At 40.4% G+C, this 221993-nt stretch overlaps 2 protein-coding genes across 4 annotated transcripts; one reads left to right on the forward strand and one right to left on the reverse strand.

Annotated features, from left to right (window-relative positions):
* Window positions 1-89916: 89916 nt before the first annotated feature.
* On the forward strand, window positions 89917-214618 carry nav2 (neuron navigator 2). Of its 3 annotated transcripts, XM_023952282.1 has the most exons (40): window positions 89917-90742; window positions 117127-117244; window positions 119617-119669; window positions 137073-137145; window positions 137706-137937; window positions 138118-138174; window positions 140263-140396; window positions 150786-151992; window positions 153363-153472; window positions 153553-153661; window positions 155279-155692; window positions 160152-160274; window positions 177485-177614; window positions 181619-181928; window positions 183282-183987; window positions 185235-185454; window positions 187235-187512; window positions 189932-189997; window positions 191378-191422; window positions 191877-192037; window positions 192483-192665; window positions 195874-195926; window positions 197068-197091; window positions 197438-197512; window positions 199663-199746; window positions 199834-199957; window positions 201613-201776; window positions 205028-205200; window positions 205276-205429; window positions 206427-206613; window positions 206698-206798; window positions 206883-206978; window positions 207820-207994; window positions 208170-208405; window positions 208628-208779; window positions 208906-208977; window positions 209223-209419; window positions 209704-209822; window positions 211541-211741; window positions 211824-214618. In XM_023952282.1, the coding sequence occupies exons 1-40, from the start codon at window positions 90524-90526 to the stop codon at window positions 211947-211949; spliced, it is 7461 nt and encodes a 2486-aa protein (XP_023808050.1). In that variant the 5' UTR covers window positions 89917-90523; the 3' UTR covers window positions 211950-214618. The 3 variants fall into 3 exon arrangements, with proteins under 3 accessions (XP_023808050.1, XP_023808058.1, XP_023808053.1); XM_023952290.1 differs by lacking the exon at window positions 189932-189997; XM_023952285.1 differs by lacking the exon at window positions 138118-138174 and having other exon boundaries at window positions 89918-90742.
* dbx1 (developing brain homeobox 1) lies at window positions 214108-217727 on the reverse strand. Its single transcript, XM_004066821.4, has 4 exons — window positions 217135-217727; window positions 216960-217061; window positions 215400-215602; window positions 214108-215312 (listed from the first exon to the last, which is right to left on the reverse strand). Exons 1-4 carry the CDS (start codon window positions 217499-217501, stop codon window positions 215031-215033), a joined length of 954 nt encoding a protein of 317 aa, XP_004066869.1. The 5' UTR covers window positions 217502-217727; the 3' UTR covers window positions 214108-215030.
* Window positions 217728-221993: the final 4266 nt, after the last annotated feature.

Here is a 221993-nt window from a genome sequence, read left to right on the forward strand (position 1 = left end):
CTTGAGCTGGAGGCCATCCTGGTTCTGCATTGTCTCCCCCCTCACCATATTGTGCAAGTTTTCCCAGGTTTTAAGAACTTAATGCTTTTGAGATGCATGAGTGCTTCAGGTGGTATTTATTTGTACTGAGGACAAATCATTGGTAAGAGGAGTTGAACTGATTTAGAAGTTAATTTTGCTTTTAAACATGCATTTGTCTGGATTCCATCAGAGATTTTTATTTGTTTCAGACACTGTTTTATTCCTGCAGGCCTGCAATAATGAAGTGTGAAGCTTTAAACTGAAAACTGAAAATATTCAGAAAGATTCTGCAGATTTCTTCTGAAAGTACAACCAAAAAAAGAAAAAAAACCCCAAAAAACCAACAACATACCGGTAGCTGTTATACAAAGATTCCTTCCCTTTTAGTACATAAACCTTTCATAACTTACTTGAGAAAATCTGTTCTCGTTGTAACCATTGATTGCATATGAGAACTGACCCCCCCCAGCATTCCAAACAGGAAGTACCTGCTGGCTTCAAGAAGTCAGAATTCCATAGACTTCTTTAGAAAACTAAACAGCTATTATTCAGTCATTCCATTGGTCAGAATAACTATTATTTGATCTGATACCTTTTTCACAAGTTCTTGATCATTGTAATTCTTTTTGTCATTTTTCTGCAATATGTACTCTTCCATTTGGAGCCAGTCAACACTGATTGGTTCGCGTAGGTCTGCGTCATGTTTCTAGGGCAACTACTGTCACCAATCATGAGTAGGTTTGTTGGAAGTCTACATCCCTCTCACTGAAAGCGGCTCGGGAGAATCTGTCAATCACACGTTTGAGGTGGGGGCCACATGCTTTTACTTAGAGAATGTGATTAGTAAATTTACTACAGAAATTACAGAAAAAATATAATGAAAAAAAATTAGGATTATCAAGAGCATGTTAATAAAAGGTATTAGATCAAGAATGGTAATTCTGACCAATAGAATGACTGAGTAACAACTGTTTACCTCTCCACAGAAGTCTATGGGCTTTTGGTTTCTTGGAACTAACAGGTACTTCCTGTTTGGAAAAACAGGGGGGGAGGTTAGTATGTCCAGTTTGTATTACTGTCAATGGTTGGCCCTCACGTAAGCCGTTTTCTATGACGTCAGACTCGCTCCGTCCAGTTCTCATTTACAGTCAACTATTTTTACAGTGACTGTAAAATTGATCAATGCCAAACTCTGCAGCTGCCACCACTCTGAATATCGACTGACTGTAGGGAGATAGAAGATGAGACTGATAAATTATTAATACCTGGAGCCTAGAGTTCGTGTTGGGCTCTATAATGTGGTGACATGAGGTATTGACCCTGGGCTTTTACCACCGCATCATTGATTGGAGATCCTTACTAGGGTCTAATTTTATGGTGGACACCGTTGAGCATTTATGGCTGAGGTCTTTTCAAGTCCAGTTCTTATTTACCTATGGAGCAGTTGTTGCCCCCACACCCCCTGACATATGCCACATTGGGGGTTGTCTGTGAGTTTGCAGGAGAGTCAATGAATGGAGGAGCTTTAGGACTCCAGCCAACAATGAGCTCCACATCCTGGAAATGTCAACCTCTTATGAATAATAAAACAAGCATTGTAAAAAAACATCAGCCCCTCAGCCAGTCCTCCTGGACGTCCACACAGAGTGCCACTGTGTTATTTGATCTTTGTATGTGTGCCTGTTGTTAGACAGAGTGGCTGCTGGTGTAGTGCTGGCCAGTATGCTGGAAATGAAATGCTGAGGCTTGAGCTTGCTGACTTTTTTTTCTCTTTTTTGTTAATGATTCTATAATGCTGATAACTGCAGGTGCATGAGGGGAAAAGTCTGCTCTCCAACCTGATGTTAGTGTTAGACATTTTTTTCTCTACAAAAAAACCCAACCAATAAATTAAACATTGACTTTCTGTGGTTGACCTGACCTTTTAGAGCAAAAATTAAGCAGGGCAGAAGAATAATGGTGGGAGCATACAAAGGAGGAGAGGTCCCCCTCTTTGTCCTCATTTTGCTTTCTTTAGAGCTTTGATTTAATCTGGGGCTAAAGTGTCAGAGCCTGAATGTCAGGGTACCTGGGAGAGTGCCAACTGCACTGAATTTAACATAAATCGAGAAAATAGAAAGAAAGTATTGAATGCAGTAGTTGCACTTCTCTTGCGTAATACACAATACACAGCTCCATCACAAGCTCTTGCTGTGAATTTAGTCTACTTTTAGATGTTGATAGAGAGAATACCTTTAATATCATAAAACATCACAAATGCTAAGGCTTTATTTATCTTTAAAATGAATGTGAATTTGCTAATAACTTCCAATTCAATGAAAAAACGCTTGAATACCTTCTATCAAGTTGCTGGTGTAAATCAGTTGTGGGCAGCTTAGGAGAATTTTCAGGTCAAAGCTAAAGTTGGAACATTGCAACAGCAACTAAAGATCACTAACGTGTTTTTCCAAGGTCTTTGTATGTGCATCAAACTGTTTACTGAGCTTTTTCAGTATGTCAGTTGGGGCAGATTAAATCCTTAGTCACAACTGTGTTTGGGGGTGGATACGGGATACAATATAAAAAAAATAGCAAACCTGTGTGGGAGAAGCATGTGGCTCGCATCAAATATCAAGCTTGTAGACCACTTGTTGAGCCTGTAGAGCAAAAATGTTCATGCACATTTTTGCTACGGGCATGCTGTAAATGACAGGTTGCAGCTAACGCTTATACAACACGTATGTGTCGAATGTTCTTAGAGGCGGCTGTGTCTTGCAGTTCCCTCAAGGCTTGAAATGGTGAATCCTTATTTTGACCCCCCCCCCCCCCCCCCCCCCCAAGGAGCCCGTTAGGCACTTGTTACGTGATAGGTGCACGCTCCATGCATGCAGCCTGAATGATAGATTTTAGTAAATAAGACAGTCAGAGCTTAGTTTGTAGGATCGTCCTATACGGGCACTTACGTGCATGCAGCCCTAAAGCATGATCAGTGTGGAGTCAGTACTCGCACCTACAACCTACTCGCGCCTAACAACTAAAGTGTGACCTAAGGGAACAGTACGACAGAATTACCTGTACATCACAAGTATTTTTAATTTCCATTAGCCGTACAAATACACTTACCACACACACAACAATGGTACATTCCATTTTGATGATGTCCTTTAAGGTGGTGGTATGAGCCTTAAGGGAACTGCAAGACACACCTGTGCTCACCTTAAGATGCAGCCCCTCCTCTCTGCAAACCTCCCCTACCTGGAAAACCCAAAATTGCTGGGGTGCATCTGACAAAAGCTTAATTTTAAGTTTTGAATGTGTTGCAGGTGAACTGAAATGATTCACAAAAAATCAAAAAGTCAATCATAAAACAGAATTAAGCTGAAAGTCGTTCCTGTGTTTCCTGAATAGGAGCAGCCAATGACGTCATTAAGATGAAGTTAGTTAAAGTCCCATTATCTGTCACACACCTAGGTGTGTGAAAGTTGTTCTCCGCATTGGACCCATCCCCTGTGGGAGCGGTGACCTACAGACACAGACACTCGGGAAGCATTTGGTGGTTCGTAGCGTTGTTCATTGATGATGGTCAGCAACTCATTATTTGACCAAGAAGTGACCACCCTCATTGGTGTTTTCTGATTGAAAAAAGAAATGTTTACTAGGATTTCTTGAAGTTATATTTAAAATACACATTTTCTGGGTCTGCAAGTGGAGCCATCCTTTTCTATGTCTTCTACACCTGCTTAGTCCTGTGTGGGTTGGTGGAGCCTATACCTGAGGTACTCAGGGGCAAAGGCAGGTTACTCCCTGGACTGTTCAGGTAATTTAGAGTCACCAATCAACCTATGAAAGGTGTTTTTGGGCTGTGCGAGTAAGCCGTAGTGCTCAGAGAAAACCCACACATGCATGGGGAGAACATGCAAACTCCAAAAAAGGGAGGCAGCTGGGATTTGCGGCCTTGCTCTGACGCAAGTGCACTAACCAACACATCAGCCTAGGGACATAATCCGGTCCCGATTGGTCAGGAATTTAAATGAAAGTTCAGTTCAGACTATGAAAGGTCCTAACAGTGTAGGGAATTATGCTAAATACTCCTGAGCCTGCTTGTTAATACCGTGAATACAGTGGTATCTGACATAACAAACACAGGTTATTCGGGCAGCATGTTTGATATGTAAAAAAAATGTCCTAAAAATATTACAGCAAAAAAACAAAGAAAAAAAAACAAATCAAGGGAATTAAGAAAAATAGAAAGAGCAGTTAAAGAGGGAAAACACAGTAAAACAATCACCAAATAAAAAGGGGACTTACATTCTTTGTCTTTTTAGCTAACAGCTTGGTACTTTTCTGTCACCAACAAAAGAGCGGGAGTGTGTGGTCTTGTTTGGCGCATACTTTTAGCGCAACTCTCCGTTGTTGTGGCTGTAGTTCCTTTAGCTCCAGTGACGTTTTTACTGTTGCTAACAAGTTGAGGCTGTTCTGTATTGTGTGCCTGAGGAAAAACAAACCTGTCTAGCTTTGCAAATGCAGAGTGCTGTCTGTTTGTTTGTTGCTGCATAAAACAAACAGACAGCCTAACCAAGAGTCGTGTCAGACCAGCGGTGATAGGTAGCAGTCTTCATCTGAGCAATACGAGACACAAACGGCTGGTTTTGGAGCCTTTTTTATTTACTAAATTTTCCATTTTTTTGCACACTCTTACAGTTTGTGTGATGAATTTAAAGAACATAGCCACTGCTGGTGCCTGAAGGAGTACCTATTAATGGAAGAATGTTTTGTTAGGAAGCATCAGTTACATTTTTGTCAAATCAAAAATAGAACTACTTCAGATGCAGCATGTAGCAACACTTATAAACCATATCCTGCACAAAGATGCTAAAAATAAGTGGTCAAGTGAACAACCATAAAAGCATCAGATGCAAACGTCTCTGCATCTCTAAAACTAAACCTCGTTGTTTTTCACACAAAATCTCTACGGCAGGATAAATTTGTGCACAAAGGGACGTGTCTTTTTCCGCTGAGCATAGTTTATGAATGAGAAAACCCAGAACTTGGAGCTAAATAACGAGAATATTTGATAAACTACAGGTTTTCTTGCAGAAGAAAAAAACTGATAAATGGATCAGTTGCATCTGCTCGTTACAGAAAAACGATATAGGAAAAAAGAAAAAACAAGCGGATACGGAGAGTTATATTTATCCTCTCACATGTGTTTCACATATGTTTGGCCATTTTTAGTGATACAGCCAGCAGCCTTTCTGTACAGCTTGAAGATGAAGATTTTAAGCTCAGCTTCACTTCACGTTTTTGCCTTAAATGTGTCTTTAGCCGTCCTGTGACGGCCCTGGCAGGTTAATTGCTGCTGCTCCTCTCTAACGCATGTCATCCGCAGCCGAGCTTTTTGCAATAAAGATCCGTGTCCAGTCTTTTGTTGTTCTCCTCCTCTGCTCTCCACAACTAACTGCATTTCTTGTTTTTTTACTTTGTACCCTTGAGCTAACTGGGGTTTTGTGCACAAGCTAAGTGGGTGACTGCATCTAGAAGGTCTCGAAGCAGGTGGTACACCCTACAGGTATGGAGCTGCGGGTTTTCAGTAATTTGGAAGGCAGATTCGATTTGCACACATCATGTGTGCATCATTATTTCTGCATTTGGCCTGGTAGGTGCTGCAGGTGACACACACAGACACACAGCATTTGTGACCTTACTGCCCCTGTTGAAGAAAATTAAAGCTAGTTTATTAAACTTGCATGGGTTTTTGCCATCCCAGAATTCCTTCAGATGCAGGGGGAATATTTTCTTTTACTCGGCTAATGAGCACTGCTGGGCTGAGAGGCTGCCGGGTTAGGGGTAGATCCTCCTTATCAAAAACACTACATTCTCAGTGTGATGTTTAAGCTTTTGTCTCATTGAGATTTGACAGTTCAGATCTTTGCTTTGCCTCAGCAGATGCAAGCATGTGTCTCTTCCTGAGCGTTGGCGACAAGTCAAAAGCAATGTGGAGGCTCACACACCAAACCATGGCTGACAAGTGACATTGAGAGGACATTTGTTGTTTCATGCACAGGTAGTCTTTATTTCAAACCTTTGTTTTACATTTGGGTTTAGAATTACCTTTAGGATAAGGGACGAAGAAATGCCTTAGGTCAGTGAGAAACACACCAAGTGTGTACACTGGACTGCAACATATGTATAGGAATTTAAAGAATGCGTCTCATGTAGTTCATAAATTCTTACATTTAAAACGGTAAACATTTTAAATGCGTAAATACGTAAAAGGGCTCCGTTCTCCATGTATTCTTTCACTATCAAGGCGTGCTTGAGATTGGTCACGACTCCCTCCAGTTGGATGAAGTTTGGGTGTGAGAACTGGCCCATGATGCTGGCCTCGCTCAGGAAGTAATGCCTCTGCTTCTCAGAGTCTCCTGGCTTCAGGGTCTTGATGGCGACTGTCACTTCCCCTCTGCCCTGTGTCATCACCACCCGAGACACTTCCCCAAACTCTCCCACGCCGATAACTTTTTGCTTGGCGATGGCATTTGGGTCGATCTCTGTAACAAACTTGTGTCCGGGATAGGCTCCAGCAGCCCCGTGACCCCGACAGGGACAAAACAGGTTTATAAGATGAATAAATGAAAAAACTAACAAAAAAAACCGAATAAAACGATAAACTGCCCATTTGGTGCTTGTTTGCCTAAAAAAGATAAAAAATAGCTTTAAAATCAACATTGCTCTTTCTAAGTGGAATCTATTTAAATCTTGTTTTATACTCAAATTTTATTCTAATTTGATCTGATCTGATCTGAAGTACATGTACAGCGGTCCTTCGTTATTTTGAGAATTCTTTTGGGTGTCATTTCACCTGCTTTTTTATTAATTTACTTGACAGCGCACTGTACTGCATCCTGATTGGCTGTTGTCAATCATTCTTCTCCATCCAGTACAGAGAACATTTACAAAAACCCATAGGTGCACAATTCTTCTTTCTTAAGCAGATTCTTGTTTTCATTCTATAAAACTGGATATATCTTTCTATGAAGGTTCAAACTTTGAGAGTTTAAACGAGAGAGAAAAGTGTGAAAATGTTCATGTCTGTCTGACATAAATAGGTAACGTGTGTAATGACTGGTTCCAGCCTTAAAACATCTATGAGTCTACTTCTTGGAAGTCTTTACACTTTGCAGCCTCAAACCCCCTTTCCAAGGAAGGACCCCCTCATTACCAGTGACAGGTGAGCTTCTTCCAAAGAGATCATACAAGCCGCGCTAGAGGCTGAGATGATGTGCGACGGAACATGGAAAGCATCTGCTCTGTTTCTTCCTGTATTGTGGGGTTTACGTTCTAAATAACCTGGGATAGACAAAATCTGCAAAGTACTCAGATTTAATACAGATGTTTTAAGGCTGTAAAACCCCTCACTACACACTTTATCCACTTTATTCAGTCAGACATAAACATTTTCACGTTTCTCTCTTCTTTAAACTCTCAGAGTTCAAACCTTTTTAGAAAAATGAATCCAGTATCAAAGAATGCAAACAACGTTCTTTTTGCAATCAAAGATTTATGCAAATGTGACAGCTGGACGGATTCTGTGAAGGTCAAACAGCACAGAGGAGATTGATTGACAAGGTTTACAGCCAATCAGATCACAGAACAAAGAAAAAAAATGATGCAAAATTGACTGACAACAATCTGCAAAACAGTGAGAAAACAAGCGAGGGAAATACTGTAAATGAGAACTGGATCAAGTGAGTGTGACCTCATCCATAGAAAATGACAATAGAAGTCTGTGGGATTTTGGCTTCTTGGAGCCAGCAGGTAATTCCTGTGTGGAACTTGAGGGAGGGGTCACTCAGCCCAATTCTCATATACAGTCAATGGTTGTGGCTCCCTTGTGTTTAACCTCTAAGGTTACATGTGCTGGAGTTTAAGATTGCTGTTATCCATGTTTCTGTTTGCATTCACCAACAGCTGCACTTGCAGTGAATCACATGCTTGTGACCTGAATGTGCCTGCGTTTCTGGTTCTGAAGAAGCATTATTTTATAGAAACACAGATTTAAGTTGTTAATAAAGGTCGCTGTAGATAAATAAAATATTTATGTAACTGTCTATGTGTGGTGGTACAGGGGAAGGGGGTCATCTAATGAAACATGTGAAACATGTTTATGATGCAGAACACATTAGTTTTTTCCTCCCACACATAAGTAGAGCATTAGTTACCAGGGGAAACCCTGAAAGCAGCACATGCTGTTTAATTCTGAGTGGGATCAGATCACAGCTTCGGCACCAACATCTGTGTGCAAACTGAACCTGGCCTGCAGCTCTGCAAATTCTCTCAGGTGTTCGGAGATCAGAAGCTCTTCTGCTGACAGAAGGAGAGTTGAGGAGGAAGCAGGGATGGAAGTGACGAAGCCCGCCAGACTGACTTTAGCTTGCTGTTAACATGTGCTTCACAGTGGTGAATGCACTTAAGGATCCATTGTAATCTGTAGCTACATGTTTGCTTGCACGCTCTCTGTGTTCACACATCATTTTTAACTCTGATGGGTCTAAACATTGAATTCCATCATTTGTTTACCATTGAGGTTTATTTGTAAAGCAAGGCACAGACTCTCCATTTTACTCCACAGTCCCAGCTGTGTGTGTATTTTCAATAAACACCAACTCATGCCTGTGAACTTAAATCATATCTATTTCATCTTATTTCTTGAAACTTGAAGTGCAGACAAAGATGGCAGATAGATTAAGGAATAAGTAAACTGGTTTCCTCCCACCGTCATTGATTGTGAAACACAGCAGGATGCTGATTGTCTGAACTTCATCACATGACTGATTTTCTAAAGGCCTGATGGGATCCACTTGCTCGTGACTTTAAAAGTAAGGTCATTAAGAAGGTAATTAATGTGATTCATTCTAAAGTCATTGTATTTCAATTAGAGCACAGTTCTCTGTAAATTCACACATTATGCATGTTCAAGTTATTAGTTTGTATGATTTTTTGATGGATAATTCTTTTTAGGGAACACTTTCAGTTTAGAATTTTCATATGTAAGAAGATTATTTAAATAATTTTCTTTATAAATTTAAAATGGTTAAATGGTTCTCTCACCTTGTCTATGAAGACTCTCATTCATCCAGGTTGATTCATCATAGTAGTAGGTTTAGTCATTAAAGTTAGAAGACATTTCACCTTTTATCTTTGTCAATTCATTGACAAAGCCTTTTGGATAGGAGCTGAAACGTCTTCTAACTTTAATAACCAAGTCCAGATGACAGCCCCTAAACCTACTACTATGATTCTCTCACCTTGTTTTTTCTCATGGCTGATTTAGTACATTTTGTTGCTTCTTTTGGAATTGGTTTATTTCAGGTTTTCAAAACAATGAATTCAACTAAAGAAGACAAATAGAATTATTATAGATTAAAAAAACACAGAAAACGCTCCTCTCACCCTTCCGCGGGTGGTTTCTCACCCAAGTTCGGGTCCATATATGTATATATATATGTGTATAGACTGATAACGTCCAGTTATCAGATACCCTGCAGGAATAATAAGATGGCCAAAGGAGGAGATACAGACCACAGATGTTAAGACACGAAAGCTCCATACCGTACATGGAGGGTTCCATCCCCAATCCAGTACCCTGAAACTTTATGGAGGACTAGTGAGCGTAGAAGCCACTATCCAGGATGGAACATCCAAGATCCACGAATACATCAAGCTCAAGGCCCCAAATGACAGTAATGATTTGTTGCTCTAAAAGGAGTCGGAGGAAGTGAATTTATAGTCTGCCCCTATTTTTCTTCTTAGCTTTTATTCTGAAGTAATAAATATGATTGTTTCTTCTTAGTTATGGATGTTGATTTAAATCTCATTTACAAACATTTATACATTTACATCTGACAAATAACCTAACAAAGAAAAAAAGTCATTTCATAAAAAATCCATACTTTACCTGAAGTACGTACGTGAAATTCCAGTTTTAACCATAAATTATTTACTTTCACAACTTATGAATAAAATTTTTTTTCCCTATTCAATTAGCGTTATTAATAACCACATGGATCTTTACTCTATAAATGATTAATGAATGTTAACGTAGACAGGTATGGTAGTGTTTGTTTGGTTTTTCCATTTTGATTTTAAATGCAAACGTTGGCTGTGAGCCTCTGTATCAGCACATCTGCTTCCTCTTAGTGCATCTCTGCATTTTGGTCTTTGCGTGACAACTCCAAAAAGCAGTCTAGATTAAGTTTAATGGCTGGAGGGGGCCTGAAAACGGTCTCTGAGGGCACTCAGATCCACCAGGACACTTCCACGTGTCCCCCAGATGCTTGGAGCTCCCCTGGACGATTCAGTGGAATTTGAGAAAGGTTCTTTTTTTCTATACCCATAGAGGAAAACTACAAAGGCTTTTTTTTCTGCTGCTGGCACAGCTGCATATCAGCCACAGACTCTGCAAGTCTGGAGAGACTCTTTACAGCCAGCACACCTCTGCAGGCCTCACTAGCTCAACACTCCCTCACTGGTTTTAAACCTGTCATTACCACCTTGCTGCTATTCAGCTCCTCCAGTTATATGTGATGCATGTTGTTCCTATAGAAAAATCTGAATGAATAAATGTGTAAATTGTCTGGGTGCATGCGTTGAGCATTTGCAGTTGCAATTCATTTATGCAATAAAATGTCAAATCAACACGGATTATGACTTCATGCTTTCACTTGTGTCTGTTAAACCCAAAGGTCCTTTTTTAAATTAATGTAAACCCTATTTATTTTTTTGTTTGTGTATTTTACTGTAGATGTTTCCCTGGATCATCAGCTACATGAAGACTGCCAGAAAAACTGACCGTTGATTGTTTTGTCTAAACTCGCTAAATAATTAAAATAAGAAACAACTAATTTTAGTGTAGTGATTCTTACAAGAATCCATGAAAAAATGGAAAGGTTTTAAGAAAAAAACGTGTTTTTATGCAAATGTGTTGAAAAAATAGTGACATCAAAAGTGTGTACAGTTTTCGTATGTCATAATCTGTTCATGTTAACATAGGTGTTGGCAGTATTTTAGACGTTTGACATTTTTGCATTTTTGGTCACACATTGTTATATGCACTTTCTCAGTTTAGTAATTGGAAAGTGTGCCCTATTTTTGCGTGTACATATTTTAAAACACTGAATAAAATTATAGCCTCCAAGCTGCACTTGTAGCACTTTGTCTCTTAAAGACCCGCTCCAATGAAAATGGCGTTTCTTTAACATGTTCTTGTGACATTTTTCCAAAGATGGAGGGCATTTATGAAGAAAATTAGGCTTAATGCTGTATTTCTGTGTATTTCTTTAAACAAATTGTTGTGAATCAGGAGTAAAAGAAAAAAATGCAGTTTCAAAAAAGATTGTAGCGTATTTGCTATATAGAAAATACGCTGGGCGGGCCACAGGCTGCCTGTGTAGGTACCAAAACTATTCGGCCTACAATAACCGTTTGGGGTCATTTCGACTGAGGATAACGTCACACTACGGTAGCCCCACTTGGACAAACTACGTAGCGTGATCTGCTCGGTCTCTACATATTTTCATTTCACTTTTACTTTTGGTAACCCAAAGTTTTTTACCTCATAAGTTGTGTCTGACATTATTCTTTGTGATGTTTATGGAAAGATTTTGCCACAACCCACTTTGTAAAAAGATCTGTGGCTGTTAGAATGAACCGGCTGCCCTCACAAGCGAACCGTGTCTCTGATCAGAGCAGCTGGACTCTCGTAGCTTCGTGTTCGCAGGTAGGAAGGGTGCTTTGTTATAGTGTGTGGTCCGGAGAAGTATTCGGACCGCAGTCTGTACGGCTACTCTGCGTGAGCGAGCTGCCAGACTCAGAAACCACAAGTAACACTTTTTCAATAGTTCAAAAGATGATCAGAGTAGTACTTAAATGTTAGACACACATTCATTTGAATGCTTTTTGTGTCTGCAGGGTCCAGTTTTTTTTCCTTTTTTTTTAGCTGTACTTCATCACAATCAGACCCCTTGTTTAAATGAATGTGATTTTATACCACTGGGTCTTCTTCACAGCAAGTAGCGATTAAGCTCAGCTTCTACAGTTTATGGCAGATGTATAAGAGAGGAGGTAGGGAGTGGAAATGTCTTGCAAAAAATGTCTACTAACTTTTTCTCCTTTTAGGCCTTCAGAGGAGCACTGGGTTTTGAGGTATTCATTTATTGCAGCTTAATAATATCAGCTGCGCTAAACTGCAACACTCAAAATGCTCCAAAAATGTACAGCTTTTGCAAAGGGAAAATTATCAAAAAACACTTCTCAAAAATAGGGTAAGTGAATAGTGAACAGTTTCTTAACTTGGAGTCTCTGAAACTGTATCCATTTTCTTTTAGAACTGATCTCTTCATTGACTTGTAAAATATCTTCATATTTTAGTCTGCTGTCAGGGGGTTGATGGCTCAGTGTCAAATCCAGGGCTGGCCAACCCTGGTTCTCAAGAGCCGCCATCATGCCTGTTTTCCAGCTCTCCCTGCCCAGCATGCTGCTGATTAGCTGACTCAAGTGGTTCCCCATCTTGACTGACTGACTGCACCTGATCCTGGTAGAGCTGGAACACAGGCAGGGTGGCGGCGTAGTGATATAGCCAGCGCAGTGATATAGAACATTTAAGCTATGTGACCGGAATTTATTTTTAAGGTGTACATTATCACTGTGGATTATCACTTTTTAATCGACTTTGTATCACTTACCATGACATTTAGTGTTTACAGTGTTCCCTTGCTAAATTCCAGTTCATCTTTGGTGGTCTTGCTGTTTTAGGATTTTTTTCAGTGCATTCTAAAAATAACCCACGATAGGCGATTTAAATTCAATGGTACAGATGGGATCTGAGGTCCTGTGGCGCAATTTCGGCGCCAGGCACAGCATGTCGATACTGCAGCAGCGAGAGTTCAGATATCTAAACATTGGCGAGATTGCCGCGTCGCATCAACCAATCAGGGACTGAGCATTGGGCACATGACGCGTTCAGTGACTCGATCAGCAGGGGGAGTATAAAGTGGATCAATCCAAGCGTTTTGATCCATTTACTTAACCTACCAGGGCCATGGGGTTGGTGGAACCCGTCCCAGTTTGTAATGGAATAAATGCAAAAAGTTAGGCAATTCTGAGGCTTCTCGTGAAAAACACTTTACATATGAGGTTTTTTTTAATACAAACCGCTATTTTCTGCAAAGTTTTGGTAAAATTAAGGCCCGCTAAAAATCCTTTGAGTCCAAAGTTGAGTGGAAAGAGACTATTCTTTCCTGGGAGGCAAATTGAAAGAATCGTCTCCCGAGAAAGATTGGAAGCGCCCATCACTAGTCTACAGATGTTCCAAGGCCTCACTACACACTTTAGATGCTTTTCTCAGACAGACAGGAACATTTTCCCACTCTTCTTTCTTGCTTAAAATCTCGAACTTAAAATTTTCATATGAAAATGAGTCAAATTTTACAAAGATCTAAGATTTCGATTTGGAGAGCTGCATGTATCTGAATACTAGATACAGCATGAAGGAAATTGATTGACAAAGTCTCCAGCCAATCAGCATAGTGAGGTTGTTACAGGCTCTGCGGCAATTACCATGACAACACGTCAACACCAAATACCAAATAGTCTGCCTCTTGTGAAAATAACAAGATTAAAGTACTCTCACTGTTCCAAAAGCCTTAAACCGCCAAACTTTGAAATCTCAATGGCCTCATTAATATTTGATTTTTTTTGATTACTTCTGAATTGTAGGTGCTGGTAGTTCTGTGATATGGTTTGCTGTTAGGGTTATTCCACCGGATTCTATTTTATTTATGGATCTCTTTCTCCTTGGTTTTTAATCCTCTTTTTGTAAATTAAGTCTTCTAAAAATCTTCACACTTGTGAGTTTTTTTTACTTTTTAAACATTTATTTTAATATCAATCAATATGGGAAAACACAGAAAAACGGCGTTTCCAGCTCTCTGACCTCTTTTAAATCAAAGATGGTGATTGCAACACTAAAATCCAAGGGAAAAGGCTTAGAATTTTCCGGGGGACATTCCAACTGACCCACAGACTGGTACCAGTCTGCGGCCTGGGGGTTGGGGACCACTGCTTTCTATACATTACATATGCAAAAAGACTTGAAAGGTATACAAGCCATTACATTTTCTATACAATTTACATTACTACCATGCAATGTCATGAAATGAGTTGTTGTGACTGCAAGAGTCATTGATAATCAGTGATGCATTGCAGTGTTAGCTGCGTTGAATTTTTTTTTTTTTTTTTTTTTTTTACCATTCCTTCATGATTTGTTTGTTGGAAACACCTGAACATTAGACAATTTCACCTATTAATCAAGTATACGGTGAGTTATTCATTGCAACATTGCAGCTGTATTCACACAGGCATACTGCATATGTGACCATTAAGCACATAAAAACAATCAGACACTACCAGACATTTTGGTGCAGCTGAGCCCAACAGCTGGTGTCTGTAATCCTGGGGGGTGTTGGAGTGGTATGCCTGTTAGGACTGCTGGCAGACTTGCTGGTAAACGATGGCACCGCAGCCACGGTGTAAATTACGAGACTGGTATTGGTGTCAGACAAACATTGGATTAGTGCTGTAATCTCACCCTCTTTGGCACAAAGCAGAAACTGGGATAAGGGACTCCCCTCAGCCTGTTCCCACACACCTGCTGGGATCAGCAGAAAAAAAGGCTTCCTTCAGACTTCTGGCCTGTCTTCCCAAAATGAGGCTGGTAATTAAGTGCACGACCACTAATGAATGTCAGTCATAGTCCCCTTGGGCACCAGGAGGTGGGCGATGAGTATTCAGTGTTGCATGATTTCTTCATGCATGTGAGATGGCAGCTTTGCCATTCATCCAGCCATTGAGATAAGAAGGTGTGAACTTTGTCATGTTTTTTTTGTGACTTTGCTGATCTGGTTTGAAACAGTTAAACAAGTCTTGTTTTTATTTCCACACAGAGACCACATTACGTGTACATCGGGTCATGCTTTATTAAATACTATTTTACCAAAGATGATATCTTTGAAAGGTTCCATTTTCCATGTTGGACCCTGGATAAGAGAGTGTTGAGGGGAAAACTATTGCTCTAAAGGAGGTGCACAACTAATTGAAAATGTGGTGATTGTTGCTCTTTTCTGTTGATCAGGGTGACATACTAGACAAATCGTGCATTTTTTGGTGCACCAAATTTGCAATCAATGTATCTTAGGATCCCCACTTTCAGAAAAGCATGTTTGTCATTTTAAAATATGGCAACCACACATTTTTACAAATATATTACATTTTATTTACCCCACTCCAACAACATGGACTGTTATTGCACAAAAGGCAGTCTTTAAACCTGATTGCTACCTGCAGAATACTATTATATATATTTTAAAATCTTGGATTTTCTCGTGGCAATTGTGCTTTTTTTTAAAACAAGTGGACATTTATGCCAAATGTGGTGCTTGTACCACAAAATACAAAATTATTTCAGTAAATCCATAGATTGATATTAAAATAAAAATCAAGACAAATCACATTGTCTGATTTTATAAAGAATTTATGGTGTAAATAAGTATTTGGTCACCTACAAACAAGCAAGATTTCTGGCTCTCACAAACCTGTAACTTCTTCTGTAAGAGGATCCTCTGTTCTTCAATCGTTACCTTATAATGGCACTTGTTTGAACTGGTTATCTATATTAAAGACACTTGTCCAATGCCTCAAACAGTCACACTCCAAACTCCACTATGGCCAAGACCAAAGAGCTGTCTAAGGACACCAGGAACAAAATTGTTGTCCTACACCAGGCTGGGAAGACTGGATCTGCTATAGGTAAGCAGTGAAGAAATACACTGTGGAAGCAATTATTAGGAAATGGAAGACACACAAGACCACTGATGATCTCCCTCTGGGGCTTCCTGCAAGATCCCACTCCGTGGGGTCAAAATGATTGCAAAAACGGTGAGCCAGTAAATGTGCAGACACGTATAAAGTTTGCTAGAGAGCATTTAGATGGTCCAGAAGAGGATTGGGAAAATGCCCCTACGATCAGATGAAACCAAAATAAAACTTTTTGGTAACAACTCTACTTGTCGTGTTTGGAGGAGAAAGAATGCTGACTTTCATCCAAAGAACACTATATTTACTGTAAAGCATGGGGGTGGAAATGTAATGCTTTGGGGCTGTTTTCTTTTTAGCAAAGGGACCATGATGACTGATCCGTGTAAAGAAAAGAATGAATGGAGCCGTGTATCGTCAGATTTTGAGTGAAAACCTCCTTCCATCAGCAAGGGCATTGAAGATTAAACATGGCTGGGTCTTTCAGCATGAAAACTATCCCAAACACACTCACCAGGTAATAGACTGGCTTCATAAGAAGCATTTCAAGGTCCTGGAGTGGTCTAGCCTGCCTCCAGATCTTAACCCATATAAAATCTTTGGAGGGAAGTCTGTGTTGCCCAGCGACAGCCCCAAAACATCACTGCTCTAGAGGAGATCTCCATGGAGGAATGGGCCAAAATAGCAGCAACAGTTTGTGAAAACCTAATGAAGACTTACAGAAAACCTCTGACCGGTGTCATTGCCAATTAAGGGTATATAACAAAGTATTGATTTGAACTTTTGTTATTGACCAAATACTTATTTTCCACCATAATTTACAAAACCATTTTTTTAAAAATCAGACAATGTAGAATGGTGTAAAACCCCGGCTAGTAGTTTGGTTTGATAATCGTTCACTTTGTATAAATTATACAGATTGATTTGGTTTTTGATATAACCTATAAATACTGTTATCACAATATTTCTTCTAAAAGCACTTTTTTTTGCTGAGCCAGTTGTTTTCTATATCAGTGGCCAAAATACCAAACCTCTTATCTGATAAAATCCTTTTTTCCAGGAAATAAGAAAAATGTTTGAAATATTCCAGTCAGTGCTTATAGGGGGATCTGGTCTTGTGACCTTTATGTCGCAAAAAAGGGCAGGATTTACTTGAAGATTCACTGAAAATGTGGAGGTATACTAGTTCCCACTATTTAATGTAAGAACTCAAAATCTAAAAGTTTTCAGAGAAGAGGTTTTGTGTTTCTGCCATTGATATGGGCCTCTGACCACTGAGCTGAATTTAAATATTTGACCTAGAAATTTTGAAGCCAGGGATATTAGGAGATTAAATGTTTTTTTTTTTTACGTTTCCCTGTGGGAAATTGTAGATGTTCTGTTTCGCTCCATACAAATCTACCAGTTTATATTTGCAGTTGTGGTGAAGTGCTGGTTGGAGGATGAGTGATGTTCCAGTAGCTGGGGGGCTGTTGTGCTCTCCAGGGATCTGACTTGGCAGATGTGGGTGTTTGCTCTTTTTAGCAGCCAGAGTTGTGACAGAGACATTTGGCAGGTTGTGGTGATGGGTTCAACTTCCTCATGGTAATTTGGCCATTAGTGGCTAGAGATTGATATATTTGTTGACACTTGTGATTAGCAGCTCACTGCAATAGTTATAGTCTGGTGAAAAGTGAATCCACAGAGAGACTGAGCTTTTGGCCTAACACACTCAATGACTGTCAGTGTAGAGAGTGAATGGAGACCTGAACATTTATGTCAGTCTGAAGAAGTTAAACATCCTCAGCATTACATCTGCTGTATTTTACCTTTCATGATTTAAAACCAGTTTTTTTTCTGTGTTTTGGGGATTTTTTTAATGGACACTCTTTCAGTCAAGACATTTATGTTCTACAATACTTTAATAAAAAAAAAACCATACAAAATATCTAAAATTGGTTGGGTAAAAACAAAGAATTCATTTAGATGACTCCTCCTCTTTTGGTGCTGGAACTCCTCTAAACTGCTGAGCTTGATCAACCATCTGTCTAATAAGATTAAATTTGCATAAAAATTAGGCCTGCACAATAAATCGCAAATTTGTCGTTATTGCGATATCAGGCTGTGCAAGACGCATATTGCAAAAGTCAAGGAAAATTGCAATAAATGATAATTTGCTAAAACAATCTTATGGCAGCTTGAAGTATTTAACGATTCAAATAAATTCCTGCAATGCATTTGACCAATTGGATGGACCCCTTTAATTTAATTATACATTCTGTATAGGTATTTTAGCTGCTGTTAATATACTCAATTGTCCATCGGATCTTTGTCTCATACTCTGGTCTCTAACATGTTCACAGACTGAAAGCAGCACGGCCAATGTGCAAAAATCCATCTTAATTTCATGTTCTTAATCTCTGTTCTTCTCTGTTTGGTTTAGCTTTCACATGTTTTTCACAATTGGAGTAGAATTGTGGGTCCTCTGTAGCTTCTATTCCACACTTGTTGAGTTAGGCCGGTTTTTAATTAAACCATCTCTTTTTCAAATGCCTATTCACAATGATTTGAATAAAGAAATACTCAGAAATGCAATATTTAGGCTTAATTTTCTTATATATATCCTCAATTGTGAGAAAAATGCCACAAGAACAAGTTCAAGAGCTTTTACCTTGCTTTTCTTAAGCCTTTGTAATAAACAACATCCATGTATATGATAATATATTACCTTTGGCACACAAAAGAACGCATTTTTAATAAAATATTAGTTATTTAGTAAGTTATTTGATAAGCTATTTTCTAACTCATATGTAAGACGACGCGATCTCTGAGGCTCCGCCTTTGGGTCCTTGTGGGTGCTGCCCATTTCATGACGTCATCCTAGAGACGATCACTGCTAGCTCCACGGAGAAAGCGGGTGTGTGTGTTAGTCGGGTGCTGGCAGTGCAGACTCTTCCTGTAAGGTCGGTTCTTCACTTGTCAGCTCGTGAGAAACCGCTCGTTTTCGTGGGTTGGGAGAGGCTGGTGCTCAGAGAGAAGTTTTTTAGAGGAATACTCAGAAATGTGGGAATGGATTAAGATATCACTTTAGGGGTGGTTATAGCAAGGATTGAACTTTATAATACACCTAAAAGCACAAAAAATAGATTTTGATTGGTGTAGGTCTTTTAAAAACACCAAAAACAGGACTTTTATCATAGTGGGTCTTTAAGTCTTGGTTAGGTTTGTAAACTGGGGATGAAGCAGTGTGGAACATTGATAGAAGATAGACCAACCCTGTGGTCATTTGTTGGTTTTATAGTTTTAACTCAGGTCAAATGCACAGCTGCATGGACAGCAAAACAGATGGGGTTTTATACAAGACTTTACATTGGGCAATGGCAAAATCTGACCAGTTTCCAGTGATCCCAATCCCCTTCTAAAGGATGAATAACAGAGATATGTAGTGAAACTTTGAATTTTGGGCCCCTGAGACTAATTTGCTGCAACTGCAGAACTGTTCCTGTCTTTTCAGACAGCCAAGTCTCTTCCAGAGTTGGACTTTTGTGATAATTCACCTGAAAGACCTCAGTCTCCAAGGAAAGGAGATTGTTCCCCCCTTGATGTGGAAGCACCACATCATGAGGACTGGGCTGCTTTTTGTGACGGTGGTTAATAGGGAGGCAGAGGCTCTGCAGAGAAGAGACAGCTGGAGGCTGAAGACACGATGGAAAGGCATCTACCAATTAAACCAGCCCAAACTGAGATGCAGAGCATGGGAAGAGTTGGCAGTGGACAGGACGATGAATATCCCAGTGGTATTGCTTCATAACACTAGAGGAGATAAATGGAAAATAATTCTCTGAAAACTGAATTAATCGGAAAAAGCTTTTGCTTAAGTGATGCACACTTCATTCACTTTAGAAGTGTTGGGACCATCCCCCTTTTCTCCAGGTTTCTATATTTAAAACACACAATGAACAGAAACATTTTAAGAGATTTGCAAATAACTACAAAACAATAATAAACCAAATACATTTTTTATTGTTTTCTTCTCTTTTTTGCAGGGACAGATTGGAAATAAAGTGACTTAATTAGAAGAAAAACTTATGATGATACAATGACAGGTCTAAGGGCGCTGGGTTATAAGGCGCACAGTCAGTGACTGGTCTATTGTTGACCCTATTTTTCATATATAAAGCAGACTGTACTATAAATTGCATTAAGCGAGAAGAGTCTGAGATAAGTCCATCAGTCAGACTTTATCTACTGTGTTCACAGTAACTCTAGATCTTGTTTGTAACACGCTAAACGTTAGCCACATTAGCAGGTTAGCATATTAACAACACCTGTCAATCCCAACTTTGTTTGCAACTTGTGAAAACAGACTGACATTGTGACAGGGCGCTGTGTACTTTTGAAAATTGCTTCAAAATCAGTAAACACAACCAGAATTAATCCATATGTCTGGATTATACGGCATCCTGGCATTTCCTTGGTTGGAAAAAAAGACAGAAGAATGCACCTTTTAATGCAGAAAATGTGTTTATTATTGTTTTCATTTATTAGTAAAGTAACCTTTGTCAGACTTTGTATGTATGAAAGCAACAAACTGTTGTCCTAGAAAATAGTCTGAAAATGATTCCTACAACATTTGTTTGGTTTTGCTATTCATGCTGGTTCCTCAAGGTTTTAGCAAAGTTGCCATGTCAGCACTTAAGCAAAACTAATCACAACTTAATCCTGTGATGCCAAATCCCAAAGCAATAAAACAAACAAAAAGAAGTTTCTGAAGAGCTACATGTTGTTTTGTTTGGTTCAAATTGTTCCTTAGATTATCCTTCTGTTGCTAAATGTCTTTGTCTTCTGGTGTTTCAGCACAGGAAGTCCTTTCGAGCTGTCAACCGCTGCTCTAGGTGCCAGAGACGGTTACCGTGGTAACATGCACATGACAGATGTTATTCATTTGGTTTTTTGTGCTGCTAAGCAGAGAGAAGGTGCAGAGGACACAGAACATCATTGAGAACCAACCCAGTAAGTGAATTTGAGTAAGATTACACTGAGGGAGATTACTTCTTTTATGGAGGGGCTAAACTGAGGGAATTGACGTCTGTGCAGCAGGAACGACCACACTGCGACGCGATCTGCAGGCCAGCACTTAGACACCGTGTGATAGTTGTCGCCAATTTGTGGAGCTGTAACAACTGCTTCCAGGAGATTTATGTGTCCAAGGTCATTTTACTGTTAATACTGAGGCCGATGGGATACAACAATCCTGCTGCTCTCAAGCTGGACTCCTCTATGAATTCATGAATTACAGTGCTGGACATGGCAACTGCTGCATCTCAAGATGACTGTACATCCAGTGATAGGCAGACATTGTTTTATTGCTATCCGTCATTTTCAGAATCTGCTGAATTCCTTTCGAGGTCACTGGAGCCTGTCCCACCTACTGTTAGCTGAACAGGTTGGCAGTTTGTTACAGAGCCACACACTCGTTCGTATTCACACTTAGGGGCAATTTAGAATCTTCAATTAACTTATGAGCGTGCTGTTGGACTGTCGGATTAAACAGGAGGGCCCGGAGAAAACCCAGGTATGCAAAATCCACACAGTCGGGATATGAACCAGGGCCTTCTCACCGTCAGGCGAGAGCGCTAACCACTAATCACCAAGTCACTGTGTCACAGGTGTTGTATTGTGTAATAGAATACATGCTATTTTTTGGGATGTTATTTGCAAAAGAGGATTTTATTTTTTCAAGATTTGAAACTATTTCCTTTTTTAAAGCCTTTTTATTATCACTCTCATGGCCCTCATTCTCCTGTTCTTTACCATAGTTTTCTGAGAGACTCACTTCCACCTTTTTCAATGTTTCTTGCATGCACACAATCTAAAACCTTCATTCTGACCCACCAAAGTCTTGCTGCGGCTTGGATGATGAGGTTTGGAGACCGTCGCCGTGCCTGATAGTCATCTCAAGTCACGTTTATTTAGTCGGGGATTCTGGAAGAATGAAGCCGATGATGAAATGGGGAGTCCTTCTTCCTTTCCTCTTTCACCACTGTGCCTCGGCTGCATCTGTACCTATTATTCCCACTCATTCCTGTTAATGTGCCATATATTTATTACCAGTAATCTACTGACAGATACAAATGTTTAGCCTGAGCTGCAATTGGGTAAATTTGTATGTTATCACCTTCGCGTCACCTCACATGAATTCAATTAAGCATCAATGATGTCTTCAGTGAGTTCATTGGTCCCAACCTTATTAATGGTTTATTGCAGCACAAGCTCTCAATGAAAAAGAACTGCTATTAAGCTGTAGAGACCTATTTGGTATGCAAGTGAGGTGATGAGGTGCTTATGCATTTGTGTGTGTGTAAGAAAGCGGGAAATGAAAGAACCAGAAGAGTGCAGAATCCTCTGAGAGCCACAACCCCTATATTACCAAGCATCAATATTAAACATTACCAAACAAGTCTTTAATTATATGTTGCATATTGCACTTTGGATTAGCTGCTAGTCTTTTGCATGCATACAAGATTGCTCAGCTAGTTGCCTAAATTAATTGCCTTCAAGTGCCACACCCTGTTAAAGCTGCCAGAGAGATTGTTTGGTCCCTTCATAGTGGGATAACCAAGATTTTCTTTACTAGTTATAAACAGATTCTGGGATTCGCCAGCCTTTCTAACTATCGTTATCTGTTCTGGTGTCCAAATCCTTCTGTTATAGACTCTTATTTGTCCTTATAACTGTATTGCAGAATCTGTTTTTTTATGTGTCTTAATGGGAAAATGTCCTTCAAGTCAGTAAATTCATCCATCTATCTATTTTCTGTATTTTTGCGGTTAAAATAAGGCAGAAAATAATTACTTGCAAAATGCATTTATTGGTTTTACACAACAATAAAAAAAATTGACCTATGTAGATGATCTGCTTAATAAAATAAGAAAACCTATTAACTGCCAGGAACCAAAAACTTTGAATAGTTAACACTGGCCTGAAAAAAACAACATTTAACTTGCACATTTTTGTTGTTGTTCCGCTTGTAATAATTCCCAATTGTTACAATCGGATGATGCCATTTTAAGTTGGTTAACAGATTAGATGCGTTACCTGTGGCATACGCGATCTTTATGTAATAATGTCAACACACAGCATTCGACTTATCAAAATTGTTCCCACACAGGAGAGCATAAGGAGATGGGGGGTGTCCTCATCTCTGGCCTCACGTTTGCATTAGCCATTTGTTGACATGCTTACCGTCCGTCACCTAATAGCGTCTCGGAGGAAACTCACAGCCAACATTACTTCCACCTCGGTGCAAAGTTAACACTGTGGCGACCTGGGGGTTAGCCCCGCCTATAGCCACTAAGACTCATGGGAAGTGTGAAATCTTGTATGTTGAATCCTTCACCATCACTGAGAGAGCTAAGACGAGAAGTGAGGTTCATGTTGTTACGCTGTTCATGTGTGTTCATAATAAATGGGTTTTAATGCCGGAAAGTGTGTAGTATGGTCAAGGACAGCCAACGCAGCTAGTTCATTAGCAGCTCGGCTCTCGTTTCCCTGTTACAAGTAACAAAGCAGTTGGGTCGTTACAATGCATATGCGGGGAAAAAAAGAATAAACATACCGAAACGATACAGAAGTGAACCGCACCAAAACTGCCGTACTAAAACGGTTCGGTTCAACTACGTGTATCGTTACACCCCTACTATTTGGTTACCAAGAAATAAGGGGATAAACGCAAAAAAGAGCTAAAGGAAAGTTTTATATTTTTTCTTTTGTATGGTATTGTTTGAGGTGTTAAAACACTCATTCAGTCAGTTAGAAAAATGAGATTAAAACATGGCTGGATCTTCCAGCATCACAGTGATCCCAAACATACCATTTGTGCTATGAAGGAGTTGCTACGTAAAAAGGATTTCAAGGTTCTGGAGTGGACCAGCCAGTCTCTAAACCTCAGTTCAACCAAGAATCTATGTTCAGAGTTAAAAGTCCTTGTTTCCCAACATCAGCTTCAAAACATCCCAGCTCTTGAGAAGATCTGCAAGGAAGAATGGACCAAAGTAGCAGCTACAGTTCAAGTCTGCTGAAGACTCACAGGAAACGTTTGACATCTGTCATTGACAACCAGAATTACATTACAAAGTATTCAGATAAGGTTTTATTGACCAAATACTTATTTTTTGCACCATTATACAAGTAAATTCTTCAAAAAATTTACAGGGTGATTTCCTGGATTATTTTATTAAAATGTGTCTCTCATAGTTGAAGTGAGGCACATTACAGACCAAACTCCGATTTTTATGAGGAAGAACTCAGTGATTAATAAATACATTTTCTCTACTTCAAGTGTTATTTTTGGAAAAGTATTGGATCTCAATTTTACTTAAGGTGTAGGAAATTACACATTGTGGAGCAGTTTATATTCCCTCTTTGCTTTTCTACCACTCACTTTTGGTGTTTATAGCTTCACGTCATCCATCATTCACCCTGAGAGAGTGTGCTTGTTAATATTCAACCTGTTTTTGTGATGATTGATGTGTTAACAGGAAGCAGAGGCGAGAAATCTGATCAGGTCCAAGTTCACCTGAGTGTCTGCTGACACTTGGCTGTCTGCGTTTCAAATCCAAACAGCAAGAACTTAAAGAACATTTTCCGTCCTCCAGCGCTTTAGGTTCTCTCCCACTACAACAGACAGAAGCATAGGTAAGCATTTTCTTGCGTTTGTGTATAAATCTCTTCTGGTGTTGTCTCTTCACCTGGAGTTGTGAACTCTCAGCTGCACTACAGGAGTTCGAAGAGGTTTATTTCCCTCTAAAGGAGCTTCTTTTTCCCGCGTCTAGGGTCTTGATAAGATTCCAAGTTAAAAAGAGAGCTAATTTTGGGTAATACTGTCTTTGTTTTGCTGCAGTTTAAACGGTGTAGGACTGACATGGTGATTCACTGGACGAAGCCCACAGCTTTAAAATTAAATATAAGTTCCATTTGTACTTTTATATGTTTAGGAAACAGAAGAAAAAGTGTTGAACAGACTTTGACTCCTTCATGCATTGGTTTCAGTTCAAACCTCATGGAAACACAAAGTGAAAGCTTTCGGCTCTGCTCCTCACTGCTGTCTGGACGGCACGTAGGCATTTGGAAAAAACAAATAATGGATTGGAAGAAAACCCCAATGAAGAAGGGGGAATGTGTGAAATACTAAAGCGATATAGACTGAATAAATACATAATTAAGAAAAGGGTGAGAGGAAAGCGTGGTAGAGTGAATCCTTGATCTCCCCACCTCACTGCCTTTGAATGTGACGTTCTCTGTGATGTTGCGTCTGGCAGGGTTTGCAGCTCAGAGCTGTTTTATTTATATCTTGGTAAATTTTAAGTGCTTTTAAAAGCAGAAGTGAAATAACAAACTTGGTTTCTACAACATTTTTTGTTTGGATACTGATGACAAACTGGTTCACTGACAAACAGGAAGGATTTTTGAGTGTTTGACATCTTTTTTCTTTTGATGCTTTCGTTGCTGCACATGACTGAAGAGGTACCCGAAAAATAAGAAAAGAACAGTAATCACTTAGAAAATCACTACAAGGTATTGATATGATCTGTCCATGTAGAAAGTCAGCTTAACTTAACAAGAAATCTTACAATATTAAAATCTAGAAACAAGCACACAAGCATTCAAAAAGGGAAAAACAAGCTAAAAAACTCCTAGATAGAAATATTTTAAATTGAGTGTTATACATCCCAATGAGCATTCTTTTGCCAGTTCTAGGCAAATGGATTGTATTTTTTGAGTTTTATGTACCTAATTGTAATTTATTTTGATTACAGTGACAAAAAACTAAATGACTCATTTTAAAACTAAATGTGAGCCAAATGAGAATATGAACGTAGTTCTAGTTGGCCCATCTTAATAAAGCCTCAAAAATATAAAACTAGCACTTATTCATGGAACATAAATCAAAATTTCTGGTACAGAAATATTGACAATTAACATTCTTAAACCAAAAAGTTTGGAGCAAATGAATTTTGACTAATTTTGATAATAATTTCATGTTGAAATAATAAAATGTCAATTCTAGCTCTAAATGAGATGAAAGAAAATGTGTATCGTGTTGATTTTGTGAAAAGCTTGGAAAGGTGTACAAAGATAAGCTAAAACTGAAAGAAATCTTGAATGTCTAAAAACAATAAATATTTGCAAGTATCAAAGAGTTTTCAGTGCAGACAAAGCTGAATGAACTCCAGTTTTATTAGTTACACATGTCTAAAAGGGTTTGGATAACTCTGGAGTGTCCCACACCCTGATATCCAGTCACGCACATACTGAAGGGCCTCAATTTCTCTTTTACACAGGCTGGCAAAAGTGTGAACATGTAGTTGGTTTCCCCTGTTGGCTTGAATCAGCAGGGCTGCTGCATATGACCCTCTTCAAATGCTATAAGGACTTTTCTGGGGAGTTATCTCCCATCAGTTTGAGCTTTGCTGGAAGTGCGGCCGACTGTGTGAACTTGAACGTAAATCAGAGGCCTCTCCTCCGTCCCAGGCTCCACGTTCTGCTTGTGTGGCTTGTACCCCCGGCAGTGATCATAAAAAGATTCAGCACGCCTGGAAACTTCAAAGGTAGGTAGTGTGACGCGTGTCTGTGGGGTGAGGCAGGGCAGTGGGGGGAGCTGCTAAAGTGAAAGCGGGATTCACACAGAAACCTCATGAGACTTGAAGACTACAAATGGGCTCAGGCAGTCACATTCATTCTGTCTCTCTGCCTTTTGTCTTCAGAAAGCCTTGGTTGCCCTTTTTCATTATCTTTGCCGTGCCCTCAAAGTCATATTTGATCTTTTCAGTCAAGAGAACAACTTTCTTATTTTGCCCTGTTTCCATTTCCGATTTACCCTCTGTGCCAAACTCTCTTGACATTCATCCCTCCGCATGCTTCTCAAGTTCTGGTTTGGACGAAGATTTTTCCTGGACTGTTCATGAAACAATGGATACCATGTACTTCTCTATGCTCTCTCTTTTGTGGCTGCAAATGTCACTGCTGACTGGTGTTTCGATGCAGACAGCAGAGAACGGCGGTGCTCATGTGGAACAGCCTCAGGGAAACCAAGAGGAAACTGATTTCCCTTCCTGAAATGAGCAGCCCTGACTCTGCTGCTCCCACCATCGGCCCATCATCCGTCATCTCTGCTTTCATCTTTCCTTCCCCCCTGCATGTCTTTGGTGCTAAAACTCTTTTGCTCTTTGACTGGAGTATGGCGAACACTTTGGTTTATGCCCCTCGTCTTCATCTGGAAATAAGTCAATCCTCTTTTCTGCTCCTCTTATGTTTCTAAATGAAAAGTCCTGGTAAAGTTAAAAAGGTGTTTGATCTGTATTTTTAAATGAATAGTTGTTCCTAAAACTACCACAATGTTTGCTGGGAAAACAGATGTTCACAGTTTTCCTTAAACATTCTTGAAGAAAAATGATTTTGATTTAGGCAAAACTAAGAGGAATATCTCCAATTTCCCACCACTGCTGGACCGTTTTAAGTTGCAACAGCAGACAAAAATGTTTGTGCCATCCCCATTCCAAAATGTAAGCGTTGGGTAAGGGCTTTGATCCTTACAATAAGGAGATTTTCTTTTAAAATGTCTAACACTGAAACATCTGATTCCGAATGGCAAAATTGTAAAAAACAAAAACAAAACTCAATTGGCCAAAATTTGACTAATACAAAATTTCTACTGATCTTGTTTTTCTTGCAACATAAATGAAACAAATTCTCCCAAAACAAGTTATTTTCTTCATTTAGGTTTAGTTTTTAGAGTGGTAGAGCTGCATGTGGTGTCTTGAAGAAAAACAGCAGTTTTAAAGAGAAATGGGCCTGCTTTATGCCTTACTCACATCTGGCCTCACAGGTGGATCTGGGCTGTCTGCAGACGAAGAATGGGTAAACCTGTACAGAGCACGCAGGTGGCCTGCATGAAATTTAAGTGTGTTCTCCTTACATGCACCCTGACTGTTTGAAATGAGGTAATTGGACAATCAGAGTGCACCCAAGGGAGCGTCCTGTGGGCACTTACGTATCATCTGCACAACCCGTGGGCATAGCATTTGTTCATGGTCAGTAAAGATCCAGTACTCTGGGACGTCTGCATAGCTCAGTGGTGTTGGACTATCACTGTTTGCCCCCCATGTTTTGTGCTAGTGCCTATCTGGGTCTCCCTGTACCTTGAAAGTGCAGGGTTGCGTCAGGAAGGGCGTCCAGTGTAAAAACTCTGCCAAACCACCTGTGGGAATCAGTGAAAGCTGATTTCCTGTGGCAACCCCTACAAAGATATTCTGAAAGGTGAACAGTAAAGAGCCAGTACTTACACCTTACCAACCAACTTTATTTATAGAGCACTTCAATTGTCTGTTCAGTCCCAAAGTCCAGTACAGTTATCTAAACAGAAAGACAATAGGATATAAATGCACTACACAAAATATATTAAGACGTACATAGAAAAGTTCATAACCTTGTTACACGACATTACACAATCAATAGAATAGAATCATTGACAAAGCAGAGGAATAAATCAAGAAAAACTGTGTGTTAAAATCCAAGTTAAAAAAGTGGGGTTTTAAAAAAGACTTTAAAATAGGTAGTGAGGATCACTCTAACATGAAGTGGAAGATCATTCTACAGTTTTAAGGCTGCTGCAGAAAAAGTGTAGTCCCCTTTAAACTTGCACTTTGTTTTGGTGCTTTTAGACGCAGCGGATCGGCTGATCTGAGAAAAAGGTAACGAGGCTGCATCACCTCAGAGAGGTAGACAGGTATCAAGCCATGTAAAGATTTAAAAACCAATAAAAGAATCTTAAAATGGATTCTAAAAAGAACGAGCAGCCATTGTAGTGTAACTAAAATAGGGAAAATATGATCGTATTTCTATAGTGTGGCGTAGTTCGACAGCACTACAACAGTACATTAAGAAGTAGTTTGACTTACACAATGCTAGCAAATACTGCACAATACACCTACCACACGCACCACACTGGCACTTTCCATTTACATGACATCCCTTGAGGAAGCTGAATGAGAATCATTCATTAGTGTCCCAAAGGTAAAGAATAATCATATACATGGATGAAGTTTAGTCTGAAAGGCTTAGAATAGCATGATATACATAGGTCCTTTAAGGTCTGTAAATGGCGTATACTTGAATAGCGCTTTTCTATCTTCTTCGAAGGCTCAAAGCGCTTTACAGTCACAAACCCATTCACACACACATTTATACACTGGTGGCGGCTCCCCTGCTGAACACCTTCTACCAGAGGCAAGGTGGGGTTCAGTGTATTGCCCAAAAACACTTCGGCTTGTGGCAGTAATTGAACTTGCATTCTTACAATCAGGGGCCGCTGCACCACGGCCGCCCTAATAACTTAAACCAATAATTTGAACCAAAACAACCCTCTGCACTGTGAGACTTCACTTTTTTGTTCTAACATTTCTTGGAAAAGTCTAATTGGACACTCTCTGTCATGACCAATAGGAGCCATCAAATGGTTTGGTTTTTGATGCCATGTTCAGGTTTTTTCTATCTGTTCAGTTTTATAGTTTTAGCGCAGGGGTCGGGAACCTTTTTGGCCAAGAGAGCCATAAACGCCACATATTTTGAAATGTAATTTCGAAAGAGCCATACAATAATGTAGCGTCCCTTTCCCACACTGAGGCACGGAGACTTAACCTCTTTTAAGGTTCTTTATTCGGGTTACTGCAGACCGCAACAAACGCCGAACAATTAATTCAGCAACTCCTGAATCTCTCTCGCCGAGACGAGAGCGCTTCTCCCAACTTTATATTCACCTGCTCCCGCTGCAGCCCTCCCCTTTCCCTTATTCGGCCCATAGCTGAACCCCATTGGTCCAAACTACCTAACAACAGGCTGAGCGACAGAACTGAGGGCCAATCAGATCTCTGCTTGACGCGTTCCATGAACTCCAGAACTTTTAACGCGGCCCAACAGCCATCCAACTCAGTCCGCGACAATATGTTTAAAACTAAAATACAAGTGAATGTGTGCATTTGATGTAATTTCAACATTTTTAAAGTACAATAAGTCTGTGGATTCTTTTTAATAACATTGTTATTCTGTTGCTAATAAATGATGAGTATTTCTCGTGGTAGTTTTGCTGATGGTCTAGTCTGGTTTACTTGGTGAGTTTCTGCTTCATGCAGGCGTTGAGACTTTAAACGTGATCGTAGGTCTGAATGTTCTGTAGATGTGACAAAGACTGATCACATGCGGACCTGGAGCCAAACACACACTCACACGCTGCAGTGAGTGACGGGAAGCGGGTTTTACGTTTTTACAATCCCTGCGCGATTCACCTGCTGCCTGTCCCCACAACACCTCAGCCCCACCCTCTGCTTTCTCCCTCACACATCCCGTCCCCGCATCTGCGCGCTCTTTCTCAGAGACGGGAGCGCGCCGTTTTAGGCACGGCAATTCACAGGTTTCCGGGTGGTACAAACTCTGTGAATTAATAGACAATTTTAAACGTATACTATTGCTGGCGCAGATTTCTCTCTCTAAGCACTGCTACTACTGCGCGCCTCTGCCATCGCATCGCGCACGAGAAGGACTGGTCTAATGAAGAAAAAAAAATTGAATTAAAGATTTGTCTGCGAGCCACATGTGACCATCAAAAGAGCCATATATGGCTCGCGAGCCATAGGTTCCCGACCCCTGTTTTAGCGACTTCAGGGCTCAAAGCTGCTCTCTGAATTTGATTAAATTAAATGATGTTCATTAAAGCTGTTTTGCAGGTAAGCAGTTGGCTTTTAATGGGAACATTGGGAGGATTAGGTCTTAACTCTCTCAGTGAGACTGTCTTGGTAGCTCTTGGTAGGAACCCAATGGGGCTCGATCTCAACTATTTCAATGTCAGCTCTCGTAAGGAAGTTTTTTTGAGCTGATGGTTGTAGTTGAATTTTAGCCTGATTACAATCAGGAAACTAGGAGTAGCAGGTCAGGAAGAGTTTGTCTCTGCTCTCTGTGCTGTGGCAGAACGATGACGCCGGGTGTCTTTGCTCAAGGGGTGCAGAGAGAATGTTGCTGCCAGGGAGGCTTTTTAATAAATCCTCAATATGTCCAGAGTGCCCTGTCTCTATGGAAACTGAGGCTCACATTGTGCATTTGTGTGTGTGTTTGGTGAAACTGTGCTTTGTCTTATGTGTTCTTTGTTCAAAGGGTTGAGGCAGGGATTTGGTTTGCAGAGACTTGAAGAAACCCTCTGTTTCACTTCTTTCATCTACATCACACCAAATATTTGTCATCACATATCTGCTGAATTTGCTCTTCAAAATATAAATGAACTCTGAGGCTGTTATTTCTGGAGGATCTGCAGTGATGCTTGAATGTTGGTGGACATGAATTTCACCTTTTTTAATTGGAGAAACAACAAGGATAATTGTCTCTTCCACAGACGCTCCACAGAATATTTTTCATCACTACATTTCAATTTAGTTAATTTTCCCATCTCAGAAATTGCTTTTTTTTGCAGCAAAATTTACATCATGTTTGTCTTGTTTGTAACAGATGATTCATTCAACCACATTGTATCTAAGGTCAAAAATCAAGGACTAAATAAGGATTTTTGTTTATAGTATGAAATGTTGCATTGATTTTCAGCACTCACTGGTATATATATATATTTGCAATTTGGAAGAAAAGAAAATATAAAACAAAATGTATTTGTGTTTTAAATTAAACTTAAAATGTATGTTAAAACCACTGACTGTAAATGAGAACTGGACTGAGTGAGGGACGTCCCCCTTATGGCTCCAACCCAATGAAGTCAATTCAGTTGCTGTTTTTTTTTGTGATACAGACGCTGCCATGTTGGAGCCAGATAATTAACCAGATCAGTAAGCAGTGATTGGTCCGAGTCAGAGTTGATGTTTCTATGGCAACAACTCTTGCCAATCAGGAGTGAACTTGAAAACAATCTCCACTAAACCTATCAATTAAACATTGGACGTGGGGACCAGCAGGCATCACATTGAGGCTTCTGATTGGTTCATTTTTAACTTGAAAATATTTCAATTAAGAAACAATTATAATGGAAAAAAAACTAAGCAATACCATGTTTTAAATAAAGGGTATCAAATAATGTTTTTTCTGACCAATAGAATGACTGAGTAACAGCTGTTTACACAGCGAACTCAGTCCAGTTCTCATGTATAGTTGATGATAAAATTGTAATTTTAAAGTTATTGTTTAACAAGTCTATGGGATTTCTAATGGGAGTTCTCTAAAAGGTGGCATTTATGGTTTAAACTCTGCTTGTCAAATCTTTTTCAGTGTAATGCCTAAACTCTGAGGTTGAATTATCTGTTACAAACATCCGTAGTTTGTTTTTGCACAGGCAGTGTCAGTGTTGCCGGTCACCACAGCAGGCTGTAGAGTCACAGTGGAAAGGCCTCCCTTTGCGGCGCAGCGGGGCGGCTCACTGGCACACTGCGCTCTGGTTCAAAGGAGCTGCAAGAGTTGATAGAAGCTAATTTGTTTCAACAAAGGAGAACCTGCTGTTAAGTTTAAAATAATTATGATTCACTCCAAGGAGAAGAGCAGGTGCAAAATATATGTTAACTGCAAAAATGCACACACCTATTTGCACATATTTGTGGACATGTAGACTCTCAAAGGAATAATAAAGTTTTATTGCATTCCAGAAACGCTGCAGACTGTGAACTAAACTGTTACATTAATCATTTTATTACATTTAGACCCAGACTGGGATTTGTTTAATGACTTCCGACAAAAAGAGCCATTTCAAGAGCAGGAGACACAGAGGAAGCATCTGTACAGGAGTTAGCCTTCAGTTTCTTGCACTATGAAGCATCAGTTATGAATGCAACAACATCTCAGCTTATTGTTCCAAACTCAGATCCTGTTAAGCTTTAACACAAAGCCAGTTATCACTGTTTGTAACTCAAAAGAGCAATATAAAAAAAAATAGGTTAACACCTATTTAACACCCTACAAATGAGGCTGCATGAAGGTGGTTAAAAAAATTACATCAACGATTGCTTCGGAAGGGATTCTGTGTTTGACTTAAGACACTGCAGAGGTGGAGTAATTCATTAAAGATGGAACTGCCAAAGCTACAGGAGTGGTAAAGAATAACTGAATAAATTAACACATTTGCCTCAGTGTAGTTTCTGCTGTCATTGACAGTCTGATCTTCTCTTTCCTTGATGCTATTTTTATCAAGTTCTTGTTTTTTTCTTTCTCTTTACTAAACAGCATATTGAAAGAATCCCTTTCATCCCTAAAGTTTTTTTTGTGTGTATTTTAGGTGTTGTAGATTTTTGCACACCTAGGTAGGCAGTTGATTTCGATAGATTCAGATCTTGAATTTGTAAAAATGTAAATATCATGGGTTCCTATTATTTTACCTAAAGCAGTTTCTAAATGTAATTCGAAAACAGATATATAAACTCCACTGGTGCAAATTCTTATTCATGTTAAAGTAGAGAACAATTGATTATATAGTTTTATGTTTAGTACCGGTAATCATTTTGAATTTTTGATAGTGATGTCGTTCTATTGGTTGAGATATTTGAACTTATTTGACTTCAAAAGATTCTATAATTTTAAAATTAGAATTTAATAAATAAGTGAAAGCTAAAAATAAGAAAATAATACTTGATACTTCTGTATCAAAGCCTGGCTGCAATGGGCCTCTCCTTTGATGATGTGATGTGAAGCCGTGGACCATGACCATGACATGGTATGAAGCATCGCATGTCACGCAAAGATCACTGACGCCTGTAAACAAGAATTTGTGTCCCACCAGTGGGAAGCGAAGAAAGTCTGAAGGTGACTGGCAGGCAGGAGGCTTCAGACTGACGGCCTGTCAGACAAGGATGAGGGAATTCAGTGCAAATGTTTCTGATTTACCGCGTTTAGTTACAGGATTGATGCTTTGTTGTGTGTTTGGGTTCCAATGGCTCCATTTGTATGATGGTTCTGTGCTGTACAGGAACACAAAGGCAGCAGCAGGGGTCTGCTTAAGGAGTGTGTGGCTTTTGTGGAAGTGATAGAGTTTATTCAAAGGAGGACACTGTGCAGGGCTAAGGGAGATGGCGGCTGAGCTCTCTGCTGCATGTGTGTGAAGATAAATGGTAAAACAAGGAGGAAAGAGAATCATTAGTAAGTGAAGATCTTGCAGTGCAGAAGCCAGTGGCTCCGCCCAAGGTGACTCCTCTCTAGCCTGCCTGTCAAGAGCCAGATTGTTTATAGCTCCTTCGGGAAAAGTGTTGGGAGTGTGAGGATGGATGCCTCAGCGGCGCATTGGCGCTGTCTCCAGAGCTGGAGCACATGTCTTAGTGTAATCACCGCTCTATGAGGCTGTAAGTGCTGTCATCACTGTGGCCCTGCTCCATAAAAGCCTCCATCTGTACCACTGACTGTATGGGAACTGGACTGAGTGACCCCTCCCACTTCTAATTCTAAACAGGGAGTCCCTGCTGGTTACAATAAGCCAAATTCCCATAACTTCTATAGAGAAATAAACAGCTGTTACTTAGTCATTCTATTGGTCAGAATAACCATTCTAGATCTGATACCTTTTCAAACATTCAATTTACGTTGAATGTTTGAAACATTTGTTTTTCACAGATTCTCCCAAACCCTTTACCAACTGTGGGGGGTGGCCTTCCAACGAGCCGACCCTGGATTGTCATAGAAACTGTAACTCACACTGATTCAGACTAGTCACTGCTTACTGATGAGGTTTCCCTCCAGATTGAATTGACCTCATTTCATTGGAGCTGGACGTAAACCATTTTGTCATTTTCTATGACTGATGTGGAACTCACTCAGTCCAGTCCTCATTTGCATGATTGTTCACACATATGATCTAAACAGAGGTTGCAGCTTGGACCTCTGCTCATTCACCAGCAATTTTCTTTCACTCTTTCCCCACTTAAAACGTGTCAGCTTTCTACCCCCACCTTTAAATCACATGTTGTGTGTTTTTCATGTATGGCAGTCTAGTTCAAAGGCTCATTTCTTTGCTCCATGTAGCGTAAAAAACTTAGACATGACAAAAACCCAAAGTGGTGACAAAGCAGATGACCTGACGAGGATGTACTAGAAACCAGACACTTAAAGATTCTATACTATACTTTTCTTAAGCCTTTCAGAGTAAACTATATCCATATATATGATAATAAATTACCTTTGGCACAATAAACAATATTTTTTTTATGAATTATGAATTATTTTCACAATTCACTAGGAAGCTCATTAGGAAGCTTCCTGGAAGGGGCTGTTCTCACGCCAGCTCGTGAGAACCCGCTTGTTTTCGTGGGTTGGGAGGGGCTGGTGGTCAGAGCACTGGTTTTTAGAGGAATACTCAGAAATGCATGAACGGATGAAAATACCACTTTGGGGTTGTTTTCTGTAAGGAATGAACATTATAATACATCTAAAAGCTCAAAAACTTGATTTTGCATGCTATGGAACAGGGGTGAGCAATGTTTCTGACATGAAGTGCCGATTCAAAATGTTCTCCTTAACAACCGTGCCATGACCAATTATAATTTGAACTGTAATACAAAGAAATATAAAAACATTTCAAATATATCTGAAACTGTATTTAATTCACAAAACAGCGGTCAAATAGCTTTTTTAAACAAAGTTAAAAAAAAAGCGCTTTAATATTATTACACAAGGAAAATAGGCCAAAGTTGAAATAATATTGCAACTCTGTTTGTTTGAAACCAAAAGTACTGCATTTGTGGTATTTTATACCAACAGCAATAGGATTCGATACGTCAAAACAAAATACCATCAACTTTTTTGTTTTTTGTGATTTCTCCGATCCATAAAAACAGACATTTCAAAGCTGATAATGGAGATCAGTTTCCAACAGGATGTGTTTGGAAAACATCAGATAATGGAAAATGGAGCATTGTGTGACCTACAGCTGTTAATGCTCATCATTTAAGGCTCCATCATGAGAGGTATACAAACAACAGTTTTCTAGTTTCATGATTTGGGGTTTAAACAAGTTGAGTTTGATAGAGTATAGGTGGAGAACTTCCTGACCTTTTGTTTGCTTTTGCACTGAATGTGAACTCTTCCCAGTGTTCTTGGGAAAAGCTTGGAGAAATCAGAGGGAAGGTCGTATTAAATCCCCTGTCCGAGTTCATTCACTCTGATTTCTGAGCAGCACGTCTCCTTTAGTAAGCGTTTTTATCTGTGACTTAGAGCAACGCCAGCCAACGGGCGTGACTCGAATGCCCCCCTTCTGATCAGTCCCGCGCCTCTGCTTATTCATTCATTCATGCGTTTCTCACCTCTTGCCCCCGTCAGGTTTTTAGCGACTTGAAATGATTCTATGACACATCAGTGCTGATGTTAGAGACGTACTTGTGAAGACATCTTCCATCATCGCCGTCAGGGCAGAATAGCTTTAACCGCCTCTGAACACTTTGGTTAGCCTGCCATCACATCAGTCGTTTACATTAATCCAGGAATGACGCCGACCCCCCCATTAGGAGCATTTTCTTTCAAAATCTAACAAGAATTTTAAAAAAAAGTTTTATCTTTGACATTTTTTGAGTAAAAAGGACATAACAAGAGTTATGACACATAATTCTGATAACCTTCGGGATAAGTTCTTAGAACTTATATAGGTTAACCTTTTTTACATTATTTTCACCATGTCTGTGCCTTGTTTGTGGATTTGTAAAATTTTATTTTGTCTTTACATGTTTAATCTTTTGTTATAAAACACAAAAACACTTTGATCTCAATTTTTGTTATTAAAAAATAATCAAACGTACCTGTCGGAATTCAACTTTTCGGACAGTTTCAGGTTCATAATGGAATTATTCTGTAATATAATCCAAAATATAGCTGTAAAAAAAAGAAGTTGAAGTTGGTAAGATGGATGTCGAGCTCTGAGACAAATTTAAAGACAAATATTAGTGCAGACTGTAAAGTAAAAACGGCTAAAGAGGGCCCCAGACTACTAAGGGTTAAGTGCAGATGTCCTGAAGGTGAATGCACATTTAAACCCCTGTACAAATCGACTGGATCTTTTATAATATGCAAATACATACATTGAATACCTATAGGGTACGTTTGCTGTCTTGATGCGGTGGAATCCTGCGGCTGTTGTCCTTGCTGACACGCCGGTGAGTTGTTTGAAGTGATTGGTCCAGGCCCAGAGGGACAGTCCTGCTCCGAATGTCACTCTGATATGAGTGTTACTGCAGGTCTCGGGCTGGCCGCAGTGCACATGATGACAGAACGACTCCAATGCAGATAGAATGGATGGCAAGGCCCTAAAGAGCAACGACAGCAGTGAGTAAAAAGGCACAGGAGCGACAAACAGGAGAGTGAACATTGAAAAGTTTTTAGTTGAACTTCGCTCAAAAAAATAAAAAAAATGGCAAAAACATGTACGCCAACTCCTGGATCTGGTTCACTATTGGTTACACCAGAAAGATATGAAATACGTCGTGTGATAAGAATTTGATTTAAAAGTCCATTTCACAAAATCCTTTGGAAAAAAAAACCCCAGATGTGTTTTGAGTTCAAATGAAAAGTTCAACAGAGAGTGGATGTTTGGGAGGAAGCGATATGAAGGAGATCAGAAAAATATTGAGGGGAGAGGTCGTGAACGGCAAACCAGTACAGAAATACAGAAAGATGTCAAATGAAATTCTGGAATCAACAGAAAAAAACGGTGACATTTTTTTTTAAGAATGGGGTATGGGGTTGTGAAGGTATGGTGGTCCTGAAGTGCAGACCCCACCAACAAATCACATTTTAAAGATCACAACGACAATTAAAATAGCAATACAAATATGACAGAAACCATTCTAGAAAACAAAACACAATTTCAGACACCAAAACGTAAATAAAAAACAAAAATAAAGAAAACTTTTTGGAAAACAAAAGTAATTTACTGAAAACTAAATAAAATGTGAAAAAATGAAACAAGAAAACTGAAAAGACAGATACTATCAGACATCCCTGATGGATGGTGACATGAGTCCATCATTTCAACCGAAGGTAGTTTGGCCTGTAGTGATACTGTAGCTGTTCATCCAATCAGTGATGTCCTCTGGTATCTACTAATTCCATTGAATTTCGTTTTTCTAACATGTCATTTTGTTTCCTGGAAATTACTTTTGTTTTCCAAAATGTTATTTTTAATTTTTGTTTTTCACGTTTTGGTCTCTGGATCTGTGTTAGGTTTTCTCAATTGTAACACTGGTTTTTTAATTGTCATTTTGGTCTTTAACATGTTTTTGTGTCGAGGGCCAATGCATTACCAAGAAGGAGAAGTTTTGGTAAAGATGAAGGAAGCAGAGTTCTGAAGAATCTGGAGTTTATGTATGCATTTGTTAAAAACCAAAAGGAATGGAAGTAAAGAGAAGGATTGAGGCAAAATGGGGTGTGATAGAGGGGCAAAGGTACTGATATGACATAAATAGAAATATGCTAGAACCATTTCACTTCTTACTCAATGGATTGTTGATGTGAATCCAAGTATGGCAGTAAACCAAACCAGAAGCCAAATAATGCTCAACTCTACATATTTACTCAGCAGGTTCAAAGGTGAAATTATTGCTAGATGTTTTTTTTTTTCCATAAAACCCTGTAATGCACAAATTTTAAATCTGAGTCTAGTTGTAAATCTGAATTTACTTTTGAAAGATTCACATCCCTTTACCATATGGACTAATGACACAAGAATATGGCTATAAATGACTATATGCAGTATACCGTTTTTTGGCCTTTATTTATTAATTACATTTATTATTTATTTTCCGAAAAACTCCACAGAAAGAGTCACTCTGATGAAAAAATAGTTTCAGGTGTTTTTAACATGTTCTTGGAGCATTTTTCTCATGATGAAGAAAATTTATAAAGAAAATTTAGCATACAATTGCAATTTCAAGTATTTCTTTATTCAAATCACTGTGAATAAGGAGCAAATGCCAAAATGCAGTTGGAAGAAGAGCTTATTTCTGTCAGAAAGTATGTTGTGGGGCCACAAGCTGCCTGCTGCAAGCTTTCACCAATGCGGAGGTGAAGGGGGTTACTCTCCACCAATGGTCCCACGCACGACTCAGAAGCGAATTTCTATTGAATACTGCCGCTCTGCAGAAACTGTTTTGTAGAAAACAACTATGTTTATGGATTTTGGCTAAAAAAGAGATAATCCTAATTGCAGACCACTGGGAACACTTTGAAAATAGATTAAAAGAGGATCAAAGTGGGTCTTTAAGCTTTATTTTTGTCTAAAAAAATACAGCATTTCACAATAAAAGTAGCAATATTCTATAATCAAGTTAGGGTTAGGTGACATGAGTGCAGTTTACAATAATGTCTGCCAGGTGTTGGTTTGCAGATTATTCAGCCACAAAGGAGATGAATTAGAGATTACTTTCACATATATTTGGCCAGCCAGTTAGCCTTCTCTTGCTGACACGGATGATGGATGGTGATGATGATGGCGAGGTAGACGTAGGTGTTGATAGATGGTTGATGATGAGTGTGGTAATGATAGTTGGGATGCATTTCCTTCTTGTGGGAAACACAATAGAATGGTGCTGAGAGCCCAAACAGCCTCCCAGCTCCCATAGATCATTTCTCTCATTTGGCTCCTTGCTGCCTCTACAGGTGAACCAACCAACTGCCACGATGACCTTCTCTGTCCTCATTGTGTCCACATTATTACACATACATAGGCCCACACATGCATATTTGAATAGTAAACTAGGCCATGGGATCTCAGAGGTTTTGGCCTTGAAGTTTGCTTTCATGAGTTTTTGTTCGGTGTCTTTACCCCGCCTCGCTGCTACTGTCCATCATCTGCCCCAGCTGGGTCATTCATCTGGGGGCGTCGCCATTTATTTGCTGCTCTTGTTGTTACACCAGCAAATAGGCCACAGAATCAATTGGGCATTAAAAGCTGCTTGTTGTCAGTAGGCCAGCACGGAGGAGGACCAGGAGTCAGAGAGGCACTAAAAGCAGGAGGAATAAAATCTTATCTGGACGATTTGTCAGACAGTTCAGGATTAATAGCGATGAATCCAAATGGCTCTCTCCGTTCAGAGGATCATTGATAAAAAGTGGGCAAACAAAATCAATATGAGAGGCCAAAGAGGTGATGGCAGTTTGGTTCTGAAAAAGAATGTTTTCTTTCTTTCTTTCTTTTTCTTTTTTCCTCTTCAAAGCTGTTTTGTCCCTTTCGGTTCACGGAGCCCCGGAGCCTATCCTGGCCACTCGTGGACAAAAGCGGGAGACATCCCGGACAGGTTGCCAGTCTGTCGCAACCATGCCTGGTCGGGGCGAAGCCAGAGGAAACTCTGGTGGAGGCCCGCAGTGGTCCTGACGTGCAAATCAGTCGTATGACCTGGGTATAGGGGCGAAAGACTAATTGAACCATCTAAAAGCTGGTTCCCTCTGAAGTCTCCCTCAGGATAGCTGGCGCTCGAAGTCTGGCAGTTTTATCTGGTAAAGCGAATGATTAGAGGCCTTGGGGCCGAAACGATCTCAACCTATTCTCAAAGTTATGAGAATGGGTTGCACGGTGCGCACAGAAGCCTGGGGCGCGAACCTGGGTGGAGCTGCCGCAGGGGCAGATCTTGGTGGAAGTAGCAAATATTCAAACGAGAACTTTGAAGGCCGGGGGGGGGGGGGGGGGGGGGGGGGGGTTTCCATGGGAAGAGCAGTTGAACATGGGAATTTCGGGTTTAGGATGGAAAAATGCTCCCAGGAAACTCTTCAGTTACAGAAACAGGGAGTCAGCTGCATTGTTAGGATGAGGAGAAACAGAAAGAGAGGTTTTGAAGAATAGGTAAAACAAACGTGGAGGGGGGGGTTAGGGTTTATTTTGAGTGTAACCTCAGGTGCTGTGACTGCAGCTGTGGGGAGATCAAAACCCCTCATCGGCTCAGACAGTCATGCAGGTGTTGCCGTGTGGTTCCACGTATCCCTTAATCCAGTGTTTTTCAACCAGTGTGCCGCGGCACACTAGTGTGCCGTGGGAGATGGTCAAGTGTGCCGTGGGAAATTGCCCTCATTAACTGATCTAAAAACATTTCCCATCTCCAGGATTTCAGTTCTTTGTTTATCCCAACAGGCCCTGATAAAACACTAAGAAATTGGGAATATGAAAGATCATAAAATACTTTTTTCTTTGTGTTTATTTGATTCTATTCAATACATTTTGATAAGGATGACGATACCGCGATTTAGCCGCAGCTTTAGCTGTTAGGAAATGTTCCGCCCCTTTAACTGTCTCCACCAATCATTCTTGGGATCTTAATCACATGTCATCAGTCTGACCAATCAGAAGTGGTTAAAGTCTTCACTTCCTTGTTCTGAATTCTGCTGAAAATTCGCTCAGTTCTAACAAAAATACCAGTTAAAGCTCGTCTTTAGCGGTGTAGCTTTCCACAGAATCCGGTGTCGGACCGTGGAACAAGTGAACAAAACAATGAAGCTCAGAGACGCTAGTCTGTCTGCGTTCGGCGGATTATTGAACTACATCTCCCATGATGCATTTGGTTATTAAAGTGACAGTGTGAGCGTCTGGGTGCACGACTATCTCCTCTTAACGTCGTGAAACCACAACGACCACAAATCAAACGGTTTTTAAATCTTTTAACTTAACTTTTATTACATCTTTAAAAAAACAGCTGCAGCTTCCAGCTTTTTCTGCCACAGTTATCACAAAAATGCATGTGAGATCATGAAGGGACTGTGGACCAATCCAGACCGAGTTTCTCCTTTTTTTTTTTTTTTTTTGAATGCCGGTGTGCCGTGTACGGAGCCCGTGTCCTGACATTAAGATATAAAAATATATCTTGTTCCCACAGATTAATATCTTGTTCCCACAGGTTATTATGTCGTTCGCACGAAATACTATTCCGTTCCCACAAGATACTATTCCGTTCCCACAAGATACTATTGCGTTCCCTCAAAATACTATTCCGTTCCCTCGAAATGATTAACTCGTGCGAACGCAATAATTATGTCGTTCGAACGCAATAATTAATCCGTTCGAACGCAATAATTATTGGCGTCATAAGTCATACACACGGATATGCTCTCTGTACGCCGGCAAAAGCCGCTTTCAGCGGTAACTTCCGTGTCGCTGTGACCCATATTCGTTCAAAAAAGGAACATGAAAAACAAAAATGATCACTTTATTACCGTCTCAATGAATATAAGAAAAATATCAAAAGATTTATGATAACTAGGCTGCTTTGTCATACGATAGCTCCTGCTAGGCTACTACTAGCTCCGCCGCAGAGCTCTCTGATCATGTATGCCGGCATTTGGGCAACTGGCTGGTCTGTTGTCAGACAGCTGATATTGTAGTTTTGTAGTTTAGGGTCGAATAGGAATAATAATATTCAGGACTTGTCTTTTATTAACTTTAGCAGTCAGTATCTTTACATTCGAAGGCTATTAGGCTACATGCTAACTGACTAGCCGATCATTTCCTGTTATTAATTTACGTCATAGATTTACAGCAGATACCTTCACATTTCTGTCTGTGTGTGTCTCATTACAATGCATTGAAGACAATGAGGATGTTTAGAGAACAGATTTATTTATTTTAAAAAGCACAGAAGCATCCATCGTATTCACGTTCACATCATCTGGTACGCCCTCAGTCATCTTGCTGCAAAAGCCGCTTCCTGCCGCTACTTCCGTGTCTCTGTGAGCATTCAATAGGGGTAAAAATAAAAGCAAGAATGGTCGATCTGTTATTTTTCTCGATGAAAATCTGAAAAATATATTAAGCTGGATGCTTCGCCTAAAGCACTTACCTTTAGCTTGTAGCATAACAACAATAGCAGTACGTCCCGTTTCCCAGCGTGCTTTGCTGCCAATCACTGGCCAATCACTGTGTCCCTGTGACCAAGGTCTAACAACAAGACCAATGATTGGCCAGTGATTGCCGGCATACATGATCAGAGAGCTCTGCAGCGGAGCTAGTAGTAGCCTAGCAGGAGCTATCGTATGACAAAGCAGCCTAGTTATCATAAATCTTTTGATATTTTTCTTATATTCATTGAGACAGTAATAAAGAGATCATTTTTGTTTTTCATGTTCCTTTTTTGAACGAATATGGGTCACAGAGACACGGAAGTTACCGCTGAAAGCGGCTTTTGCCGGCGTACAGAGAGCATATCCGCGTGAATGACTTATGACGTGAATAATTATTGCGTTCGAACGGATTAATTATTGCGTTCGAACGACATAATTATTGCGTTCGCACGAGTTAATCATTTCGAGGGAACGGAATAGTATTTTGAGGGAACGCAATAGTATCTTGTGGGAACGGACTAGTATCTTGTGGGAACGGAATAGTATTTCGTGCGAACGACATAATAACCTGTGGGAACAAGATATATTTTTATATCTTAATGTCAGGACACGGGCTCCGTAGCCGCGGGATTTTTGTCGAGGTTGAAGTGTGCCGTGGCTCACAAAAGGTTGAAAAACACTGCCTTAATCCTCCACTTGGTTCTTTTGTTGTGTTCTCCTTTTCGTATTAGCCCGATGTTTTATTTATGACAGACTCGTTCAGCAGAGAAACTGAAAGGAGCAAAGAGGGGGATGAGAGGAGAGAGAATGCAAATAAATTAAAGTGATTATAAAAGAGTGACGGTAGGAAACCCGAGATAGGACAGGAAGATGTATCTCATGATATTAAAGTAATAACTGTAGCGGTAAACACTGCTGGCTGAGGGATGTCATGTGTTCTAAACGGCACATTTCGATGCTTTTTAGTTTCGCCAGTATTTCTGAACTTTACCATCATGATGTTTTTCTATCTATGAGCCTCTGCTCACAGCATGTGTGCTCTTGCGCGCTGTTCAGAGAGAAGGCTAAAGCATCAGACTCCCGCTCTGTGTTTCCCCCAGTGGACATGGTAAATGACACAATTAGATTATTTATGAGTGAGAATACTCATAGGGGGCCGTGGATTCCATGTATTTATGCACCATTACTTAAGGAGCTGTCATGACTGCGGCAGATTTGTGAGCATTTTACTGCCGGCAGACTCTGAGCAGGAGGAGAGGCAGAGCTCAGCTTCTGGCGCTCAGAGCCACGCCTCCTTTGACAGTAGAACAGCGCGAAAACACAGGACCTTTCTAATCTGAGTTCATTCACCATCAGTCAATGCTTCCACACAAAAACAAACAGTGTTTCAATCCAACTGATTTGGTTTTTGTTTCAGTGCCTGAAATGCAAACGTGAGTGTGATGGCTGTTGTAGGTGGCAGCCAGGTGGCTGCCCCAGCTGTGTGTTCACCCCTGGTATGGAGCTGTCCCTGAGCATTCTGGGACAGCAGACACATGGAGTGGGAAGGAGGTGTTTATTAGGAGCATGTCAGCAGCACAAGCCCACAGATTCCCATTAGCTGTTCAGGTGCTTTACTGGGGGCATTGTACTGACACCAAAGAAAGGGGGAGGAAGATCAACCTCAGCGAGGTACATAGCAGAACTCAAAGCCACCGGAAAGACCTGGATTTTGAAGGCTTCTATGTCATGGAAGAGAAACTGCTGCCTATTTAACAAATCATGTCATTAGCCAATGAGGCGTCTCATCGTTACGCAGTCTTGAAATGAGAGGAACACAACCAGGAGTTGACAGTGGTGTGTTAGTCTTAGACAAAGAAGTTACAGCACTACCAATTAGTTTGAAGTTTTAAAACGGCTTGTTAGCAGCTTTCGGACGTTTTTTGCTTTATTAAGCCTTATTCACAACTGCCCTTACGGGTGAATAAGGGCTGTGTGCAAGTGAAAAATGGGCAAAAATGTAATAAAATATCAACGTCATGGACTACTCAATGAGCCTGTAGAGCAAAATGGGCATGCTGCGAACAACAGGTTGTAGTGAACAGTAAGTGAGGGAGAAGTAGGTCAGACGCAAGAACATCGTACAGACTTCTCATTTTTTCAACTTCCCAAAGCCTTCACACTGCGCCAGTGCTGTTCAAGAATGTAATGTGTTTGGACATCCCACGGGCGTCCTACAGGCACCTTTGGTTACATTACTTACTATTACACCTTACTAATAAATAAATTGTGGCATGAACGTACAACAGCATCACCCATACATCATAGGCGTATGTAACTTCTCTTTGCCCTACGAATACTTCTGCCACACTCACCACAAACACGAAAATCATATGCTCCATTTTTATGATGTCCCTTAAGAGGCTCAAGGGAACTACTAGTTATGCTTGAACTCCTCTCTACAACCCTCCATGGGCCAAGACCACCCAAAAACCTGCAGCACCCATATGGGTGCGTGTGACTACGGCTAAAGCCTTTTACATTGTTGTAGACCACATTCCTTTATGACCTTTTCTTTGAGCAGACTGAGGTAGGTAGGTTGCTGAAATTGGGTCAGAAACACCTTTGTTATTGTTTTACTGCTGTTGTGGTCGTGTTGCATGGCCTCATTTTAGCCGAGCTTTGTGTTGTTCAACTGATGGCCTCACATTTCAACAATGATACCAGGGAGAGCAGCAGAGTTCGTAGTCAAGTCAGTGACTGAGATATCCAGATGAGCACACCCTTCTCCTCCACACTTGACAGCTGATGTGATGTGATTTTATGCTTTGTTCAATGAAATCACCTAAACATGTTCACAAATACTTATCTGTCCACCTTTCAAGAAATGTTTGTTAATCTTAAGTGTACGGTAGTTGTAGGATGTCCCTTGAGCAAAGGGGGCTTTGCCTGACACATGAACTTTTCTTTTAGCTTCTTGGTGCAGCTAGATTTCTGGATGAATGTGGCCGGATAGCTCAGATAGTTTAGTGCAGGACTGGCACATGGAAAACCAGAGTTTGATTCCCAGGGGGGCGCGATGAGCTTCTAGTGTGGGTCCTTGGCCCCAAGTCTGAGTCTGCCATGTGCTGGTCACCGGCCCGGATAGAATACAGAGTTGGTTTCCGGAAGAGCATTCGGCATACAAATCTCTACCAGAACAGGCCGTTCCGGCCTCTGTAGTATTATGCCAAAAGGTGAACGAGAAGATTTCGGAATGAACTCTACCAATTCATACATAAAAAATGTATCAGTTTTGTTAACTTCACAGCGATAGTGCTGGGCGATATGAAAAAAAAATGTATATGACAATATAAATTCTTTCATATCACCATTATGATATAGATTACGCTATACCACAATAAAGTATCTTTTCAGTTATTCTCTGAAAAATATTTGAAAACATTTTCATTGCTTACTTTTCTATATTTTTTAAGTGATTAGTTACAAATGAGAAAAAATACATTTTAGTGCAGCAAAATCAATAAAATGAGAACAGATGTGGCTGATGTGGAGGCGTCTTCTTGCATAGTTTGCATATTGCTGTCTTCTGCTCTGCCTCGGACAAACTCCCTCTTTTGCTAAGTGTCTTTTTTCTTGAGCTGCCTGCGTTGGTGTATCTGTCTGTTTTAACTCCTGAGCTTGTCCGTCGCTCTGCACTCATGCGCTATGTAACATATTCACAGAACTTAAAGCAGCTTTACGTCGCAAAACCACAAGATGGAGTTTCTTTGCTGAAAATCGTGTTTATTTTAACTTATAGAAATTTGGAGTATCCATACTGACAAGCAAACACTTATGTAAGTGTATTTGGCTATTTAATAAAAAATGCCTGTAATAATTGATAGAATTAGGTTAGAAATGATAGAAGAGAAGTGACACAATAGAGACTTTTCCATCGCCCACATGACAAATATATCATCACATCACCCAGAACTACACAGCGGTAAAAATAAATCATGTAATTTTCTTTTAATATAACTTTTTTAAATTCAACAACTTCACCAGCTGTACCCAGGAAGTTGAAATGAAATAAATATTTTAACCATAGTATGAATTTTGTGTCTGGAAACAAAAAGTTCTGATATGCAGTTTTGACACGCGTTTGAATCTCTTTAAGACATTTGCTGAACTCAGGTTCCATATTTCAGTTAACCAAATATGAAGCAGGTCAAAGTATTCATGCACCACCTAAAACATATAGTGAAGCTGTGAGAGTGAGATGAGAAATGGGAATAGTTTTTAGAAATACACATTTTAAAAGTTGGGATAAACTGAATGAGAAGATTTGAGTCTCCCTGTGGAACCTCATTAGACAAAACTAAACCAAGTGTGAGAACCGAGATGAGAACAGAACACAGGAATATGAAATCGTTCAGCTTATTCTCCAGATTTGCCTAAACGTATCTTGCCTGGTTCGTATCAGCGACAACACCAGCAGTGTTTGTGCTCAGTTTTTCCTGTTTTCAGAGGCACTGGGCAGCTGGTTGTAGTTTATTACCTCGAAACACCTTTTTTCAGATGTAAAACATCAGCAGTCCGTTAACCTGGCAGAGAGCAGGCGGGTTAAAGGTCATCCCTCCACATCTAAAGAGGTTGCACCTGCACACGGCAACATTCATGTGTGATAGATGTTGTTTTTGAATGATTGTTTTTGTATAGGAATGAATAATTAACATCAGAATGTCATGTCTGGTAATTATCCTGGAGCTGAATGATACTAACTAATTATGGATGCATAATAGATGTTCCATTCAGTCAGTTAGCATATTAATCAACCTGACTAGGGCCATATTGAATAAAAGGGTAGACAAGATGAGGCTAACACATAGTCTGATTAATATGCACAAACAACACATCTTTCAGGAGCGCTGCTGGGCTGCTGCATGTTTCTGCTGCTTGTTTCTGCTCAGACAACATCAGTGTGAAACGAGGGTTTTTGCAGACTTTAGCTGTTTTCTTCTGTTCTGATATGAGTTTATGTTTTTAGAGGCCCTGTAGAAACTGTGAGTTTCTGTACTTTCGACTGAATGTTATCTCTGTATGGGAATATTTTGTTATTAAGTTTTTTAAACTAGCATTGATGGGTTTGATACAGATGTGTTAACAGTAACTACCGGTAATAGTTTCAGCTTTTCATTGTTAATCTTAAAGTCCCACCCTGATCTTCTTCTGATCTATTTTCAAAGTGTTCCCAGCGGTCTTGTAATTGATATTATTTTGTTTTAATCAGAATGGGTTTTTTCTAAGACATAGTTTCTGCAGAGCGGCAGGAGTTCATCAGAAATTCACCTCTGAGTTGTGGGCAGGACCGTTTACACGTCGCGACCGCACCCCACCTTCCCATCAGCCATTATTGTGAGCCATCTCCTGTTAGCTTACGGCCCCTTGCACCCCCAATCCAACATTATTGGTGCAACAATAATGGTGAGCAATAATGGACCTTTCAAGCCGTACAGTTTGGTCCAGATTCCAGATCAGACGAGAAAGACCAAGACGTTAGTGGGTCTAGTCGTCTACAAGCGGAGGCATCAGAATGGGAGTTTGTGGTCCGCCTAGCAGACAGCTCAGCACAACAACTGATGTAATGTGGACCCCTGACATCTTTCAAAAGTCATATATGTACATAAATGTGACCAAACAGTCTTTAACCTGTTAACAGCGAAGATGTCGCCGCCGACACCTAGATTCTTTCCTGTAACTTTTTAACCGTTCAGCGTAAATCAGGTGATTCTGTTGCTTTTCCGTAACAGAATCAGGTGATTTACGTTGACTGCTTAGGTACTTCACTAAAAAGTGTTGCATATCAGTACGCTTTTTTACACTCTACGCTGTAAACACTGAAGCTAAAGCTCCGGCGTTTAAGGGTTAAGTGACGTGTTCAGTGTGATGCTTCACATCAAAAGTTTAAAACGTTACAACGGCTTCCTTCTGGTTCCAATGACATGAAATCAATTTAAATGTCAACATGTTGGAGCCAGACGTCGTCAAAGTTGGTCTGAATTCTTGTTTCTATGGCAACCACTCTCGCCAATCAGCAGTGAGCTTGTTGGAAGGCCACACCCCTACCACTTGAAAATGGAATCTGTCTTTGAACGTTTCAGTTGAGAGCACCTACTGTTATTGAGGCATCTGATTGGTCAGTTTATAGCTTGAATTACATGCAATACAAATAAATATTATGGAAAAAAAGAGGAAGATCTAGAACAAGGTTAAAACAAGTATCAGATCAAGAATGGTTATTGTGACCAAAAGAATAACTGAGTAATAACTGTTTATTTCTCTATAGAAGTCTGTGGGATTTGTGCTCCTTGGAACCAGCGGGTACTTCCTGTTTGGAATGCAGGGGGAGGAGTCACTCAGTCCACTTAATGTTACAGATAATGAGTGAAAATGTGAAAGTTTTGTGGGACAGTTGTGACTTTAAGGAGCCATTTAAAAAAACAAAAAAACAAAGATGCATACAGACTGACTTGGAGCTCCCAGAAACCCCCTCCAGAAACCCCCTCTGCCCCCCTTCCCGCTCCTCGTCTTGTCCGGCTGTCTTTCTCATCCAGGCATACTGACACTGAAACATCACCGGCACTATTTAATTGGTTCTGTCCTGCAGAGTAAAACTGTCTGCGAGCGCTGACACGGGGGGCAGTGGGGGCGGCAGTGGGCCGGTGTGAGTGTGTTTGTGTGGGAGAATGAGGTAATGGGCTGCTTGAACAGCCCACCAATGGAAACCCTTTTCATTTGTTGTATTTCCCACAGACCTCCTAATGGATCCAGCTACTTTGTCTTCTTTTTTGTGGAGAGGCCTCCCTCTTTGCTCCTTCTGTTCAGAAAAGGACTCCTCGCACAGTAATGGAGACCCTGTGTGTGCGTTTGTGTATGTCTCACTAAATCTTGAGTGCCCTCTCCTCTTCCTGTGTGCACTTGTCTCTGGATTGGGTGTGGGTTCAGAGACCCACCTCCCCACTTTCTACATTATTCATCCTGTTTTTGCTACAAATGTGTGAGATCCTGCTGCAGTGCAGACAGCCGACGTCTTATTTAACATCAACATCAGAATTCATGATCCAGATTTTTAAGACCTGGTTTCTCTCAGATGAATTTATTTCTTGTCAGAATTTAAACAGTTTATGATTTGCTAAGTTTTTTCCCATAACATTGAGTCTGTTTGGTTCCCTCGTGTGGTGGATCCTGTAATGTCAGAAAAAGTGAGACATTTGGAAGTCTCACAAAAAATGAACAAAACCCTCTAGGAAATATTTTAACTGGACTTTGATGGTATTTTTTTTAGTATTGGTAAAATGCCAGGCTGGTGCCTTAAAGAGGCAAGGCAAAGTCATTTCACAATACTTTAGATAAAACATTAAAATAAACAGTAAAAAATATTTAGAAAGAAAGTCCCATTTTCTGTCACACACCTAAGTGGGCGAAATTTGCTGAAATTGTTGTTGTTTAAGGAGTGATCTTTACAATGTAAATGTAAAGAAAGTAAAAAACGAACCAAAAGCAGCTGAGAACAGGTGGGTCTTTACTCTGACTTTCACTGTTTCAGCTGATCTAAGGCTTTCTGGAAGTCTGTTCCAGATCTGTGGAGCATAGAAGCTGAATGCAGCTTCTCCGTGTCTGGTTTGGATCCTACGAACTGACAGAAGACCGGATCCGAATGACCGGAGAGGTCTGACCTGTTCATACTGGGTCAGGAGATCAGTCATGTATTTTGGTGCCAAACCCTTTAAAGCTTTATAATCCAGCAACAGACCTTTAAAGTCTATCCTCTGGCAGACAGGCAGCCAGTGTGAAGACCTCAAACTGGACTCATGTGGTCTACTTTTTGGTGGGCAGAGTTCTGAATAAGCTGCAGTTTTCTGACAGTTTTTTTGGCCGTAAAAACACAGTTAGAGTAGTCAAGTTGACTAAAGATAAGTGCAGGCCCTGCTTAGACATCAGATGTTTAATCCTTGAAACATTTTTAATATTTGGATTTTGTGGCCTTAATGTGTTTATTAAATTTGTGTCCATCACAGATTTCTGGTCTGAAAAGTGGAAGGAAAAAGGAAAAATCAGTCAAAGATCAGAAACACTTTTCCAGTGATTGCCTTTTGCCTTCATACAGCTACATACTTCAGTTCTTGATTGCAAGATTAGTTTACAGAATCATTATTTTGTGAGACTATGATCCTCCACAAAAACCTGCTTCTTGACACACCTCAGCAGCAAACATCTTTAGACTTCTTTCTTTTTCTTTTTGGGCATTTTTATACATAAAAATGTCAACAGAAATATTATCATCTACATTTTTCTAGTTTAATTAGTGTTCCATTTATTGTTGACACAGTTTCTTCTCACTCAAAAGTACATACATTTATTTTCAAAATGTGAAAATAAAAACGTAAGCAATGTTTACAAAGTAGGAACAGATATGGATCCTTTAAGGAATTTCTAAAGACTTTTGTCATAAATCACGGAAGCCGGTTTGTTTGCTCTGACAGAATCTGTTTTGCTGTGAAGTGCTAGAGCGACGGCGCTGTTTCTGCTGTCAGATCCCTTCAGAGCTGTGAGCTGTGGCACGTTTTTTGTCTCAGATGAGTCTGACTCAGCGCCACTTCATCCTTTTTGTCTGCAGAAACAATGCATGTGAAACAGCAGGCTGCAGCGTGTCTCCACGCAGCGCTACATCCCATTAAAAGAGCTGCTCACGGTTGAATGGGATACAGCGTCTTCTGTGTACGGGGGTTCATAACCGCTGATCATATTTAATGTCTTCATTAAGAAGAGATTTATGCAGATGAGGGTAATCCACCTCCTCTCCCCCAGAGGCAGTTTTTCATGTTGTGCAGAGGGATTTTAGGGCGTTTCCCAGTTTATAAAAAAACAATCACATTGCTCAGTTACAGAGGATGTGCAGAGTGCTTAACGGAATGAATGAGGCCCCCTGGGTGAAAGCTGCTGGAGTGTGATGAGATGTTACATGGATTCACTTTTCCAATGTGTCTCTCAGATACGTCTAAGTTTCATACATTTGGCTGACGCTGCTTTGTCGTAGTTACAAAACATTTTGATTTGGATAGATGCATATATAAAGAAAGTACCTGCATGCGTCACATCTCAACTTTTTTTTCGGAAACATCGATGGCCTACGTGCTGAAGGTGCATCTTTATATTTGTATTTGACATTAAAAGTCATAACCAGTTTTCAACCACTGTGCGCTCATTTTTGAATTTGTGTTTTCAAACTGCAATAAAAATTGATACTGCTTCAGGGACTGAGAAAAGAAATGGAAGGGTTGTTGTTTTATTTGTATTTATTTATTTATTTTCATCATGTCCTGCCTAGAATTCTGTAAAAAGTGATCAATCTTTTGTCATGTTCCTGGGGCGGTTTGTGCGGTTGCCCTGAAGAGCGAATCACTCAACACCAGAACCACCAGAACAAATCAGAAAAACTAAAAATGAAGCATTACATTTTAAAAACCAAACTGACCAAACAAGATTCCAGAAAACAAAACCGTAGTTCCAAAAAAGTAAAATAAAATTTCCAAAAGAATTAAATAAAACAACCAGAAAAGATTGAGCAATACCGTTTGTTCACCTTTTCAACTGGAAGTTTTTTGGCAAGGAGATATCTTCCAGCAGACAATATTTCTGGAAGCTTCTGGCCACGCCCACTGCAAGGGTTCAATGATTTCTCTTTACTACAGTTCAGGCCACAAATCCATCTTAAATACTCAAACATCATCATCCAATCAGTCATGTTCCATAATACCTACCTTTTCCAAGTCCTTTTTTTGTTTGATTATTTTAGCAATTGGATTTCTGGAAAATTACTTGTGTCATGCTTTTACGTTTTGGTTTCTGGCATTTACTTTTGATTTTATTTTGTTTTTTTCTGTATGTGTGTTTTGTTTGGTTTTCTATTTTAATGCTTGTCTCAATAAGACACATCTGAAAACATTGAGTTTTTGGGAGAAAACAATCAGTATATAGTTATAAAGAAGTAATGAACAATGCAGCAGTTTCTTCAATCGTCCACTAGATGTCGCTGCTTTCTTCCCCCTGCACTCTAGATTGGAACTGAACGGAGCTCACCTTGACTTGTTTTGGGGCCTTTTTTTAACTGTTTCTTTAAAAATTCAAAGCACAGAAAGCTCATTTTATCAACAGAAGTGTAGTTTGTAAAGAAGTTGTGAATATTTTCCTGCTGATTTTACATCTGTCCAAGTCCTTCACTCTCAAATGATGAAAGTTCCTGAAAATCTACTGAGTTTATTTATCATTTGTTAGAACTTCAGAGAATTTAGCATGATTAGCATTTAATGACATACAGGAAGCTGACTGCATCGCAGTGTTTCATCAATGCATGTGTTCAGTGTGCGGCATTAAGAGTAACTCATTACAAAAGTAATGTATGACAGTGACATCCAGTACTCCTTATTGCTTTAATGCAGTCATAGCTAATACTGATGATTTCTTTCCTAATATGTTCAGTAACTCATATTACAACACGCTAATAGAGTTTGAAGTATAAAGTCTGTGAGGGTCTTGATAAAGAATGTTTTTGACGGTCCCTTTTTTCATTTTTTTCTGCTCGTGGTCAGTCACCTCAAGCATTCTTAAATCCATCCATCCATCTTCAGAAACTGCTGTTGCCCTTTCAGGGTCATGGGAGCTGACCCAGCTACTATTGGGTGAAAGCCATGTTCACCGTGAACGGGTGGCCTGTCTGTTGTAGAGCCACACAACCACACATGCACACCTAGAGACAATTTAGAGACACCAATTAACCTAGGAAGCATGTTTTTGGACTGTGAGAGGAAGCTGGAGTCCCCGGAGAAAACCCACGCATGCACCGGGAGAGCAACTCCACACAGAAAGGTTCCTGCTGGGATTCAAACCAGGACCTGCCTTCTAAAACAATTTTGACTTTAATTACTGGGACAAAATGTTGAGCCAATAATGTCTCACAGTTTTGAAGTCACTTACTCAAAACATTGGATTTTTTGTGTCAGTTTGTGTGGTTAGCCCCTTTTGCCCCACAGCAAGAAGGCCCCCGGTTCAAGTCCCGGCTGGGGGCCTGTAACAGAACATCAGTGTCAATGGGGGGACCTTTCAGTGTGGAGTTTGCATGTTCTCCCTGTGCATGCGTAGGTTTCCTCTGGGGACTCCGGCTTCCTCCCTCCTTCCAAAAATATGCTTTTAACATAGGTGAATCGGTTACTCTAAATTGCCCCGAGGTGTGAATGTGAGTGTGAATGGGTGTGTGATTGTGGCCCTGCGACAGACTGGCGACCTGTCCAGGGTGTACAGGGTGTACCTGCCTTTGCCTATGAGTGGCCAGGATAGGCTCCGGCAGCCCTGTGACCCCGAAAGGAACAAAATGAGTTTAGAAGATGAACGAATGTCAGTTTGTAGCTTAGATCAACTTTAGTTCATCTCAGTGTGAAATAAAACCGTCCATTTGTGCTGAGAAACCAAAAGACACAGAGTGATGGAGAACCAGCTAACTTCGAAGTGGCTCACCGGCATGTTTCTCCGTGATCAGCCCTGAGTCCTGCACACCAAGAGCTCAGGCGTAGCAGTGCAGACCAGCAAACATTTAGGAGAGTGCTATCTGTTTCGTTTAAACACAATGACAAAAGACTTGTGTTAAACCACAAACCCTAGCTTGTACTTATTGGTCTTATCCACAGTTGAAGCTCAGCCACCGCCTCACAATTTTTTAAGAGTTAACACAAAAATAGAAACAGCTTTAGACATTCTATTCTTATAATATTTGGTAAAAGTTGTATTTATGAAAAAAGACTAGTGCAGGTGTGTGTGTGTGTGTGGGTGGGTGTGTGTTTGTGAGGCGACAGCCTGTGTCCTTTGTCACATACTGTACAGATGTGCAGTGTGGGATGGAAGCGCTGCACCCTTTAATAACCCTGCCTTTTATCTCAGTGTAGGACGGCTCTAATTTAGTTGTGTTGGAACCGGCGTTTGGCGCTCGGAGAGCTGCTGCGGCTCACGCATGGCGTCCGCCATCACAAGGTGACGACCTTACACGACATCAGCTTCAGTCCAACGGCATTCCCTACTGTCCTCTGGTCTCCGCGTGGTTTTGTTTTTTACATGGCCCGGGTTTCTTCTCTTGCAAACTCTACTGCAGAATTGCCTTTAATTTTGTCATCGCTGAGTCAGCTTTTAGAACCTTGCCATCCTCCTTTTGACGGTTTCGCATGAAAGGGACAAAGCGGGTTAAGACAATGGATGGATGGATTTTGGCATGTCAAATCTTTTGCCTACTAACCCTCCTGTACGGGTGCTGTGGGGCGTCTGGGCCTGTAGATGGTCATAGTCAGGAGCGGCGGCATTTTTAAACCCTTGTGCTATCTTGTGGGGTCAAAATAACCCCACCCTTATGTGGCAACACGAGCGGTTAGGCACACCAAACAAAACTGAGGACTCAACCAGGTGGAGACGTGGTTCTGGCTTAAAAAATAGTTTTAATATAAATAATTAAAACAGAGTAAAACAAATAACATTAAGGGCCTCAAGCCCACCTGTTGATAGCACGGGTACACCACCAACACTGGAACAGAACAAACAATACCCCGTAACATGCAGGGGTATAGGTGCAAACAAGCAAAACACAGCAAACCAGTGAAGTCCCAGAGGTTGTGTACCCAAGTCCTTTTGTTACAGGTGGTCAGGAAGCGGCAGTTGTACACACACGTCACTACCGGCCTCCAACTCCCAGGAGCCCCTGCATAGTCACGTGGTTGGCCGTAGACGAAGTGGGAGGGGGGAGCGGGGGGGGGGCACGTAGAGAACACCTACGAACACTTCCACAAAAAGGACCAAAACTCTGTACAGCAGCAGCGGGTTCCACCAAACACCCAGTCAGTGGGGGAGATCACAAGGAACTGGAGCGATGCGCTCTGTTCCCATTTCGCCTCCACCCCAGTCACACGCCCACCGGCTGTATGACCTGGAGTGGTGACATCCACAGCACTGCACTTCCAGGTGCACTTCCAGGTGCAGGAACCCAGGGAGGCAGTATCAGGCAGGAATGAGCAGAAGCCGGCTCAGTCCCGCTATATAGGTGGCCTGGTGCTAATTAGCAGCACCAGGACTAGAGTGCCTACACCTGGGAGCCCAATTAACTCATCCTGCTACAGTTACATTGACGTGTTATCCATATCAGGACAAAGGTGGATAAAGGTGAAAAGAATTTCATGTAATTCATGGACACCAGTGAAGATCACAATTCATTGAAGAAAAAGGTTCAGAGCACTGTCTTGTGGGGTCTAGATGACCCAACTCCCAACGTTAAGGTGCCTTGGACAGCACAAGGGTTGCAGGGATTGCCGGTGTGTCTTGCAGTTCTCTTGGGGCTCGGATGGCCACCTCTGTGAGGACTCTGTGCTTTAGTTTGGATTGTCAGCTTGGTCATGTGTTGAGTTGTTCCCCTGTCAGTCTCTCCTGGTTCATGTTGATCATCCACAGCTGTCTTGATTTCTTCAGGCTGCTGTCATTGTCAGCTCATCTGTCCTGCTTTGCCATGTTTTTGTTGCTCCCATGGTTTTGGCTCATTTATTATGTTTTCATTTTTGTCCTCATGCCCGGTCTCCTACATATTGGGCCCTACACCTCCAGCTCCTGACAACCTTAAATGACGTCATGAAAATGGAATGTACCCTGCTTTTGGAATGAAGCGGTTTTACACTACATACAGTAAAATCACATTCACGTTCTGCGTTCACCTTTATTTACCAATTCAGGACTTCAATTTTTTTTGTTTTTGTCCAGCCAGTGTTTACTGTAAACTAACCATAGTTAAAAACGACCAGTTTTAGCTTTTTGGTGGTATATTTCTTTATTAGTTTCTATGTTATGTATTTAAATGAACATTTAACTTGGCACTAGTGGCAGATAGGTGTCATTTTATAATTTAAAGAGCTTGTTTAAAAACACCTGTTTTGGCTCCTTTGCCTTATAGTAATAAACTTAGCAGCTCTAGCTGTTTGAGCTTTTTAGGCTCCCTTTCTTAGCCTTTATACTTTCTAACTTCCTCTTTCAAACCTTCACACTTACATTTTCAATAGAAATGCAAGTTTTTCATAGCATTTGTTTATTTGATTGCTTTTATTGGCAGATGTGTTGAGACCAGAACAACCAAATCACTGAGTTTCAGAGCTGCTTGTGGGTCTGCAGCCAAAGAAAACTCATCAACCAAACTCACTCGGACCTTTTTGTTTGACTTTTTTTCTTCTTCGGGTGCTTGATGCATTGTTCCCCTCATCTTCTTGACTTTAGACATGACACTTGATGTCCTTTTGTTATGGCTGCCCTTCCTCCTCTGCGTCTCCAAGCCTTGATGTTTTATTACCCACAAGTCTATTTTTACAGTTTGTTATCCGTGAGTGAAACTTTCCTGGCAGGAGCTGCTGACTGGTGCCAGTGAGAGAAAGAAGGTCCGTTCCAGGCCTCAGCAGAAGAAATGACTCACTTCCTCTCTATGACCTGTCGTGACCCACTCACACTAACACCCTTCTGAACTCTAAGCATCTCTAAAACTGGTATGGGGGATTCATTAGATCAAAAAGATTTTATTTTCCATGCATTTTAAATTGCAGAGATGGTTCATCCTTTCATCCAAATGCTGTTTGAAAGGCCGCTGCTTGTTCTTTTCTTACAGGGAATATTGTTAGCTTAAAAAACTGTGCAATAATCCCATCTTCACCTGTGTGTTGGAGAATCGAGGGTGGGCTTACATTGTTAAAACCTTTGTTTAGATGTTAATTTTTTTTGCACTACATTCAAAACAAGTGTGATTTTAAAAGAATTCTCTGATATATGTAACTTAAGTGCAGGACGTTTAGTGATGTTCAGTGACGGATGTGGGGAAATTTTACCAAACATTGTTTTCATATATATACTTTTGTAAATTGATGCAACATTCATAACACTGAAGCTTATTTTTTATCAACTGTTGTTCTTAAATCTATAGTATTATCAATATTTTACTGTCATGAATATGCCAGACAGCTACAGCCGTTAGAGGGGCACACCCCATGTTTTCCTAAACTCTGCCTCTTCCAGCACTGCCTGCAAACAGCCTCAAATCTTCTCTTTGGCACTCGGAGCTCAGAGTTTAAGTGATGCTTAAATCACACCGCAGGACCTCAGGTCGCGTCTGACCATTGACTTAACATTGAAACTTGATGCCACTGACACATGCAGTGTGAACAGGCAGCCAGAGAGCATGCAGCATAAAAAAAAGAATCAGCTCCGGTCATTTCAGAGTCGCCTCTTTCGACTCCCTACCAGGCCATGAATCTTAGAATCCCTGATTTTGAGCATCACTACTTTTGAAGCTGTCCTCTCCTCCTCTACTTTATCTTCTTCTTTTAGAGGTTTTGGAAGTATTTTCTTAAAAAAACTCTTGTTTGAACGTTTCAAACGTCCATTTAGTGGTCTGCAACTTATTTGTTGTGTTGAAAAATCATATTTTGAAAACTAAATTTGTTAGAAAAACTGGATTAAGAGAAAGAGTCACACTGAAAGCTGACCTTTTTCTGTACTTTCTGGTTGTTATCAGTAAAGTCGAAAATGAGTTTAAAGCCATAGTTGAGCTTCTTTTTTGTATTATCTTCGTGTTGCCCTCAGTGGCTCACTGGACTCTTTCCCTCCAGTTGTCAAAGCAGTCCACACGTGAGAAAATGTGAAGCTCTGAACAACTTGCTGCTGCCACGCACGCTGAGTGCTTAATGAGCAGAAACCGCTCCTCCTGCTATTTTTTCCCTGCTTTTCAGCCTATTTCATGGATATACTGCAAAGTGAGGTGGGATGTTGCCACGGAAACAGCAGACAAAGACCATGACTAGGAACACAAGCACAAGGCTTTCTTTAGGTAGCAGCGTGCGTGTATGTTTACATGATCAATCTGGAGGCTTGTATGACAGGAGTTCATGTCCTTTGTCCTTTTTTTAATCACAGAAAAACCCTATTTACTGCTTTATGTTTGCATATTTTAATTTAATATATTTAAATATTTTCTGCACATAGAAGTAAAGTTAATGTTTTGATTTTGATTTTTTTTTTTTTGAAATTATTTATTTTAAATTAAACAGAATAATGCACAAAACAATTCAATTAGCATTCATACATTCATTCAAAGACGTATCAAACTTAGGATAATTAGATATTAAATCAAAGATTACTTGAAAGGGAGTGGAAGGAAGCCAATTTATATAATCCCACCCCTGTCCTACAGTACCCATTTTTTTTACATGTATAATCAATGTATAATGTTATATCAGCTCTGTACGTGTTTTCCATTCAATAGTTACCAACTACACTGCAAACCTGCTTGTATTGATTGAAATAACTGATTGAGTACATGTATTTCTGCCTCTGTGCATGTTAACTCTGAACCACAGCATTGTGGAACAGAGTGCAGGCTAACTGGTAAGTCTGCCGCTGTGCAGCGTCGACTTAGGGCTCCTCTTACAACAGTAATGAGACGATCGTGATGTGCGCATGCTGACGTTTGTGCATAAAGACACCCTGCAGTCGTGCCTGCTGGTGATGGACTCCAAAGACCCATTTCAAGAGTATACATGTAGCCTTTTGTGGGAAATTGCCCGTTTGCCTCCCATCTGACTGTTTGGTTCAGAGAGCAAAAAAAAACACAAACATGTAAGCATGTGGGATTTTTATAAAAACATTTGGTTATTCTGGTGTTTTTAACATGTGGCAAAGTTAAAATGAATATAACCCTTTAACATCAACAATGTCACTAAATAACATGCTCTTTGACATCCCGTAAGTCTTCGATTGTTTAGATGATCAATATTCTTTTCATATCAGCTTTCCACTGAAATGCTGCATGACGTACAGTGTTGCACAACGGCCAATTTTCTCTGCGACAGAGTCAGGTAATTTGTGATGATTGCGTAGGCACTTAACTGCTGCACAGTGTTGCATATCAGCCCATAGCTGCTTTTCTCTGCTTCAGAATTCGCTGGAATTACGTTAATTGCGTAAACGGTTACAGTACTGAAAGTAATGTCAATGCTGGAACTAAAGCTCTGGTAATAAAGGGTTAAAAGGCCAAACGAAGAAGCTGATTTGTTTAAGCGGTTTGGGTTTGTAAAAAGAGCTACAGAAAAATAAATGAACCCAGTTGCTGTGAGTAACATCCACACATCGATGGCGCCTCATCGTAGCATCTTATGTCACTGCTGCATCACACGGCTGGAATGGTGTTTTGTCTTTTTTAAATGACGACTCTGTCTTTGTTGGAGCGGCAGAATGGATTTGAAAGCATGGAGCGGCTTTCTGAGGCACACAGCTGTCCATCAGTTTTTTTCTTTTTTACTTTTTTAACTGTAGGCATGTTCTGTACTTCAGAGGATATTTAAGATGGTCTGTGGAATAAAATATTGCAGACCCTCATGCAGCATTGACTGCATCTGGAGTATATAAAGAGGAACTTGGGAATTGATCACAAATATATAGTGTGGAATATTTCCTCTGGAACGCTTAAAAAAAAACCTGAACCTAAAGCCTTGGCCACATGCACCCATATCAGTGCTGTAGGTTTTTGGGTTGTCTGGGCCCATGGCATAGTGCGTTACTGATGGTAGCCTTTGTTACTTTGGTCCCAGCTCTCTGCAGGTCATTCACTAGGTGCCCCGTGTGGTTCTGGGATTTTGCTCACGGTTCTTGTGATCATTTTGACACCACGGGTGAGATCTTGTAGGGAGCCCCAGAAGGAGGAAGATTATCAGTGGTATTGTATGGAGGTCAGAGGATCATCTTACAAAAGAAGTTACAGGTCTGTGAGAGCCAGAAATCTTGCTTGTTTACAGGAGAGCAAACACTTATTTTCCACCATAATTTTCAAATATATTCTTTAAAAATCAGACGATGTGATTTTCTTGCATTTTTTTAATCATTTTGTCTGTAATAGTTGCTCTAATAGATTTACCTATGATGAAAATTACAGGCTTCTCTCGTCTTTATAAGTGGGAGAACTTGCACATTGGTGGCTGACGAAAACCTTTTTTGCCCCACTGTATTTATATACATACAGTATATAAATATACATAAGGGAACTGATTTAAGAAAGAACTCTTGAAATGGTTTTAAAAAATCAATATGCATGGTCGTACCACAGATGTGGGAATCAATAGTTTGGTTCGGTAGTTCAAAGTACAGTGCATGCTTTCTGCAAGCACAGAGATTAAAGCCTGGTATGGGGTCTTTAGGGAGCCCAGTGTGAGCTGTGAGGTTCCGGTTATGGCAGGTCCTCCACAGCTTACAATGTCAGAAATTTCTATTTCAGCTTTGTAATTTTTACCTTTACTTTGAGGCTAAAATAGTAAATTAACTTCCTGCTTTTCTTTCTTTTTTTCTGCATTAATATCTTGACTTCACCTGTGTCACTGGCTCATGGTGTTAAATGCATTTTAACCAAAAAACAATTTGAAAGACACGACAGGTTTGAGTGGTCTGGTGAGCTATTCAAGATGCATCACTATGCATCAAAACGGGGCTGTGAGGAGGTGGAGATGTGGAGACTGAGAGTATTTTCAAAATAAAATCTATACAGGCGAATACCTTGTCAGCTTCTGTGAATAATCTTTAGAAATCAACCACACGATTCCACAAATTACAAACAATTTTCTTGAAAGGGGTTTCTTAAAAGCATTTCGCACACAAAAAACAACGTTTCTCAATTTAAACACTACAACTGTTTGCAAAGTAGGAAGGATCTCAAATCTTGTTTGAGACTTTGAATACATTTTTATTCATGATCTAATTCTGATGGAAGTTTTATTTTGGAAAACTACTGGATTTATGCACCACATCCAACTCATTCTGGACACATGTCAAGTCACTCGGTCACGAGTCAAAAATACATCCACTACTTTCCTAAAGTGAGTGAGTTAACAAAAAACAAACAAAACTTTCTTACTGCAGAAAAGAATCAGTGAGGAAACAAAAATGGAGCCTTTGACTTAAAAATAAAAGAAATCTACATTTAAACAGACAATAACCAGAAGTCTTTACTCCAAATATGGCTTTATGGACAGTTGTTCCCACAGACCATAAAAATGATGCAGAATATTCAGCAACCAGCTGTTCAATGTTACGAGGATGCTACTCATAAAGTTACTCTGAAATTATGGATTCATGTTTATTATTGTATTTAGAAAATACCAGTTTTAGTGACGTTTTATTTAATTTATCTGTCACACCTTATATATATGTTTTACAGAGGATGAAGATAAACGTTAGCCTCAAAAGTGAGAAGAAACTGGAAGCCCAAAAAAGAAAACTTGTATGTCCACTTTGGTCCGTGACAATATTGCCTGACATTAAACCGCTCTGTGACCCGAAAAAGGACCACTGTTTTAGAGAACGGGGGAGAACATCTGAATATTTTGTTTTATTCACGATGACTGATCAAAACACTGGAATGACCACACAGACTTTTCTGAACTTTATTGCAGTCATGGGACTGAACAGTGCCAGTGCTTCATTCGTCCTCTTTAGAAGTTGCTATGGCTTTATTTGTCCACCAGATGTCACCATCATTGAAGTTTTGAAGCTTCGAATCTTTTTTGACACAATAGTTTAGAAAGCCTTAATGGTTCGTGAGGCTTCACTCGCCCATCACTAGTGAAAAGTCATCATAATTAGTGAGGGCTTTCATCACTAATAATGACACTAATTATAGTAATTATTATTCAAGTTTAATTCCACTGATTCTGCAATTCACAGTTTGCTCATACTCATTGTGTTTCTATACAATAAAGATGCTCACAGATTAAAAGCCTCTGTAAATTTTGTGGCTGCCACAAGTCCAATTGTATGTATTTTCTGTGAAGATTGTGGTGTTTACATCCCAGTGTGTAAATATGGTTGAATAGGGTTCAGATTTTATCTAGCTTTAATCACCTTTTTTTTAGTATACACATCTTTGTTGTAGTTGTGTTTAGAACTGCAGCAGGCATGAATATGAACGTCTTTGGTAGATAAAACAGATCTTTAGGACTTATGTTGGGCAGCCATGATGTAAACCATAATTTCGATCCCTTTGTGAACAACAGCACTTGAAGTCATGTAAAAATGCATTTTATTGCTACGGTCACATGTGCCAACATTCCTCTGCGCTGCGACTTGAATGCAAGTTTTTCAGCAGATTTGTAATCAGGAGGCAGCAGTCACATTTTTACACCCTGCCCGCTGGCCAGCGAGGTTTTAAGAAACAGTTCAATGTTACAGTAAAAGAGGGATTTTTTTCCCTAGAACCTGACACTGTTCAGTGGCTGCCCAGGCACATTTCGAGGTTGCATGGTGGCAGTCCAGTGACAGGCAGAATGGCCAGCTCTTCATATACCCCAGTGCCGGTGGCACTTGGTATGGACGGCTGCCATCTGGAGACATTTACACATCGTCCAAACATGCTGCCGGCCGGATTCTGCCGATGCCACCCCATCGCGCGGGGGCAGTATTTGTGATCGTAGCATTATGAACTCTGCTTTACAGTTTACAAGCATGTCTTTGTAATAAGGGTGGCAGTGGCTCAGGTGGTTGGTGGTACAATCCCCTCTCCCTGCAGTCAAGCGTCGTTGTGTCCTTGGGCAAAACACTTCACCCTCCTTGCCTTCAGTGTGGCTCCACTGGTGTGTGACTGTGGATGAATGTCCGGGTGATGGTCGGAGGGGCTGTGAACTGGCAGCCATGCCTCTGTCAGTCTGCCCCAGGGCAGCTGTGGTACGTCAGTAGTTAACATCACCAAGTATGAATGTATGAGGAATGAATGAATAATGGACACATTGTAAGCACTTTGAGTGTCTGGAAAAGCGCTGATAAAACCTATCCATTATTATCATTATTAATTGCTGTTAGTCAAAATCTTCAGGACATGAATTAAATTAAAGCCGAATCTTATTCAAAAAGCTCTTGTGGTTTAAATGAAATAGCATGTTCCTTCTGAACCGGTGACAGACAAAAAAACGGCAGAGTGAAGAAGATGCTGAGTAGATACATCCACACATTTCTAGAATTCTGGTTTCTATTTGTAAGGTAAGAAAAAAAAAGCTTTCCCATTTGCTTTTTACAGATAAAAAAGATAAAATGGAAAAGGACAAACAAACCCCTGTAAAATAATAAAACAGGAAAATGACCCCAAACAGTTTATGGTCTATTTTGTTTGTTTGTCCCCTCCATACAAATGTGAGGATCCTTGATTTAAAATCTCTTAACTCATGGTAACGGTTTCTGCTGATCTGTCTTGGAAACGTGATTCCCAGAAAGAGGGAGGGGCACCGACTGCAAAGAAGTGCTTAACAGGAAGCAGATCTTCCAGTGTTTCTTCTATACTGCAGCGCTCATCAAAAGTTCTGCCTCACTGCAGCAAGTCACATTAACACATTCAACTTTCAGTGTGATCTGAATGCAGAAGACCAGGTCCTGTGTGATCAGAGCTGCAGTCTCAGGGCTCATTAACAGCTAACAGATATGAAAAGCAGGCGTTAAGAAGGCATAAAGCCAACTAAAGCTGAGCTTAGAATCAAACCTTTATATAAAAAAAAGCACAAGAAGTGGTTTATATAATCGTAAATTAAATACAAATAACCAAAGGTGTGTTTGCATATAGTCAAACAGGTTGTTTTTTTGTATCTTTGTTTGTCCAGAATCAAAAAACTTATCACATATCACAGCTATGAACCATTTTGCTCTTTTTGTCTTTAAATCTTTATTTATAAAAAGCTGATAACAATGCTCAATAAATCAGGTATCAGAGCGACATTTCTCCCAGAAAACGCAGACATTTAACCTAACATCAAAGTGAGAAAACAGATGTTCTCAGGTACTCATGGGAGCAGCTGAATGAGAGCCATTAATGTGTTTGGAACATCGACTGGTTCTGAGAACTGGACCCAGTGAGCATGCTGTCACCCATAAAAAATGGTTTACTTCTGACTCCAACGACAGGAAGTCAATCACTTCATTTGCCGTGTTTTTTGCTATTTGAACGTCGCCATATTGGCGTTGGAACCACAAATCGTCAGTAAGCATTGATTGGTCTTGATCGTCTTATTCATCGTTTTTATGGCAACCACTGTCACCAATCAGGAGTGAGCTTGTTCTAAGTTCACACCTCTGCCATTTTGAGCAGGCCATACAAAATCTGTCAGTCAGTCAGATGTTTTATGCTTTTTGATGTAAATAACCTGAACTACAGAAAAAATATCATGGAAAAACAAGAAGATGTTTGAAAAAAAAGGTATGAGACCAAGAATGGGAATTCTGACCAATAGAACGACTGAGTAACAGCTTTTTATTTATCTATAGATGTCTATGGGATTTTGGCTTCTTGGAACCAGCGTGTACTTCCTGGCTGGAACGCCCAGGGGTCATGAATTCTTCAGGCTGTGCTCAAAATGTGCATATTTAAAGGAGAGTCTCAGTGAGAGTATGGAGACAGTTTGGACTGATTCTCTCCTAGTTTGGAGAGAATCTGGAGATTTAGTTGATTTTTTTTTTTCTTAAATAAAACTGTGACTGTGTCCCTTAAACGATCACTGGCCTGAACTCAATATTATGAAAGCAGGATCATAGTCCAAACCTCAACCCCCCTCACATGAGGATGAGTGCTCAAACTTGGTGCAAAGTCGGTACCGGGGCTGAATAAGAACAAAGATTGTGGTGCTTTGTTTCATACACGTCAATCACTTGTTTTCTATTCAGTTTTGCCTCACATTTCTAGCCAATCATTTGACCTTTCCAGCAATTGTGGGCGGGCTCATATTAGGGCGTGAGGGTGCATAGAACTTGTTTTTTTTATTGTTTTTTATGTATTTATTTTTGAAACACCTGTTCAACCCCTTAGAGACCAGAACATCAATCATTAATATTCATCTGTATCACACTTGGTGACAAAAAAATAAATGCTTTGTACACAAAGAAAAATATTATGAAACAAGCAAATTAGTTTATAGATAGGGTCACCTCCCCCAGACTGACACACAACCCCCCACCTTTAAAGTACCAGTTCAGCACCAGCACCCATAAAGTCTAAATCCATCCTTGATCCCACTTCACTGTGAACTATCATTTTTGTGATTTCTTAATTTTCCTTCGAGGTTGAAAAACAAAGACTTTTTCTTTTATTTATTTATTTGTATCAATAAGCACACCCACACACTGAAACTACACAGCAACACACATGTTTTGTAATCTTCTTTATTTTTCTGACATATTTATTCATAGACTGAATGACCTCCCAGAGCAAATGATGATTCATGAAGCATTGCACTGCAGTGAACCAAATGAATGAAAGGCTTCAATGCTTCATGAAGCTTCATCTGTCCATCACTACAACTTGGATGAAAGGCTTTAATGCTTCACGAAGCTTCATCTACCCAGAACACAGAGTGGGCCTGAACACATAGTACTACAAAGACAGCACGCACAAACACACACGAGCAACACTATTCTGCTCAACAAAGTTTACATATCAAGTGACAAAGAGAGGTAGGCTGGACTGGAGACAGGTTGCAGAATAGCTCCCTTCTCGAGGTCTGGAAGTCCAGACTGTGCTTTTAAAGGCTGCTTCCATCAGCCCTGGTCCAATGGTAGCCACACCACCAATTTTCAGCACCACACCTAAATATGATCAGAGACAGACAGACAAATAAATATCCACATAAACCACAGAGGTCCCACTCTGATACAGAAATAAAGTGCACAAAATACGGAGACCCAGAATAAAAAGAAAAAACAAAACTACATATGGCCACAACCATGACAGAGAATATGTTAATATGGGACATTGAACCCAGCAGGGTTGACTCAAATGTGTCATTAATTTTTTGAAAGCACAAAGACTGGAGTCCAAACAACGTGTTTTCTTTAATAAGTCAGAACAGGAGATTAATTAATGTACAATTGCAGTAGTCCACTGCCAGGCGGTGGAGGCCGCTGCTGTGCCAAAGGTTGTCATGGGGAATCAAACACTGTCAAAACTGAACTGGGTCACATGATGCTGGGAGCAAGACAGCAATGCTGGACATTAGTGGGGTCGAGTTCAGGGAACAGTTTGCCACACCTATCATCCCCGCATTTACCTCTGCACATCCACGTTTACCACAGCCTGCCCTGTGCGTGCCTGTGTGGGGCCTGGGCAGAAAATCTCCAAGGCTGAGGAGTCGAGGGAGGAGATGAGCGAAAAATTCATCTATTGAACCCATTTTTCAAGGTTTCCTTCCATTTGTGTGGAACGCCAATGCGCATTTTCTGCTGGTGTTGTGCATGCTGATCCACTTGTGTGCCAGGAGGTTAAAGAGCCAGCAGTGACTGTGATGTGATCTGACATGGTTGAGGCTTGTAAAGGATGCTCTGGGGCTCGGTCGATTCCAGTGAAAACTCCCATCCACCCCCCCCCCCCCCCCCCCCCCCGTTTCCCATCTTGCTTCTCACTCACAGCCTCAGTCCGTTCTTAGCTCCTATATCCTCCTCCTTTGTTGGCACGCTGCTTTCCAGTTGTCCTGCATCATCATATAGTGCAGATTGTTTATAAGAAGCAGAATCTAACATTGTTTGTCATATGTGATGCTGACTCATCACATTTCTTGCCTACAGTTGTCATTTGCTGACTCGTTGCACATCCACAGCCTCTGTGTGTCGCAACCACTGTTTTGATGAGTAACTCAACTAAGGGTAAAGACAAACCAAGGAGAGCTTCATAGCAACACAAATGATCCTGTTTATTTTTATTAACATATTTTTATTGGTATTTTAACTTTTTGCTCCACTTCTGTGCTTTAAAAATCCTCTCACAGATCAAACTAAACTGCTCCTTAGTAACATCTCTCTAGGGCCTTAGTCACATGCACAGCTCTGGGGATTGATGCAGGTTTTTGGGTCGTCTGGGCACATAGAGGGTCATATAGAGGAGCAGCTAATTCTTAATTGGAGCACAGTCGCAACTTGCAATCCTCCTGAGGCTCATGCAGCCACTAAGCAGAAATATTGAATTAGTTTGGAAAAATGATGGAAGTTCAGGGATGAACAGCAGCAAACAGGAACATGAACAGCGACTCTGTGTTTGTAATTGTTAGTAGGGCGATGTACTGCCAAGTGTCTGGCGATAACCACAATGAATTAAAGTGTTTGAGTTTCACACATGAGGCCATAAAATAACATACGCTTTGACATACCTTAACTCCTCCACTGTTTACGCGATCAGTGTTAATCAGCTGATTCTGACGCGGAGAAAACCGGCTATTCATTTCAGATTTGCATCGATATGCAACACATTATAAAGAAAAAGTAGTGCATAACAGTGCAAGAAAGCTTTTTTCCACCAGAATCCGTTCATTTATGTAGATCACATAAACACTTTGTTATTGTAGATGTATGGCAGATCAGCACGAAGCTGCCTTTCCTGCTTCAGAGTTGACTGGAATTGCATTCAGTTGTTTCAGTAGTTGAGGAGTTACAGTAGGTAGAAGAATGTAAACAATGGAGCTCAAAGTACATTGTAAAAGGGTTAAACTTGGCTGCATTAGATTTGATCCAACCTTGGATCTAAGACTCAAATCTTTGATCAGCTGGCAAAAAAACAACAACATAAATCTGTACTTTACAAACTTGCTTTGGCGTTTTCCTTAAAATGTCCACACCTTGACTTGAATTTCAGCCAAGTCAATGAAATACGAAGCACTAAATGCATAAAAGCTGTATTACTGCGGCATTTTTGTGTTTGTCAGATTCGTTGATCTTCCTGATCCCGGCTACACTGCATTTAGAAAAAACGCTGCACAGCCCCCCAGCATGTCTTTCAAACTTAGCTTGGTTCAGTTGTGAACCCCTTCGGTCATCTAAAGAACACACATGTTCCCTCAGTGGGTTGTATTCTTCCCATCCATGCACTACATGTGTGTTCTGCTTTGCTATGTCATGATTGCTCTAGAGGAAACAGGATTAGCTCCAAGTGTGGAGTGGGTAACATAACGGGTGCCTGCTTGACCCAGCACGCTGTTGGAAGCAGGCGAGACCCACTCACTAAGCTCTTTAAAGGATTGCCTAGTGACAAACAGCACCTCTAATCTGGTCTCCAGATTGCTACTGTCAGAAACAATAGAGGAGCTTATAAAGTGGCATCTGTTGCAGGGAAAGCACTTCTGTTTAGCCCCCCACTCCCCACATTAAGTCAGATTGACTTTTGGTGGAATGAGCGGTCAAGGACAATGTCATTAGGATTGGACTGGAAATGATGCTTTTGAAATGCATCGCTGCAGCTGTTTAAGTATAAATAATTGAATTTACATGATCTTGTTGTCGTCATTTGCAAGTTAATGAGAGTAACTGTCTGTCTAGCTGGTGAACATGTCTGTAGATGTGTGCAATCAAATCAAATTGAAAGTCAAGAGTTGGTGTCTCACTTTGGTTTGTAGTCCTTCCTGGTCTTGACTATAAAACTGGGATGGTCGGACCCAAACTTCCTCGGTACAGCTTGTTTTTAGCGACACAACACAATGGGCACATCAGAGATAGGCTAAGCAAAGTTGATTTAGCTTGAGTCAGGTTTTCAAACACAAAATAAAACTCTGTTGGCAAATTCACTCAAGTTGATTGTGGAACATGATAACTTGATAGTCTTCAGACCGTTGCATCAGAACAACTCAATTCCTCTGGAATGTTTGTGCCCACCTAAACATGGCAGAACAATTTCCACACAAATATCAATTAAAATCGGCTGAAATACAATCCAGCCCTTTGGTCACATTTGTGATAGGAGCATGCTCAAAGAGAAAGCTGACCTATTTTCAAGTCACATCGAGAATGTGCCAGAATCTGAAAGGCCCTGAACTCTGTCCACACTGCAGGATCCCCCCAGATCACACCTGTACCTGAAGAATTTCACACATGCATTTTGTCTTGAAAATCTAGCAAGCCTTAGTCACAATTGCTCTTTATGGGTGGATACGGACTTTGTGAAGGCACAAAATGGACAAATCTGTACGGGACACACAGGTGACCCTCAGGAATTATTAGATCACTTGGTGAGGCCGTAGAGCGTACATGTTCATGAAAAAAAAAATTCATGGACATGTTGTGGGTCACAAGTTGTTGCAAACACTTATACAACATGCAATGATAAGGGAGAAGTAGGTGAGAAACAAGCCTGTTGTAAGGTTTTTTATTTATTTTTAACTTCCTCCAAATCCTGCAGACTGTCCCAGGAGCTTGTTAGTGCTGGGCATGTGGTAACTGTGTGCTCCTTGTGTGCAGCCTGACTGTTAGAAATCAGGAAATTTGAATCAGAGCGTAGGTTGTCCGACAGGTACTTACGTATCACCTACACAGCCCTTGCATGCAACATTGATGTCCGGTCAGGACGGGGCCAGTACGCACACCTAACGACTACAGCGTGGTTGCAAGGGCACCATATGACATCATCACCCATATGTGATAAGTGTGTCTAACTTACAAGTACTTCACAATACACTTACCACACGCACAACAATGGTACGTTCCAATTTCATGACATTGTCCTCAAGGGAAGCACCTGCGCTCCCCTTAAGATGCCCAGGTGTGTCTTGCAGTGTCCTAGAGGCTCGTATGGCCACCTCAAATCCACAAAACATACCTTCTCTCCGCTTTAGGTGTGGCCACTCCTCTCTATGACCCTCCAGGAACCCAGACAACCCAAAAACCTGCATCAACCCGAGAGATCCACGGCCAATACAGTTGCATGTGACCAAGGTGTTAAATGATTTGGCTGTTTGTCCTCATAACGGCTTGCTGTTTGGTCCCTCTTATATGTGTAAAGTCCCAGCCCCCCCCTTCCAGGGTGGCAAAATAGATTCCATGTTTCTTCAAGGACACGACCAGGGAGTTGAAGTGCTGCATGTGTACCATCTCACAAGCTTCAACTTCAAAACAAAATTTTAATGATACTACATCGGTCAAACATATGTGTTGCAGCAATACAAATTACAGCGATGATTTCATAGCCTAACCCAAGGTTAATTTTTTATTGACCGTATATTTGTTTGGACAGATTTAAAATATGGTTATGTTGCTGTGTTAAGGTCTCGCTGAGTTGCTTTTATTTGTTTTTCTTTCTATTCATAGATGTTTGCCAGTTCAATCAACTGAAAAGAAATAAAACTGTGTTTTCACTTTCTAAAATTATGCTTCCAAAGTTGTGTTTTTCTACAAATTGTTTGCTGAGCAGCTCAACCTTTTTCGGCTGCTGGTTTTTGTTTTACGCACCCACTTGGTGTGGCTTGTTGATTGGAAACATCCCCCCCCCAACTGTTGCCAAATTAGAGCCTTTAATTCCAGTGTGGCTTGGAGTTGGCATGTTGCAAGTCAAGCTTTGAACGTTTAAAAGTCCTGCTTTGAAACTTTGAAGGCTTTTTTCCTCCTTTTTTCCTTCTTTCTTTTTTTTTTTACAAGATTTCATGAACTTCATTTGTAACGCTTTAACTTCCATCAAAGGCTCGAGGCAGGAACTAGTTCCTTCGATTTGATTTCCTCTCTTTATGACCAGCATGTTTACATCAGGACTCGTATTTTGTTGGTAGTGATTTTTATATCCTGCTTACACTGTAAAATTGTCTTTTCCACAGCTTATCAGCTTGGTGGCGACCTCAGCAGAAGAAACCAAATGTTGTATTTGCACTAAAACAGGTGCTTGAGCGCCTCCTTGAAGGTTTCAGGAAGTCTGCTATAAAACACCTTTTATGGGCTTTACGTCACTCTCAAAGCAGCATGAGCCATGGATGCTGTGCTAGGAGCTGAACTGGGTGGGCAGCTTTAGGCAGCACTTCTTAAGTTTGTTACTGTGCAACATCAGGAATTCATTAGATATTGAAAATGGAAATTTCTTGCCAATCCACAGGAATTCATCAAGACCTGATCAAATCAGTTTGTTCATTTTCAAGTTTTTATCTAAAGTATCCTATTTTACAAGTCAATATTTACTTATTAAAATATAGACTATAAAACCGATAATTCATTTTTTGCTTTGACCTTGAATTACTAACGTGGTTCTCTTTTCTTTTTCTTTTTCCTCATGACCTCCATTCGTGGTGTCCTGTCTTGTTTTGCAGGTAAGTAGCTCCTGGTTTTCCTCCCGGTTTTCCCCTAATGCTTCATCTATAGTGGATTCAGCTGAGTACAGCCCTCTTCCAAAAACCCTCCCATCATAAAATTGCAAGTGCATGCCAGATGGAAGGCTTGACGCAGCAAGTGGGCGCTGTGCACGTCATTGTAAAATTTGGGTTGAACTGATGCAGATTTCAGTACAACTCCAAAATGTTCCGAAACACATAAACTCTTCTCTTTATTTTGAGTTTGGGGAAAGTAAAGAACACATTTTTGTTTAGAGGACGAACCGTTTGACCCGTTGTGCTACTTAATCTTCACTCAGGAAGAAAACATTTAAATCAGTCCTTAAAACAGTTAGTTTCCTGAGATAATAAATATTCATATTTGATTAAAAAAATGTCCTATTATGAATATTTGTTAAATATTTTGTTACGTTTAATCTGACCTATGTCCGTTTTTAGTTTGTGTTTTTTAAAGACGAAATAGGCAAACTTGTAAATGCACAGATACGTTTATTTTAAGTAGGGATGGGCGACATATCGGTGCCAGTATCGTTATCGGCTGATATTAAAAAATCGACAAATATTCTTCTGACTGTTTTCAGAAACACTTTATTTTTAAATGTATACTTGTTTCAAATAGATTGGGAAGCTTATGTTCACAGTCATAATCAGTTGTTGGCTGTTTTCAGGTAAATGTAATTTTCATAGAGACGCATGTTGTTCCTAATAGATCCCTGGCAATGGGGAGCTTATGGTTCACTGTCATGTCCAATATTCAATAAATGGTCTGAATGCTGTCAGATATATATTTATATGAGAGTTTTAAAGGGATACTTGTTCCTATGAGATCCTTTGCTGTGTGTTAAAAAGGTGAAGGACAGTGTGATTGTCCAGTAAAAGAAAAGTTGTGCATTTCTAATAAAGAAACAAAAAGCAAACTAAACTTTATGTTACTGAAGACACTTAAGTATCGGTATCGGCAAATATCACCTATCAGCCACAGTTGCAGAGGAAATATCGTTTTCTGTATTTGCCGGAAAAAAATATATTGGCCCATCCCCAATTTTAAGAGTGGATCTGCTTGGGGTAAATGAAACGTCTGTCTATTTTATGGTTTTTAATTATTTTTCAGTTGCCTGTTGTAATGTCAGAATTATTATGGTATGTGTTGGACACAGATGGTTTTAGGTCCTTTCAAAAAATGGCCAAATAAGCAGAACAAATGAGCTGGACCGTTGTTGGATCACTGTAGAGCTCAGGGTTTCATGACCCCGAGTGCTTTTTTCTGCTACAACTTGAAATGTAAATGTCCCCAAATGCAATCATCATTAATGCTAAACCGACAACACAAATAGGGAGCACTGAGTGAAAATATGTTTGCTGGAATGAACAGGATTACTCACAAGAATCCAATTTCTTTCCTTCAAATCTGGAAGATAATTGTTGACTCCTTTACTAAAAAAGTTGCATAAATCCAGCAACTATTTCATTTTGGGTCAAGTTTGGTCTTTATTCAAATATATAAAAATCCAAGATTTTTGTCATAAAGCCTTCATTCTGTCACCTGCTCCTAGAACGTCAGGATCTATACCTTTTGTTGTGTTCATCTGGTTGTTGTGTCTTGCTTTGTTGTAGTTTTTGTGTTTGCCTTTTGTTTTTGTTTTAATGCAGCAGTTTCAGCTAAACAGTGACTTCAGTCATCGTCTCAGTTGACTTCTGTCAGTTCCTCTGCCTAAAGTTAAGGATTTGTTAGTTGCCATGCACCTGGGTGTGTGAAACTTGTTCTCCGCATTTGAACCCATCCCCTGGGGGAGCAGTGAGCTGCAGACACAGCCGCGCTCGAGAAGCATTTGGTGGTTCAACCCCCCAAATCCAACCCCTTAGTTCTGAGTGTCTTTGGGTTCCAATTTTAGAGTATTTGGTATGACTTGACCGTCACCCACGGCTTCCCTGTCTCAGGGTGGACACCCTATGTGGTCAAATTAGGATCAGCTTAAAATAAATGAGAAGCCAGATTTTAAACAAAAAAGAAATAAAATTTCAGAACCGTTTGAAACTTGAAAGTACACTTTGCTAACTTGGAGGAATTATTGAAAATGATAACATTTTTGATACTTCAAAGATGTTTTTTTATTTGGTAACAGTTTTAGGTTTAGAGTTTACATTTACTATTGTTTTTTTTTTCAAATTGTCAATGTTTCTTTCAAGTTTCGAATATTATTTTTCAAATTTACAACTTTATTTTCAAATTTTCAATAATTCGTCCAAGTGAACGATGTGTGCTTTTGAGTTTAAAACTATTTTCAAATTTTCTTTTTCTTTTTTTTCAAATTTACAATCTGGTGTTTCATTTATTTTTAAACTGATCCTAATTTGACCCCATACACCAGGGGTCACCAACGCTGTTCCTCTTGGCCTACCGGCCTGCTTGTTTTGCATCTTCAGTGGATGCTTAGCTGGATTGAATCAGCCCAATTTCTGATTGAACACACCTGATCCAGATGAGCAGCCATTACTGAAGCAGGGTAGTAGTGACCACTGCCATACACTGGCACAAGGCCATAGTTGGTTCCACTATTGTCTCCATGTATTGTCCAGTGAACCTCTGGTTTTGTCTCTCTTGCATATTTTAACTCAGTACAGCTGATTATTTATGCTCACAGATTTTGTCAAGAGACTAGCATCAGTCTTTTGGCTTTTTATTTTTTTTTTTATAAATATGCAAAGAAACAATAACTACAAATTAATGTAAAGGAATCAAAGGAAGCAAAGAAAAAACTCTACAAATAGGTTTTCAAATGCAACAAATGTTCAGTTCACAGCAAATGATTTTCTGCTGGCAACTGCTTTAAGATGTCATTATTCAACTCAAAATTTCTGCTATAAACTGAGTCAAACAGGGAAGATGACGGTCTTCCGTGGTTGGATTAGAATGCTTGGATCAATATAACCATTGTGAATTTCTGAAACAAGACTGCTGTGAATTGTGGATCATGGGACTGAGTCTTTAAGCAAACCTAATGTCTGTTTGTCCTTTTGATATTTTTAGTTTATGCATTTGTTTTTAATCCCTGCGTTGTTTAGGGAATTCTAAGAACTGTAGTTCTGCCAAAAAAAAAAAAAACATTGGTAACAGTATATGCTGAAATGCATGCTGCTGTCATCAAATGAATTATGTTTTCATGCTCCATCAGCTTATGCAGGATATTCATTTCAATTAAAGTCTGCATTTTGGCATTAAAACAACAACAGCTTATTGTTTCAGGAGGGTTTTCTTGATAGGATTTTCAAACATAAACGCTTTAATGACTCTAATCAGCTTGGAAAAATGAATTCTGAGTCTTCAACAATCACTATTTGCTTTAGAGCCAGATGAGCTAAACTAAATCTGTTTAATTAGATAATGATCCTGATTAGGCGTCATTATCTCATGATGCAGATTATCCCCACAGCTTCAGATGTTTCTTTTGTGACTGTCATTTTTAAAAAGATGTTTTTGACACGTGTTTGAATCTGTTCATGTCATTTTGTCTCATTGTGGAATTTGTGGTACATATATCTAAATTACCAGGTTTTTTTTTGTTTGTTTTTACAAATGTGAAGGATTTAAAGAGCCACTGATGAATTGGTGTTTTTAACATGTTCTTGTGACATTTTTCTGATGATGGGGGACATGCACACGGAAAATTACGGCAAAGATTGCATTTTTGAGTATTTCTTCATTGCACTGGTGATGTTAGCATGGGGGTGTGAGGGGCTGTAAGCTAGCGGAAGAACGTGTAAACAGAGAACTCTCAGGAACATGGAGGAGAGGGGGAGTTGCATGTCATCAACGGTCCCGCCCACAACTCAGAGGTGAAATTCAAATTTGAAATCTGCTCTGCAGAAACTATGTTCTAGAAATCGACACAGGATTTTAATCTTGTCTAAAAACTGAACAATCATCATTAGAAAAACCTCTGAGAACGCTTAAAAAATAGATCAAAAGATGATTGGAGAGGGACTTTAAGATGTTTCTGGTGTTTCCACTTCCCTCTGCCTGCCCCCATCTTCTCCTTTTTTTCCTCTCACTTTCTCACTCTCTCAATTTCTCTTGATGTTTTTTTGAAAACCATCTCTGTCCTCGTCTCTCTCTTCGTAGATTCTGTCTCTGAGGCCAGAAAAGGCAATAAGTGCTTCTGTGTCACAGCAGTGGGAGGTAATTGCAGTTAAAGCCTGAGGCTGGCGTTACACGGGCTGCTTTATTGCAGCGATGCTATGTCTCATCGTATCGACTCTCTGACCAAGGAAAGCTCAGCTGATGCTGTTGAATGTCACCTGCTTGTGGGGCCATAGTGGTTGGGATTGGGATTCCAGGCTGGATTTTACATTTACACTTGTAGCCTCAGAAGAGCCTAATGATTTACAAAGGATTAGATTTATGATTCGGAACATTTTCCACCATCACGGCAATGATTTGAGCTGTTCCCCTATGTTGCCCTTTCTTTCACCCGCGTCCATTCATAAAATATTAACCACTGTTTTCCTTTGCCAGGTAAATCCACTGAGGCAGCAGCAAATGTCAAATAATGGGAAATGTAAAACTGATATAAGATTTCTCTGTATGTTTGCCCTCTATAAGCAGCAAATGTCTTTGTCCTCAGGTTTCACAGCCTTTGTTGAGTTCTTACACACGGATCTCACAGTCCTGTTTTATAACAACTTTTTCCCGATAACTAGCTTCTGAAATAACCTAGCATCTAATTAGGATTGCACTGGTCCCCAGAAGGATCATTGTCCCTGACATTGTCCTAATGAGGTAACAAAAGCCAGAGAGCGTAGATGGATAGTGTAGAAGCTCCACTCTGGTTTCTTTATGTCAGCCCGGCTTACTGCAGGGGGACCATTGTTTGGGTGCTGCTGTCTCCTCTGTCTAGCTTTTCTCTCCGCCTGAGTGCATCTATGAAGGCCATTTCTGCATTTTTGTTCCCCCCACTGAAGTCATGTTACTCAGCGCAAAGAAGCACAGGTCATTTGTGCTATTTTGCTTTTGTTCTTGGATTTCGACATGCCCAAAAAAACTAAATTAAACAGTTTAAAATGTTCTTCTGTCATTAACTTTTGAAGCATGAACCGTGTTTACGGCTTGTTAACCCCAATTCCACTGATCACTAAAGCAGGAAGGACAATGACGCTTGAGCCAAACTAGATTAACAGTCCCACTTCAATCATCTATTTATCTATTTATGCTGTTTTTAGCCAAAATCCCAAAAACCTGTAATTATCTAGAACTTAGTTTCTGCAGAATGGCACAAGTTCAAATTGTAGGTGAGACCATTAGCACTGAGTAAGCCTGTCCTCTTTTCCCATCATCCCTTTATTTACACTCTCTCCCGCTACCTTACAGTCCCTCACAATGCCAACCTAACATTATCCAGCTGTCAGATGTCAGCTCAAACAAGAAAAACAAAGACATTCATGGATCTATTTGTCCGCCAGTGGATGCATTAGAATGGAGCAGAGCAGGGACCTTTTGCTTGCCCAGAGTATTTTCTACGTCACAAATAAGCTTTTTTTCAAGTCGCATTTTTTCGTCTGCTCCTGATTCACAATGATTCGAATAAAGAAATACCCAAAAATGCAATTTTAAGATTAATCGTATTTCTAAATGTCCTCCATCATCAGAAAAAGGCCACAAGAACATGTTAAAAACACCACTCCATTTTCATTGGAGTGGGTCTTTAAGTAAGTCATCGTGGTCCATCAGGGTGGTCCAAATAGCACTGAACACATGAGCCATGAGATTCACTCTTGAGTACAGGGCACATGTTAACTTTAGAGTTTTAATGTCAATCAACAAGGTCCATTTATAATTTGCTTGTTTGCATGTGTTGCAATTAGTTAATCTAAACATTGGAAGTTTGGCATTAAGCATGAAGTTTTAAAATTGTTGCCCAAAGAATTTGAGCACAATCTGTAGCCAGAAAGAAAAGCAGATATGCACTGATTTTATGAACTTTAATAATTTTTATTACCCCCTCTGATAAAAACAGGGCTTCTGGTGTTTTTAACATGTTAATGTGGCATTTTTCTAAAGGAGCCATAAATTAAGAAAATTATTCTTAAAATTGCATTTGAGTATTTGTTTCTTCAAATAGGAGCAGACAAATGTTGCCTCAAAGGGATCTAAGTGGATTAAGAAAACTGATGAATGGAATATGTTGCACTAGAAAAAGCAAGGACACGTTTTTTTAAAAGAAAAACTTTGTCCACTCCAATAAAAACAAGTAACAAGGTTTAAGAATGCTGAATGTATCTTAAATATCAGTTGTGAATGTATCTTACAAATCATTTGTGTATACCACTCTCTGGGTGAATACTCGATTCTGGTTGGCTGCAGGATGTCCATTAAAAAATGATAATGGACACCTAAAAAAGAATTTCTGGTCACAAAACCTGTTTGATGTTATTGCCAGATGGATCAACAGAAACTCAAAACACACTTGTAAATGAATGTACTATTAATCAAAGAAAGAAAGAAAAAGTTTACAGATTTAATACACATTCAATCAGTTATTGGTGGATATCTTTTAGAATCAAAGTGATAAAGTGAACTACTTGTGGACTTTGTTTCTTTGGAACAAACTTTTGCTTCATTATCTAGACCAAAACAAGCGGTAAGAGATGAACTTTCTCTCTGAGTCCTTTTAGTCCTCATGCAGGAGTTCCAGCAGATCGAGGTCAGTGCACACTCAGTGGCCACTTCCATGACAACTCGTTACATAGCGCATCAGACAGTCTGCATCTTGTAAAATATGTTTTAAAAAGAAAAAAACTACAAGACTTAAGTACTATTAATTGATATTGTTTTTATAAGTGACCGTGGTAAAAGTGGGAAAGCAACTGCTCTCCACTTTGCGTCGAACAGTTCAGTCCTCCATGTTCTCCATTAACTTCTGACAATAGACATCTCAACGGGCATTATACCTAATCCTTTGTCAAAACATTTGATAATAATTTGATATTGTAAACAACAGATCAAACACCAACCACTGAACCATTTCCTTCAATTTTGAAAAACTGTTAAACTCAAACAACCCAGTGTAGAGTTTTGGCACCTAATCATTTCATGCACCACATTTTCTTATGTGGGTGTATTCAGACTGGACACATTTGGTTCGCTTCAGGTGAACCAGAGTTTGTTTCCCCCTAAAATCCGGAACACATTTTCAGTCTGAATACACCCAATGGACAGTGGTCCAGGACTGAGCTTTGGTTCGCCCTGACATTCCTCTGTCTGAATACAATCCGTTCTCTGAGCCGAACAACTGGACCAGAACGGCCACCGTAGCCAGTCGTCACATGATGTAAACAAATTAGGAATGAAGGAACCAGTGAATCGCGGACAAATGTAAAGCAATTATTGTCGTTTTATTAGACAGAAAAAGAACGGTTTAACTGTTTATTTGTTAGAAGGTTTATTTTAACACCACTAAAAACCCTTCTTACTTCTTACATGCTTTTTTTTGTCTTGTTACGCACGTGATTTTATTTACAAGCTTTGGTCCGGACTAGAATTGTCCGCTTGACAGCAGTCTGAATACAGACCAAACGCAAGGTTTGGGACTCGATCCAAAACAAATGAAGCAAACTCAGTCCGGAACAAAGGCATTTTCCAGTCTGAAAAAACCCGGATTTGACCTCAGAACTGTTTGAAAATGGGGGAGTCCTAACTTAACTATATTTCTTCAAAGCAGTTTTATCTTACACACACTCATGTTTTTGCTTCTTTGATTTCAGTTGGACTCTGTTGTTGTATTAGATTGGTATGTCATCATGATTTAAGCTAACAGGACTTTCTGTGACTCCTCAGCAGCTCAGTTGATCCCCCTGAGATAATTTAGACCTTAATATTTACAGACAGTTTATTTGTTGTTGGTGCGTGTTTGCCCTGACAGTGTGTGCTGGGTTTGCAGTGTTGTTTCAGCCATGCCAGAGCTCTCCTGGGGAGCATGGACTGCACAATCCAGCCTTCTAGAACTGCCACTGTTCATTATGAAGAGATGTCTGCCCATGTCTTAATGCGTGTGTGGATGTGAGAAAGTAGTGTGTAGGTCAAGGTGGAAAAACTCTGAATCCACAGAAAAATGTCAAGATGCTGCTGCGTTTTAGCACAGCTCTTGCAGCCAAGAGCCTTCTTCTTGTTCTGCTCTGTTGATTGCTTCCTAAAAGAAGGAAAATACCCTTGTGTTTGTCAGGACCACTTGTTTTTATTCAGTCTCAAATCTGGTCACAGCTAGTTGTTTGGATGCAGATAGAGCTGGAGAAGATCTGTTAACCAACTGCATTTTATTTTGAAGCATGTGTTTGGCATGGTCAGTGGGGGTGAGGACACCAGTGAAGATGCTGGGGGCAGATAAAGGGACAAATCTTGATATAGGCAGAATAATAAACTGTTGTGTCTGCCTGGGTTGCAGAATGGATTTGTTTATGGAGATTTTTGTGTTCTATTAAATAATTATTATACCTCTGGTGAAAACCAAGAGTTTTCTTATGTGCATAAGAAGAACACTTTATAAATGACGAGGTGTGGGCATGTAGCATTATTTGAATGTGTTTCTAACACAGACCCAGAGCAAGACAAGTTTAGTAACATACCTGTTTCAAAGTAAATATAAATATGGGTAAGCCAGTATATTTTGTAAAAAGTAGTTTGTGGAAAGGGCAAAGAAGAAAATTACTTTACTTCAAAATTTCTGTTTCTAATTGGACCTGAAAGCTTGCTTATTATTCCGAGAAAATTGCTCAGTTAGAAACTCTTCTACTGACGTGCATGAAGTATGACTCGTAGCCTTATGGTAGACGAGGCTTTATGTTAACTAATGTCTAAATAAATATATATATATATATATATATATATATATATATATATATATATATATATATATATATATATCTGTGTGGGTGTGTGTGTGTGTGTTTTAATACTACAGAGCTCATGACCTGAAAATTATGAAGTCGTTCACATGAATTAGGATTTCATCACCAGAAAACAGTAATTTGTTACCACAGAATAATTAAATCATCTAAACAAAGAAGTGTTTAAAATGTAGAAAATCCTAAAAGCTGACTTTTTTCCCGCATGAATTAGAAGTGGTTACTTGTCGGTATAGTCTCTTTTCTGGCCAGCCCAGATTTTGTGGAAAGTGAAGCAAATCTTCTCATCTACTTTGTTAGATTTCACTTTGCAAAATATGTAATTAAACTGTTTCCATGAAATCCTTGAATAAACACTAAACACCATGCAAATAAACACAAACTAACTCACGCGATGAGTCATTCGAAAACATGGCGATGGATGTAAACAGTGATTTCCAGCAGATATATTCAGATTTGTCTGAGGTCTGTATTTATCTTATATAATGCATGGAAGACATGGAGGATGTTCAGAGATTGGATTTATTTATTTTCAAAAACTCCACAAAAGCATAGGTAATCACGTCTGCATGTCTGGGTTCATGAGATCATTCAGAGTCTCTCCCAGTACGGTGAGCTTCACTCCCGCTGCAAAAGCCGCTTTCCGTCGCTACTTCTTCCGTCGCTACTTCTTCCGTCGCTACTTCTGTGTCTCTGCTGACCCAGTTTGATGGCTCGCTGTTCCACATTAGTTCAAGAGGGATAAAATAAAAAAAGAATCTTTTCATTATAGTCTTGATGAAAACATGAAAATCATATAAGATATATATGATTTAGGACGCCCGAGCTGACTGCTTCACCTTCCCGCATCGGCTCTCTGGCTCCCCGCCAGCTAGCATAGCGAGCGAACGAGCTCCACCGCCCACCATAGCGAACTCCACCGGAGCTCACGATGCCACTATTTATATGCACTATTTTGAGGGAACTAATTTATTTGTATTTTTTTTACCCATGTCAGGTCATGGGCTCTGTACAATAGGACTGGTTCTGTTGAAAATAGACCATAAGATTCTTCCATTCCATTTTATTTATATTGCCCAATAGTCTTCTCAATGGGATTTATACCAGTAATTGTATAAGAACATGAAATCAATCATAAATTATAATATATAAGTGCTAAACTAAACAGACTAAGCTAAACTGGTAATTCCTGCCCTTAGACCTTCCTTATCTGTGAGGAAACACTCCTAAAAAAAAAGAATTCTATGAAAAAAAGAAGAAACCTCAGGGGTGCCCACATGAAGAGGGATCCTCTCCCAGGACAGACAGGCGATGTAACGGAACTCTTAGAGAGAATTAGCTTATCTAACTCTACAACTATATTTTTGAATAGAGTAGCACATGGACTTCATCCAGATGGTGTTGGGGGATAGCTGGGGGCGCTAGACGAGCCAGGGGCTAGGTCTACGGGTAAGTACAGGAGCAGAGATGAGCCAGAGGCTCGAAGCCAAGTAAAGGAGCAGGAGCACAGACAAGCCAGAGGCGAGCTCCACAGCCAAGTACAGGAGCACAGACGAGCCTTCTGGAATTTGGAATCATTCCTGCTCCTCCCGGAGGGGAGTGGGAAAAAGGGACAACACACGAATCGCACAGCACCAAACAAGCTTGGAGAACTAAATGTTAAATAAATGATCAATAATAGAGGGCAGGGAAAGTAGATGACAGTGCAACTGCAGTGGAGCATGCTTTCCCTAGCTTCAAACTCCTAGCTGCCTACTAGCAAGTAATTGTTATTAAAACATGTTAATAGTAGGTTGCACCATGGCACTCATAGTAATAATAGTAACAATAATAGAAAATGTACATTTTTAGTATATAAATATTAATACAATATAGTATTAATCTAAGCAAGAGGAATGGGCCGCCCTGGCCTGTTTTATGAAACTATCTTCCCTCTGTGGAGAAATAAATATAATGGATGTAATGAAAATTGAAATTATTCCACCAAACTTCATTACAGTAGGTAAGATAGAGGGAGTCAACTTAGTCACTAGAAATTCACTTCTGAGTTGTGGGTGGGACTGTTGGTGCAGAGTAAGTCTTTACAGACGAGGAAAACAAAGATGTACATGGAGCTATTTGTCTGCAAGTGGATGAATCAAAATAGAGTGGAGCAGGGAGCTTATGGCCTGCCGATTGTAGTTTTTAACAACTAAAAGGTATTTCAAACTGTGTTTTTCCTCCATCTGCTCCTGATTTACCATGAATTAAATAAAGAAATACCCAGAAATGCAATTTTAATTTTCTTCATAAATATCTTCCATTGTGAGAAAAATGCTACAAGAACATGTTAAAAACATCATTTTCATTTGAGTGGGTCTTTAACCTGATAGTTGTAACTGAACTATCTAAAAGAATTCTGTCTATTTTCAGCTTTTTGGGAGCAAATTTTAAAGGTTAAATGAAGCTCTAGAGAAAGCATCTAGGTTTCAATGGTGTTTTCATACTGAGTTAACTTTAATATCCTCTTTAAGCTAAGCATCTAGGCACAATCTTCATGCAACAACCATGACATTTTCCTAACATCAATAAGCTATTTCAGAGGTTCTCCTTGTTAATCACCTCACCTTTTGTAGTCCCTGTGATTTCAAGTATCTTTAATCATTTGGCAAAAAATAGTCACAAATTTGGCGTGTGTTGGGTAATTCTTAGTTTCCCATTTCCATAAGCCAGTTAATGTAAGGAGTGTGGGACTACTTTTGTGGGGAGTTGGTGACTCAACCTAAAACAGAAGTGGAACAGACTGAAAAGAAAAACCAGCATGCTTTTTATGTTGTTGACCGCTCATGCAACACTTATGCTAGGCTATGTACGTTAGCATCAGCTAAATTTAAGCCCAAATGTTGTTCCAAGTGTAATTTGTTACTCTCTTTTTTTCTATCTATTTTTTTCATTGTAATTACTCCACCTATTACAGGCACATTTTTATTACCGAGCACCATGCATCAAATTAAAATGTTCGGTTCTACAGTTAGTGATTTTGCTTAGCTCTGATGTCTTAAACAACATTACATAATTTCTCCAAGTACAAACAAAAGTGATGAGCAGTAAAACATCACTTTTTTTAAATATGCTTCTTTAGTGCCATATTCAAAATGTGCCGGTCCCGAGCCCGGTTGCTTTGAGAGGGTTGCATCAGGAAGGGCATCCAGCGTAAAACATTGCCAAGTTTACCATGCGACTCGTTCGCTGTGGCGACCCCTGATGGGAAAAGCCGAAAGAGGAACAGACAGCGCCATATTCAAAATGCTGACTCTAAAAAAGAACTAGGGGGTACTCGCAGCATGCCATTCCCTCTGTGCCGTGCCAGTGTCACTACAGGGTTGATGGTTGTCGTCCCAGGTCTGACTCAGAATCTTCTTTTAGCATCTGGGCTTACACTCTGCTAAAATATAAAGTGGTTAGCTGAATGACAGTACTGAACAGGGCTACCTTTCTGCTGTTTTGTAACTATAATAAAGTAAAACAATTAGTTAAAAAGTCTGTCATTAGAACCGAAGGCTCTATTTAGACAAAGCCATCAAAGTGTAAAAAAGCTTTTCCACAATAGAGCCTATTTTCATGAGTTGTGGAGTGTCAGGATAGATGCATCTTGCAGTGCAGTGTCATTTAGAAATGCTGCTATTGCATGACAGCATTTCCTTGGAGGATACACCATCTCTGCAGAGGTGCTTTTCTTTTTTTCCCTTATTTAAACAAAAAAGCTCAAATCTTTTTCAAGGCCATTGGTTGTGCCAGAATTCCTTCACTACTCACTACTTAGTTCACTATCTTATCACTATCTATCGCCAGTCTGTCTAGTTGTCTGAATCCACATTTCCAAAATTTAGTGCCCTAGAAATTTCCCAAAAGTCTCTGTGACAAAACCAATGTACATCGATGCTCGCTATTCTTTGCTTCAATGTCATTTTTGCTATTTGGATGTCACTTTGCTGTGGCAGACAAAATAATTTCTCCATTGTGGAATGAATAAAGTCTTGTCTTGTCCTGTCCTGTCTTACTTCTGGCAAATATAGACCATAATGTATTATTATTATTTTTTATAAACCAAGTTTTCATCATAAAAAATCAGTGGTAGTAGTCTTTGTAAAACTCTTATATTTATTAAATGTTTACTTCATGAAATCTGTGACGTTGTATTTGCCGTTAAAAAAAAAAAAACTCTCCAAAAAGTGTCCAAATAGCTTTTAAAATCCAGAACACTAGATAGTCTTGCACCATAGTTTTTTTTTATAGTTAGGGAGTAATGAGGGAGCTTGGACATTGCCACTGTCACATGGTTTCATTACAACCCCCCCCCCCACTGATGCTCAACATTAGGTTTTTTGGATGACTGCATAAATCTCTTGAATTCCGTGAAAACACTGTACTTAAGAAGTATGGAACAACATAGCCCTGCTAGTAACAGCTGGCTTCAGTGTAAATCTGCAGTCAAACCACATTCTGGAGCTATTGATAATTTAACACAGCACCTATCGAGTCCCTATATAATCTGTGTTGACATGAACTGCTGCCCACAGTTCCAGAGCTCTCTGAAACACCCACTATCTATCTACCCCACATGAATGTTTATTATTCTTTGGAGAAATGGAGGATAAACATACAGCAGAGTACTGCAGTGGGTGTCCTAGTTATTACTGTCAATACCGCCCATTTACTGCCAAACCAGCTCTATTATTAGACTTCACTGGACTCTCATCAGGTATCTTCAAAGTTTCAACATAAATCACATTTGCCTGCTTTTCCCCCCCTCCTCTGTGAAGTGCTGTGGTGTGATCCATGAGGTCGGACATATGTTTAACATCATAGAGGAAAGAAAATAATGGAAGTTTCCCTTGTTATGCTGTGCATTATTTTTTCTTTCTCTTTCCATTTTCCACGAGAGAGACATCTGAGGCAAGCTGGGTGGAGCCACTGCATTTTCCTCCATATTTCAAAGAACACTGTGTTGTGTTTTCAGGATGTCAGTGTTTCAATTTAGGGAGGCCCCCTGAGCTTTTCACTCGTCAACAATGACAGGGTATGTAGCTGAGTAAACTATATATCTATGATCTGCACCGAGCAGCTGTCATCACATCAGTAATGTTTGTATTCCAGAAGAAAAGACCTTAAAGTACCTGAAATGGTCGCACATGATTGTGCATGCAGTGGATGGGTTAGTTGATCAGAAAATGGTTTGGCATCGCTGCAGACAGGTTACCTTTAAGCCAACCTTTAAGCCAAGGACTGCAAGGAAGCAACATGAAAACACTTTGAAAGCAATTCCAGCAGTTATTACTGCTACATCCAGTTAAGTGTATCACAGAAGTCTCCATTTTAATGCAACTGGTACAAATGCACCCACACCAAAATGGATTCAAACCATAATCCGATACAAACATTTACATCATTTCAGGAAAAACATAACAGGATTAGGATTAATTTAAAACCATCTAAATTAATACCATCTTCTAATACCATCTTCAGGAAGGTTAATCTTCCTCTAAAGGTGTCTTGTGTGGTCTTCTTCTCCCTCAAATAAAAAAGATTATATTATCTCTTTAATGTAAAACTCTAAATGGTCTAAGTGAGTCCAGTTTCAAGACGTGCATTTTTTTTGAGTCCGTAGTTGAGCCAGTTTAGCTCGTGCTGGTTTGCGGCGCCTTCCGTCCGTGAAACCCGGGTTCGACTCTGGGCTGCTCCCTGTTCCCTTCTCTACCTCTGCCGGTTCCAAGCCCGGTTTGAGAAGGTTGCGTCAGGAAGGGCATCCGGCGTAAAACATTGCCAAATTTACCATGCGACTTGTTCGCTGTGGCGACCCCTGATGGGAGAAGCCGAAAGTGGAAGAAGAAGAGTTGAGTCTGGAAATGCACTTGCTGCCTTTTTTAAGAAGACAAAGGCTTAAAAGAAAATAACCAGAGGAGGTTTTGTCTTTAGAACTCTTCTCGGGAAGAAGTAAAAGTGCTGTTTTTTGTTCTTGGCATTAGTTGCACTGATAACAAGCTTAGTCACATGCATCCGTATGGGTGTTGCAGTTTTTTGGGTTGTCCGGGTCTGTAGAGGGTCGTGGAGAGGAGCGGCCGGATCTTAAGGGGAGCACAGGTGTGTCTTGAAGTTCCCTTGTCCATCTCAAGGGACGTCATGAAAATGGAATGTACCATTGTCATGCATGTGGTTAGTATATTGTTAAGTAATCGTAAGGCTAATGGAAGTTAAATGCACTTACAGGTGATGCTGTCATACTGTGTCCTCATGCCACACTCGAGTCGTTAGTAAGGTGCGAGTAATGGCCTCTTGCATCTGCCCCGGTTGTTTATTTTCCCATTTGTGACTGTCAGGCTGCATGCAAGGAGCCTGCAAAGGGCGCACCCTTCTCACATGAACAGCCCTAGTGGGCTCCTTGTGCAGTCCTCAGGATTCCAGGTGTTAATAATAAACAAATAAACATTTATTTACTTCAATACTTATCATCTACTTCACTCTTATACCCTTACATGTTGAATATGTGTTTGTTATGATCCATTGCCTGCAGTATGCCCGTAGAAAAACTGTTAATTCACATTTTCGTTTTACAAGCTCACTCAGCGATCTATGATCATTATATTTTGTGTGGGCCACCTGTGTGCCACATACAGGTCCCTAAATTATTTAGACAGCCCATATCCACCCATATGAGCATCTTGACTATAAGGGTTGTGACCGAGACCACTGAGATGACTGTTGTTGTGAATTTGGGCTATACAAATAAAATTGAATTGAATTGAATAAATATCCAAAAATCATGTACAAAGCTCATTACAAAATTTCACTTTTATTGGCAGTTGTTTACAGCCACCACCCCCCCTCTTTTTGAATTGAATGGGTGAGTTTTGTGGTTTTATAGGCTGTGCATTGAAAGAACAATGGAATTGAGCAAAAGAGGATATGTGACATTTTTTCCTTTTGAGGTGAAACAAAATCTGTTACTTGTAGAGATTTACCAAAACCTGCCAAATCTGAGAGGCAATCTGCGTGTTGAAATAAATGGGTTTTTCTTGCTCTCTCTTCTTTGGGACAGGAAACTGTTTTGTCTTCTCACTGGTAAAAACAACAACCTCTGACACCACACTGTGTCGTTTTATGACTCCAACCCAGGTAGTGGTAATGAACTTGATGCGCACTGTAATTAGGACAGACACATAACTACAGCTTTTAACGTTCCGTGCATGTGGTCAGGTCACAGCTGTCACTAAATTATAAAGATCCCAGTGTTAGTGCGCTGAATTTATTGCAGATCCACGTTTTAAGATTAACATGTTTTTCAATACTTTAAGGCACACTAAAATGCCTTTTTTTTTTAAATGACAGGATACCTTATAATCAGTTGATGGTTAGTGTATTCACAGTAACATTTTTTCTAGCGGTAACAGTCTGTTTTTCACCTGTTGCAAACAAGGAAACAACGTTGGGATTGAAGGTACCTACACATCGGCTGCATGGACTCCCGTTCAAGCAGCGACTTTCAATGAATGGTCTATCCCTTGTGCTATCCTATGGGGTCCAGATGACCCGATCCTTACATTGACGTGTAATCCCTACCATGACAAAGGTGGATAAAGGTGAAGAGGATTTCATGTAATCCATAGACGCTTTTAATGCGGCTAAGACTTTTAACATGGCTAGCGCTTCTAACGCTGCTAAGGCTTTCGATGTGGCTAAGGCTTCTAATGCTTCTAACATGGCTAACGCGACTAACGCTCCTGAAGTGGCTAATGCCTCTAACGTAGCTAGAGCTTTTAACGTTCCTAACACTTCTAATGTGGCTACAGCTTTTAAAGTTGCTAACACATCCAACGTGGATAATTTTTTTAATGTGGCTAAGGCTTCTAACGCAACTAATGCTTTCATCATGGCTAACACGTTTATTAGGGCTAATGCTTCTAGCGCTGCTAAGGCTTCTGATGTTGCTAAGGCTTCTAATGTGGCTAACGCTTGTAACGTGGCTAACGCTTCTAATGTGACTAACGCCTCTAACATTACTAACGCTTTCCGGACTATAAGTCGCCCTTTTTTTCATAGTTTGGCAAGGGGTGTGACTTATACCCCGCAGCGACTTATATTAGAACTAAATTGAAATAAATATATTGTTAACCCTCCTATTATGTTCATTTGTGAGGAACAGAGATGATGTTCCTGGGTCAATTTGATGTATGAGGTATGTTAAGTGTTAAGAGTATGTTAAGAGACTCAGAGAATCAGCAGACTTTTTTACAATAAGATCTTGAAGGCTAACAACATAATATTCTATTTTCCAATGATTTCATAGATTCAGAAATGCAATAAAAATGACTACATTCTACAAATACAGGATGAAAACAGAGTATTAGTTGGGCAATGATGCTTCATGAAAGGAATGAATAAGTATGAGAAAGAATTACTGTGAAATTATGAGATAAACAGTCTGCTATGATTGTGTCATATGAGGTTGTGGAACTTATTAGTTCTTGGTCTCAGATTTTGTCAAATAAATGTCCCGTCAAAATGCGACTAATAGTCCAGTGCGACTTATCTGTGTTTTTTTCTACTTTATAATGCATTTTTGGGCTGGTGCGACTTACACTCCGGAGCGACTTATAGTCCAGAAAATACGGTACATGAAATCCTCTCAATCCTATCCACCTTTGTCATGGTAGGGATAACACGTCAATGTAAGGGTGGGGTCATCTGGACCCCACGAGATAGAACAAGGGCTAACAACTTTTCAAACTCAGTGAAGGACGTTTTTAGTATTGCGATGACATGCAAGTCTACTTGAAAAGTGTAAAAGCCCAAATATCCAGAAGCATCCAATAATAGAAAGTCTTAATTTTTTTCCAATAAAAGGCAACATTTATGGATACTTGATATTTTATGAGTCATCTGAGGCTTTCCCCCACACATTGCTAATAAATTCATTGGAAATCATTGTGCAACATCCACCAAACGGAGCTGGAAAATATGAGTAATGCTTTAATCCAAGGTAAACAACATGGCAAATGTGACATTTGTGCAAGGAAAAAGCCAGTGAGAGAATGGAAGCTGGGTGAATGCAGCTTGGAGGAGCACAATGATGTGTGTGTGTTGAGCCTTTCTCCACATATGTCGTTTTGATCTAAGCCACACCTGCTGCTAACCGCGACTTATGGAGAGGGAGGCAGGAGGAGCGTGGAGTGCAGTGTGTTTCAGGCTGAGCAGTCAGGCTGAGCAGTAGCTCAAGTGAGCGAACCGTCGCTGCGTTGCTGCTGCTTTTCCTCTCTTTTTTCCTTCACAGCTGTTCCTCCCAGGGTCTCTCCTTGATGAAGCTTTCCTCCTGAAGCAGCGTGGTGGTAGCTTGGAAGAGGAGGAACTCGTCTGCGAGCTGCAGAATCCTTTCAGTGGTTCTGACTAAACTGGAACCAAGTGGAAGCTACTACCAGGCAACTAGGGATTACAGCAAGTGTGAAGTGGAATTTTGATTGTGGATCTCTGTTTGATTTTTAAAATGACTTTCCGGATGTTGTTTTATTTTCCCTCCACAAGCTTCCTCGTGAAAGGAAAGGGCGAAATTCATTGCATGCTTAGCTCAGTTCCCTTTTGAAATCCAGCTGCTGATCATTTGGACCCATTACTTTAGTCAATTGACTGATCAGGTGGACTTTTTCCACACTTGCAAAACCCTCTGATTTATTAAAGCTGTTGAAATCGTAGTGAACATCTCTGTGACAGATTGACAAGGTGGGAGGGCGCATGTTCATTTGGCAGCTGCCAAGAAAATGCCAGCCATCCTGGTGGCCTCAAAGATGAAGTCAGGACTCCCTAAACCCAAGCCAGTGCACAGCGCCGTGCCCATTCCTCAGGCTCCCAGCCGGCCGTCAGTTCTCGCTTTGCCTCCAGCTTCCCTGAAGACCCACATCCCCTCACTGGGCCAGCACTCGACCTCACAACCCCAGAGGAGCAAGGCAGCAGAGCCGCAAACTGGCGGAAGCCCACAGGTCAGATTGTGAATGGGTGCCCGTCATCCACCTGCTGGGTTGTGTTTCACCTCTCAATTTTATGCTTTACAAAAATCCATTTTAGTAAAAAACTAAGAAGTTCCTCATTTATTATATCTGTGAAAAGTTGATTGATCTTATTCAATTTGCACACAGAATTGCAGCATCATCAAAATCACAGCCAAATCCAGCAAGTTCCTGAAAGGACTCAGAGCAGGCTGCATGTCTGCCGTTCAGGGCAGCAGCATATCAGGATTACTGTTTGGCTGTTTGTGGAATATTCACTGCTCTTAGCAACCCCACGCAGGGACTGCAACTGCAAGAGGCATCGCTCTAACACCATGTAAGGCTGTGAGGGAACGAAGCTCCTTCTGTTTGTGTGTCTGGATTAGTGAGCCAGCATGTACGCCTGCCAACCTGTCCAGTCCGTAAGCATGAATCACAGAGGTGCCATTTGCAGACTAACGTTGATCCAGCTTGGTAAAATAGAAAAAAGTGGAGGGCAGGCAGTCACTTCTGATGTGACTCCAGATAGCTGCTGGTGACATTGTTTTTTTTCAAATCATGTTTTCTCTCTAACCTACATTCCACTGTGTTTGTCTGTCCTCCTGTTCTTTTCTGCTCCACATCTCTGTGGTGGTGATGAAGCAGCGGTTTTACCCACGGCTGGGTTAACCCTTGACCTTCCCAGCCAGCAAAGTTGACCTGAATTATATGCAGATTGCAATCTGATACAAGTCAGGCCCCACATGCGAGCAGCAGTCCTTCTGAATATTTCCGGGACCTCCAAAGTCTCAGGACACTCCCCTGAGCTTGGAGCCCCATTTCCTGTGGTGCACTGATGTGCTACTTGCATCTTGTTTACTTTCATTAATTGCTATTTTTAAATGGCTCTGATTACATTTTATTAATGAACATATATTTAGTATGGATTATTTAAGTCAAATTTTACAATTTTTGTCATACTTTTCTTGTAAAATCTATCAAAAACACAGAAAGGGTTTATAAATGTTCATTTATCAAGCTGTTAGCATCACGGAAATCTTCAGAAAGAAAAGCTACATGCTAAATACCAGGACTGTAAATGTTTTTGCGAGACAAGACAACAGCAGTCATCTATATTTGAATGATCTGAGTTGTTCTATCTGGTTAAACAGGGAGATTTACGAGTTGGTGCTAATGGTTTGCTAAACCAACTCCTCTGGTGATCTTCTGAGTTTAAGCCGTAGTCATGCCTTTACGGGTGGATATGAGCTGTTTGTGGCTGGAAAATGGGCAAACCTGTACGCTGCACGCAGGTGCCCCCCATGAAATATTCAGGTGGTAGTTCGCTCAGTCAAAATGTTTTTCTATAGGCATCCTGGAGCAACGGGTCATAACGAAAACATATCCAGCACGTAAAGGTAAAGTAGGTGAGAGGCAGCTGTGTCACATGGGTTTTTCCATTTCATTTCCGCCGTGCTTTTCACGTGACAATTACCCGCTCTCTGTGGGCTTGGTGTTTGCCCAAAATAATCGATCATAGAGGAGATATTAATAATTGCGGTTTGTGTCCGGCTGGAATTATGTCACCAAGTCTTTCACATATCGGAATAGAGCTGGGAAAGGAAAGACCTGCTTCAACATTTGGCACCAAACTCTCAGTATGGTTGTTACAGGCGCTTTTGTCACATGGTGTTAGCACAGGTTGGGCGCTTGTGTCGGGTAGTGACGAGGTCATAAGGGGTTTCCTAGCATCCAGACCCACATGTGGGGGAATCAAAATCAGAATAGGAAAAAATAAAATAAAAGGAATAACATAAAGCAGAGAAATAAATCCCAGTGATTGTAAAAACTAGGTGAACCATGTCAACAAATACAATGAAAGGCGATCCTAATGCTGTTAGGAACTGACAGAGTAAGTCCGTGGTTATCTGGGGGATTAGTAAAGTCTTAGAGAAGAGTAAGTGGCTCATGCGCATCCCAAACATCCAGCTGGATGGCCCAGTTGGCTCCAAACATGCATAACATGTTGTGGACACCTGTAATGCAGAGTGAATGCATAATGCAGTGGGAGCAGCAGGAGGCAGAGGGAGAAACCCAGAGTGTTTTCATGGATGATCAGGTTGTATCTGGTAAAGAGACATGTCATGAATCTGTGACAGGCTGGAAAGCTTTGAAAAGTGCTGGAAGGAGCATGCTGTCAGTGTGGAACTGTTTTTCCTTCTCTGGTGTAATCATATTTGACTTGTCCTCATTGTCTCTCCTGACCTTTAACCTGTCATCCCCTGGCTCCTTGCTCTCTGCTGCCCTCTTGTGGTCTGTTTCCGTTGTGCAGTTGTTCCATCACCTGTTTTCCATTCATAAAAAACAAGTAACTGTGTTCATGCACATTTCTGTGTTTGTATTAAAACAGAAGTGTGTGTGTGTAGAAGAGGTGAAATGTCATTTTGTTGCTTTACAGCATTATTGTTATTTCGATTTTGTTGTGCACTGACTACAAAGCAGGCTTTAGCTTTGGCTTCCTTTTTTTACCAGTGACTGTTTATCCGTTGTTGAATACTTATTCAAGCATCAATATATCTTCACATGCTTGCTCACCTATAAGTGCAGAGCCACAGAAAACAACATGTAAAGTGTGTGATAAGCAGCTGCTATCTTGACTGGGATCTTTCAGAATAAAGGCTTAATGCACACTTCGTATAAATCTGGATTTAATTGGAATAATTGTTAAGTCATTTCCATCTTTATGCTAAATTCCAGTCATATGAAGGTGAGGACCATTGTGTTGGATGTGGCACCTGGGCGTGGGAGGCAAACATTAGCATCGTTTTATGAAGTAAAAATGTGACTTTTGTCAAATTACTGCAACAATTTGCCAAAGCTAATTTGATTTCTATCATTCCATTAAGTCCAGACCAATGAACGTTTGGGCAAGAGACCAGTATTAGACAATAAAAGAACTGGATGAAGTACCTAAAGTTTACTGCCTTAAAAATAGAAAAAATTAACTTGACTTCTAAATCTTAAAAAATGCTGTTCAAAAAAAGCATTTTCTTTTGTTGATTTGTTGAAAGGCCACAATTCCATTTTACTTCTAGTCTCTGGAAAACCAAAGCAGGTGAAAGTGAATGGAGAGGCACCAGCAGTGGTGTATTGGATTGCTAATGCCTTTTTGCCTTTCCAGGGCTTGGCAGATTGGGTGGGGGATCTCGAGTGACATAATATTGGCTTTTTTCATTACCATGACAAAAGGACCACACACACATATGTCTCTTCAAGAGGCACCGCAAGTTAAAGCCAGATTTAATGGACATTATATTGGCTCATTGTCAGGGAGATCATTGCTCAAAAGGAATAACAAGGTTTTTAACAGACTGCAGGGTTCATACAGAGTAAAAGAAACGTGTTGGGACTCGCTTTCCCAAAGATAGATAATTATGAAGAGAGTCACTTTTGGATGAACCTGGTTCTCTTTATTCCTGTCCTCCGGCAGCAACTACATTCATTACTTCCTATCAGCAAGAGGCAGGAGGAAGCCTGAGTGGCTGTCGATATCAGCACACCTGTGTGTGTCCTCTCTGAGAACACAGAGGTTGTTGCTCTGCATTTTTATCAGACCTAGCTGCTGCAGCTGCTGCAGCCGCAGGCAAAGACAGACTGCTGTCTGATGGGGAGATTGCAGCAACCCTGAAGGCTTGCAGCTTTACTGCAGGAAGAGGGCTCTACAAAAGATAAGGATCTGTGCGGGGTGTCCCTCTGATGGCAGAAGATTTATCCAAAAATGACCTTTCCAAAGTCACATGTGTGAGGGTAATTTGATGTCCTATGTGAGAGTTCAGATCTGACTTTTTCTTTTTAGTAAGTGCATTGAAAACACCTCCATGCTAGTTTTAATGAATTATAGACTCAATCCAATTTAAAAATCTTCCCAGTGGTCTTTGAATTATGATTATGCTGTTTTTGGCCAAAAATAGTATTTTTTTTGGACATAGTTTCTGCAGAGTGAAAGGATTTCCTCAGAAATTTCCCATCAGGTTATGGGTTGGATCGTTGGCACGGAGCAACCCTGCCCCCATATTTACCACACTGCTGAGAGCTCTCGGCTTATACTTTCCTGACACCCCCAACCTAACATTACTGGTGCAACAAAAAAATGACCAACAATATTATAAATATATTATAATAATAATGGATTGGATTTATCTGCGCTTTTCAAGACACCCAAAGCGCTTACATTGTGTCCATTATTCATTCACTCCTCATTCATACTTGGTGATGGTAAGCTACGGTTGTAGCCACAAGCTCCCCTGGGGCAGACTGACAGAGGCGTGGCTGCCATTTCGGCCTATGGCCCCTCTGACCATCACCGGGATCATTCATGCGCATTCACACACCAGTGGAGCCACACTGGAGGCAAGGAGGGTGAAGTGTCTTGCCCAAGGACACAACGACATTTTTTGGCTGGTGGGAGCGGGGGATCGAACCGCCAACCCTTTGATCATTGGACGACCCGCTCAACCACCTGAGCCACTGTCGCCCCATAATACATGGATCTAGTCGTCTACAAGTGGATGGATCAGAATGAAGTGGAGTTGGGAGCCTGTGGCCCGCCCAGCATGTATGGAAGCGATTCTGTAGCATAATTACAAATAAAAGTCAAAACCAGAAATGCTTTTTCATTTTCAAAATGAAGCTGCGTCAAAGGACTCAAAATTAAAATGAAAAAGCAATATTTAAAAATGCTTTTTCATTTCTACTTAAAAACCACTTATTCTGCGTCATAATTAAAATGAAAATGCAAAGAGGGAATTGTATTTTCATTTTAACATCCATTCTGCAAACATTGTCGCATTATTCAATGCGAATAAGCATTACCAGCGGGGAGGCAGGGCGATGACGTCACTGCTATCTCGGTGTGTCCGGCTGCTAACAGACAGACATGCTAGGAGCAATGTAGCTTTGTGTTAGCGGCAGAGAAGAGGGCTTTGTGATGGTTGTGAACTTCTGATGATTTTACACAGCTTCTCTGGACTACGTAGCGGTTCATCAAAAAATGCAGTTACATTTTGAAAATGAAAAAGCATTTCTGGTTTTGACTTTTTTTTTTTAATTATGCTACAGAATCGCTTCCATAAGCATCTCCCTTATGTCGCAAATGAGCTGTTTCTCAAATGTAATCGTTTTTATCAGCTCCTCATTCACAACAACTTGGATAAAGAAATACTCAAAAATTCAATTTTAATACATGTCCATCATCAGACAAATGCCACATGTTAAAAGGGTAACATCGAGACGACTGTTGTTGTGAATTTGGGCTATACAAATAAAATTGAATTGAATTGAATTGAACATATTGCTAAAATAATTGTTAAATGCCAAATTGAATGACTCGTAGTCAAATTAGCTAAATAAGATAACATAATCCAAATACAATTATTAAATGCTAAATTAGCATGAAAACCCGGCAAGCAGGGCCAAGTGGGCCACATGTGATTTTTAAGTGGGCAGAAAATGTGGGTCCCACCTGGGTTTACCCACAGTTTCTCGCTACGCTGTCCACCAGGCGGCTGACTAGTGTAGGGAGCTAGCCCACTCAGTGCCCACTTAGGCCAATGTGGGCAAACACAGAAACTGTGGACAAATCCATTTGGGGGACACATTTTATGCCCTCTTTTAAACCACATGGGGCCCACTTGGCCTTGCTGGATAGGAACATGGTAGAAATTAGCCAAAACAGCTAGCATATTGCTAAAAAAAAAGCAGTTTTGGTCAAATTGGCTTGAAAAACTAAAAAGCATTAAAAGTAAGCAAATTAAGTTTGTGACCCAAACTTGTGACCCACCCTATGTATTTCCTATGTAACAAAAATATTATATTTTTCAAATGGCATTTCTGCATCTGCTCCTGATTAAAAAATAATTAGAGAAAAAACGTCAGGAATGCAATTTCCTCCATCATCAGAAAATGCCAAGGAAAATGTTCAAAACACCACAAACCCAATTTTAATCAGAGTGGGTCTTAAATATCTTTATTGCCAGTACTTCAAAATGCAGATCAAATACTGAAAGGCGCATGTCTGTTGGTCTAAACATGAATTTTCATATAGAATTGAACCTTTTTACATGAAATCGGTACAGAGAATACACCTTCCTGCTTCAAATATTCAAATGTGTTCTCTTGAGGACATATTGAAATCATGGGGCAGTTGGCTCCAGTAATGACCTCATCTCTTTCTAATGCACCTCCATCAGGTTCCACTTCCTGCGCTGTCGTCCCCTCTTCTTCCTGTGTGAGGTCATGGCTAAGGACATAACCATATTAATTAGGACCGGGCATCTGCTTCTTCTTTGTTTTCATTGATTTTTGTCCAAAGTGCACTCCTCACTTCAGTCCCTCTATTCCTCTTTCAGTGTGCTTGTTGTCACATACAACCTATTTATGTGCAAAAAAGATTGCATTATGAGTGGTGCCCCTCTGGGATCAGGCCTACAGAGCTAACACATTCAGAGTTTCTCTAGAAGAAAGAGTCAAAGGGGGAGGGACAATATAGAACCCTGTAGGTCGAGGTCAGGAAAGCTGCGGTCACCCTCCCCTAGAGGATTGTGTCCAAGGTTAGGCAGCTACTGGTTGGGTAACCGTTTCATCAAAGGAGGCCCACAAATTGATGTCAGTTTGTCAGAAAAATCAGAATTGAAGAGATGTAAGTTTCAGCCATCAAGTTATTAAAGTTTATTCTCTGATCAAAAAATGTTTTCTTTGCCTTCAAGTTGCTCCCTTTAGGGGTCACCACAGAGAATCATCTGCCCATATTTACCCCTCTCCTCTCCATCCTCTTTGTTCACACCATGCACCCTCATGTCCTTCGTCTCTACATCCATGAACCTCCTCTTTGGTCTTCCTCTAGACCTCTTTTCTGGTAGTTCCAACCTCAGCATCCTTTATCAAAATCATCAATCATCCTCCTCTTACGTGTCCAAACATCTCCATCTGCTTCCCAAAATTTATCTCCAGAACATCTACCATGACCTGATCCTCTGATGGATTCATTCCTGGTCCATCTTGGTCTCTACTACCAACATCTTTATCTCTACTACCTCCAGCTCTGCCTTCTGTCTCTGCATCAGAGTCTTCAAACTACCACAACATGGCTGCTCTCACCCCGGTCTTTGACACCTTTCCTTTCATTTTTGATGACATTCTATAGTCACACGTGACACCTAAAAGCTTCCACCACTCATTCTAACCAGCTTCCATGCCTCTTCACCTTTTTCCTACACTCTTTGCTCTAGACTTATGACCCTATATACTTCTGGACCTATGCTCCCTGTAATTGTTCCACTGATTTATACACAGATACTATCTTTTGCTGTGACTGACCTTCATTTATTTCCCATCCAGAGCAAACCTTCACCCTCTAGATGTTCCTCCATCTGCTTCCTCTTCTCATTACCAATCACAGTGTCATCTGCAAACATCATGATCCACAGGGATTCCTGACTAACCTCATCTGTCAATCTGTCCATCACCACAGGAAAATAGCGTATCTATCTCCTCTTTTAACAGAAAACTAGAAATCTTTATTTTCTACTTCCTTCTTTGAAAACGTCATCTTTTCTTCTGCTGTAGAGCCACTAAAACTTTTTTCCTCTTTTTATAAAATTTTCTATGGCTTGTTGGTCTGCTGTGCCCTGTGTCACTCTTCATCACTCTGTTCATGTCATAGCAAATAACAAATATGTTCCATTGGTTATGTAGTACAAATAGGAACAACAAGCACATGATTTGGTGTTGGAAGAACAAGTTCTTATAATGAGAAATGTTCCTCATCCTGAAAACAAAGTTTTTCCGAGAGTTTAAGAACAACTCTTACAATGAAAATATTTCTGGTTATTAATGACAACAGGCTCTATGAGGATATTTACAATGAAGGAGCTGAGTTAACACGTGTTCTCAAGTTCATATACAATTACCTAAACAGTACCTAAGAATATGTAGCATAACTTGAAACCCCAAGTATGAAAGCTGCATTGAATGTCGTCTGTGAAATGTTGTTGCCTAAAACGGTGATGGAATCTGCTTTATGCTAAGTCTAAGTTTTAAAACAGTTAGAATAATTGATGACAGTGCAGTATTAGCAAACAAAAACTGGTAAAATGTCTAAATTAGCCTAAACAGCTTGCGTATTCCTAAAACATTAGTCAAACATCAAATTGGCCAAAAAAAACGAAAAAATCCAAATGAGCTAAATGAGCAAGCATAATTGAAATAGTTAGACACGCTCCAATTAAAATTGTGTTTTTGGTGTTTTAACATGTTTTTGTGGCATTGCTCTCACAATGGGGGACATTTATAAAGAAAATTAAGATTAAAATTGAGTTTCTGAATATTTCTTTCACCAAATCATTGTAAACCGGCAGCAGATGATAAAACACCGTTTGAAAAAGCTTGTAGCAGTGACGTAGGTGGCTAAGGTGCTACATATTGGCAGGCCACAAGCTCCCTGCTCTCCTCCATTCTGATGCATCCCTGTGTACACAAATACATCCATGTATGTCTTTGTTTACCTCGTCCAAGATGGCATCTGGCTTAAAACTGTGTTGGTGGGTAGCTTTGATATTGCACGTCATTTTTGTTGTACTGGGATTTGTGAGGGGTTTTAAGCTAGCAGGAGAGCATGTACTGATGGATAATAGGAAGTGAAGAAGGGCTTACTTCACACACAGTCTGCCCTAAATTCAGAGGCTTATTTCTAATAAACTCCTGTCACTCTGGAGAAGCTTTGTCCTGGAAAACAACACAGGTTTGTGCATGGCCCTGCAAAAGACTAGCGACCTGTCCAGGATGTCCCCTGCCTTCGCCCTCAAGTGGCCGGGATAGGGTGCAGCAGCCCCATCACACCTGAAAGGGACAAAACGGCTTAGAAGATGAATGGATGAGTAATTAAAAACTCTATGGTTTTGAAATAAGTCAAAAGGTGATTGGAGTGGGAATTTAAATGCCAAATTAGCATAACAAACTAAAAACATATCTACAATGGCAAAAAATATTAAAAAAGAAGAATTATAATAAAATTGTTAAATGCCAAATTAGCTACCAAAAAATGCAATAGGCGCCAGATTAGCTAAATAAAATAGCATAATGCAAATATGATGGTTAAATGCTAAATTAGCAAAAAAAAAAAAAAAAAAAGAAAAGGAAAGGAAGAATGTCCTAATTAGCCAAAACAGCAAGTAAATTCCTGAAATGAAAAAGTTTAATGCCTAAGTTTAATGAACTTAGCCTAAAAAAAAAAAGAATTAGTAAAACAACTAGCACGATCGTAGTACAAATAAAAAATCCAAATTAGCATAGAAAACTGGAAGATTGTTTAAGTTAGCTAAAACACCAAGCATATTGCTAATATTATAGCTAAACTCCAAATTAGCTTCAAAAAAGCTCAGTAGATGAAAAATTTGCTCAAAAGCTATCATGATGCAAAGAAAAAAGGTTAATTTAATTTAGTTAAATAAACTCCTCCCAAATCCCAAGAAGGCAGCCCGACTCTCCCCTTTCATCATATTATCCCAAGAATAAAAATTGACTACTGCTGCTTATCTTGCTAAGAAGCCAAATTCTAGCAAATATTAATGCCATTTAAATCAATTCAAGATCATTTTTGGTAGTTTATTAACTTGTAAGTTAGAAGATTGATCTCTGTTGTGCTGTGGAATTGACAACAGAGACACATCTGACTATTATCTGATAATAATGTCAGAAATTGCAGCTTTATCTGGTTTATGGACCCAACAGTTCCGTTTGTTTCTTAATGCGCTCTTGTTCAGCCTGCTGGAAGTGATCAAGCATCCCTCGGCTGTGGGAACTCTCTGTAAACCTTGGGCCTTTCCCAAAGTTGAAATTCGGCTTGTAATTTGTGGTCAGCAGTGGGGAGCGTGTGCAGGGGGTTAGAGCATGCTCAAACGCAGGGCATCCTGCACTGTGGACTCTCAAGCACACTCTCATTCATATATGCATGCTGAGACTATAACTCCAATAGTTAATACAATATGCACATCCATACTCAGCTGCAGCAATTTGTGAAGGCTTCTCCTCAAACGGCATCTAAGGAAAATAACTGTTTTTAGAATAATTTTTAAACTGATAGCTTGCCATAAAGAAAGAAAATGTGAAAGCAGTTAAAATGTTTTGGTCTTTTCAGCTTTTCTTTGGTTGGTTTACATAAACTGGTATCAGGTCTTAGTCAGGCTGTTGGGGGAGGGGTTAAAAAAAGGTTTGGAGGTCTGTCCTTTTCTCTTTTTTGTCTCCTCCCCATATGATCAATGGTCCATTCAAAAGCAATAGCACAATGTGTTGCTGTGGGCAAGGGAGGAGAGCGTATCCACTCCTCCTCCTCCTCCCCCTCCCGGCACATTTAGTTTGGCTGCCTCTCAGAGCGACAGCAGAGGCTGTCGAGCTCCTCCTGCCTTTCACCTCCAGCGTTTATTTTTCCCTTCTCCCCATCCCAGAGCGTGGAAAGGGAAAGGTTGGAGGCACAGAGCCCTTTCCCTCCTGCCCAAGGCAACCAAAGATCTTCAACAACTCAAGTCTGCAGCATTTCTACCATCCTTCTGGAACTTTATGACCCTCTCATTAAGACTGCAATCAAACCTGCAGCACATCCTGGGATGATCTCACTTCACGGATAGATAGCGGACCTCAGTTGGCCCCCATGAGTCATGTGAGGGCCCGGCGGGGCCACTGACAGTCCTCCTAAATGTGTGGAAGGTGTGTCTGGCGAAAGACGCTGCAGGAACTACATGAGCTTCATGTTGTGTCATTGGGAGCAGAATAATTTCACCATGAAACTGGTAGGTGGAACACTTCCAGGTCGGTAATGAGGTCAAGCACCAGGTGGCATAAAGCTGTATGTTTCTGCAGTTTGTTTCTTTGTTTAAACATGTGTAGCATACTGTAAAACCTCTTTTTGGTCATACGTTTTCACACCTCTTCTCTGTACTTCCCCTCTAGAAACTGCAACTGGAGAACTCCCTGAGATTTTCCTGTTTTCATTGTGCACCGTATCAGTAAATCTGTTTGTCTCACCAGCTTTAGCAGGTGTTGGATTGCAAGTGAACAGTTAGTATCAGAGGAAACTGTTTTGGGCAATAATCCTCACCTAGTTTTGGCTTTACTTATTTGTCTGTATTTACGTGGAGTCAAGCACCTTAAGGACCTACACTAGTGTTCTGTAGTACAGAAGTGTCTTTGTTTGTTTGTCTCTATTTTATTTACAAAAGGGTCCCTCTCTTAGTGTGCTTTATCACCTTTTTCAAGCTGCACACGTAATAAATATTCAACAGGGCCTAGGCCCCTGAGATAAAATGCATAGCTGGTAGGGTCACATAGGGTCTCATAGGTCAGTTGGTCCCAAAAAAAAATGGAGTAAAGCTTATGCTTATGATAGAGGTAGCCGATTCAATGAAACACGTTTTTTCAGCCGATACCTTCTTGAGTTTACCATGATACCGAGGGGAGGCCTTTCTCCCGATTTTCCTTTCTTTCAGGAGCAGTCTTTTTCTTGCACAGAGAAAAAGAGGACATGGAAGCAGAGAAGGTTATTGACAGAGTGTAGAGCTGATAAGATGGCTGGTCTAATTACAAACTGCCAAAGTCCATACAGCACAACTAACCAGCCGCCTGCTGGGTCAACATGATTATATGTGTTTGGGTGGCAAGATGAGAGTGAGATTGGTACAAAAAAAACGCATATGGACATGTTGATGTTTATTGTTTATGTGTTTATGTTTTTATGTTATTTAAATCTTTTTCTTTGATATTTTTGCCTGGTTAAGTGTTGGATTGTTTTAGTGGTTTTGTCAGTGAATTTAGGATGCCTTGTAGCTTAATTACATTTTAAAATCCTGAGAATGCGTGTAAATGTTAAGAAACTAGAGTTATCTATTGGCACTCACCTTTGCTTTCACATCAAAGATTTCAATCGTGGACTACTATTCTTAAAATAGTACAAAACAATCATACAAAAAGCTGTTTATGCTTTTGTGCATTTTTATTTTCTCAGCAGTGTAATGCTAGAACCTCTCTAAAAGTTCTATAAATACCATTTATATGTATAATTCTAATCATCGAAATCCTTTTTGTCCTCAAAATTGGTGGATTTTGCTCATTTCCCGAACAGTGTAGGCTGCCAGGTGAGGCAGCACAGGACTCTGTCTCATGTAAGATACTGCAGTCCCATGTAAACTGGGTAGAGAATGTGCCTTTTAGCTTACTTAACACATGCTTATGATAAAATACTTTATTTAAAAAAAACTCATATATTAAAGAAAAAATAAATGTCCTTACTTTCCATTTAATAGCTGATGTCTTTCATGTTTGTCTATTGTTCATTTCAGTGTTCAGATCTGTCATTAAGCCGCAGTGTAAAGACAGAAAGTGAGGCAGGCAGTAGCTCTGCCTCATCAAAGAGGGCACTCTTGAGTTCGTGTTTGTTCTTCGCATGTCGCTAATAAAGTTTTAGAGTCCATTATTTTTTGCTCTGCTCTGACTAGGGGTGATCTGAGTATCGATAGTATTGCTACCAAGGTGAAGTATCGATACTAGTGTGATAAGATTGAAACTTTCGTTTCAGTTTTTCTTTAATATGTACAATAAGGAGCTTGAATTTGCTCAAGGAGTTCATGTGAGCGTGGTGTCTGTCTGCAGTGTTTCTAGATCGGGCTACAAACGCCCAATTTGAACAAAAAACAGCCCAGTTTGAGCTGAAAACTGCCCAATGTGACAACACTGTCTGTTTGTGTAAACAATAATTATATGGTTTCGGATCAATACCTAAATTCCCAGTATCGCCCTACTTCTGACTGACTGCAAAAATGGTGGATGCAATATCATTAACAACATCTCAGAGTTGGACTTTAATCAAAGTGTGCAGTAATACATATATGGATGATCAATACTTTGACTTCTATAACTTAAAGAAGATAAGGAAGATGTTCACGCTAAAGTCACAGAGATGTCTGCCCTGAAGGGAAGGCTTTATTTACAAGTAAAGGTTAGAACATTGACTGTACAATATACCTGGACGAATCGCGTGTGACGTCACCCATAGAAAATGAGACTTGCTTCCGGATCATACCAAATAAAATCAGCTCTTTCGCCATTTTACCGAGATATGTCCGTCACCAGTCCGTCATTGAACCGGATGCCCTCAATAAGCCATATATGGTCCGTCTACATTTCTATGGCAACCACTCTCTCCAATCAGGAGTGAGCACGTTAGAAGGCCACACCCCTTCCACTGAAAGCGGGCTCGGGAGAACTTGTCAATTAAAGGTTTTGAAACCTTCAACGCGATGCCACCAACTTTAATCCAGGCCTCTGATTGGTCAGTTTGTAACTTGATAAACTTGAACTACAAAGAAACAAGCCATAAAGATGATGCAGAGCAAGAATGGTGATTCTGACCAATGGAATGAGTAATAGCTGTTTATCTCTTTAAAAAGTGGATGGGATTTTGGCTTTTTGGGGCCAGCGGGTACTTCCATTTTGGAACGCGAGGGGGGAGGGGTCAATCACTCCAATTTCATACACAGTTAATGTGTGAGAGTGTGCATCCTCTGCTGTGTCCATGTTACAGTCTGTCTGTATCGCTCTCCTAGGTGTTTTTTGGGAACCATACTGAACAGCTACACATTTGCATTCTTCATTGGACCTGCTATGTTTATGAAAAGATGCTGATATGAGATATTAAACACAACCAGTAGTTGGTTGATATGTTTGCAAATCTGACTCCGAAAGAGTCAGTGCTTCGTCAGCAACAAGCCTAATGTCTTGGGTTCTATGCGAGACATTTGTAAATATCTTCTCATGACTTTTGATGAGGGGAAAAAAAGAGTAACTCTGTTGAGGCACTGAAAGAGCAGGGTAAATCTGTGAAATTTAGACCAGACAGAGAATTGACTCTAGCTGGCAGCTTGCAGCTGAAACTGTCCTTCTTACTCTTGATGTTCTGTTATATGAGAGTTGTTGTTCATGTCCCTTCGGGAGTCACCACAGCGAATCAGTTTTCACTGAGATTTTTATGCTGGATGTTCTCCCTGACACAACCCGGTATTTTATCTGAGCTGGAGACCGGCACAGGAAGACCCAGACTTGGGCCCCCTTGTGGCCACATAGTTAGAGAGTAGTGCGAAGGCTCTTGGCAAGGACCCACACTTTAACCTTTAAAAGCCTATTAACTTGTTTTTACTATCTATCCATCTGTTGAAATGATATTTTGTGCATATTATGTCTTTGTTATACACTAACAGTAACTTTGGCCAGTGCTGCCAAAAAGAGTACAAACAAAAACACAAAGACTTGCTCTGAGTTTCCTTTACTAAAGGCTGTAGCCTCTTGAGAGGCCTGCATGAAAACCCTGGGAAAATGATAGTGGATGGTTGATGATGTGGGCCAGGAGCTGTCTACGGCAAACAAGTGGCCCTAGTTTTGATTCAGGGCCAGAGAATTAACCAGATAACTTTATTAAATAATGCATTCAGATCATTTAAATTAGCTCCCACTTTTATCTAATGTACCCACCTCTCTGACATTTGCCCACACGTATGCTTACAAACAGAGCTGTAAATTGTGTCAACTAGAAGCACACTGATATAAATGCCAAAATATGCATGTACTGTAAACCTAAATTGAAAAAGAAAAAACAAAAACATGTGCAGGTCACTGTAATTTAACTTCTTCTTAACATACTTTGGAGTTCGGTATGACATTCACTAAAGATACTAACACCACATAGGCCCAATAGGGCCAGCGCATAATCCTGCTTGCTATAGTCCAATAACCTGTTCTGACATTGAGGCGCTGATATGCATGTGCCAGTGTGAAGTGGCTGACTTTGAAAAGACAGTGATTTTTTTACCAAACACATCAGACCACCCACATTTGGATGTGTGTCTGCTGTAAAGTGCAGAAACAAATCTACAGCAAGTACTTTAAAATGTATTTTAATAATAGCAATTTCTTGTTTTAATTAAAAACCAAATCTCAATTTTAATGAATCAGTCATTTGAACATGTCAGATGTGAGCTTTGTGGTGTTTTTTAATGATTTAACAATATGTTTTTTTTAAGAAGGTTGATGTTGATTTGGGATGTTCTTTTTCTCCCCCCTAAGTTTTCTAAAAGGGAGGGCTTTTTTTGTTGAAATGACAACAAACACACCCTAACTCTACACTATAAGAGCTTGGAATGTGTCACCTGAAACTTCCCATTGCTGTTTAAAGTATAAGGTTGGGTTTATACAATTATTTTGATCTTGCGTGGTACATAATCTGTGATATGTAAACAAGTAAAAAAAAGTAAAAGTTAAATTGTTGTTTTTATCTAAATTTAATTTGCTACTAAAAATAAATGTGGCTGACAAATCAATAATACATTGTCAAAAAAGTGGAAACAGAATTGGTGATCAAAAAGAAACACTAAGACACTAAAATCCACTACAGCACAGGAATGTTACAGTATGTGTTATGATTAAAAAAAACTCTTAATTTGAAAAGTTGATCTCTTGATTTAAATCTGACATGTTGGCTTGGTCCATAACTAACATCCAAAACCACTTTCTCTCTGAAGATAGCTTATCACTAAATCTATACTCCAAAAAGATCGACCATGCAAATGAAGACAAATACTCCTACAAGATCCAGAGACGCTACTACTATTTAGGAGATGATCTCTGGTTTTATTTTTCTACTTAGCAAAGCAGAAAAATAAAATATTTTGGCGTTCAAAGTGTTGCATCCTAATTCACTAGACAAAGTTGAAAACATGATGGTTTTTGAAGAATCAATTCAATTCAATTCAATTCAATTTTATTTGTTAGCCCAAAATCACAACAACAGTCGTCTCGATGGGCTTCGAAGTGAAACATGAACTCAAAAGGATCATGAATACAAAGAGTTCAATAGGAAAATACTAAAATGAACTAACAAACTGACTAAGCTATACAGGCATCCCTGCCCTTAGACCCCTCTCTCGCGGTAAGGAAAAACTCCCAAAAAAAAACGGATTCCGGAAAAAACGAAACCTCAGGGGTGCCCACATGAAGGAGGGATCCTCCCCCAGGACGGACAGGCGATTTACCAGAACTCTTAGAGAAGAATTAACTTATCTAAATCTACAACATATTTAAAGTCCAGTCAAGTACTGCTGCCACAGTTTAATGTGACAATTAAAGGCTGTAAAACTCTTCACTACAAACTACTCTTTTCTCAGACAGACATGAACATTTGCACATCTTTCTCTCTTGTTTAAATTCTCAAAGTTCAAACCTTCCTAGAAAATAAGTGCAGGAAACCAAAGATCTGATGGCTATTAGAGATGAAGGAAGATGATCTGTAGGAGACACGGCACAGACATTGATTGACAAAGGCCAACAGCCAATCTGAAAGCAAAACATAGCGTTTTAAAAAAATAAACACAAACAAAAAGTATGCAAAATTACACATATATCTGCGAAAACAGAGGATATAGTGAGGGGACACTACTTCTGTGGTGCTTTTCTACAGTGCTTTAAGGCCCAAAGCACTTTACAGTCACAGTTCCATTAAGCCACATTCACACTCCATTGACTGTACTAATCTGTAACCACCAGGAGCAATGTGGGGTTCAGTGTCTTGCTCAAGGACACTTTAACAGATGGTGGAACCAAACCTGCAATCTTCCGATCAGAAGTGGACAACTCTACAGCCGTATCCGAATTCTGCCCCTACCTCTTTGACCTCTGCCTACCCCTACATTTAGCCCTCCAAGTGGGCAGTTATGTAAAAATAATGTCTTCTTATTCGGACGTCACTCCAACTCGATGACATCATCAACAGTTGCCAATCATCCACGTTAGCGTGGAGCTGCCAGCGCTCATAAAATCCATAACATCAGTTTTATAACTTTAAAAAGGTCATACTAAAACAAAAAGTCATTACTTACATTTAAATGTAAACTTCTGTGCTTCAGAGCACACCCACGTGAAGTAATGGGTTTCTCCTGCACAGCATTACCCTTGTGAATCACCCCAGAGGGTGCAGAGCACTCCGCCACGAGGGTTTCCCCTTCAAACACCCCTATCCCTCCAAATGCCCCTACAGTTGGAGGGGTAGGGAGAAGCCGGAGGGGTAGGGGAAGAATTCGGATGGGCCTACCTCTGCACCACGGCCACTCAGACATCTAGAAGGGATTTCCTGACACAAAGCAGCTGGCAAACAGAACACACACAGCAGTGTGGACACTAGTCTGAATGGATTTGTCTGCTTTTTTCGACCTTTCACTCCATTTTTTTGCCGTGTTAGATTTGTACTTTCTTCTTTGACATGTGTGATAACTGTTGGTCTCTGCACAGTAGCAGAAGGAGGAACTGAATCAGGGGTCGACACTGACACCCTGAAAAGAAGGGGGGTGGAGGAGGGAGGGGGGGTAAGACAGTTGTTGGATGTCTGTGTCTTCAAAGAGCAGACTGAAAGAGGGAGGGATAAGAGAGAAGTGCATGGAAAGAGGAATAAAGCATGTCATGTTCGTACAAGCAACAGCCCGTGGAAGCCGTTTCAGGGATGTGACGGGGAAGAGTCCGTCAGAAAGCTCAGTCAGTGGCAGTCTCTCACCTGATGGTCTAGGTTTGCTCACATCTGATGGTCGTTTTTCTCAAGGCCGCGCATGGACGGGCATGGTGGCCTTACGGTGTCAGCCAGGAGCTACAGCCGCTTCTCCTGTCAAAACTTCAAAGCGGTAAGACGCCAAACAGGAAGAAATCAGCTTGGAAACCTTTCCAAGTTTGTCTGTTCTCATTTCTCATCATTGCCTTTAATGCACCTGTGAAAGATCAAGTAGCAGTTAGGAAAACACCTAAAACCGAGCAAACGCATATACTGAGGGGAGCCGAGAAAGAGATTTAAGAGGAAAGGTCAGCTTGAAATAGACGTGTCAGGAGGTGAAGCAGATCTCCGCCAGCAGCAAGGCTTTATTACAGAAGCCCCTAAGAGGCGCAGGAATTCAGTGCATGACTGGAAGGTGGCTGTTTGGACTCAGTAATTCCTTTAAAACCCCTGCATGGACTAAACACTGGAAGGACTAGACTTTGTCTTTGATGTTTAAAGGTAGAAAAAAAAGAGTCTTTTATCAAAACTCTTCTTTTTTCAACTCTGAACAGAGTCATTAAAGATCTCCCTCCTACAAAATAAAAGCCCTTTGTGAAAGACAGCGCTCTATAAGAGCTCTGGTCCCTTTGTGTTCTGTTTTTAGAAGATTAGTCCAGCATAGTGTGCCTTTCAGGCTGCCGACTGAACCGTAAAAGTAATAAGCCTAATAGTCCTTAAATAATTATCATAACGGCTGTATAATACTTACTGCACCATTAAAGTAGGTCTGTGATGGACAGACCAAAGGTTTAACCTGATGTGAATGTGTGAACCTTTTCCTTTTCCTTCGTTACTTTAATACTGGAAGTTTAAAGGAGACTTGTAATTTAGAAAAAACAACCTTGCATGAAAACAACCTTGCATGAAAACAGAGGTTTGGGCATCTCTGGTACTGTACTAAAGTGGTTTTATTCCTATCTCACAGATCGAAGTTTTTACGTAGGTATGGATACTTGCTCCTCAAGGGTCTTCGACATCAACTGTGGGGTCCCCCAAGGTTCAATTTTAGGCCCACTACTTTTTAATCTATATATGCTGCCACTGGGGGACATCATCAGGAGGCATGGCGTTTGTTTCCACAGCTACGCTGATGACACTCAACTCTACATCGCTGTGTCTCCTGATGATGAAGAGTCGGTCAACACACTCTTAAAATGGATTTTAGACATTGAGTCATGGATGGCAGAGAACGTCCTACAGCTAAACCAGGACAAAACAGAGGTTTTAGTGATCGGTTCTGAAGACAAGAGAGAGGTAGTTTTATCTAAACTAAAGAATTACAAAACTTCTCTGTGTGTGAGAAACCTGGGTGTCATTTTTGACTCTGAGTTGAATTTTATCCCACAAATTAAAAACATCACAAAAACAGGATTTTATCATCTAAAATATATATCCAGAGTCCGCCCATTTCTCTCTCTTGCCAGTACAGAGGTGCTAATGCATGCTTTTATTACCAGCAGATTGGATTATTGTAATGCCCTGCTCTCTGGTCTTCCCAGAACAAGAATAGCAAATCTTCAACTGCTGCAAAATTCAGCAGCACGCGTGTTGACGAGGACCAGGGGGCGGGAACACATTACACCAGTTTTAAGATCGCTGCATTGGCTCCCTGTGCAATTCAGGATTGATTTTAAAGTTCTTTTATTGGTTTACAAATGTTTTTATGGTCTCGGGCCTTCATATTTATCTGACATGATTTTAAAGTATGAGCCCTCGCGGACCCTGAGGTCCTCTGATACCGGCCTTTTGGTTATCCCAAAAGTTAGAACAAAAACGTACGGCGAGGCCTCATTCAGTTTTTACGGACCTCACCTGTGGAACAGCCTCCCAGAGAGCCTCAGGGCTGCAGAGACTGTTCATGTTTTTAAAGGAAGGCTTAAGACCTACCTTTTTAATTTAGCTTTTAGTTGAATTTTAGGATTTTTAATTTTTTATTTATTTATTTATTTATTTGTTTATTTATTTATTTTTTATTATTAGTATTATTTTTTCTAATTTATTATTATTATTATTTTTAAATATTTTAATTAATTTATTTTTCTTTTAAATAGTTTTAGATGTGTATGTAAATACATTTATTTATTTATTCTATTAATTTTTAAGACGCTCTTACTATTTCATATGCCAATTAGGGTTTATGTAATTATTTGTTTTTTGTCCATGTTTTATATATATTTTAATTTTATTCCTTTTACATTTTATTACACTCCAGTGTTTTCCTCTGAGGGATCCTCCACATCGGTGACTGACCCTTCTCAGTGAGCGGGGTCGCTGCAGTGGGATCTCCTGGGTCTGACTCTTTTGATCGGATCTGGGGGGTTCTGTGGTAGTGTTCTCCGTGAACTTGGGTTGGGGGGTCGCTGGTGTGGACATGTCCCCAAACTATCGTTTTCCCACCTCAGGACAAAGCCAGGTCTCTACACTCTATCATTCTATCACTTTTTTATGTATGTATTTATTTATTTATTTATTGATGTGTGTGTGTGTGGGTGTGTGTGTGTTTTTTGCGGGGGGGGGGGGGGGGGGGTTGTCGCACGGTTTGTCTTGTCATCTTGTTTTTAAATTTTATTGTATTTTATGCACAGCACTTTGAGTGACATCTGTTGTCGAAAAAGTGCTATATAAATAAAGGTTGATTTGATTTGATTTGATATTGTTTGAAGTTTTATCTTTTCTGCGCGTGAAAATTCAGTTTTGTCTAGTTTGGCCTCTGTGTGTCGCTGAACAACACTGTAAAGTTTAGAATGAAACTGTTTTTTCTGTTGTGTGTTGAACTCATTGACGGAATATGAGAAGTGGACTGAGTGAGTGTGATGTCATCCACAGAAAATGAATGACAGTCTGTATTTTTTGTGCGGTAGGAACATCGCTATGTTGAAACCAGAAATGATCAGTATCAGTAAGTAGTGATTGGTCGACGTCTGTCTGAGACAACGTTTCTATGGCAACCACTCTTTCAACAAAGAGAGAACTCGTTGGAAGAACATAACATGTACCACTTGAAAATGGGCTTGGGAAAATCTGTCAATCAAACATTTCAAATTTTGGAAGTAAGATGACTCGATCTTTGAGGCTCCGCCTTTATCTCCTTGTGGGTGCCGCCCATTTCATGACATCATCCTAGAGCCGACCTCTGCAGCGTGTCTGTGTCTCGCCCACAAAAATAAACATCTGAACTTTGGCCAAGATGGATGTGCATATTGTGCATAGAAAATAAATGTTTTGACGAGCGCCCCCAGCTCCATGGAGACAGTGTGAGTGTGTGTGTTAGGCTGGGGGCGGAGCTGGCAGTCCAGACTCTTCCTGTAATGGGTCTTCATTTTCATACTATTGAATTTTAGGACCCGCACATTTTTATGGATTTTAGAGAAATACTCAGAAATGTGTGAATGGATCAAAATACCACTTTGGGGTTGTTTTTTTGTGTGAGGAATTATCAGTATAACACAGTTAAAAACTCAAAAAGTTTATTTTGCATGGTGTCTGCCCTTTAAATCAATGGTCTAAACTCCACCTATCAAATGAATGTAGTGTCAAACTCTGATCTTTAGACACATCTTTGTTTTTGAAAAGGAAAATTGAGCAGGCTAGAGGTGTTGTAGTTCTGAGGAATTACAGAAAATATTCACTTTGAGAGATCTCAGTGTCTTCAAACAGGATCTGGTTGATGTAGATACCACACATTTTTATGCTGAGTGTTTTGTTTTGGTCTTGGCTCTAGAGTGAGTTCTCAAAATTTCATATTCTTTGTGAATCAGAATAAAGAATAGAGGGTGATCCTTAGAACATCTCCATTAGCTCAATGGAAATATGACAGAGGGAGGTGCAATGCCCCCCCACTGCCTGGCCTGGCAAATTGTGCTCTGCAGGGTTGGCCTGTGTGCGTCATGCCATTGTAGGCATCTCTTTGGTGACTCAGCAGGTCAAGGCAGCAGGGATGCTGCATGTGCAGCCAATGTTTACTTTTTCATGGTTGTGTGGAGAAAAAGACCCTTCTGTTGGACAAATTGAACTATATTCTGAGGCTCTGAAAAATAACTGGTGTATATCAAACAAATGTGTGCTGCTTACTGCACAGCCTGGGGAGTTGAGAAAGCACGAGTTTAGCTTGTTTACACTTGTAAATGTTTGTCTGCAAAGGAAAAGCTGCAACAAACCTCCTTCTTGAGATAAAAGAAGACTTTCATTCCTTACATCCACTCAAAACATCAGGTTTCATCTTCAGCTCTGTTGCTGATCTGCTGCTGTAATCTGCAGCTTCTGGTGATTAGGAGTAAAATCTTTACAGATTTAGGCTGAAATCTCAGACCTGCAGTGTAAATGTAAAGTAAATGTAAAGTTTGAAGCAATATGCCTCCATAAACATAGATATGGTGAGTGTCAAACTTTTTCTGACATATGTATGATGAGGTGTTATTTTGTTTTTCTAAAAAGATCTTTAATCCAACAAAGGGAGGTGCTGGAATGTGACCGACGTCTATACAGGGGCGTAGTAAAAACTTTATAATCCATGCAATTTGTTGGTTAATGTTGTAATTCCAGCTACAGTGGTCCCTCGCTATGTCACGATTAACCTTTTCTTCTCGCTATTTTGCAGATTTTTAACCAGTATTTTGGATTCTGCGTTCCGGTTGACCCTGTCGATCAGTCTCCGCCTTGCCGTGTCTCCTGTACAGACTGTGTTCAGTTTGCCAAATTAACTTTAAATCTTTGATCGAGATCAGAACTTCGTTTTTATTTTTTTTATTTTTGCATGAAGGTTTGAACTGTAAGAGTTTAAACAAGAGAGAAATGAGTGAAAATGTTCATGCCTGTCTGAGAAAATATTTAAATTGTGTAGTGAAGAGTTTTACTGCCTGAAAACATCTTTGCGTATTTTACCTTGCACAGGTCTTTGATGGTACCCGGATAAATGAGGGAACAGTGTGCTTAGCCTTTTTGTGACTTTATTTATCTAATGGTTTCATAATTAAAAGTTTCTACTTATGAAGTGTGTAAATCCTTTTATTATGTCCATGAGCGTCAGATTTTAACTTTCTGGCGCAACTTCAAACTTTAGGGTTTTAGCTATCTATATTAAAACACGGTCGTGGAGGTGTCATGCAGAAAATTGTTGGGATGAAAAAAAATTTATGCTCAGGTGGAATGAAGCAGTAACCTGCTGATGCATCTATCTAAACATGCAAAAAAAAAAACATGAATGAAGTGAAAATGAAAAAAAACAACAAATCTTAATCCTATTAGGAATGTCAGCTGGGAGCTTAAAATAGATTTTCATGCTGGGGAAAAAATCAAGTTTAATGTGCTGGGGCAATTTACCCCATTGACCACTGACTGTATATGAGAACTGGACTGGTGCAAGTTATTGAAGTTACAAGCTGACCAATCAGATGCCTAAATAAAATGATTTGTTCAACGTTTGATTGACAAATCTCATGAGCCTGTTTTCAAATGGTAGGGGTAGGGCCTTCTGACAAGCTCACTCCTGGTTGATGTGAATGGTAGCCATAGAAACATTGACTCAGACCAATTTGGACCAATCACTGAAACTGATGTCTGGCTCTAACATGGCAGAATCCACAAAGTCTTTTTTTTTCCATAAAAGAATTGTGATTGGATTGACTATTTTATTGAAGCTGGAAGTGAGTCATTTTCATCAGGTGATTTCACACTCACTCAGTCCAGTTCTGTTATACAGTCGATGGTACAGATCCTTCATAAAGTGTTGAGCTAACTGAGCTAAGACTTACTACCGCAGATCGACTGTCTGAAATAAGAAAGGCTAATGTAAACGAACTGAACATGACTTGAAATGTTGCACTGTCTGCTCATCGCCCTGTTTGTATTGTCTTTTATGAAATAAAAACCAAATTGAGGCAGATTGTGGAATCTCTGGATGATGAGTGCTGAGTGTCACGAGGAGACTTAGTCCAGCTGGAAAAAGTCGATTTTCCACTCCCCAACGCTAGGAAAGCCCCAACACTTTTTCCAGAAACCGGGTTTCCATAACATATAAGAAATCTGACTGCAACCTAATGACTCAGAGCGTTGTTCAAACATCACTGTTTATTTTCCTCTTCAGCTCAAATAAGTAGATATTTGACCGTTTCAAGCAATCCTAATGACTTTTTTTCTTCAAAGATCTGAAAGTCATCTCATGCGATTGTGGTGCTGTTCTTTGCTCTTGCAAACTCTCCACCCATTTGACCTCTTCTGTGCTCTTTAGCTCTGTGAACACCTCCCATTTTTGCTTCATATCCTTGGTTTTGTCAAGCGGCGAAACGACTTCAAAGGAACCTCTGGAAACCTGCACAAAAGCAGCCGATGATTGTGCTTCCTGTTCTTGACAGACAGCTGAAGACGTTAATTGAAGGGATGGAGGGGATTCCTACTTTGTGTAACTCAAGGCTGTTTTTCACCAGAACATTTAGGAATGTAACCCGCTGACTTTAAAGGCTCTGCTTTTAATGTGTGGTCTAGCACTCATAAAATTGTTTGCGTTTCAGCTTTGTGTGACGACTAACGCACGGATATGCACACGTGCCGGCTTGCCTTTGTAGTGCGCACACCTGTTGAGGGCCGTCAGAGGAGCAGTGATTCATAGGGGGGCAACAAGCCCCAGGTTTATTTACAGTGCAAACGGAGAATCGAGGATTCACAGTGGGACTGAAATGCTGTGAATCCATCCAGGATTAGCAGATGTTCCTGGTTTTGACCATTGGAACAGATTACACAGTTGTCACCAAATTGCTGGATGAAAGCAGGTTGTGTCTTTATCGTTCAGCGGGGTTTCCCTGAGTCAAGCCACTTTGCATCTTTTGCCTCTGCTCCAGCTCACCTTATCTGGATGATACTATTGTTGTCATCAGGCTTTAGTGAAATAAAGGACAGAGTCAAAGGCCATGCCAGAATTCCCTCACTATTCCCTAACCCCCACCTGCACTCCTCCTTCAATCCAGAGCTCTAGCTTGTGTTTCCATGGCATTCCGACACATTCTCTGTACTTTATTTTAATGGTAAATATGTTGTCAAACATTTTCAAAGACTATTTATGAATCCACTGTGTTCTGATAAATACATTTTTAATAAGAAATTGTTTGAATGCAATGCATTGTGGTCTATATTCAGCAATCGATGTACACTCATTTTTTGCAGAGTTTACTAGGAGATATTTAAGGTCCCAAATGTTGGAATCATAGATTCAGACGCCCCGCAAGGATGGCAAGCGCCCTATAGTACACTAAATAGTGAGTAGTGAAGGAATTTGGACTCAATGGCAGTACTGGAGCTCTAAGCATCTATAGGGGGTCATGTTTCAGGACCACCTTAAACCCTCTGTACAGTTACCTATTATGACATCACAGTAACGTCAAAGAACAAAGCAATCAGATTTAGATTTGGGCAAAGATTATTCGAATGATCAAAAAGAATCAAAATATTTTTTAAGTTTGTATAAAATCTAGAAGGTAAATTAAGATAATTAAATCAGAAAATGTTGGCAATCATCATATACTTCATTAATCAATATATTTTATTATAAAAATATCCCTTTATATTAAGTACAATACAGTAGATGTACCATTATAATGTGTAAAAACAAGTGGTTTATAATACACCGATGTTTTAGATATGTACTACTTTAATCAAATTACGGTAGTAGAGAAACTTCTTAATATATTTCATATGATATTTAACATAATATGTCACATATTTATTTAATTCAACTCTTCCTTTTTGTTTTTCCCAACCCTATAGACAATGCACAACAAAGGCTCTTTTCTGTTGTGGTGGCCTGAGACCTTCAATCCACTTTTTTGTTCCTTTTTCATTTATGTTCCAATCCGTTTTGTCCCTTTCGGGGTCACAGGGCTGCCGGAGCCTATCCCGGCCACCCGTGGGCGAAGGCGGGGGGCATTCTGGACAGGTCGCCAGTCTGTCGCAGGGCCACAATCACACACCCATTCACACTTACATTCACAGCTAGGGACAATTTAGAGTAACCAGCAAACATATGAAGCATGTTTTTGGACGATGGGAGGAAGCCCGAGTCCCCGGAGAAAACCCACGCATGTACAGGAGAACACGCAAACTCCACACAGAAAGGTTCCCCACTGGTGTTCTGTTTCAGGTCCCCCAGCCAGGGCTTGAACCACTGTGCCACTGTGCAGCCCTTTTTTTGCCCCTCTGCTCTAAAATATTATTGATAAAGAAATGTCCTCCCTGCAACTTTTCCCCTCAACCTTTGCGTGCCCCCCTCTTGATCTCCACAGAAACAGAAACTCACTTCTCTTGATGAGACGCTGAAGGAGGGAAGGTTCGGTCACTAATTATGAAGGAAGCTATTCAAATTATTCAGATGCTTGCTTTGCCCCCTCCTCTTATCCCCCTCCCCAGGCAGTGAAGGGTCTTTTCTGTCCCTAGAGAGTGATGTCAGCACGGCCCATTGAAAACAGCCGCCGTGTGCTCTGAGATGAATGCCCTGGCTGAGCACAATGGCCCCAATTTGAATGCCACGCGGATGTATGCCAGATCCGAGCCCCAACAAAAGAAAGAGGGCCACTCTGTTCCCATTCAACTGCGCTGTTAGTTTATTAGCTGTAAATTTGCTACAACTATTTATGTCTTTTGTAGTTTTCGAGTGTTTGTGGAGTTTGAACTGCGTGAACGATCTGCTGGCCGGGTTCCGGACTGGACTGCTACTGAAAAGCATGCTTGTGTTTGGTCGCAGATCTACACGGACTGGGCCAACCACTACCTCGCCAAGTCGGGACACAAGCGTCTCATCAAGGACCTCCAAACGGACGTGACTGATGGAGTTCTGCTGGCTGATATCATACAAGTTGTAGGTGAGAAAACTTGGGATTTCTCCAAAATAAAAAGAGTTCTGGCTGTGAACATGGGAAAATAAAACATTTGTATTTTCACATGTGGGATTGAAATGTACAACTTTGTTGCTGTTACAGGATTACACTTTGTATTTTATCAGGAGTTTGATGTCTTTCTCAGGAAAAAACAAGATCAAAGAAAGACTTAAAACATTTCTGTCTATGACTTGTTTCTCCCTCTCAGCTGTTTCTGAACCCATGATCACAGCTCCTGGTGTTCTGCTTTCTCTGAACATGCTTTTCATCCACCCACATCCAAGTGCTGCTTCCTTAAGGCGGAAAACAGTTTTAAGCTCCTCATTAAGATGTTGACAGTCAAAGTTGGGTGCACTTCTGTGTTTCTGACCTTCGCCCCGCTCTGTGTCACCATCGTCATCCTCATCGTGAGCCCTGTCATTTAGCCTGGCCGTCCCCAGTCTGTCACTGCGTCTGCTGGCCGGCACGCCAGCTGACGGCTGACTCAGTGTGTCAATGGTGGAGTCTGTCTGGCCTCAGCTCTTCCTCCGTCTGAGTCAGGTTTAACAGTGATGAGCGTTTCCTCTGTTCTCATGCTGGAGCGTGCATGTGAGACTCTCTTTAGAGTCATGATCATGTGACAATTCGTACTACTTTTTCTGTTTATGACACAGGTTTTTTTGGCTCATACTTTGAAAAATATATGCAAACGCGTTTGACCACCGAGGGTGGAGCAGAAAGCTCAATGCAAACTCTGGTGTGTTTACCCATTGCAGCGGGTGTTTATGATGTAGACAACAAAGTTTTTCAAATTAAGTGTGAAAAGGATATTAGCTTTGCAATGTTTGATGTAAATGCAACAGAAGAGAAAATAAGAGAGAGTAATTGTGATTACCCTTGGAAGACTTTTTGTGGAAGTTTTAAATAGTTTGGGGGAGTTTTGCATGTTTTAGTCATTTTTCATATTATTTGGAATTTGTTGTTTTTATTTATACATTTTCTGTATGTCTTTACACTTTTGATCTTTGTAAATAATTGATCTCAATTTGTGATTTTTGCAGTTAAAGTAAGACTACATTTATTTCTCTGAATTTAGTTTTTTGCACAGTTCCAGGTTTATTTTGGAATTTCGTCATCTGATCAATAAAATTCCCTTAAAAATCGAAGATGTGGTTGTACTAAAAAGATGGATATGAAGCATTGTCACAAAAACAGTTTTAAAGGTAATTTCAGAAAAATTGGGAAATTTGTATTTCTGAGAATTTCTTTATTCCAATTGTTGTGAATCAGCAGCAGACGAAAAACATCCAGTTTGAAAAAGAAACTATTACTTATGTAGAAATACGCTGTGTGAACCACAGTGTCCCTGCTCCGCTCCATTCTGATGCATCCACTTCCAGACAAACAGATCCATGAACGTCTTGGTTTTCCGTGTCTGAACTGGAATCTGGATCTAAACTGTACAGCTGGATAGTTCCAATAATGCTTGCCTTTTGTTTTGCTCTGCTAATGTTAGCTTGGGGCCGTGAGGGGGTGTAAGCTAGCGGGAGAGCATGTAAACAGAGAGCTCTCAGTTGTGGGTAACGGGAAGGAGGGCGGGGATGCTCCACACCTGTGGTCCCCACCACAAATCAGAAGCAAATTTTTAACAAATTCTTTCTAATGAAGTATGCAGATTATTCGATTTGGGCGAAAATTGCATATTCATAATTAAAAGACCCCTGGGACTGCTTTGACTATAGATCAAATGATGATTGGAGTGGATTTTTAAAATAAAATCCAAAGAATGACTAAGACTATGTGACACAGCAGTGACTATTTTATCAAATCCATCTGACATATTTAACTGGAAAATACCTTTTCCTAATGTTTTGGCATCTGATTTAAAGGACAAAACAATAACTGGACTTTTTGGATATGTAATCGGAGCATTTGGAGCCGGTGAGCTGCAGAGGTCATGAAGCAGCTCTGCATCTCACCGTCTGCGCTGTCAGCTGTGATCTGCATGTCGGGCCTCAGCTGTTGTGGGCCGGGCCTGGGCGAGACGAAGACGGATCCCTGACACACAAACACACGCCCGAGGCCCCTTTAAAAAAACAGCAGCACAACATTGCTGGTCCACCCCCCCCAGTGGCACCATCCCCATTTGCTTGGGACCCAGATAGTGTTTCAAGTCTCAGCTGGACGGGGGAGGAGTGGGAGCTAAGGCACCGGCACGAGCACCTCACCGCTGCCTCACACCCAGACAGGAACGCCACTGTCCCAGTTCACTCAAATTCTAAAATATGGATTATGTTGAGTAAATTTCACTTAAAAAAGAGATTTTTTCGTCACCAATCCTCTTTGTTTTTGTTTCTCCCTCCTGTCTCTTTTTTCAGCTAATGAGAAGATTGACGACATCAATGGCTGTCCCAAGAGCCGCTCTCAGATGGTGAGTGACCCTTTAGGTTCTTCTGCTTACAAAGTAGTGCTGTCCTTTGATTCAGCCTCTCGCTGCTCCCCTGTGGAAGCTGTGGTGTGAAGCCACTTTAAATAAATGTCAGTCTATCTATATTTACTTTTATGGTCCAGCAGGCCACCGGCTGTGAAACCTCTTGGCTCAGACTTCTGGTTGTTGGCGCTCACTTGAAATCATCAGAGGTTTGGGGTTTTTTTGGGGCCACTTTTGCTCTATCATGTTACACTTATCTAAGACGACAGCATTTACCGCATTCTTAAAGCAGAGAGCTTTACTGAAGGGCAAAAATAAATAGTTGAGAAGGGTTAGAATACCATTTCTGTTGTGGGAATTTAGCAAGTGGATAAATATTTTCCATAACCTTTTATGTAACGATCTCTTGTCTTCTCAGTATTTATGTTTTCTATGTGAACTGAACTTAGAAATCCCAAAGCAGAGCTGCCCTCCCGTGCATGTGAGGGGTGGTAAATTGGGGCAGTGTGCCAGCTGAGGAGGTTTTTTTTCTGGCCAGCAGCCAGATGACTGAAGCTCCTGAAAGTATCAGCGGAAGAACAAGAGATACAAACCCGAATTTAACATACCAAGGAGGTGGACGGCACAGCTGATCCCTGAACGCCTCATTCCTAACACACCCACCACAGGGCTGCGTTCAGATTATCGTTTCAGATTGATGAATAGACGACTTTTTGCTGGGCTTGGTTTCTCTCACCTGGTGGACATTAGTCAAGAACTTTTTGAAATGTAGGTTTGGTGAAAACAAACCAACCAGTTAAACTTTAACAATTTAAATACAAACAAGCTTTACATTTTTCATTAAACATAAAAACATCTTAAATAATTGAATAATTAAGTTCTCTGTTATTAAATGTTGGGGGCAAAAATAACAAAACAAAGAAAACAAAGTTTTATATTTAAATTGAATATTTAAATAATAATAATAAAAAAATATATATTATTTTTTATTTCACCAATTTCCAAATTATTTACGACTAGTCATTTGTTAATTAATCTATGAAAATCCTCCCCAAAAGTCTTACTTTTAAATGGTTGATTTTATTTTTAATTTTTTTAAATAAACATGTGGGTACTCTTTATGTTAGTTTGGTTCTTTCCATTAGCCGGGCTGAGCTTTCTGTTTGCCTGTAATCTGGAGGTTTTTGGTTTCGGTGGTCTTGGTTTTGAGGCTTCTGTCATTGGCATCAGCTTCCCTGACATTTGGCCTTGATCTCCAAAAACAGCAACTTTTTGGGGGGGAAAAAGAAAGAAAATCTGCAGATTTCCTGCAATGTGTACATTTTTTTCTGTCATACACAGAGCTGGCTCTTGTTCTGATGGGAGCTGCAGCTGTGTTTGGTAATTATAGAATCCATACAGCAAGTTTCCGATGGCGGCACACGTGCATATCGCCAGTCAACGTCTGTTTGTCTGTTCACAAGCCTGGAAGTTACGGTGGCCTTGAAGTTCTAAACACGCAATGCAAAAATATATTAACGATCACAACAATTAAAACAAGTAGAACAAATGATAAAAAAACATCAACATTACATCTGAAAAATCTAAACTAAATTCCAAAACCAAAATGTGAAAAGACAACATTTTGGAAACAAAAGTACCAAATTTACAAATATTGTAAATAAGCTAACATGGCTATCGCTCCTATCGTGGCTAGCGTGTTCCAAAAAATAATAATAATTCTACATGACATGCTCAACTTTGGGACATCTTGTGGCGCCCGCTGTGCAGTTGTTGGTCACATGACTCAGTTTTGCGAATTATTTCAATTTCGAAACGCCTAAACAACCACCTCCTCCTCCAAGCGCTTGTTCTCGATGAATGCCAGTTTGTTTTTGTTTTTTCAATTTTTGCGTTTCCATCAGGCAAATTTGTTTTCACAAACACAATTTGCACAATTTCATAGTCAATGGAAACATACAATACCTCAGTTTTCCAGTTTCTTATGTTGTTTCTTATTTTTAACATTTCATGTAGATTTTTCTGGAAATTACTTTTGTTTTTCCGAAAAGTTTCCTTTTTTTGTTTCATTTGTTTTAGGGAATTACCTATTGGTTTTCTAGAAATTTTCTTTTGATGTCTAAAGTGTTATGCAGTTTTTAAAAAAATTCTTTATTTTGCTTTTTAAATTATCGTTGGGATCTTTAATACGTTTGTGCGTTAAGTGATTTGTTGATGTGATTTGTACTCCCGCAAAATGTTTCCAAACGGTCACAGCATAGAAAATAGTTTTGGATGATTTTAAATAATCATCTTAATATTATTTTTAAAAATAATGAATGAACTGTCTTTGAATGTGTTTTGCAGCATCCCATGTTTTTTCTAATGTGGTGTTTATGAAGAAAGGCTTCATTTTTCCATAAGAAGCTGCTGTTAATTGTGTGGTTGTTGTGGGCGGCTCCGCCTTAAAGCCGCTGAAGCTGCGCTGAGGGCAGGTGCAGCCTCCGTCATTATGCAAATGTTTGCTCTGTGTGTTGGAGTGTTGTGAGTCAGACACACGCTGCGATCCATTGAGTTTCTTTGACAGCTAAGTGAAAGACGTATTAGAATCCACTTTTACATCGGTCAGTTTCATTGCTTTGAAACTTTTAGGGCTCCCAAAGCAGCTGCTTGTTACCGTTTCACCCGACATTTATCTGCAGATCAACAAAAGCTCAAATAAGCTCCAGAAAAGGGATAAACTGAAGCACTTGCACCTCACACTGTTTATTGGCACTTTAGCCCAAGCAAACATGAGCAGCCATTTTTACAACTGTCACATTCTTGTTAGAAAGGCCCCCCCATCATCTTTGCCACCCACTCAGACTGCAGTGTGTTTGTCTGAGTCCAGAGGGAGAGTCGTGAAGTCACACGGAGGTGCTGGAGCCACACAGGCGGCCGTGCACACAGCGGAAAACTGAAACACTGCAGCAGCTGGAACACTTTGGAAGTTTTTCTGTAGCATAGTTAAAAATAAAAGTCAATACCAGAAATGCTTTTTCATACTCAAAATGAAGCTGCATTTGTTGACTTAAGGCGGGATGATGAAGAAGAAATAGAAAAAGCGGTTTTGCTGATTGCTTTTTCATTTTAATTTTGAGTCAACAAATGCAGCTTCATTTTGAAAATAAAAAAGCATTTCTGGTATTGACTTTTATTGTTAATTATGCTACAGAACATTTCCATAGAAAACCACAAGTTGGAGTTGGATTTGAAAACTTTTGAAACTAGAGTACAGCCATTTAAAAGTTTACGTCTTTTTAACTTTTTGTTACTGTGCACAGAAGCAAACTAAAGTCATGTTCATCACATTGACAATGCAGCCTTTAAAACAAACTTGTTTCAAAACGGATAAGGACTAAGAATCCGCTTTCATAACCTTATTCTTTTTCTTTCCTTTTGTTTCTCAGAGCACAAAACTACAAACTACAGAGGATCAGAAAAATGTTCACAGTGCTTCACTACTTCCACCGTTTCACATATGCTGGTGCCTTTTTAAATGTGTTATCATAGCCTTATTCCAAAATGGATCAAATTCAGTAATGTCCTCAACATTCGTCACACAACACGCCATAGACAATTTGAAATACGCTTTTAAGAAGTTGTTGCAAAAATAAAGAAGAACCTGAGAAACACGCAAGTCTTCACAGCCTTCGCTGTAAAGCTCTATATTAAGATCATTTTTCCAATTACACTAAGGTTACGTATGAAAGAAAGAAATAATAAATCAATATTATTACTTTAATTTTGTTATTTTTTTTAGGCCAGGGAGAGTGGTATAAATAAGCTAAACTTCATGATTAGTGATCTATATTTTCAATTCAGTGGTAAATTTGACCTCTTATAACCTATTTTTGTTCCATAGATATAGAGCAGAAAAGTTTCCTTTTTATAAATTTCTCCAGGTCTGAAACTTTGTAAGAAAAACACAGAAGACCCTCAATAAACCACAATGTTCAATTTTAGAAACATTCCTGGTGAGAGACAGTTCCAAAAAAGGGGCCATTTCTGAGTTTTTTAATATGTTTTGGTCTAATTTAAATGAAAGTTCATAATACAAAGTAAATGCTTGGAAAGAAGATCTAACAAAACAAATTACAAATGAGGAATGGGAGGGTGCTTGTGCTGCAGCTCCAAAGGTGTCAATTAACTCGAGACTAAAATTAACACATTACAAAGGGTTAATGTGTACATATATATCACCAGCGGATTTAAATATGTATAACAAAAATATACCAGATATTTGCCCCAAATGTACGGAAATGAAAGGAGAATACTTCCACTGTACTTGGGAATGTAAATGTATACAAACATTTTGGGAAGAAGTGAAAGTTATAATAGAGAAAATTAGTTTAAAGCAGATCCCACTAGAGCCAAAGTTTTTTTATTAGGTATATTTCTAAAAATACATAACTGCAACAAAGGTGAGAGGGCGTTTATAAATCTCAGCTTGATTCATGCAAAAATCTGTGTTGCCAAATGCTGGAAAAACATAGTCCAAGCATAAACCAATGGTTCCAACAAATGCTGTCAGGGGTCCCTTTAGAAAGAATTCCATATAGTTTAAAATACAAAGTAGAAGAATTTGAAAATATATGGCAACCTAAGCTGTGTGAACTGAGTTATGTCCTCTAATTTACTTACAACACTTTTATGTTTTCACTTTGTAATATCAACTACCCCCCGCTCTAACCCCTTATCCCCCATCTCTGACATCCCACTCTGTTTCTTTCTCCCCTCTTTTGTTTCGTTTGTCCGTTCCAACAAGGAAGTCAAAGTCAAAGTAACGTTATTGTCAATCTCTACAATGTTTCCACATACATAGAAATTGAAAATTCCGTTTTTCTTCAACTCTAGTCTAAACGGGGAAACAACTTCAAATTACACAATAAAACAAATAAACAAACTATAAATAATAGAAAAAAAATAACGTGACTGTAAAAATGAGAAAAAAATGAAGTGACTGTAGTTTAGCTCCTGGAGGACTGGTGGAGGTCCAGTTAGTGCTGATTAGGTAGATGCTGTGTGTATGTCAGGGTTCAGCAGAGCAGGGGGGCAACGGGGCAACAAGAGGGGAGTGGAGGCAGGGCCGGGAGAGAGTTCAGTTTCCTGACAGCCTGGTGGAGAAAGCTGTCTTTGAGTCTGCTGGTCCTGGCCTGAGGACTGCGTAGTCTCCTCCCGGATGGCAGCAGACTGAAGGAGCTGTGGGAGGGATGGGTGGGGTCATCTGCAATGCAGAGGGCTTTTCGGGTGAGGCGGGTGTTGTAGATGTCCTGGAGGGAGGAAGGCGGGCACCGATGATCCTCTTAGCTGCCCTCATGATGCATTGGAGCGCCATACCCCACCGTGATGCAGCTGGTGAGGATGCTCTAGTTGTAGAAGGTGTGCATGATAGGGGGGGGGGGCTTTGCCTTTTCTTCAGTTTGCTGAGAAAGTGGAGATGCTTCAGAAGGAGATTATTGTCTTTGCACCAACCAGCCAGGTGGCTCACATCACTCCTGTAGTTTGTCTCATCACCGTTGCTGATGAGACCCACCACTGTAGTGTCGTCTGCAAACTTGATGTAAATGCTAGAGCTGTGCGTTGGTGCACATACAAATATAATTTTCAAAAATAAAGCTTAGCCTCAAATACAAAAGGGGTTTATACAAATATACACTCAGTCCGTCTGTAGATCAATAAACCCCCCCGGGGGGCGGGGCTGTTGTTCAAACAGTAAAATTAATTAAATCTGCGAAAGAGCGCCCCGACTATCTTGTCAACATGCTGCTATGATGACCGTAATTTGCGTGGGAAAAAACAACTCGCTGCTGCATAGGATGTGAACAGGTGAACAGGTAGAGAGGCGGGGGAGGGGCTTTGGCCTCAAACTCTGTCAGATTTCAGATGTCTGACACAGGAGTCAGATTAAGACTCAGCTTTCACTACGGGAGTTAAAGCAGAGACTTTCTGTAGGATGATTTTATGAAGTCAAACATTTATTTAATTTGTTTTATCTTTACATCATGACAGCAATAAGTCAAAACATTGCTGTTTATTTTTCTTTAAATAACTTCTTTCTGCATGTATTTTACTTTTCAAGTTGGAAAAATGTATAAAGTAAAATGTCTTGCTGAAAAAACATTCTTGCATAATGAGGAAATAAAACACTTTATGTTATTAATTTGTCATTTATTTATTTTTCGTTCTCAAAAAGTATCGATAAGATGTTAAAATACCGATAAGATAATCTATAAGCAGTATCAATAAGAGTAGTATTACTGTTAAAACCTTAACGATACCCATACATACAACACTTGTCTGTATTTTCCATATACATATATTTTTCCGGTTGTTTACTTGGTGATAGTAACGTATAAATAAAGACAGCAGGTAATGCAGGCTGGAAAACAGCTGCACCTTTTCAGAAACAAATAATAGATAATTTGTTTATGAAAGTATTGAGGATTTTGGAGGATTTTTACTTTGGGTGTTGCACAAAATTTGGAAGTTTTTAGCAAGCAGGTCCTGTGGCACCCTTCATACCACGTAGTGCCCATGAAATAGCCCTCAGTCTCAGAAAGGTTGGTGACCCCTGGTCTAAGTAGAGACACTCTTGTTCTTGGGGTGGGGTGTGTTTGTGTGTGTGGGGGGGGGGTGTTAATTAAAGTTGCAATTTTTTAATTGCTGAATCGAGGGGAATGTAAAATCCGTTTCTGTTTTTTTTTCTTGCATTAAAAATTTAATAAAAAGAATGTTAGTGATTAAACGGAAATCTGGGCCTGCCTAAATGTGGTTTTAGGGTAAAGTGAAGATATTCAGTTACTCCTGTTTTGAATAGAAATTAAAAGATCTTTTTTTATGACATTCAGCTGGTTTTTCCGCTGTTGAGCTTTCCAGAACATTAATGTTTCAGTATTTCAACATGCTGCTTACCAGCTGATAAGGTAATAAAATGTCCCTCTGAGTCAGCTGAACAGAACTGGTGTGGTCACATGTGGACTGAAAAGAAGAAAACAGTTGGATGATGTTGCCTACAACAACGGAATAAGAAAAAACAAACCTATTTATAGCAGCATCTTTTACATAAATAAAGAAAGGGGGCTTGCAAGAACACAATTTGAAATCTTGATGCAAATGAAGCAACTTCTCTGCAGCAGAAAAAAATAGCCATAAAAGTGTTAGTTTATGTTTTTCTTTTCCTACCATCCAAAATCTTTATTTTTGTAAATCTCAACTGATTTGCAAGCTTGGCATTAAGATTGCTTAAAAACATGCTGGTTGGATGTCATATGCAGGTTTCATAATTGGCACTTGCAAAAGAGAGGCGGCATCAGCTCCAGCAGAGAGAGGGATTCCCCTAAACTTGTTTCCAATTTTCCTGCTTAGATGATGCTCGAGTTGGTCATCTGCTGCAATCACAGTTAGTCAATTCCCTGCAGTTTAATAAAGTGGACTCCATAGTAGGGTTGTGCCGATGGACGATATCATCGTCCATCGTGATGGGTGACTGACATCCCGATGGAGAGACCACCATCGTGATGCCACGCCCCCGCCACGTTGCGCGTCGACACCATAAGCCGCGGTTACATGTACAAAATATCTTGATGGGATCAATGGTCGGATTAGAATCCAACCGTGTACATGGGCCCAGAAAAATGTTTTCAGAATATAAAAACCTTCACTAAGGTCACACTTTCCGTCAGAATAAATCATTCGCACATGCGCAGTAGGGTTTGAAAAACGGAAGGATATAAATTCCGCCGAGCGGCTTTTTTTTTCAAACTTTATTGAATGTAACAATTCAATACAAAACATTGTTAAACAGCGCCGAGCGGCTATATACATTGACATGTCAGTTCGGTAAAATACGAGATGATCTTTTAAACGTGCTTTTAATAATGTTACGGTTATTATGAAACACCTGTTCGCTCATCATTTGAATTTTAATCCGTGTGGTCAGTGCTTTTTCTGAACGAAGCCAGGATTAGCAGTATGCTAACACGGGCTAACAACATTAGCTTTGGGTGGTGCTGCTTGCTGGCTGCACGTAAACATGTGTGTCTGACCAATGTCAACTTTTAGAGAAATGTTGACATCGACTGGTTGCCGTAAATTTGTAACCTTCTCTTAACCTTCTCTTAGACGCTGCCATCGTGCAGCGTCTAAAAATGCAACTGCTGCCTCCCGATTACACCTGCTGAATTTACTGAAAAACTTGCATTTAGGTCGCTGGAAGGTGGCAATTTGATCTACTAATGATAAATGACTGCATTTTATCACTATAGTAACAGCTGATTAGTAAAATTATCTGAGCACAAAAAAAACTGAAAGACAGTATCAGCATGTCATTTTTTTTTAATTAAAACTGTGATATGAGCAACGCCTGATTTTTGATAGGAACGTTTCAGTCACTGCAACTTTATCTTTAAAGGAAACAACAATGTTTTGGTCTAGAACAAACCAAAATTAGTCATTTTCTGTCTGCAAGGCGTAAAAATTCTGTCGCATTTCTTTACAAATAACACTGACGTCAGTATCAGTTTGTAAACGCTTTTAGCTTGTAAGTCCTGTTAGCTCAGACACACTCAATGCCTCTGCTCTCTCTCTTTTCCTTCCTCGCTCTTTCTCTCTCTTTTTTTCCGCACACACACTTACAACCCTGTGATATTAGGGAGTTGGTTCAGAGGGCTGCTGCTGTGACAGCGGCACGCTGGACTGATGGAAAGCCGGACAGGGCCAGAACTCTCTGGTGGGTATCGGAGGAGGCGGCTTTAAAGAGCTGACATTGTTGAGAGGTACTTTGACTGTTTGAATGGTGAACTCTCCTTTTTTATTCGAGTTTCTTTATGTGTGGAGTTACAGCTGTGGTCCTGCAGGTTTACTTTTACTTGAGTCGACAGTCTTGCTGTCATTTCAGTCATGTTAATGCAGTAACATGACAAGTCAAAGTACTCTACAGGTTGACTAATTAAAAAAAAAGGTCATTATTTTCTTTCTATTTTTCTGTCTTATCACACTTTTCACACATATTGACATCCATCCTTTTTCCTGGAATTGCATGCAGAGTTTTAGACGTGAAGGGAGAGATTGAATCATCTTCCTTCTGTGGCTTTTTAAAAAGCAGAAGGTTTCTGTATTTTTACCCCTCCATTAAGCATTACTGGGGTGCACTTCAGCAGGACAAGCCTGCAATTCATGATAGGACATCCCACTGAATCACGCTTTACAAAGAAAACGGCCATTTGAGCTTTACATTTCCTGCAATAAACAGGAGCTGCTGCGTTTGTCTGGTGAGGATGCAGTTTGTATTTCTAGAAGTTTTCTGGTCAGGAACCATGTGGTAGTCAAATCGATCTACATTGGTGCTGCTTCTGTGTTTTCTCCTTTCTCCAACCGGCACATATGTGCAGCCTGCTGACAGCTGTTTCTCAGGTCAGAGGTCATAGAAATGACAGCAGGAACCACGCTGCAGTTTCAGCTCAATGAAGGACTCAGAGCCTCTTGGCCTCTTCACACGCTGAGAAGACTCACATCAGTGGAGTTTGAGGTTGCAGTTAAAGTGCTAACAATGTCAACAGTGAAGGCAATCTGAGAGACAGATCAACCAGCAACGAGCAATTGCAATAAAGATGAAGTTTTCCCATGTTAGCTCTGATTGGAGGCTGGGTGTGTTTCACAAAGTTGTGATCAGATAGTTCCTTCTAGCCATTAGAAAATAAAAGGAGTTTTTTCTGTTAACAGTTAGTGTGGTAAAACGTAATAGTAGCTTTTCCGAAAGCCTTAGTCGCAACTGCCTTTACGTGTGGATATGGGTCGTCTGCAAATGGGCAAAACATCAAAGTCGAAGACCAATCGATGAGCCAGTGAAGCAAAAATGTTTGTCTTACAGGCATGCTGCATGCGGTCATAGTGAACACTGAGTGTAAGGGTAAGAAAGCATGAAGTAGGTAAAACATTGACACCGTACAGATTTTTCATCTTTTCAAACCCCCCACCCCCCCAACCGATAGAGTTGTTCAATTGAGAAGTGTTGCTGATTGTTCGATACTAGGAAATTAGACAATCAGGGCTTAGTTTGTGTGGATGTCCTAAAGGCTTCCTACGGCGATTAGACATCACCTGCGCACCCCGTCCGTGCAGCAGTTGTGTGCAGTCAGTACTTGCACCTTACTAACATGTGGAGTAAGGGCACTGTCTGACAGCATCACCTGTGAGTCAGAAGTGTGTGAAACTTACATTAGTCTAACGTATCAATGCATTTACCACACACACAATTGTGCTTTCAACTTTCATGACCTCCCTTTTGGTGGTTTTACAAGCCTGAAGGGAACTGCAAGACACACCTTCTCTCCCCTTAAGATACAGCAGCTCCTCTCTACAACCCTCCACAGATCCAGACAACCCAAAAACGCACAGCATCCGTACAGATTAACCCCTGTATGGGGTCATTAGACTAAAGCATACTCTTTTAACCCGGAGATGTCGCCAGCAACACCGTAATTATACTGTGCTTCTTTTTACTATAATATTACCTTGCTTTCATTTCCAGTTTATTTACTGTACACTTAATATAGTAAAAAAGGAGATCTTCTGGTTCTCTGACGACAACTTCTTTAGCAGATTTTAGGCCATTTTCACCTTTTTACTTAGTTCATTAGAGTCACTCTTGCAGCTGTTTTTGGCCAAGTTTTTGGCCATATTCACATTGAATGAGTTTATAGATCAATGCAACACCATGCAGAGACAGACATTCCTTTATTTTACACAACTAAACATGCCTGCTTGAATAAAACTAACAGATTTCACAGAGAGTATATACAAACTCAACACACAAAGGTTCCCACTGGGACTTGAACCAAAGACATCTTGCTGTGAGGGGATAGTGCTAACCACTGCCCCACCATGTCAACACACTTTCAATGTAGCTATAATAAAATGGTTAATAAAAACTAAATAATAACGTTTTAACCCTATAAAAGCCATACCATAATTGTTAAAAGTATTGGTACATTCAGAAAAGAGGCATAAGACTATTTTTAATTCTTTCTCCCAATAGCTTTCCAATGTACACGTGTATATGCTTAGCTAGATTTTGTTCACATTTTGATGCCATACTTGGCAGGCTTCTTGGCTACGTACTAGGAGTGTAGGGAAAAATCTATTCGGTGATACTTGTATCAGTTTAAAATGCTTTCAAGACGATATTTATTTAATTATTTATGTTAAATACATTTTACAGCAATTATTTTTCTTAAACTGACTATATTTTCAGAAGTTTATTGTTAGACTTTACAGTGTTTTTTCTGTGGTTTAGCTCATATCTTGCAACAGATATTACAGATATTGACATTTTCTTAGCACGGGTTTTATGTGTCTCAGTGCATGTTCCAACTGGTAATGTGCAAACAGCTTACAGTTAGCAAGATCTCCCAATTAACACTGTTTTTTAGTAGTATATTCTAAGTCTAATTGATGTTCTTTTCAAAACCCTCTAAACATTATTTGAAAAACAAATTCTATTGTTACTGACCAAAGTTGTCTGGCTGAATACAAAATTAGAGAAAACTTTAAAAATATTCTAGCATTCACAAATTCATATCTAAAAACCCGATATATACCAGATATATATATACTCAATTGTAATTACAAAATAAAAGCTTTAATTATTCTGCTATTCAAAATGAACTATATATCTTATAAATAAGGCAACATGTGGATTCAAGGTGAATGATTTTCAAAAGACTTTGACAGACCTTTTACTAGCTTGGGTCTTTGACCGGCATTTGGACACTTTTGGATAAATTCTAAGGACGAACCTGAAAGCAGAAGACATAACAGACTGTAAGACACAGTGTGTCCTACTTAAGCGATATTTTGGAATTTGATTTGATGGGACTGTTTTTATGCCAATGCTTGTACTTTTTAAGACTTCAAGAGGCAAGATTATTTTTTAGCAGATTTTGTTGCAACTATTTGCCAAATCTCATGCTATACTCGAGACAAATTTGCTTTAACAGAGTTGCTCTACTGTGTTTTTAAGTTTGCAAACAATGTGGCATGTAAACTATTTTCTGTTTTATAACTTTTGTAATTTCGAAACAACAGATCCATGAAATATCCTAATAAACAAAGTGAAATTAATCAACCTAGAAAGTAACAAAAGAGGCACCAATTCCAATAAATTTAGTTCAGTGGTTTAGGACTACTGTAACGTTCAGAATGAATGGAAACAAGTCTCTAGAGCATTTAGCTGATGCAGGTGAGCATGATATTCAGTAGGCATATGTATGATCACAAATAGATAAGTTATAATTTTAATTAAATTATCCAATGGGTAACTTTATAAAAATAAAAAAAATAAAACAACCAAAAAAAACCTTTCCACCAAGAGTGATATTGAATCTAAAATACAATGATGTAATTATTAAATAAATAATAATAATAATAATAGTAAAGTATGTGGTATCAGGGGATACATTTGTGCTGTCAGCTTGATTTTTTACTGTGAGTGACAATGTCTGGTTTGTGATTGGCCATATTTTCGTGGGCGTTTTTCTTATTGTATTCTGATTCAGAGTAACTAGGAAATTACAATAGTGACAAAGATGATTCCCACAATTCATTGTTTTTTACTGTGAATTCCCACAATTCATTGGTGTTTACAGTAAAATACCGTAAAACCTTGGTACAATATTTTGCAGTACAAAGGGCAGTAAAATACTGCCCAGTCGACAGAAATCTGTTACAGTGAGGCTGAAAAAGTTTTATCACAGATTTAGAACTCGGATACTGACACGAAAGAAGAAAGTTCAGAGATCGAGGATCTTTCAGAGTCTCAGGGCAATGTAATTGAAACCCTGAAACCAGAGCTGGTCAACTCCAATGAGACAAACTAGCAGCTATTGGGACAAATAGGCTAAAATTCTTCATTTGGTTTACAATTCTGGTCCCTATGTTACTGTAGATGAGCTTCTTGTTGCATTTACTGGGTGGTGTCCTTTCAGACAAAACATACTAGGGGTATGTATTGGTAAGAGTCTGGCGATACGATGCGTCTCACGATATGATATGTATCGCTATCCCATCTCCAGTGTTACTTGTTCACTTCTGGAGCCCACTACGAAGCACCACAGTGCATGTTTTTCTGTGGTACGTGAAGCAACGAGGCACAGAGTTTCGGTTCGTTACTCATCCAAAGCAAAAACAAAGCTGTACATGCGTCATAAAAGCAAAAACTACAAGGCTGACTGAACATTTAGCATTTAACACAAGCTGATTTTTCCGAGGTCTTGTTCTTTTGGTGCGGTGCTCAAAGTTGCTCAGTGTGCTCTGCTGCCATCTAGCAGTCAGGGGTTTAAGTGAGAAACAAGATTCAGACGCTGAAGGATGCTCATAAATAATTAAATAAATATAGTCTTGACAGCATTTTAAACTGATACAAGTATCGCCAAATTGATTTTTCCCTACACCCTTACTACGTAGCCAATAAGCCTGCCAAGTATGGCATCAAAATGTGAGCTGCCTGTGAACAAAATTTTGCTACGCATATAAGAGGTTCCGTTTGTGCCAAAAATATGTTTTTGTGTCAACTGTCTAAGTCTTTGATCCATTGTCTATGTTTACTGAATGAGTTCATTGAACATTGGTTCATGCGTTTTCTTTAAAACTTTATATTTGTCTTTGTTATTGTCATTACCCCCTGTCGTCAGGAAAGTCCTTAGCAACCGTTGCTAGTGTCGTTAGCTACGACGCTTCCCACTTGTTGTTTTTCAAATTTTGCCAAAGTCGTCACACAAGTCCTTTTTTAACGGCTGGTAAATTGTTTCTTGTACTACCGCGGTACGATAAAAAGGTTTATTAAAAGCCGGCGCTAGCGTTAACCATGACAAACACTTTTTTAAAGTAAACTTTATTGATTTTCCTGCAAACGCTCATTGCCAGAAAGAAGGGGGCGCATGCATACAACGCTTTCACTTTCCCCAAGCGACTCTTGCCAATCGTTTCAAGTTATTTAGAGTATGGCTTCAATTAAATCTGAAGATGAAACTATTATTTAAGTCTTTTAAAAAAATAACTGATTTTTATCAAAAATGTTGTCACAAATCGGGTGGAAAACGAGGAGCAGACGGGCCAAAATCTTTGACTGGATTTTTCTTTTTTCTTTTTAATCTGTTATGCATTTATTTGACCATGAGGTGGCGCTCTCGGGACCAGGATAATTCTCTTTTGGGCGCCTCTGCTCCTCGTTTATCCATCAGATTTGTTTGATAAAGATCAGCTATTTTCCAAAGACTTTTAAATAATTGTTTCATCGCCAGATTTAATTGAAGCCTTAAAACTATTAACAAGTTGCTTCGGGAACGTGGAACCGTTGTATGCATGCACCCCTCCCCTTCTGGTAATGCGCATTTGCAGGAATATCAATAAAGGCGTTTTTTTTCAAACGTGTTTCGTTCCGTGGTATTACAGGAAACAATTTACCGGCCATAAGGACTAAGTTGAAAACTTTGGCAAAATTTGAAATACGACAAGCTGTAAGGACACGACATGGGGAAACGATGAAGCTAACGACACTACCAACGGTTGCTAAGGATTTTTCTGACGACACTGGGAAACGACGTAGCAAACGACATAATGGTTGCTAAGGACTTTTCTGACGCCGTAATGAGACGACTTGGGGAAACAACAATAATAAAGACAAATGCAGAGTTTTAAGCATAAAGCAAGCATATACATCACAAAGCAAATAAAAAGTAATAATCAAAGAAGCATGGGCATGCAGAAGATATTGCTTTGTAGTACATAGACATGTATGAGGTTCCATTTGTGCCAAAAATATCAAAATGTGTTTTTGCGTCCACTGTTATGTCTTTGGTCCATTGTCTATGTCTACTGATCGTGTTTTTGCGTCCACTGTCTATGCTTTGGCCTCATTGTCTGTCTATTGAACGAGTTCATTTTACATTGGTTCATGTCTATGTGCTACTAAGCAATTTCTTCTGCATGCCCATGATTCTTTGATTATTACTTTGTGATGTATATGCTTGCTCCATGCTTAAACTTTGCATTTGTCTTTGTCATTGTCCTTATCCCATGTCTAAAAACGCGTCAGGAAAGTCCTTAGCAACAGTTGCTAGTGTCGTTAGCTACAACGTTTCCCCGTCTCTTGTCGTTAGATCATCGATCTTGTTGTATTTCAAATTTTGCAAAAGTTGTCAGAGAAGTCCTTTGTACGGTCGGTAAATTGTTTCCTGTAATATCACGGAACGAAACATGTTTAAAAAATAAACTTTATTGATAATCCTGCAAACGCGCACTGCCAGACAGGGGGGGGGGGGGGGGGGTGCATGCGTACAACGGTTTCGCCTTCCCTTTTAAAGTTATATAGTTTTAAGTTATTTAGAATATGGCTTCAATTCAATCTTGTGATGAAACTATTATTTAAAAGTCTTTTGAAAAGTAAATGATCTTTATTCAACATGTTGTTACAAATCTGATGGATAAACGAGGAGCAGAGGCGCCCAAAAGAGCCTTATAGTGGTCCAGAGAGCGCCACCTCATGGTCAAATAAATACATAACAGATTGAAAAGAAAAGATCAAAATCCACTCAAAGATTTTGGGCCGTCTGCTCCTCTTTTAACCACCCGATTTGTGACATCATGTTTGATAAAGATCAGCTATTTTTTTAAAAGACTTAAATAGTAGTTTCATATCCAGATTTAATTGAAGCTAGACTCTAAATAACTTAAACAAATTGGCAAGAGAGTCGCTTCGGGAACGTGAAAGCGTTGTACGCATGCGCCCCCCCCCCCCCCCCCCTTTTCTGGCAATGCGCGTTTGAGGGAATATAAATAAAGTTCATCTTAAAAAAGTATTTGTCATGGTTAACCCTAGCGCCGGCTTTAATGAACATTTCTTTTTTCATTCCGTGGTAGTACAGGAAACAATTTACCAGCCGTACAAAGGATTTTTCTGACGACTTTGGCAAAATTTGAAAAACGACAAGATCTATGATTTAACGACAAGACACGGGGAAACGTTGTAGCTAACGACAGTAGCAAACGTCGTAGCTAACGACAGTAGCAACGGTTGCTAAGGAGACGACGCATGAACCAATGTTCAATGAACTCGGTCAGTAGACATAGACAATGGACCAAAGACATAGACAGTGGACACAAAAACAGATTTTTGGCACAAACGGAACCTCATAGACATGAACCAATGTTCAATGAACTTGTTTAATAGACATAGACAATTGACCAAAGACAGACAGTGGACACAAAAACATATTTTTATATTTTTGGCACAAATGGAACCTCATACGCATAGCATATTCGAGTGTACACTGGAAAGCTATTGGGAGAGGGAATTAAAAATGTAGCCTTATGTTTCATTCCTAAAAGTATATATAATAATGTTATAATCCAATAAAGGTTTTTGTTGATTTAAACACTTTTTTTGACTGTTTTGAGTGGATTTACGGGACAAAATGACCCACAGTATGATCAATTTACTTTTTTTTTTTTACATATTACAAGGGTTAAAAAAAGCTCTTAAAGTGTTAAAGAGAGACTCTTTGATTTTTGTTTGACACATACAATGTTCAGTTTTAGAGACTCTTGTGTTGCTAACTGCACTACTTTAAGCACCATGTTTGCAGAGATAAAACTATTTGTCTGGAGGTAAAATGGGAGAACAATGACTGTGCCACACAGGGACATCGTTTGCATTCAACCTTGCTTTGTTTGCTTATGGACAACAACAGCCTGTAGACTTTGATCATTTCATCATTCCAGCCCATTGGTTTTGTTTTATGGGATTTACTTTATGGTCATGTGCACCACCCATCCGATTCCCTGCACAATAGCTTACATGGTCTCTTCCCAAAGCCTATCTGCCTGTCTGGCTCTGCAGTGACAGCTCAACAGGTTCAGGTTGCCAAGGCTGCTGTCATAGCAACTGAGTTGCTATAGATGGTTTGCCTCAGTGCCTTTGCTTGAAAAAAAAGACGTTACTTTGGTTTGAATTAAATTGTTTTTACTTTACAAGATCCAAAGATTCTTACTTTTGAATTTTAATGTAAGAAATTGTTATCAGTTACATCTATTTTGCCTTCAGGAAGTTTTTAACTGCCAGACGTTCTAGTGTTTTTTTTATATAGTAAACAGGAAATATATTTAAGTTTACTTTTGTAAAAACAAAAAGTCTTATAGCATACCTTGCTATATTTTTATATTGCAAATCCTTTTAGAATTGTGTAGTTTCCTTAATAATCGCTGCTATGTGTATTTAGCTAAAGGTACAAATAATGTGTGAAAGCAGACAAAACTCAGACCGTCATCCTCCCTCACATTATCCAAATGTGCTCATTTGAATTAAACGTGATCTGTGCCTTTCCCCAGATTGAGAACATAGATACCTGCCTCACCTTCCTGGCAGCCAAAGGCGTCAACATCCAGGGTCTGTCTGCTGAAGGTAAATTTACTAACAACATTTTTCAAAAATCCTTTTTATTTGAACTCTCTTTTACCAGGAAAATAGGGCATATTTCAGGTAACGACTGGGTGACTGCACTGCAGAAATCCATTTGATAGTTTAACTGGAATTTGCATTTAAGAAGATTTATTTTTGGTCAAATCTGGATTTTTGCTCCATGCCAATGATCCTGTTTATAACTTAGAGGTTAATTTCTAATGAACTGCTTCTGGTCTACAGAAACTATGTCCTAGGAAACGACACAGTATTTATTTTGTCTACAAATGGCATAATCATAGTTTAAAGAGCACTGGGAACAATTTGAAAAAAGATCAGGAGATGATCGGAGTGGAACTTTCAGAAAGTGAGATCAGGAAGAAAAAAAATGATTAAAATTTGGGATCAAATTTTGTATGAATAAAGTGTGATCTTTCTTTTTTCAGGGGTATCGCCCAGACCCAGTGCACGTTATGATGTGAAAGCTGGAATGTGACAGTGCTGTTACGGATTTATCAGAAACCTTTGACTTGTTCTCCTTGTATCTCCATTTTCCCCTACAGAGATCCGCAATGGGAATCTGAAAGCCATCCTCGGCCTCTTTTTCAGCCTGTCCCGCTACAAACAGCAGCAGCAGCAAAACTTGCAGCCCAGTCTCCCCCCCACAGCACAGCCTCAGAGCTGTCACCCCCCCCTCAGCCACCAGAGCAGTGCCCCGGCTCATCTCAGCCAATCTCCGCATGGGAGTCTTATCGCCACAGCTCAGAAAACAGCCCAGTCCGAGATGCAGTCCAGGTGATGCTCACCTGCCTCTTAACCTCTAAATCATATAAACAAATGTTTCTGCAGGTTTTTTTTTTAAAATTATTTTCATGTCTCTGCAACTAAAATCCATTTCTATCTTCCTGCTCATGCTCCATGTCATTTATATCTTTGCTCTCTTCCATGTCTCTCCTCTCTTTTCTTCTCCTCTAGGGATGTGATTCAGAGTAAACTGCTCAAGTTTTCCATTGGTCAGAAAAAGACCTCTAGGTCAGCTTCACTTGCCCTTCTTCTTTTTTCCCTTCCTTCTCTTGCCCCCACTGCCCCCTCTGTTCTGTCCTTTAAATAAGGAAGTAGAAACTGTCCTCAATCAGTCCTGAAATCGGTTTTCTTCTGCAGGGACCTTATTGTTGTTTCTTTGTCTGTGATTAAGGGCAATCTCTACTACAAGCACAATGTATTATGCATGAGTGATCTGCCGATATGGAGGAAAGCTCAAGGCTCCTATTTTGGACAGTTCCCTTCCTGTCTGGCATCATGCTTCATTTGGCAAGACTGCTAAATGGACTGTGAAAGACCTTTAGATAACCTCCTAAGTAACCCTGTGTGTGTTCAGAGGGTGGCACACCCCTGGTGGGGGTATTGAAATGTGTGTCACAGTTCACCTTTATTACAACTTTTTTTTTAGTATAACCACTCTTTCTTTTATTTATGTTTCTAGCATGCAGGGTCAAAGACTGTAATGATGCACTTTAAGACTGGATGCAGGATGCGGTTTTGCATGTTGCCCCTCCTATGTTTTATTTGCTGTCATCCTCCTGCCCCTAAACCCCAGGCAGATCCAACGCTGTGCAACAATCCCCTCTTCTGTTCAAAATGTGTAACTACAAGCCGAGAAGCTAAGAGTGTTTAACATTTAATTTATAATGAACAACGTAACCACAACATTTGGACTTTAATGAGCCTAATTAATAAGGAAATGCAAAAATAATGAGATTTATTGCTGCATCTTGATGTTTAATGTTTGAAAAATTCTGCAACCTCCATTTTAGAGATAACATTTCTAATAAACCAAAGTGAAAATCATTTAGAATTTTGCACGGTAAAAAGGCTCCAACTAAGGACCAATTCTTTAAGCTTTGTAATTGGGATGTTGGTTTTAAATTATGTTTGATGCATAAATCAGGGCTCTAAATTAGCACCCGCCAAATGTAGGTAAAACTTTAATTTGGCGGGTAGAAAAACTGTTTCAGTGGCATTGTTTATCAAACTCTCAACCTGTTTACCTCCACACTTACCAACCACAAACGTCCATCCCAGAGTTGCTTCAAACATTTCATTTTGACTTTATAGTCACATACACCGCAGCCAGAGGTGCATTCAGGGTGCATGGAACATCCGCACTTCTGGTAATTCTCTGGTCATTTCTAGCATTTTACTCACACTGACCTCAGCCATTTCATTGTACATATTTAAGATGACCAAGTCTCACAACTACAACTCATTGTAAGAACACACAATAATACATAATATTGCACATATAGACATGTTTTGTCTATGCATGAGATTTAAATATGAGTCATATTATAGTGGACTAAAGAGTTTTTATTTGCTTATCAGTCCAACAAGTTTGACTTTCCTGCTGATGAATTCATGCTTTATTAATTATGAGATGTGTAACTAATTGGTCTGATTATAAACAGCCTGATGTTCTGCAAGGCAGCGCATTATCTACTCTAACGGATGTGAGTCAAATGTGCAGCATAACCCGCTGCATCTGAGCTCACAGCCCTGAGGGTCAACCTTCTTTGTAGGTCTGAATCAGCAGGCAGCCCAATGCCAAACAAGACCAGAGGAATAACATCTGAGTTTATCTCCAAGCCACGCCTTTTTTAACAGGTGTTTGACACAGCAGCAAGCAGAAAGTTTGTCTTATTGGCTAAATCTGTGCTTAGATACTTATTAAAGTCCAAATTAGCATGCATCTTGGGAGATTTTGCAACTTTCTAAATGCAATATGTGATGCACAACCTCCAGCTTTACATTGTGAAACAAAGTAAGCTTGTGATGCGAGTTGTATTATTGTTCAGGTAAGACTGGTTATGATGTAGGACTTTTTTCTCAAATTTTTAAAATTTATTTATTGGTAGTAATTTCTGTGCTATTAGAATCACATGTTTTGTCTTGGAGCGCTGTGAAGGACACACAGTTGTCTACTGATAAGCCTGAAGCCATCTGAAGCCCTTCAAACAAGTGCTGACGTGTAGACCAGTGTTCATTTAAAAACAAAGAGCCTGTTGCGTTCTTTATGTCTCATTTCTGCCTTTATCACAGTTTCTGCTTTGCTCCAAACTGTAGGCTACCTGGCCCCACAACAAGGGTGTCCACTGCAAGCAGTGACTTTCCTCCCCGAGGCTTGGTCAGTTCTTCTGGAAACAGACGTAGCCAGGCCTTCAGTGACAAGACCAAAGCTAGCTCTCAACTGGTCAAAGGTAGGACTGCTGCAGTCACTGTCAAAACGAAAGCACCAAAAACAATATTTCAATCCTCACTCTGTGGAATGCTCGTGTTTCATGTTTATTCTACTCAAAACTAACTATTTCTGTGCCATGATCATCATCAAGAAAAATGGCTTTATCATCAATTATTCCGTTTTCATTGGAGTTCAACCAAACCAAAGTTTTGTTTTTATCTGACTGGTGCTGTAGCACCGAGTGTCCCTTTTATCCAATCATCTGTAGTGAAGCCTAAGGTTTCTCTGATCAATCTTTTCCATGTTCAGATCAGGTTAAAGTGCCCTTAAATCGTGTGATCAGCAGTTTTACTGCAGGTGGATGAAAAGCTGATCAGGAGCAGTTTTGGTCTGTTTGTCCTGCTGGCCATAACAGAATTCCGGTAAACCGTTCAATCGTCATCAATCAATTAGACATTTTAGACCATTCTAAATGTGCAGTTTAAACAAGGAAGTTACTTTTCACTTGTAATTAGAGTGGAGTTAGGGTTATGGTTAAAATATGGGTGGACATTCCAGCAAAGGAGTCCTAGCCAGGACTCCCTTGAAAAAGAGATTCTTAGTCTTAATGGGACAATTCCTGGGTAAATAACGGTTAAATAAATAAATAAAAATGTGCATTTTTGGCCACACCGTTTACTTTTGGTCAACATGAATTTTTTATCCGTTCTTGTTCTTGGTCGCATGCATACACGTGCAAATAACATCGCCCATTAATCAAAACAAAAGAGTTTTTGTTCTCAGTTCTGTTGTTGACCATCTCTATGATTGAGTGATGCAGCGTCCGTGATGGTCTGTCTGCATCATTTCTGTCTGTAAGGACTGGTTTCCGGATTTTTCTATCTGCCTTGCCTGGTTTGCGTCAGTGGAACACATTGGACATGTCACCTGCACTCACTGACCTGGACTGAACTCCTAGATCCTGTACTGCTGCTGAAATTAAACTTTCCACTAATGTGGACACCTATCTGCTTGGTTCTGTTCCTGCAGGCCTTGGACCTTAAGAGTCTTATGCAGCATCCTAGCTGGAATAATTACTGCTGTGTTTTGGGCTGAAGTAATGTTGCTCCTGAAATTTGAGCCTGAGTCTTATCTTGTATCTGAAGCCAATTGGAAGTTTGGGGCTCCAACCCCCACAAATGACCACAGAGACCATTCGACCATTTGTGCCCTCCACATCTTTTCCAGACCCTTTGTTTGCTGTTCTCTCTGCCTTTCACCACAACTTTTCTCCACTCTTTTTCCATTGGATCATAAGTTAGGTTTTCTGTGTGTGCTCTTTCTGCCAGCGTCCTAGACCTTGAGTTATGTCTTGTACTGGTCTAAACATTGATCTGGTGCTACCCCAGAACTAAAGCCCCTGTGATTCGTTCAGGCCAGACGTAGTAGCATTTACTGTTGTCAGACAGTCTCCCTATATGCTGGTGAAACTTCCTCCTCGCTCTTTCACTCTTTTAAGAATTATTCCCAAAAATTACCCCATGGTCATCCTACCGGCTTAGTGTTTGAGGGATCTGATCTGTGAAACCCAAGTCAATGATAACTTGTCCTGACTCAATCTGACCCATTACTGCTTGAGCTGGCCAGTACTCACTCTTTGGTAGTGTTTAATGACCAGTTTTAGTTTGGCACTTGTGACTATTTAGTTGTCTGGCGCTGAATCCAGACTGTGTTGACGTATACAGTCTAACCACAGATCTCTTCATTACTGAGTTCTGACCACAAAAAGAGAAAGTTGTCCGTGTTTAAGCACTGACAACTCAAGATAGAACTTTTTGGTTTGTTGGATGTGGACAATCAGTGGTCACACTTGTGCTTGTAGTTTAGAAGCATGTTTTTGTGTGTATTTGACAGAATTAAAACATAGTTTTCTAATTTAACGGTCAGCTGTGATGGTTCAATGTGGTTTCAAAACTGGATTCAGAAGTAAACCGTTTGTGAGTAATTCGGCAAGACTTTTGCAAAAAAGAAATCTTGTATATTAAAGACAACCCAGTTGATAAGTAAATACAGCATATTCAGGTTGTATTCCAATGGCGCATAAACACTAAATCATAAGAATGACTTCAGGGCTCCAGACTAACTTTTTTCACTAGGAGCACAGTGGCCCTCAACTGAAAATTTTAGGGGCACAACCAGAAAATTTAGGGGCGCATACTGTAAATCAACATGCTAACCAAATCTACTAATTTCCACTGTATTACTAATAAATACTTTAATAATAGATGCAGAAATTACAATGCGCTGTTTCAAATTCAGTGTCACATTTTAATCTGCACTTTTGAAGATGCAACAAGGTAAACTGACAGAAGAAGGAAAACTGTAAAAGAACGGGCGATGTTCACTGGATATCAGAACAATCGATACAGATACCTGAGATCAGAGAGAGGCTCAAAAACTGATGGAAATTTATCTTGGTGACACCAAATAAGTGCAGCCAAGACGCACAATAAGCGTGTTCGAGATCACCCAGGTGGACGCAAGGCTGTTCAGATCACCTGGTGTGTGACATATATTTTTGTTTTTGCTCCAAAATCACCTGTCAATCATCACAAAAATATCAGGAGAAAGGGGCGGGAGCAGCAAGGCTCTAACCTACCGAACGCAGCTGGAAATTTAGTACTGAACTGACTGAAAGCTGCCCTATGACTACAAAACAATGCATTATGGGACATGTGTCCTGATGGTTTTTGTAGTTAAGTGAGAAATTGAAACAATTTAAAATACCAATTGATTAAAAATAGGCTACATCCATTACAAAACATTCAAATAAATATAAAATATATAATAACACAGATCATACTAAGGGGGAGAGGAATATTAAAACTAAATTGAACTGAATTGAACTTCAACTTCCTGTCCTCCTTCAGTCTCGCTGCAGATTCGCCATCACCCCCCCCCCCCCCCCCCCCCCCCCCGCCTGGTCTCCCCAATGATCCAGGCGAGCCGCTGGTTCATCTCAAACACTTCTATCCTTGCATTTTCACCACATGTTTTAAGTGCGTCTCGGACTAAACCGTGTTGTTGCTCGCACGTGTTTAAAGTTCACGCATGTAGGTGTGGGACATTTATTCTCCTCAGCTGACCCGACTCCCCCCAACCGTTTGGTTGGGGGGATGCGACGCCGCGCGCTTAACCGTAACCCCCGTAACCTCCGGGTCTGTGCGGCCCAGAGAAAAGTTCAGCACGGACTGCATGCATTTAGTTGGTTTGTCAGCTCCGCACACGACAACGAAAAGGTGTCATTCATAAAAACTGGCAGGACGCATTAAAATTAAACTTTCATTTCAAGGTGGGGGCCACAAATAGCCCACGGGCCGCAAGTTTGAGACCCCTGCTGTAGACTCTGGCACTGGTACACCAGCCGCAGGTCGGAAGAATGAATCAATGGTTCGCTTGCTCATAGCTCAGATGCACGCACAGGTTGTGATATTTGTCTCCGTTTCCTTCCCACAGATGTTTACGCGCGCTCGATTATCTCTAGGCCCCTCCACGCATTTTAGCCACTTACGCGAGTGTGTGCTCTCGTCTCATGAGTATGTGTGCGAGTTTGTGTGTGTGTTTGCGTGCGCGCTCGCGTCTCATTGATTATTTCATTGATCATTGACTTGCCCCTTCCACGTTTAATGTATAAAATACAAATTTACTGGTCGCACATGTACGACTGGATGTAAAATTCAGTCGCACACTCGCACACTCTCAAATTTTGGTCGCAAAATGCGACCAAATGGTTGCAGTCTGGAGCCCTGGACTTGTAATCCTATTTGTTTCAAAGCAGGAACAGAGATCTGGATTTTGTTGCTATTAATAAACAGTTATTTTGCATCTAGCATAATTAATTTGATCTACAGTACCGTTTTAGAGTCTAGTTCTGGTATAAATAAATGGTAAATGGCGTATACTTATATAGCGCTTGTCTACCTTCAAGGCTTAAAATGCTTTACAGTCACAGACCCATTCACCCAGTCACACACACATTCACACACACATTCACACACTGGTGGCTGCTCCGCTGCCGAAAGCTGGTGCCAACCTCCCACCAGAGGCAAGGTGGGGTTCAGTGTCTTGCCTAAGGACACTTCGACTCAGGGGGGGTGCACGGCGAGAATGGAACCTGCAATCTTACGACCGCCCTACCGCTGCTCCACGGCCGCCCAGATATGTAGTTTATTCGTGGTGAGAGACCAGACAAGATAATGCTGTGAATGTTTGAATGAATGTGTAGATCTTTTCGAAATGGACAATGATAGATAGGGGCTGAATTGTAAATGTGAAGTTTTTGCAGCAGTTTCATGGTAAAGTTGAATGTGTAATGTCTGTACAGTATGAGAGGAACAAGTCTAGGGGCAAACCAACACAAAGGCTCTTGCTCTTGAGAGTGCTTGTTCAGCAAAAACTACAGAATCTGAGACCAGCATTGTGAGTAAGTTAAATCATTTTCCAGTAGTCTTTATTTATTATCCTTGACCGTGTTGCCATTCAGTAGGCCAGGGGTCTGCAACCGGTGGCTCTGGAGCCACATGTGGCTCTTTGGTTAAAGAAAAATAAAATGATACTTTAAATTAACATATTTTTGGACTAAATGCCACATTAGGCAAAAGAAAACAGTCAGACAAATCCAACTTTTTTCAACCCATTGAAGCATAATACATATCACTCTGCAAGGCTTTTGACTACAGTACCAACAATCAATCAAGCACTGTGGCTCTGTTGTTCTAAAACATTTGGAACGCTTTTTTAAACACCATGTGCCACAGAAAATTAATTCCAAGGCGCAATGTCGATTTTTGAAAAAAAACAAAGGATTTTAAGTTTATTATAGGTAGGGTCAATTAGTTAGCACTGGTTTACTTTTTGTTTGCTATGTTTTACAAACATATAGCTGTGATGCACCAGCAAAAGGTTAAAAAAATGTGTTGTGTTTTTTTTAAAATCACAAATGTCATTACACTACCTACAACTTTGCTGCAGCGAGATGATCCAATGGGGCACAGGGTGTATTTTATCTTGAAAGGAAGTTCTGTCAAAAGTTATAAACTATTTCATTTGGAATAAAAATGCTAATTTCTCTTGTTTTACTCATGCCAAAAACAATCATTTATATTGATCATAACAGTAACAAAATCATCAATACAAAGCAACGTTGTAATGAGACTTTGCAGCTCCCCCTGGCTTATCAACCCAAATGGCTCTTTGAGTGTTAAAGGTTGCAGACCCCTGGTGTAGGCCGGTAAGGTTTGGGTTGTAGCTTGAGTACAGTAGAAAACAGTGTAATCACTGTGAAAATAAATGTCAAAGTTCTGGTATATGTGAGTAATTGTGGAGGACCAGCAATGCCACCTTTGACCAGTTTAGTCACCAACCTGAGGGAAAAACCTGATCCTGAACCCCTCTGCTCTCAGTTCCTTTTATTTGGAAGCTCCTCCTCCAACCCTAACACTGATCAGCTCCACTCCCCCCCATTTCTGCACTCTTTTAGTGCCTGGCCTCAGTTTGAGATTCTCCTCTCATCTTGTGTTTACCTTCACCTCTTTCTCTGATCCTCATGGATATCTGCAGCATGCACAAGGTTTGTCAGCTTTTCACCTGAAGTTTTTGCTACAAGTTGTTAATAGAACTGATGGAAAATGTGTTTTTTTTGGTAAATATAGTTTTGTTTTTTTAGATTACCTTGCAGACTTTGCCTAAAATCTAAAAATTGGAGTGTGTATCGATAATAACAAAATCAATAACTTTACTGTGAAAATTTGTCTTACTGATCTGTCAGTAAATGTCTGACACTACCCATTTTTTAAATTTATAAATCAAATCTTAAATGCTACAACTGTAGGTTTAAGGTGTTGCTGCAGGATGGTAATGGACACCTGCAGCCTAACTGTGAGTCTGACGCGGGTCGTGACACCAGACTGAAGTCCAGTTACAGCAGGAGGCTGCAGTAAAAGTATAAAAGCACCCGGGTCGTCTCTTCATCTTTTTGTTAATACAAGCTGACAGACTTTGGGTGTTCATCAGATGACATAGAGCAGAGGGAGCGCTGGTGGCACCAGTGCGTGTGAGTCTGTGCATGAGGATGTGTGAGTGTTTGGCTGACGCTCCTGGTACATGAATAGCCTTCAGATTAGCTGTGGCATCACTGTTTGAGTGTATTCATGTGGAGAATCTTTAAAAAGTTTCAGGCTCCACACAAAAGCCGGCTGTCCCCCTCACTTTGTGGAACACAATGACTGAAAAGCGAGAGGGAGAGCTTTGGAAATTGGAACCTGATGAGTTAGCAAACACCTGCAGCTTCAAAATACGGGATGCGTTTTCCTAATGAAGCTGACCATTTGGGATGGAGGAGCTGGATGTTTCAGACATTGTCCTTCTTTCATTTCCTTTTTTACTTCAGTTGTCACTTTTTGTGTGACGTAACAAATCTGTGCTGGGGGTTTACCATTGACTGTATATGAGGACTGGACTGAGTGACTCCTCTCCCCTGGCATACCAAACAGAAAGTACACACTGGTTCAAAGAAGCCAAAATCCTATAGACCTCTATAGAAAAATGAAGATAAGATAAGATCAAGATTAAGATACTTTATTGATCCCAGCTTGGGAAATTCTATCAGAATTTGGTCAGAATAAACCATTCTTGATCTGATACTTTTTTTTTACATGTTTTTGATAATCCTTTTTTTGTCATAATATTTTTTTAGTGCAAGTTATAATCTGAGCAATCAGATGCCTCAAAAAAGTAGGTGGTCTCACATCCAACGTTCAAAAGGTTGATTGGCAGATTTTCTCTCGCTTGCTTTCAAGTGGTAGGGGTGTATCCTTCCAACAAGCTCACTCCTGATAGGCTAGAGTGGTTGCTACAGAAATGATGACCAACTTTGGACCAATCATTGCTTATTGTCAATTTCTGGCCCCAACATGGCAGAGTCTGTATCGGGGAACAATTGCGACTGAATTGACTTCATTTGGTTGGAGGCACAAGTAAAGCATGTTCCATGGGTGACATCACAGCCATTCTCTCCAGTTCCCCATTTACAGTCAATGGGGTGATGTCACACTCACTTGGTCCAATTCTCATATACACTCAATGATATGCTTACAGTTAACTGTAAGACCTAAGGAGAACAATTATAGTACATTTTAAGGACTTTATCAATCAAACTCCAATGTCTTTAAATTTTTGGCTTCTGTGGCATCAGGTTTGCTCTTAATAGCTCAAAAGAGAGCGCAGACAGGGTGGTCTGTGATTCTGTCCTTTTCTGCATTTACATGTAATCGCCAATGAGTGCACCAATGAAGCATTTACAAAAGAAAAACCTTTAATTCCTTCAAGATGCTTCTCAAAGTAGTATAATAAGCAAACGGCAAAACGGCAGTGGGCAGCTAAATTTGAGGATATGGCTTAAGGCTGCGCAAGGTCATTAGGTTCTTCCTCTGAGAGTGACCTCAAGAAGACTTTATTTTGAAGGGAAAAGATTTCCTTGGGAACAAATGGTGCTTTGATAGAACAAACTTTCAAATAGAAATGAGAAATGGGATGTGAGCATTAGGCCTTAGGTTTCACTGCTGATAGGCAAACAACTCACTGTCATTACGTTAACTGGTTTTATCTGTGAAAGATACATAATTTACAATTTTGTGCCAACTTCCTCCCTTCCCCCATGGCTACCTAAGTGGAGCATGTCGGTCCTGGTCACTGGGTTCAGTCAGTCGACCAGTTGACCCCACCTTCCGGAGCTTCTCTAGCCCCACCTTTCTCATTTTTCCTGACCATCTACTGGGGCAGCATGGACTGCCTGCTGGCCTACATCATAGATTTACTCATCCCAAACCTGCCCTGCTTGTTTCCTTATTTTCTATGCACGTTCATTAATCACCAAAATTCCCATTCTCATTCAGTAGCCTCGGTATGGAACCACTTATTAGCAGCCTGACCCACTTTGCTAATTGCTAACAACTTGCACATCTAATTGGGCGCTAATCACTTCCTAATGACTGCTGTGTTCCCGGCTGCGCTCTCTAAATGCTAAATAGGGAGACAAAAAGGTGGCATTGTGGGTTTGACCTTACAAAAGCACAAGAGACACAAGGAAAAAACTGCAGTGAGCGTTTTGAAACAACACAAACTAAGCAACTGTTTAAACACCGTGCCTAAGGTGTGAATGAATGAGAAAGGGTCGATAATATGTTCTTAGGAGGAATCTAGGAGGATTCTGTTTTTAGATTGACTAAAGGAAACTTTCAATCCATGCAGAAGTATATAAAGTAATCGTTCTATTTTCTGATTTGGCGATTTAGTATATTTTGAAATTTGATTTTTTTTTCTATTAATGCTGAAAAAGAACAATCCTTTATTTGTTGCCTTCAAAAGCCAGGGGTTTGGTGTGAAATATACTTCATAGTGTCTTCGAAGCCCCACGATAATTTAAAATGTTGTTTTTCGGTGTATTTAACATGTTTTGTTCCATTTCTCTGATGATCTAGGGCATATTGAAAGAAAAGTAAAATCAAAGTTGCATTTCTGAGTATTTCTTTATTCAAATCATTGTGAATCAGGAGCAGAGGAGAAAATGCTGTTTGAAAAAGATCCCATTTGCAGTGTAGAAAATACTCTGGGCAGGCCATCTCCCTGCTCTGCTCCATGCTGATTCATCCACTTTCAGACAAATCCATGATCCACGAATATCTTTGTTTTCCTCATCTGAGCTGGAATCTGGATCTAAACTGTATGGCTGGATTGCTCTGATATTGCTCACCATCTTTGCTGCACTACTAATGTTAGATGAAGGGTGTGAGGGGCTGAAAGCTAACTGGGTCGTACACAACAGAGACATCTTAGCAACAGGTAGGGGGATGGGGGGGTGGAGTTGCTATGTGGCAACAGACCTGCCCACAGAGGTGAATTCCTAATGACCTCCTGTTGTTCCACAGAAACTATGTCCTAGCAAACAACATTTTTTTTTATTTTAGCTAAAAAGTTCATAATCATAATTAAAAGACCACTGGGGACCCTTTACAATAAAAGATGATTGGAGCGGGTTTTAAACAGCACAAAAAATCCACAAGCCGTCTTAGATCTCTTCTTGACACAGAAGGCTCTGGTCTTAATCCCATGACTTGCTAGTTCTCCTGAAGACCTTAAAAGAGGTTTTACACCTTGTATCCGTACTCAGATTTCACTTGCATCACTGGAAAAACTTAGAATAAACATTTCTTGTGAATGAGTGCAATAGAACCAACGGTTGCAACTGACATGTTGTGATTCATCGTTCCCAGCCCTCTCTGCATTGGGCTTTTCTCAATGGCAGTTGCTGTTTGAATATTCAAATAATACTGGTCCAGCTCCGAGTCTCTGGCAGCACCACTGCACACACACTTTAGCTCTCTGCACTTATCAGGATACCTGGGTTTCCCAAAAGGCTCTGACTAACTGCAGGAGTTTCAGCTGTAGGTGAGTTTGTTTAATAAGGTGCTCCAAGTGCATTACAGGAACATGCTGCAAAGAAATGCTCTCTGTTCTGCTTTTGCTCCCAGTGAAACTGTGTTTTAACTTGTTTCGTTCTTTGCCGGAGACTGAGCTCATTTCCACAGACAGAGTTTCTTCCTGAGGCAAGGAAGTATGTTTGTTTAAGTGTAGGAGCCTTACAGTAGATGTGCAGCTATGCTTCTTCTCTAGTCTGCGTCCATGGTTAAAGGTAATAGCACTTGAACTTCTCTTGAACCTTTCAAACTGTTTGATATTATAAACAGTTTGAAAGAAGCTTCTCCTCTTTACTGTTTTTACTGTTGACTTGATGCAAAATACACTCCTAACAATGAGTTTGCGATGTTGTGAAAAACGCAGTAGATGTTGGATTCATGGGGTTCGTTTTACTTCACAGATTTTTTTTCAGGTCAGGCGGGTAATTGCATTAGGATGATAGACACACCTCATTTAGTGTTTTCCACATGATGGTCTCACTGTGTTCCGTGTGTCTGACTTATTGGAGCCAAAACCCCAAAATTCCTGAAGAAAAGCCTTTTCAATGTGGCATCAATGTCAACATTCTGTGGGTATTAAGTTCAAGTCCAAGTTCATCATTCAATCAGTTGTGAACACACAACATCACATCGCCAGAGATAGATCACAACCATTACCATTAACCAAGGACCTCTGCACTCAGACATGATTTAGTAAACAACACACATCTGCAGGCTCGTTTATCAGATGTGAGGGCTACTAGAGTTTGCAGATGAACCATTCAACTCCACTGCTTTGACTTGAATGACATACGACTGTTGCAGGTGCCTCCTCTGACACCAAGACACCAACATTATTTTTGATTTTTTTCTTGAGCTTCACCTTTGTGCTTCATGATTTTTTTTTTCTGTTGTAGATTCCTCTGACTCTTTATGTGCAACTGAGCATGCTCCATCACCAGCACTGACCTTCAGCTCCTCCACCAGCACCTCAGCTGCTCCCTCCATCCTGGTTCCTTCCTCTCTCTCATCATCCTCCTCCACCGCCATTCCCCAACCCAATAACAGCAGCAAACCCTGGAGGAGCAAATCAACAAGCTCCAAGCAGGCGTCTTCTCAGACCCCATCTTCAACAACCGCTCCCTCATCAGCCATGCAGTCCAGCAAACAAGACAGGGACACATCCGGTAAGGCTGCTTTAGCAACTGATGCTCCTCCCAAGCCTGTTCCTCAGAAGTCAATGCTGGAGAAGTTTAAGCTTTTCAACAGTAAAGGAGGGTCAAAATCTTCCCTGACCTCCTCTTCCTCCAATGGGGTGGAACCCCAACCAGACAGTGCTGCCCCAGCCAGGAGGCCAGGAGCAACCACGGGGGAAAAATCGGAAACTGGCTCTATTACCGACCCCCTAGAGGAGGATGAAGGAAACCACCGGCCAGGATTAAACGGAACCAGCAACGGGGTGGCAGCTCCCTCAGCTGCCACTGCAGTTGCTACAACTGCCAGCAGTCCCAAGATGGCTCTCAGGGGCATTGCCCAGCGCACATTTAGCAGAGCTCTGACCGCCAAAAAAGGCTCTGCTAAAGGCCCTGAAAAAGATAAAGACAAAGAGAGGGGGAAAGAGAAAGGGAAGGAGGTGGGGAGGCGAGGCCCTGACAGGGCAGAGCTCAGAAGTGAGGAGTTAAAGGTGGAACCAGCGTCTGCCCCTGCAGAGGCTGATGTGTCAAACAAAAGATCTTCCAAAATTGCCAGTTTCATTCCTAAAGGGGGGAAAGTGGCCAAAAAGGAGAGTTCTGCCCCCGCCCTTAGCGGAATACCAAAGCCAGGGAGCAAAGCTCAAGGGGGTAAAGCTTCCTCAGTCAAGGAGTCGGGGGAGAGGCCCCGGAGCATGCGGCTCGTAGGGGGGCTCGTCATGCATCGTGGGGCCCTGGACAGAGACCGGGACAGCAGACACTCCAGCTCTACCTCCAGCTTGGCCTCCACAGAAGGAAAACCCAGCGTCTCCAATGCGGGCGGAGGAGGAACCACTCAGAGCACAGCCAGCAACACCGTCAGTGTGCAGCTACCTCAGACACAGCAACACCACAGTCACCCCAACACCGCCACCGTCGCACCTTTCATGTACAGGTGAGCTCTTGGGTCATGTAAAACAGTGGGCCCGACCTCTTCCAGAGTGCAGACTAGTTTAATGTCACTATATTTTTACTGACCAGCCTGTATGAGGCTGAAGGGCGTCCGATTTCTTTTTTTTTTTTTTTACATTTTTAACTCTTGAGGGTAAAGTTTATTTTCATCCCTATTAAAACATCTGCAGCTCCTTCAAATTGTATTTGTACACCAGATTTCATGTAGGAAGCATTAAAATGTGATATAGATTTTCCCTTAACCCATAACTGTCGAAGTGAAAGCTGAAATAGGAGAATTTTAAGGCGCGGAGGATAAATACACAAAAAAAAGAGTCCCTAAAACTTTTCTAAACATAATAAACATCAATCCACCGTTTGAACAACTTTATTAGCAGCAATCTTGTAACATCAGACGGTTGTTGAAGATTATGCATTAATATAATGGTGTGCGGGAGCAACTGTAGGAATGCAAAGTGTTGGAGGTGATGGATTACAAAGTAAAAAATTACTGTAATTTAATTACTTTTGTCAGTAATGGACGAATGTAACAATTACAGTTCAAATTTTGATAATACCAACTGTCCCACAGACCGGTACCGCAGCCTCCACTGGTGTAAAGCATCTATCTTCATTGAAACAGTTAACCTTTTAGATTTCACAGATGAATGTAAAGCTCTGCGTCTGAGAACACTAAGATTGAAAAAAAAAAAAAAAATTTATGTAAAAACCTGGTGTTTACTTCCTAAATAAAATAGTTCTATTTTTTTTTCTTTGACCAAAGTCCTCATCAGTCCTCCTGATGCCGTTTGTGTTTATTCTCTCTGTCCTCAAACACTTTTGAACTGCAAACTTCACACACTTGTCGCACAACAATACACTTACAAGTATTAATACACTTACAAGTATATATATCGGAACATCTACATTCAGGAATGTACATGTGTGGTGTGTCTTTACATACATAAAACAACAATTTCTGACAACAAACAGATCAAAATCTATTTTTTTAGTGAGTCAGAGGTTTTCAGAGGAGCAGCCTCCAGTAACTCCTTCTGGCTCGCGGTCATAGAGAATTACATTAGGACAAATTCTGGACGAACAGCTGTGTTCAGCCGAGGCACTTAGATGTCTGAAAGGGAAACAGGCAGTGCAATGGAAAAGCTCTGTCGAAATATCCTTCTACAACAAATCTTTCTGATGCCTTAGCAGGCATTTGTTGTGGAACACAGTCATAAGACCTAAACGCTGCAGATTGGAGTCGTAATCAGGTTTATCCCTCCTTTGTGGCAACTTTCTGAAAATTAGGTTCCCACGAAGTTCTTAGTAATTCCGATTCAGGACTTTCATTGCTTGCACAATGTCCTTTTTCAGATCCCAAACAGATGAAGACGGAACAGAGGACGGCGGGAACAGTTCTTGGGGAGGAAGTGGAGACGCCTCCTGCACCAAAACCAACCATACCCCCATGGAAGACCTTTCAGGTAGGAAGTCGCTGCAGCAAGTGCATGGAAGTCAGTTGTCAATTGATGTTTTCTAAAATTGTTTTATGCATGCAACCCAGGTGAAGATCCAGAAACGAGACGGCTGCGTACTGTCAAAAACATCGCAGACCTGCGGCAAAACCTGGAGGAGACCATGTCCAGTCTCCGAGGAACTCAGGTCACGCATAGGTAAAGTCCGAGTCATCTTCTCGCAAGAAACTGATCTCACTGTCAGTCGATAAAAAGAATTCTTAATGAAATTGTTTTTTTTTGTTTCAGTCAAGGAACATTGTATTAACCCCTTAATGCCTAATTTTGTTTCCAATTATATAAAAATATATTCTTCCTTTCCAGGTGATGCTAAATTAAGTGTAGTCCTAGATTAAAAGGTACATTGCAAATTAGCGGCATACGGCGTGAGGGGATTTTTGATTATAATTAGCTGTGGTAAGCTTTGTGTGTTCAAAACTTCAGAACTTCATGAATTCTTCTGCTCTGGAAACAAAACTCTTGTGTTTCATAGAGTGCTGTGCCTCAAATGACTGAATTCAGAACAGCAGAGAATGAGTCAGTAGATATGGTCTTTATTTGCGGGTATAAACTCTCCTGTCTCGTAACCTCTTTGATCACAGGACGGAGCTCTGATGTCTGACGTTGCATAAAACTAAAGATAGCTGTTGTCTTCTATTTTTTAACATTAAGGTTATGTCTGAATTCCCTCCCTGCTCCCAGACTACTAAAAAACTATATAGTGCAGGACCATCTAGTGCCCTAGATTTTAAAAGTAATTCAGAATATATATATATATATATATATATATATATATATATATATATATATATATATATATATATATATATATATTTATTTTTATAGTAAATATGACATCACCAATTTCTAAAAGTAAAAACCTAATGAATACAAACATTTTACAAATAAAATTTATCCACTATTTAAACTCCACTGTGTTTTGGTGAAAAACATGGATGGTTTAAAAAAATATATTCAAATTCATATATTTGCACATGAAAAATCGATCAATCCATTGTGGTCTATAGTCGCCAATCTAGTGAGCATCAATGCACTCTGGTTTTTCCCAGAGACTTGTGGGAAATTTCTAGGGCACTCAATTTTGGAATTGTAGTTTCGGACAGCACTGCAAAATGGCGAACACACTATGTAGTGAGCAATGAAGGACTTTAAACGCAACCTTAGTCTGATAAAACACTTGCCTGTTCACCTAAAAGTCCCACTCTGGTCATCTTTTGGTCATATTTTAAAAGTGTCTCCTAAGTATGATTTTGCTTTTTTAGCCACAAACAAAACGTGTTGTTTTCTAGAACATAGTTCTAGTTGTTCATTAGAAATTGTTGCGGGCAGGACTGTTGGTGCGGAGAAACTACGTCCCCTTCCACTCTGAGTAATCTGTTTCCAGCTCAGACGAGGAAAACAAAGACGGACATGGAACTATTTGTTTGCAAGTGGATGCATCAGAATGAAGTGGAACAGGGAGCTTGAGGCCCATTTAGAGTATTTTCTGTGTAACAAATAGGACATTTTTCAAACAGCATTTGATTTTCATCTGATCCCGATTTACAATTATTTTAATAAAGAAATACTCAGAAATGCAAGTTTGAGCTTAATTTTCTCTATATATGTCCTCCATCATCAGAAAAATGTCACAAGAACATAATAAAAACCCAATTTTCATTAACCTCATTTAACTGTAGGAATTTTTCTCAGTAAGTGAGAACATATTAAGCTTCCTAAATTCTACATCCTAAACCTCCTCTCTTTCTGTGTCAGCAGCTTAGAAACCACCTTTGATGGCAGCATCACCACAGACATCAGCAGCAGTGGAGGCAGCAATAACAACAGCGCAGGTGGTCGAAGTATCCTCAGCCTTTCTTCTGCCCGCTCCTCACTGTCGCCATGGAGGTTGGGCCAGTCCAGCCCTCGTCTGCAGGCAGGCGACGCTCCTTCATTGGGCAATGGCTACGGTGCTCGGATAGCTGGCGGACAGGCAGGACGCTACCTGTACCCTGGGCACCTCCGGAGACAGCTGGCTGGCAGGGGAGGAGCTCTGTGCAGCTTGGACCTCGGCGACAGAGCTGCGGGGGACATTGAGCTGGACGGGGTCGCCATGGAGGTGACGGGATACATGAGCGACGGAGACGTGTTGAGCAAGAATGCTGTGCGCACTGATGATGTCACCAGCGGGTAAGCTTATGTCATACATTGAGACCAATGACTACAAAAAAATGTAAACAACCTAAAGGGCAAAATAACAATCTTAAATGTTTAAGAAAAACAATCTTATGGGAGACTTTAGTTTTAAAAAGTAATGATACTCTGGTTGTAGTTTAATAACATTGATGGAGCTTTGTTTTGGTAAACTTGTCTTTTTTATGTTGATTTTTTTAAACTTGTCCTGTCCAACAGCTGAGCAAACAGATAAGAGCTGAAAGCCTCTAGTGTTTGACATATTTTACTGTTACAATAGGGGTCATGAATCTTCTGACACAGAAGGTGTATATTTGAATAACCCCTTTTGTAATTTAGACTAAACTTTATTTATATTAATTACATTAGTGACCGTTTTTTGGTGGACCGGGGAAAAGAAGAGGAGGGAAGAAGAGAGGTGTCTGTTAATATCAAAAGGGGCCAGAAGAGGGCAGTGTTGTTTCTTTATGATAATTCAGTAAAATACTGTTATGAGGCCTGATGGCATAAGTGATTATTATTCTCCTTGTGTTTGGACGCCCACTGAAATACCATAGCTCCCTCTCTTTAGGTGCAATAATGATGCTGCTGTCATAACCAGTTTGTTTTCTTCTCTCAAAGCCAGTGACTATGTTGCAACAAGCTCCCTGCATAACTTTGTTGCCACACCGTGCAATTTGAACATTGTTGTCATTATTATTATCAGATAAAGCTGCAAAAGGCGCCGAGATGGCTTTAGGTGCCTTCAAAAACCAGATGCAGATAAAGACCAGGATCTGACTCGACGTCTGTGGTGTGATCGTTTCAGGGAAGACTGATATGATTTGAAATTAATTGATTTAATTCATGGGTTTGTACTCAACCAGCGATTCTAAAGCCGAAAGTTGCTGAGTGCTCTGAGCTGACGAAGCCCGGCCATCGTCATCCAGGTTGTTCAAAGGCCTCCAGAATGTGTTGCAAACATTTATCCGCAAAAATATTTTCAGCGCAGTGAAACTGAACATTAGTCAATATTTTACTTCTTCTGAGTGAATCATTACTCATAATCTGACACAGAATGAACTCAAATCCTCACTTCTTAAAATCTGTTGACCCGAAAGCTGCTGATGTTTGCCTTTTCTCTTGATTAATGACCACGCTGACAGATTTATTATCTATGCCCGGTTATTTTCTGTATGAAAGGGGTTTGGGGGCCTCACATACAGTACAAGCAGAGTGTTTAATTTGCTGATCCCAACTTTACCGGGAGTCAAAGTGATTTACGACAGACAAATGAGCTTTTACTCCCATGAAGCTAATACGGTCTTAGTGTAGGCACATGGACGTATCTGTGGTGGGTGGAGTCAGTTCAACTGTTAAAAACAAACACAGAGGAGCGACCTGCCTCCGTATCCCCAAGCTATCTCTGGGTTGGCTTTGCTGCAGGCGTCTAGGAAGATTCTGGTTCTTCTACATGGGTGTTTTTTGTGTACCTGGAGAGGCTTTGAACAGTGCAACACTTTGTCCACTCTTCTTCATAACTCAAACATATTTACACAGCAAGAGCAAAAAAGAAATCTATCTGCTTGCAGTTGAGTTTTGAATCTCTGAATGCTTCCAGTATAAAGCAGTGCAGACCACTGAATAATCCATAGATGTTATTGTGAAACGTCTTCCAAAGAGTCACAGACATGACCAATTCTAATTCAAACCTTAATCAGTTCAGAGAATTTGCTTCAGCCTGTGAATTCCTGTAAAGATTTCAAACCCTTCTGCTTCTGTTTGAATTGTGTTGTTTGGTTTCTATTTATGGTGACAAAGAAACTGTTTGAGGTCCTGCTCTCTTGCATTTTGAACTTTTTTGTTTCTTTAAATAGATTTTTAAATACTTTGTTTAAGGTGTGTGGGGTGCCGTTTGTAGAGCTGCAGAGTCAAATATTTATAGCAATAAATTTGGTTATTTATCTTTTTTTAGGAGAAAATGCATATTTTCGCCTTTAAATTAATGTATTTATAGTTTACAAACCAAATGTTTAGTTTGTGAACTAAATATTTAGGTCAGATCTAAATAGTTAATTTAAAAACGGTTTTATTTTATAAAATGTAATATTTAGTTTACAAACTAAACATTTAGTTTACAACTAGTTTGTAAACTAAATGTTTGGTTTATAAACTAAATTCCTAACTCTAAATTAAATATTTAGCTTGTTACTAAGTATTTAACTAAATGTAACATTAATAAATACATTAATTAAAAGATATAAATATGCATTTGAAAGATGATACCTGTTTTATTTTCTCCATAAAGAAGATAAATAACCAAAATTATTGCTATGATATTGACACTGCAGCTTTATAAATGGTACCCCTTACAAGTGCAACAGAAGTAAAATACTGTAGCTGTTATGGTTTATTTATTGTATTTTTCAGAACGTCATGATCTTAAATGCAAGTAAAAAATGGTCTTAATAGGTGATCAACCAATCTTTCGGCATCTTTGTCTTTCCAGTCCCCCCCCCCCTAGTTGTGTTTTTTCTGCACTGTCTGTCTCCATGGAGACAAGGACACCCCCTCTAACAACCTTCTCAGTTCAAGGATTGCTTGATTTACCCGTCTGCCCTCCCTCCCTCCCTCCCTCCCTCCCTCCCTCCCTCCAATCACTCCTCTATCTCTCCGACAGACCCAACCTCCAGCTTAGGAGAGCAGCATGTGGAGCCGAGCAGGAAGGCAGAAAGCAAACACTGAGCTCCCAGCTGCTCACATGGCGAGCTCGCTGCTTTGTCAGAAGCGTTTCCATGTGGTGATATTTGTTACACACCAGCAGTGGTACGGGGGGAGGGGGTCGAATCTGATTAGAAATATTTTAGCCCCGGTAGAATAAAAGACATATTTGGCTGAAGGTTTGAATCCGATTGAATCTGCACTCACCAGCGGTTGTTGGGTTTCTTTTGGACTGACGGTGTGACCATGTTCCAGGCAGACAGGTACGCTTCAGGGTGAGTCAGCTGATGTCCACAGATCAGTTTTTTGTTTTAGGGAGTGCCCTGCATGTGAAAACCTGTTTTTTCCTATTTTTTTACATGTAAACTCTGTTACCTTTGAGTGTACAGGAGTCAGTGTGTGTGTGTGTTTGTGCCTGGATAGTCATCTTCAATGTGACTGTAATTTACAGTGATGGATCCTGTCATGCCCTAACAGTGATTCAGCCTCATAATGGACTTTTGGTATTGGTCTACTTTCCCTCTTGTCTCTCTTTATTGTGTCTTCTGTTCTCCTCAAATATATTGTGTTACTATAGTGACTCTAATGTGACCTATTTACAAGTTAGCACGAGTTTAATTATTAAAGGCTTCATTAGACATGATCAAAGTGCTGTTGAGTATTGCAAAAATGACTGGAATTGTGAAACTTTTAATGACAAACCTAAGTGTTATTATACATTTGTACACACTTTAAAGACTCCGATCCTCTTTTGATCTATTTGCAAAGTGTTCCCAGTGGTCTTTTTAATAGAATTATGTCATTTTTAGCCAGAAATCAACAACCTGTATTATTTTCTTGGACCGTTTCAACAGAGCAGCAGTAGTTCATTAGAAATTTGTCTCTGAGTTGTGTGGGGGACTGTCGCCACAGGGCAAACCCGCCCCCAATTCCCCTCCCCTTTGCTGAGAGCTCAGTGTGTTTTCTACGTCATAAATGAGCTTTGTTTAAGCAGCATTCTTTTCATCTGCTCCTGGTTAACAATGATTAGATTAAAGAATTGCACTTTTAAGGTTAAGTTTGTTTGGTTATGACCTCTATTATGAGAAAATGGTCACAAGAACATGTATAAAAAACACAATTTCCATCAGAGTGGGTCTTTAATCATTAAATAAAATCTGCAATCACAGAAATAATTATCATGTTGCTGATACTGCAATAATAATACATTTACAGCCTTTTTTTGCATAGATAAATATTTCTAAAACCTAGCAAATACTTCACTTTATAATATTTCTGCTTCTGTTTGCGGTCCTACACAAAAGCTTTTCTTTTTCACTAAAGTGAGAATTTCTGCACAGAAAGCTCCTTCACAAGACTCCTGCCCCAAGTTTACATGAGCAAACATTTAAAGCTGACTGAAAAAGGTCAATATTTAGTTCTGTTAGAAATCTCCCTGCTGGTAAATATTTGAGGAATTAGTAAGTGTTGTTATGGAATGTTTGTTGAAGTGTTCTTCTCTCCAGAATCAGTTTCAGCCTCAGTCACCTTCTGACTCCTGTGGTTGTTCTTCTTGCCCCTTCTTTTAACACATTTTATTCAACCTTTAATGAAATATTGACTTACTTTGTCAACTCTGCAGAGCGGACGAACCAATGTCCTGTAGAAATGATCTTAATTTCAGGCTCAGCCTCTGTCTGCTGTGTAGTTCCATCATTGTCATTGCCACTTTAGAAGCTAACTGTTCTAAAAAAAAACACGTCTTATTGTTTTACAGTTACTTGACCGACGGTGGTTTGGGTTTGTACACCCGCCGGATGAACCGTTTGCCCGATGGCATGGCTGTCGTACGAGAGACGCTTCATCGGAACACGTCGTCGGGGCAGGGAGACGCTGATAGGTAAGAGGTCATCTCATTTTGCCGGTCTCTGTTCTTTGTTGACAGTATTTGAGAACTGGACCGGGTGAGTGTGACGTCACGCACATAAAATGGTTTACTTCCAACCAAATTTTTAAGTAACACGCACACCGCCATGTTGGAACCAGATGTTATCAGTAGACAGTGATTTGTTAGAGTCAGTCTTAGTCATTGTTTCTATGGCAACCACTCTCACCAATTAGAAGTGAGCTCATTGGAAAGCCACACCCCTACCACTTGGAAACTACGTGAAATCTGTCAATCATAGATGTATCCGATTGGCCAGTTTATAAAATATATTTACAAAATAGGGTTAACAAAAACATGACCATACACTGACCAAAAATATAAACGCAACACTTTTGTTATTGCTCCCATTTTTTATGGTATGAACTCAAAGATGTGAAACATTTTCCACATACACAAAAAAACCAGTTCTCTGAAATATTGTTCACAAATCTGTCTAAATCTGTGATAGTGAGCACTTTGCCAAGACAATCCATCCCACCTCACAGGTGTGCCATATCAAGATGCTGATTAGACAGCATGATTATTGCACAGGTGTGCCTTAGACTGGCCACAAGAAAAGGCCACTCTGAAATCATCAGTTTTGTTTTATTGAGGGGGTCAGTGGACTCAGACAACCAGTCAGTATCTGGTGTGACCACCATTTGCCTCATGAAGTGCGACACTTCTCCTTCGCACAGGGTTGATCAGGTTGTCTATTGTGGCCTGTGGAATGTTGGTCCACTCTTCTTCAATGGCTGTGCGAAGTTGCTGGATATTGGCAGGAAATAATAATAATAATACATTTTATTTAAAAGCGCCTTTCAAAACACCCAAGGTCACTGTACAAAGTTAGAGGTAAAACACAATAAAATCACAAGTTAAAAACAATAAATAAATTGGATTCATTAGTAAAATCAGCTGACAGAAAATGAGAAACTGTGTTCCGGAAATGCAAGCTTAAACAGATAGGTTTTGAGTCTGGATTTAAAGATCAGAAAGGAGTCAGTGTTACGGAGGTCTGGGGGGAGAGAGTTCCAGAGTTGGGGAGCAGAGCGACTGAAGGCACGGCTCCCCATGGTGACCATACTTGCCGGAGGGACAGAGAGCTGAAGGGAGGAAGAAGACCGAAGAGAACGAGAGGGAGTGTTAATATGGAGGAGATTAAAGAGATAGGAGGGAGCCAGGCTATGGAGGGCTTTAAAAGTGTAGAGAAGGATCTTGAACTTAATCCTAAAGGCTACTGGAAGCCAGTGCAGTTGCTGGAGAACGGGAGTGATGTGATGGAAGGAGGGGGTTCTGGTGATGATGCGGGCAGCTGAATTCTGGACTAACTGAAGCTTATTTAGAGTTTTGTTGGGAAGACCAAAGAGAAGAGCATTGCAATAGTCGAGACGAGAAGTGACCAGACTATGAACTAAAATGGAGGCGGAGTGGATGGTGAGGGAGGGGCGGAGTCGATTAATATTACGTAGATGATAGTAGGCTGACCGAGTAATGCTATTGATATGGGATTGAAATGATAATGTACTGTCAAGGATGACACCCAGACTCTTTACTTGAGGGGAGGGGAAAACTGGAGAGGAATCGATGGAAAGGTTAAAATTAGAAACTTTGGAAAGGGTGGATTTGGAACCTACGAGGAGTAATTCGGTTTTATCACTGTTAAGTTTGAGGAAGTTTAGGGTGAACCAGGTTTTTATTTCAGACAGGCAGGAGGAGAGGGAGGCAGGTGGAATAGAAGAGTTGGGTTTACTGGACAGATAGAGCTGAGTGTCATCCGCGAAACAATGAAAATCAATATTGAATTTACGAAATATATTGCCAAGGGGTAGCAGGTAGGTAATGAAGAGGAGGGGACCGAGAACAGAACCTTGAGGAACACCAGATGAAATAAGTGAGGGTTGGGATTTGAAAGAATTCAGTTGAATAAACTGAGTGCGGCTTGAAAAATAAGAATGAAACCAGTGGAGGGGGATGGACTCGATACCGAGGGCTGAAAGTCTGTGGAGGAGGATGGAGTGAGATATGGTGTCAAATGCTGCGCTCAGGTCGAGGAGGATGAGGATGGTGATGAGTCCAGAATCAGCTGCAAGGAGAAGGTCATTGGTGATTTTTAGTAGGGCAGTTTCTGTGCTATGAAGGGGACGGAAACCAGATTGAAAGGGTTCAAAAAGATCATTTTGGGTGAGATGATGGGAAAGTTGGGAGGCGACTATTTTTTCAAGAATTTTTGAAATGAAGGGGAGGTTAGAAATAGGACGAAGATTATGAAAGGAATTGGGGTCTGAGCCGGGTTTTTTTAGGATGGGTCTGACTGCAGCGATCTTGAGGAGTGAGGGGACAATACCTGATGTCAATGAGGAGTGAATAATGGCACAAATGAAAGGAAGAAGAGAAGGAAGGCAGGATTTAACCAGGGATGTTGGAAGGGGATCGAGCAAACATGTGGATGGTTTGGACTTATGGATGAGGCGGGAAATTTCACTGGGATCAGGGAGGAAAAAGGAAGTGAATATATGAGTTACAGAAAATGAGTCAGACGGGGTGGGAGGAGAGGTGGAGGAATGGAGATGCTGATGGATATCTAGAATTTTCTGGTTAAAGAATAACTGAAGAGAATTACAGTGCTCATCTGAATAAAAATGAGGGGGAAAACTGTGACAGGAAAGGAACTGGAATACACTGTCGTATACGCCGATCCAGAGCATCCCAAACATGCTCAATAGGTGACATGTCCGGTGAGTATGCTGGCAATGCAAGAACTGGGATGTTTTCAGCTTCCAAGAACTGTGTACAGATCCTTGCAACATGGGGCCGTGCATTATCATGCTGCAACACAAGGTGATGTTGTTGGATGTACGGCACAACAATGGGCCCCAGGATCTCGTCACGGTATCTCTGTGCATTCAAAATGCCATCAATGAAATGCACCTGTGTTCTTTGCCCATAACATATGCCTGCCCATACCATAACCCCACCACCACCATAGGCTACTCGATCCACAACATTGACATCAGAAAACCGCTCACCCACACGACGCCACACACGTTGTCTGCCATCTGCCCTGAAAAGTGTAAACCAGGATTCATCTGTGAAGAGAACACCTCTCCAACGTGTCAGACGCCATCGCATGTGAGCATTTGCCCACTCAAGTCGGTTACGACGACGAACTGGAGTGAGGTCAAGATCTCGATGAGGACGACGAGCATGCAGATGAGCTTCCCTGAGACGGTTTCTGACAGTTTGTGCAGAAATTCTGTGGTTATGCAAAACCGATTGTTGCAGCAGCTGTCCGAGTGGCTGGTCTCAGACGATCTTGGAGGTGGACATGCTGGATGTGGAGGTCTTGGGCTGATGTGGTTATACGTGGTCTGAGGTTGTGAGGCCGGTTGGATGTGCTGCCAAATTCTCGGAAACGCCTTTGGAGACGGCTTATGGTGGAGAAATGGACATTTAATTCCCTAGCAACAGCTCTGGTGGACATTCCTGCTATCAGCATGCCAATTGCACGCTCCCTCAAAACTTGCGACATCTGTGGCATTGTGCTGTGTGATACAACTGAAGATTTCAGAGTGGCCTTTTCTTGTGGCCAGTCTAAGGCACACCTGTGCAATAATCATGCTGTCTAATCAGCATCTTGATATGGCACACCTGCGAGGTGGGATGAATTGTCTTGGCAAAGGAGAAGTGCTCACTATCACAGATTTAGACAGATTTGTGAACAATAATTCAGAGAACTGGTTATTTTGTGTATGTGGAAAATGTTTCACATCTTTGAGTTCATGCCATAAAAAATGGGAGCAATAACAAAAGTGTTGCGTTTATATTTTTGGTCAGTGTAGCTGTTTGTTTCTCTATAGAAGTCTATGGGATTTTTGCTTCTTGAGGCCAAGGGATACTTCCTGTTTAGAAGGGGGAGGAGTCAGTCAGTCCAGTTCTCATTAACATCTCTTCTTGTGCGTACTAATGAAGCGAGAAAAATGGTCCGGATACATTAAAAACATATAAAGAAATGTGAGCAACTAAATGTTTTTTGAAAAAAGAAAAAAAAAACACAACATAATAAAGGACAAAAAAAACCACAAAACTCCGGATGAAGACATTATATTGTGCTCAAATAAATAAATAAAATGCAGATTGTTAGCATTTATTTTTGTTTCTACGATACTAACACTAATGCCTCACACTGACTGCTGATAAGCTGCTTAAAAAAGCCACAAGGCTGGACCGGTTTTAAACCAACATCTCACAGTATTTCGGTAGTTGAATGTGGCAGCGTTTTTGTGCTTGGGACCTTTGGAACATCTCGTGTCAGAGGGACCGATCTGGTGAGGCACTGTTGTCTTTGTCCTGTCACAGAGAGGGATTTGGTTGCTGCCAAGCTGACATAGAGAAATAAATGATGGCTACGTTAACTCCCAACTTTGTCAAAAACATGTAAAAAAACAGAGTTTAACTCCGCCACTCGTTAGCCGCATTAGTTTCTAACGTGGGTGTTATTGTACTCACAATAATACCCACTGCTGCTTGTTTGCAGCAGAATTAATCTTTAAAGTATCGTCTGTATTATAATGCGGACTGCTGTTTTTTTCTAAAAAAATAAATAATAATAAAGAATGCTTTTAAGTGTGCCTTATAGTGTGGAAAATATGTTATTCAAGAAAGCACTGCATGTTACAAAGGATCTCTGCATTTGTGTTTTTTTACAGAATATCTGTTTGATTCATGTAAAGATGGAGCTGTTTGTACGTTTTCTTTCTCCTTTGTGTCACTTGTCAGTTGAAAAGGTTTTTTTTTGTGATTCAGCTGAGCCTATGGGGTGATGGGGGTGGAGGTAAATGTTGAGTTTCAGTGGCAACGGGGCAAAAACACTCTGACCCCCTGTTCTCAGAGGTCATTGACTTCAAAGGGTCACGGTTAAAATCTTTCAGAGGAAAATCTTTAAAAATTGGTGCTAAAGTCCTCCAGATTGTGACTAAACCTGCACATATGTGGAGACAGCAGTGCAGCTAGAAGGCAGCACTGCATTGCTGTTCAGTCAACATTGTTGCTTCAGAGGAGCTCAATATGCAAAAACTGGTTTTACCAACCGTCAGATGTATGTGGAGGAGCACATGGAAGTAAAATGAGCCAATAAACAACAGGACGTACCTGGAAAGATTACAGGCAGAGATAGTGCACTATGGAAATGTTGTGTTTATACAGTATGTAATTGAGTGCGTGTGAGACACACACACTCTGTTCCTAGAGTAAAAGGAAACAATCTATAATGGTTTGTCTTCAGGCTTGAGTCCTCTTTGTTAAAGCAGACAGAGAAGAATAGGTCTTTGTTGTGTGAGGCTGTTACAGACCTCCCCTAACCAACAGACACAGACACCTTTTCTGTGTTAGAGTTGCTTGACATGAATATTCTATCTCAGTCCTGGTCCTAGAAATCTGCCATCCTTCTGGTTTTAGAATTCTCTCTGCACAGCTTTCTTTTCTTTTCTTTTACTACTACAGCTGGAAAACGGACAGGGTGATAGATCTCTAAGACCAGGACTGGGCAGCTCTGTTCTCTGTTCCAAGTCGAAGCTAGATGCAAAATAAGGCCAGAATAGATGCTAATGATCTACTAATGTTTCAGGAAAATTCTTCCAACAGATGGAAAAATTCCATTCATTTTCCAAACCTGCTTAATGAATTTTGGGGTCACATGATTGATGGAGCAAATCACAGTCCCTACTGGTTGAAGCCGGATTACACCCTGGTCATTTTCGCTGTCCGTTGCAGGGCAACACAGAGACACACACACTCACATAGGGAACATTTTTGAATTATCAGTTAAGCAATCAAGCATGTTTTTGGACCATGTGAGGAAACTGGGGTACCCGGAGAAAAACCCAAGTATGCTGAGGGCGAGCATACAAACTACACAGAGAGGACTGAGATTTGAATGAGAGCCTTCTCACTGTGAAGCCGCACATGAAAGAACAGAGTCACTACTTTGATTTAGAAAAGTGCAAAAGTAAATCTTAGAAGTTCATTATGTACATAGTTGAAAACCCAAATTTCCTAATAATAATTGATGAATATTTTAAAGATGGTTTAGTCAGTGAGTCAGACATTTGAAAATAGTTTATTTCAAGCAATTGATTAATTCCTTCAGAGGGAGAAAGACAATTTACATAATCCAACCCCTATTCTGCTTTACTTAATGTTTTGTGCTCCCTCCAACAATCGCCGCGGTTACATGTGCAAAATAACTTGATCGGATCAAAGATCAGAATAGAATTCAACCGTGTACATGAGCCCAGAAATACCTTTTCCGATTTTAACAAATGTCTGCATGAGCCACACTTTCGGTCGGAATAAATCATTTGCACATACGCACTTCTCTTTACGTGCATCTTGGCTGCACGTAAATATCTGGGAATAACATTAGCCTTTATTTTGTCGAGACACGACTAGAAACAAACCCAGGTGATTGTTTACATTACGTATTTTTCTTCCGATCAGGTGTTCTTTCATGGACTTTTGTCCATGTAAACGCAGCTAGTGTAATCTTTTTGAAGAAATACTGAGCAGCCAACATTCACAGAAAAGAAAAGTCCACATTTTCACTGAAAAGTTCCGTTTTACAGGGATGAGAGATCAGCCGACTGCTGCCACACCAGCAGCTGGTTTCAAGAGAAGAAAGAAAATTCTCCAAAATCTGTAGCCTTGGGACTGACAGTGTTAAAAATTAAGACCCCGACAGCGTGTGTCACTTGTTCTTTTAGTGAGCTTTGAGACAGACATTTATTGGAGCTTGAAAGTCATAAAGACTTGAAACCCTCTGAACCAAAGGTGTGACTGATCATACATGGAGACACCCAGGGTGCGCTGAACACAGACCTAGCCTCTTGGTCTCTCCCTGTTTTAGACCCAGCAGCTGCAGTCATCCAGCTGACTGATTTATGTTGTTTTGTTATTTTCCTTTCAGATTATGTGCTTTTTGCAAAACACACAATACATCAAAGACCCATTTAAGATGAAAATCCGGTTTTTGGTGTTTTTAACATGTTGTTTTGGCCTTTTTTTGTGATGGAGGAGCAGGCAAAAAAACGCAGTTTAAAAAATGACTAAAAATTTTGTTAGGCGGGCCACAAGCTTCCTGCTCTAACTCCATTCTAATTCATCCACTTGCAGACAAATAGATCCATGGACGTGTTTGTTTTCCTGGTCTGAGCTGGAATCTGGATCAAAAATGTACATCTGGATAGCTCTGATATTGCTCACCGATTTTCGTTAATGTTAGGTTGCGGTTGTGAGGGGCTGGAAGCTAGTGGGAGACAGCTCTTAGCCATGGTGAAGGCAGTGGGCGCAGGGTTACTCAGCAACAATGATCCCACCTACGTCTCAGAGGTGAATTTCTAATGAACTCCTGCTGCTGTGCAGAAACTATGTCTTGGAAATCAACACAGGTTTATGGATTTTGTCTAAAAATGGCATGATCATAAGTAAAATACCACTGGTTACACATTGAAAACAGATTAAAAAAAGGTTAAACAGTGGGTCTTTAACAAAAGCCTTATACATTCAAATATTTCTTGATTTAATTTATTGATTGAAAAAGTTCTCTCATTTCAGTGGGTGGTGAGATCAACTGAGCTTGGTTTCAGTTTTACCTCATAACAATGACACGTTAACGAGAAGCTCCAGATAGAAATCTGCAAATTGCTTATTAATGAATAACTTTCTGATTGTAAAATCCCTTTTCCTGCTATAAATCCTCCCATAATCTTCTAATATCAGATAAATTGTTCCTAATGGATGTGTGACTAAAACCAGAAGTGAAGTTCTTTCTGTGACTGTTTTAAGTGCAAAAACTTCATAATCTGAAGTGCAGCGTGTGCTGGAATCCTGGGAGAAGTTTCCCTGTTGGTCTTGTTTTTTTTCCCAAGAGGCTTAGCCCACCTGGAGCGGAGCAGAGATTGTGTGAAACGTGTTCCTCCACTCACAGAAACAAACACAACCCAAGTCCTAATTTCTTATCTCTCCTGTCTGGACTTGAGCAGATTTGAGCAAGAAAGTGGTTTTAATGCTCCCTTATCAAATCCTCTCCTCAGCAGACAGCAGCACCTGGGAAGTCTGTGGGTCTCGCTGTCTGTCTGGCTGTAACTTCACCTCCACTGCTTCACTGGTTTCGCAGAGCATGTTGTGGTTTGTTTCTCACCCTCTGGTAACAGTGGTTGGATCAGTGGGTTCCCATGAGCCATCACTCCTGTTCCCTGATGGGCTATTTGTATATTTGTAAAACTACAGACACAAAGGAAGCTTGTTTCTCTTTTCTGTCCTCTGCATGCAACAGAAAGGCAACATCTGCCCTGCACTGCTGCTGTTCAGGACATGGAATTCCTGCAGTTTGAAGCTCTGAATGCCTTCCAGCTACAGACATGCTAAATGATAGGGGTGGGCGATACTGAGAATTTGGGTATCGATCCGATACCAAGTAATTACAGAGCTAGTATCACCGAAATCAATTCCGATACCCATACTTTTTTCTTGAAATGTTTGATCATATAATAATTTTCGAAATACACACATTTTTGGTGTTAATTAAGTGGATAATAAAAAACAGGACAGGGACTTTCAGCAAATATAAATAACTGTTAACTAATTACAAACATGCATCAAATATAGAACATGTATATTAATTGTAGCAGACTACAATAATAATAAGAAAACAGAAAGTAATGCAAAATAAATAAATAAAAAAGCAACTACAATGTAACAAAAAACAAACACTGCCGTAGTGTGCAAATATGTGGCTCTTTAATGGACTCTCTCCAAAGACGCAGGGACGGGAGGGGCAAGGTGTGAGCAGCAGCAAGGAATTGGGGGGTGGGGGGAACGGGGGGGGGGGGGGATTTGGCAGTTTTCCGCTCAAATGTTGCTGAGGTAATTGCTCGAATTCAGCATTTTTCTTAGCCCAATCTGGCAATGCTGCAGACAGAGAGACGCCACGCCTGCATGAACTCCGTAATTAAATTTAAGCTAGCTACTGTACATATTAAAGAAAAACTGAAACGGAAGTATCGATCTAGTTATGCTAGTTATGATACTTCACCTTGGTATCAATACTGTTGATACTCAGATTCATCCACCCACCCCTAAAAGCACCATTGCTGGGGTGTGTTAGAACCAGCCACAACATACAAATAATGCAGTTCCTCAAAAGACCACTAGAGGAAGGTTGCAAATGGAAGCAATTTTCTGTTGACCTCCATGTTCCAAAATTTGTATTAAAATTATGATTCTATCCCAGCTCAAACTTATAAATAGTTAGAAACATGTTTTTCTTTAATCAGCAGGGCTGTGGTGGAGAAAACAGACCTGCAAACTTTTTCCCCCCATCTATCTTGATTGGAATTCTGGGCAGCGTGCCCCTGTATCCTGACACTGGCACTTCAGGATACATTTTTTGCAGAAATGTGGGTTACTTTATACAAAATCTGCAAACTGTACACGTTTATGAAATCAACTCAGTACTTCTATTGGGCAACATACCGTAAATGAATTAACAGAAGTTCATTTTAATTTTAAAGCTACATACTCACAAAGCTTGTTGTTTTGGGTTTGGAAAAGATTTGTTCTTATGGGGTTTAAAGTCCCATTTGAAGCAGCTATCTCCCTTTCCTGACTCCCTAATGACCTTTTGTACCACAATCATTGCATCAGGAATACCTGGAATTTATTTAGTTGTTTTGCCGTTGATACATTATTAGTAAACTATAAGGAATATAAATATTTGTCCAAACATCAGATTTTTGCATTAGGGAAATACAATACTTTTAAGAAAAAAAAGAAAAAATATATTTCTTGAACCATTTAATATGTCTGGGAATACAAAATGGGTGTTTCTTCAGTTCTGTTTCAGGATTTTCTTCTTTGGGAAGAGACAGTCCAATCGGATTGATCTTCATCCATAGTGCATGTTTCAAATCGAATCTGTGACAATGTTTTTTTTTTCTGTTCACGCTTTCCCTGACCTCAAAAATAGCTGTCTCTTATTTGCCATCAGTTTAAATTCCCACTTCAATCATCTATTGATTTATTTTCAAAGCGTTCCCAGTGGTCTTTTAATAATGATTATGCTGATTTTAGCCAAAATCAAACTGTTTCCTAGGACAAAGTCTCTGCTGAGACTTTGTTCATTAGAGTTCATTAGAGATCAACCTTTGAGTTGTTGGTGGAGCCCCCCCCCCCCATTTGCTAAAGAGCTTGTGGCCCACCCAGCATATTTTTTATATCACAAATGAGCTTTTTCGCAAACAGTATTATTTTTTATCTTCTTTTTCATGAACTCAGAAATGCAATTTTAAGCCCGTTTTTCTTAGTTTATGCCCCTCAAATTTATGTCTTCCATTTTTTTATAATGACCTTTTTTTTCCTTTAAAAGGCCAGTATCATGCTATTCTTAAGGCTTTTAGAGTATATCCATATACAGTATATGGTAATATTATACCTTTGACACACTAAAGAGCAAAACTTTATGAAATATCAGTTATTTTCCTGAGCTCTTTTCAACCTGGAAGTAAGATGACTCGATCTCTGAGGCTCCGGCTTTTTCTCCGTGTGGGGGCCGTCCAATTCATAACGTCATTCTAGAGTCGGCCAGTGTCTGTGTTTCGCCCACAAAACTGAACAAAGTCCAAACTATCGCAAAGATGGATGTGCATATTGTGCAAACAAAGGGAAAGAGTTTAGCTGATCACTGCTAGCTCCTTGGAGAAAGTGGGTGTGTCGGTTAGTCTGGGGGCGGTGCTGGCAGCGCTGACTCTTCCTGGAAGAGGCTTTTCTCACTTTATGACATCACAATGTGAGGACCCACTCAATTTCTTGAAGTTGCCATGATGACTAAATTTCTCATCTGAGGTTAACCCAGTTAAATACATTTGAATTCAATCATCAGAAAAATGCTACAAGAACATGTTGAAAACACCAAAAACACAACTTTCGTCAGAGTGGGTCTTTTATGGACTTTTTTATTAGGTGGTGCAAAACACTGCAGAACAGTAAGAGTTGTTTTTGTGTATGTATTGCATTTGGTAAAAAATCGTGATTAGATGAAAACAATTTACATTTATAGAAAGTTGAAAAAATGAGAAACTTAATGGTTTATGAACCCTAAAATTAATGAAAACATTTTATTTGATCTATGTTATCTTAAGGCTCTTCCAACGAAAGTTTAAGACCAAATAAAAATGGAATCAAGCCAATTCTGGAAAAAGTCTGTAAATGTTGAATTTTTTTTTGACAAAACTGGCTAATTCCATTCCATTTCCCACTTGGATCGGGTTTATTGTTTTTCACCAGCACTGAGGTGGGATTAGGTTAGTTTGCCTTTTGTGTGTGTTTGTGTAGTTTGCCTGCACATGTTAAAAGTTTCATATTTGCCCAAGTGGTCTCCTAAGTGGGGTGCACGCAGTATGGGGGAGTCCTGCTCAGCCATTGTGTTCCTCGTTCAAAGTGTGCATTTGCGGTGGTTACGGGTCAGTCAGTTGGGTCTAAGAAAGTGTGTGTTTGCACACCAAACACAGAGAAAGAATGGAGTCAAAGGAAGTGTGTGAAACAGAGGGAGCTGGAGACCTCTAAATGCTTTGATAAATTCTGGTGCAGATAGAAAATGTTTTCCCAGGGCAGGAAACAATGGGAAAGGACACAGGAGAGAGGCGAGCAGCCAGAAGCACAAACATTCCTGTGTGCTGTCCCGTCCATTGCCGTCGTTTTCAGCCGCAGTGAGGACTGATGTGTCATTTTTGTGTCGTAGGACTCACAGTTTCCTGCTCAGACTGTCCAATTTAAGCATGGTTTTTTGCTGCTTTTTTCTTTGTCATCTAGACATGAGGGCACAAAACATGACAGTTTAAAAACACACTGTGTGTGCGTTTGGCGCTCAGTGAACTGGACTATTTTTACATTGTTTTGTATGAAAACACCGACACTGATGTTTTTAGGCAATCAAATATTTGTTGTGGTGTTTAGTGTCATCATTCATGCCGCGGAAAACAATTGATTTGATGAAAATACGAGAGTGGCGTCACAAATGTACATTCCTTTAAAGAGCCACTCAACTGAATGCGTTTTTTTGGGTGTATTTAACATGTTTTTCTGGCATTTTCCTGATGATGGATGGCAATGCAAGCTTCCTGCTCTGAGCTCTCAGCAAATGTGAAGGGTCTCACAACTCAGAAGTGAATTTCTAATGAACTGCCATTCTGCAGAAACTATGTCCTAGAAAACAACATGCGCATTTTTTTTGTCTAAAAATAGCATAAGCAATGTGAGGCACAGCGAGTAAGATGTCAAACACACAATGACAGTATAAATAAAAACAACTGTATACAACAATCAACTTTTCTTTCTTGTTTTGTATCTTTTTTTTCATTCAGAAAAAAAACATTTTTTCTTGTTATAACACCAGAGATGTTGGTGGCAACCCCTCATGCTCTTTGACATGCCGCAAATCTCTGACCGTTTATGTGATCATCATGAAGCAGCTGATTCTGACGCAGAAAAAAGCGGCTTTGCGTCGTATTGGCTCTGCACTGATATGCACTAATGTAAAGTGCAGCATGGTGGCGCACAGCCGCTTTTCTCCTCAACAGAATCAGTTGATTTAGGTTGATTGCGTAATCACTACACTGCTATTACATGCACTGCAATCAGATACACAGTGTTCCCCTGCTATTTTGGGATTCTGTTTCACTTAATCGCTGATTTTACATTCTTTTAAAAAATTTTTTTACAACATACTGTGTTCTGGATCCTCATTGGCTGTTAACCTTGTCAATCAATCTCTTCTGGGCCGTGTCACCAGTACAGAATGCATTCAGGTCCCCACATTTACATAAATCTTTGGTCGTGAGCATATCTTTGTTTTCATTCTATAAAACTAAACTTATTTTTCTATGAATGTTTGGCCTTTGAGAGTTTATACAATTTCACTTATTCAAAGTCTGTTGTGAGGGATTCAACAGCATGAAAGCATCCATAATAATTGTAAATACATTTTTAATTATTTTTACAACTTCATTCCAGCAAAAGACGAGGGACGACTGTAATGATTGATACCGTTCTGATTCTGCTCTGAATCTCAATCAGAGCTCATCTGGCAACGAGTGATGTTGTCCATGCCCCCTGAAAGCCCGAGGGCAGTATGTCACATTCAAGGCCTGTCCTCGGTGTCCCTGTGATGATAGGGACTGTAGGGGTTATCCGATACAGCTGCGGTGCAAGGACCAGTAGCCTCCAGAGCAGGAAATCCCCTTACTTCTGCCTGACTGCTCTGTTGTGGCTGCACGTCTGTGTGAACATTCACTGTGGCAGAGATCCTGTGTGTGTGCCAGAGTCGGATGGGTTTTTCGGAAGGGGGGCGGTTACAGTAGGTCGGCCTTCCAACCCACCATCTTCCCAACGGACAAACACTAGTTGGAGTAATAACAAATACAAGCAGGATCTTTTTTTGACAGACACTCCCTTTGCTTTACCCAAATGGGAGACTTTTATTTTCTCAGTGGCCCATGTTCTCCCCCCACTCTGGGTTTCTCTTTAGGGACATTTTGAGGTTTTGGCCTTTGAACTCTGACCCCTTGAGAGTGGAAAGCAAACAAATGAGATCTGGCATGAGGCGAGGTTCCTCTCTGGAATGCCTTGATTTGGGTCACATTTCTTTTTGAACTACTGTCCTCTTTGTCGTTTGCTGCTATCACCCTGATGAATACATACAGTTTATACAGTATATATATATATATATATATATATATATATATATATATATATATATATAATAGCAATGACAGGCTTTCTGTGGGTGTGATGATCTCTCAGATGCCCTCCTCACTGTTCACTTTGGCTCCACATCCTTCTGGGGTAGCATGAGGTTAATGTCTCCTTCTCCTGTGATTGGCTCTGAAAGGCTCGGCGGTTGGTAACTGGCGGGTGACTTTGCCAGCAGGAGGCTGTGGGCTTGGCCACGCCGCTTGGCCTGATCTCTAATTAGCACTGGCTTGTCAGCTGGTCAGGGTGGATCTGTCTGGGAAATTGCAGTCTTCCAAACAGACATTCGTACTTTTAAATCCTCCTGGGAAACATTCAGTGGAGAAATTGTAGGAAGAAGATTCAGTTTTAGTTGATCTGCAACCATGTGGCTTTCACTTGTATCTCAGCCTAATTGTTTGGCCTAGTTAGAGTCTAGGGTGTGTTTGTAAATTGCAGTGTGTGATTAGTAGCGCTGCTGCAGCAGTGAAGTGGTTAACAGTCCCTGGGGAGGCTCATGTTACTGAAGATGGGGCAGGTCCTTCCTTCGTCTCCCTCCAGTGTCTCTGTGTTGGTGCAGACCGACAAAAACGGAGCCCAAGGGATGAGGGAACTGTGCAGAGACTGACAAAAGAGTTCAGTCCGGGAGGAGCACTGCCAGGCAGACGGGAGAGAGGCGGACAGGGCTGGAATATTTACGCTTCTCTAACATCTCAAAGCATCAAGTCATGAAGCTGTCTCTCCAGCTCGGTATTTTCTCACAGCGCTGTTCCCACGACAACCCGCGCACCCTAAACAGGTAGCTATGTCGTTTTTGTTGTGTGTACAAAGCAGTGCCAAAGAGATCGTTGGTGTTTGCTGTTGCTGACTTCAATTTCTTCCCTTTGCAAATCATTGTGGGTTTGTATCAGAGGATTGTGCTTCTCAGATGTCTTCATGAATGAAGTTGTGGGTTTGGGAATTTCCAGTCTGGTCATGGGGAGGATTTGAATCTCTTTTAGTTGCTGCAATTCTCTCAACATCTCTCATTATACAAAGCTCCATGCGTGCTTTTAGATCACCCAGTTTCTCCTCTTCAGATGGGTTTACCATCCTGATGAATTTAGTGGAAGTGATGTTTTTCCTCCTCTGTCTTTATCCGATTGACAGCAATTTTCTCAAAAATAGCAGCACACATGTTTGGTTTGAAGTCTGAAGTCCAGGGTCACTGAATTACTGAATATTCAACCATTTCGTCTGGTTTATACCACCCATAATAGGATTAAAAGTTACACATTTATACGTCATAGTCAATTTTTTATTAGTTATTTTCTCAAGGTGGTAAGGCCTCCTCCCACATTGCAGAAGCAAACTGGAGATTGTTCTTGAAAGTGAGAGTAAACGTGTGCAGCTCCATGCCTGTGAGGCTGTATTAGACCATTCTGAGTGTATCCCACTACAGCTCAGATGGCTAGAATAACCTCCAGCAGCCCCTTTTCATCCTAACAAGTACTTTCACTGCAAAAGCTGAATAAAAATATAAATATGTTGCCAATTTCCATAGAATAAACTTTTCAAATGTACATAGAAAGAGACGACTCAACGACAACATTTTAAAAATGTTTGCTAAATAGATTTTTTATTTGTATTGAGCAGTCTGGGGTCTGCACAGAGGTGCAGAGGTCAGCGCTCTCGCCTCACAGTAAGATTTAAATCCCGACTGAGACCTTTCTGTGTGGAGTTTGGATGTTCTCCCCGTGCATGTGTGGATATTCTTCGGGGACTATGGCTTCCTCCCATAAGTTGACTAATAGGTGTTATTGCCCCTAGGTGTGCATGTGGGTGTGTGCTTGTGGCCCTGCAACAGACCTGTTCAGCATGTACCCTGCCTTTGCCCAACATTAGCCAGGTTAGGCTTTGGTGACCTCGTGACCCTGAAAGGGACACAGAGGGTTAAGAAAGTGGATGAATAGGTTTGAGTTCTTTTTTCCTTTTCTAAAAATGAAACTTTCACTTAATTAGAGAAGTTGATTTTTCTGCAATTCTAGAACAGGATCGGTTTTCTGGATTCTAATTGTTTTTTTTCCCCAAAATGTGCATGAGAAAATTCCCAAATATGTGCCTCTTTATTACCTGTTGTTAAATCATTGTAAAAATGTAAATCATTCTACAGCTCAATCTCTAAAAGTAAAAAAAAAAACTTAATTTAAGCTTTGCCGCTCATTTGTTATCTTCCTTTTTGAACTCTCTAGTTGAATATCTATATTGATCAGTTTGGTTACTGACATCATCCTTTTGGGGAACTAATTACAATAAAAGAAAGATCAACTTGAAACAATTGAAACTGGCTTTAAAAATCTCAATTTTCATCACACATTACCTGCAATTGGAGCATTTTATTACTGAACAGACACTGATTTAAAAATTTTACACTGCAATTTTTTTTTGTTTTGTTTTTATGTATTTCTATTTGTATTACTATCTTTCCCCCCTGTTTTATAATCTTATGTGTCATTTCTTTCTCTTAAAATCTGTTTTATTTCTTCAATAACACTGACCGGCAATGGGACTGCAGATTAAAATGGCTATGGCATCATTTGTTTTTAATGTTCTTTCATTTGCAATTTATTTATTAATAAATAAATGTTCAAAGTGGAGCTGAAAATTAGAAATAAAGGTGACAAAGGGCATAAATGATTGGCGCATTTGCTTCATGATGCTTCTGTCAGTGGAGGACTATGGATCTGCCGTCAGCTTGTCAAAGCCCCCTCTTTGGTTTGTGTGTGTTCTGCAGCCTCCACTGTCTGTCTCCATCAGCCTCCCCGTGTGTCTTTTCAGAGCGATGTTTGCCAAGCGGCCGGGCTTCCTGTCCCCTAAAGACGCCATGCAGATACAAGCACATTCACACACATATTTGCACATTTCTTTCAGCTGCAAAGGCATCTATTCTGTCAGTTTGAGCGGTTTCACACACACACCAGCACACCACCCTGTGACAAGCCTTTGTTGGTGTGATAGACAACCCTATTGTGTATGTCTGTGTGCTTGTGTGCATCCAAGCTAAAGTCAGTGACTTAGAGTAAAGAAAGAGGGTCAGCAGGCAGCCAGATTCATCTTTTATATCTATGAGGCTTTTCAGTTGATAGACTGGGTTTTCTTTTCATAACAATTTCCAGTCTGCACAGATTGAAAGGAAGCTCTGCAAACTGAATGTAAATCATTTTTGTACATCCCCTTTAAATACAGAATGCTAGAACAAATGGTGAACGTGCAATAAAACTTTTTGAATCATTCATTATTCTTTTTAAATTTTGGGTTTCTGAAAAGTTCAGTTGACTAACATGTTGAAACATTTTTAATAGTTGGCAGTTGTTTGAAGTGCACTAAAGTGAGGCTCTCTGCTTCATCTGCCATCTTTGCAGCTGGGACGACAGCAGCTCTGTGAGCAGTGGCATCAGCGACAACATCGACACAGATGACATCAACACCAGCTCCTCTATTTCCTCCTACACCAACACGCCCGCAGCGCAGCGCAAGGGCCACAACGCACAGGTGAGACGAAACCTACACAAAACAGAGACTGCGTGCCATTCACCAGAACAGGCTGAATCAGGTGTGTGGAAAGACTGTAACAGAGAAAAACACTGACTCATCCACGGACCCGCATGTCAGCTTCACTGACTTTTAATGAATCTCATTAATATTTGAATGATAAAAATTAGGTTTAAAAAGTGTACCTCAAGTTGGGTGGCAATTTTATTTTAAATGTTGTTTCTAGTTAATAATGTTAAAATAAACGTTTTGTCTTTTGGTGGAAGCAGACTGGGAAAAAAATGTGAAAGATAAAGCAAGTACCGTAAATTCCAGACTACAAAGCGCACCCGATTACAAGCCGCATCCACCCATTTCCACGTGTTTAACTGCTTTTAAACATGCTCAAGCCGCGCCAGAGTAAAAGCTGCATGTATTAGGCAAAACAGTAAACCTGATCAATCACGTCCTGTCTTCCAAACTAAGTGAAATTTATAACCGCACTGTGGGAGCAGTCAGCCTTGCCTTGGGCTCATGCATTTTGAGCATACCCACACCTGCTAAAAAGCATGGACCTCTATTCTGTTCACAACTTCCTCAGTTATGGTTTATTTATTTATTTATTTATTTTTAGTTTTTTTTACTTATTGACAATCTAGGTATCATACATAAAATTACAAACAGTAACCATATAATCAACATTACATCCCTCAGTTATGATGAGGAAATTTACATCCGCGATCCCCCATTTCCCATGAGTCTTAGGGGCTAAAGGCGGGGCCTCGCCACACTGTTGTACCTGTTTAAGAATGAGCCAGTATCAGCAGTGCATGGAGGGGTGAACGGGAACAGCTCTCCTTCCGCTTGTGTCGCGGCAGCGTTATGGGAGCAACAGGGCTGGTTAAAAAACACACAAGTAAAATAAAGCAGCGGCGACTGAAAAGCACGCGACTCAGCGTGGCGCGTGCGTCAGAAGTTTCCTTCCACAACAAACACTGTTGCGCCGCGAACGCCTCTCTGCGCTCCGCGCTCGCCCCGCGCGCTCCCCTTCCTATCTTCTCCGACACCTCTGGCCAGGGCAGCTCCAGGGAGGAGCAAATCGTGTCTGTGCAGAGCAATCGGACTTAATGCTGTACGTTTTGTGGATGAGGGGCGGATGCGTTGTTACGTGTGGGAGCTATCAGACTGCCATCGACCCCGCAGCTCTATGTGATGAGCAGCAGGAGAACATGTCTCCAGCTCACACAGAGCCTGTGAGCTTTTCAATGCAAAATTCCGGACAGTCCTTAGAAACCGTAAAAACGATCGTCGATTTGTGTTTCCAGTCGTGTCCCGACAAAATAAAGGCTGATGTTATTCCCACATATTTACGTGCAGCCAGCCGAGTCACTATGACTCAGAGGTAAATTCACTCCATGCGCTGTTCTCTCCGTCACGCAGCTGACCAGCTTTTCCAAACCCGTTGGTGATGGTGGATTTTTTCACGCTGCTTTTAACTATTGCTTTTAACTTGAAAGCTTCATCATATTGTAGCGGCGATCACGTGCACCTTGAGTCTAATGGCACCAAAGGATTCTGGGATGCGGCCGGGCATGCGTGTTTCGTTTTGTTGAACCATGACTGAAGTGTCTAAGACCTGAAGTCAGGTTCATGCTGTTTGGCTGTTTAATGTATTGAAAAACAAATGACTTGTGCTTGGTGTCAGATAGAGAATTCAAACCATCCGAGTCCGAAAGTACGTACATGGCGGCCGCCAATTAAATCCATAAATTAGCCGTGTCACTGAACAAGCCGCAGGGCTGTAAGCGCAGGAAAAAAGTAGCGACGTATAGTCCGGAAATTATGGTACATATGATGTAGGACAAATGTCGAAGGGCGATCTCTGCCAGCCCCCCATTGGTTATAGATCTGACTGAGAACCAAGACAACCATTAAGTCTAACTGACTGTCTGTAAGTTGTAGGTTGTAAGTCCCTCTCCAGTCATCTCTTGATCTATTTCCAAAGCGTTCCCAGTACTCTTATGAATTATGATTATGCTGTTGTTTTTGTCTGCAAGTGGATGGATCAGAATGGAGCGGAGCAGGGAGCCTGTGGCCCTCCCAGAGCATTTCTACATACACAAATAGGATCTCTTTCAAACTGTATTTTTTCATCTGTTCCTGATTCACAACAATTTGAATAAAGAAACAGTCGGAAATGCATTTTAAGCTTGATGTTCTTTATATATGTCCTCCATGAGAAAAATGCATCAGGAAACATTGTAAAAACACCATAAACTCAATTTTCATTGGAGTGAATCTTTAAGTCTCACACTTTATGCTCTATTTTTAAACATGTTTAACATTTTAGCCGAACACTTGAAGAAAATGTGGACAAAAGCTGTTTCTGTCCATTGAGACATGTCTTTCATTCAGCCAGTTTACATGCTGTCTTCAGTAGACAGTTCTGTCTGAAATGAGTGGCTCTCCTTCTTCTTTGCCTCTAACATCACAGACGTCTTTTTGAAAAACGTCCTAACTGGTACCAAAATAGTAGGTAAAAAAATAACAGTCACCGGGATCTACTGTTACAGTGGAATCAAACTGGATGAATGTGAATTAAGACAGCCATGTTTCAATGTCTGAACTTTATTAAATAGTCCAACCTGTGAGGGTAGGGGATGACTATTGAGCTATTTCTTTTTGTGTCTTCCTTTCTCAGACTTTAGTTTTTTGAAAGTATTGTTTTATCATTTAAACTCTTTCAGCTGTTTGGTTCAGACTTTACAATCTACAGAAATATCTATTTTATCTGATGTTAGAGTGTTATATGCATGTGATGATATCTGTGGAGGCTAATAAAAAAACCAAAGACATGACCGAAGCTCAGCTGGCAGACACAATGCAGGTTCATGACGTCTGCCTCGTCCGTACATTGGCTGGACTGTGCTCTCTTTTTCTCTCGCTTTTTTTTTTTTTTGCAGAGTAGTGATGCCAAGACAGCTGCAAAGGTTAAAACTGTCCCACAAGCAAATGAACTCAATTTAACAGCTGCTTTTTAAAAAGTTTATTCATAAGAAAAGTTATGAAGAATACTTAAGAGGAATACCAAGATTTGTTGTGGTAGCTATCAAAAATATAGCTTTCAAAACAAGATCATGCAAAGTTAGTTAAGATACCTTATAACTTATATAAGTTTCCTTTTTCCTGTCCTTTGCTGTTTGTGTTTTGCCCCAAACATTCTGCCAACTCTTAAGAAGACAGAAAAAATGAAATTCTTATTCCTGAAATAAATTGTGTTAAATGAGGGGCTTTTCCAACAACGATTTTTAATTTATTTAAAAAAAAAGATTAATTTATTGTTCTTTGTTCAACTTTACTATGCAAGACATTTTAAAATAAAAAAAGCTATAAAAAACAGACAGAAGAAAATGATCACATTATTAGGCATGTCCCGATCCAATCACATGATGATACTTTCTCCAATTATTATTATTATCCTCAGAAACAGCCGGAAATGGGGATTGAATAGTGTTCGGCAGAATTTTCCGTTTGGCTTTTAACATGTTTTGAATAAGCACAGTGCCTTTGAAAAGTTGCTTTACAGATTTTACTGCAGAAGAATCCCTTCCTAACCCTCCTTTTGAAGCCTCATGGCAGAGATATTTGAATCTAGGATTCCACAGCAACAGCATGAGTTACCAGCTCTTTATTCTTGGCAAATATACTTAAAAGTTCGTGGGAAGGGCTTCAAAGGGACCCAGTTGATTTGGCTTGGGCAAATGGTCAGGATGACCTCCTTTTACCTCCCACTCGAGGTGTTTCAGACATGATTCCACTGGAAGGAGGAGCAGATGACCTAATGAGTTTACCCCAAGAGAGCCCACAGCCCCCTCACAAATTTTTGAACTTTTGAACTGAACTTGGCCAGGTGATAACAAATGTCTAGTGCTTGGCTAATAGTTGGAAATATTCTATTTGGAGCATATTAATGTGCACTTTTTAAAACCAGCTGCTTCTCAGTTTGCGTGTATTTGTGATTTTAGCCAGTTACGGATGCAGAGAAGCACTCTGCCTCAGCAGACGTTCACCAAGCCTGGGCAGGAGAAGAGGTGAAGAAGCCAGTCGAAGGATCAGACAGCGGGATCAGGATGGACTCCAAATTAAACCGCAGGAACCCTTATACCGCAGATGAGTCAGATAAAAGTGGCTCGGGACGGAAGACCCCCTCAGCCTCCCACACAGGCTCCTGGAGAAGAGGCATGAGCACTCAGGTGGGGGTGACTTCACCTCGGACAAAAAGCACAAGTAGCACAGGCTCCACAGGTTCAACTGGCCTCAAGAGCCACAGTTCAGGTAAGATCCTATACCCATCACCAACAGAGACAAGAAATGTTGTAACAGCTGTAAGAGGAGTTTTATGTAAAAAAGATTTACAAAATTTGTTTGCTCAGTATGGGAATTGCCTCAAAAATCTTTAACGTATTCTGTTAACGACAAAAAGTCTAAAGCATTGGTCCTCTACCTTTTGCAGGCCACAGAAATGTCCGAAAATATTTTTCATAGATATATCTATATATCTATATAGATATAGATAGATAGATATATCTATATCTATCTATCTATCTATCTATCTATCTATCTATCTATCTATCTATCTATCTATCTATCTATCTATCTATCTATCTATCTATCTATCTATCTCTCTATCTCTCTATCTCTCTATCTCTCTATCTCTCTATCTCTCTCTCTCTCTCTCTCTCTCTCTCTCTCTCTCTCTCTATCTCTCTATCTCTCTATCTCTCTATCTCTCTATCTCTCTCTCTCTCTCTCTCTCTCTCTCTCTCTCTCTCTCTCTATCTATCGATATTCTTCTTCCTCTTTCGGCTTTTCCCATCAGGGGTCGCCACAGCGAAACAACCTCTCCTTTGAGGATGAGTCGCATGGTTAACTTGGCAATGTGTTACGCCGGATGCCCTTCCTGACGCAACCCTCTCAATTTTATTTTTTAGCTTGGGACAGGCACAGAAGCAGAGCTTTAAACTTTATCTGTGCACTAGATTTCCTGGAACTATTATAATGTGATATAGATTTTCCTATGACTCATAACTTTGAAAGTGGAAGCCTCAAAATGTGACGCCAACAGCCTTGTTTATTTTCTAAATATGATCAAAAAGGTGAGTCCACAGTTTCAGAAACTTTATTAGCAGCATTTTCATGACATTAGACAGACGAATGAGTCGGATGTGGTGGAGAGAATCGAGATGTTTTTTCAGACTTCCCCTCAGAATCAGATTAGAAATAAAACAGAAAAAACGCATCGTATTTTTTCCCCTGCGCCAGTGGTACTGGTCAGCGGCCCAGGGGTTGGTGATAAATGGCCTATGGTGTCTTGATATCTACTTATCTGGAATGAATTGGACTATATGATTGTTCCTATAAAATCTCTGCTTGATGCTTTTTGTATTTTGTGTAGTACTTTGAAATGGCAGCATTGTGAACTGCCTCTTTATAAATAAACTGAAATAATTTGTTTTCTAATCCTTTTTCAAAATCTGCCCTGTAAAAAACTCAGACGTACTGGATGCATGTGAAAGAATTTTACTGCAATATTGAACCGTAAAGTCCTTGGAAAATGGCAGTGTAATTATGTTTTTATTCATTGAAGACATTTTTTTTAAGTTTCTGCTTCTTTGATGTGTTCATCAGGTAAAACAGATGATGTTAAGGTTTCGGAAAAAGGACGCCTGTCTCCTCAATCAAACGGCCTCCATCGCTCCCCCTCAGACGCCGGACGTAGCAGTGGAGACGAAACAAAAAAACACTCTGCCCCCGCCAGCCGCCAGACCGCCACAAATACACTCACGCATACCTCCTCCGACCCCCCCGCCCAGATGCATACCCTGGTTTCACGCACCCCGACCAGCACTTTTGGCTTCAAGAAGCAAGGTTCTGGAGTGGTAACCATGGTTACGGCAAGTGGTGCCACCATCACCAGTGGGTCAGCCACTCTAGGGAAGATGCCTAAATCAGGGGCACGCTCACTGTCAGGAGGTTTGAAGTCCAGTGGGCCGGACGGAAGCTCATTGTTGGGTCATCATGACGACGGCTTTCTCCCCATGAGTGCCCGCTCCACTCTTCAGTACCGCAGTTTGCCAAGACCCAGCCGCTCCGGAGCCGCAGCGCGCAACGGAAACCGCTCCTCCACCAGCAGCATTGAGGCGGCGGTGCTTTCTGTCACCTCTCATGGGAAAAACTCTTTCAGCATCAACAAGCCAAACAGCTCTGGAGGCCTGTTGACCAATCAGACGGACAGAGAGAAGGGGGGGTCGGAGACCGACAACCTCAGGAGCGCAGGAGCGGCAACTGTTCCTTTGACAGGAAGACAGCAGGTTTCTTCGCCGACGCTGCGCAGGTGAGGGCACAAACATGCACACTTTTTATCATAGAGATACTGGGAAGTGACCCATATGCTAAAGTTCTCTGCAAGAGTGGGCCTTTAGCAAGATCTTGACTTTTCTTTAACAACGTTACAAACGACACATTACAAACGAGCAAGCAGCAGCCATAAAACCTCTGAGCACATGGAGTAAGGATAACGCGTGTAAGCTTGTCCACACAAGCATGCACACACACACACACACAGTCTGTGAGGTTCACTGGGATCATTGTGAAAGGAGGTCTTGAGTTCAGTTGATCAGCTGCCAACCCTGAGCCTCAGTGGTCTCGGGGGGGGCTGAAAGGAGAGGGTGTGGTGCTGTGTAATGGAAGCTAAGTCTTACCTCAGCGCCCTAGCCTCATTAATGTGAGGGAGTGATAACTCTTCAAAGAGAATGAGCAGCTATTATTGCTCACTGTGGCTCCAGTCATCACAGCCTGTTATTTAACTCTACCCCAGTGTTAGCAGAAAACTGTGTGTGTGTGCATGTGTGTGCGTGCGTGCGTGCGTGTGTGTGTGTGCTACATTGGCTGTGTCCTTGCATTTCCTCTATTACTCTCTTATTTCAGTCAGTTGTTGTTGGCTGGCACTGTCAAACACAAGTCATTTAAACTTGGAGAATGCAAAATATTTAATACTAAAGTTAAATTCTAAAACTAATCCCACTTAAATCCCATCCCATCATTACTTTACTTTGCAATGAAAAACCCACCCCAATCATCTCTTGATCTATTTACAAAGCATTTCCAGTGGTCTTTTAATTATGAATATGTCCCTTTTAGCTCAAATCAACACACCTGTGTTGTTTTCTGGGAGTTCATTGGAAATTCACCTCTGAGTTCAGAGTCCAAGCCCTCTGAGTTGGGGGCTTGGACCACCATCATTCCTCCTTCCCATTGCTGAGAGCTCTCTTTTTAAGCGAGCAGGGAGCTTATGGCCGGTCCATTGTGTTTTCTATGTCACTAAAGCTCTTTTTAAAAAAGTGTTTTTTTTGTCTGCTCCTGATTCACAATGACTTGAATAAATAAATTTTCAATTTTCCTTGTATGCGTCCTCCATCGTCAGAAAAAGGCCACAAGAACATGTCAAAAACACACAATTTTCATCAGAGTTGGTCTTTAGATAATTGTTTTGTACCTTTTCAAAAAGTGAAAAATGTTAAATTGTCCATTTGTGCCATCTCCAGCTAACTGCTCTTTCTCTTTTGCCTCATGGACCAACAGATTATTTGGTGTGAAGCCCAGTAAACAGGCTCCTGTCACTACAGCTGAAAACATGAAGAACTCCACTGTCATCTCAAACCCTCATGCTACCATGAACCATGTTGCCACAGTCTTGGAGTCCCCTGATGGAGGCCTGGCAGGTGGGGACGCTGAGGCCAGCTACCCTCTAATTGGAGGCAAAGTACTGGGTTCAGGGACAGGGACGCTGGGCAGTGAGCAGGTGAGGCAAAACAGAATACTTCAAAGGTACCCCACCATTGCCCAACAGTAGCTAGGATAGGCTCCAGCAACCATGTGACCCCAAATGGTTTAGGCGGGTTTTTTAAATGGGTTAGGGGGATGGGTTAGCTCTGTTCTGTGTGGGATTTTATCTTTTCATCTTTTTTGGGTTTTCATTGTTTGTCAGTGAAGGACTTACCATCAAACACTGTTCTATTGTTTTGATCTCAGAGGTTATAAAAGTTTGCATGAGTCAAAGAAAGTGTTTGTGTAAGGACTCCCAGACCTTGGCAAGGACAATGGAATCCTTTTGTTCTTATTTGACCAAAACCACAGATGTGATGCTGACTTGTTCCAGAGCTGCAGGTAAAACGCAGCTTTCATTTGACAAACAATCAGCAGAAATGTCTGAGCACGCTCTGTCATCCTCCTTGTGTGTGATTCATAGCTTTTTATCAGACCAGCTCTGAATCATATGGGGGTATGACGGGCTTTGTTTTTTCAAATTTCAAAAGAAGTTGAGAAGCCCTACAGTTGACATTAAGGTAATCTAAAACAGGTTGTTTTGTCTTTACACAGCGGGTGGTACAGGAAAAAACATTCTCATTTAACACCGGACAAGCTTTTAATGCATCAGCTGCAGAGACTTAAAAGTATAGATTTCCAGGAACAACTGCAACCTTTTTACTGAGATTTTTGTTGTTTAGAATTTTAATGTCCTCTAGTGGCCAAAAAAATATAATCAACCTAAATATGTTTCTGCTTAAAACAAAGATTGCTGTTTGAAAGTTTGAGTTTGTAATCCTACTATTTTGTGTACCATAAAAGTATTTTTATACTGGTGCTTTGTGGCACAAAATGCTTTAAAAAAACGATAAAGGTTTGCAAAAAAAATTAACTACAGTATTGAGAAACTTATTTACAATAAATAACTTACACTAATTACACTTTTACACTTTTGCAGCTGTATTTATTTAATATTTAATATTTATTTATTTATTTATTTAATAAGAATCTAATTTTTGATAATAATTTTCGCAATAATTTTCATATATCAAATTATGAAATATATCATATTTCAAATATCATAGTCAATTTAAAGGATCTATATGCTTTCCTTAAGCCTTTTAGAGTAAATTATATCCATATAGATGATAATATATTAACTTTAACACACTGAAAAATATTTTTTAAATGAAATATGAGTTTTTTTCCACAGCTCATTTTTCTACCCAGAAGTAAGATGACTAGCTCTCTGAGGCACCACCTTTCTCTCCGTCAACCAAGAGTCGGCCTCTGCAGCATGTCTGCGTTTCAACCACGAAAGCAAACAACATCCACATTTTTGCAAAGATGCAGCTGCATAGTGTGCATGTGAAAGGAAAACGTTTATTACCGCTAGCTCCACGTAGAAAGTGGATGTGTGCGTTAGCCTGGGGGCTGTGCTGGCAGCGCAGACTCTTTCTTGAAGGGGCTGTTTTCATTTTATGACATCAGAATGCGAGAACCCGCTCGTTTTTGCGGATCGGAAGGAAAAAAAGCAGGTCAGACAGCAGGTTTTTATAGGAATTCTCAGAGATTTGTGAATGGATCAAAATGCCACTTTGGGGTTGTTATTTGTGAGGAATGAACATTATAACACACTTAGAATACACTTAGAAAATTACAATGATAAACTTAAACTTTAAAAAAGAGCATGTGTCAAGTTAGAAGGTTTGACTAATTTTACAACAGTTTGTTTATCAGTCTCAGATTGACAGTAGATGTATTCCAATCCACAGGCCTCCAGTCCAGGATCAGTCTACTCCTCCACTGGCCCCTCCAACAGCCTGACATGGGGGACTACCTTCAGTGGCTCCTCTGTCCCAAGCAGGGAGGGTACTCTGGGTGGACATGGTGGAGCGGGTAGCATGGGCTTCCCCTCAGTCAGCAGTATGCACACAAGCAGCGAGTCCATCGATATGAGCCTGAGCAGCGCCGGTGGCCATGGGAACCACAGGGAGGACACGCTGTCCGCTCTGGGTCGCACTGCTAGCGTCAAAGTTGGCGTGTCTGAGAGGTGAGGACACAGACTGAAGAAACTGAAGAAGCTTTTGGTCTTTATGGCTCCTTACTCCCCAACTACAAGCAGAGCTAAATGTTCTAATGTTTGACCCTATGCAGAGTGCGTACTTTAAATGCTTTTGTTTTAAAATCAAGCTTTCATGTTTTCTAGGATGTTTGTAAGAGATAGCCGTCCACATTTATGTTTCTGCTCAGACAATAGCATTCAGTAAAATTCAAATTAATTTATTTCTATTGGACCTTTCATGTAAAGAAAACAGCTCATGGTGCTGTAAATAAAAACAAACAAGGATGCAAAAACACCAGTGCAAAGAATAAGTAAAAAAGCCCCTCATAATAAAAAACATAAAACAAGCACAAGTAAAAGAGAAATGACTTAAGAAGGAAAAAAATACCTAAATGAGACAGAACCAAGAAGGTGCCATCTGCTCTGTCCTCCTGTTGGCCTGGGTGTCAGCAGAGACACAAACACCACAGCCAAGGGTGAGAAAACACTCATAAACCGTCTAAAATGTAAAAGTGAGAAAAAGAAAAGTGAAAATATAAAAACAGCTAAAATGTAAAAAAAATTAAAATAAGTTAATGCATAAAAGGTCTAAAGCACCTGAAATATAAATTAGATAAGTTAAGATGTAAAGACAAAAACTAAATAATTAAAATAATATATCATAAAATATAACAGTGAAAATTTTAGATCCCCAATAGGAGATCTAATTAAAAGCTGAATTAAATAGATAAGTCTTTAATTTCTTTTCAAAACCTCGACAGTGGATGAGGCCCTGACATCCTCAGGTAGGCTGTTCCACAGACGAGGCCCGTAGTTTCTAAATGAGGCCTCGCCGTGGTTTTTTGTCCTGACCCTGGGGACCTTCAGCAGGCCCGCGCCTGAGGATCTAAGGGCTCTGGGAGGTTCATAAGTTAAAAGAAAATCTGATTCAAAAGAAGGACCAAGACCATGAACACTCTTGTAAACTATTAAAAGAATCTTAAAATCAATCCTGAAGCTGACACGGAGCCAGTGCAGAGATTTTAGGATCGGTGTAATGTGCTCCCTCTTCCCGGTTCTCGTTAAAATCTGAGCAGCAGAGTTCTGTGGTGTCTTTACCCCAGAAAGGAGGGCATTACAGTAATCTAATCTTGATGTAATAAAAGCATGAATTCAGATTTCAGCAGAAGAGTAGGGGTGTAAGAAAAAAGTCCACTCTGTGAAATATCGAGATACTTCATTTGGCAAAAATTGTATCGATTTCAAACGTTGCCTGAACGATTTTTAATCGCTCACATATAGTTCAGCGTCTTGCTTCTGTGTTCCGCTTAAACCCCCAACCACTAGTGGGCAGCACAGTACATGGAGCTTCTTTCAGCAGGTCTGCACCAAAACAGCATCAAGATCATCAAGATCATCAAGATCTGGCGAGAACCATCTCGTGGTAGATGTTCACTCATTATCTTTGTGGTTGTGATTGTTGCAGAGCTCAATGACACATATACAACTCAGTTTTAACCAGAGATGGGAACTGAAACTCGGTGGCAAATACGTGGATTTTGATATTTCATTTTGGGCATGCCAATCACTCGTATTCCGTTCGTTTTTGCTCTTCTATTCTAGCCTATCTTTTTACCTTTCCAGGGATTGTGGGTGGGCCAATATAAGAACTGGTGAAGGTGGGCGGAGCTTGATTCAAAATGCCTACGGCGAAGGGAGTAAAAATGTTGCTGTACTTCACAGCAGAAGATTCTAAGTTAGTGACATGATGGATAAGAATCCCTTCAGCTTCATCTCAAATGTGTGTATTAGGCCAAACTTTCATGCTCACTCAACCTTCATAATGTGTTCAGGTCAGAACAGAATCTTTATTAACTGTGAAAATGGGTGAATTTTGATGCAAACAAAATAAAACAGTTAAGTTGAGGGGTGTTTTTGAAATTAAGATTGTCATTGAATATACGATTATTTGTGTATTGATCAGTGAATGAGTGGCAGGGCCAAACATCCACCACAACTAGCTCTCTGAGGCAAACACATTCTGGAAGGCACCATGTTGCTAAAATAACCCTTAAACATTTAAGATTTTGCCTCGTCTGAGAATTTATTTTTCTTTAGAGTCTTTAAAATCAAGATGATGCTTTCAAAAACCTCAGAATGTCGCATTTTGTGTGCCATTCTCTCAATTGAAACAAAGAACTGAAATATCAAAAGAAATACCTTTTGAAGCTGATTCCAGTTGTGGTCTATAGCAGATTTCTTCCTGGTTCTGTTATAAAGTATTAAGGCACCTAAAGTGGAAGTTCTGGACTAAGGTATCTCTGTTTTGACTGTTTCTGTATCAGTAGAAAATCTCACACTGGGTCTTTCTTCCTTACTCTCTAAGACTTTGTTGTTTTCTCTGTGTGTGTTTTTCTGTCTTCATCAGTCCCCTGTCCTCCCCCTCTGCTAGCCCCATATTCAGCCGAAACACTCTACCTCGGAGGCAGGACAGGTAAATGTACCTGTGTGTGGTGTTCGGCTGCAGCTGGGAGAGCTGTGGAACCATCACCTGCTGCCACACAGAGCAGCACAGTGAAAACGGCGGATGCTTTGCTGCTCTGTGTGGCACTTTGGGCGTGTGTTTATGAAGCACATGTATGAGTGTAAATGTGAGGATTTGTTTTTGGTTAGTTTGTTAGTTTACGCCTGCAGTCACCCTAGTGCCACCTTGTGCTTAAATACAGAATAACTTTGTGCTTTAAAAAAGATCCAAAGTTTAAAAGCATTTTGTTTTACTGCATGGGCTAACCAGAATTTCCATTATAGACCCAACTGTACATACCCTTTCCTTCATGGATATTATAGGACATATTTTTTCATTTCTCAGATTTTACTAATTTTTAGATTAATGTATCTCAGGATTCATCTCTTCAGGGCATATGGACTTATAACTGCATATCTGAGAAGCTTCTAAAGTTTTAAAGAACTAAGAAAGAACTAAGAAACCTTCGATTTTCTATTGACTAAAACCTGGGAGCCACAAAGTCTTACTTCACCCTTTAGAAAAGAAGACACTGATGTGCATTTATAATACTGGTATTATGATAAACATAAACTTTTTGGGCATAAATAAAACATAAAGAGAAAATAACCTTTTTTAAAATATGAAATACTTTTGACAAACGTTTACGTCACTTCCTTTCAAAATAAAAGACACCCTGTACCACTCTCATCTTAATGTAGTAAATGTAGGTACATGTAAATGTAGGTAAAAGTATAGGCACAATTTGTTTGACCATTTTTGGTACATCTCAGCCAGTAACTTGTAAATCAGAACTAGGTCACCCTTGCTGTACTTTTCGAACCATACGGTACACTTAGAATTCGTGCATTTTACAACAATAGCAAATTTGCCCTATTTATGAGTTCTGCCTGTAACTATTGATGTCCAATTGATTTTCTGTGGTACACAGCACTCCAATATCTGTCAAAACTTTTTATTACGACTTTAGTAAACTACGAAGTGCACTGCTTGATGCATCGTTGGAGCATTATGGGTAATGTAGTCAGGGGCAAGTCAGAGTGATACACACTGTGCCTCAACTGTTTGTGAATGAGTTGCACAAAGTTTGACCAATTTGTTTTGCGTGATACGCCTCAATTAAATATGTTTAATGTAAATGTAAAACATTTTTATTTATCTTTAACCAGGAGCCTCAATGAAGCGGTCAAGAGCCCCCTCTGGTTGCAGACCTCTGCCATAGATGGCTTTAATTTGACATAGAGTGAAATGATGAATCTGATTAGATATGAAAGCTTTCCCAAAAGCCATGTGTTTCCATGCATTCTTGTCCCTTTTGTTTTCGCTTTCTCAAGTGTTTTTCTCCCACAGCGGGCCACACTGTGGTAGAAACACTCTTCCTAAGAAGGGATTCAGGTACTTTATCCAAGCTCCGCTTTTTTTTTGTCACAGTGGTTCACCAAATTGCCTTCTTGTATATCTGTTTTTCTGCGTCCACATTCCCCGGTCAAGGCTTTTGTTTGGCTCCTTGCACTTGTGTTGTGTTTGTTTCTGTTCAGAGGCTTGTCATTTTGTCCCCTGCGCAGAGCTATCACTGTGTTTTGCTGAAATAGGCATGACGCTACACCAGGTGGTCACATTTGCTTTGGAGTTTTCCTGCTTTGGTTTCTGTTGCTCCCAGCTGGAATCAATACACGATCACGCTCTTTTTAATGTCTCTTATTCATTCTCATTGCTGATCCACACTGTTAATCTGGCTGCTTGTGGAGGAAAAACCCAACTGCGCATCAGCTCACCGTGTTTACACCCAGGCACCACCCACTGTTCAGTGTTTTGGGTCATATTCTAATATGTAGGTTGACCTTTGTAGGTATGGCCCTTCACCTCAGCTACGAGGCCAGGAAGAGGCACGTGACTGGCTGCGTTCACACTCCACCAGCGGGCTGCAGGACTCTGCTAGTAACTCTCCATTCTCCCCTGGATCCAGCCTTACCTCTCCTTCTGGCACTCGCTTTAACTTCGGACAGCTGGGTATGCTAATGAATGAAGTATTTTTTGAACTATGATGTGGAATACTTTGGACAAAACATGTCAGGGGCTGCTGGTGTAGGACCCAAAATACAGGAGACCAGGCATGCTGACACAAAGTTAGACATAAACTATAACCACAGAATCCAAACTATACCACAGAATCATTTCAAAACATATTTTATAATAAATTCTTCTGTTGTTTTTTTTTATTTTATGTTAGTTTTTTTTTACGTTTTGAGGCAATATTGTCTATGTGCTCAATCAAGTAATTTTAATTTACCAACAAAAATGGAGAAAAACTGAATGAAAAAACATTTCTAAATTTTGTTTTAATGGTAATATATTATAGTTAAACCTAAAAACTACAGTTTCTAAGAACATTCCTTGCAGAGTTTGAGATTGATTGTTAATTCACAACATTTTAAAATATATCTTATTTTTCCAGCATCCAGCCCAACCTCAGCGGCTCAGATCAATCTTGCTAGTTTGCGCAACAACAGCCTGACCAATCAAGACACACCGTTTGAACCCTGTAACGACAACCGGCTGAGGAACTCCTGCATGTCGCTCGATGAGAAGACTCGCACAATGAGCCGATCCGGATCCTTCAGGGACGGCTTTGAAGAAGGTGAGTGGGCGGAGACCAATAGATGTGAAAATTAAAATGTTGTACAACTGAGAAACAACACGTTTTTTTTGTGGTCCGTTGCTGTATGTAAAATGCTAGAAGCCAAGATAATTATGCATTTTAGGCTCCGAGGCCTCAACATACTAATAAAGACAAAGTAATTTTAATGTATTTTTATCAAAAGCAATGCCCGTTGTAATTACTTCTAGAGTGGTCCCTTGCTATTTCATGGTTCACCTTTCATGGCCTCATTGTTTTGCAAATTTCTTTAGTGCAGTTTTGCACGTTTTTTTTTTTTTCGTGCATTGTGTTTGGCGTCTGATTAGTTTTAGTGCAATCTCCTCTGTGCTGTGTTTCCAGAACAGAATTTATTTAGCTTGTCAAATTTACATAAACCTTCGATTGCGATCAGATCTTTGTTTCCATTCCATCAGACTAGACAGATTTTTCTGCAAAGATTTAAACTTTAGAAATTTAAACAAGAGAGAAAAGAGTGAAAATTAGTTTGTAGTAAGGGGTTGTGCAGCTTTAAAACATTAATTATTAACAGTGAAAAATACAAATGTCTACTTTGTATTTAGACTGCAACCCTTGTGAAAAACTAGCAAACACTGTGTAACAAAACCTTTATCCGTTATAGATGGCCATAATCCACTTTGTTCTAACATTGTCTTTTCTTTGTTTGAAAGATAACAACTTTGCTCTGCTGAGGAAAACTTTCCGCCAGAGTTTTCTCAGCATTCACAACGATTTGTTTTAAAATAACTGATGGGCATAGGACAAAAGATAAACAAATATAGCAAAAAAGTAGAGCCATCTTATTTCAAAGCCACGTTCATTTGAGTTTAATGATTGCAATCATGCAACAACAAGACAAATCTGCTAGTTAGGAAAAGTGAGGAATGTTGTCACAGTAGAAATGTGTTTTCTGTGTAATTTGGTGGTAGATGTGGTAAATCCAGTTTACTCTCCTTTCCTCAAACGTTTTTACAATAGTCTGTGGGGAAAGGATTAAAAGGTAGATTTTGTCCAACAAGTTACAGGAAAAAGGGGCTTGGTTTGTTTTGGACAGAACAAGAGCCAGCTTGTGTTAGAAAACTGTCTGTTGAGCTTTATTGTGCGGTCGATCAGGTAATTCATAATGGGTCTGGTTTTTTCAAATGCATTCGTATGATATTATGAGGGTAAAAAATGTTTTTGGACCCCCACCCTCACAGGAATCTACATCGGCTGTGTCTGTTTTTCCGATCTGAGTTTTTTTAATCAAGATAATTACAGGGATCATGGTGGGAGGTGTGAGCGAGATGTAGTGACGTTTAAGACACCTTAGGCACAACTTTCCTTCCCGTGTCGTGTGTGTCTGTGTTGAATGGGTGTGTTTTTGTTTACATGTTTGCATTCTTGAACTGTACCTAGTTTCTATTAGACATTTTTTGTTTTGACAGGACGAAAACCCCATCACCAATCCACTCTCTCCGCTTACCTTTGACCCTTCCCTTCATTGACGGATACTGGATACTTTGAAACGTCTCAGAACCAAAGTTTAGTTAACAGGGAGAACAGGCTTCTTTGTATCTTCTATTTTGAGAATGTCAGAGTAAAAAACCAACCATCTTCTGCCTTTAAATGATCCTAAGAAAAGAAAACTTCTATACGACAGTCAGTCCTATTTGATTATTTTCTGCTTTATTTATTCAAAACCTCAATTGTTACTGATACAATGTTCTTTTGTTTGTCACAGGGGTCACGCTCTACGGCTATACATGAAATCTGTAAAGTAGGATTATGATGCTGTAAAACCCCTCACTACACACTTCTTATATTTATTTATATTTATATTTATTATATCTTAGGCAGAGATTCACATTTTCATTCTTTTCTCTCTTGTCTAAACTCTTAAAGTTCAAATTTTCGCCGAAAAATTGTCCAGTATAATGAAACAAAAAACAAAGATCTGATTACGATTGAAGATTTGTGTAGATTTGGCAAACTGAATGCATTCCATAGCTTACATGAGACATGGCACAGAGGAGATTGATTGACAAGGTCAATTGCCAATCAGGACACAGAACACAGTGCGGTGTAAAAAACAAAACAAAAAAGGGAAAACTTGAAAAAATCCACGAAACAGTAAGGTTAACTGCATCAAAGCAAGGGAGCTGTGTATTAAACAGCTGTTTAAACAACTAAGACAAAAAAAACTTTTTGTTGATCTGTTATTCATGTTATTCGCGTCAGCTACGTCAGCGCGGAGCTGCTAGCGCTCGGAAATACATAACATATCGGTTTGTAACTAAAGGTCATGCTAAAACAAAAAGTAATTATTTACATCTAAATGTAAACTTCTGTGCTTTAGAGCACACCCACGTGAAGAAAAGCGCTTCTCCTCCACGGCACAGCATGACGATGAACACCCTCATGGCGGAGAGATGCCAAGCTCTCCTAGGATAAGCCCCTAAAAAAATTAATCCGGACAGCCCTTCCCCTTTCAAATGGCCCTACAATTGGAGGGGTAGGGAGATGCCCTAGGGGAAGAATTTTGATTCAGCCTCAAAATCACCTTATCGCTAAACCATACGTTAAAAATCTACAGAGACTGGATTGATCGTTTTAAGAATGTTCTATTCCGGACAAAATCATTATCTCTCCAAAACACAAAATTTTGAAGAGAAATTCACTTTTCATTCAATCAAATGACTCTTTAATGCTTGAGGTGCTGATGATGAATATAAACATGGCCCACCCAAACTCAATTCTGCAATCTAAACCAGACAGTTGTGAAATCAAACATTGTTCTTTTCATGAATGCATCTCACCGTCTCCAGCAGCTGAAGTTTGAAAGCCCCTCTTTGTGAGCCATGCTTCAGCACTTTTGATTCAAAGACATGAGTAAATGGCTCCTAAAGGATCAGCCCGACCCCTCGCCATGGTTTATGACATACCAGCCTTGATCCATTTTAATCCGCTTGCAGACAGGAAACAGCGCTGGTGTTGCTTTCCTGCCACTGAGGTGTGATTAGCAGCTGAGTCATTCTCAGGGGCAATCAGAGGCTTTCATTAGTTGTGCCACAGTTCAACTGAAACATAGGGAAGTTTTATCTTTATGGTTGCAGTCATTTATATGTACTTGGCAGTCAGACCATGGGGGGGTATGGGAGTTTTGTTTTACAATGATCCTCACAAACATTTGTCCTTTTCCTCTCTTCAGTACATGGATCGTCTCTGTCCCTGGTCTCCAGCACTTCTTCCATTTACTCTACGGTGAGTTTGAAAACCACCAAGTGTTGAAATGCTGTATATTATTTGGAATAATGAAATATTATAATTGTGTTTAATTAAACTACAAAGAGTTTAGTTGAAAAACTCTCATAATACCCCAATTTAAGGCTCATATTCATGTAGAAACCAGTTTTATCCATTGTCAGGGTGATTAAGAAACACTGTAAGTGTATAAGTTAGTAAATGTACCCTTTAACCCATCTTGTTGTAGTCACAAACAGAGCCTAGCCCACATACATACACTACAGTCAAAGTGAGGCTCCGCCCCTCTCTCTCAGAGGGCTGGTTTCTTTACCTGGGCAGGTGTAGCAAGAAAAGTCTCAGACAGCGTTAAGTCGTCTGAGGCAGAGATTCAGGGAAACAAAATGATGGCGACATTATCTCTGGCAGGAACTGTCACGTCCTGGCAGCTAACGGTAGGAATGACAAACGGCTGATTCATCACCATTTACTCTCTCTGATCAATTATGTGTGTTGAGAATGTGTGTGTTTTATCTAATACTGAGAGTTCTCAGCTCGGGACATCTACATGTTATACATTGACCCATTGGTATTTAGTTACTGATTGTGTCAATTAATTAGAATCCTAACACGAACTGTTATTACCCTAAATCAGCAGATGCGTGGTTTATGTATGTGAGGCAATGAGCTTGGAAAATTGACATATTTCTACAAAAATCTGAAAGTTTCATTGGTTCCATGCATATGAACATCAGTTGCCAAAGCAAACCTTTAGGACTTGTGATGAGAAGCTGCAGTTTTGCTGCATCCTGCTGACATGGAAATGTGGGCGCTGCATGTTTCTCTCAACAGCAACAAGGTGTGTTGTATTTGTGCGAGTGTGTTTGCTTTGTGTGCGTCTCTTTTGTGGCTGTCACTCTGTGTTGCGCCTAAAAGGACAATGAGACCTAAAGAGTGAAATGCCTTCAGGAAGATATCTGTTTCCCAGAAATATTACACCAGCTGATATCCTCCATGGTTTAGAAAGCTCAGAGCCAATAAATCAAAACAGCGTCTGGAGACGGGCTGCATGACCTGCGGCCCCTTTTTATGAAAGCATTTTAGAATCCAGTCAGTGTGTCGTGTAATGATATTCTCTCATTTTATGCTGTTTGTTTTACAGAATGAGGAGAAGTCTCAGTCAGAGGTAAGCACCAGCCTGCCTACAGCACCTCTATCCTCTTTAATTTTCTGTCTTCTGGACTTGTTGAAACATGGGGATGTTTTTTAAAGGTTGGATCCAGTTACACGTGTAACTATTTTGTTGTATGACCCTGTAACAGGCTCTGGTTCCACCTCTCACACCTGTGTACACCTGTATGTGCTCTTTTATGCTCATGCTGGGTTTTATTTTCTACCCTGAACGTGCTTGAGCTCAAGTTGCTTCTCTTTTGTGCTTTTCGTGCATGCATATGTGTGTGACATAACCCATGTTTTGGAATAATGTCTCCACACTTTAGTTCTGCTTCTGTTGATTTATTTTATGTCTGCAGATTCGTAAGCTGCGCCGAGAGCTGGATGCCTCCCAGGAAAAGGTTTCCGCCCTGACGACACAGCTGAGTGCAAATGTAAGAATAAACACGCAAACACACACCCTAAAGAAAAAGCTATTAAGCATGTGCACCAAGTTTTTCCAGTATTCTGTGTTTACATTTATTTGGATCATCAAAAATCTCAAATACGGTATAGCCTGTATTGAGCTCATTCTAAATATAATAAAGAAATAAGATTTTTCGTAAATAAAATAAAAATATATAGCTTTTTATTTATTTTTTTAATTTAGTTTTTTTTTACAAAGAATACCTATTAATAATCGGTATTATTTATTTAAAAAGAAATGTTAGAATGTTGTAGTAGGAAAGATTTGTTTTCTGCAGAGTACTTTAATCTCAAGGGTATAATTTCACAACTGACAGAGGAGTAGAAAAAAATCTCCTAAACCATCTCGAGGCGCGTCCAGCCTCCTTCCTGCACAAGCCTCGCCACGCTCGGCTTCTAATCGACTGGCTGAAAGAAGCAACGCTGGTGGTTCTCACTGTTCATCAGAGACATGGAAGATTCCCAGGTGTGAGATTACAGAGAGGACTCACCTTCTGGCACACATCTGAGAAACTTCAAAGATTTTAACCAAAGATTTCGAGCTCACGATGCCTAGATACATTAAAACGTTCTGCAACTGTGGTGGGAGCAGCTCTGATAAAGTCACCTTACATGGGGGGGGGCTTTGCTCCAATATTTAAAGACACAAAGTAAAGCGAGGAACACACCTTGAAGCGCAGGAGGGGGAGGATCGGAGAAAATCTCCTGGTGCCGAAAGTTCTGGCCTGAATCGCACGTCAGTCAACATCTTACTCAACTCTCACACGTACCTCTGCAGGCATCTGCAGGTGGTTGGGTAACGGATTTCAAGAAAGGAGGGCAGAGTGTTGAAGGCAAAAACCTTATTAAGAAGAAAAAAAACGGTTACCTTGTTAATTCTTCAGTTATTTTTTGTTTCCTTGTTTATCGTGGTACATTCCATTAATAACCCGCAATTGGTGAAATCCACAAAGTAGGATTACAGATGTTTTAAGGCAATAAAACTCTTCTTTTTTTACTTTTTATACAGTTTTCTCAGACAGACATGAACATTTTCTTTCATGTTTAAACTCTCAAAGTTCAAATCTCCTCAGAAAAATGAATCCAGTTTTATAGAATGAAAACAAAGATCTGATGTGGTTGAAAATTTATGAAAATTTGCCAAACTGAACACTTTCTGTACAGAAGACAGGACACAGAGGAGGTTGACAACAGCCAATCAGGATGAGAAGACAATACTCTGTTAAAACAAAGATGCAAAATAGCACTAAAGAAAATCCACGAAACAGGGATTCCATGAAAGGTGAACCGCAAAACAGCAAGGAACCACTGTAAAATTAAAGTACGAAATAGTAAAATCTCTCATTTTTGGCCGTTATGGGTCTGGTTCTATCAAAACTCAACTTCTTTGAATCTGCTTTTGTTCATTCATGTTAGCTAAATAACACTCAACTCTGATTTTTAGTTACAGTGAAAATGAAATAATCTAAATGTCAAATAAAGCATATTTTTGACAAGTTTGAGCCAAATTTGTTCAAACGCTTTCAGTTTCAAGGAGCTTCTTGGAAAATCTCAGAATATTTGGTTTTGTCAGATGATCAAGCTGAAGATCATCATCATTGTTTCGAAGCCCTGTTTGGGTTTGGTTATATTTTCCTTTTCGTGCTTGAGTCTTGTTTTTTTTTTTTTCCAAGGCTGACGCACATTTTTTATCTCATTTCAGTTAAGACGCATCAGATTGTTCATTTCTTCAGAGATGTCGCTTCATTTAGACTGTTGTGGTTCTTAGATTTAAAGACATACACCCCATCGTCTTTAGATTTGCTCTCTGGCTAACAGCCTAAGCTGTACTGCCAGAGGTTTCTTTCCTTTCCTGTTGCCTTGATCCTTTAGTCATCTGCCTGTGCTGAAGAGCAAAGAGACCTAAATTCTAGTGAAGGTTAAGACATAAACCACCAACCAGGCAATACATGTCTGGATCCAGGCCTTAAAGCCTTTATTGTGGGAGAGGAGATGTAGTCCTGTTGTTTGCAGATTATTGAGGTTTTTAGCACAATATTTTCTTCACATCACATCTTACTGTAATGTAGTCTGTAGCACAAACTTATCTTGCAATTTACCTTTTCTGTACCTCCTGCAGGCTCACCTGGTGGCAGCGTTTGAGCAGAGTCTGGGCAATATGACCCTCAGACTGAAGAGTCTCACCTTGACTGCAGAACAAAAGGTAAGTACCTACTTTCCACAGATAAAGGTGCACATTACTTTGAAGATGCTCCCTTGGCTTTAGCTTCTCCTCATCTTCTGTCTGAAGGACTCTGAACTGAATGAACTTCGGAAGACCATCGAACTCTTGAAGAAGCAGAACGCTGTTGCTCAGGCCACCATCAACGGAGTCATTAACACGCCTGAACTCACACCTAAATGCAATCGGACAGGTACATGCTACCATTTGAATGAGTCTGGGCTGATATTGTGGAAACAGCAATGAGTAATACAGAAAATGCGTGTTTCTTTTTTTAATGTAAAGCGCTTTTGCCTCACAGTGAGAGGGCCCCTGCTTCACATTCCAACTGGGTCCTTGTGTAGAGTTTGCGTGTTCTCCTCATGCATGAGTGGGTTTTCTCTGTGAACTTCAGTTTCTTCCCACAATCTAAAATCAAGCTTCATAGGTAACTGGTGTCTTGAAATTAATAGATTAATCATAATAATGGATTAGATTTATCAGCGCTTTTCCAAACGCTCAAAGCGCTTACAAAGCACATTCAGCAACAGACTGCTGTCCCAGCGCTGCTCCACAGAAAGACTAAATCAATCTTTTGTTCCTCGTGCCATCAGGCAATACAACCCTCTGGCAGGGTATCTGAAAAGCAATTTCTTGTTATTTTTTTATCTATTAATCTTTTTAAACTAGTTCTATTTTGACTATTTTTATTGTTTTTAATGTGTGTGTGTTTTATGAGTGTCAGCAGATGGACATTTTTAAATTTCCTTAGGGATTATTAAATACCTATTCTGTTCTATTCTTTTCTATTCTATTCTATGTGTCCATTATTCATTCACTCCTCTTTCATAATTGGTGATGGTAAGCTACTGATGTAGCCACAGCTGCCCTGGGGCAGACTGACAGAGGCGTGGTTGCCAGTTCACGCCTATGGTTCCTCTGACCATCACCGGGACAGTCATGCTCATTCACACACCAGTGGAGCCACACTGGAGGCAGGGAGGGTGAAGTGTCTTGCCCAAGGACACAACGACAGTTGACTGGGGGGAGCGGGGATAGAACCGCCGACCCTTCGATCATCGGATGACCTGCTCAACCACCTGAGCCACTGCCGCCATAAATTGCCCCTAGGTGTGAATGTTAAGCTAGGTTTACACCGCCCTCTGCAGCACACGTTCAAGCAGCCACTTCCAATGAAAGGTCTAAGTAAACGTGCGTTTTGGGCTTCCACGCTCAAAAGTCTTGTGTTGATGTGTCACTACACAGATTTCTATGACAGTTTTCAGGCTCTACGTAAATCCAGACGGCCATTGAAATATGTATTGGAAGTTAACCCAGGTGAAACGTTGACCAATCAGGGACTTGGTACTTGGTGGTGACATATGGATGGCATCCTTTTTAATTCACTGAAATCGATCATGAAGAAGAAATTAATAATTGTTGTTTTTGCCTGGATGGAATTGTATTACACCAAGTCTTTCATATATCAGAATAGAGCCGTTAAAGAAAAAGCCTGGAGCAGGACTCACCAGATTTACACCGCTTTGACATTTCACAACAAGACTTTTGTGCGTTTAGTGAGTTTAGTGCATTCTTGAACGTGCGTCACATGCAGTGAAGGTGTGTGATCGTGTGGTTCTGTAACAGACTGGTGACCTGTTCAGGGCGTACTTTGCCTCCACCTAACAGTTGCTGGGTTGGCTCCAGTGACCCCGTGATCCTGAAAGGGATTCAGTGGGTTCTGAGGGTGAATGGATGGAAGTTTTGAGCGATGGGTTAAGGCAAACGTGTGATATCTGTGTAGCTGAAAGTCAAGATAATTTAAAAACATGGACAAATGCCTGTTTCCTCTATGCCACATCTCCTCAGCTGGTAATAATGGCAGTCCACAGCAGCAGCAGCCAGACCTGCGCATCAGGCGGCAGCACTCCTCCGACAGCGTCAGCAGCGTTGCCAGTGCAACCAGTCAGTCCAGCATTGGCTCCAACATGGATGCTGATTCTAAAAACAAGAAGAAGAACAAGAAGAACTGGGTAAGAACTTTTAATAATTGTGAATGGCTCTAAGCATTTACTCAGTTTTGTGTTTGCCTATGTCTTTGTTGGGTTTTACATGTTTGGGTTTCTTCCCTTTAGCCATCTTTCACTGGGGAAAAGGTGAATACACATACATGACTTATTAGGGAAAACCTTACGAGTTATTTGATTGTGTGCAGATGAAAAAAACGTCCATTTTTGTAACTTACCAAATCAACTATTCTTGGTAGTGTATAGTTGTTGGGGCAGCGCTTGCTTTTTAACTAATTGTTAACCTCTCGTTTGTGTTAATTAAAGGCGCTCTTGTGCAACGGAGGGCGAGTTGAAGTTGAGGTCCTTTGCAGCTTTTGCTTTACTGTCTTATCTTCCCTGAGATAGTCACTATTTTAAACCCACGGTGTTCTCAAGTGGAGTTTTGTTGCTCAGAACACAATTGTAGGCTGATAGAGGACCCTTATGTGTGCACTGACATGCATCAGCATTGGTGTAGATGAGACCCCACAGGAAGTTCCTGCATGCGGGTGCTGCTCACTCTGTGCGTGTAATGTGCAGACTATAGGGGTGGTGTGTGTTGGTGTCTTCATGATAGACCATAAAAGACCCTTCCTTTCAAAGTTCAGTGATATGTAATTGATCTGTCTGGAAGTCAAACCTCCTTCTGTGCTTGAGCCAAAATCCCTCTATAACCCATCAACACACCGGACCCCATGTGAACATCTGCTGTTTTGTCTCTCTGTCTTCCTTTGCTTCGCTTCGTGTGACAGGTCTATGAGGTAAGAGTGGAACTGGACATGAAAGAACAAGAAGCCTAACCCCTGCCCCTTTAGTATAGGTCACTAACCTCAGCCCTTCCTTCCCCTCATCCCGCCTTCCTTTCCTCTCCCCTGCAATACTGCCCCCTGACCTGTGCTCTGATGCCACCTCAGCTGGTTCCTTCCCGTGAAATCAACCTGGAAAGTCTCAGTCAAAGTCACTGGTGATAAATTCTGGGAAATCATTCATTTAGAAAGTGGAGAAAAGACAAATGTGCAGATTTCTTGTATTAATGGAGAATTGCGCCTTTAGTTAGACTCAGCATGGAAAAATATCCATTTCCCAAATAGGTTCCTGAGCGTTTTTATATGGTTATGCTTTTCTCAGGATGTAGAAGAGCAGCATTAGTTCACTTTTGCAGTTTTAAGTTCATTCAGATGGATTGTATTTGTAGAAACACAGCAGCTACAAAAGCTTAGAGTCTGTAAACATTTACACTGCAAAAAAATTAATCCAAAAAATAAGAAAAAGACCCACTTATTTAAGAAAAAAACTACTAGAAAGTAGTCAAATTGTGTGTCCTTGCAGAAGTAATTGTGACTTGGTAAGAACTCTTGTAATAAGACATCAAAATCTAGAAACAGGAAATGGTTTTAAATGGGTCAAATAGTCTTAAAAAGCTAAATACTAGACAATTACATCCAATGACTTAAAACTGGATGTTATAAATCCCCAAGATAGGTGTTTTTGGCTGGTTCTAAACAAATGGAAGTTAAAATAAGATCTTATTACAAGTTGGCCGATCTTAATAAATCTTCAAAGCTAGAACTTATTCTTAAAAAAGAAATCTACGTTTTCTTTTCAAAATAATGACAATGAATGCCGGTCCAATTTTTTAACTTTTAGTTGAGACTTTTAGTTAAAAATAACACTTGAAATGTAATAAAAAAAATGGTTACCTTCTTGTTTCTCGTTTCCATCAGAAAACAAATTTCAGCACTTACAATGTAAATAAAATAGCATAGCTTTTTGACATTTTTCTGTTTCCATAAAAAAAAGGAAAAGAAATTGTGGCTTACTGAATCTTTCTAGCAGAACACTGAGAACTTTGCAGAGGTGTCCAACTGCAACATAGTCAAAACCCCTCAAATCAATTTAGTGCAACCGTTGATTAGCAAAATATAAAGTTTGTCCTTTTTGTTTCAATCAATTTTAAAGCCCAAATTAGTCAAAATATGGAATCTGTGCTGGAAACGTTTAAAAAAAGAAGGTGAAATTTGTTCAGACTTTCAGCTGAACAATAGCAAAACTGTGTGTGTGCTAGAATTAGTCTAAATGAAAGAAAAACAAGTTTTTGAAACATTTTGAATTTAATTTGTTTGATCCCAGTAAGATCCTACAGCAGCACTTCAGTTCAGTGAAGCTCGGATCTTTTCCTGGACTCTTGCAGCTCCTTGATTTTTTTGAAGGTCTTCCAATGCAAATTGCCTTCTTTGCGTTATCATGATGGATTATATCATAATGGCCACATAGATTTCCCCTCGGTAACCTCAATTGTACGATGCACAGATTCTATGACAAAGTAAAAGCACCTCTCTTCTACCTACATGCCCTGCGATGGAAATGTCAGGATAAAAGACCTGAGATCTGGCCTCGGTTCTAAGCAGGCTAGAAACTCTCCTAATTACTTTGAGCTTAATAATAATAAGATTGCTGAACTACTGTTTAACCCTTTCCAGACTGACTGACACCGAGTTTCTTCTGCTTAGTGGTAACACCTAAAACGTAACCCCATTTCCTTTAAATAAGCAAAAAAAAAAAAAAAATCTGCAGTGGGGTAATAAAAATGGTTTTACCAAGAATCTTTATTTTAATCTAACATGTTTTCCCAAACTACGATTATTCTGCTGTTGAAAAAAACTTAGATTTTGTTCTTGCACCTCGGAAAATAAGACATTTTTTCTGGAAAATAATTGTCTTTTTACTTTCTTAACCCTTGCGCTATCCTAGGCATTTTAACATTGGGACTTGGGTCATCTAGACCCTCTAGACAGTGCGCTAAACCTTTTTTCTTCAATGATTTGTGATCTTCACTGGTGTCCATGGATTACATGAAATCTTTCCACCTTTATCCACCTTTGTCATGGTAGGAATAACACGTCAAAGTAAGGGTGGGGTCACCTAAGATAGCACAAGGGTTCAGATTCCGTTTTTGTAGTCTGGAAGAACGATTTACATATAAGTAAAAGCTCGAGTGTTCTGTTTTATTTGTTTCTGTTCTTCAGAGGTTTGGTTTGTAATTTGTTCAAACCTGGCAATGTGGTGCTGAAAATCCAACATGCAAGCTGCCCATAACCCCTTTCTCCTTCACTTGTAGACCTGCTGCTGCTGTTTTCCACCACCTTTCCCAGCATGTCCTCCTCTCCCTCTCTGCTCTTTGTTAATTTGGAGCACCGTTATTTACCCGGCCACTGTTGTGTTTTCTGGTTCTGCAGCTTCGAAGCTCCTTCAAACAAGCTTTCGCCAAGAAGAAATCGCCCAAATCTGCCTCTTCACACTCAGACATTGAGGAGATGACAGATTCTTCACTACCATCCTCTCCCAAGCTGAATCACAACGGCGCTTCAGCCACCTCTCATATGCTCAGGAATACACACTCCAGCTCTCTGTGCGTATCTGACTCCAGGATTGTGACGTCAGACGTGAGCATTTGCAGTCTTTGAGCTGAATTCTCTCTGTACAGCCTTTCGGAGTGTTTGGACAGCGAGGCGGAGACGGTGATGCAGCTGCGGAGTGAGCTCCGGGAAAAGGAAATGAAGCTGACTGATATCCGCCTGGAGGCTCTCAGCTCTGCACACCAGCTTGACCAGCTCCGGGAAGCCATGAACCGCATGCAGGTCTGAACATCAACACACAAAAAGCCTTCAGGAAAAACTATATACACTACATTACCAAAAGTATTGCTTCACCTGTATCCTGAAGCATTAGGAGTTCCTTTCACTGGAACTAAGGGGCCAAGCCCAAGTCCTGAAAAACAACCACACACCATGATTCCTCCTCCACCAAATGTCAAACTCGGTACAATGGAGTCCAAAATGTACCGTTTTCCTGGCAACCTTCAAACCCAGATTCGTCCATCAGATTGCCAGATGGAAAAGCGTGATTCATCACTCCAGGGAAGGCGTCACCACTGCTCTAAGAGTCCAGTGGCGGCGTGCTTTCCACCACTACATCCGACGCTTTGAAATGCACTTGGTGATGTGTGATTTGGATGCATCTTCCCAGCCATGGAAGCCCATTCCATGAAGTTCTCTGCATATTGTGCTTGCGTTAATCCGAAGGCCACATGAAGTTTGGAGCTCTGTAGCAACTGACTCTTCAGAAAGTCGGCGACCTCTTTGCACAATGCCCTTCAGCATCCACCAACCCCTCTTTGTCAGTTTACGTGGTCCAACACTTGGTGGCTGAGTTGCTGCTGTTCCCAAACTCTTCAATTTTGTTCTGATAGAGCTGACTGTGAAATATTTAGGAGAGTTTCACCACATTTAGGAAATTTCACCACTGGATTTGGTGGCATCCCTTGACAGTTCCACGCTGGAATTCACTGAGCTCCTTAAAGCGGCCCATTTTTTCACAATTGTTTGTAAAAACAGTCTACATGCCTGAGGGCTTGATTCATACGCCTGTGGCCAGACTAAGTGATTAGGACACCTGATATTGATCATTTGGATGGATGAGCCAATATCTTTAGTAATATAGTGTATGTCCACCTTTGGAACCTCTTTGATCTTATGATAAAAATGTTTTTTTATGAAGCAAAGATGCAAGTTTAGAACTAAAGGATTGGTGCTTATAGGGATTTTCAAAAGGCTGACAGGATTCTGTGTTTGCCAGCTGGAGATTGAGAAGCTAAAGGCAGAGAATGACCGTCTGAAGGTGGAGAATCAGGGGAGCAGGACGGGTTCCCAAGCCTCCATCTCTTCCTCTCCTTCACCTCACACACTCAGTCAGACTGCAGTGCCTGGGCCTGGACTCTCTCAACACAGCCTTAACCTAACCTCTAGTGAATCCACCAGCCTGGGTAAGACTAGGAATTTTGAGGATTTTTTTTATGTCTACTTAGTTGGAAATAATAAAAAAGCTGACTTTGCTTTGTCTGGTGCAGACATGTTGCTCGATGACACCGGTGGAGAGGGAGCAGCCAGGAAGGAGGGCCGACACGTGAAGGTGGTTGTCAGTCTGGATGAAGGAAGCAAGTGGGGAGAGGTGAGGGCGGTTTCATGTTCAAATTGTCATTGTGCATAAATGTATGCTGGTTGAAGATGCAAACTTTTGTTTTTTACCTCTCAGGGGAGCCAGTCTCATCACTTTCTGATTGGTTGCATTGGGGTTTGTGGAAAAACCAAGTGGGATGTCCTGGACGGTGTAGTCCGACGCCTCTTTAAGGTAAACTGACACACACAATGATTACTGTATTTTTTTGTTTTGTTTTTTTCTGTATTACTTTTTTCTCGTAAATTTACGAGAAAAAACACCAAAGTTTTCCATTTTTCGGAGCCTAGCTTGAAGAGGAAATATGTGGAGCCTTTTGTGAAGCTTTATTTCCGGATAGGTTTAAAAAACAAAGAGATTCTAAACTTTTTGACAGCTCAAAATCAAACTATTGTCAGCGGAGCCGTCTTTCCGGGGTTCGGTGTCGGTAAAGCGGAGTTTCATATGTAAAATGAGGAGCTCAGAGACACATTTGGTGTAGAGGATCGCTGTTGCCTTTATTTTCCTTATTATTCACATACCCTGAAGTTCATTTGTCACCTTACGTCATGAACCTGTCATCCGAACACCAATGCGGAAATAAACAGTCCCGTTTCAACATAAAACAATAAAGAGGAATGAAAATAGTCTGTTATAATAGCATTACAACGTTGAAAATGCCAAAAAGTGCTCCTCCTTAGACGGAATCGTAACACGAACGGAGAGATCTTGTCTTTGGTGGAGGAAGAAAGGATTCAAGTGAACACCTGCAGGAATACCAACGGCTTCATTGGGCTGCAGAGATCCTGCAAACCACCCATCAATAAATAAAACATTAATAAATCGTAAATTGTTCTTGTAATCTATTAGTGTTGTCTGTTTTGACAATATGTTAAAAACTCAATAAAAATAAATAAAAGAAAATGTTTAAAAACGGACTTTAATTAAACTGACTTTATGGCAGCAAACATTTCTTCAGGCTACAAAGCTCGGATTGTCTGGAGAAAGCTGACTTAACACTCAGCTTCACCTGCAGGAATATATCTCCCATGTGGACCCGGTGAGCCAGCTAGGTCTCAGCACAGACAGCATACAGGGTTACAACATCGGTGAAGTCCACCGGCCCAGCAGGCTCAGCACCACCAGCACGCCAGAGCTGCTGCCATGTGGATACCTGGTGGGAGACAACTCCATCAACATCCAGCTCAAAGGTAGCAGAGATTCAGGAAAAATCCTGTGACGGTTTTCATTGTTCGGTTCTGTAGCTCTGTCATATTAAAGTTGTGTTTTTGTTTTTTATTTTATTGAGTTTATATACCAGTAATTTATTTTAAAAGCAAAATAAGTGTTAAATATGTTTCCATGAAGAGTTGGGTTCTTTTTCAGGTGCAAGCAGTGACAGTGTGGACTCTCTGGTGTTTGAAACGCTCATCCCAAAGCCCGTGCTGCAGCGTTATGTCTTCCTGCTGAAGGAGCACAGGCGGGTCATTCTGTCGGGCCCCAGCGGCACAGGAAAGACGTACTTGGCCAATCAGCTGTCACGACATCTGCTGCTGCTTGAGGGCCGACCTTTGACCCCAAATGCTGTTGTCACTTTCAACGTGGACCACAAGTCCAGCAAGGTACACGCCTAAATTTTTTCTACTATTGTTTATATATTTTTGAATCCGATCAGTGGCTATTGACAGAAAAAGTTTCAATATCTGGAGCTGAAACTTTGAGGAAATGTTCTACAAAACAATCAAGCACCAAAATTGTTAAAGTAACATAATAAATAATAATTTTGTGTGTAAAACATAAAAAATGTTGATGATTTTTTTTCCTCTTTGGGATTATGTGTGCAGGAGCTCCATCAGTATTTGGCAGGTTTGGCAGAACAGTGCAGCAATGTTTCAGAAACAGACTGCCCTCTAGTGGTCATCCTGGATAACTTGCATCACGTCGGCTCATTGGGCGAGATCTTTAATGGCCTTTTCAACTGTAACCACCAACGCTGGTCAGTTCACACAACGCCATCTCTTTTGAATGAATCACGATGAGTGGATGAGGAACAAACCTTGTATGAACTCAAATGCTTTATAAGTAGATTTTATGATGACTTGAATTTTTTCTTTCTTGGTAGCCCTTACATTATTGGCACCATGAGCCAAGCCACGTCCTCTTCCCCCAACCTGCAGCTTCATCACAACTTCAGGTAAACTGCCTCCTCCCACTCCAGGAAACTGCTTCCCTTCCCTTCCACGTGAAGCTTAATTATGGACTTAAAATGAAACGTTCTCAACATAACCTTCCATGTTGTCTGTTCTCTGCTCTGAATAAAGTATTCCTTCATGTGACACCAAATTCCACTTTTTCTTTCGAAAAAACTTTCTGGCTAGTAAAGTGTCTCCTCCTGTCTGATTTGTTTCCTTGTTGCTGATCTTCCCTCCATTTGAGCAGGTGGGTGTTGTGTGCCAACCACGTGGAGCCGGTGAAAGGATTCCTTGGTCGCTTCCTGCGGAGGAGGCTAATCGAGACGGAGATTGGCAGCAGAACACGCAACGTGGAGCTGGTGAAGATCGTCGACTGGATCCCGCGGGCGTGGCAACACCTCAACCGTTTCCTGGAGACTCACAGCTCCTCCGATGTCACCATCGGTAAAGAAAGCTTCTTCCTGTAGACCCACTCTGATAAAAATTGTGTTTTTGGAGTTGCTTCACACTAATGACGACGCCCACAACTGAGCGAATTTCTGACGAACTTCTGCTGCTCTGCAGAAACGATTTCCTAGAAAAGGATGCAGGTTTCTGGCATAAAACGGCATTATTGTGATTAAAAGACCACTGGGTTTAAACATAGATCAGAAGAGGATCTTTAACAGCATCTGAGGTCATTTGTGTAAGAATGGAAAAACATTATAGGTGGTCTTTGTTTCACACAGGACCTCGCCTCTTCCTTCCATGCCCCATGGATGTGGAGGGATCCAGGGTTTGGTTCACTGATCTCTGGAATTACTCCATTATTCCCTATATGCTGGAGGCTGTGCGTGAGGGGCTGCAGGTAACTAAACCTTCTCCTGTTTGTTTTTGTAAGTTTTTTTTGTTCTTTTCAGCTGGAAAATTAAGTTCTCAAAATAAAAGTAGCATGTTGGTTTGAAACTCTTTGACAACGTGACTTTAGCTCCATTGTTGACATTCTTTCGACACCGTAAATGTAGGTTTCCCCGGTGACATCCTCTGTGTTAATGGGTCAAATGACCTCATTCATTAGCTTATTTATTTACCACAGAAACATCAGAAAGCGAGTAATGTCCACATGTCCTTTTAAATGGCCCTTGCTGTGTTTATAAAATGATGATTGAGTTAGTTTGTCTCCGGATCTGTCTGTAACCAATTAGCATCTAAACCCCAACATGCAGCCTCTGAGTGGGGGCGGAGGAGATAGATAGACCCTCAGGGAAGAAGGCCAAACTAAATTATGCAATAAATCCAATTAAGCCAACAGTTTCCTTCATTAATACTAGATGTGCCTGTAAGGATTTCCTTGTTTTAATATTTAGCTGTCAATCTTTATTTCATGGTTTAGTCAAATATTCAGATGCTGTTTATCATCTCCTCCTGGGATTTTTCATTTTCTGAAGTCAAAACAATTAATAATTAATATTTTAAATAATAATAAATATAAATATAACAACAAAGAAAAAAATATTTTTAATTTTAAGCAATCCTAATAATGTTTGCTAAATCTTCAACAATCCTGATAAATAAAGCATTTGATTTCTCCCTGTATCCAACATTTTTTGTAATATTCAATAACTCTTTCCTGTAGTAAACACAAAAGTATTGAATTGGTTTTGGATGTATTTCCCCACACTTCAACACAATACGTAAAATGGGGCAATAAAATTAAACAATTTAACATTCTCTGCACCATATACAGGATAAATAAAACTTAAAAATATATAGTTTTAGCCACTTTGTTTTTAATGTATGACACATTGACTGTTAGCCCAGGACCAGAAACATGAATTTCGTTTTATCCCCTGTGGTGAAAATGACAATAGAGAATCCTGAATCCTGAATTGAAAACATTAGTTTAATCAAAATTTTCCCCAAGCAATCTAAACTCAGATACTTTAAAAAAATGTTACCCCATCAATGGACAATTTTCTTTTACAAATTATAAAGCTTATTGCTGTAAATCCAGGTTAAACTTTTTCTATTTTGATATCTTCTATTGAACGTTTTGTGTTTTTCTTGAACTTGTTTACTTGGAAATAAGTGGTAACCACTGCTACTACCTGTAGTGGTAGTAGTTACTACTACCTGTAGGAGTAGTATCACTACTAGTAGTAGTATGTATCATACACTAGTAGTAGTAGTGCAAGCAACTTGAAACTTAAAATAATATCTCCTCCTGTGATTTTCATTTTCTGAAGTCAAAACTACTACAGGTAGTAGTAGTAGTCGTTAATATTATGAGTAATTGTAGTAGTTACTAATAACTACTACTACTACGGATAATAGTAGTAGTAGTATGCCTTTTTGAGTATTTTTTACTACTTTACAGTTTTCACCAATTTACCTTTAAAACGTTTTTTGTGCCAATGTTTAAGACTCGTCTTTTTAGTACAACCCCGTTTGCATTTCTAATTATATTACATTATATTACACAATAATCCTGCTCTGAACCTAAAACTGTTTCAGAAAACTCAATTCTTAGTGGCAATTGTTGTCATATTTTTCTCCTAAAGAGGCTTAATTTTTCTGGCTCTCCAGCTTTATGGCCGCAGGGCACCATGGGAGGACCCCACAGCCTGGGTGATCGAAAGCTGCCCGTGGTCTTCGACTCCCCCTCCCGGTGACTGGCCCCCACTCTTGAAACTCCGCCCAGAGGACGTTGGGTTTGATGGTTACTCTGCCCCGAGAGAAGGGATGCGGAAGGAGCCTCCCCAGAGCGACAGCGACGCAGACCCGTTGGTGAGCAGCCGCACAGACACCCCCCCCTTGCAGTGACATTACAAGTTGACATAAACATGAAACTGCCTCTTTCTGGTGACAGATGAGCATGCTGATGCGTCTGAAAGAAGCTGCTACGTCGTCCAGCCCGCAGAGCTACGACAGCGACTCCAACAGCAACAGTCACCAGGAGGACCTCCTGGACTCTTCGTTGGAGTCCACCTTGTGATGCCGTCAAAGCACAATGAAAAAAGCTGCTCAAAGCGAACGTTTGTTCTCATGAAGAGAACGCTTTACTGACCAGATCCTTTTATATCCCAGAAATGCAGCCGCCTTGATTTGGGTGCAGGTCACCCAAACGTTAAAGGATACAAGAGTTTCAGTAAAAAGACGAGAGTTTCTGCCGTTTTCTGTATCTTCACCGCTGTTGCCCGCGACTCCTTCGTCAGGAGCTGAAAGTCTCCTTCAGCCAGACTGAAGGAAAGCACACAGCCTGTCCCTGGGGCGTTACCATTATCATAATCATCACCATCACCAGCGATTCAGCTTACTTTCACACTAGCTGGAAGTTCTGCGTCAGTCCGGTCGATGAGATCCTTTGCACTTCTTAGCTGTGCTGGTGAACACTGCCTGAAGATGGCAGCACCTGCATTATAACCTCTGATGGACAGACAAGCGGACCTGCAGTTCCTTCTCTTTCTCCTCCAAGAGTCATGATATCTGTGTTGTCACTGTATGGGGGATCGATGAAGCCAAAAGAAGAGTTGAGTTCCACTCAGAAATCAGATGTTCTTTCAAATCACTCTTCAGTTTCCACAAGCATCAACATAATTGACTTTCGCCCCAACCTGGAGAATGTGGTCGTTACATCATCACTGCATGCTGGCTGGGGGTTTCCTTTTTATCTGTCAAGTGCCTCGGCTGCTTTGTTTGGGCCCACCAGGAGCAAATCTGCTGTTGCGGCCTGAATATGGGGCAACTCCACCTCTACAGTCTGGCTACAGTCTCTTCTCGTTTTGATAAAGCTAAGTCTTTACACCCAAAGGAGCGGTGTTTGTCCTACAAAAGAATTTCTTTTCAAACGAAACTTTAGAGCTCATTGTGTGCAGTAACAGTTCTTACCACTACAAGATAAAAGGAAATGATCACTAACGTTTGTCAGAAATACCTGTTCATCCCATTGACTGTAAATGAGAACTGGACCGAGTGACCCCTTCCCCCCCATTCTAAACAGGAAGTAGCCGCTGGCTCTAAGAAGCCAAAATCCCATAGACTTTGCTTATTCTGGCAAACAGAATTACTCAGATGTACAATTTCAACATGTTCTTGATTTTTTTTTTAAATTTTGTCTTTTTTCCACGTTTCTCAAGTTATAAACCGACCAATCAGATGCCTCGATAAAAGTGTTTGGCCCCCGCTGCCACGCCGCCCCAAGTCCAATGTTTGATCTGTAGATTCTTGAAAGTCAGCTTTAAGTGGTGGCGGTGGGGACTTCCAACAAGCTCACTTCAGATTGGTGAGAGTGGTTGCCATAGAAATGTTGACCAACTCGGACCAATGACTGCTTACTGACGTCGTCTGGCTCCAACGTGGCGGCGTCCATAGTGCGAAAAATTCACGACGACAGTGACTCGTTTGATTGGAGGCGGGGATACGCCATTTACAATGGGTGACGACACACTGACTCTGTCCAGGTCTGTAATACAGTCAATGGTTTATCACCATCATTCTCACATAAATGCACACAGACCAAACCTCATCCACTTCCACAGTTTTTGACCCCCTGGGCACATTGGCTAACGCTGACTGCTGTAGCACAAATCTCCTCTGGTGCTTGACAACAAACAATGCCTTATTCTTTGCTAAGATGATGTGCATTAGCTAATTTTTTTTGTTTGTTTTTTAAACGGCTGTAAACTTGACAGGGCTCAGAGCTGACTCTCCACTTGCAGAAGACTTGATCTCCCATGAGTCCCCACTGCTGCTGGACTGAGCACATACGAACAAGAAGCTGTGCTTTGGTTTTTGAATTCACTCGCTTGTATGTGTGACCCAGAGAACTGTTAATATTCGGAACCAAGCAAGTACATTTTATTGTGTGTTGGTGCTATAAAGCAGAACCTTTAGATTAACTGACAGGGTTAGGAGGTGTTTAAGATGGATGGATTATTTACCTCACAGCCCAATCTTTGTTCTTTCATGCTTGGTGATACATCAGCAAGAGTCACATTGAGCTCATTAAATGAAAACTAGTGTACACGTTTATGATGAAATGAGAACTCTTGCTGTTGAGAGAGAACACGTTTTTACAATTCTAAATCTAGGTTTTCTTGGTTTATGCCTCTTAACCAGCCTATAGAGACAAGCAGACAGATGTGCTTCTTGGCTTTTTCTTTTCTTTTTTGTCGCTGATCCCTATGCAACATTCACTTTTTTATCTCTCAAATAAAGCCAAATGTGTATTTTCTTTCTTTCTTTTTGCCCAGAGCAGTTACCACTGCCAGAAATGTTCAAATGTGACAAGAGGAGTTTTGGTCTCTGTCCATCAAAACTGTCCTCCTGCAGTCTGAGCACAAAGACGGCTTCAGCTCACCTGAATAACATTGAAGAAGCTCCGTCATTTCATCACTCACAAACTCAATGAATGTTTAGCTCTCTTAGCCATGTACATTTCTAAACAGATGTAACATATTTGTATATAGTTGGTAATCTTACATTTTGATGACTTTTTTAGCTGAATTGGTACAGTACTTGAAAATGAGTATTTTGTGTAAAGTCTCTTTACATCAGAGCAGAATGATGAAGTTTGTCATTTTTTGTCTGAAGAATTAAATCTGACATTACATTGGAACAGTCTTAAGTTATTGTCATCCAATAAAATTATAATTTATGATTTCACTTTCTTTTGTTTTTTATTGTATTTTCCATTTTCAGACGAGTATAGTTTTTTTAATTTGGCATTTGTACAAAAACTGTGAAATAAAAATGTACAGTGCATAATACAACATACTTAATAAACAATAAATTATTAACAAAATACCCTACATTTTTAATAAACAACTCTATTCAGTTTTATGGCAAAATAAAAAAAAACACATTCTTGGCATAAAATGTCCATACAAAAGAATTGTACAAAATTCTGTACAACTGAACACAGCTGTGCAAAACAGCAAAGGGTCTCTCAGGCATGTCCTGTGCACCATTGAAGCTGCAAATCTGACTTTTTCTCCCCAGGACATTCATAGGCTCTTTTTTCAGAGGAGCAGGCTCCAACAAAGTTCAGTCACAAAATTCTGGGTTTAAAAATAAGTTAGGAAACTGTTATTTCTTCGTCATCCGACTCTGAAAAGTCCGAGTGCTTGCTGAACAGAGTGGCAGAGGGGATGCTGGGCCTTGAAGCCCTCATTCTTTCTCCTCCCAACTCCTCCTCATCATCATCCTCGGCTGAAGACTTCTTGCCTACGTCGCTGAGGTCCGGATGTGGGTTGGTTTTCGTGGGGAGGGTCTGCTCGCGGCACCCACCGGTTGACAGAAGCTCTCGTTCCTTTGAGTTCCTCCACTTCATCCGCCGGTTCTGGAACCAGATCTTTACCTGGGGTCGGGGAGAGGACGGTGAGTGGGGAAGGTTGTGCCGTGCGTAAATTACGCGCTGCGCCCATGATATCAGATGGAATCTTACCTGCGAGTCTTTTAGTCCCAGTTTAGAGGCCAGCTTCTTTCTGTCGGGTTTGCTGATGTATTTTTGTTTCTGGAACATTTTCTCCAAAGCCTTGCGCTGCACGTCGGAGAACACCGCTCTCCTCAGCATCCCTCTGCGGGGTTTTCCTCTGGCGACGAGGGGCCATGAAAACGTCCCGGGGATTGGAACAACGGAGGAGGATACTGCAACACAAGGAGACAGAAAACAGTCAGGACTCAATCTGTATCAAACAACCTTTTCTGGAAGATCACATGATTTACAGCGTGAACAAGTGGAAAAAAGAGTTTCCACTTTTCGACCGTGCAGTGCGCCTGCGTGTGAGTGAAATGGCACGAGGTGACTAATTAGCACATTGGCCGGCCTTCAGCAGCATTGGTATGGTAAAGAGGCAGCGTATCCTTTAAGGAACGCTGTGAGGGCGGACAGAAGAGTTAATAAACCATGAACAGTAATTGTGTAGTAATGAACTAACGCAGAAAAGACTCTGGACAGGCGGCGAAGGCCATATATTACCGCAACAAAAGGAGATTTACACTTTCAAACTAAACACAACTGCATACCAGAATACTGATGCCCGGCAAGGGGAGTAAAGTGGGGGGGGTGCAGTTTTTTTTTTGGGGGGGGGGGTTCAAATCATTTTCATTAAATGAACACGAAAAGCTATTCAGCAGGCTGGAGTTGTTTTGTTGGGGTATTCAGTGGAGCCTATGAAAAGACCCCATCCCCATTATTACTTGTCTGAATGAAAGCCGGACCAGCGACTTTATAGACTTTCCTAAGGGATTATTCTCTATCTCATCTCGTTGATTGACCCGGTGTAGGGTCCCTTACCGTCGAACCGGTAAGGAGAGAACTTTTGGATAAAGCTTGCTTTACCCGAATTTCCTCCGTGGAGTGTACGTGTGGACCCCCCCCCCCCCCCCTCCACACACACGGACCCCCCCCCCCCCCCCCCTCCACACACACACACACATACACACACCACCGCCTCGTGGCGGGACGGGGGACAAGGACGCAATATGTGGTCTTGTGAGAAGATTGAAAACTCTCAATTGCGCCTAATGGGGAAATTAGTGCATGACTGGTCCCCGCCTTTGGCCCGCCTGGTAAAAGTCACTCTCCTGGGTGTGTGGGTGGTTCGCCCGGTGGGAGCTGACCACATTCGTCACGGTGTGGAGGGGCTTTGTTGCCGCCGCAGCAGCCCGGTGGCCCCCCGAGCGCTGTGGGAAAACGAAGGGCCAAGGAAATGCCAAAACGCCCCCAGTGGGAAGCGGGGAGACCAGAACTCGCCACCCCGCCTTCAATTTAGAGCGTGTCGATTTGGGATAATTGGTTAATTAGGGGGTGGGTGAGTTGGCCTTGGCAGGGGCCAGAGCCCTTGGTCCCCATTGAAGCGACAGTGATTTCCTCTTTTCTGGCTGTTTGTCGCTTTTTACCCCTCTTAATTTCAGTTTAAATGCGCGACAGGAGTGACTGCTGCTAAACGCAAATAGCGCAGACGCAGATGCGCAGAAGGAAGCGCGTCTCCGTTGCACCTACCAGGTAAATAGGGAGTCCTGAATATGGGGTGAAAGGATCCCTCGAAGCATGGCACAGGGAATGTCTTGGAGGGGAGGGCGTGAGCTGGATGAGGTGAGGACGCTGCGGAGGAAAGGAGATGAATCTTCAGGTGATCGGAAACGTCATTATAAAAGCTGCAGGTGCGTCAACTCACCTGTCCTTGGTGACGGCGCCAGGATGGCGTTTACTCCAAACTTTAGGAAACTCGGGTCCTTGTTGTGCGGCACTGATGTTTTGGGTGAGCATGATTCTCGCGTGACAGCCATGGTGACTGGCGCGCGCTCCGCCGACGCGCAGGTGAAGGACGCTGTGGTGGTGACGGTTGGAAGCCCGCCGCTCGCGGGCGGCCCCGTCCGGTTGATGAAGGAAGCGGGGCGGCTTATCCGCAGCAGATCCTCCACGAGGAAGCTAGATGGGTTCGGGAAAATGGAAGGCAGGGTCTGGTGGAGCGGCAGAGCCGCGGCGGGCCGGTACAAGCCAGCGTAAAGAGGAGGAGGCGCGATGACGCTTGGGATCATCATGGTCCCGGAATGGAAAAAAAAAACACCGTGAGAAATCAGGAACCGCTTCTTGGGTGTGTCTGCTGAGTCAGGCCAATAGTTTCAGCTGCTTTGGCTTCCACGCTCATGAGAGACGAGCTTTATAGCAGCCTACCCCCCCTCTACTCTCCCGAGGCCTGACACCCCCAACAATGGAGCGCACAAAAGTTCTCCACATGGGTCGCTTTCATGCCGCAGATCCCGGCTCGCTGATTGGTCAGAGGACGCAATTTATGATTCCATCAGACTTTAAAAGCAAGCAAAAACACAAGGGTCTCAGTCATCAATTTTACATTTGCCCACTTTCCTGTCAGTGTGTTTTGTGTGACAGACTTAATGAGCTGTAATGGAAACAATCCTTAAATTCATGTATTTTGATGGAACGTGTAATGACTCCTTCAAAATAAAATAAAAAAAATCCTCTGATGTTCTTTTTGAGACAAATCTCTCGTATTTACATTTTCAGCGTTTAAACATAGAATTTGTAAACATTAAAATGAAAAGTCGATTGTGACCTGAGATAAATGAAATAATCCGCCTTTGAAACATAGTTTGGACCTGAGCAGCAGGGACTGGCAGCATCTCATGTAAATCAGTTTTTAGGATTTCATAGGATTCTTAACACTCAATCTGGCCGCCGTCATGGAATAATGTGTTAAAGGGATTGCTGCTATCAAAACGCTTTAACAGATGTGTTAAATATCACTCTTTTTGCGCAGCCTTCATTCAATGCGCGCAGCCGCAGCCCAGGGCGCCATGCAGGAGAAGTGTGCGGCCCGAGCCGTGCGCTCCTGATCCTGTTAACCATGAACTAACCGTCACCCTCAGCTGCGGAGGAGGCGCCCCTCGGCCTTTCTCTTATCCTTCTCCGCTCTTTAAAAAAAGCCCCATAGAATAAAAAAGGCTGAATTTCTAAAGACGGTTTTGTTCTGCTATTTTAACCGGCTGAATAAAAGTGCATCTGTGATTTGATTTAAAACGCATTCATATGAACGGACGCTGAGACCCCAAATAAAACTCGCATTAAAGGGACTTGGAGCCTGATAGTCATGTTCTGACAGCTTTGCTTCTTAAAACCTGTTAGAGCAGAGAAGAAACAGCGTCTGGCGCAAAAAAGTGAAAAATAAACGAAGAAAAAGTTGGAAAACAAAACAACAACAACAAAAAAATGATGTAACATTCTAATACATTTTAACAACCACGTTGGTAATCTGTTTGCTTTTTAATAGTTTTAGTTTTCAAATAAACTGTTTTTGTATGTAATAATCTCTGAATAAAGGCCCCACAGCCAAATAAAAACTAAATTTTAAGACATTTTCCAAACTGGTTCTGAATGTTGCGTTTCAATTTTCCCTTCATTTAAGATGTAACGACAGTCGTGCATCAATTCATTTTAAACTGACCACAATCCCATAATTAAAAGGGAACGCCTCCGTGAAATGATTCTCTTTGCAGAGAGCGCGCGAGCGCGCATACGAGGATCGTCCTCTCTCCGCGCGCGGCTCAGGATGCGTAAACGCTCCGTCCCCGCAGGCCGCAGCCATACACCTCCAAAAAGTAACGAGACCTTCAAAGCTTTTTTATGAGCCTGTGAGCCTTTACTTGGATGCCCGAAATCCCTCTTTTGTGAGCGATAAGCAGATGGTTAGCAGGAAGCATAGGCTGCTTTGCTTGACCGAGACTAATTTCTACGAGCTTTGCAAGCTTTGCCACGTCTCCGCTTCTTCGGCAGCCCCAGTAAAAACAGCTGGCTGTGGTGGAGGGAGAGACCATGAAAGCACATCGCTGGAAAATCGCCACCAAGACAGCTCCCTTATGGGGGTTAAATGTGCTCTAATACTTACATGTTAAGGGGAAAAGTGTAAACAAAATTCCAAAATATAGTTATATATATAACTATATATATAACTATATATATATATATATGAAACTATGGTGAAAAACAGGGACTTGTTTTCTTTCTTTTTCTCTTTTTCTTTAGTTTGCTGCTTAAGCATCACCAGAACATAAAATGAATTAAATACTTTACCATTCAAATTTTCGTTATAAAATAAAATAGGCCAGCAAGTCCTCGGGGAGTTTAATAAATATCTTTTACAAAATATGAGAAGGGGAGGCCTCACATTTGTGTTGTTTGGGGCCCCAAAAATGGCTGGTATTACGCAGTCACGTCGCGTGATAGGCCCCTATATTTCCAGTCTCCGTGCATGTGGCTTTCGCACTCCACTCGCCTGTCATTACGCAGCTATATCCACTCACGAAAAAGATTTGTGCGTCATTTTCTGAAACAATCCCTTTTTTGCACAGCATTTCTGTGGATGCTCAGGGCTGCTGGAGACTTACCCGTTTTACCAAACAGATAAAGTGAAGCATTGTGTCGGCGCTCTTTCTGCTTCGTTAAGTGAAAGGGGATTGAGTAAATATGTTACGCATGCATGAGGGGCTCTCAATGGGCCGGCTCATTGTGTCGCCGGTCCGACAGGTGGTTGACTGTTTATTATTCCCTCATTATTTATCAGTGACGAGGCCGCATCAAGGGACGGGAACTCCCAATCTTTTCACGTGTCTTGGATGAACAGATTGCGCTGACTGGTTGCTGCTTCGTCACCAGTACTGCCGACATTCATCCCACATCCACATCCATAAGGGTTAGTAGTGCTGACAAGCAGGTTTATCTGTTCTGCTGGAGCCGGATTAGTCCAACAGTTTTGTTTTACATGTTTGAAACCATTTGTGTGTCAGAAATGAGCAACCATAAAGTTCCAATAGATAGATAGATAGAGAGAGAGAGAGAGAGAGAGAGTTTAAAAAATTGAAAAATATATTGCTAAAATAATCTAAAATTGTCTTGTTTTAAATTGTGTTTACCTTCCTGTTTAGACGTCTTTGAGATTAAATATTTAGTAGCAAATCACATTTTCAGATAGTTTCAATAAACTCTTCCTAAAAAAATGATCATTGCAGGCCTGGAAAAAGAAACTAATTTCCAGAAATCAAAATTAAATGTTTAAAAATGAAAATAAATTAGAAACTGTAGGTGTTATGGGATATCACTGATTGGATTTAAGTTTTGAAGAAGAGGGAAAACAGATGGATGTTTTTGCCTGAAGTGGTGAAGAATTGATCGAGAAATCATGGAGCTTTTGCCGACTGTGGTAAGAAGACAAAAGAAAACTCCTCTGTTGGAAAATGTTGCCATGTGGGGAGGGTCAAAAACTGGAATTTTTGTTCAGATGTGACAGTGATTTGTCCAAAAATACCATTAGAAGTGTCAAACTTTTACAGCAAGGCGTTAGACTTTGAAAAATGCTCTTCACGCCCAACCTCCCCCCCCCCCTAGCACTGTTTTATTGGATGAGGGGGTTATATGATTCTTTGTTTACATCTTTTGGAGCTGTAAACAATACCTGTAATTTTTTCTGATATTCATAATTGAGTTTCATTCAAAGACATTTATATACCCACTTTTACTCTAAAATTTTCTCCACTTCATAGACAATTTGGACTCAGAAGTTTCTGATGTTATCAACCTTGTCCTTTCTTCATATAAATGAAAAAAACACTGCTTATCATCTTTTGTATTACTTTTGTGATTATTTCATGTCTTGTTATTTTGAGTCATCTCTTTACTTACCTCTGCCATTTTTCTATTTTTTTATTTTTATGTTTGTGTTTTTATTTTTATCTTTTTGACTCTGCCATTTTTGTTATTTTATTATATGTGGATTTCTGACTTGGTTTGCATATAAATAATCAAATAAAGTTATTTTTATATAAAGAAATTCCTAAGCCAAATGACACAAGGTGAAATGTCATCATCCAAACAGTGATGTTGCATAATACCTGCCCTTTCTGGTTGTTTCATTTTTTAACATTTTTAATTTTATACTCTGCGACAGACTGGCGACCTGTTCAGGGTGTCCCCTGCCTTCGCCCATAAGTGGCCGGGACAGGCCCTGGCTGCCCTGTGACCTCGAAAGGAAACAAACGGAGGAAGAGGAATGAATGAATTAATTTTATACTGAAATTTATTTTTTGAGAACTCTATTTTTTTGGTTTATTTTGGAATTACAATTTTTTTGGGGAATTTTGCTTTGATTTCAAAAATGTTGCTTTTTTATGAACCATTTTGCTTTTATAATCGTCTTTGTGATGTTTAATGTATCTTTGCGTTGAGAGATTTGTTGATGTGATTTGCACTTCAGGGCTACCATACCTTCCTGCTGTGTGCAGTTACCCAAACGGCTCCAGTTCACGACCAGGCTTTACCTCTCGGGGTGTTTTGGCCGTACCGTCACCTTTGCTCGCTGCAGAGCTTCAGGTCCCTGCAGCATCTGGTGGGGGTGGGGGTGGGCATTGGGGGTTTCATGGGGGCTCAGCAGCTTCGCTCGACGCTGAGCGAATTAGCAATGCCGCAAGATTCAGAAGAACAGTGACAAGCATTAAATCGATATTAACTTTGTATTAAACATGG

This window comes from Oryzias latipes, chromosome 3, assembly GCF_002234675.1.
Source record: "Oryzias latipes chromosome 3, ASM223467v1".
Lineage (NCBI taxonomy): Eukaryota > Metazoa > Chordata > Actinopteri > Beloniformes > Adrianichthyidae > Oryzias > Oryzias latipes.

Coding starts and splice junctions, on each gene's coding strand:
- nav2 (XM_023952282.1), top strand. CDS start 90,524: ATGCCAGCCATCCTGGTGGCCTCAAAGATGAAGTCAGGACTCCCTAAA. Junction 183,988..185,234: donor TCTTCGCCGACGCTGCGCAG/GTGAGGGCACAA, acceptor ATGGACCAACAG/ATTATTTGGTGTGAAGCCCA. Junction 187,513..189,931: donor AAAGTTGGCGTGTCTGAGAG/GTGAGGACACAG, acceptor TGTCTTCATCAG/TCCCCTGTCCTCCCCCTCTG.
- dbx1 (XM_004066821.4), bottom strand. CDS start 217,501: ATGATGATCCCAAGCGTCATCGCGCCTCCTCCTCTTTACGCTGGCTTG. Junction 217,062..217,134: donor GGCGCCGTCACCAAGGACAG/GTGAGTTGACGC, acceptor TTTCCTCCGCAG/CGTCCTCACCTCATCCAGCT. Junction 215,603..216,959: donor CAGGACTCCCTATTTACCTG/GTAGGTGCAACG, acceptor CTTGTGTTGCAG/TATCCTCCTCCGTTGTTCCA.